This window comes from Aedes aegypti, chromosome 3 (assembly GCF_002204515.2).
Source record: "Aedes aegypti strain LVP_AGWG chromosome 3, AaegL5.0 Primary Assembly, whole genome shotgun sequence".
Taxonomy (NCBI): Eukaryota; Metazoa; Arthropoda; class Insecta; order Diptera; family Culicidae; genus Aedes; species Aedes aegypti.
This window is the reverse complement of record NC_035109.1, coordinates 360,274,076-360,541,264: the sequence shown is the minus strand read 5'-3', so window position 1 is coordinate 360,541,264 and position 267,189 is coordinate 360,274,076. Positions and strand designations below refer to the sequence as shown.

General features: G+C 37.0%; 1 protein-coding gene and 2 long non-coding RNA genes across 4 annotated transcripts; 1 reads left to right on the top strand and 2 right to left on the bottom strand.

Annotated features, from left to right (window-relative positions):
• Positions 1-38,881: 38,881 nt before the first annotated feature.
• LOC5574077 (protein cortex) lies at positions 38,882-226,741 on the top strand. 2 transcript variants are annotated; one of them, XM_021852288.1, is made up of 8 exons: positions 38,882-39,105; positions 196,212-196,343; positions 196,446-196,709; positions 219,123-219,711; positions 219,783-219,932; positions 225,477-225,599; positions 225,745-225,946; positions 226,100-226,741. In XM_021852288.1, exons 1-7 carry the CDS (start codon positions 39,052-39,054, stop codon positions 225,906-225,908), a joined length of 1,476 nt encoding a protein of 491 aa, XP_021707980.1. In that variant the 5' UTR covers positions 38,882-39,051; the 3' UTR covers positions 225,909-225,946; positions 226,100-226,741. The 2 variants fall into 2 exon arrangements, with proteins under 2 accessions (XP_021707980.1, XP_021707981.1); XM_021852289.1 differs by having other exon boundaries at positions 38,883-39,105; positions 196,449-196,709.
• A 17,742-nt stretch (positions 226,742-244,483) lies between these two features.
• LOC110679184 lies at positions 244,484-246,474 on the bottom strand. The gene is made up of 3 exons (XR_002502285.1): positions 245,796-246,474; positions 244,771-244,988; positions 244,484-244,711 (listed from the first exon to the last, which is right to left on the bottom strand). It is a non-coding gene; the product is annotated as an uncharacterized LOC110679184 (long non-coding RNA).
• An 8,303-nt stretch (positions 246,475-254,777) lies between these two features.
• Positions 254,778-255,655, bottom strand: LOC110678742. Its single transcript, XR_002501899.1, has 3 exons — positions 255,560-255,655; positions 255,387-255,501; positions 254,778-255,323 (listed from the first exon to the last, which is right to left on the bottom strand). It is a non-coding gene; the product is annotated as an uncharacterized LOC110678742 (long non-coding RNA).
• Between the last annotated feature and the right edge of the window lie 11,534 nt (positions 255,656-267,189).

The window sequence follows — 267,189 nt, the reverse complement described above, 5'->3', positions numbered from 1 at the left end:
TAGTGGACGATTTACCTTTTGAAGGAAGCACCACACTAGACAACGGACTAGCATGCAAAGCACAGTGGCACAGTCGAAAGACATTTCTGACGAAAAGTTTTTCGGCCTGAAGCGGGAATCGAACCCACACTCCTTGACACGATGCAGGTAAATGCTTGGTTACACAAACCGCACGGCCACGGAGCCAATTATTGGATATACTAGAATATTTACTGTAGTATTAGCTTGCGTGAAACCTCAGGTGAACTTCTGTAGAAGCCATGAAGATTTTACTTGGAAAAATACACGAGAAATTTTTTGAATGAACTACAGGATCAATTTCGCATGAAATGTTGGAGAAATCTTCAGATAAACTTCTGAAGGAGCTTTATGAGAAAGCCCAGATTAATTTTGAAAAGGTATCCCTGAAGGAGTTTTATAAGCAATCAATAGGGTAAATGTGGAAAAACCTTTGAAGGAATCCACATAAAGAATCCTTAAAGGATAACTGGAAAAATTGGCAAAGGAATTATTGTAGATCATCCTGCAAAAATTTCCAAATACATTAAGAACTGTAGAATGTTTTCTTCTTAAATGAACTGCTGTAGTAAACTTTGGAAGATCTCTGATACTGGAAAAATTAAAAAAGTCAAGAAAGGTGTTGTACAGCTCATGAATTTTTTGGAGCAAATTACGAAGAAATTCATTTAACCATCCCTTGAAACAACGCTAGAAATTTTTTTGGGAGACTTGGTAATGAAATTATAAGAGAAACTTCTGAAAGAGATCTCTGAAGTACACCTAAAGAGATATTTGTAGAAATCACTAGTAGAATGCTTGAAGTTTTTCCTCGAGGAATCTGAAAATAAATTCTTGAACTTGTGAAAAAATTGCGTAATAGTTTCTGAAGGCCCCCTGCAACCTCTTGAAGCAGGATTCACTACAAGCAGAATAAAGAAAAAAAAGTGACTTTCAAGACCTCCCGTTAAACATAGAGACTTGCATTAAAATAGAGACTAAGTATCTAAAAAGAGATCTGCTACCAACCTTGAATATGTACAATTCATTTCCTGAAGATGGTAACTGCTTTATTTTTTCAATTATAATTGAAATGAAAATTGGCTCGTCTAAGAATATGATCTGTAACATACCTCCAAATTAGTTCCAGATACGATTATGGGCCCCACATATTTAGATAGATCCGTCTGAATTACAAAACTAAACTAAGTTATCGTGAATGAATTTTGAATAGGTATTTAGGCTCTAATAACTAATACCATTGATCATGGGGACCCTACACAGTGCCGATGAAGGTCACCTTCAAACTGAATTTTCATCTACTTGTTAACGTGTTAGTTTGCTAGAAATCAAATTCATAATATTAAATTAAATTCTTACCACAATACCGAAAAAAAAATACCAAGTTGTTTTGTTCCATTGGTAATTATAACCGCATAACAGTCACATTGAGATTATACATGAACCTCATAGTGTGATAGCGATGAAATTTCTATCTGATTTTTTTCTTAACCTTCCGTGGATGTTAAGAAAAACAACTTAATAAGATACTGGGGTCATTATGACCCAGAAATGTATACCCCTATAAATCAACGAAATATCAACCGAATAATGAAATTTATGCCGCATTCGAAAGATATACTCCTCAAGATTCTGATCAGTACCTGGAATACCGGTTCCGGTTCAAGTGGCCACCGGGAATCGGCTACGAAGGGGACCATGTTGGCCACGTGGAATTTCAGTACACCCAGTCCAGAAATCTGCAGTCATCACCAAATTGTATGAGATGCAGGCTATATAGGAACGTACTGCCTTCAGCAAACTTGCTTCAGGGACCAAGAACTTCCACATGGGAAACAATTTAGTTCAGAACTCGACCACCGCGTGGCGCTAGCGTCGATATGAACTTCCGGTAGGGACTAATTATGCTATAACTCGAGATTGGGAGCATATAGAAGAATGCTGTCTTCGGCAAAGTTGCTCAGAAGGACAAGGGCTTCCACATAAGGTACAATTTAGTTCAGAACTCGACCACCTCGTGGCGCTAGCGTCGACATGAACTTCCGGTAGGGGCTAATTATGCGATAACTCGAGATTGCGAGCACAAAGAAGGTTGCTGTCTTCGACAAAGTTGCTCAGGAGGATAAGGGCTTCCACATAGGATACAATTCAGTTCAGAACTCGACCACCGCGTGGCGCTAGCGTCGATACGAACTTCCGGTATGGACTAATTATGCGATAACTCGAGATTGGGAGCATATAGAAGAATGCTGTCTTCGGCAAAGTTGCTCAGAAGGAATAGGGCTTCCACATAAGGTACAATTCAGTTCAGAACTCGACCACCGCGTGGCGCTAGCGTCGATACGAACTTCCGGTATGGACTAATTATGCGATAACTCGAGATTGGGAGCATATAGAAGAATGCTGTCTTCGGCAAAGTTGCTCAGAAGGACAAGGGCTTCCACATAAGGTACAATTTAGTTCAGAACTCGACCACCTCGTGGCGCTAGCGTCGACATGAACTTCCGGTAGGGGCTAATTATGCGATAACTCGAGATTGCGAGCACAAAGAAGGTTGCTGTCTTCGACAAAGTTGCTCAGGAGGATAAGGGCTTCCACATAGGATACAATTCAGTTCAGAACTCGACCACCGCGTGGCGCTAGCGTCGACATGAACTTCCGGTAGGGGCTAATTATGCGATAACTCGAGATTGCGAGCACATTGAAGGTTGCTGTCTTCGGCAAAGTTGCTCAGGAGGATAAGGACTTCCACATAGGATGCAATTTAGTTCAGAGCTCGACCACCGCGTGGCGCTAGCGTCGATATGAACTTCCGGTAGGGGCTAATTATGCGATAAATCGAGATTGCAAGCACATAGAAGGTTGCTGTCTTCGGCAAAGTTGCTCAGGAGGATAAGGGCTTCCACATAGGATACAATTCAGTTCAGAACTCGACCACCGCGTGGCGCTAGCGTCGATACGAACTTCCGGTATGGACTAATTATGCGATAACTCGAGATTGGGAGCATATAGAAGAATGCTGTCTTCGGCAAAGTTGCTCAGAAGGACAAGGGCTTCCACATAAGGTACAATTCAGTTTAGAACTCGACCACCGCGTGGCGCTAGCTACGATATGAACTTCCGGTATGGACTATTTATGCGATAACTCGAGATTGCGAGCACATAGAAGGTTGCTGTCTTCGGCAAAGTTGCTCAGGAGGATAAGGACTTCCACATAGGATGCAATTTAGTTCAGAACTCGACCACCGCGTGGCGCTAGCGTCGATATGAACTTCCGGTAGGGGCTAATTATGCGATAAATCGAGATTGCGAGCACATTGAAGGTTGCTGTCTTCGGCAAAGTTGCTCAGGAGGACAAGGGCTTCCACATAAGGTACAATTCAGTTCAGAACTCGACCACCGCGTGGCGCTAGCGTCGATACGAACTTCCGGTATGGACTAATTATGCGATAACTCAAGATTGCGAGCACATTGAAGGTTGCTGTCTTCGGCAAAGTTGCTCAGGAGGACAAGGGCTTCCACATAGGATGCAATTTAGTTCAGAACTCGACCACCGCGTGGCGCTAGCTACGATATGAACTTCCGGTATGGACTATTTATGCGATAACTCGAGATTGCGAGCACAAAGAAGGTTGCTGTCTTCGGCAAAGTTGCTCAGGAGGATAAGGACTTCCACATAGGATGCAATTTAGTTCAGAACTCGACCACCGCGTGGCGCTAGCGTCGATATGAACTTCCGGTAGGGGCTAATTATGCGATAACTCGAGATTGGGAGCATATAGAAGAATGCTGTCTTCGGCAAAGTTGCTCAGAAGGACAAGGGCTTCCACATAAGGTACAATTTAGTTCAGAACTCGACCACCTCGTGGCGCTAGCGTCGACATGAACTTCCGGTAGGGGCTAATTATGCGATAACTCAAGATTGCGAGCACATTGAAGGTTGCTGTCTTCGGCAAAGTTGCTCAGGAGGACAAGGGCTTCCACATAAGGTACAATTCAGTTCAGAACTCGACCACCGCGTGGCGCTAGCGTCGATACGAACTTCCGGTATGGACTAATTATGCGATAACTCGAGATTGGGAGCATATAGAAGAATGCTGTCTTCGGCAAAGTTGCTCAGAATGACAAGGGCTTCCACATAAGGTACAATTCAGTTTAGAACTCGACCACCGCGTGGCGCTAGCTACGATATGAACTTCCGGTATGGACTAATTATGCGATAACTCGAGATTGCGAGTACATAGAAGGTTGCTGTCTTCGGCAAAGTTGCTCAGGAGGATAAGGACTTCCACATAGGATGCAATTTAGTTCAGAGCTCGACCACCGCGTGGCGCTAGCGTCGATATGAACTTCCGGTAGGGGCTAATTATGCGATAACTCGAGATTGCGAGCACAAAGAAGGTTGCTGTCTTCGGCAAAGTTGCTCAGGAGGATAAAGGCTTCCACATAGGATACAATTCAGTTCAGAACTCGACCACCGCGTGGCGCTAGCGTCGATACGAACTTCCGGTAGGGACTAATTATGCGATAACTCGAGATTGGGAGCATATAGAAGAATTCTGTCTTCGGCAAAGTTGCTCAGAAGGACAAGGGCTTCCACATAAGGTACAATTTAGTTCAGAACTCGACCACCTCGTGGCGCTAGCGTCGACATGAACTTCCGGTAGGGGCTAATTATGCGATAACTCGAGATTGCGAGCACATTGAAGGTTGCTGTCTTCGGCAAAGTTGCTCAGGAGGATAAGGACTTCCACATAGGATGCAATTTAGTTCAGAGCTCGACCACCGCGTGGCGCTAGCGTCGATACGAACTTCCGGTATGGACTAATTATGCGATAACTCGAGATTGGGAGCATATAGAAGAATGCTGTCTTCGGCAAAGTTGCTCAGAATGACAAGGGCTTCCACATAAGGTACAATTCAGTTTAGAACTCGACCACCGCGTGGCGCTAGCTACGATATGAACTTCCGGTATGGACTAATTATGCGATAACTCGAGATTGCGAGTACATAGAAGGTTGCTGTCTTCGGCAAAGTTGCTCAGGAGGATAAGGACTTCCACATAGGATGCAATTTAGTTCAGAGCTCGACCACCGCGTGGCGCTAGCGTCGATATGAACTTCCGGTAGGGGCTAATTATGCGATAACTCGAGATTGCGAGCACAAAGAAGGTTGCTGTCTTCGGCAAAGTTGCTCAGGAGGATAAAGGCTTCCACATAGGATACAATTCAGTTCAGAACTCGACCACCGCGTGGCGCTAGCGTCGATACGAACTTCCGGTAGGGACTAATTATGCGATAACTCGAGATTGGGAGCATATAGAAGAATTCTGTCTTCGGCAAAGTTGCTCAGAAGGACAAGGGCTTCCACATAAGGTACAATTTAGTTCAGAACTCGACCACCTCGTGGCGCTAGCGTCGACATGAACTTCCGGTAGGGGCTAATTATGCGATAACTCGAGATTGCGAGCACATTGAAGGTTGCTGTCTTCGGCAAAGTTGCTCAGGAGGATAAGGACTTCCACATAGGATGCAATTTAGTTCAGAGCTCGACCACCGCGTGGCGCTAGCGTCGATATGAACTTCCGGTAGGGGCTAATTATGCGATAAATCGAGATTGCAAGCACATAGAAGGTTGCTGTCTTCGGCAAAGTTGCTCAGGAGGATAAGGACTTCCACATAGGATGCAATTTAGTTCAGAGCTCGACCACCGCGTGGCGCTAGCGTCGATATGAACTTCCGGTAGGGGCTAATTATGCGATAACTCGAGATTGCGAGTACATAGAAGGTTGCTGTCTTCGGCAAAGTTGCTCAGGAGGATAAGGACTTCCACATAGGATGCAATTTAGTTCAGAGCTCGACCACCGCGTGGCGCTAGCGTCGATACGAACTTCCGGTAGGGACTAATTATGCGATAACTCGAGATTGGGAGCATATAGAAGAATTCTGTCTTCGGCAAAGTTGCTCAGAAGGACAAGGGCTTCCACATAAGGTACAATTTAGTTCAGAACTCGACCACCTCGTGGCGCTAGCGTCGACATGAACTTCCGGTAGGGGCTAATTATGCGATAACTCGAGATTGCGAGCACATTGAAGGTTGCTGTCTTCGGCAAAGTTGCTCAGGAGGATAAGGACTTCCACATAGGATGCAATTTAGTTCAGAGCTCGACCACCGCGTGGCGCTAGCGTCGATATGAACTTCCGGTAGGGGCTAATTATGCGATAAATCGAGATTGCAAGCACATAGAAGGTTGCTGTCTTCGGCAAAGTTGCTCAGGAGGATAAAGGCTTCCACATAGGATACAATTCAGTTCAGAACTCGACCACCGCGTGGCGCTAGCGTCGATACGAACTTCCGGTATGGACTAATTATGCGATAACTCGAGATTGGGAGCATATAGAAGAATGCTGTCTTCGGCAAAGTTGCTCAGAAGGACAAGGGCTTCCACATAAGGTACAATTTAGTTCAGAACTCGACCACCTCGTGGCGCTAGCGTCGACATGAACTTCCGGTAGGGGCTAATTATGCGATAACTCGAGATTGCGAGCACAAAGAAGGTTGCTGTCTTCGACAAAGTTGCTCAGGAGGATAAGGGCTTCCACATAGGATACAATTCAGTTCAGAACTCGACCACCGCGTGGCGCTAGCGTCGATACGAACTTCCGGTATGGACTAATTATGCGATAACTCGAGATTGGGAGCATATAGAAGAATGCTGTCTTCGGCAAAGTTGCTCAGAAGGAATAGGGCTTCCACATAAGGTACAATTTAGTTCAGAACTCGACCACCTCGTGGCGCTAGCGTCGACATGAACTTCCGGTAGGGGCTAATTATGCGATAACTCGAGATTGCGAGCACAAAGAAGGTTGCTGTCTTCGACAAAGTTGCTCAGGAGGATAAGGGCTTCCACATAGGATACAATTCAGTTCAGAACTCGACCACCGCGTGGCGCTAGCGTCGATACGAACTTCCGGTATGGACTAATTATGCGATAACTCGAGATTGGGAGCATATAGAAGAATGCTGTCTTCGGCAAAGTTGCTCAGAAGGACAAGGGCTTCCACATAAGGTACAATTCAGTTTAGAACTCGACCACCGCGTGGCGCTAGCTACGATATGAACTTCCGGTATGGACTATTTATGCGATAACTCGAGATTGCGAGCACATAGAAGGTTGCTGTCTTCGGCAAAGTTGCTCAGGAGGATAAGGACTTCCACATAGGATGCAATTTAGTTCAGAACTCGACCACCGCGTGGCGCTAGCGTCGATATGAACTTCCGGTAGGGGCTAATTATGCGATAAATCGAGATTGCGAGCACATTGAAGGTTGCTGTCTTCGGCAAAGTTGCTCAGGAGGACAAGGGCTTCCACATAAGGTACAATTCAGTTCAGAACTCGACCACCGCGTGGCGCTAGCGTCGATACGAACTTCCGGTATGGACTAATTATGCGATAACTCAAGATTGCGAGCACATTGAAGGTTGCTGTCTTCGGCAAAGTTGCTCAGGAGGACAAGGGCTTCCACATAGGATGCAATTTAGTTCAGAACTCGACCACCGCGTGGCGCTAGCTACGATATGAACTTCCGGTATGGACTATTTATGCGATAACTCGAGATTGCGAGCACAAAGAAGGTTGCTGTCTTCGGCAAAGTTGCTCAGGAGGATAAGGACTTCCACATAGGATGCAATTTAGTTCAGAACTCGACCACCGCGTGGCGCTAGCGTCGATATGAACTTCCGGTAGGGGCTAATTATGCGATAACTCGAGATTGGGAGCATATAGAAGAATGCTGTCTTCGGCAAAGTTGCTCAGAAGGACAAGGGCTTCCACATAAGGTACAATTTAGTTCAGAACTCGACCACCTCGTGGCGCTAGCGTCGACATGAACTTCCGGTAGGGGCTAATTATGCGATAACTCAAGATTGCGAGCACATTGAAGGTTGCTGTCTTCGGCAAAGTTGCTCAGGAGGACAAGGGCTTCCACATAAGGTACAATTCAGTTCAGAACTCGACCACCGCGTGGCGCTAGCGTCGATACGAACTTCCGGTATGGACTAATTATGCGATAACTCGAGATTGGGAGCATATAGAAGAATGCTGTCTTCGGCAAAGTTGCTCAGAATGACAAGGGCTTCCACATAAGGTACAATTCAGTTTAGAACTCGACCACCGCGTGGCGCTAGCTACGATATGAACTTCCGGTATGGACTAATTATGCGATAACTCGAGATTGCGAGTACATAGAAGGTTGCTGTCTTCGGCAAAGTTGCTCAGGAGGATAAGGACTTCCACATAGGATGCAATTTAGTTCAGAGCTCGACCACCGCGTGGCGCTAGCGTCGATATGAACTTCCGGTAGGGGCTAATTATGCGATAACTCGAGATTGCGAGCACAAAGAAGGTTGCTGTCTTCGGCAAAGTTGCTCAGGAGGATAAAGGCTTCCACATAGGATACAATTCAGTTCAGAACTCGACCACCGCGTGGCGCTAGCGTCGATACGAACTTCCGGTAGGGACTAATTATGCGATAACTCGAGATTGGGAGCATATAGAAGAATTCTGTCTTCGGCAAAGTTGCTCAGAAGGACAAGGGCTTCCACATAAGGTACAATTTAGTTCAGAACTCGACCACCTCGTGGCGCTAGCGTCGACATGAACTTCCGGTAGGGGCTAATTATGCGATAACTCGAGATTGCGAGCACATTGAAGGTTGCTGTCTTCGGCAAAGTTGCTCAGGAGGACAAGGGCTTCCACATAAGGTACAATTCAGTTTAGAACTCGACCACCGCGTGGCGCTAGCTACGATATGAACTTCCGGTATGGACTATTTATGCGATAACTCGAGATTGCGAGCACATAGAAGGTTGCTGTCTTCGGCAAAGTTGCTCAGGAGGATAAGGACTTCCACATAGGATGCAATTTAGTTCAGAGCTCGACCACCGCGTGGCGCTAGCGTCGATATGAACTTCCGGTAGGGGCTAATTATGCGATAAATCGAGATTGCAAGCACATAGAAGGTTGCTGTCTTCGGCAAAGTTGCTCAGGAGGATAAGGACTTACACATAGGATACAATTCAGTTCAGAACTCGACCACCGCGTGGCGCTAGCGTCGATGTGAACTTTCGGTTGGAGATAATTATGCGATTACTTGAGATTGCGACTATATAGACGGATTTTTTTTTCTGTCTGGAACATAACCACTGCGACCAACATTTGATCTATTGTAGTGTATCTCGTGTGTTTTGTTTAGTTCATATCGTTTTACTCTGTCACTATTGAGAAGAGATAAAGTATTCGGTTTTCTTTCAGTTGTAATTTGTAACTCGATCGCTGGAAAGGATTCTAATTGGAAGGTTTCGCTTTTTTTTCCCTTCGAAGAGTGTGGTGAGTGCACCTTTGTCAGTCAAAATCGGATCCTTTGATAAAGCTAAGAAATTACACAGATATTGTCCATGCATCAGAATCCTTGTCCTTACTTTTTCAAACTAGAGAACTAAATGAATAAAGGATTAGAAAACAAATTGTTGAATTAGACTTAATTTTTTTCCGTATCTCGATCATTGTCAGATCTTTCTCGGCAACTGGGAAAACCGAGACTTGTCACTTTTAACAAGGTTTCGAATGTTACAAGGACTAATAAGTGTTCCTTTCATTACTAGAACATCCTGTTCTCTTTGTTTGAAGCAGTCAGTCACTTATCTTTTCCCTATAACGCACCACGAAAAGTTAATGTACCCGCGTTATGGGTCATTTAGAAGGATGCTGTCTTCCGCAAAACTGCTCAGGAGGATAAAGACTTCCACATTGGTTACAATTTAGATCAGAACTTGGCTACTGCGTAGCGCTTGCGTCGGTATCAACTTCCGGTAAGGGCTAGTTATGCGATAACTCAAGATTATGTGCATATAGAAGGATGTATTTGGTAAAGTTGCCCAAGAGGATATTTTTTTGTCTCTTATAATGAGGTTTTTAACCCATAGCAAGTTTATCTCGAGACCAACGGCTCCAAAGTGACCATCAGGTTATGTGATTTGATCCCAGGTCTTCAGCGTGAGGGGTTTGTGGACCAACCACAATATTAGAGTCAGTCTCACAAAAGAATAATGTATTCCACATGGGCCACAGTTCAGTTTAGAACTCGACCACCCGGTGGATTTGACGTCGTTTTCTATTTCCGGTAGAGGTTAATTATTAGAGGGGGGTTTCACATTTTTCGAGCCCAAACCCAACCCGTACTCTACTTACTTTATTTCTTCAAACCCGGAACCGACCCGAACCTGAAAAAATCCTCTGTTCAAATCCGTACTCGACTCGAAACCCAAGAAATTTTTGTAAGAAAAAACAGAGTTTTAAAAATAGATAAATTCATCGTTTCTGATTCATAAGGAAGCTTTCTGGTTGTTAATCTTTCCATAACTTTTACTAAACTCCACCTAAACCCGATTTTTTACAAGCCCGATTCCGACTTAATCGAAAAAAAATTTCTAGCCTGCAAATCCGACCCGAACCGGTCGAGTTCGGGTTTGAAAACCCGAGACCCGACCATCTCTACTGATTATGCGATATATCGAGATTGTGAACTTATAGAAGGATGCTGTCTGCGGCAAAATTGTTCGAGAGAATAAGGAATTCGGCATGAACATACGTTCAAAATTTGACCGGCATGTGGTGCTGGCGTCTATATGCATTTCCCGAAGGAGCTCTCTTTTGAAGGTTTTATCTTCGGCAAACTTGTTAAGTTTTTTTTATTCTGCGTAGTAAATTCCGCGTGACGCTCGTCATTATATTGCTCCTATATGTTATCAACTACACGATCTGAAATGAAGGATATGGTACGATATAAACTATATAATATGAAATGAGCTCTATGATATGATATGAACTATATTGTAGTCACTTCTAAAATTCCAACAAGAGTTAGATACAGATAATGTCATAAAGTTGCGGAAAAAAATACTTCTAAATTTCTTTAGAAGTTTTTGCACTACCTGTGCACTTTTTTTTTTAATTGGATCCGGAGGAATCTTATGACTTTACACCAGTATTTCCTTCTGGAATTCCTTCAAAAAATCATCTGGATCTCAAGGCGTAGTTCACATCAGAGTTATTCAAAGGAGATAGTCCAGTAACCTTAAATGATTTGTATGATGAATTCTACAGTTTTGTACCGAGAGCTCATCCGATGGTATACAAACTCAAGCCCTTCTGCTCATCATCTTCTACAAATATCTTCAGAGACTCTTCCAGAGATTTCTCCAGGAAATCTTTCGAAGATTCCTCCTGGGATTTTACCAGAAAATAATCCAAGCTGATCTTTACCTTAATCCCTACAGTGATTTCTCCTGGAGATCCACTAGGACTTTTGCCAAAGATTCTACCAGGAAGAACTTTTGTTCGCCATGCATGAAATTGTAGTTATTTGAAGACGTTTTCCTCAAAGCAGTTTTTCGAGCTAAGATTATAACTAACTGACAGTATATTTGATTCTTGGTTTCCATACTCATATTTCTCCAGGCCAGGGAGTTGACATGAAATTTTCACAAGGATTCCTACAAGAAAATATGTAGTTTAGCGATTTCGCAAAGATTTCCAGCAGAAATGTCTTTAGTGATTTCTCCATTGATTCCTCCAGAAAAATCTTTACTGGGATTATTTCAGGAATTTCCCCAATGGTTCCTCCAGGATTCGTTTCAGGAATGCTTCGAAATTTCTCCGAGAAATCCAGGGATTTTTTAAGTAATTTCTTCTGGCATTCCTTTACAAAACTTTCCACAGACTTTTGCAAGGATTGCTCCAAAAAAATGTGTCTACAATGATTCTTGCACAGATATCTTCAAGGCTTTCTCCAGGAGTTACACTAAAACAATCTCTTCAAGGATTACTAAAGATGTTTCTCTAGTGATTTCTCCAGAATTTATTCCGAGGATTCCTCTACGGATACATACAAAGATATCCCCAAGCAGTTCTCTCGAGATTCGTCCAGAAATTATACCGGAGATTTTTTCCAGGATTCCTCCACGGATCGCTCCAGGGATGATTCTTCGAGGAAATTCTACAATGATTTCACAAGGAATTTCTGCAGCCGTTCTAAAACTCACAAATTCCTCAAGGAAATTACATGAATTGCCTCAAGGATTTCCCAAGATAATCTTTCAGAATTCCCCAAGAATTTCTTCAGGGATTCGTTCTGGGTCCAATAATACTCCATGAATTCCCCCAAGATTTCTTCTTGAAATTTCTTCAGAGATTCTCCCATAAATTCCTGCTGGAATATTATCAGAACTTATGCTAAATATTTCTCTATGGATTACATTAAGAAAATCTCTACATATAATCCTCCAGTTAAATCTCTACATTTTTTTTTAAATCTCTTCATGGATTCCTTCGAATATTTCTCCTTAGATTTTTCCAGAATGTTTTTCCATTTAAATATTTCTATAAAGATTCTTCCAGAGATTTTTCCAGAAAAAAATCTACAGGGGATTTTCCAGGGATTTCTCTAACGATTCCACCATCAAAATCTCTATAACGATTCTTCCTGGGATACCTCCAAGGATTCTCCAGTGGTTCCTCCAGATATGTCTCCAGGAGTCCTTCAGTAATTGACTTATAGAATCCTTCATGGATTCTTACAGGAGTTTATCCTAAGGCTCCTCCAGGGATTTCTCTATGCAAATCTTTACAGTTTACTGTAGATATCGTTTCAGGAATGAACTGGTAGAGATTTGACTGTTTATATAAATGAAATATGAGTTTCGTCTACGTAGTCTTTATTATAAATAGAATATTGAAAAAAATAAAGACTGCGTAACTGAAAAGCATATTTGATGTTCCGGGAATTTTTGTAAGGAATTCCTCCAGAGTTTTCCTCGAGAATCCCTTCTTAGGCTCCTGCAAGAATTTCTTCAGCGATTCCTATAAGAACTCATAAAATAATTTCTTGTAAAATCCCCAATTGAATGGTGGAATCTCTGGAATAATTCGTTATAGAATTCCTGGAGGCAATTTTAGGACTAATTCCTAGAAGAATCTTGAGAGGACTACCTACGGAATGTCTCGAGAAATATCTTAAGTAATCTTCTTGGAGGAATCCTTAGGGGAATCTGTAATTTTTATTGGAGGAATGTCAGGAGAGATAGCTTGAAGAATCTTTGGAATAATCGCTGTAGAAGTCCTTGAAGTAATCTCTGCAATAATGCCTGGAAAAGTTCCATGAGGATGGATTAATTCCCGGAGAAATCTTATAAATCTATAAACTCCCTCAAAAGAGTACCTTTTGAAATTTTCCATAATTTTTATCTGGAGCGAATTCTTCAGAGTTTTTGTAAATCCCTCACAGGTCTTTTTATTGAATTCTTCTACGATCTGATTTTAAATTGTTTTCGGTATTTCTCAAGTTATTATTTTTCGATTTGACGATTTGAATTTTCTCAAGAGGGGTTTCTTGAAAACACTTCCGGGTACAGTTTAATAATGCGTCCCATTGAAGCTATGCTTTTTCTAGTATTAGTCCAAAAGATGTTTGCAACATTCGTTCAAGTTAATGTATGAATTCCTCCACGGTCATTCTTGGAATTGCTCTGTAAGTCTACTGAAAGTCTCGTTGAAGTTTTACATGAGTTGAATTTGATTCTTCTAATAATTTATTATGGAATTTTACGAGAAAATTGATTTTTTGTACAAATCTTCTTTCAAGATAATGTGATGAAATTTCTCTAAGTTCTTCATGGTAATATTGTTATAATACAAAATTTTTACACTAAATCTTGTACGCAATATATGTTGAAATTTGCAGAAGTTAACGAAGAAGATTTTTTTATGTTGACATTACTATCCTGTTAATTTTTTTTATTTACGCAAAAATAATTTATTCTGAAACAAATCAACTACTTCAGCACTAAATTTAACGTTAGATCAAATTCACGCACCTTTTCATTTTACTATAAACTTGTATTTATCTCAATACAGGTCGGACTCGATAATCCGGAGTATCGATTTTTATTTCATCCTCCGGTTAATCGAATCGCTAAAAGAAAAATTTAAATTTGCGATAAAATTACTTAAATATTATCGTTTTTCGTTGTTTTTATTTATATGATGCAGTGGCGTAGCCATAAATTATTTCTAGGTACATTGGGGCTTGAGAAGAAAAAAAATTTGGCTAGTATACACAAGAAAAAAACTTTTCTCAAACTCTCGTTTTCTTACCTACGCCCAAAACTGCTTAACCATTTATATTGTATATAACAATACTAAACTATCTCAAATTTATGCATAAAAACTGAAAACAAGAATATCAAAAACAAACTCCGGATAATCGAGTCCGACCTGTAATAACATTGATGATTATCACTATCCGAAAACATTCACATCTTTGTACTTCAAGTCATGCTAGCAAATCTTCTTACTTCTAACTTGCGAAGAATAGTTTAGGTGATAAGATAATCGAGTCCGACCTGTAATAACATTGATGATTATCACTATCCGAAAACATTCACATCTTTGTACTTCAAGTCATGCTAGCAAATCTTCTTACTTCTAACTTGCGAAGAATAGTTTAGGTGATAAGATAATCACCATTCACGCAGAGGAATACGTTCAAATTAAAGTTTACGACGTGCACTTTTTTAAGTGAAGGTAAGAAAAGGTAAGAAATTTCTTAAGAAAAAAAACAAGCTCAAGAGTTTCTTTCGGAATTCTATCTTTAACTTCTTCTAGGGATACGCCCCAGAATATTTTTTGAGGACATCCTTATAAATTATCTCCTAGGAGAGACGCCCCTAATACTCTTCAAGGCGTAAGTTTATCAATCTATTTATTTTTCCAATGATTTTAAAATTTGCTCCTTACTGTTTAGGTCATTTTGGAGTTTCTCACGGATTTCTTTCAGCAATTTGTTTTTCTGTTTTCATAGAAAATTGTTTGAAAGTTCCTTGCACAAATTATCTACCTATGCATTTCCTTCCACAATCTCTCCAGAAATTGTTTCTTCACTTTTGCAAGAAATAGTTTGCAACTATTGCTAATTTTTTTAATTAGAGGTTTCGTTGGATGTAGTAAATGGGTCCCGCTTTTTGTGATACTTTCATGATTTTTTCTTGATATTTTTCCAGTAATTTTTTCAAGTTCCTCTAGGAGGGTTAAGAAAATCTCGCTTTTGTTAAATATTAGAACACTAAAATGTTCGTACTTGGTAAAATATTTCTTCCTCAAAAAGCATCCTTCTATGTGTATGCAATTTCTAAATATCGCATAACTAGCTCCTATTGTAAGTTCATAAAACGCCAGCAAACTGCGGTGGTCGAATTCAGAGCTAAATTGTATCTCATGTGACTTATCATGTAACTTATCCTCCTGAGCAATTTTGCCGCACACATCATCCTTCTATATGCTCACAATCTTTAATTATCGCATAATTAGCCGAAAGTCCAAACCGACGCCAACGCCACGCGGTGGTCGAGTTCTGAACTAAATTGTACCTTATGTGGAAGCCCTTGTCCTCCTGACCAACTTTGCCGAAGACAGCAACCTTCTATGTGATCGCAATCTCGAGTTATCGCATAATTAGTCCCCACCGGAAGTTCATATCGACGCTAGCGCCACGCGGTGATCGGGTTCTGAACTGAATTGTATCCTATGTGGAAGTCCTTATCCTCCTGAGCAACTTTGCCGAAGACAGCATTCTACTATATGCTCCCAATCTCGAGTTATCGCATAATTAGTTACCGGAAGTTCATATCGACGCTAGCGCCACGCGGTGGTCGGGTTCTGAACTGAATTGTATCCTATGTGGAAGTCCTTATCCTCCTGAGCAACTTTGCCGAAGACAGCAACCTTCTATGTGCTCGCAATCTCGAGTTATCGCATAATTAGCCCCTACCGGAAGTTCATGTCGACGTTAGCGCCACGAGGTGGTCGAGTTCTGAACTAAATTGTACCTTATGTGGAAGCCCTTGTCCTCCTGACCAACTTTGCCGAAGACAGCAACCTTCTATGTGATCGCAATCTCGAGTTATCGCATAATTAGTCCATACCGGAAGTTCATATCGACGCTAGCGCCACGCGGTGGTCGGGTTCTGAACTGAATTGTATCCTATGTGGAAGTCCTTATCCTCCTAAGCAACTTTGCCGAAGACAGCAACCTTCTATGTGCTCGCAATCTCGAGTTATCGCATAATTAGCCCCTACCGGAAGTTCATATCGACGCTAGCGCCACGCGGTGGTCGAGTTCTGAACTGAATTGTATCCAATGTGGAAGTCCTTATCTTCCTGAGCAACTTTGCCGAAGACAGCTACCTTCTATGTGCTCGCAATCTCGAGTTATCGCATAATTAGCCCCTACCGGAAGTTCATGTCGACGCTAGCGCCACGCGGTGGTCGAGTTCTGAACTGAATTGTATCCTATGTGGAAGTCCATATCCTCCTGAGCAACTTTGCCGAAGACAGCATTCTACTATATGCTCCCAATCTCGAGTTATCGCATAATTAGTCCATACCGGAAGTTCATATCGACGCTAGCGCCACGCGGTGGTCGGGTTCTGAACTGAATTGTATCCTATGTGGAAGTCCTTATCCTCCTGAGCAACTTTGCCGAAGACAGCAACCTTCTATGTGCTCGCAATCTCGAGTTATCGCATAATTAGCCCCTACCGGAAGTTCATATCGACGCTAGCGCCACGCGGTGGTCGAGTTCTGAACTGAATTGTATCCAATGTGGAAGTCCTTATCTTCCTGAGCAACTTTGCCGAAGACAGCAACCTTCTATGTGCTCGCAATCTCGAGTTATCGCATAATTAGCCCCTACCGGAAGTTCATGTCGACGCTAGCGCCACGCGGTGGTCGAGTTCTGAACTGAATTGTATCCTATGTGGAAGTCCTTATCCTCCTGAGCAACTTTGCCGAAGACAGCAACCTTCTATGTGATCGCAATCTCGAGTTATCGCATAATTAGCCCCTACCGGAAGTTCATGTCGACGCTAGCGCCACGCGGTGGTCGAGTTCTGAACTGAATTGTATCCTATGTGGAAGTCCTTATCCTCCTGAGCAACTTTGCCGAAGACAGCAACCTTCTATGTGCTCGCAATCTTGAGTAATCGCATAAATAGTCCATACCGGAAGTTCATATCGACGCTAGCGCCACGCGGTGGTAGAGTTCTAAACTAAATTGTACCTTATGTGGAAGCCCTTGTCCTCCTAAGCAACTTTGCCGAAGACAGCAACCTTCTATGTGATCGCAATCTCGAGTTATCGCATAATTAGCCCCTACCGGATGTTCATGTCGACGCTAGCGCCACGCGGTGGTCGAGTTCTGAACTGAATTGTATCCTATGTGGAAGTCCTTATCCTCCTGAGCAACTTTGCCGAAGACAGCAACCTTATATGTGCTCGCAATCTCGAGTTATCGCATAATTAGTCCATACCGGAAGTTCATATCGACGCTAGCGCCACGCGGTGGTCGGGTTCTGAACTGAATTGTATCCTGTGTGGAAGTCCTTATCCTCCTGAGCAACTTTGCCGAAGACAGCAACCTTCTATGTGCTCGCAATCTTGAGTTATCGCATAAATAGTCCATACCGGAAGTTCATATCGACGCTAGCGCCACGCGGTGGTAGAGTTCTAAACTAAATTGTACCTTATGTGGAAGCCCTTGTCCTCCTAAGCAACTTTGCCGAAGACAGCAACCTTCTATGTGATCGCAATCTCGAGTTATCGCATAATTAGCCCCTACCGGAAGTTCATGTCGACGCTAGTGCCACGCGGTGGTCGAGTTCTGAACTGAATTGTATCCTATGTGGAAGTCCTTATCCTCCTGAGCAACTTTGCCGAAGACAGCAACCTTCTATGTGCTCGCAATCTCGAGTTATCGCATAATTAGTCCCTACCGGAAGTTCATATCGACGCTAGCGCCACGCGGTGGTCGAGTTCTGAACTAAATTGTATCCTATGTGGAAGTCCTTATCCTCCTGAGCAACTTTGCCGAAGACAGCATTCTACTATATGCTCCCAATCTCGAGTTATCGCATAATTAGTCCATACCGGAAGTTCATATCGACGCTAGCGCCACGCGGTGGTCGGGTTCTGAACTGAATTGTATCCTATGTGGAAGTCCTTATCCTCCTGAGCAACTTTGCCGAAGACAGCAACCTTCTATGTGCTCGCAATCTCGAGTTATCGCATAATTAGCCCCTACCGGAAGTTCATATCGACGCTAGCGCCACGCGGTGGTCGAGTTCTGAACTGAATTGTATCCAATGTGGAAGTCCTTATCTTCCTGAGCAACTTTGCCGAAGACAGCAACCTTCTATGTGCTCGCAATCTCGAGTTATCGCATAATTAGCCCCTACCGGAAGTTCATGTCGACGCTAGCGCCACGCGGTGGTCGAGTTCTGAACTGAATTGTATCCTATGTGGAAGTCCTTATCCTCCTGAGCAACTTTGCCGAAGACAGCAACCTTCTATGTGATCGCAATCTCGAGTTATCGCATAATTAGCCCCTACCGGAAGTTCATGTCGACGCTAGCGCCACGCGGTGGTCGAGTTCTGAACTGAATTGTATCCTATGTGGAAGTCCTTATCCTCCTGTGCAACTTTGCCGAAGACAGCAACCTTCTATGTGCTCGCAATCTTGAGTTATCGCATAAATAGTCCATACCGGAAGTTCATATCGACGCTAGCGCCACGCGGTGGTCGAGTTCTGAACTAAATTGTATCCCATGTGGAAGTTCTTGGTCCCTGAAGCAAGTTTGCTGAAGGCAGTACGTTCCTATATGGCCTGCATCTCATACAATTTGGTGATGACTGCAGATTTCTGGACTGGGTGTACTGAAATTCCACGTGGCCAACATGGTCCCCTTCGTAGCCGATTCCCGGTGGCCACTGGAACCGGAACCGGTATTCCAGGTACTGATCAGAATCTTGAGGAGTATATCTTTTGAATGCGGCATAAATTTCATTATTCGGTTGATATTTCGCTGATTTATAGGGGTATACATTTCTGGGTCATAATGACCCCAGTATCTTATTAAGTTGTTTTTTTGTGGCGCCATCTTAGAATCACCTTAAGAAAAAAATTTTTTGGTCTTGCGCTTCGTTTCCACAAAATATTAAAAGTCAGGAAATTTCAGAAAGATCCGTTTGATAACAACAGAGATATTGCAGGTTGAAATCCGATTTTGGGTCATAATGACCCCAGTATCAAACTAAGGTTAATATTCACCCAATATGTAATGTTAGCTGTACAAAGTTTCAGCCTATAAAAAGCACTTTTGAATTCTTGGTAATTTTTAGAAATTTCAGTTTCTTCCCATACTGCCATAAAATGCACACTTGGTATGCCATTTACTCAATGCCTACTTTTGTCTAATGTTACAAATATGCAGTTATGGGCAGAAAATTAAAAACAAAATTAAGAAGCAGGCGAAAGTTTCCCTAGGGATATTACGGTTGTTGAGAAAATCCTATTTACGGTAGCCGCAGAGTTCTACCGCAGCTATCAAAGTTCTACCGCAGGTTTTGAAATCATTGAAGCAAAAAATTCAATCATATAGTTTGCTTGAAAGAGAAAACGCTATGAAAACCTATAAAAACTAGTAACAAAAAACAATCATCAAGACGGTCTCTAATGTATCATTGAAGCTTACTGATGATTTATCAGTGCAATTCAGTGATGTGACAGCTGCGGTAGCTTTTCGTTGAACTTTTAAACGGGAAGTTTTCCCTAAAATTGCGATAAATTATTGTGTTGGCAAAAGGCTAGTAGTATTTTCGAATCATTTTCAATGTTGTTTTGGGGAGTCAAGAAGGCATTTCGATGGATAGGACCATAAAACCATAAAATCGATTTGATACACAAAAACTACCATGACCCCACAGTTATGGATCAAATAGTGTGGAGTTCAACCTATAAAATTCAATAAATTGACATGGAAAACGTAAAATTATAATTTAAAAACACGAATTGAATCGTTGCAAGTTGGAACTTCGGTTAGTAAATTGTTTTGAGTGTAATATTTACATAGAATTGCATAAAAATTAAAAATTGTATCGGTTTCTGAAAACCATATTATGGATCAATTTTCATATTATGGATCAAATTGTGCCATATTACGGATCAGTGCGCAAAATCAAGAGATTTTCAACTCAATGCATCTGTATTGCATGATTTGGCGAAAGTTATCAATGTGTCACATATTACTGCAAAAATAGCAGTGTTAGAGCTGGAAACAAGGGCAAAATGCCATTATTTTTGGGATGCTGTGTTGTAGTAACTGAGACATGGACTGTTTTGGCTCCACACCAAGTTTTCCACCCACTATTGTCTGCTAAAAAATGAAATTTAAAAACCTTGATGTTTTATTAGTTTTATCGTAAGTGCTATTGTCTAAAAATGTCGAATCCAATGCTTAAAATAACAGAAATCTACATATTTTGGAAGTGATCCATAACTGTGGTAAACAATCATTACCTGGTCCATATTATGGATCACTAGTTAGAAGTGCTAATATTCGGTATTTAGAATCAACAATCAAGAAAATTGTTTTCCAAAGATAAATTCATACTAAATCGAAGCGGACGAGCATGTTTTATACTATAACATTTGAATTTTACCACCTGCGGGAGCTTATCAATGCTGACGGCACTTCTTACAGCAAACTACCATATAATGATAGCTGTGTGGTACCAACTGAACATTTGTCAAAAACACCGTTATTTAGCGGTTGAATGTTGTGCTTAACATTACAAATGGTAGAAGACAAATAGTATAACATGGGAAAAATATGTTTTACGTCAACGTTTATGTTTTGAGCGAGTTATCCGATGTTGAACGCCAAAGTGATCCGTCACTGTGGGTGATCCGTAACTGTGTGGGCATGGTATAACTTAACTATAACCTTAACAAATTGGCTCATTTTGGTAGGATAACTTGTTTTGATAAATAGATTCGGAATTTGATGTGGCAAGGGCACCTTTTAAAAGTAAACAGGTCTAATGTAGAAAGATTTCTTCAGGTGGCATCTTAGACGAATACTTGAAGGAATCGCTGTAAACATCCAAATCTGTTATTTGCAAAATTTACTAAAACAATTAATTAAGTAAATCCCTGTGTTTGAGAGGAAGTCACGATTTCATAGATACATTCTTGTAAGTATCATAGAAAAATTTGTTTGTGAAATTTTTGTATCGATTTCACAGAAATTCTTAAAGGCATGCAAGAATAAATTGGAGTAATTCTATGTACTCTCAAGAACAATTGTTGGAATAAACCTTGGAACGGTTATTGAAAAATAATTTTAAAAAGTCTTGAAGAATGAATCTAAGGAATCTATAGGAAAATAAAAATCTTAAATTAATTGCTGTTGAACATGTTGAGCCATTCCTTATCGGATTCTTTGACATAATATTTGGATAACTTCAAATAATAACTTAACAGATTATTGGCAAACACATTTTGAGTTCCATAAAAGATTTTCAGTTGACGTTGTATGTTGATAAACCTTCGAATAATTTCTGATAAATCTGAATTTTAGTTGAACTAGAATTTTGTCATGACGCAATTTTAAACATGAATGCTGAAGACCATAATTTGAAAATCGTTACAAAACATAAACTTTTGTAGCAAACCAGTTGATTTTATTTGACAACGGACATTCTTGATGCACAGATATGCATATTAGGGTGGTAACAAAAATTCAATCTCTCATATATCTTTCTTGTCATGCTTCCAATAAAAATAAGATTCTGTGAAATTTTCAGCTTCTTCAATGATGAGTTGAAGGTTGCCCAAAGATGATCTAGGTTAACATGCAAATTACTATGGAGAAATTTAAAAAAAAAAATGCCAAACACGTTACCCGAGCAAAGTCCAACATCAAAATGAAAGCAAGTTGAAAACTTATATTGTTTTCAGCATCAAGTTGATATCATAATATGATATCAATTTATCAATGAAATATTCGATATTATATTTTGTTTTCGTTCTGCTATCATTTTAAGTTTTTGTTTATATTTTCTGTTTATTTAATTATACATTTATTCGTGCTACATGTTTGAATATTATGAGAATATAAAAATACAGCATTTATCTAGTCGCAGTCATGTTTCAATATCAATCGAAAATATGTATATCTCAGCGAGTTCCTAATTTGCTCTCAATGACAGCAAAAACTGTTTTCAATTTGCTTTCACTGACAGCAAAAAGAGTTTTCATTTTGATTTCATGGGAACATTTTTCTGCTCTCTATTTTGATATTTTAACCGTTAAAACGACCAAAATGACAACAAACTGAGTTATCAAAATCCGCGACATCACAACATCAAAATTAGTAGTCAATATGATCTCAAGCTTTGCTCGGGTAGTACTGCAATGTAAATTTCACAGAACACTATTTTTATCGTAATAGTAATAAGGAAGATATGGGAAATTTGATTTTAAAATTGAATTTAGAACCACCCTAATGCATATATGCTTAGAGAACATAGTTGTTCGTGTACCGTTAATCATCAAAAGTAACATGAATTTTACTGAAAAATCTTAATATTTAAATCACAACCTATTCTGCAAAAAATTGCTGTAATTTCTTTTGGAAATATAATGCAAACCAGTTTCACAGAAAAATATTATTCTACGAACTAAGGACTGTTCATTGAATAAAGTGGACACTTTGTTTCTGCCATATCTTTTTTTTATTGATAAATTCTTAATCGGTTTTCTGTGCATCGTTCAACTATTATTCTACAATGCTATGAATATATAAGATATTTGGAAAAGCTTTTGTATGAAGAGCTAAAAAGTTTTTCCAAAAACTTCTAAGAAAAGCTGCTCGTCAAAGTTTAACATTGTTTTTCGCAAAACAAAAATCCTCATTTTCATAAACAAATTGTAAATTTGTATCCTCTACTATTCTACTAAAAATATAGCTTTTAAAAAATCAATCATATTCCACCATTCTCTGACATTAGGTAACTTTAGTGATTTATCCATTAATGGCCAAATTTTCTGAAACACCAACCTTTCACTCTCAGCAAAAGAGAAAAGTAAAAAACGTGTTCAAAACTAGTTTAGATTACTAAAGAAACTATATTTGTATAAACGAGAGCTAAATCATGAGTTTAAACCACAGTCTTAAATATAAATTTTACTCTATATGGTAAGTTTATTAAAAAGTCTCATACTTTTAAAATCATGTACGCATATTTATCGATCTACAGAAAATTTTAAATGGGTTCCTCCGAATATTTCAATTGGTGATCTCAGAATAACTTATTATAAAAACAATATGAGGAAAATAAAATCGTTTTTATTCATTTTATTTATTTATTTTATTAAAACTATGTTGGCACTTCCGTCAAGACGTACTTAAAACCAAAAAAATCTACTCATATCAGTTCCCTTCAAATTTATAATATTTTTCTCTAAAAATAAATGGGAAAAATGATTTTATTATATCTGTAAAATTGTTGCTCCAAAAATAACTTGATTTTTTTTCATCAGGCTTCTGATTGATGATGCTTTCGAATAACAAGCCTTTTTTGAAAATATAAAATATAAATTGTTGATTTCCAGCCAACTTCTAACAATCATTAATTTTGATAACCTCTAAAAATCGACCGTTCAAATCGTTGTTCCATATTCGTGTGAAAATTCATTAATTTGAAGAATTTTTATTATCACAACATTGTACAATACTAGTCGAACGATGTGCAGAAAACCAATTGAAATTTCATTGATAAACTTTAAAGTTACAGCATGCGCAAGGTGTCCACTTTATAAAATGAACAGTCCTTACGAACGAATCAAATTCAACTATTTTGCGAAAGAGTATATTGCTCTAAGTATTTCTATTTAACAATTATGTTTATTCAGCATTATAACATATTTGTCATTTTTTTAGATTTTCAATAACTAAAAAGTTTTTATTTGAAAAGCTTAGCCAATTTGAAGTTACTTGAAAGCTGTGGTGAAAATTTTAGAACAATCGGAGCACTAAATGCCGAGATCCAATCCTCCACACTTGATCATTTTGTATGGAAAAACGGTCAATGCGTACTTACTTCATTCTGTCCAGTACTTTATATATTATGAATTCAGAATCAAATGCTTACTTTAGGTCCAACCATTTCTCGAATGTTTTGTATAACTGGACTTTTTAGTTATAGTAAAACAAGTTTATAATACTTCTGCTCCATAGATAACAACTGAAGGCAAAACTTTACCGACGAAAGTGTTAACCTATCTTTCGTGCTTGATTTTACACTCCCGAATACAGAAGCGGTCAATATGACCCATCCGTCCTGAAAGGGTTATGGCACAATCCGCCGGAGGGTTCCCCTGTTGTGTCGCTTGGTGTCACCACAAAAATTAAACAGGAAAAACTAGTTCACGCTTAAGCAGAGATATCGTAGAAATTGATCGTTGAAAAATTGCTCTAATTTGTGAAAATGTGTCTATTCCAGAAGGCGACGATGACTGCGTACACGAATGCCCATGGTGTGAGCAGTAGCAAGTGCAAATGGCAGAGTTCTGAATCTGGCTTATCAGCGGGAGCAATTAATTGGACATGTTGTGCTGCGAAATGGGCGTTTCTGCTGGCGTCCATGGGAAATGCAATCTTCTAGCCCTCAGCGCCCAACAGTCACTGGTCACTGTCGTGCTGTGTGGTAGCAATTTGTAGCGACTAATGTCCAGTGAACTGCTGCACTGGATCCAATCTTGCGATTTTTTGCTGGTAGCCCTTCCGGCTTGGCTGGGGTTATAGCTTTCTCGGTAATACGGTCACATTTATCAAGCATTCATTACTTCTTTGGTATGAAAATATATGCCCCCGGTAACGGCACCTTACGAAGAGAAACCGTTGATGCAATTTATCGAGACAATTTTTCATGTGATTTCAAAATATTGATAGTTTATACGTAATAGGAAACGATTTTCAGTTCGCGGAATACTAGCCGCCATCTTTCTTTTGATCAAATAATACGACCGTGACAGACCTTTAAAATTAAGCTTATTATCGATAATTTAAGTTTATTTGCTCCACTTCTTCGATATAATTGTTTGAAATTAGCTCTGACTGATTTATGGCATAAGCAATAGATCAACGCAGATACGTTTATTTACCAGGAACAGGTACATGTCGACATATGTATGCATATGTCGTTGCAACCAAACCGATGACGATGTAGGATTTATGTGTATGCTGAATTATGTCGATGCGCCTTAACAGCCGTCGTAAAGTAATTGATTTAACTACACCAGGGAGAAAACCTATAATAGTGTCCGGCCCGCTCGTAATTGGCGCGCACCAACATACATACCACTCCTCCGAGGGCAATCATCGCGTTGTCGTGGCCAGCCAGCCACAGGGTTGTTGGTTAATATACGCTAATTATTATTACTGGAACTAATTACTATGAATATACAAATATATGCACGGCGGCACGACAAACAATACATGGATTTTCTGATACAACTACTCGTTGGACTAATTAGCTAATTATAGAAGATAGATTGTTTGAACCAGGGCAACACCCCTGATGTCGAGATAAAGTGCTGAGAAATAAATGCACAGGCTACATAATTTTCTATATATTTAAAATCTGAAATATTTTGATAAAATTGTTTGAAAATAAAAAAATGATGGAAGGATTTTGGCACGATTATTTAATGCACAATATAATATACAGTCGACTCTCCACATCTAGATATTCTACATCTCGATATCTCTTCCTATGTCGATGATATTTTCGGTCCCCTCAAACTGCATACATTTCCACTCTCCATGTCTCGATATCTCTCAATCTCGATGTAATTTTCGTTCCCTATTTTCTCTCCGTATGCCGATAAGGTGTGGCCCATTTAGAATCAGAATATACACAAATTGGAATCATTTGGATATAATTCAACAAAAATGAATTATATATATTCATATATTCTATAGAAAAATGAATTCTGTTTTAACTCAAATGTTGCATTACAGGGTGTCCGTAAATTATCCGAACAGCAAAATATGAGAAAGATGATCTCGTATTGATAACAATAAAAAATTAATGTCTATGTACCTTTCTAAATACATCTATATGTTAACACAACATACACATTTAAATAATTTCGAAATTGTTGCTTCTTACTGAGACAGGCAAATTTGAATTTTTCGGAGGCGATTTTTCTGAGGGCCGCTAGTCATACAAGAGATGTTGTGGCCCTAAAATCTAAAAGAGATGAATCCAAATGTCCCATTATTCTTTGAAGCAACCTACAATTTAATGGTTTCAAGTTAGACTGGAAATAGAAAATTATACGGTTCAAATCCAATGAGTTCTGTGAACATTTCTCTTTCGTCATAAAGCTCGAAAAACAACTCCCTTTAAGACACCTCAACACATTTGGCTTGGTTTCACAAATATTTGATATCGGAAATGTGTCAAACTTACAACCTAATATTATAATAGGGTAGTGTTTTAAACCATGCAAGAATACTGAATTTATTCTGCTTGATTGCATACAGCCATGTCTTCAAAGTTTGTACGGATAATTTGCGGACACCCTGTACTTGTAAGCTTCAAAGGAAAACAATAAAAAAAAATATTTATCACCTTTTATAAGAAATTATCTGACTTTTCCCGGAATACGTTTAATTAATTTGCGCACACTACTTTCATCTATATTTTTGACAAGTTCATCCCATTAAAATTACAATTTTTCGATGTTTTGGCGATACTTTGATTGGCTCTTAGCTTCCGCTTCATAATAGCCCAAAATCTCTTAATTGGGCTGAGCTGGGGTCAATTACGTGGGTATCACCTATCATGAAAATATCCTTAAATTCCATCAACACTTGATCAAACAACTTCATGGTACGGAATTTGGCCACATTTCTCTAATTTTGTTTCCTATTTGGTTGTCTGCAGACATGGTATTGCTGTTTGCATTTGAGATGCAAATTTTGACTAAACGTCCTCCAAATGCGGTAAAACAAAACAATCAAAGGACACCTAGCAAACGTTTTTCAAAATCACCGCCGACCTAGCATGAAAAATCTATCTTTGACATCGCATTTCTTGTAGAAAATCTTACCGCATTTGGTGTTCCCGCATTTGATATTTGCGTTTCAAATGCACACAGCAATATGATCGAAGGCTTCAATATCCGAAGTCGAATCCTTTGCACGGTACTGCACGGCAAAAAATTCGGTTTTGGCCAAATGGTCCTGATCACGCATTGAAGGTACCCTGCACCCCCGCTAACCATCGAGGTTCATTTTTAATTTGAACATTTAGTCACCCTAGAATCGTGTTTCTAGCTACCCCTTTCACTGTTTTGTTTTGATTCTGTGTTCCGTTCTACAGCGTTTCATTTCATTTTACTCCGTTCCATGAGCCAAATGACGTATGAACCATTTTTAATCTGAACGATGTGCAAATTAGCGGGGTACAAATTAAAAAGTGTTCAGATTAAAGGCCGGTTTGCTACTGACAAGAAAAGGAATCGCCTATCTCGATGCGTGGAAAATTTCTCCCAAGAAATGGTCAAGAAAATCACTTTTTTCTGATCGCAGTACGCAGTTGAGAAGAAATGTCACTTCAAAGGGGGCTCTCTGTAGGAAATTTCTTGACCCTTTCAGTCAAGGAATTTCTTTACTTTTCTTGAGCGAAACAGCATACTTAGCTTAAAGCTAAGTATGCTGTTCTGCTCAAGAAAAGTAAAAGAAATGGTCAAGAAATTTTCTACAGCGAGCTCCATTTGAAATGACATTTCTTTTCGACTGCGTACTGCGATCAAAGAAAACTGCTTTTCTTGAGCATTTCTTGCAAGAAATTTCCCACGCATCGAGATAGGCGATTACTTTTCTGTTGAAGTACATACTTCGCTTAAAGGTGGTCAAAGCAACGGGGGTACCCGGAATATGCAGAAGAGAATGAAGCAGTCAAACATAGCGGCAATACAGGTTTGTTGATTGAGTAATACCTTTAGTAACGCATTCCGCAGATTGCTGCGTTGAAACATCGTGTTCCTTTTCTTTCCCTATAACTCCAAACCAATTTCAACTCTTCCTTTACAAACACTCCTTATCCAGGCGCTAAAACTTCCTTCAACTCTAGTCCTTTCCTTTCGCCTTCACTGGTCACATTCAATAATATGCACAGGTCTGGGGAAAAAGTGTTATTTATGCGATTGTTACAATAGTGTTTGTAGTTCATGTTGTTTAACTTATAAATTAACGCACATATAATAATTTCAGCGTGTGACCAATCGATAAGGTTTTCAGCTCAAACCGCTGTCTGGTTCTCTAGATTTGTGCTCTTGAAAATTTGAGGTTTGGATTCGATGCATCGTCACCTTAATTTCATTTGATGACACATGATTGTTGATTATTAGTGAATCCTTTATTCTTAAAAAAAAATACTCATTCTATATACAGTTAACTCTCTCTTACTCAATATTCCGTATCTCGATATCGAGTTAGAGAACCATAGTAAAAGTTGGTTCTCACGGCTAGCTAGTCCCTTGGAACGCAGTTGCACTGCTTTTGTGTTCTGTAACTCGATACCTCCCTAACTCGATGGTCCCTTCAGTATCGAGTAATGGAAAGATGACTTTAGTAATAAGTATTATTGAATCGATTTCTTTTCCCAAACAGATATTCAAGATCGCATAATAAAAATCAAAATCTCCAACAAATTTCAAATATGAAGGGGAAGATGGTCCAATTCGGACCATCAAACATTTCTCAATACTGGCGCTACTGTAATGATCGTGTGTACCGTTTTTCTAGCCCCCGTCTGGCTAGGATCTAACACTATAAATTTGACGCCTTTTAGTTGATTCGTTTGATTTTTAGACAAGTTTGTTATTTTGAAGTGCCCTAGTGTGCTATCGGTTAGCATTATTTCTAAGCTCCTGTTATGGATAATAATTCTTCAATCTTCTGTGTTATTTTATAATCGAATCCTCCAAGCCTAAGCTGACCATAATATGTCGTTGGGTCCATGCAGGAGCCGTGATGAAATAACAAGACATTTAGATTTGATGTTGTCTGAATAATTTGGAAGCACTTGGTGCGCTTTAGCTGTTCAGAAAATGACGTTTTCACCTGTTTTCATCATCAAGCCTCCTTGATCAGATCGCGCACAGCTTGTTTCGAGTTATTCGCTCTTAATTCAACAGTTCAAAATGACCGAGAGGTAGCACGCCTAATCATCACTCGAAGGACACGAGTTCGAATCCCGATTAATACTTCTTTTACGTTGTCCCTAACAGGGAGTCTTAAAAAATCAATCAACTTTCAGCTTTTATTACTATTTTTGAACAATAAAGCACAAGCAGTTTCATGTACAACGAGAATGATGAAATGCATGCCATTCCTGGTATGCACTTCACATAAATAATCGTGAACATGTTCAGCCAAAGTGTGCTAAATGGGAGTAACTTGGTGCGCTCTTGCAGATCAAACTCATGGTTTTCTTCGATCGTCACATTATTTAACTACATCATTATTGTCTTTTCCAAATCTTTGAATGCGTGAGGGACTTGGTTTTATAACTTTTCTGTTGAAATAGATAATCCATCAAGAGAAAGTCGGTAGAATACGTTAGAATATGAATTGGCTTGTACCAATTCATACCACTACATTGTGGCCAGTTCTATGGAAAATTACAAATCTTCTCCGTTCATAGTGCATAAACCTTTGTGACAAGAATTCCAACATGTATGGCAATGATATGAACCCTTTTTTTCCTTTTTTTTTTCTTTGTTCTTGGAAATCATGAAACACATTCAGCCATACCGAACTGAAAACCATTTTCTTCAATTTTTGTTCAGCCAGAGTGAACTAAGTACCTCTTGATTTGAAATCAAATCTAATTAAATGGAAAATATTTGATGATTTTTTTTTTGAATATTCTATCTTGAGTTACTTGTTGGACCCTGTTAGTCATTCGTGAACGGTGAAATTTTCAAATGAGTTATTTGCGATTTATTTGCAGATGAGTGAACTTTAAACTTAAATATCTCAAAATAATACTTTTGGCACTTGGTGCGGTTTAGCAGAACCCCGACCATATGGTTTTGATATGTCTGTTTGTGCTCTACTAGTTTGAAAATCACAAAATGTGTGTTGGTCCAATCTGGACCTTTTGATATGGTTCAATACAGACCTCTTGATTTGCAATGAGCAGTCAGTCTATTTCATGAGCTTCAAACCGTGAAAGTTATCTCGACTTGGTAGAAGATCATGGAAGTTGTAATATTGATTGGTGGTGCCTTTGTTTCTGTTGCGGCCATGAACAAATCTAAAAAATACGATAGACCACAAAAAAATCAATAAATTTGCTACTTGGAAAGCATCTCCATCAATACAACAGCTTATTTTGGATACAGCTTTCCAAATTTGTTTGACAATACGATACAAAAAAAAAAAAGGTTTACGATTGCTGAGAACAATGCAATCAACTTCCCTTACCCGATATAATTGAGCTTGAGCTTGAGCTTGATTGGCCGCCCGTGGATGCACTCCAGTATCGCCAGATCAGCTGCACTTACACAAGGAACCAACCGAATGACTGCTTGGGACTAACAGGCATCCTCAGTGTATAAGTGCTGGTGATCTTCTATTTTTAGGCAACAATGGCACCTGCCACGTCAGAATGCAGACCAATGAGGGGAAGGGGGAGGAATTGATGATGCATTGAACTGGCTCCCACGTAGACCGTATATTCCACTGCATCCACGCCAGTTCATGCGGGAGTGTATGGATGGGGGAAAGGCATGGCAGAGAGGTTTGCTTTTGTGGTTAGCAGACTGCCTATGTATCAGGCGTGCGCGTGGAAGTGGGAAGCGTTAGGGAAACGGTTTCTTGTCCGTCTCTGGTTCTAGCGTTTGCTATGAACGAATAGTTTGAGTGTGATATATTTAGAATGGAAGATAGAAGCAAGTGAGAGATATACAACTACAAAGTACGAGGAAAGGGACGGGCCTGGGATTGAACCCATGACCTTCTGCATATGAAGCAGAAGCGGTAGCCATCAGACCATCAACCCCGTCTGAGCAGAAGCGGTAGCCATCAGACCACCAACCCCGTCTGCAACTTCCCTTACCCGATATAATGTGTTTAAACTTGAAAATTTGAAGTTTGGCTTCATTTTATAATCATTTCATTATAGCGCACTTTGACCCTAAAATGTATGTCGATATTTCTCTAACTTGATGTCCCAAGACTCGATGCTGTCTCCCTCAGTTTGCTAAACAAGTTCACCTATTCAACCCGATATTTTCATGCCATGTTCAATGTGTTGAAATTTTACTTTATTTCAAGCAAAATAGATTTTTTCCAATGTATTTTTTTCATTATAACAAAAAGCTCCAGAATAAAAACAAGTTTTCTTAATATCGATATATCCCGTACACGGTGGTCAGTTTGAAACCGAGTTAGGGAAAGTTCAGTGTACTCAATTTTTAACCAGTTTTGGATTTCATACACGGTTTTTTTTTTATAAAATTCACATTTTACTTGGGCTAGTTGTTACTCGAACTAAATAGGAATTTTTCACGCATTGAGTTTAATTTTTATGCTTGCACTTGTAGAAGAAGTTTAACAAGCTTTGATACCAAACAAATTGGGGATATATTTAATAACTACCATAACAAAAAACGATAAAATATATGGTGGTCCGAATGGGGGTTCGAATTGGAACAGGGTTGGTCCAATTCGGACCTTTTGGAGAATTTTGTTCAAACATGTCTAGTCATGTCCTCAAAACTATCTGAGAGAAAAGTGAGCGCACTAAAACAAGCTTTCAAGAATACATAAAACTTTTCGTGCCATTTACCGTGCTGAAAAGATATCGCCAAAAAACTGTTACTAGGTCCGATTTGGACCAGGTTCCCCTACTATCGAAATGAGTTAATATTGATTTTCTGTGTAGAGAATTTATATAGTTTAATCAAATTTATACCAAATAGTAAGCACAATACAAGTGTGAGGGACTCCAATAGTAATGTTGTTACCTGAAGATTAAAAAAAAATCTTTTCCCACAAGTTCTACCAACTTTCAATTTGATTTTTTCACTATCCCTTCCAAGACCAACTAAAAATTATGGCATCATGGTAATAACATTGGAAAATTTATATATATTTTTAAGTGCCTTAACTGTTCAACACAATATTTAGCATTTGCAACTCACGTTACATTCTTATCAATTGTCTTCATAGAACGATATTTTGTGAGACTTTCGCATTTATTTTCTTTTCGGCGTTTTGTCCCTACGACGTTTTATCCTTTCGACGTTTCGGCATTCGACATTTTGTCTTTCGACGTTTTGTCACCCAACTCTCGATGGTCCCTTCGATACCGAGACGTGGAGAATCGACTGTAATAATATATAATTTTTCGGGACCACAGAGAATAAAAATAAACTGGATCATGGGTCAGTATCCTTTTCTGTTAATATTAATGGTTTTGTAGGGTTTTTTAGGCTTATTATGTTCAAAATATATAAAACAATAACACAAAAAGTGGTTTGTGTTATTATTTCACTAGAACATAACGGCTAGTATTCACAGGAATGATAAAACTATTTGTTTTTGATGATGATAAGGTCTTGATAAGAACATATGTGCATAACTCTTCAAGAAACGAACTTTTCGAAACATTGCATCACGCATATATCTTCTTCTTAGCAGTTTACTAGAGGACACCCGTATCGAAATTTTTGTTTTCGTATGGTAAAACTACTTTGAGCGATGAATGATTGTTGCATAGTGAGGACAAGTGAATAGATTTAGCTGTTGCGCAATCAAATTTACCATTTTAGGTTGTAAATCATGTTATACTCATACTCATACCCACTATGGCGATAGGTGGTACAAAGGAACATTGCAGTAGCTAGGTTTATTTTCTGGAAGGACCCTATTGGGGGGCCTAGTAAATTCTTGGTTTATCGATGAAATGTCGGTCACATTTTTTATAAATTTCGTAGTTTGCATAGATTTGTATTGATTTTATTAGTTTGTTATTTTGTCTCATATCGCTGTACAGCAGTCATACTGATAAATTTCAATTTTCAATACGGAAAATATTCATTATTTGTGCAATTCAGTTTGTTTTTTCTTCAGTTTTAGTTTTTCTCGGAGGGCATCTTTGTGAGGAGGACTTATTGTGACTAAAGAAAAACAAAACTTTGGAAACGAACGCTAAGAAATAGTTTTACATAAACTCTACTTTCTTTGGTAAAGATTTGCCACAGGGATAGGGCTATTATGTTATACAGTATGGTCCATGAAAGAATGCGAAAATTGTTTGAACGTGAATTTAGCATCCCTATGCGTTATTTTCGTTATTTTTGTGAGTGAATATAATTTCTGAATACTGTAGTATATTCTGACACAACTTCGCTATCTAGGACAATTTTTGTCATATCTTTCTTACTGTCTAAAATAATGTAATAAAGCTTAGAAGTTAAAAGGTTTTATCCACTCAAAGTTAGAAACAGCTTCTGATTGTCGTATACTCTGGTGTTATACTTTCCACCTTCTAAAATCACACTTTATTGTTGAAAATAATAGTTTGTTCGGTATCCGAGGATGGAAGAGTTTTTAGACGTGTTTTTCATGGGCGCAATAAAATATTTTGCTGGGGTCAATTTTTTTAGGGCATTTACGTCTTATAAGATTGATATGCCTTCATTTTTTGATAAAATTTAATAAGAAATAAACACAGAGGTTTCTAACAGTTTTTTGAGGAAAAAATATGTGCCTTCGGGTAGAGACAACTTGTATCAATACTAGCTCATAGGTTTCGAGCAAAACAGAGCCGCTTATCACACTCATATGAAGGTTAAACCATGGTTCTCCAAAATGAGCCGTTTTTTTTTTTGAAAATTTGTTTAAGTCTTCAATGATCCACGTATAAACTAATTCTATTATTCGATATGGGCGAATACTGAAGACAGAAGTTTTCATCACAAAAGTGTTGAACTCGATGACTGCATGATTAAATTTGAAGGTATGCTTCCAATTCCTCTCTATTAAGGTGAAAGTAACTGACAAAAATTATGTCCAAGGCAAAATACTGAGTTTAAACATATTTTTAATGGCTATCCGTCCTGTAGCTCCTGTGACTGTCTTGGTACTGTCATTTTCAAAACACACCAAGCCGTTCCCATAGGGGACGTTAGCTACAAGGAAGGAAGTAATACTGTTTCATATGGTATGCCCTCTTCAACATCTAATTATTTTCTCTCGCCGTTCCCTTACGGTACCTATCCATCTAGTTTTCTTTGCTTTCTTCTCCATGCTCCCTCTTACTTCGAGTAAAATAGACCGATATGCCGATAAACAAATTCAAAAATATAATTATCACGGTCGATACCTTTGTATGTAAAATAACAGATTAAAAAATACAGATAATGAATAACATTTATGTTTCGATCACATTTTTCTTATAAAACTACCATTTAACATGAAATGACGGTTTTCGCATTTTTTATTGGCCATACTGTACATTGGTGAGTTGGGAATTCCACCGCATGAAGAAGCTATTACAGAATACGTTTTTTTTTAATCCCTCAAATTTCATAATTTGAGGAAGATATTCAAAAAAGCGAAACAAACAACTCTTAGATATGCACCAATGTGTGAAAAAAAAAACACAAAACGATTAACTAACCAAAAAGTTACAGCCCTTCAAAGTTCTAGGGGGTCATATTGACCCCAAAGAACAGACCAAGGGTTATTCTGATTTTACAAGAATAAATTCTCGAAAAATCTGTATCCAATTGCCTACAAGAATATCTTCAAGAATTTCAAATTTCAAATATTTTTGCATGATAGTCCTCTACGTACTTAGTACAAATAAATTCTAATTGTTAGTTTAAAATATAATCACTTTTTTTAGAGAAAATTCTCTAAGTGTTTCTTTATATATAGCTTAAAATTAATTTGATATTACTCCTCGCATTTCCTCAAAATTATATCACGAAAATAATATTAAATTTTTTTGTCAAAACTGCCTTCCTAAGAAATTTTTTAAAAGTTCAAACATTTCTATAAAGTTTCTAGTTGAATACGTTCAAATGTTCTCTCATAAAGTCTTCCGCAAAAATACTCAAAAAATTTCCGAGCAATTTGTTTAGGGATTCCTTTGGAGAATAATATTATTATTTCCCCTGTGATTCGTCCTAGAATTCTTCCGACAAATTCACAGGCGATCCATCCAAACATTCTCCAGAGATTTTTTTACTTTGAACAGCATTAGCGATTCTTCTGGGGATGTTTTAAAATGAATTTTTCAACAGATTTACACAAATAAAATCTTTATCTAATATATTGGTTCAAAAACTTCTCCAGGAATACCTCAATATTTTTTGAGAGTTTCTTCACAAATTACTCAACTGATCACTCCATATTTACCCGATTTATATCGAATTTATATAGTTTTGGAAGAACTTCTAATTTTTTGTTCGATAGTTTCAGTTTAAATTGTTTTTCAAAATACTAAATTCTTGTCGGGAAATTCTAGAATTCACCGTAGAATTTCTGAAACTTTTTGACGAAACTCCTAACGATGAACCTCACAGTAAAGCTTAGTTGTTTTTGAAAGATTTACTACAGATGTTCTTGTTTTTTTTTTTTCATTCGTCTTTCATAATGGACAATGATTTACGATAATGGGGATGGCATTTTTACTGGAGGTATTTGTATCTATCATATAAGAAAATTTTGTGCATGGATTCCGCAGTTGCATATACTATGGCTAACAGATTAAAATGAAAATCAATTTTTTTTTCTACTTGCAGAAATTTAAAACAAAATTTTTGGTCGGACTATACATAACTGTTATGGTAGTACTGCAGAAATTCAATGTGAAGATATTGGCAATAGTTTCAAAAACATTACCAAAGATGTTAAAATACGTAATGTAAGATTTTACCGAATTTAAATCTTGGATGAAATGTTTGCATTAGATTGAAAATTTGTTGTGTCAGAAATCGTGAGCCATACGTAAAGAATCCTGCAATTTTCACAACTCCTCGAATTAGATTTTTCCTTTATATTCTCTAAAATGTTGCTTTTTGGAGTATGAAAAAAATATTGTCCTGTACAAAGTTGCTCAAGAAAGCGTCATGTGAAGGAAAACGAAACAACAACATGGTGGAACAAGTACAAACAATAGATGGATAACGGAACAACTAAACTGCCCATAACTGCATAACAGTCACATTCGACATTTTTGACAAATTGGAATTAATACCATGGAGAGACATCAAATGATAAATACTTTCGATAAACTTAATGAAGTCTGTGAGATTGTTCTAGAAAATTCAAAAAAAAAAATACCAAGTTGTTTTGTCTCATTGGTAATTATAACCGCATAACAGTCACATTGGAATTATAAATGAGCCTCAATTAATTTTCTATTCGAATTATTTTCTGAATATTCATTTAGTATGCGATATGAGTTGTACAAAATATCACTCTCAAATAAGCACTTTTGAGTTCCTGGTATTTTTTTGAAATTTTGGTTTCCTCCCATACTGCAATAAAATGCACACTTGGTATTCCATTTACTCAATGCTTACTTTTGTCTAATGTTACAAATATGCAGTTATGGGCAGTAAAGATAAGTGATTATATATAATGTTTTCCCTAGAGGTGAATGACTACAGGATGATTGGAACCTTTCTAATGAATAAAAAAACTATCAGTATTTCTTTTTTGATTGGCAGATTTGATAAAACTATTTCTTAAGTTATTTTTAAATAAGATTCTCACAAATTTCTTAACAAATCACAAAAACAGTTATATTTCTTTGCCGCAATGCTAATCTCGGAAGCAAAAGTATGCAAGATTCGAAGATACATTCCAAAAACCCTTTCGTATATAGTTTAAGGTGAAGATGAATGGACGCCAAAATTCAAATTTTCAAGAGCATGGATCTGGAGAACCAAACATCCGTTTGAGCTGAAAACCTAATCGATTGGTCACCACCAGCATGTAATCAATCGATTAAGTTTTCAGCTTAAACGGATGTTTGGTTCTTCAGATCCGTGCTCTTGAAAATTTAAAGTTTGGCTTCGATTCATATTCCCCTTAAGGTGAAACATCTCGGAATCCAAAGATGGCCAGCACAATGGCCGACTTCTCCCCCTACTCACGTTTTCAAAGGCACAAAACTGGAGAAATAGTTGGCAAACGTTCCTGATCTTCTTATTTTAAGCTTTCTACTAGTGCACAGAGCCAAAATAAAAAGTGCAATGCCGTGGGATACTTTCTTCGCGAGATTTGTGCCTTTGAAGTTTTAGGGCAATCTTAGAAGATGATTCCAAACTGTTTCACCTTAATAGGAGAATTTGTAATGTATTTTGACAATATTTCTGAACGACTTCTGATGGATTTCACGAAATAATTTGTAATTTTCTTTTTGGAAAACTATATAAAAAATTTGACAGAATCTTCGTTTATCGAAGGAAAAGTTTGAACTTTTGATAGGTAATGTAAATTTCAAAGTAAAGTGAACGTATTTGTGGATAAGAAGTAGACATTAGAAGAATGGTTGTTCTCCAGGATGAATTAACATTGAAAGTATGAACAAATCTTACAATATTATTTGACTTATTTCCAAGAAACTTCACAAGCTATAAAGTCATTTTTCGATATTTCTCGAGGAATTTTATTTTATTTTTTGAGAATACAAAACTTTTTCTAGAAAAACGTAGTTCAGAGTTCATATATGTTAATTCATGCCAAATTGTTTAAAAAAAATGAAGCTTAAAATAAAAAAAACTGTGGCCGATGTTGTTGAACTTTTTAGATGCCTTAGCCAGGCTAAAATCTCTTGAAAAGATCTGTTACGAAAAAATCTGAAATGTGAAAATCTTGATTTTTTTCCATATGCTCTTGGATATACAATCGTTCAATATTCAAACATAGTTGATTGGACTTAAATTGCTATCGGAATCTGTTAATTTCATGATCTTTTCCATAACACATAAGATGTAAAAGTGGTTTCGACCTGTGTAAAGCATAATACTAATCGAAAAGGAATCATCCAACACCGCACTTCTTACCTGGGCCCCGGTCAGCTATTAAAATGATCGGTAAAGATATTTACTCTCTGCATTAGACTATTGCGATGGAACTCATATCGAGTACAAACAGGTACAATCCACTGGAAGTTATGTTCGGAGCTCACCGAGTGTAATGCAATACGATGAACAATCGAGTTGATCTTACTTTGAAGATATTTTGACAAAACAGTTTTTGAATTTCGTTTACAAGTGGAAAAGCACTAATTTTCGTACTAATCTCACCGGTCGAGGATCTTTTCGGTCTGGAAATTGTCTCGACTTCCCAGGACAAAGAGTATTCCCGTACCTGCACAAGATTATCTACGATATCATATACATATATATTTGTGCATTTATGTTTATTGAGAAGTATAAACCAGTAAACATTTGACTTTTCTCTTGACGTTGATTTCTTTTCTATATTTTAATTCTGTACGTTCATTTGACCGCTCGTGTTGTGAATACTGAAGGCAAAAAATGTCAACGAAAACGTGTCGACTACCGTGATTGGTTACAACACTTGTAAATGCAACCAATAGCAATTCCAATAATTCTGAGAAAAAGCGTTGATTAAAAATTCGCTATATTTTTACCTATTTTTTTTTACAAAAAATTCCCCCTGCTTTCCAAAACAGCAAGAAAAAAAAATAAAAGTTTCGCGAAGTTATCACGATTTGAATTTGGGGTCAATATAATTCAAAGGCACATACAACGAAACTTTTTTTTTGCAGACAGAAGGTTAATGAGCAATTTGAGCTACTCCGTACTGTGTTAGGTTGGAATCATGATACTCACCGTGTCTCACTATCCCGATAGAGAATCCATTGTAAAAAAAAATCACAATACCAATAGGTAGTGTGTTGTTGACATGCGACTTTTTCTGAAAACATATTTTTAGATTATTCAATGTATTCTTATCAATATTAGAATTGTGTTAGTTTATTTTTTAAAAAGGTGAACCTTAGTGATAATGGAATGTCAAGTGTTGAAACGTGACAATTGCTGGATCAACGAAGTCAAAAAGGTAAGTGCCACTCACTTTTAATATCACTATTTTGTTTACCATCCCCACTTGCATCTTTGTTGTTGAATCCGCTTCTTTGCCGTGACATGCAACATTTTGGGATTTCCAAGGGCATTACGAATGCAAGCTCACAGGACATTACATAATGTAACGTTAATGTCACTCGAAAATCCCAACTCAGTGCATATTCTCTGGTTCCATTCGTTTTGGGCTGTGCATTCAACGCCTACTCGTGTCCTGAACTTCCAAAATCACTCCGCGCCGCACCGCTTGCTATCTGTCGGACAATTTCCAAACAAGTTGGGACTTAGTAGGCCAGTAGCTATTATCGAATGGAGGAAATCTTCTGGTCCACAAAATCCCAGTTCGATTGAAAAAATTACATAGCAAGCTATAGCTTTCGCCAGGGCCAGGGTGGAGGTCTACCGGGTTGCCTGTGGAACTAGTCATTATTAAGTGTACAATCAAGTGTCAAAAGTTCTTGCGGTTGCTGTTATTACCGAGTGCCGTAGCGATGGCCCACGGGTATGACGGTACCGATTTATCCTATGCATACCGCACCGGTTAGTGGTAGAGGCGAATTGCCGAAGCAGCTGAGGGCGGCTAATCAGTGTAGCACGGGGTAAGGGTATGCGATATGTGCTTTTTCCATGTCGATACGTATCAAAACTATTCACGGAATTCCTAGCATTGAAAACTGTAATTGGTTGACGTTATGTGCCTACTGTTTTCCTATAGGAAAATTGACATTCTCATAGGGAAAAAAATATTTTGGGCACTTGTGCGGTTGTAGTTTTTTAAGATATTCAATTTTCTGCAGAGGATTTCAATTAATAAAAAACCGGTGTTTAGGACATTTTTGGTATTTATTCAATCTAGAATATATGTACGATTATTTTATTCCAAAACTCTTTTTTCTCAATTTCTATCCGATAGCACATTTTTACGAAGAAAAAAAAGATCGAGAAAATACTGTCAGGAAGCTGATATGATGCCGTTTTAGTAGGGGAACAGAACATATTTTGTCCAGATTCTCTAGTTATCAAGTTGAACCGTAAATACACAATTACTTCAGCATTATCATTATCAAATTGGGAACAATATACTCTAGTCAACAATTGGTCAATAGATAAAAACTTTGTTAACAAAATGACTAATAAAATATATTGAATCTCAGTTTGATAAAAATAACGTACTTCACATTTGACAAACATATGCATGCAACGCTTTTGTTGCGTAAATCTTCCAGGTTGTGATTTTCTTGTTGAAACTATGGGTAGTATGTGCTCTTTTTTGTCTTCTCTCCGATTCGAAAGCATGAAGTGTAAATTTCATCATATTTTAGATGACGTGAAGTGAATATTCAGCCTTATCCCAATGGATGATGAATTACATAAATGTTCATTCTGAATGCATTTTTTGTGATTATTTCAAGCAGCTGATTTCTGAGTAAACTAGTCTCCTTATACGACTATAGACTGCTATTTTACTATTATTTTTAGTAACAATAAAAATCGGCAAAATATTTCGATTTTAATGAAGCGAAACGAAATTGAAAAAACATTTATTTTACCTCATGGCATTTCGAGCACTTTCGTGTAGAACGCTGATTGGCGGAATTATATTGAATAGCATATACCCTTATGTCTACGGGGTCCTCGTTTCGAGTGGTGGGTGTGTGTGCAAGAAAAGGATGGTAATTTACGAAGACGCGAACACGTTCGGCAGCCCGCGCGGATTGCGAGCCGGTAATTTCGATCACGAAAACGAACTAAGAGCTGATTCTTCGTTTGTCGGTATTGAAAACCCAGGTTGGTATGTGGCAATTGCGGCGCGGTCGGTTAACAACAATCGTCACTCGAGGCTACTATAAATAAAATAGAAAATCATTTGTATAAAATCTTTTAAATTATTGCAGGCTTCGGGATCGGGAGTTTCTGTAAGTTGCAGTGGGACCGCACGAAAAAAAAAAATGTTTTCCATAAATCACCTCGGAATTTATGCTTGCCGCTGGGTTGACTCGGATAGCCTCCGTATTGACACGAGCGCCAGAGATTCATTGCTAATGATTTAGGGGGCTTTGCAGGGACAGCATTAAGACGACGGTGGAATAACTACATTGTAGTTCCGTTGTTGCATCCGTGATTCTTGAAAATGATCGTGTCTAGCAATTCATTAATTTTCGAATATATACGGTATGCCTTGGCCAGTGGTGAACAAACGAATCTGCTAACATGAGAAGCCACAATGTTTTCATGTCTTCAAATATGACATTACCTAAATATATAACGAATTTATCGTATCAATGCAAGATGACAACGATATTTGCATTAATTATTATATATAAAAGCCAAAGGGGGTATTATGAATTCAAGTTGGGTATTTTCTTTCTAATTAAAGCTAATCTACCTTATGAAAACTTTGGTAATATAACCAAAATTAAGTAATTGGGCTCAACAACGAAATGTGGCAGTCAAAAACCCACTCGTTATTGATTATTTCATTCACCATTTGGTCTAATGTTTCATCATCTTTGTAATTTTAAAGTTGAATTTGTATCTAGTATGATTCCAAGACCCTTATCTTAATCTGATCAATTTATTTGGAATCCTCAAATCGAGACAACATGTCTACTTAATGACTAAAAATGAAGAGCTTTTGTTTTTATTTTAACGTTATAATTTATATTTTCAAGCACAACAAGTTTTTTATTTTTGAAAATATTAAGAAAAACGCATTTCTATCTATTTGGGGCCTTCCTTAGCCGAGTGGTTCAGGTATCAGGAAAAATGGCTCAAGCGGCACGTTCCCCTCCAATTGGGAGATTTGTGCCTCGCAATCGATCTATGTAGCCATTATCATCATTTACCTGTGTTCGCACATAGCATGTGCGGCCTCCATATTGGTGTTACGAAAATAACTGTTTAGAAATAGCACATCATTGATGGCACATGTTAGCATGTTGTTCTTCAAGTCTTCCAAAGATACTTTATAAGTAGGATATACAACGATTGGTCTGCTTCAATTCAAAGCAGCTGTAAGAGCTGAACACCTTATGGTTTCATCTGGCTGAAAAGTATTCACTTATAGTTTCCATTGGGTTTCCATATAGGTAAATTAAAGTCGATTCGTGATACACTTTGAAAGAATTACTGCGCATTTCAATCACCATTGAGTCATCGCAGCGGACTTATACATCGTAAATCAATGAATAAGTTTACTGAAGACACCAGCCCCCTTCGAAACTCCCACGTTTACGCACGCATGAAAGCTGGTTGCCTAGTCCGTTGGTTGATTCAAAAGCTGTTATAGATTACATGTTGTTCAGTTTGTGAACCCCTGGCTAATACGGATAATACGGATCTGATAATATCTAAATAATTCAGTAACGAAACGAGACGATTTAAATTAGTTCAAAAGTGTATTTATTCAAACGAATTCATTCATAATTATCGAACAATTGTTTTACTGTTGCTTCGGGTAAACTCTGACAAAAACTTGTGACATGGCGTAGAATATTTTGTTCTTTTGAGCTTCTATTTGTACCACCGAGTCTTCATCAACTCCCAGGACCACTGATTGTTTTCCATTTACTGGATTAAGCAAACGGAACACCTTCCAGTACTTGGTGTTGAGATTTTTATTCAATTTAGTAATGAGACGCAAAATGGTTTCCTGTGGGTGTTTTCCAAGCTTGGGTACCAGCGGAATCGAAATTATTACTCTTCGGAGTGGAACGGGTGTTGAATCTAGTAGTATCTCAAAAGAAGGCATAACAGTGTTTTCAGATATGGCTACCAGAACAGCCTTGAGCCAGTTATAACTAAAGAGGTCCTTAGCCGTAAACCAAGCGACCCCTTGAGAAATTCCTGAACCAAGAAATGTCGGTTGCTGTTGATCCGCCGGTATTTCCATTTGCTGTGTCACTAATTCGGACATTAGTTTCTCAAAGAAATCGCCGTCAACGTCCATTCCAGGTCGCTTGACGACTAATTTCATTCCATTGGCATCGTCAATACGTCCTTTTTTGTCTGCATTAGTAGCTGGAGAACTTGCCGCACGCTTCATTGCTTCTGAAGATTTCGACGTGGTCGGTTCCTGTGGAATATCATCTAGCTGCGAAAGTAACAGAAGATCTTCTTCGAGATCCATCACCCTGCATGAGAGTAATCAATTTGTAATCAAATGAAAAAAATTGAAATTTACAAAATGAATACCTACGTACCTGATTCAGCAAACAGGCACTATAAAGTTATCAAAATCACTAGAGTGTATGCATTAACCGACGTCAAGCTTTCAACTGTTTGTTGAGTAAGAGAAGAATACTTTTTCCGAAATACGTTTCAGCATTGTGCATTGTGGTATTGTGTCGAGTATTGCGAACGGCATACACATAGATGGTAAACAGATTCGTCCAAAATTATCGCTACAGATTAAAGATAGCTGATGCACAATTGAATTGCAGTAATGTAAGGCAAGGCTGTAAACTTAAATTAGTATCGGAATTTTGTAAATCATAAAATAATATCGCAAATAATTTTTGTAATACAATCTAAATAGTAGCTCTAATAGTTTGAGATAAAAAATAATGTTGATACATAAATTGCGAAAATTTCACAAAATCACCCATTTTTGGATACCGCCGGTTCTCTTTGAATGTGTGAAATAAAATATTCGAGGGAAAAAAAAGCATGCACAGAGCAATACATATTGAATCATCTTTGTCCCTGTGGTAAAATCATTATAATTGTACACATATACGGTTCACATGGTTACTAATACTTATCCTGAAACAGAAAATCCATTATGGTTCCATCTGATGTAGCTGAACAAATTATCCCCGATAAATTGTTCACCAGCTTCTAGTAGTGGCACGAAAACCAACCGTTTAAACCAAATAACGATTGATCTACTTTGATGATCAATTTCCAATGGTTTGTAATATTTAATCACATTTGTTTCACTTAGAAAAATAACATACATTGATGATCACTAATATGCCACTGTATAGTCCACTTCCACTCTTCTTTACCTAGACCATTTGACCATTATGCTTGCCGCTGGGTTGACTCGGATAGCCTCCGTATTGACACGAGCGCCAGAGATTCATTGCTAATGATTTAGGGGGCTTTGCAGGGACAGCATTAAGACGACGGTGGAATAACTACATTGTAGTTCCGTTGTTGCATCCGTGATTCTTGAAAATGATCGTGTCTAGCAATTCATTAATTTTCGAATATATACGGTATGCCTTGGCCAGTGGTGAACAAACGAATCTGCTAACATGAGAAGCCACAATGTTTTCATGTCTTCAAATATGACATTACCTAAATATATAACGAATTTATCGTATCAATGCAAGATGACAACGATATTTGCATTAATTATTATATATAAAAGCCAAAGGGGGTATTATGAATTCAAGTTGGGTATTTTCTTTCTAATTAAAGCTAATCTACCTTATGAAAACTTTGGTAATATAACCAAAATTAAGTAATTGGGCTCAACAACGAAATGTGGCAGTCAAAAACCCACTCGTTATTGATTATTTCATTCACCATTTGGTCTAATGTTTCATCATCTTTGTAATTTTAAAGTTGAATTTGTATCTAGTATGATTCCAAGACCCTTATCTTAATCTGATCAATTTATTTGGAATCCTCAAATCGAGACAACATGTCTACTTAATGACTAAAAATGAAGAGCTTTTGTTTTTATTTTAACGTTATAATTTATATTTTCAAGCACAACAAGTTTTTTATTTTTGAAAATATTAAGAAAAACGCATTTCTATCTATTTGGGGCCTTCCTTAGCCGAGTGGTTAGAGTCCACGGCTACAAAGCAAAGCGATGCTGAAGGTGTCTGGGTTTCATTCCCGGTCGGTACAGGATCTTTTCGTAATGGAAATTTCCTTGACTTCCCTGGGCATAGAGTATAATCGTACCTGCCACACGATATACGAATGCGAAAATGGCAACTCTGACAAAGAAAGCTCTCAGTTAATAACTGTGGAAGTGCTCATAAGAACACTAAGCTGAGAAGCAGGCTCTGTCCCAATGAGGACGTTAATGCCAAGAAGAAGAAGAAGAAGAAGAAGAAGAAGAAGAAGAAGAAGAAGAAGAAGAAGAAAAAGAAGAAGAAGAAGCAGTTCTATGTCTACAAGAACAAGATCAGTTATACAGCCTTCAGATTTGTTGGAACGAAGCCTAATTCGGAACTACTGGCCACGGTCGGCGATACCCTTTGCTTCCTCATTTGAATCGTAGAGCTGGAGACTGATTCGATTTACTGCTCTGAAAATATCGATTATTTCAACATTATCCATTTCACCCTCTGGAAGAATACACGTATTTCAGAGAAACACATGTTTTCAATTTTTGCATGTTTAGCGGAAGTTTTAAAATCCACGAATTTGAAAGGAAGCCTTTCATTCGTTCGTGTTAGCAATCATACTCATTGAAGAGAGGTTTTTTTTAGGAATCACTCTGGCTCCAAATTCTTCTACTACTATTTTCACTAACATACGTATCGTTCAGAACTTTATTTGAACTAGTGCATTTGAGAGTTTATTAGACACCATTAATCAATTACTTCTGTAAGCCATCAATCCCGGACCGAAGGCATAATAACTTCTCCGCCCGCTGTACACAACCTAAACAGGACACATTTGTTTTACCCAAACCTGTCATAAATGCTGGCGTAATTTGATTGGTGCTCGATTGCAAGCTTTTGCGCCAAGCCTGCGCCCAATCAGAACTAAAATCAAAAGACCATTAAAGTCGACCCGTTGAAAAATTGAGTTCCCTCTGGGCACCGCCATGGAAGCAGTCAACAAGCAGGTAAGTACAGTACTTGACCACGGGCAGAGACCTACCCATCGAACAAGTTTATTTGAAATGCGCAATAAAATAAATAGCATCAAAATTAAGCAACATTTTTCATCGCCCAGCAGAGAGCCTCGCTGTCACGTCGTCGCACAGCATTCAAGTTTATGGTGTGCAGAAAAACATAACAAGCAACGCTTTAATGTCTTATTTCTGCCAACCAGCCAAAAGGTATCGGTTACAGAGGCGACTGCTGATGAGGAAGGAAAAAAATGACGCTTGGGTCAGCAGGAAAAACAACACACTCCTTGAAGTATTCATAGCTAACCAATTGTATATAATTAACAATAACACAAGAAGCCCGCCGAGCTTGAGGCTGATTAGCAAATTGGCCGTGCCTCGGTCATAAGCCATAAATGCATGTCGTTAAAATTGGCGTGCTTAATGCGCCGTGTCGTTCTTGGCTGGTTGGTCTCAAGGGATCCAAATGGGCCCCTTGCGAAAAGTCCAAGTGTGACTAATAATTAATTTAGCTTCATCCGTTTTCGCGTTTTCCATGGGCTCCTAAACAAGGGGTCACATAGTGTTATGATTGGTATTGGCCATTTAGGGCTTCCATTGAAGTATGTTAATAGTTTCGAAGCCGGATCCAAAAAGATTTTTCTTCATTATATTGCTTTGTCGGCACGTAAACCAATTTTTCGAAGAAGTGAAAGTTGGGCCGCCATATTGAATTTCATCAAGGAATAGTATTGAAAAATTTTCAATGATCAACGAAATAAAGCAAACAGAAGCCAAAATTCCAACACCTACAGATTCCTTCAATAATTGTGAAGGAGATTCATCCAAAAAATTCTTAGCATTTATTTCTTGTAATTTTCCCCACAAATTTTCGAAGGAAGCCATTTATGAATTCGTCTAGCTGTTCCTTCAGGATTTTTTCGTAGATTGTTATCACATTTGTTTGGACAATTCTTGCAGGAACATTATTACATGATTTCAATTAATCGAATATTTCCTTAAGATTTTGTTAAAGGAATTCCCTAGGATTTTCGAATGAAGAAATTCTTAAAGGAATCTAGCAGGAATTTTCAAAAGTTCAATATTGATTAGTTTTCTACTCAAATTCTTCAAAACACTTGAAATTTATTCTGTGATTATATCATCATTATATCCACGCACTATACCGGAATCAGCTGATTATAAAATTCCGTGTAATTCCCGTTTTGTGATATTTTCTGTCCAGAAAAAAATGCATAATTCGATGTAAATGAATTCGATTTGTTATAATCTGCTAGTTTATGCATGTACAATAAATCTCTCGACGAATATGTTTGAGAATCCCACCATGGTTTAAAAAAAAGTTCGAATTATAATCCAATAAATAATTCTTCCAGATTCATTCAAACATCTTCCAGATAATTGAATTTAATGCTGAAGCAGGCTGATGCCTGTAGGTTTTCCCCAGGAACTCCAGTTCTTCGTAAGATCTAATTGAGAGCTCATACACTTCTAACATTTTTTTTCTAATAATTGCTGAATATTACATGGATTCTTATTGAAATTACTTAGGAAATTCAACCGTTTATTGTACACAAAATCTTTCAAAGTTTACCAGATTTGTTCAAGATTGTATGTTGCGTGTTTTTGTCAATAAGCTACACAATGTGTCTAACCATTTCAATGCATTTTTTGCAGTTTAAAATCTCTTGATTTCGGTATGAACCAAAAAAATAAATTAATTATTTTTGTAGCCAATGAGGATATATTTTAGTCAATTTCGTAAGACTCGTGCTTGAAGACGGTTATCGAGAAACGACACATTACAGGTTAATACATACATATTTGAAGGCGAATAAGCTCCATACAACATTTACAGATTCAATCAACATGGTTATACGAATAAAATGTGGAATATCAGAGATATGCCTAAGACTTTTGGGTGAAACATTTGATTCATGAAACGTGGGAAATAACAGGCCTGTCACCGTTTTTGAATCAGCGTCAAACAGTATGAACTTGACGAATTTGAAATGTTTACTCATTTATGAACTATATAGCTTTGTGATGGCAGTTCGGAAAGTGCATAACAGGGCCGTTTTTAAATCATGAATTTTAGACAGAGTGATACGTTGACATTAAATAGAATTAATTTCTTATAGAAAAATGGATAAGGTATGAAAAACAGTATGATTGGAGTAACGGTAAAGCAGTTCTGAAGAATATGCGGCGTACTTGATAAGCGCTCCTTTTTCTTATTTTTCGGCGTTACGTCCCAACTGACACATAGCCTGGTTTCCAATGAAGCTTTTCCAAAGATATTAACTGAAAGTATTCTTTGAATGGTCTTTTTCCAACTCTAAACCATCCCAAACCAGCAGGATTCGAACTCACGACCCTCAGCATTGTAATGCTGCATAGCTACGGCTATCTGGGTTCCTCCAGGTGCTTCCCAATCTTGTCAGAATAACGCTCTGTCGCTTCTGCAGAAGGATCATAATGATCGAGTTAGAAAGGAAAGCACCAGTCTGCGTCCCTCCTAATTCGTATTGATATCAAGTGTTTGCCATAACTTTTTGCGATCGCATTTGTTGCACGTATGTTCGTTTGGATTATCTTCTAGGCTACACTGTCAGCTCACGGCCAAAAAATTTGTCGATTCATAAAATGTGAAAAACCGATCTAGTGGGTCACCGAATCCCGTGCTATTTTGTTCCTTATCCGAAATAAAGATATACTTGTTTTTGGATTTTTTTTAATAGGGTGACCATTTCCGAAATAGGGTGACCAAATAAATCGCAACCTTGTAAAATTTTTATTTATTTTTTAAATTTTAACTTTTGAATCGGATTCCAGTTTTCTTAGATAAAATGAAAACTAAAGATTTTGGCATATCAAAAAAACTATAAAATTGCACAAAAAATGATTTTTTACTGGAAAAAAACGTTTTTTCGTGTTTTTAGGGCTCGGGACCAAAACAATAGCCCAGGAACCGTAGAATATTTTGATATACTTGAATTAAAAACTGACTGAAATGTCACTTACGCCCCTTTGTATTTAGCCCCTCAATTATGGTTACAACATTAAATTTTCCTCAATGTTTACGAGACGATTTTGAAATAGAACAAAGACATTCTACATGGTGTTATGTTTGTTTGTCTGTGGTTACATGATGAAGAAAGGTGAAAATTTTCCAATGAAAAAAGAAAAGCAGTTACAAAAATTTCATCGACCGAGTTATTAGCTAAATGAAAAACCGTTCACTACAGTCACAGTTTTCAACAGGACCCCAAGATATTGCTCCAGTTCTGCCAGAGAGTGTCCTCACAATAACGCCAAGTGATCTATTAACCGCCATTCACCGTCATGACACCGCACCGGACATAAATTGAATTAATTTTAACGAACTCAATTCTTCACCTCCATGCGATGGACGACGGTGGACTCGAGCCGACCACAGGCATCCAATAATGCCCCCATTGAAAACATTTCACTTTGACAGCGCGACGGACGGGGTCTTATGAAGTTTATCCCCGTTCACCTCCCAACGGGCTCAATCTCTGTGTTCCACAGTGAGGCACTCACGGTGCTTCATTCACCGTTGCTATAAATAAGGAATAGCCAATACTTGTTCTACAACTCTAGGCCGATTTGAGATACGCCCTTTTGAAGGCCTAACCGTCAGAAACGTTGATTTTTAATATATTAACGTAGTATTTCAATTCCAAAACCCTTTTTTGTAATATTTTCAATTGAATAAAATCATTTGATTTCATAAAAAATAAATGTTTATTTATAGGCACAAGTTTTATGGGGCAAAATGGAGCCAATATCATTTTGTTATTACTTACATAACTTCAGGGTTTTCAAGATGTCAATCACCCTACCCTTAACTTTTTCAAACAAAAATACGCTTTGTAATACACTGTAATGCACTAGGTAAGTTCATATTAAAATTTGTTTCGAAGACCAGATCCTATGATCTTTAAACTATTGAGATTGTTCTGATGAAATATTATGTTCATGTTCATTTATGTAATTACAAAATGAAATTGACTCCAAGGCTTAGGCATAAGTGCCTAAAATAGAACGATTGTATATAATTGAAAAAATAAATCAAAATGGCTTCTGGCATTGAATTAAGTACTTTGTTAATGTATTAAAAATCAACGTTTTTGATGGTTATGCCTTCGAAAAGGCGTAATTTAAAATATCGTATAAGGATATTTTTTATAAATCTGATCAGAGGTTTAGGTGGCGTTTGATGTTTAAATGCTTACTATTTTTTCTAAAAACGGTAAACGAAACACCGTGCGCACCGGGGAACCAACTGTGCTTCGGAGCGCTAGTTTATGATATTATTAAGACGTTTCAATAGTGCACTACCGCGCGGTGGAATTTCCTCGCGCGGATTTGTTTGGGCTGCATTTTTCCGCACATCATTATGTCGCATTGTCTGGCTTTTCCGAACGGATGGTCTCTGAAGCTCGGTGGGCAAACGACGACGAAGACGAAAACGAAGTCGACGGGGGGTCTTTTGAGCGTGCGCGCTGCCAGCACCAGGAGGTGTCTGTGCTCAAGCAACCGATAATGACACATTCTGGTGCAGTGTTTTTGCAATTCTGCCTACATATATCTACTTGCCGTAGTCGTTATTATAGCTAAGTATGGTGGTGGGATTGCATATAGTGGGAGGAGCAGTTAAAATAATAATCAATAAATTACGGAACATTTCAATTTATAGGGTTTATCCGATAGAATTAATGTGACTTATAAGTTTGTGCTAATACGGGGGTACGGGGTAACAACAATGGTATCGGATCGAGACCGAGATGAAAACCAAAAATGATCTGAAATTCGTAGTTGCTGCTCCGTGATTCACCAGATAAACTGAAGGACTTCTGTGCTAGAAATTGGGTTTGGGATGAACAAACCATTCTCAATGTACACAAATCGCGAGTTAAAAATTCAAAAGCCAATAACAGTATGTCGACATCCTTACGGTCATTGAGGAAGGGAAGGAGTGTTAGTTACACAACTATTGTTACTAAAGACCTCTGAATCTCCACAGTTTTCATAAAAAGTATATTTATTTAGTGGAATACGGTAATGATCATCTAGTAGTCACCTCTGATAGGTAATGCAATCCATGAAATATTAAGCCTAATCAGATTCACGATATTACTCAATCACCTCATTGCACTTGAACTAGTTTTGTTGGAAATAAAATAATATTTCCTTCAGTGTGTAGTGAGTCCCAAACACTCCACTGCATACATGCTGACAGTTTGACATATTCTGCCTGTAAGAATGTCATATAGGCGGTTAGTAGCACAAAAGGTCTTTCAGTGACTGTTATAACCTGAAGATCGATGAATTTATTAGTTCAGTAAATTGATTCTATTTATAACGCACGGAAAATGTGGTTAGGAGAGCTTCGTATCGGAGAATCAGTCGTGAGACTATAAAGTATGTTTTTAAAAATACCGATACAATAAGCTGCTGTCGAGAGGTTTCATTATTCTCCGAGAAAGTTTGCTCCCCAACAAGTGTCAACGACTCGCAATCGAACCATTTCAGAAAAAGGCGATGTAAACCTCTAAGGGGTCTTAGATGGCGTTGTAGTGCATTGGTGTCTGCATAGAAGGTCCTTATTTATCTGTGTACTAACTTATTTTGAGGTTCAAAAAATAATTTAATAATGTACAAGTCTTCACAACCTTTTTGAAGCTACGATCCCCTTTGAGGTTCTACACACATCTCGCGGACTCCTAAAAGGGATGTTGCAATCGATTTTTATGGAAGTTTTTCAAAGATCTTAAGGACTGTTCATTTTATAAAGTGAACACTTGGTTTATGCCATATCTTTTTTATTTATTGATAAAGTCGTAATCGGTTTTCTGTGCATCGTTCAACTATTATTCTATAATGTTATGAAACTATAAAAACTTACAAAATGCTTTTGGTTTAAGAACTTAATAGTTTTTCCAAAAACTCCTAAGAAAAACTGTTCGTCAAAGTTAAGCATTATTTTTCGCATAACAAAAATCATCATTTTTATAAACAAATTGTTTGTTGGTATCCTTTATCATTTTGCTCAAGGTAAAGCTTTAAACAATATCAATAATATTCCACCGTTCTTTAACACTAGGTCATTCTAGTAATTTATCCTTTATGGCCAAATTTGCTTAAACACCATCCTTTTACTCTCAGCAAAAAAGGGAAGTAAAAATCGTGTTAAAAATTGGTTTGGATTACTAAAGAAATTATATTTGTATAAAAGAGAGCTATATCGCGAGCCTTAACTGTATTCTTAGGTATAAATTTTTCCCTTTATTGTCGTTATCTTAAAAAATCTCATACTTTTAAAATCTAGTACGCATATATATCGATCTACTGGAAATTGTAAGCGTTTTTCTCCAAATATTTTGATGGGTAATCTCAGAATAACACATTACGAAAACAATACACGAAAAATAAATTCGATTTCATTGCAGCAGTGTTCCCAACTTTGATGATTGTCATTGTGCTTTGAAAGGTCTTCTGGAAACAAAGCATTTGTTTTTCTATTGTGCTTTTAATGTAACGTGGGGACCAGATTCGCAACTCTATGAAGGCGTAGGTTATTTTTCATATTAATACAGTATTAGTACTTCCACCAGGACGTACTTTAAACTTAAAAATTCTACTCATATCAGTTCAATTGGAATTTGAAAGGTTTTGCTTTGTGAAATCAGTGAAAAATGAGACTACTATATCTGGAAAATTGTTGCTCCAAAAATTACCAAATATTTTCGTAAAGGTTTCTGATTAGAGTGTCCATTTCCCGGCCATTTTGCTCGTCCCGGGATTCGGGACAAAAATCTATGCTTGTCCCGGGAAATCCCGGGATCCCGGGATTTATCAAATTTTCAATAAAACTAGCATTTTGGTTGAAATGGAAGTACAAATTTAGCAATACAATTTTTTTTTCAATGAAATAAACAGATAATGTATTTTACACTTATGAATGAAAATTAAGTCATAATTTTAAAACAATTTGCTTCATACAGTTGAAAAGTTATAAAAACTTTAGAACAAAAGAAACGATTACAGATCATTGAAGGTATTATAGATCATGCTAAAAGTCAATTACTGAAAATTATTGACTGAAGTTTACTGCCGTGAATCGCAAGTCAGTCCCTTCTGCATTTTGGTCAAAATTTAGTTGATATCAGTTTTCATTATATCTTCTAATGATCTTTCAGCTGCACTAACGGGAAATCACTTTTTGTTCAGTAAAATTAGGAGAAAAAAAAAAAAACAAAGTCGAATTGTCCCATAATGAAAAGTAAACGCATGTCAGTCCACTGCAGATTTTTGCATCGTGTAACACAAAAATGAATCATTATTTGGTCATCTTTAAATTTTTCTTGGAAAGGTAATGGAGTGAAAAGCAAATTAAGAAAGTTTCATTGAGATCGAAACATGTTCCTATCTCCTGGAATTTTTTGAATATTTGTATGGAAAACGAGATGGACCGATGCACGAGTTCACTAATTTGACGTTTGAGCGGTTCCGAATTCACTGGTTGCTATGGTGCCATAAATAACACGGCACCGCTAAAACGTCAAATAATGAACCCGTGCATAGGTCCATTGAAAACTTCTCAGTCAATTTTCTCAATGCCTACTTTTTACATATGGTACTGACTTGTGATTTGCCGCAGTTTAGGTGTACTTTCAAATTTGTTATCTCAGCATAATAAAATCGGCTAATGTTGAAAAGAAAAGCATTAAAACTTTACAACTAGACAAATAAAAACATTTGTTTCTTTCTTGGTAAATTGATCTTTTCATAAAAATAATGACTCGTTTATTCTCTTTATCGTTATGCTTTTCTACTTTATGAAGTAAGGTTTATAGTGAGGAAAAATGTCATTGTTTTTCATTGAAATTTAGTGGTTTTCGTCAAATTCTACGTACGTTTCGGGAATCCCGGGATGTCAGAAATAAAATCCCGGGAAACGGGAAATCCCGAAATTTGTCAAATCCCGGGATTGTTTGTCCCGGACGTCCCGGGATGGACACTCTACTTCTGGTTGATGATGCTTTTGAAGAAGAAGCCGTTTTTGAAAATAAAAAATATAGATTGTTGAATTTTCCAGTCAATTTCTTCTAATCATTATGTTATGACTTTTTATTATCATAATATTGTACAATATATGTCGATCGTTGTACAGAAAACCGATTCCGTTTTCATTGATAAATTAAAAAGATATGGCATGTACAAGGTGTCCACTTTATAAAATGAACAGTCCTTATAATGGTTTGACTGATTTATTCACAAACACACATAAAATAATGTCTGTAGTCTATCATTGATATTGCAAGAATTGAAAGAGTCTACTAGGTATTGAGCCAGGAGTCTTCTAAGTATCTTTCCAAGCGTCCGACAGGGATCCATAAAAGATCTCAACAAAATCAAACAAAAAACATGTAGGGTAAGTGGGATCAAGAACCATTTCGGAACCTCCTTGATTCACTCTGACATAGGAGAGTTTTATTTTTATCCAATTGTGTGAAACTTGACTAATGTACAAAGCATTTTCTTGCAAAATATGAGTCCATCAAGTTTGATAAAACCCCCTGCAGAAGTAAATAGGTAACGTATCCTTTCTTGGAGACAGTCCTATATAAAATCCCGCCATCAATTCCTCAAAGCTATTCCTAAGAGTTAATTAATGATTTCCTCAAAGTATCTCCAGGACTCCACCAAAAATCGGTGAAGGAAAAGGCAAAAAATGTTCAAAAATGTTGTTGAGTATCCGCAAAGCATCACCTCTCGAAGCAGTTATAAATATTTCAAGATACTTGCTTATAGCAGCCAAATATCGGCAGTGGAAAGTTTTTTTTCTGCAAATGGTTAAGGTTCCGATGGATACTTAGTCTTAGTCTTATTTTCAAGCTCAAACTGAATCCAATTATAAATGGATTGCGTTACCTGGCAATGCTATTAATAATGCTAGTAAGAGCTTCATTTCATTCAATTAAAAATTAAAATTTAATTAATTAAATTAAATGGCTTCATAGACCCCCTGAGATGTCGTGACGGCCCACTAGGGGTCCATGGACCAAGCAAATTTGTGGAAAATACTTTAATTCTTTTACTTCGTTTTGAGGAGAAATCATAGTACTTCTGCAACTTGACCTAAAAATAATTTTATTGGATTTTTTCCTTGATAAAAAAATATCACAACAGGTTCTTCTACATTTTTGTTGAAATTTTATGAGTACCGTCATTAGGAGTGACATTCTGTCTAAGGGGTGACATTGGGCTTAAGCATGGTTTGAAATATGAGATATTATAGCAAATATTGAAATATTGATACAAATTTTTCATGAAATATTCCTTGCATTTTTCAGGAACTAACATAAAAATGGACTTAGAGAGCCAGTAGTTTATCTTTAATACATCTTTGAAAAGCCCTTGAACTAAGGCTTTTTGAAATTGTTGTTAAGGTTTTACGAAAACCTTACTTTTAGACGAATGAATACTTGTTTAAGTTCTCATACATGACCATTATATATATTGTTATTGATAAGCTATAGGAAGAAACTTAAAATAGAGACGATTCTCTCGATTTGTTATTTTAGCCCAATTTCACCAATTTCTGATTTAATAAAAAAAATGTCATTTATTTATTCAGAATTTGCAAATGCATTACTCATGAACGTTCGGAAGAACATTTGAAGCAAAAATATGAGAGTTGTTTAAAAATCAATCAGGGTATACATGTTTAGTATTTTGATGCATTTATTTGTTTATTGCGTTGAGCATGATCATTGAGCTTTAATGACCGAACAATTTGTAGTTGATACTTCGTAATTGATCAGAACGATCAAAATTGCACAAGGAATCAACAGATGGAGCACCCGTAGCTCATCATCTCCGGTGAATAATTTCTTTGAATTCCGCATATTTTAAGGTGAAACTCCTTTGAATCCACTAATAACTGTATAAAAGTAGTGGTACACAAAAAATATTCTCCAATTTGATGGAAATAGTGAAATTATAATTGATAAGACGTTGTTGCCAGTAATCGTTACTTCAATTTGAGTCTTTTCCCCTTCGACTTAATAAGATTGCTTGATGTCGTACCTAATCATCAACGTATCTGACAGCCTTGCAAGCGAACAGCCGGCGTAAAATTAGAAAAATAAAAAAAAAAACGAAATGATGTGATCAAGTGATTGTTTTTAGCACGGTTTGGTGAAATTTAAAGTTGTTTTCATAAGAAATCCACCAGTAATTATTCTTTGATTAACAAGTGGGAGCATTTTGACGAACGAGTGTAAGGTGATCGAATGGCGCTGAGAGCACAGACAATGAAGGACGGGACAACGGAGGAAATGCTTTCGTTAGTATTGCGGGCGATGGAAACCAACCTGCCCCTACTTTGAGGGAGGTTAAGGATGCCATTCACCAGCTCAAGAACAATAAAGCTGGTGGTAAGAATGGTATCGGAGCTGATTTCATAAAGATAGGCCCGGAGAGACTGGCCATTAGTCTGCACCGGCTGATAGGTACAATCTGGGAAACAGAACAGCTACCGGAGGAGTGGAAGGAAGAGGTAATATGCCCCAACTACAAGAAAGGCGACAAGTTAGATTGTGAGAACTTTCGAGCGATCGCAATTCTAAATGCGCCTTACAAAGCATTATCCCAGATCGTCTTTCGTTGTCTGTCACCTGTAGTAAACGAGTTCATGGAAAATTATCAAGCCGGCCGATCGACAATGAACCAGATTTTTTTTATGTACGGCAAATCCTTCGAAAATGTCATGAACACCAGGTCCCAACACATCCCCTCTACATCGACTTCAAAGCGGCGTACGATAGTATCGACCGCGTAGAGCTTTGGAAAATCATAAACGAAAACAGCTATCCCGTAAAGCTCACAAAACTGATAGAAGCAACAATGGAAGGTGTTTAAAATCGTGTGATGGTTTCGGGCGAATATTTCAGTTTGTTTTGATCCCGCCGTGAACTACGACAAGGTGATGGACTATTGTGCGTGTTGTTGAATTTTGCGCTAGAAAGTGTTATGCGGGGAGCCGGGCTTAACCCTCTAATACCCAACCCCGCCTTTAGACGGGGTACATTTTGGAATTTTGTGTATTTTTTCGTAGCTTGGAAATCAAAAAGATTTTATTTTTGGCTTGAACCTTGATTCATAACACGCATATGAGAAAAGTTTTTTTTTGACTTTTGAAACTTTTTTGTATTTTTGAAAATTGTTTGAAAAAATGTATTCTTATATAACCTACAAATGCCTGGGGGTTTTTTAACGTATAATATAAAAAAAACGTACCTTTAATATTTTTCTACTATTAACCTATAACAGTAGAAAAACTTGGTGGTATTAAAATAATTTCAAACCTGTTTTTCCGTTAATTACACGGAAAATAGAAATATTTTCAGAAAAAATATTCAAAATTTATTATTTTTAAAAGTATCTTGAAAACTTGATTTTTTATTATTGCCAAAAATCAGTAACTAGAAGAGGCTTCAAGAAAAAATGAAAAAGGATAGGGTTGTTCAAAAATAAAAATTATAAAAATCAAAAACCAAAATTCATAGATTTGCAAATAAAAATAAATCATTGTCCAAAACGTGTTTAGAACGATTTTAGATAATTAAAAATGATATTTAGATCGAAAATAGAGGGTTAACAGCTGGAGTAAAATTTTCACAAGATCCAGTCAATTTGTTTGCATGCGGATGTCATGGACATTATTGTCGGCCGAACATTTGAAAAAGTGGCAGTCCTGGTGGTGAAGTTGGACTGGTGGTGAATGCGTCGAAGACAAAGTACATGCTAGCGCGACAGGTCTCGCCTAGGTAGCAGTTGGTGGACGGGGATACGTTCGAGGTGGTCGACGAGTTCGTCTACCTTAGATCCTTGCTTATGGCTGACAATAACGTTACCGGTGAAATACGGAGGCGCATCATCAGTGGAAGTCGGGCCTACTATGGCCTCCACAGAAGCCGCGGAAAAAAAAGAATCACACCCGTACCAAATGTACCATGTACAAAACGCTCATAAGGCCGGTAGTCCTCTACGGGTATGAAACGTGAACGATGCTCGAGGAGGACTTGCAAGCATTTGGAGTCTTCGAACGTCGGGTGCTTAGGACGATCTTTGGTGGTGTGCAGGAAAACGGTGTGTGGCGGTGAAGAGTGAACCACGAGCTCACCTAACTCTACGGCGAACCCAGTATACAGAAGTTGGCCAAAGGTGGGAGGAGAAGGCATGGAGCGCAGCGAGCAAGGTGGGCGGATCAAGTGCGCATCTATTTGGCGAGCGTGGGGTAGAACCGCGAATGAAGAGATGCGGCTACGCAGCGAGTATTGTGGCGTGAAATTGTTGATTCAGTGTTATCTGTTTAGATGTTAACTGAAATGAAATGAATGTTTTAATTTCCATGTTCCTGCATATGTTACGGTCATTGAGCAATGGAAGGTAAGTTAGTGTGATAGTTTGACCAATATTTTAGAAACCGAGTAAACTTCTCCGTGGTTATCATCCGGAAAGCTCTTGTTAGTGGAGAGTATTTAAGAATTACATTATGAAGTTGACCAGCAATATATTAGGACCCCTGACCCACAGTTTGTTACTAAACAAAAGCCTATCCAACTGCGGAATGTTTATAGCAGATTCTGGAACGTGTTAGCCTTCAACGGTTACAACATTCGATCATTAGCATCATGATGAAACATCGGTTAGTATTGCACTTCCCTGGCTCGTTTCCCTCCCCTCTAGTGCAGCACAGTTTAGTACCAAACCGCAAGATAAATTGCCGCAAAGCTTCGAAACTAATTGGGGATCGTGAACTACCATCAACAATTTTATTTGCCACACATCGCCTGCATTTTCACAGTGCGAAAACATATCGCCCCCCGGGCTAGACCATCAGCCAGACCAGACGAATGGAACGCATCGATCCAGCTGCTGCTCCGAAACATATCCATGTTGAACACGAAGCCCAAGTAGGGGAGCATGGGGTAATATGCACCCCTTAAAGGAAAACCTAATTTGAATTACGAAAAATAGGAAATGAAGCATTGAGATAATCAAAAATAAAAAAAAATTGAAAAAAAACCCTCAGAAGCCAATTTTGGCATTGAAGGAGAAAATCAAATTATTCCTTACTCACAGTTAAAAATAATGAAGATTACACGTCTGTAAACTTCATTTATGCGATGTAAACATGACGTCATGTAAATTTTAGTTTGAAATCATGTAAAAATGTGTTATATGTCATGTAATCACTCAGGATCCTGCTAGATTACATGACATATAATTGAAGTTTACATGACATATCATGTAAATATCCATGATATTCCACGCTCCAATTATGTGCATTATATACCTCAGAAATTTACACGTTTCGTTCGAACTGTGTAATTACTCAGGATTTTAAATCAAAAGAACGTTTTCAATCCAATTCCTGGGAGACTGATTTGGAAGAAGTGAGAACTATTATAAGAAAATTTTATCAATATGAAAGCCCCTAACTATGATGGATTTTTTTACATCTTCATCAATAAACTTTCCGATTGTAGCTCTTGGTGAATATATTTAACAAATTTTTCAGTTGCCATATTTTCCTGACAAATGGAAAAATTCCAAAGTTGTACCAATTTTAAAGTTGAATAAAAATCCTGCCGAAGCTTTTAGTTATCGTCCAATCAGCTTGCTTTCGTCCATCAGTAAACTTTTTCAAAAAGTACACATTCAACGAAAATTCAATTATTGTCAACAAACAGTTCAGATTCTGATATTCGACCACTCAAAAACTTTACGTGTAACAAATTTGATTCGTTCCAATAAATCTAAAGGCATTACGTTTAACAAGTCTGGCTCTTCTTTAAGACCTTTTTTATAATATTCTCACATCTGACTTACATGAGTGACCACAGATGACACAAGCCTCCTCGTCAAGGGTCGAAGCCGGCTTGTCATCAGTAGTAGATTGCGAAAAACTTTGGATATTTTTGATTCATTCTCACAAAAATGTAAGATTTCTCCTAATGCTTCCAAAACAAAATTTCTATTATTTTCCTAAAAAAAGCTTTTTGTTTGAAACCAGATATGTTTTCACGATGAGAGGTGCTTCAATAAATTGGTCAGATGATGTTAAGTATCTAGGGCTTATGCTGGATAACATTAATAATATATAAAATGTCTGTATTAACTTATTAATAGAGAATTTAAACTTTGTCTCACGAACAAGATTTCGATCTTCAAACCAATTTTCAGGACGGCCATGTTGTATGCTGTACTAATGTAATACCAGAAAGAAAGTTCTGCAGAGGATTCAAAATAAAATTTTGAAAATGATGCTGAAGTTCTTCCCAATACTTATGAGTTACATAGAATATCCATTGGAACAAATGTCGAATAAAATTCTTAATAATTTTAGAGAAAAATCTATATATTGCCACGACAAGTGCGTTTTATATTTAGGTTAAGTTAGGTTGAGTTGATTAAATGCTTTTTTTTCTCTTATAAGCAATGCTACGGCGATTGAATTTTTTATATGGTTAACAAAAAGTCAATAAATGCTTATTTTACTAGTACCAAATTAGGACGATAGTGTAGACAATATTATGAAAATTGGAAAATAATTTTCCATGAGGGTCTTTGGAATAAATAGAAAATATCGTATATTTAGTGGTTGAACTTGGATTTATGTAAGATAGATGAGAGGTTCATGAAGATTTATTATGGGGTCATTGCGATGTCGCGTTTTACCTCGACGGCGCATTTCACACCTGGTTCCCCAACCGCCAGTGCCCGCCCAGGGCTTTCAAGTTTGACCGACGCGTCTATTAGACGGGCGCCAATAAATCACTCCACCTTTAAAGTGAGAAAATGTGTTTTAGCGGGACTCGTCTCCGCGTTTGCGCTCAAAGCAGATCCAGCCCTCTGGTGGGAGGTTCTCGCGTCAGTATGCGGCCGTATGGCTGCTGCCGTTCGTTCTTTGGTTGCGCGCCGCTGGTCTTGTTGCTGTCGGGGTTAGGGAGTTATGTGCCAGTTGGGTTGGACAGGAAAACCTATCCAACATCATCCATAATATCTAAATATTTACACTGTTATGGCTTGCAGTTATTGATTGGGTGGATGTGTATACTGGGGGACTTTGAGGCTGATATGTTTTCTACACAAAATGGAGATCTATATTAAAGATAAGTCAGTTCTTTATGAAAAATCTGTCTAATGGACTTCCTACTTTATTTGCTTGTCTTTATGGGTACACGAGTATTACTTTGATTGGAAATTTCCACGCCAAAGCAATGCATGATGAAATCTGATATTTATCGAAGAAGTCAGGATTAACTTGGAGTGTAATTGTGGGTCGATAATCAGGTAGAAGCGTCCATTGAAGCTCTGATTTTGACAAGTTATTATCTCACACTTCTACGGATCAAATGATGACAAATACCGCCAGTTAAGGGTTGCCTTTTTAGCTGATAGTGCAGCCTGAGCACTGTTGTCTTTTGGAAGTCGTCTAGAATGAAATGAAATCGATGTTCATCATAAAACATTTTTCATAAACGATTTTTATTTTTAGACTCATTTAAAATGACTGGACTTTCGTAAAGGGAACTTCTAGCTAGATAACCTTGTGGACCCAGTTTATGTTACTTCTAGTAAACATGAAATGGTAAACTCGAGTGTCATGCTTGATGCATGCATGCTCGTTAATAAAACATTCGTTGCTTCACTCTTTCGTGAGTTAACAATCAGAGATTATGTGCTGTCACAATTGATGTTTCTGTTATTGAGCTCAATAAGATATACGTATATTGTTCATCTTATTTACCACAAGATAAACCATCCCCAATGGATGATTTCAAACGAGTTGTCGTATACTGTGCAATGAAAGGCCTTTCGCTGATTGTGGACAGTGATGCCAATGCTCATCATATCACCTGGGGCAGATCTAATATCATTTGGAGAGGCTCCAGTCTGATGGAATACTTAAGTAGTACAGACCTTGGAATACTTATGTAAGCAATCGTAAATCCTTCATCATATCTACTAGAGAAGAAGTGTTAGACATTCCATTCTTCTCCAATAGAATCACTCAATAGCTGACGAATTAGCATGTATCAGATGAGGAATCTTTTACTGCTCATTTGAATGTTACTTCGCAGACTTTGCGTATTAGGAATCCCCGGTCATCAAACTGGAAACTCTACATTGAATTAGTTGCGACCAAATTACAACAACTACAACATCCAAAATTATTGAAGCTTTTGAAAATGCATGTCCTCTGCGGTTTGTGAAAACTACAAAATCTACCCCAATGGTAGAATCACATACAAACAGACATAACACTGACGAAATTTCCATCGACCACACTTTGAACGATCATTTCAAATTCGCTATGTTACAAATCTCACAACCGGAGGCGCGTGCATCGTTTCTCTTTGCGTTTGACGTTTCACACTACCGCCATCTGCCGGTCTTGTTGCACGAAACACCTTTTCGTGTAACATGTTCACCAGATGATGGTGGTGTAAACTGGGCGATGAATTTCGAAGAAATTTGTTATAAGTTTTACGTCTGTTTGGTTGTGGTAGAATTGTTATCTGACAAGACTCTGAAAATAATGTAGGAGGAGTAGGAACAGACACCGTTCAACCACATCAGAGGTTTTCAAGTCGGCTCGCAAGGTTTACAAGAAGGCTTATCGAACCGTTGAACGATCCAGCTGCAAAATCATTTGTACAAATCTTTGTACGAAGTCAGCCGGCTGAACAAAATGCTTGGCATATCCAGATTTTCAAAGTGAACGAAATTCACTTTACTAATGGTGATTTTACTGCTTCTTTGATTTTTTTGATCTTCTTCTTTAAGCTGAGTTATGGGTACTGATGTTGATGTATATAGAGTCCGCATCATCTGGGCTGTCCAATGAATAGTTTACTGGAACTGCTTCATTGTGGTACGAACTGGTAGTTGGTTCGTCTGAGTTCTTTTTAATCTAAAATGTTCAATCAGTATATCCAAAGGCAATGGAACTGAACGTAACTGCTGATCGGAAACGTTGTATCTAGGGAAATCACTGATTTGCGTGAGTACGTATCAACTTGCGACGAACCGAGACTTGACCAGAAGGACATTCTAGTTCACATTTCCAACTGCTTCAATGATCGTTCCAGGCTTCCGTTTCCACTTGGACGCATTCTTGTACACTATATACTTCATTCATAACGTAACGCTAAAATTGAAAACCTTTGACCCCTTCCCCCTAAACTGTTCAGTAAGAACGAATTCCACATCGAAATTAAATCTCAAAAACGTAATTGCCCATCTCTGAAGACGATTGGCAGAATGTAGTGGAATTCCCTTTTTGGATCTGAAATTTTTCAGGAACGGTTGATGACTCCAAAACAGCATTCAGTCCAGTGGAGTAGTCAGCACATGCCTACTGTTCCTGACTAATTCACAACGACGATTGGTACTGCCCTGAGAGAGACTCGCGAAGAGGAAAAATATCAACGTCATATGCAGCCCAGATTCCCCTCTCACGAAACGTCAAATGCAGCCCACCGTTTTTATGCAGCCCACCGTTTGCTGGCATGAAATTTTACTCAAACGGCTATTTATGATTCGATGTGATGCAAACTCAATCTTTTTTGCTGAGAGGTTCATTTGAGGATTTGAACGGCTTGCGCATAATGGACCGATGCACGAGTTCACTAATTTGACGTTTGAGCGGTGCCGAATTCACTCGTTGCCATGGTCACGTAAACAACACGGCACCGCTCAAACGTCAAATAGTGAACTCGTGCATCGGTCCATTGGTATAAACACAAAGTGGAATAAGAAAAAAACTCAGCAATCACAGAAAAAGAAGACCGTCTTCGCGAGTCTCGTCTCAGGTACTGCCCATTCGAAGATATCAACTGGAGTGATGATATTCAGCTTCTGCAATCGATCCAATTCCTCGTCAACCTTCTGTATAGCATGGAACGGTACGTGTCTCTTCGGACGGAAAACAGGCTTTGCATGTGATTCCTGGAATAACTCAACCTTCGTTCTCGTGCAGGGACCTAGTGTGTCCTTGCATGCTTCAGGGTAACGGATGAGGTATCGGCTTCCGCAATCTGGATTGAATTTGGGTTTACTAACTTGATTACGGGTAGGTGCTACTACCGCGTTGACGTGGATGTGATTTGACTGAGATGAATGCTTGCCATGATTGCCTTTGTTTTTCTTTTGATAATCGGTACTTTCTGAGGATCTGGATGGCCTGGAACGCTGAGCACTGTGGAGCTTGTCATTATTTTAGGTGGTCCAAATTGCTAAACTCTTGATATGATTGATTGCATCGTAGTGATAGTTTCTGTAATTTGCAACAATCACAAACAAATAACGTATGAGTTTCAAGTTTCCATGCTTTGCCCAACCTTTCTGAGCTGAAAATTACTCCAACACAAACAAATGTTTGAAATTTTTGACTATAAACACAGGCATGTCTCAGTTTGCGACGGCGGGGTCGATTTGCAGCAAGTTCAAATCACCGCCATCATAGTTGTGAGTGTTACGGTTAATAAAATTTTATAAAAAAGGTAGGAAAGTGTATGAAAGGTTTGTTTAGTGGAAGTGTAGTGAAAGCAAAATGAAATCCAAAACACTAATGCTTGCTGCAGGAACAATGGAAAAGGTAAGCACCGTCTATTTACAAGTATTGTTGTGTGAGGCAATGAAATGCGGCAGAAGGTCGGAGCTTTTTTTTATAGAATATAAATCTCATGTAGGGGAACTTACGTATTCTCGGCAGCTTAAGCCGATGCCGTGCTTCTTTTGTAATTTTCTCGGACATCAGCAGACAAATTCCGTGTTTGTCTATTTACATTTATGCGTTGCTCAATCCTCTATCGATTCACACCGACAGAATTGTCAAAATGCTTTTGGAAACGTTTTTACAATGCTGCGAACATCCCTTGTCAGTGTGACTATTGTCGGCAGCCTCAATCTCTTCGGCAACTTTCCCATAACAACTGCTGGTGAATCTCTTCGGCAGCTCCAAATCAGTCGCATTTTGAGGCGTGCTCATTTGAATTGATGACATCTCCGGCGATATCGTTTGTTTAGTCTCGGAAATCTCGCCAGCGGGAAGCGGGCAGAACAAAGAATCATCTGAATGTTTCCACTGATGTGTTTTGATAGAAAAATACTGTTTATTTGGCGTTTGAAATTTGGTTGCCGATAATAGTCGATTGGTGCCGAAGCCGTAAGTCTCCCTATATTGTCGTTAAATTGATAATGCTGTATCTGAAAGTGTTGATTAAATATTGAAATACCATCTGTACCATTATTTTTTGTATAAATTATTCATAAAATCAGGTGATGAGCAGTTATATTTCGTTGATGCTGCAAATACCAATACTATCTTAACAATATGTTAAAGATTTTAGAAAAAGCCATTTTGTGATATGACGCACCAAAAGTCCTTATCGCCCTAAAAATGGCTTTGAAAATCGCACAAAATTGCATCGAAAACAGCGGAAAACGTTCTATCCGTTTTTTTACGATTTTCTTGAGAAAAACACATAAAAATATATTAGGAGAAGCATTTTTATCCATTTTTATCCATTTTCCACAATCTAGGGTATAAAAAAGCATTCTTAAACAGGCATATGAAAGATGTGCCCACTCGTATGGGGCGGTCCATTAATTACGTAAGACAATTTTGGCGGTTTTTCGACCCCCTGGCCCCCCATGGTAAGATTTTTTGTATGAAAATTAAAAACAATTTGTATGGCGCGTAAGAAATCTCGAACCCTCCCCCTCCTCATAACTCCTTACGTAATTAATGGACGACCCCTAAGTTCCTGGAGAGGAATGTGGGTACACAGGATTAGAGAACGAAAGATACGACGCCACGCATGTCGCGCAACAGGGAGCTCATTTTTCCGTTAGCTTTTCCTTTGCAAGCCGCTGAGCAACTGAACCATTCAAAAGATCCGATTCACTAAAATGAGTCGTTTTGCCCATCTCTAGTCTTAATTCGTAACCGGTCGTTTGAGAACGTCGCGATCCATTGGAAGCCCACACAATAGAAACCTCAGTCAGCACAGTTGCTGGCTAGTGTGGTGTGCTATTTCAATACCTAAAAAATAATGCGCTCTCGGGATAGGCATTGGATATAAATAGAAAGCGTTGTGTTTGGATGGGCATCTAATTATTCCGAAAAAGGTGCACTTTGCGAAAAAGGACCACGTGATTATTGAGCTGAAATCGAATTCTGGGTCACTTCTGCGTCCATGAGTCCTCTCATGGCGTGGGGGTAACGCGCCCTAACTAGAGATCAGGGAGTCATGTGTTCAATTCTCACTGAGAAGACGTGTAACTTTTTCGCATAAACCTCACATCAATTTTTCCATTTAATCCTATTGCAAAGTGTATGTAATGTTTAGCTTTTCGGTAGTTGTTCAACTTCCACTCGGCTGGTTAGCCGTAAATCACAATTCATAATTAAAAACAAGTGTTAATTCTAGTTTCAAAGTACTCAAAATTTCTGGGGAAATGTATAAGGAATTCCAGGTTGAATTTGCAGTAAAAAAAATCCGGAAAAACTCCAAATAGATTTCGTGGAACGGTAAAGTTTATAACACAATCTGTGATAATCTGTGTAGTAGTGTGGAGAGTGTGGCGAATATCTACATAATATTTTGTTTTAGACTTTCTCTAGTTATTACTCTGAGTAATAATTACTGAAGATAGTGGTTGAACTGGGAGAATCTTTCTTGATTCCTGAAGAAGACTCTTAAATTCATGAAGCTTTTTAATGATGAGTCTGTAAACCTATAGAATAGTCGTGTTGCAGTCCTTGAAGTACAATAATTTATTTTTGAAGGCTTGGGGACCGACTTGAATTACAGTATGGCTCATAATAGAAATGTTTCTAAAGCAGTTCCTGACTTCCTTAGGTTTAAGTTATCTAGGGCCCTGAGTATTTGATGTTTTACAGAATAATCTTTTTTTGAACTCAAACATACGGTGTTCTGTCATTGTGTTTTACACTGATGACACTCTTCTTGAAAGTACAGCTGGTGCCGCTATATATTCTTATGACCTAAGGTTGAACCAGTTTCACTCCCTTGGTAGACACTGTACCGTTTGTTTTAGACTGAATTGATCACTCTCATATTTGAAGTACAACAGCTGTCCAGCAACACGGAATGTATACAGTAATATACTTCTGTTCAGAAAGTAAGGATCCCATTGAAGCTCTTGCTTCGGTTGTCTCAAGGCCGAAGTTAGTTATCGCAGGCTGTCCTTTAATTGAGGAGCTGAATTCGATTCTTTCTAACAAATTTGAAAACTATTCAACTGGTCTTGCTCTTCCAGAAACAGCATTCGACAGTATTTGGTAGGAAGGTTTGTTTTTAACAGACTTCCTGTCTGGAACCAACATTGTACAATGTATTCATACTGTCTCACCTGATATGCCTTGAGTTGCGTCTCTCAACGTCATTTTTTTTGTATGTGGATTGCAGAGGCCTCTTCACAAAGGGACGAAGCCTTCGTATTATCTGTAGTAGATTGTAAAAAAAGTTTTGATATTATTTCTTTATATTTACTTGAAAACTTTCATTTTCTCCTAATGCTTCCAACTCAACTTATAATATTGACACTTTTGTGTGTTTACAATCCACCGCCCACTGAAACTCAACTTATAATATTGACACTTAAACCAAAACCACTTTGTTTGAAATCTTCCAGTAAACATGGTCACGGCCGAAGCCACATTGAGCGCATATAAGCCAAATGTAACAAATATATAAAATCTAGATCTGAATGCTAAATTTGAATTCATTTAAAGCCATTTCCAGCTGATTTACAGAGTTCGGAAAAAAGGCTTCTTTATTCAAAAGTAAAAAATAATTCCGCAATTTCAAATCTCATCTGAAACCCATACCCCATGTTGGTAGCCACGAATTACATCCGTTTTTCTCGCAGCGCGAGGTCAAACCACCACCGGAGAGGAGGCAGGTTCACGCGTCCGAACCATGGCAAGAGATGATATAATTTACAGCCGCATTGAATCGTGTTAACATACAACTACTAGACCTGCACCGCACCACATTTATTGGCTGGGATGGGGCCCCTCAAAGCCAACCCTCCCAGAGCCACCTGATCGTGACACATATCCTGGTGCTGCGCATGACCAGGAATGGGTTGTTCCCCCCATATAAACTATCAGCTGGGGCACAGCAAAAAACGAATTATAAGTTGGACATCAGTTCCGTTCGCAAATGTGTATAATTACATCTTTTAAACATGAACGTTTTCAGAAGTTAAGAAAAGGACCTAAAAGGTCCTTTTCTAGAAACGCTTCTACGATTGATTTTGTTTTAACCGACTCTAGTCACCTTTGTTGCCAATTAGTTACTCACGCTGATGTTGATTCTGATTATGTGCCTGTTACATTTCAAAGATCCCATGAAGCGATTCTCAATCCTATCAGCTCCACTTCCAATTATTTACGAGCCGACTTAATCACATATGAAACATACATCGATAGTAATCTTAATGTTAACATTTCTTTGCATACAAAAATTGATATTGACAATGCTCTTGAAACTTCAACTTCAACTTGTTGATGCAAGACGTATTATAATACCAAAATGTGAAGTCAAATTCGAATATTTGATTATATACGATGAGATTTAACTCTTAATCCGTCTTCAAAACTTGATGAGAAGGCAATTTCAACGCACGGCAGGATCTGCGAAAAGAAATTAAAAAAACAATAAATTAAACAATAACGAAAAAATAAACAAAAATTAAAAAAAAATGTTGGCTTGAGTTGAGTTGAGTTTTGAGTTCAATTTTGTTGTTAAATAAATATGATATAACTCACTTACGTCAATCTTTTTGTGCATAGCCCAAAATAACGTTGATCGATTTTAGATTATTTTTTGCTGTGTGCGGTACCGTGTGCTTCCCTATAGGTTGAATGAAACCCATGGTGCGAATCGTGAGCGTGTGCTCGACGCGTAGACAAGCAGAAATTTTAACGCAAAACACGCGCGAAACCCGGCTCACAAAACAGTAGTAAATTTAAAATTGATTTTCAATTCGAACATAAATTCTGCGAATGCTCGATCTATGTGCTATGGGAACAGCATAACCAACCGCATCCAGCAGCAGCAAGCCCAAAGTGCAAGAAATTCAAACGAGCTTATTGATCGCATTGCGGAGGCACTTTCCCACCGCATATATGGGAAGAGCGGCTGCGGCGATGAAGGATAAAGATGAAAAATATTTATTTATCGGATCGGTGTGAACTGGACCCGGAATGTGTATGCTGCGGCTTGGTTAAGGCAACCACATCGGCAGTCGTCATGGTGGTATATGCTATTGAGTTTGAGTTACCACAAAATCAAATCAGCAGCGGGTATTGCCCGTTTGAATGAGAGATGATGATATTTAATTCAGATGGGAATTCTGGTTTCAATCTAGTTTCTTGATAATGTTTCGATGCCTAAGCACAACAGGAAAGAAAGTTGATTTTTCATATTCAATTTATGCTCCATTATATCACTGATATGTTGATATGTTAAGTTATTTCTAGAAACGGTTAGGTTACTAAATAGAGCACTGGATTCAAACATGCATCACACTTAGAATTCAACATTGGATATTAGTACTATAACAGGGAAGATGCTTCAGAATCATTTTTAAAATTTTATTTTGAATCCTCTGCAGAGCTTGGTACAGCATACAACATGGCTGGTCTGAAAATTTGTTTGAAAATCAAAAGCTTGTTCTTAAGACAAAGCATCGATTTTCTGTTAATAAGCAGATACAGACATGTTATACATTATGTTACATTTGGCTTGAATACCCTAAATGTGATTTTTGAAAGTTAAATTCTTATCTAGCATGAGCCCTAGATACTTAACTTCATCTGACCAATTTATTGGAACCCCTCTCATCGTGACAACATGTCTACTTGAAGGTTTCAAATAAAGAGCTTTTGGTTTATGTGGGAATATTATTAGTTGAGTTTTGGAAGCATTAGGAGAAATCTTCCATTTTTGCAAGTATGAAGAAAAAATATCCAAACTTTTTTGCAATCGACTACAGATGACACGCAGGCTTCGTCCTTTGGCGGAGAGGCCTGTGTCATCCGTAAACAAGGATTTTTGACATCCCTGAGGTAACTCAGGTAAGTTAGATGTGAAAATATTGTAGAATATTGGTTCCAAAATGCTGCCTTGGGGAACACCAGCTGTTACACGTAAAAGTTGATGAGTGGCCGAATGTCCATGGCGGAATCCGAACTGTTAATTGGCAAAAATTGAATTATCGTTGATGTGGACCATCATTCTGTTTAAAATGACCTTTTCAAAAAGCAAACCGATGGAGGAAAGCAAACTGATTGGACGATAGCTAGAAGCTTCTGCAGGATTTTTTTCTGGTTTTAAAATTGGAACAACCTTAGCATTTTTCCATTTGTCAGGAAAATATGCTAATTGAAAACAATTGTTAAATATATCAACTAAAAATTATAAGCTACTTTCTGGAAGTTTTTTGATGAGGATGTAGAAAATTCCATCATCGCCAGGAGCTTTCATGTTTTTGATTTTTTTAACAATACTTCTCACTTCTTCCAAATCAGTCTCCCAGTCATTTTCAAAAACGTTCTCTTGATTGAGAATATTTTCGAAGTCCTGAGTAACTTGATTTTCAATTGAACTAGTAAGTCCTAAATTCAAATTGTGCGCGCTTTCAAACTGCATAGCAAATTTTTGAGCTTTTTCGCAATTAGTTAGTAATAATTTGTTTTCCTCTTTCAATTCCGGTATTGGTTTCTGAGGTTTTTTTTTTCGAAATTTTAGATAATTTCCGAAAGAGCTTAGAGCCAGGGTCCAGTTCAGAAATCTTATTATCATAATTTTTGTTTCTGAATTGTGCAAAACGTTTCATGATTTCTTTCTGCAAATCCTGCCATATAATTTTCATAGCAGGATCGCGAGTGTGTTGAAATTGCCTTCTCCTCACGTTTTTATGACAGATCAAGAGTTTAAGATCATCGTCTATAATCACGGATTAAAATTTGGAATTGCAATGCTCCTGGCTTCAACCATGGAATTTGTTAAAGTTTCAAGAGCATTGTCAATATCAAGTTTTGTTTGTAAAGAAATGTTAACATCAAGATTAGAGTCAATATATGTTTCATATGTATTTTAGTCGGCTCGGAAATAATTGAAAGTGGAGCTGATAGGATTGAGAATCACTTCATGGGATATTTGAAATGTAACAGGGACATGATCAGAATCAAAATCAGCATGAGTAACTAATTGGCTACAAAGATGACTAGAGTCGGTTAAGACCAAATCAATCGTAGATAGAATTCTAGAAGAGGAAAAACATGTAGGGCCATTAGGGTATTGAATTGAGAAATATCCTGAAGAGCACTCATCAAATAAAATTCTGCCGTTGGAATTACTTTGAGAATTATTCCATGAGCGATGTTTGGCATTAAAGTCGCCAATGACAAAAAATTAACTTATTGCGAGTCAATTTTCGCAAGTAAGTTTGGAGCATATTAACTTGCTGTCCAGTGCATTGAAAAGGCAAACAGATAGCTATGAAAGTATATTTACCAAGCTGTGTTTCAACAGAAACACCTAAAGTTTCAAAAACTTTAGTTTCAAATGACGAAAACAGTTGATGTTTTATACGCCAATGAAAGATGATTGCAACTCCCTCCACATGCCCCGTCAAGTCGATCATTACGATAAACAAAAAAAGTTAGGATCTCTTTTGAGTTTGGATCCAGGTTTCAAATACGTTTAAGTAATAACTGCTATATGAATGTTATCAACTGTTACAAAATTAAACATCTCGTTCTCTTTACCATTCGAAAAACGAGCATTCCAATTTAAAATATTTAAATAATTTTTTGAATGCATTAGAATAACGTCATCCAATTACAATTTGATTAGTAAATTTCACACCACTTGGACTGCTTCAGTCATAGTGGTGGCTTTGAACATTGCATTAATTATAAGATTCAATTGTTCAGTTAGAAAATTAAAATCAGAGGTAGACATATCACTTGAAGTGGGTACATTATGTGATGATTTTTCGTTAGAATTTTCGGTAGAAGAAGATGCGGAGTAGATGTTTTCTGTGTCGGTAGGGTTTTTTCCATTTTATTTGTAACAATTAGAATGGTCACTCGTAGTATGGAAAGGGCATGAGTTCAAATTATCTGCTATGATATCGGCAAAGGATTTTCCTTGAGTAGATACATTCGAAATTAAAAGATTCGAACGGCTACCCGACGGATTAAACTTAGTTTGTGAATTAGCATGATTATGATCTTCCTGATGGGTATGATTCTTGATCAAGCGATCGTTATGAAAAATGAGCATTGTTCGATACTCTACCAGGCGAATTCCGGAAACGACCGTTATCGTGACAGATATTATCTTTCATCTGCTTGGCACAAGCCTCGACGACTCGCCTACGCGAAGGGCAAATTATAATTGCCCCCGCAATTCGAGCAAATGAACTTATCGGTATCTTCCTTCACTGGACAGATGTCCTTAGCGTGAGAAGAACCTCTGCAAATCATGCATTTACCATCCATGCGGCAATTTTTTTTTTCCATGACCCCACTTTTGGCACCGACTGCACTGAGTGGGGTTTCTGGAATTGTTCCCATGTCACACGGACATCGAACATAAGTCTAGCTTTTTCTTAAGCTTCAATATTATTTAGATCTTTTTTGTTAAAGTGAACTGAATAATATTCCAGAGAAAGCCCTTCCCGAACAATGCCAGATTGGGCTCTCTTTTCCATAATGATTACATAGACTGGAGAAAATCCAAGTAAATCATTTATTCAATTTTTGATCTCTTTAGGTGATTTATATTCACTTCATAGACCTTTCAAGACGACTTTGAACAAACGTTCAGTTTTGTCATCATAAGTAAAACAATTTGTGCTTCTTCTCTTTAAGATGTTTGAGAAAAAGTTCGCGATCTTTAAGAGTTTCCGGCAAAACGCGACAGTCTTCTTTCATTGCGATTTGGAAGGAAACCTTAATTCCTCCAATGAATTTCAAGATTCCCTGCCTAAAACCTTCCAGTTCGGAACAACTGACCGTGATATGCGGCACTTTTTGCTTCCTCATTTGAATCAAAGAGTCTGGGCTAGAGACTGTTTCGATTTTGTGTTCGGAAAATTTGTCTAGAGCATCAAATTGATTGCTCATTTCGTTGCATTCATCAACATTATCCATTCCGCCCTTGGAAGAAAGTGCGCATTCGGAGAAACGTTCTTTCTTCCATTTTAGCCACGTTTAGTGTTAGTTTTTCGGAAGGAAGTTTTGAATTCAGAGGTTCACCCTCCCTTTTGTTTGTACCTACATATTTGCAATCATGTTAAGTGAATAAACGATAAAAGAAGTGGCCTCCTAGAAGTTTTTTTTTTTCACGACGGTGTCCAAAATTACCACCGCTAGCTTTCGCTATCGGGTCCAACAAAAAATCGAAGACGTGGGGCCAAACAAGGATCTTTAATGGATTAATAGTAAAAAAAAAGTACCGTAAAACGGGGTAACTTTGATAGTTTTTTCGAAGAAAACTTGAATATTTATGCATGCTGTTTCAAAGAATTATAATTTATATTTTTAAAACAAGTACTGGCATCCTAGCTATCGATTGCAGTCGATAGATTTCCAAAAGATTTATTTTGAATGGATATATAATTTTTCATATAATCGAAAGTCGGCTTTCTGTTTTGGGGTAACTTTGATAATGAAGTATGAATCGAACAAAATTGAATGAATAAAGAACATTTGTAGGGCATTGCATACCTCTAGGCGTTTAACGTTATATGGAAATTTACGACTTAGATTACAAAAATGGTCCCAGTTTGTGAAAATACTTTTCGCCAAGAGATTCGAGACCGTATTCGAGTGCTATAATAACTAGGCTGTCAAAGATAAGTGGCCAACTATTCAAAACCACATCAAATAGTGATCGTAGAACAGATTGTTTGTAAGCGTTTCGAAAATGCTTAAATTCTGTCAATTTTCAATATTCGTATAAAAAGCCTCAAATGTTCTTGATTCAAATGAAAACCGCTCTTACATGAAGTGTCATACTAATATTCTTCAGTTTTGCTTTCGTTTTGCTTAACTGATTGACAGAAATTATGATATTTCGATTAGTATGTGGTGGGTTACGCACTATCAAAGTTACCCGCATTATCAAAGATACCCCGTTTTACGGTACTGAAAAGTACTGTTTTAGTAGCACTGTAAAGTATTGTTTCTTTAGCACTGAGAAGTACTGTTTTATTGCTTAAGGTTGTTTAAAAAAAAAAAAAATCGAAGGACAGAGAGGTACGATGTGCACTGTCGGCAACCTCAATTCCTGCTTATTAATTTCATCCATCTTCAGGTAAAACTGTGTGTAGGAAAAATTGACAAATCATAGAATTTTTACTAAAAGAAAAGTGTCACTATTTAACAACCTAAGTATTAATGAATCTTCGAGCTGTTTTAGTGGAATACTTTTAAATACATGAAAACAAAGTGTAAATAAATTTAAACACTAATGACTTCTTACTTCTGCTTACATAGAATATGACTATCCACATGCTTGTGAGCTCCACAGCCGCAACAAATTCAAAAATGGACAGAAAACTGTTTGATTTCCCCCCTTATTCGTATTAATCGTTAAACAAGAACCCCTATCATCCATAATTCAGGCAACAAAGTATTACTCTCCTAGCCCTACTATGCACAATTCGCAACGCGCACGCGCTTATTTCTCAAACTAGAAACCCAACCCTCCGCCACCGAAAGGAGCTTCTGCGGCGGCTGCTAGAGTAGAGTAGACTTTTGAAGCCGACAACCGGCGCGAACCATTTCAGAGGTGTCGGCCTGTCGAAGTGAGGACGTCGTAAATTATTTTCCCCAACTAGCTGAACGAATTGTGTTGTTCTTCCTGCCCCTCTTCGCCAAAGTTTCTCCAATCCCCCCCTACACATAGCCGTCAATGAGGGGGATGTTGTCGGCACATGAATTATCACTTGTTCTACGAGGTGTTCGGAACTTATTACAGCAATGTGTAATTAGCGGATTTCTCTCTCGGCGGCGGCGACAGCTAACGAACGAACGATCGAACGCACGACGGTTGCTTCAGCTGGTACGTGGGTTTGTGAGGATAGTGCGGGTCGCACTCTCAAAGCCTTTCATTATGTTTTCCTGCCGAACTAGGAGGGAAGACTTGTCAAATCTACTGGGGGGACTCGGGCGGAACGTATCTGCGGCTAACTAGTTATGTATTCACACGGATAGAAATGGCCGGAGAGCAACCAACCGCACTAAGGATCCGCACATAGACTGAGAGGTCAACATCGTGATTTTCTTCATAAATACTATACCATTCCACGCGAGGAATTGTAACAGCACCCAGTGCCGATCGATCGGTACATTGCAAAATACCACGTACCTATAGTTCCCGGTGATAAATTTAATTGCGGGCAATTGCGACCGTAAATACTCATACTCCGAAGGCGTGAACGCATTCCATTACATCGATAGATGCGATGAAGCGCAGGTTAACCCTTTCAGGACGGTGGGGTCATATTGACCCAGATTCTATATTTGGTAAAATCGAGGACGAAGGATAGGTGTACACTTTCTTTGGCAAAGTTGTGGTCTAAACAGAAAAATTATAAACAAGTTTTGGTACATCTGAAAGGTTCAGGTGCTTAAAACATTTGGAAGATATGCACTTGGATTTGAAATCATGTTATCAGTCATTGCAGAATTCACTTTCATCGTGCTTCAAGATCAAAACTAGCGAAGAAATGCTTCTCATCTGTATCAGTCCATGATCGGCAATGTTTCGCAAGTTCTAAAAAGTTCGATAAATAACAGCAGCAAACGAGAACCCCAAATAAGAGCGAAGATAAAATCCGTTTTCTCACTTATTTACCATTGGGGGTCGGTGTTTTATTTTAATGAAATCATAGTCAATTCCCGAACTTCTTAAAGATATCCTGCTGTGAAAAATTTCAACATTTATTTCCACCTTATTATTTACATTAAAACCAGCCATAGACTATTCTGCCTACTTGTCCCGTGTTCTATGGAAACCTTATAGACCGCGGGACGAATATGCGTAGAACGGCAGTATTGGAATTGGTTGAAAAAAGACAAACATTTCTCCTAAATATTCTATTATTTATTCCTAGAAAATGATTAGGTCATATTTCCCCTGATTCATTAAAATGAATCAGTTAAAACTTCTCAGAACATTTTCTCAATGACTACTTTTTACACATGGGACTGACTTGCGATACACGACAGTTCAGGAATGATTGTCAACTCTCCACAACTTTATATTTTATAACTCGATATGTATATTCTGTATCTCGATGGTTTTTTCTGTCCCCTAAAGTTCCCATACATTGTGCTCTCCATAAGTCGATATTTCCATAACTCGTTGTCTCCACTAATCGACGTCACGTGTGTGGTAATTTTGAACGAAATTTGAGAAACATGAGAATGAAAATTATGATTGTCAGTAAAAAAAAGCATAATTTTTCGAGCTTTTTGAAACAATTTTTGAATTATTATTTTTCATAAAAGGTACTATCAACAATATAAAATATTGCTCTCTTAAAGAAGTGATCATAACAGCATTGGAAATACAGAAATTTGATCCTTTGTTTATGGATATTTTATTGTTTCGGTATGATCTATAACTCGATAATTATAAAATTCGATGGTCCATTGTATATCGAGTTATGGAGTGTCGACTGGTTTTGTGTCTTCTAGTAAGCTCAGTAAAGTTTCCTCGGGAATCTTCATTTCACAATTCTGAGAAGAATAAAAAAAGACAGATTCACAGCATTTAAAGAAATTATAGAACAATATCGTTATCGGTAAGTTTCGCAGTTTTTTCTAGTTTTTGTCAAATTATTCTAAGTGAACTAGTCTGAAAAAGGATATAAATTTTGATAAAATAAATCGCCAATAAATTTGATCTAACCATTTTCTTTCTCAGTCTTGTGTTAATGACTGGCGTGATAACAGTCATTTTCATTTTTATGTCTACGATTTCATGAATTTGAAAAAAAACAAAAATGGACTTCCTTGGACATGAAGATTTTCCTACCCATGGTTCTGAATGTGGACACGCCTATGCATGCAAACAATTTCTGACAGCTTGTTAATTCCCAGTTTCAGTTATCGATCGATGGAACTGTTCGTGTGATTGCCGACAAAATATCAGCACATCCTGCACTGATAAAAATCCACACGCTCGATCTGTGTGTTTAAAATTATGGATTTATTCATGAACGTCCATATCGATTTGCTATGATTTTCTTGCAAACTTCGTGTGTGTTACACATTAAATTCCTGTGTTTTGCTTCATGGATTGATTCATCAACCGACAACAGGGATTCCATATTTTTTCCACATAAGTTCCCGAAGCTTTCTCTTCAGATTCGTATGTGTCAACCTATGGACGCATAGATCATCACCCCAACACGGATTCAGTGTGTTTTGCTTATGGTTATCTTGTGTCATAATCATCATGTTCAAGTTGGTCGATTCATTGATTTGCGCAATGAGATTGTTATGATGAAATCCATGAGCTATGCTATCGATTTCCATGTTCAAAGCTTCTAAATTGTTTGTGATCAACCCATGGGATGCATAGTGAACTGAATTGCGGTTGGACCTCGTGTCGAACGACAGTCATCATCATGCTTCCAAAGAGAAGAAGCAAATTTTGAAGCTGAAAGTGTTAGATGAAAATTTGTGAATTCGATTTTTCTTTTAATAGTGAAGTTGACCGATATACGAGAATTCTACCTTTCTATAAGAAAACATTGATTATAATGTATAGTTTAGTAGAAAAATCGGATTCCACTAACAGATTTTCCTGGCTTTCAGTTTCGAAAAAAATGGAATATGCTTGTCCCTGGCTTCCCAAATTATGGATTTGTGGCGCCCCGCTTGTTGCTGGCTCACGGGTTTGAAAAAAAAAAATCAAGAGAGCTTGCGACAAGCAGAGGAGCCTCGGATCCATATTTTGGGGAGCAAAAGTTTTTCTACCAAATTTCTTCATTCAGTCCCATGACATTTATGTTCTATCACACATGACTATCTAAAGCTACTACATTTCAAATTCAATAAGCAAATCAGTTGGTTTTCATGATTTAATATTTGGAAATTCATGTTTGTTTCACATGACAACCTAATGTTGATACACATGTTATTATACCGTGAAATCAATGATAAAATCCATATGGCTACCACACTCAAATCATGTGGTTTTCCTCATTGCGCAAATCTATAAGTAAAACACACGACCTTGACGTGTAGATTTTTCTCAGTGCGTGTTTTGCCTGAGTTGGTAGCAAAGCCAATCCAGTGGAGAAGTTGAGTAAAATACCGGACGCTTCGATGCTCAATGGTTTCCCGATCGCTTGTTCAATTTTTACCACCTAATTATTTCTCGCGTTTAGTATCATACGCCTGTGATCGATTTCTCTTTGGACTGCCAAGAAATTAGCTAAAGAGAAAATCGATCAAGAGAAATCGACCATTGCAGTAACGCCCTTATAATACTAAGCGCGAGTTTTCAATCTTGTCGCTCCCTTTCGACTCTCTTCGTACCAACGCGTTGGTGCGAATAAATTTAGCATTTACTACAAAGCTACTGGTAGTTAGCTTCAGAGGCTGCTACACATGCTCTAAGTTTGCCGAATTAAATGGAATAATTTATTTTAGAGTAAAAATTGTGGGAAAATGATGTGAGTTTCGATATTTCGAAAGGTAGAGCTTTGAGATTTCCATAGGAATTCTGTGGTTTTGAAAAGAATTTTTATATTCCGGTAAGATTACGGGCCATAGGATTTTAAATTTTCGAATAAATGTTCTGAATGTTACGTGTTAATTCTGAAATCCCGGGTTATGAGTTTCTCTGGAATTACGGAATACCTGTAGGAACTTTGAGACAGGCATTCTAGATTTGTTATGATATTGGAATCCATTTTAGGAATATTGTAGGAATATTAGAATTCTGGTAAAAACTCTAGAATTTGGGTGGCAATTATGATGAAATTTTTTGGCATTCTGAAGTCAATTTTTGGAATTTTCTTGTAGAGTTCTTCGATATCCCATTGCTTTCCAGTTGCGTTGGGATTTCAGAGCAAAACTTCAATTTAAGCCTTTTCAATGTCGGTAAATATCGTTTGGACACAGTTTACGATTTTTTGTGATATCGATAAGAATCATTATAATTTCGATGGGAACCTTGATGAGGGCAATCCTCATTGAATTCTAACGATAATCATCGGAGTGATTACAATTCCCATGCAAATATCAACATTCTAACCTGGATTTCAGAATTCCCAAAAAATCGAATTTATTACAAGATTTCGACGAATCGAATGAAATACAAGATTCAAATAACTACTCAGCAATTTAACTAGACCAGAGTTCCAAAATATCCTTTCTCGATTCAACCACTATTGTGAAAATTCATTTTTAAAGAAATTCCAAGGTTACTATCAGCAACTCTACCGGAATATCGAGAAAATCATTACTTAGAATATCCGGTTTTTAACATGATTTTAAGAAAACGCACAAGAAACCTCAAAATTCTACTACAATTTTATCGACATCACAGTAGTGGTCTCAAAAATGCTACGAATTATGTGTTCCCTAGTTTGATTGCTTTGATCTCAAGATCTCTCTATAGGACACAGATTCCAAGTTAAAATTACAAAACTCGTTAAATACTGGTATTGGCAAAGACCGAAAGCCACCCAGAAAAATCTTTGATGTAAAAATCATGATTTTTCGCAAAATTACACTACAATTTATGACACATTACAGCACCTTCATGAATCTGTGCAAATTGTCGCGTAATCGTTTAGATTCCATGCTCGTTTACGCGATTAATAGTAATATAAATTGACATGATTTGTAGTGTAAATCTGAGAGAAACTCGCGAAGAGAAAAAAATCAACAGCCCAGATTCCGCTGTCACGAAACTTCAAATGCAGCCCGTCGTTTTTATGGCTGAAAAAGTGACAAGTATTGTATTCTCAATAAACTTTTATTAAAAACCTCAGTTAACGGAGCAAAGATGCTGATAAATCTAAACACAAAACTAGATATTCACTATGTCACAGTTGACAACCGCTCTCCGCGCGTGATACACGTCTTTTCGCAAGCTCGTACACGCTTAGTTCAGTCAGTTTTTTTCCTTTTTTTCTGTTGTGAAACATTTGCATTCAATGCAAAATGCATTCACACAGAAAAAACACGCTCGTCGTGGACTTCAGTGTCCTACCGAAAAGGCCCGCAATCGAACAAGTGGAAGAATTTCTCCAAAAGTTCGTTAAACTAGACATGGCGGATGTGCGGAATATACAATTGCACACCCTCAAAAGTTGCGTTTTCATCGAGATGAATAATGCCGGTGTAGCCCCGCGACTGCAAAAAGAACATCATCTCCAACACTGCTTCATTCGCGAGGGTTTGAAATATTACATCCCAATCTACGTAGATGGACCTACTACTACAGTAAGGATCCATGACCTTCCACCGTCGATGTCAAATACCATCATCTGGGATCATATGGAGCAGTACGGCAAAATTATCTCCATCCACAACGAGGTATGGAAAAATTACTTCAAGGGGGTGCCGAACGGTGTCAGAGTAGTACGAATGAGGATGGAGAAAAAAGTGCCGCCGTACATCGTAATCGACAACGAGCGCACATTTGTCTCGTACCCAAACGCAAAACCGACTCCCGAAACGGAACAACAACAACCAGCAAACAATCGAAAGACAACCGACGAGCAGCAGTGCGTGATAGCAGATGGATCCCCAGCTGAAGTAAGCGAATCCGATGAACGCTACGAACGAAACAACAACAACGATGACGATGACAGTAGCGCAAACGAAACCGATGTCGAGTTAGAACCTGCAGCACAAAGTAAAAGGCGGTTGTCAACTGAAACGTCCAGCAGCACAAAGGAAGATAACCAACCAAAGCGAACATGCAATCAGGGTGACCAGGAATGCAAGAGTACAGTGGAAGAAGAGTTCATGAATTCAGATTGGAAATTTTATAATACTAGGTCTAAGAAAAAATAGTGTAAATTTATCTCTCGACACGAATGCACCAAGCGGTGTAAAATGTCGTAAATAAAACAAAACAAAACAAACAAACTATGTCTGCTTCGTTTGCTAGCATGAAATTTCACTCAAAAGGACGTTTATGCTCCGATGCGATGCAAACGCAATAGTTTTTTGTGGGATGCTCATGTGAGAGTTTGAACGGCTTGCGTATGATTGTTGTAAACACTGAGTGGAATAAAAAAAAACTCAAGAAGATCGTCTCGTTACATGGATTTTTCTTTGTGTGTAGTTAGCACTTTGGTACGAAAGTAGTACGTGCTATGGGTTCGAAAGGTTTTTAATTTATACCAAAAGTGCAGTAGAGTAAGTAGATTTTGTTTTTGAGTTGAGCAGATGTTACATGTAGCACAGTTAAGTGATTTTTTTTCATACTACCTAATAGAACATCTCTCAAGACTGCTGTGAGATTGAATGTAAAATTTAATAAAAATAAAAAAATGTTGGTAATTGAAAATATTTTAGACAAATTATAATGTCCACAATTTTATAATTATCTTAGAATTCTATCAGAAATTTTCATATGAATCTGTCAGAATCTTATATACTATTATTTGAAAATCATGTCTTTCTAAGATTTATGTCCCGAATTATTGTGAAAATGCAGTGCAGGATGCTGTGAAATTTGGTGAATTTGAAGATGTCTGTCAGTTCTGAAATCTATAAGAAATTTGTTAGGGGTTGTGTAAGAACTTTTCAAGGATAATGTTCCAGCCTCGATGATAATCATAGGAGTCTGTGACAATCTAGCACATCATTTTGTAAGAATTTGTCCATGTTTTTCGTGAAATTCATGTAAGAGTTCTGTACAAAAATTAGTTAGCGTTTAATCTGCCTAATGTTTGTTTTGATATTTCTCATGTATAAAATTGTTGCTCAAGATTTTGCGAGAATCAACCTTATGAATCACTGAAATTCTGTTTGGCCTTACAGTCTTTACCAACAGTACATTTTTTTCTAAATAAATCCTTTTCTGTCATTTTAAAATCCAGAAAAAAAATTTTACAGAAACACACACAAAACAAGGATTTGTTTTAAATAAAAAATAAATAAATTTGTTTAATCAAACTTTTAAATGTTCAAAAGGAATTGATTCCTGAGAAAATTGAGAGAAGCTCTCGCTTATCGCTCTCTGTAACAATCATGATTTGCAGCACATCGTGAGAGCCTCCTTATTGTATACTCCTACAGCTCTGATTAGATCCCATAACACATATAACGTGATGAAACTACTCTAAATTAGCTCCAAACCTGGGGAAACTACTGTTATCGGATATTCGGGGATTGTTTATCGTGCCAATAAAATCGAACACCTGCCCCCAACAGTAAACAAGCGAGGAAAATGGAATTTATCACCGCTCTCTCTTCGGGGCTCTCGTTTGTTGCTCTTATTTATTAGAATTGTTACACCTTGTGATACATTGTCGATCATGGACAGCCACAGATGGGATGCTTTTCTTCGCTTGCTTCAAAATCATTTGAAAACGAATTCTGCAATGCCTGATGTTCAAACATCAGTTGAGTACAGTAATTAAAGGTTACACTGAGGCAAAAAAAACTTACTAATTTCTTAAGGAACAATTATGATTTGGCGCCACAACGATTATTGTTGAAATTTTAAAGTTTTACTTATGATTTTGGTGAAGATATTCATAACTAAATTTCATAAGTCAATCAATGGAAAACAGTAATAAGCGCAATGATAATTGCTTACTTAAAATTATCAATCACTAATAACGGTTGCCTTTTATATCAGGCGAGCTCAAAAATTGACATGTTTTGATAACATGTTATCTGTTTTCGATTAACTTGTACCCAACATCGAAAGCGGAGCAGTTTTTCTAGCGATTGCTTTGAAAATCATGATTTATAGAAAATCTAAGTATTTTTGCCTCAGTGTAAGACATGAGCAGGGTTTTCTAGCTCTTTGCGAGTCGCACGAACTGAAGCAGATGCTACGTTAGGCAGCCCTGACCTAGAATAACTTGTTTATCCCCATAAAATTTAACAGTTTGTATTATGACATAATGATGCTACAAGGAATAGCTTTTGAACAAAATAAAAATCGTTTGAGTGGTAGATTGAAGGATTTGAGCTCCAAAGCAATTTGGAAATAAAATATCTTGATTGCTTCTTATACTTTTGAAATGTAATACATTCAGTTCTTGTGATTCATTTTGACTGCTCATACATAATTTGCTTGAAGGGAAGTTGTTAACTCATAGTTTTATGTTTCTATCAATAGTATTCCATAACTGTTCGGATGACTTAGAGCATCTCAAATTTATCTCCCATAACATATTTTGATTTTTTTAAGTTTTACGATACATCTGAACAAAACATTCCGTATGTTAAATGCGCGGAGAAAAAAAACGTCCCGAAAGGGTTAACTCTATACGGCGAATAAGCTCTAGAATTTCAATGCGATCGTCACCGCTATCCAACGCTACAATTTCAACAATAACCTAATGGGCGAAATGATACGCAAACATTACATACGTTTTTAGCGCGTTCAAGTTCCTCTACGGGGCGGCGTTGCGGAATTTTTCACGCTGCTGTCCGCCAATACGCACCCAGGGGACTTTTCTTATCAAGTGCACGAGATCGCTCCATTCAGGTGAAAGAATGCGTTTGCGAAGGCGACTCACCCACTGCCAGAGTTTGGAGTCTTCGAGTGGCCGCATTATGACCATAACGGATCGCGTGGCAAACGGCTTCATGGCTGTCGTCAACTTCTCGCCGTTTTGCTGCGAATAGGGGGATCCTCTAGGGAAAACGACCATCAGCGACGCAATCGGGGACGCAGGTCCGCTGCTAATGGTAATTGCAGTTAATAACTGCCGGTAATGTCGAACCAAATGGCAGCTGCTTCTAATGGCGAACGATTGATTTTATTACACTTATTATGAAAATGCGGCGAGTTTATGGGTTGAGCAAATAAGGGGTTTTCCGATTTGCTTTTAAGAGTAAGATTTTCAAGAAACCGTTCAATTTTTGTTTGATTTCTACATATAAAAAAAGCTTATCAAAAGTCGTAATCACTCAATAGCGAGCCACTATCAATGCAAGAGAAAAATAAATATTTCCTTGACTGGCAGGCTGGATGCCCTCAGCATAGAATGCTGCAATATTTGCGGTCTAGTTTGAAACAACTATTTTTGTGGTTTTAATGTGATCCGATTGACTTTATCCGAAATTCATTAACTGGTAGGGGTTATTGCTGACTTCGGAAACATCCTCATCCTATTGGTGCACTTTTTAAGACCAATTGTTGCACTTTTGCCCTCTGTATCGAGTTGACTCACAAGTGAGCGTGGGTAATAAAGCATAATATAATATCCCATACAGTAAATTTAGCGGAATATGCTGAGTCTGCATGACAATTCGTTGAAATAAAAATTTTATCAAACGAAAAACAGTACTAGTGCAAAATTGCGTTTTGTACTGTCAATTTCAGGGATTGAATCCTGATGTTAAACAAAAGATAAAAAAAGGATTCTGTCATCGCTCTCTCTTTGGGTCTGTCGTTCGATGTTCTTATTTGTTACAACTTGCGATACATTGCCGATCATGGACCACTACTGCTCTTCGCTTGCTTTGATCGTGCTTCTAAATCAAATCAGAACAAATCCTGCCATGCCTGGTCATCTTTGTTTATACAGTCGCCTCTCCACATCTCGATATCGAAGGGACCATCGAGATAGGGAGAGATCGAGATAAGGAGGATATCGAGATATGGAGATAAAATTTATATGCAGAATGAAGGGACCGAGAAAATCATCGACATAAGGAGAGATATCGAGATGTAGAACATCGAGATGTGGAGGATCGACTGTACATATTCTGTAACAATGGGTATTGCATATCTCGCGGCGTTTACTACATAGGCAGTAAATTAGGCTACTAATGGCGGTGAGCCAATTCGGGACTACGCAACTGCTGATGTTTTCTTCGTTTTTTTTTTCACGCACACGATGACAGTTCCTTACGAGGTTTTCCATAAGTGCGAGTGCTTTGTAAATCTCTTTTTGTTTCGTAGTCGCGAATAGGACGATATTCAAAACTAAAAAGGCAATAGATGGCTCTTTTTCAGTAGTAGTTAAAACAAAATCCTGAACCAAAGAAAGCGCCATGGAAGATAACCATAATAACTAAAGTAGTCGATCCAGTTTCCTAATTGCTAGTAATTTACGTTTTTCATTATTTTCCATACGTTTTGACAGTTCTTAACTACCATTGTTCCATGCGCTTGTGTTTGAAGTTTGAGACATTTGAGAATCCAGCGTAGCGCGATCAGTGAGTGGAATGCACACATCAGTGTCGCCGCTCGGCGGCCAGCGAGAGAAACTGAATGTTCGAAAGGTTGTTGTCTGTACTTTTTGCCACTGGCGCCAACTGTTAGCATTTGAGAACGATGTGTAAACAGTCGTTACCCTATTACATATTGGCAAGTGTACAATAGTTAGATTAGGATTATTTTACGAGAAAAACGTTCGTAGACCCCAGAGTGATTCGACATTTATGCAAAATGTATTTACTTGGGAACTTAAAGACAGTTTTCACATTTTATAGAAATAAAATCACATTTACCTTATATTATTTGCATAGCATTATTACCTTCTGATTTGTTTTAGAAACACTAAAGTCATACATGAATATGATTGATTTATTATATATGAAACTCACGTGTTGTTTTGGGGGAGCCTACTGAATTGTACCTATTGATTTATCGATTATTTCAAAATAATAATACCTGTAAATGAGAAGAGAAAAATGCGTTAGTTGCTGCATAAAAAACATGAGAGAATACTTATAAAAAAGGTAAACGGTTGAATTTGGTTCGTAAAACGAGGTTTTGTGTCTGGAGTTTGCTTGTAAGTAATTTATTTACATCATTAAAAAAAGGCTTTTTAGTATGCTAAGCATATTATAGCTCTACATGATTCTCAATAAAGCTAAAATGTGGCCAAGCTAAGGTTTTCCAAAAATTCCTTGGTGTTTAGGCCTATGATTGTACGTGCGTAAATAAAAAACTCTCGTGTTTATAAAACTCCCGATCACTAGATTATTGTTGGATTTTAAAATTATTTGTTTCGTCAATTATTTGTTTGCAACTTAATAAGAACAATAGGTGTTCTAATTCCTCCAAAAACTTCCGGGAGTACATACCTTCAGTCTACTGGTGTAATAAGCTATCTTTTGAAGGATTCACGATATGGTTGAGGCCTTTATCATTACCCGACCAGAACCACATAATAAAATTATAACACATTCCTATCAGCTGCAGTTAAAAGTAACATCAGTTGATAAAATGCTGTTATCAATATGGCTTTGTTCTCAACTTGTTAGTAACACATTTATAACAACATTTGTTATATTTGTGACATCGCATTTATAAGTTCATTGCAAATAACATCCGATGTCATAAACAGTAACATAGTTTGCAATAATTTTGTTATTTTGTAACATCCTTGCAACATATTCTGTTATGATTTTGAAATAATTGTAAAAGGATTTGTTATATTTTAGTTTAATTTGGTGCAAATTTTGTTAAAATTTTTTGTTATTTTAACTACTAACGGTACATGTTTTATAACAACTGGTAATATAAAAAATCATATCAGAGGAACACACTCTGTTTTAATCTTGTTACTTCCGTCTGGTCGGGAATATTGCTAAACGGTTTATTTTATGAATAAGTGTTCTATGTCCTCGATAGACTCCGTGGAATACAGGCCAAAGGATCTAGAAGCATGAACAGTCGTAAATTGATAGATTTTATAATGGTACAGACTCTAAATGCTTCATATAATTGAACGAGAGTATTGTTTCGATTTATACAGATGTTTTAAGTCCTCCAACAACTCCATCAAATATAAAGGTTTGGATCTACAAGCATACTCAGAGATATATTGATAGTTTTTAGTAATGATGCAGACCCTAAACCATTTACATAAGGACTATTGTTATGATTTATACCGGTCTTCTTGATCCTAAAAGGACTCCATACACTACAGGCCTTGAGATCTACAAACGGTTTCAGTTTTATATAGATCCTTTTTATTCATGGTACACATTTTCTACCCTACTTGCTTTAAACGAAGAGTGCTCGTTGATCTTAAACATTCATCTAGCAAAATAATATGAGTTTAATGGACGTTTACTGATGATCAAATTAAAAGTTATTATCATTATGAAAATTTATTGTTTTTTCCCTATCATACCCTTAGGTTTACATACGACAGGCATGATATACGTTAAGCATAATGGACGTTGGGAGTAGTGGACGATAAGCATAATTTCCGAAATTAAACTGAAATTTTTCTAGCGATAGATGGTATGAAAAAAGTTGGTTCCGTATCTTGATATTCACGTAAGGCTCAAGCGGTCCAAAATTACCTCCAGGTCAATCTTTATAAGAAAATATAATGAACTATACAGCATCGTTTCCCAAACTTTCACGACTCCCCTACACCTTGACATCTCGCTTTTTGTTGTGCACACGAGGCGAGGCGCTGACAGGTCAGGGGGTCGCGAAACCCAAGTTTGGGAAACGATGAGTACATGATTAAATTACCGCTCTGATGTTGCATAATACTATGACTTTGTGGGAGATGTGAATCAATGAAGAAGGATCTAAAAGATGTGAATATCATGCTGTAGAAGATGCAATCAACTTTACTAGTCAACATTCGAGTGTGGTAATACATATAAAATTATTATTATTTCCGTCACATGTTTGCCTTCTTAAAATTATAGGCTGTAATTCATTTTTACACTGCCGATAAATTGTTGCCAAAAGAATTGTAGATATTTCAAAAGGAAATTTTGCCTTCTTTATGTACAATCTGTTCTTCCGAATCATATTGTTCCAATAATCATTTGCTTTCTAGCCTAAAAATTGAATCAATGATTTCCCTTCTTCGAATCAAAAGTTGTTTTTATAGTTTTTTTTCTAAATCACGAATTTTGTAATAACGGTTTACCAAATGCTTGTAAATTATCTAAAATTAATGATTGGTAAAAGAACAAAAAACAATTAATTAATGATTGACACAAAGCTCTCAGTCATTATTCTTGAAAGTGCTTTCAGATCACTAAACTGAAATACAGTCTTTTACTGAAAATGTAACCTAAAAAGAGGGTAGGATGACAACCGGAAAATTACCGTTGAAGATGGTTGTCAAACTTGTTCTGTTTTGTTTGATATATGCAGAAGTGTTGATTGTTGCATTTTAATTTATAATGTTTCCATAAAAAATTGCCCTTCTTTATTTCTAAGGCTGTTTTCCGACAATTATACGAAGCTAAATGATTTTTAATGGACAAAAATCACTGAATTGTTGATACTACAATGATAATGTTTTCCTTTACAACTGTAATCAAATCTCCTAAGCAAACCACCAACTTGGCTGTAATGCTCGAATATAGTTGCATATTTTAACACGGGAGAGAATCTCGTGAATCATACCATTTGGGAAGCTTAAAAATGTCATACATTGTGTTTGGGGTTTCCCTCCGTCTGTCATGCATTTGCCAATACCTATCCAATACTTTTTTAGAAAATACCTCCACCCTTTCCCAGTGACGTGTGAAATTTTCGATGGTTTCCGTTCTGTTTCAATAATATTTCGTAGTATTGTTATCGGACATTTAGCCGCATCGTACTAAAGAGTGTGGGATCGAATACCACCTCAGGCCGGATGACTTTTCGTGAGGAGTGTTTCCCGACTATGCAATGGTTTGCATTGCTAGTTACTCTGATGTCTAGTGTGGCGCTTCCTTCAAAGAGCAAAACGCTCACTGGAAGCATTGAGGTGTCGGTGTATTTAAAAGTAATACTCCCTTACGTTTTTATGCCAATCGTCCATTATGCCGTACGTCTATTAGGCCTAATTTCTTTATGCCAAATGTTCATTATGCCTAACATCCCTATGCCTGACGCCCTTATGTAAAACGTCTTTATGCCATATGGGGAATACTTAGCTTAAACTGTGTGTTCTGAAGAACCGTGATTTAGGTTTCACTGAGAAGTGACAAACGGTTCAGTTTTGCTGAAATACCATTGGCCGTGTGATGGAAACAATGTTATCTTTAACCAAATAAACTGATTTCCTTTTGAAAAGTTCGTATAAACCTCAGCTTTAACGTTTTGTTAAGCTTTGAAAAATAATTAATGTACATTGAACTTATAATACGCAATTGGTTCCAAAACCATGATTTTAGTATAAAAAGTTTATTTTTTTAAACAATTTGATGCGTTTTTGAAAGTGTAAAGTTTATCACCAGAGCAAGCGACAATCGAAGGATTGTCTCTGACTTGTAAAGAACAAACCTGTGGTCTCCTTTGTTTTAGTACATTAACTAGGTAAGTAAACATATATGACAAGCATTGTCTTGCATGGTAAAGTCATTTTAGAATGTACTACAGTAATAAAATTCACTAACGAAAATAATACAAATAAAGCTACTTTTTAAAAATTTTCGCATTTTAATGGGCCATACTGTATGCTATGATCGTTACTTGTATATTATGGCCAAGAACCATTAATCCAGTTTGTTCCAGCACCGTCTCATGCCCAATTCAAATAATTCCGAAGGATTTTCAGTTTATTACCGTTGTGCATTTTCTTGAAAACATTAATGTAATACCAAACGCGTCGGCACGCACCGAATAAATTGGTTGTACCGCTAATAGGAGCAATATTTTGCCATCTTTCTGCGCGTTGGAGATCTCCATCTGGGGTGGGAAGGCAGACGGCAGCAGTGTCCTCTCCGGGCCCACTCCAAATCCGTCCTGCAAAAAGCTTTCATCCGTGGGCGTATTCACGCCGGGCTGAAACTTATCGCCCTGGAACCATTTCGGTTAAAAGTGTGTTGCCGCCTAGCGACAGCTAGATTTTCCACTAAGCCACTCTAGTTTTCAGGTACACTCATGTGCAAAAGTTTGGGGTCACTCCTTAAAAACACACAGTAATTCGTTTTGTTCATATTTCTGTGAGAGAAAATTTGTAGTAAACAAAATTCATAAAATGTTAAGACAAAATATAGGGGGAGATCCCCCAGTGTCTGACAGCACTCAATACCGGACAAAGTCGAAGCATTGAGAAATCATGGTCCAATCAAGATGTTGTATTAGTAGAAAAGAAAGCTATTATGTAGACTAATGTTTGCGTAGAATAACACATCGTTGAAATACGCATGCCTTTTTAAAACGTAAGAAAGTTTGAAAATCTTTAGAAAATTGACGTATCTCCTTAATTTTGAGCATATTTAGTACTTATTTTGAATATGAAAAAATACTTTGGATCACGCAAGCATGATTGAACATAATCCTTATTTCATAGTATGAATGTATTCTATACCATAATTGAACTAAATATGGACAAATTACAATTTACGATAAGCACCTCCTGTCCCTCAGTTTCGGACAGCTTGATTTATTATATGCTATCTTGTAATGTTTGCTTCAGTGTCTCAAAATACGTTAATTTTTCATGGGTTCCGTCGATCATGGTATCAAACATGCAATAAAATTAAGAAGAATAAACATTGAAAACAACATCGTAAAATGTGCTATGTAGTTTTCATCATATATGGAAGAGGTTTTTGATAGCCATCTTGCAAACTAAGAAAAACTCAAATTATTCTTGTAAATGTTGCAAATGAATTTAGTTGGTAATTATAAACTATGCCGATGTGTACACTCATTCAATGATGTTCAAATTTGCAGAATTCGAGGCATTTCCAGATCGTGTCCGATATTGGGTACCACCTTTCAAGATCGATCAATTTGGTACTAAAATACATCATCAAAATGCAATGTCAAAATTCATATTTATATTTTCAAATATGTTTTTGTACACTATAAAAATGATAATATTTATCATAAATTGATAACACGAGTCCATAAAATCAATATTTTTCGAATTATGAATTTAGTGGCTTAAGTGTCCGGTACTGGGGGATCTCCCCCTATACGATGTAATATTATTTATATATTTGTATTTGTATTTGTATGATATATGAATCTATCATATGAATTCAATGCTTTTGGAATGAGCCAGAGTTTCCATTAGACTTGTAATCACAGAGATATGGACAAAACAAATTTGTATGTTATTTTAGGAGGTTATCCCAAACTTTTGCACGGAAATGTATAACCAGCTGAGAGTCCACCAACCTCCACAGTCAAACCTGGGACCAGGGAGGGCACACGTTTGCATGGGATGTCCAGCCGACCATGTTTCTGCATCGAAGGCGCAGCCAACAAACCACGCGGGTATTATTAAGAAATGACATTTCAATAGGTGATTATTATCGCACTTCGTTTGCTCGCTTGATGCCGGAATCTTGCTCACTTGCGAGAGGATCAACCAAGACGAGAAGCACTCTGCGGCTTCCAGCAGAAACTGGAAATTCTCCTCCAGCGCGTAAAGAAGGGCAACTTCTACAATGTAATAAATAAATTTAAGCATCTGAATTTATGATGTTCAATCAGCTGTATACAACTGTATAAAAACCGCACGGGGCAGCGCAGATCGGGACGACGACCGACGACGCACTATGGGCCAGAAATCTAAATAACGCGAGAAAGTTTCAAACACTTTCATAATGAATAGAAATCAAACCAAAAGTACAGTCAACAATAGAAACAATAGAAATAATAAACCATAGAAGAATCATGTCGCTGGTGCTCCCTTCGATCTCGCTCAGAAACATGTTGGGTACATAAGTGTCAAACTGCATAAATTTTCGCGTTGACATTTATAGCCCCGCCTATCTCCGCCAACAAAAGATGTCCCTACTGCGATGTCAGCGACATTCTTCTTCTATGGTTTATTACTTCTATTCTCGAAACTTCTCTTACTCGATATCGATACCTCCTTCCCCTTATTATAGACGACCCCCATTGTTAATATTTTGAAAAAAAAAAAAATAAAAAAAATATTTGTTCGATTTTGTATTTTTCAACGGGAATAATATACGTAATAATCATAACCACAAACGAAATATTCATAACTACAAAAAATATCAAATGTCAAAGATAACTCTTCAGTGTTCATTTATTATTGTTTTTCAAAGTGCTTTGTCATTATTATTTCCAAAGTGTTTTGAAAAATAATAATAAATCATGCTTTTCATAATATATTACAATGAATTAATTATGTGATCAAGAAGTCATAACTGTACACTGTTACTTCAATAGGGCTAACTGACATGAGCGATTTCTCTTCATCCATCCTCTATTTCGTTGATAACTTCGCTACATTAGAATAATCTGTAATATTTTTTGTTAATATAGTAGGATTATTCTTCATCCTACAGCACACAAATATATTACAAAAAGAGAATCAGTTTTCTTCAATAACGCAAAGAGTGCAACGATGAAGATAAATTGATGAATGCAGATGCCCTTATGAAAAATCAATAATAATTATTAAACAAAAATATGTATCGATTTAACATGCTCTAGTACCTGACCTGCTCACTAACGCCGCATGATGGCAAAATCTCAAATCGCTTGGCTAGAAAAATGATAGTCCTTGAGCTACTGAACAACTTTGCATAACACTCCCTCTTCCTAAGTGGACATGTTCCTGAAAAATCCGCAAAACCAAAGTGTCGTGCCGATTAGCGCCGCCTGGGGGCAAAATTTTGAATCAACTTGCTCAAACAAAGATAGTTACTGAAAAACTGCCGAAAACGCCATCTTTCTAAATGGACACAATCGTGAGATATCTGCAAAACAAAAGTAGAAGTTTCGGTCAAATTCTGATTTAAATGAAGTACCATCAGATAGAGCTCCATCTCTAGAACAACTTAACTGAAGCCCCCACATGTTTCGAAATTATTCAGATTTTAATATATATCGATTTTTGATTGTAGTCTACTTGAACCGTGTATAGTGGGTTCATCATTATGTGACTTCTATGTACACTGTTGATTTTACCGCATTATTAAGCACAATACTGTAAAAAACTGTTGAGTATTGTTCTTAAGAAGATTTTTAATGAATACATTTCGGTTTGGTTTCGATAGATTCTGTTCTAGAATGGCAACAAGACGGTAGATAAATTTCCGCAAATTTGAACAGCTTGCCAGCAAGTGAATTTTCTAGTGATTTGCTACATTCGTTTATTGGCTTATGTGTTAAATTTTTAGTGTTAACAAATTGAGGAATATAAAATGTACGTTTCAATTGAATTTGTGCCTCATGTGTTTACTTACGTTTAGTGTTTTTATCTAGTCCGTCAATTCCGGAAAGCGGTCTCGTACGGTACTCCTTACAATCTTGTTTGGTGATAACACAGCGTAACAAAAATGACATTTTCGCGTGTCTCAAGGATCAAATTATGTGGCTCTAGTAGATTTTGGGTCGCTGAATCTGATGCCGTTCTCAGAAATGTTCCAGCACGTCACAATTTTTAGCAACAGGTCGCCAAAGTTGCATAAAATACTGGTTTCATTGATGTTTACATGAAATTTAAAGTATGATTTATCAAACTTTTTAAATAAATAAATTAATAAAATAAATTGCCGTACAAGCTGTGCATGCAAGTTGGCTGAAACAGTCAAATTTTGCATTTTCAATAGTTAATATCTCAAAAACTAGACGTGCCATGATATTTCTGAAAACGGCAATGGACTCAGCAACCTTCAAATTAGTAAATAGCGGTATTTTGGTGCTTGAGACAAAAACGTGTTCCGCAGTGTAATCTATCGGGACTGCTAACGATAATCGATAACTAATATTTCCAAACTGTGATACACCTCTGTGATATACTTAGATTATTGTTAGCCTGTAGTTACAAGAATCTTTTTAAATTCAATTTACCTTTTAGCACATTATCTCATTGAACTCACTTTTTGATAGTATAGTTTTGTAACAACTCTCTATTTAGTAAATTAATTTAAGAAAGATAACTTCGCCTAGATTTAGCTACTTGGATTTGGATTTTGTTAGTAAACAACCTTCAACATTCTTTTAACTCATCTTCTTCTCATATTGTTTATTTTTATCCATGTTCTACCTATTCCTTGTATCGTTTGACAGGGATGGCGAGATCATATGGGAGCTTATTCGCAGCAGAGGCGCGTTTGCAAATTGCATAACAGATACTTTTGTTGTGAAATGAAAGCATATAAATCACAGCTGTTGAATAAAGTACAACACCGCGACAGCCTCAAGGTCAGTTAAAAAGCTATCCTTTAATCATGACAAATTACAAACATTTGTACTTTAGTTCGAGTAAATGTGAGGACTAAACTGAAAAAAAAAAATGAATATCGCAAAGGGGTTCATCTCATCAAAACCATGCAATATAATACTTATAATAGTTCTTGCAGCGTTAATCGCACAAGTGGCCTAATTGCATCATTACTAACAAAACTGATTATTTCACTTGACTTGAGATGGATTTTTGATCCCCAGTCAATATGGATACTGCCCATAAGATTTTTTTTACAAATACAAACAATTTGATATATTTTTCGAGTACAACAGTACAATAGTAATATGAGTTCTACTGAGCTTACTAGATGTTTATCCAAAAACATCTTTATATATCTCGCGTAAAGTAAATTCTCTCCTCTCTCGCTCCAGTGGCGTAGCTAGAATTTTTGGGGCCCGGTGCGGAGTCGGATTCTGGGGACCTTCAAAACAGAAGCGTGTGCCGCTGGGCAAATATACAACTACATGTGACTTGTTGATTAATAGAAATATAGTAGACTTTCCACATCTGGATATCTAAGGACCATCAAGATAGAGAGAGATCGAGACAGCACATATTTTAAAGGATACTATATTGAAAATCGATCCGTTGTCAGGAAAACGGGATAAATAGTAAAAATGTAGATGTCATTTCGTGTCCACAAACTATTTTGACCAGCGAACATCTGGTCTAGTAACCTTTGATAAGGGGCATATCGACATATGGAGAGAAAAACGGGAACAATAAATCAACAAGATTATATCGAGATATCGAGATAAGATGAGTATCGAGATATGGAGAGGAACATATATGCAGAATGGAGGGACCGAAGAAATCATCGACATAGGGAGAGATATCGAGATATAGAACATCGAGATGTGGAGAGTCGGCAGAAATAACATACTTCCAACAAATATTAGAATTTGTGATTAAAAATAATCCATTGTTGAAGTCATTTATAGATTTCAATAAGTAACTAAAATATCCACAATTCCTACAAGTGATCTGTCAAAGCATTTTTTCTAAAAGTGTTCAATGGTTTTCTTAAAAAAAAAATAATCATATAAATTTATTGCCAAACTTTCAAAAGCACTTGTTTTTAATTATGAATCGTGGTTTACGGCTAACCAGCCGAGTGGAAGTTTACCAACTACCAAAAAGCTGAATATTACATATAATTTGCAATTGGATTAAATGGACAAATTGATGTGAAGATTTGCGAAAAAGTTACATGTCTTCTCAGTGAGAATCGAACTCACGACTCCCTGATCTCAAGTTAGGGCGCGTTACCCCTACGCCATGAGAGGACTCATGAACGCAGAAGTTAACCTGAATTCGATTTCAGCTCAATAATCACGTGGTCCTTTTTCGCAAAGTGCACCTCTTTCGGAAGAATTAGATGCCCATCCAAACACAACGCTTTCTATATATATATCCAATGCCTAGCCCGAGAGCGCATTGTTTTTTAGGTATAGGAATAGCACACTACACTCAAACGCAATTTCTCCAGGATTTTCTTTAGAGAAGCCTTAAAGAATTTAAACAGACGTTATTTTGCAAAGATACCCTCAGAATTTTATTGACACTGATACCATCTGAAAATTTCATAAATAAAATTTGTCCAAGGAATTTCAAAAATAGTTTTTCCACCAACCAATTATTTTATGAAAAAATTGAACCCGCTGGATGTTCTTAAACGAATTAAATATATCACTGATAAAATACATGATATTTTCTTACATAAGAAAAGTTTTTCGAAGATCAAAAAGGATCTTAAAATAATTATTGGGAAATTAACCAAACAAAACCCTAAATAATTTCTCACAGTATTTTTAGAGAAAATCTGGAGTGCAACTCTTGGAGAATTACAGGAATTATTTCTGTAGCATTATGTGATTTGGAATGCTAAATAAATTTTCGAATTGAAGAATCCATACAAAAATAATTTAAGATATTTGAATTGAAATTTTGGGAAAAGTTTACGAGTAAACCCCGGTTGAACTTATTTTCAAGGCGTCTTAGAGTAATAACTAAAGAGACCAATACAAACAATTCTAAAAGGATCTTCCTAGGAAATGCTGTAAGAATTTCTGGGACAATTTCCGTTGTAATTCCATTGACTGCCAGAGAATCCTGGAGTAAATTTAGAAGGAATTCCTCTTACTAATCATTTGAAGAATATTAGGACGATTCCTGGAATAGTTGCTTGAAGAATCTTTTAAGCAATGCCTGGAGAAGTCTTTGTAAGTATTCCTGAAGCAAGTTTTGAATTAATCACTAGAAGAATTTCTGAAGATTTTCCACGAGGAATCCATGTCCAGCTAATTATCTCTGGGGCCTCTTAAATTTACATCTAGATTCATTGCAATGCAAAAAATGAACAAACGGATTTCAAATACTGTTTGCGTAAAAAAGAGACTTTAGAGACATTTGTTCACCTTTGTGCGCGCTTTGATATTTTTCAAGAATATTCATTTCGGCTTTTCGACTTGGTTCAGGACATGACTCATAATAAAATGCTTTCAAACCTATTCTTGCATATTTCATGCTCAAGGGGCCCTCGGATGTTTGATAATTAACAGAAACATATATTTTTGAATTAAAAAAAAAAACGATGCTATGTTGAAAAGTATTGATCTATAACTGAAATAAATGCTTTAGGGGCCCTTACACATTACCAATTCATGTGCCCTCCAAACCTGATTTGTCTTGTCAACATGCCACCCATTTTAGAGAGTCCATAGAGCGATTCTCACGGAGAAAAAGAAATTGCGCTCTTTACTAAATTTACAAAATGGTACTGAAATCATTCTCATATTTTACTGAACACCCGTTAGCAAATCCTTTTATTGATGCTTTTCTTTGCTTTACCTAGTATTGAAAAGTAATCCACAAAGTTTAAGATCGATTGGTGTACATTTCTATTTTTGTCAACATTCATATAGAGATATCCACTAAATCTTACCATTAATAAATTTTAAAATTAAGCTGTTATTGTTCTTTCCAAACCGCTGTTTATGTATTTGATCTCATTTATTATTTTTTTGTGAAAGTTTTTCGATTCGTAAAACTTTAATTCGTAAATGTTAAACATTCAAGAATGCCAATAAGCGTATAACATAACATGAAACTTAAACATTTTTTTCAGTTTTCAAAGCAAGTTAGCTAGAATACACTCCAAATATCATTCAACCCCTAATGTGTTAAAAATACCGTATCATATTGTTTGTGCTATGGCTTTGTTTGCGTATTTTCGCACCAAGTTAATAAAATTCAAAGTTTCTTTACTGATTGAATTGAGCCACAAAACCATTTGACTTGTTTTTGTCATTATCAGTTTCCGAATAAATTCAGAGATTGTAAACAGATTGCGCAGGATGGTCACCTTGGTCAATTTGGTTTGGAAATAAGTATATTTCAGTACAATTTGATGTTGATATTGATCTTCGCACTTATTAGACGAACGATGCGTTCATTTAATTCTGTGTGCCAAATCAACCGGAAATGTTTCAGCAATGATTTCTATACAAAAACCTACGCAAATCATGTTTTGTAGATGAACTGTGGTTTTTAAACGATTCGAAGAAGATTTATGGAGTGCGACCGTTGTTTTCATTTTTCCCATAAGAGAGAATGAGGGCGATTTTCTAATGACGTCACCGTGCAATGGGCAATAACTTTTTTGTTTCTAAGTATGAGCACGAGCATGATTGATCGCCCGCAGTTGCTACTCCGTTATTGCAAGAACAACTGTACTTACACTGGGAACCGACAGAAGCTACTCAGGTTGAGTAGCATCTTCAATGTGTAACTACTGGTGCTCTTATTATTATTATCATTAGTGATGGGAGGGAAATATTGACGTGTTACTTGCTTTTTATGGGAGCCGTGGAATCCTCTGCATTTCCACAAGAAAGCACTGAGAGTTTGTAAATGGGGAACGATTGGTTTTATTGAACAACAAGTAAATAACACAAAATGTATACTTGAGCACAAACACGGATGACCGATACCGATAGTGCGGATACTACGCGAGCTAGATGCGATCCTGATTTCGTTGGTCGCTCCACAGGAGCTTCATCGGATCAAACTCTACTCTACTCCTATTTTTTTTTATTTCAAAAACCCTTCCGGTTTATTGCAGTCTTCTTTAAGAGAATCTTCAAAATATATCGCCTACAGAAGACCATATGGCCAAAAATGTAGTTGGTGGAACAAAATTGTAACATGCATTAGATGAAGTAAGTAAGTAAGTAAGTATTGTTGCCATTTATACCACAAACTTTAGATGTATTCCTAAAATAAGCTGAAAATGGACTTTTGCGGTTAAGCAAGGCTCAATTATATAAAATGCAATGAAATTCTCTAAACAATCAAATAAAATCACACATGTTCTCCATGTGGGACCTTCCTTAGCCGAGTGGTTAGACTCCGCGGCTACAAAGCAAAGCCATGCTGAAGGTGTCTGGGTTCAATTCCCGATCGGTCCAGGATCTTTTCGTAATGAAAATTTCCTTGACTTCCCTGGGCATAATGTATCATCGTACCTGCAACACGATATACGAATGCGAAAATGGCAACTTTGGCAAAGAAAGCTCTCAGTTAATAACTGTGGAGGTGCTCATAAGATCACTAAGCTGAGAAGCAGGCTCTATCCCAGTGAGGACGTTAAATCCAAGAAAAAGAAGAAAAATAAGATATTCATACAACGAAACATTCATCTCATATCAATTATTGATAGAAAATTATGCTTGCATTTTTGTGCCGAAATTTTGATTTCTGGCCCACAGTGCGAGAGGGGTCCGCACAAAATGTACATGAAAAACCAGTTGCTATAAATCGACGATTATCACTGAAGTTGTCGCACGGACCGCTGGGGAGAAAATTGATGGGCTACTGCTCAAAAGTGAGTAGGATTTACGCGATCTCTTAGTCGTGGTGCGATGCGGATACGATCCGATGCAATGGTCTGCATTTTTTTTCTGTAAGAAACAGGTGACATCAGAATCAATCCCAATTGCTGCTGTGCAGGTGGCTGCTGCTTTTTAGTTTAATTTATGAAATGTGGACAACTGCTGCGCCATAACGGTGATTGAGCACTTTTGACGTTTTGCACAAAAATGCTACAGAGTTGCACGCAACTGCGTTTATCGGCGTGGAAACGATCGCACAGGTGGACTTGGGAAAGAAAGTGTCAGCTTGATTGCAAATCCATTTGTAATGTGACATGTTTGATCGGTCGATTAGGACAGGTTGATTAGAGGATAAATTGTAGCTTGGTTCCATTAGGATTAAAATTGATGAAAATCAGCTTTAACCATTGGTAACTGTGGAATTGTGCAATTGCTCTTATTCAGGCTTTATAAAGGTGTGTGCACTGTAGTAAGGTGTAAGAGTAAGGTGTAATCACTTGGCGAAAGCGTAGGAGGCCATCTTCAACTTGCTGGTCGTTTTGTTTACAAACATTACTGCCTTGCCTGGATGATTCTGAAACTGAAACTAACTGTGCTGCCATCAGTGCGGACGAAATTGTCAAAAAAGAAAGAAAGGAGTAGAGCACACAATGAGCAGGGGCGACCAGATTAGAATAATTCTTGACAACACTGTTTCTCCAACCAATCAGGAGTCAATCTCTCGACTACCTGTCTCAGATGTTTGTAAACAAAACGGCCAGCCCTTCCTCACCTACCCTGTCTGGTTTTCACAAAGTGAGCATAATAGGACATCTTAGAGAATTGGATCCGCCTTGCTGCGAAGCTCTTCGAACACATCATCATTGCTTTCGGGATGAACTGAGGTTAGTTGCTCCGTCAACGCAAGAGCCTTGGTTCGCTCTCATCTTTTCCCTTTTGGGAAAAGAGATGTAAAGAGACAGCAAAGAGCTGTCTGAAAATGCTCTTCCCCGTACTGAGAAAGGGAAAAACAATCTCTTTCTCTTTGGAGCTCTGAAGTTGTCAAAACAAACTCTTCGCAACTGTGGGAATGAAAATAAGCAAACACAAACGTGTAAACTCTGCATCCCGCAGAGTATGGACGCTCAGTTTGTGTGTGGGTAAAATCGCTTCTCTTTTGTAGTTGATCGTTGAAAGGGGGAGAAAGATGGTAAATCAAGAGCAAGGAAGAAGCCTGCTCTTAGAACACTAGGCCAGGCTCTGTTCCAGTAAGAAGTAAACGCAAAAAGGAGAACAATAGGTGTTTCAATAATCTACCATTTTGACGATAGTGTAGTAGTAGATCATTTGAATTTAAGATTCTTGCGGAAACCAAATCATTGTAACTTTAGTACAAAATATGGATTGCAAACAATGTCTAAATTCATGAAGATGTGCACGGAAATGCAGATCTATTCAATTTTGAGTTACTGCAACATCATTTCTTAGTTGAACCCAGCAATCCAATTTTGAATAAATTTTCGAAGTTGATATTAAGTTGGGTTTCGATCTACTTCGTTGCAAGCGCTAATATGTGTCATATCAAAATTAAATGTTACACTACGGCAAATATTAGAAAAATATATCGAAAGGAACAAAATCTGGACAAATTTTACAGTGAACAAAAATAAAGAGATGAATGCTGTTGATTGCAATGAATGTCACGTGACTTTTAAAATAGAATATTGATAATATTTCTAGCGGTAAATGTCATCGCAAAAATAAAATCCTTATTCGTTTTTTTAATGTGCCTGTAATCACCTCTATCGTACTGTTTCGGTCTACAAAGCATGATCATTTTTCTGCCCATATCTAGATCGCGGTTGCTACAAAGAAATCCCAGCATCCTGGCCAAACCCGCATGTCAGCCGGCTCGGACCAAAAGCGATTTCTCGCAGCGTAAACTGAAATGTACATGCAAAACATCCACTTATCGCGCCGCAAGAATCGCATTTCCGATCTGTAAATCATAGCTGTACCCCCCAAAGATCATCGAGCCACAGAACCAATTGAGCCCGCATCACGACCGCCAGATGATGCATTTCGTTTGCGCATTCCAAGCTCGCCTAGTTGCATCCGCCCACCACATGAGGACCCTAAACGGTCGTAAATTATGTAATTTCGCTCCTAATCGCATTAATAGTTCCAGTTTCGTAGGCATATCCCTTCGCCTTTATCACCCGCACTGGGAACGACACCACCGAACTGTTCAGCGCTCCACATAGGAGTAACATGACCAATTTTATGGCGAAAAAAATTCAATGGTTAAAAATAGAAAGGATATAAAAACACTCCAACACAATTATGGAATTTTGGCCAAGACTGTGGTCCAGTTACTCCTATGTGCGCCGCAACCACGCTGCGAATGATCTGTGATGTGAGCTGATCTCTTTATTTCGCATCGCGAGCAACGACGCGGCGCGATCAGTTTGATGCGTATTTGCGAGTTACGACCCGGTTCCTTGAACGGGAAACTTGCAAGATAGTCTCGGAGCAACATGCTACATTCCACCTGGCCGAACGAATAGTTTATGTTCTCGATAGGGTAATAAACAATAATTTCACAGCGTGCCTCAAATCGCATAAATGTTATGCTCTGCGAGGGCTCTCGCAGTACGGTTTGTTGTTTTTAAGCGAGCTGCTAAATCGTTATAGAGGCTCATATTTTCTTTATAGCCTATTGACTCATATTCTTAGAACGAGAACCAATGAGGTTATTGAATGGTTTATATTTCAATCAGAGTAGCTAAGTACATTTACAGTGGCTAAATGCATCTGTTTTTTTTTTTTATTTCTTGAAACTCTATTGAACACGTTCTGCTTATAAACACTGATGTCGTTAAACTGACTGTACGGATCATAAAATGTAACTTCTTGAATAGCTCATGATACGGTTTATTTTTCAATAATTATAATCTAATAAAACACACCTTGAAAATGCACAACGATAAAATAAACCATGGAATGTTTGTTTCAACCCCAACTAACATATTGTGTAGGGGAAACCTAGCGGTTACAATAACAAGAAGACTAGAGATTGTATAAGGACGTTTATTTTAAATTGTGTAGATGTGAAATTAACTTTGGAAAATATAATTGATTGCAATTGTTACAAGGATGGATCGTCTCTAGCGACAAACATCACAACGGTCGAAAAACTAAGCATTACAGCATGGACGCAGAAGTTAAAATGAATTGGATTTCAGCTCAATAATCACGTGGTACTCGCAAAGCGCACCTCTTTCGGAAGAATTAGATGCACACCCAAACACAACGCTCTCTAGTGTATGTATATGCAATGCCTAGCCGAGAGCGAATTATTTATTGGGTAAAACGATCCAAAATAAAAAAAATAAAACCAATCTTCCATATCTTCTTTACCATCCTTACCATAATCATAGTGTTCTGTGAAAATTTCAGCTTTCTAGGTGGTGATTTAAAGGTGGTCCAAAAACAATGTAGGTTTATATGGGAATTACTATGGAGAAATTTTAAAACATGTTCCAAACAAGTTAGTTCTGTAATGTAAGTACAAACCCATCATCTCATAGTGAAAACTCTACAATAATAAAGAAATTTGCTAAAAAGAGAAATTCAATCCTATGGATAGGAAAAGAGATATTCACGAGTTTATTTGCCATTATTTACCTTCTATACCTAGCTATAAACCCATATATAGCTCTGCAAACATCTACAAAAATCCCATACAAAATCATCTCAAAGGGGATTTGCTTGTTCAGCAACATCCTTCATTAAGAAGTATGAGTTTTCACTATGGAATGATAATATTGTACTTTTATTGCAGTACTAACGTGTTTGGGAAATTTCACAAAATGTCTCCTTAGTTATCCCCATATACACCTACATTGTCTTTGGGCTACCTTTAAATCACCACCTAGAAAGCTGAAAATTTCTCAGAACACTATTTTAATATTCAGGATGGTAAGAGATATATGAAAGATTGGATTTTCAAACATTTTTTAATTCTGAATCGCCCTATTGGTAGACCCTTGGTTCAATGTTTAGTAGCTTGCTTCAAAGAACCATTGCAGAAATTGTGTAATATCTCGATCGGTTACAGGCTTGACTTTCAAGTCTGTCTGCCAAGTATATCTGTTGATCATTCTTAAACCTTAGGTTTCTATAAATATTGAATACTAAAACTCCGCGAGATGTTTTTCGAACTTCAAAGGGGATAGTGGCTTCAAAAATGTTGAGAACCACTGCTCTAAGGTTTCCATTTCCAGGAAATTTGCATCTTTCAATGAATTCTTCCTGCAACTTGACAGTTTCACGAATTAGCGACATGGGTCTCCCCCAGGGCTCATGTCTGAGTACCCTTCTTCATAACTTTTATGTGAGTGACATCGATGATTGTCTCATGGAAAATTGCTCGTTAAGACAGCTTGCAGACGACTGTGTTGTTTCTGTCACAGGACCAACAGCAGCCGAACTACAAGGACCCTTACAAGATACTCCGGATAATTTGTCCTCTTTGGCCCTTAAAGCTGGGTATCGAATTCTCTACGGAGAAAACTGAGATGGTTGTCTTTTCAAAGAAACACAAACCTGACAAGTTTTCGCTTACACTCATGAGTAAGACAATCGCTCGTAGCATGTCTTCTAAATATCTCAGGGTCAGGTTCAACCTCAAATGCACCTGGGGGAAACACATTGTGTATCTGACGCAGAAATGCCAAACACGAATCAACTTCATGCGAACTATAACCGGAACATGGTGGGGAGCCCATTCGGAAGATCTGATCAAGCTGTACTAAACAACCATCTTGTCGGTCTTAGAGTACGGTAGCTTTTGTTATAATCCGCGGCGAAAGTATGTACTCTGAAGATTCAACGGATTCAGTACCGCTGTCTTCGCATCACGATAGGCTGCATGAACTCGACTCACACAATGACCTTAGGAGTACAGCCCATGACAGATCGTTTCGCGGAGTTAACACTCAGGTTCCTCATCCGTTGTGAGGTTTTCAATCCATTGGTTATTGAAAACTTCGGAAGCTGCTTAAACATAACTCTCAAACTCATTTCTTGAGTGTGTACTATTGGTACATGACGCTGGAGGTCAGCTCATCATTGGTTAACAGCAATCGTGACAACTTTCTAGACATCGACTGTCTCTCTGTACATAGTCTGTCTGTCTATTGTAGTATTTGATTTGGCCATGAAGCAAGGATATCTTGCTGGTATACCAGATCACTTACGTTCAAAGTTTATACCTCCCATGTTTGCAAATAAATTCGAGCATGAATGGAATACGCCAAGCATTGAGTGCTTTGTCGAATCGCTCTTACACTATTACCCTGGGTTGGGTCCCTTCCCATTGCTCCATTCCGGGCAATGAGAAAGCGGACTCTCCAGCTAAGGTAGGCGCTAAAGAAGGCGATATTTACGAGCGTCAAATCGATGCCTTCAATGTTTTTTTTTGCATTGGCCTGTCAAGAGACGTTGAACTGGCAACAGAAATGGAGGGACGGAGAAATGGGTAGATGGATGCATTCCATATTTCCACCGTATTGGATTCTCAGAAAGCAATTTCTGTGTTTGGCTTACCAGGACATCGAACATGTTTTATGGGGATGCGGTGAGAATCGTGGCATTAGAACTGAACTGACTTAAACTCTCCAGATCTAAGGAACCTGTTAGGGATGTGTTGGCGGGCCTTGATTTGGAATATATGAATTTAATGTACCTATTTCTGAAGTGTATCAATATCCGAGTTTTATTGTCGTTTGTTCCCTGTCTTTATGTTTCCCCTTCAAATTGTCCTCTTCTCGTCGTGTCTTCCACAAACTGTTTCTGTTTAGTTTCTTTACAGACCTGGTCATCCTGTCCCTTAGATGTCTAAGTAGCTTAAGAAATCCCGAAAAATCCTCTCCTTTCCTGTTGTACAAACGTATTCCCTAACCTTGAAACTTCCCAAGCTAAAATAGTTTTATAAAAAAAATACAATTTTTAAAATGTAAACAAAAGAAAAGATTTCGGCTCTGTTATGCCCTACGGTGTCCAAGTCTGCCTAATAAACGAGATAAGTAAAAAAAAAAACAAAAATTAATTCTTCCAGAAGCTCCCTAATCGTAACAAAAATGAAATTTTTGCGTGTCTCAAGGAGCAAATTATGTGTCTCTAGTAGATTTGTTCTCAATAATATCCCAACAAGTCACAGTGTTTAGCTACAGGTCACCAAACTTGTTTAACACACTGTTTTTTTTTATGTTTACATATAATTAAAGGAATAATTTATCAAACTTTTTGATGTTCCATTCCACAGAGCATTCAAAATAGGACTTTAACTTTCATATCAGATATAATGTGATTGAAATAGCACAATTAAATTAAATTATTGAAATAGCACAATTAAATTAAATCTATTTTTTCAACATGGAAATTGCAAGTCCATTCAAATTTAATCATTTCTCTTATATGGCAAAATACAATACTTTTCTAAAACATCAAAAATAATTTTCAACCATCGAAAGTATTATGAACATAGTTGAAAAGTATTGTTATGCACTTGCAGTATTTAGCGCTTGAGACAAAAACGTGTTCCGGAGTATTTAAAATTATACACAGTTCATGAGTTTTATACTTACAGTTGTTGCAGAGATTCCTCCGTAAACTACTCTAAAAATTTCTATTTTTTTCGTGGATTCTGGTAATTTTTTTTTCTTAAAGCTCAACTACAACTACATTGTTACTACATTCAATTTCTCAAAAGATGTCTTAAATGCCTTCAAATCCTCTCAAATTTCTTTAGGAAATACACGCGATATTTCTTTATGGATTGATACTGTCAATGTATTTTCACAATTCATTTAAAGACTTATTCAAGGAACTCTATCAAAATATATTTAACTATTTTCTTGAGATATATTCGAGATATTGCTTCAGACATAACTTTCTGGACTTGATTTCACTCTTTCCATGAATTTAATAAAATATTTGTTAAAAATAAGAGTAAAATTCGAAATGCTTTTTGAAATGTTCATGAAATTATTTTGAAATTCCTTTAAAGATTTCTAAAGTAATATTTCAAATATTCTCTGCAGAAATTGTGGAATCCAAGAAGCAATATGTTAAGTTCTTTCAATTATGCACAATTTTTTGGTGCCATTAGAGCATAGATAAATAAGTTAAACCTGAAGTAAGCATTAGAGGCACTCCTGAAAGATTTTGAAATTATTTCTAATACATCTTGGGATGGGTTCCTGATTATATATTTTGGATAAGTCCCTGGATTTTTTTTCTTAGAGAAAGCACCGAATTAATAACTGAACACACTCTTAGAAATAATGAAAATCACTCCGGACGTAATTCACATTATGACTGAATGACACATGATGTAAGTGATGAAATGACGTAAAAATGGGTTCTGAAAGATGTATTGAAAGAAAAATGTAATTTTACATGATTAAGGACACGACAACGATGCCGCTATGATTGACATTTCCCGAATCAGGCACCATCGTATTTAAAATGTGACTCAAATTCACGTCATTTGGCTCGCTTCTTTTATGTGCATCCAAGAGACGTAAAATCGCACGATTTTTTCGGAGTGTGCAGATTAATTGAGATACGTGGAATATTTAATATCTAAAAGAACCCAAATTACATCACATGTGGTACTCGTGCTTAAATTCTAGAATGTTTCCGAATTTTCTACAAGAATTTTTGAGGAACTTTTTGACGAGTGCTCAAGAGAACTCAAGGGAGTATTCCTACATATAATTCTTGAAAACAAATCTTTGGTCGAATCCCAATGAATTGCATGAAGGAATTTCCACAGGAATCGTTTTCTTGAGGAGCCTCTGCTTAAGGCAATGATTGGAAATATTTTTAATGGAATTACTGGTCGGTTCCTTGAAAAATTCTTGTAATAATTCTTCTTTGAACCCTTCGATGGTCTTAGCAGTTTCTGGAGAAGTTTCATCATCTTTTTGAATCATAAATAAATTGAGTTTTGTGTAGGTTCTGTGAAAATTGCTGTAGAAATATCAATATTAGAGATTTCCACAGAAATGGTCAGGGAAAACGATTTTTGTAGACATCCTTGAAGAAGCAATATGGGGTCGTACATGTCATTTATGTACGTAGCATTTAAGGGGGGAGGGGGGTATTCATGAATTTGTGGAGATGTGTGACGAGGGGCCTTCCTTAGCCGAGTGGTTAGAGTCCGCGGCTACAAAGCAAAGCCATGCTGAAGGTGTCTGGGTTTGATTCCCGGTCGGTCCAGGATCTTTTCGTAATGGAAATTTCCTTGACTTCCCTGGGCATAAAGTATTATCGTACCTGCCACACGATATACGAATGCGAAAATGGCAACTAAGGCAAAGAAAGCTCTCCGTTGATAACTGTGGAAGTGCTAATAAGAACACTAAGCTGAGAAGCAGGCTCTGTCTCAGTGAGGACGTTGATGCCAAGAAGAAGTTTGACGAGGGATAGGGTCCCAACTAATAGACGTAGCATTTTGAATAATTTCGGTAAAAAAAGTAGCGCTTAAAAAATAACTAGAATGGGGAACGATGATGAAGTTTAGTTGAAATATTCATGAAGATGATTGTATAAAAATCGCTTATGTTTGAAACATTCCAAATATTAGAATTTTTTTTATCTATATGGCCATTCTTTGCTGAATGGATTTGAATTTAGAGAAAGACGAAGATCTTTTCCAAGTTAGGGAATTTTTAATGAATAATTTAATATAATCCTCTAATATAACAAAATTTCTAAAATAATTTGATACTTTTATTATTGCTGTTAGCTTTATCAATCCGAACATGTTTTTTTACCTTTATTTTCAACATTTTCAGCTGTAAACTTGTTTTAGGTTTTAACGACAGCTACAAAAATAACTACAAATTAAATTTAACCTGTACAACCTTGACCCTCAAGTTATATCGTTTAAACAGGAAATAGATTTGTTAAAAACTGTTTTCTAAATGATTTTTGAGCGCTACGGTATATCACAGTATCATTCGTCAGATTATCCTGACGTTTCAGTTAGTAATTTATATCACACTTTGTTATGAATTTGTGGATTTTAATGTTTCGTTTCAATACAGACAAACAGACGTAACACTGATGAAATTTCCATTTATTTTAATGGTGTAAACTTGGCGATGGATTTTGAATAAGTATTACGTCTATTTGTTTGTGGTTTCATCCCAATCGCTGAGGAAAACAACTAAAAAAAATAAACTATTAATTGAATGTCGTCTAACACGATGACATTTGCATGAATCATAAGTTTGGCAAGAAACTCAGGCATATCGGGTCATAAACAACATGAATAATATGATCTTGTTTGTTATATCGAATGTGACACACATACAATGAAAGCAGCGCCTATAACGAAACATAACAAAAACAAACAAAACCGTAACGTTTCCTGTACCGTAAAGCGGGTAGATCACATTTTCGAAGTGCGTTACGGGGTAAGATCAATCATATTGTACTCTTGTTGTATCTGTTATTGTTAAAACTTATAAGTTACTGTTGGAAGAGCATATGAGAGTAACAAGCCACTAAGACCCACCTTTTTGTCCTAGATGATGAGGAGGTCGAAGTAGAAAACTAACTCAATCAGCATCTGAGGTTGGCTTCCATTCATGAAACAAATTCTTTCCGAATTCAAGAGTTTATCTTTCAATATATAGCAGGTAAATGATTACGAAACAGTAGAGTAGCAGACCTCCTACATTCTAAAATAAGCTTCTTGTTTCAAGGAATCTATACGTCAAATGCGATGAAACTTGTTCACAGTTACAAAAAGCTCTTTTGAACCTTATAAGTAGAAGCAATAATTTGATACGCTAGAGTACTGATGCATGGTCAAAATCAGTATCTTTCAACTATATTAGTGGCCGAACCTGATTAAGGGGCACGCTTTTGAGAGTTTAATGGTAACAAACTGTTTTCTCCAAAAGGTATAAAAGCGGTATCTTTTTCTATCTTTTTCTATGCAAAATGGTAAAGAATGGTAATTGAATAAAAAACAACTGCTTCATTATATCTCAATAGTAATGGAGTAGAACGACATGCACTGAACAAAGGACAAGGGTATACCACAAAAGATCAAAGAAGACTGGTCGCAGTGATAAATCGCGAACAGAAACAGAAGAAAAACGTTTCCTGGCGTATCGTGGTCAGAGGCATTCAATTGACATTTTTTCCGACATTCGTTGGATCGCTCGGTTTTGAATGTTTAGAGAAAGCGCTGCCGAATATCAGTGAAATAGTGTCGACTACCGTGATTGCTTACAACACTGGTTACGAACATAGAAGCGTTCAGGCATAATCCATAAGTTTATGGTTACAACTTCCTTCGGAAGGGAAATGAAACCGCTGATCATGAGATAAACTAGCCTAAGGCTAAAAATCCGTTAATGAAGATAAAAAAAAAACAGTGTGATTACTGAAGAAATTCCTTAAGGAATCGAAGGAGAACATCTAAAGAAGCTCCAGATGTTTCAAATTAGGTTAAGCGGTTTTCCGGTGATTGGGTCAAAAAATGGTTTTGCGGTGTTATATGATTTATTGTATATTTGATCAAATTAATATCAACTGATTTCAACACATCATGTGTAAATCATTTTAGTCATTCTATTGCTTCGTTTGTTTTTAAACCACTACTGCTTTAGTAACTCAAACTGATTTTCTGTGACACATTACACATCACATTGCATTTTTGCGATTATGATACCAAGCAATTCAGAAAAAAGCCAGGTATTTCAACACATCCGCAATCCTCGGTGTTACTTCACTCTCTGGTTAACTTCCCAGCCCGAAGTGTGAGATGATGATCGGTTCACAAAGCTCAAGCGCAGAGATCACTTATCCGATTGACGGGTTATGATTTATGTCATCTTTCTTCGACCCATGTATGGGCTCGGTCTTCATCAAACCAAACCAAACACACCAACCGAAGCATCAACGCACTTCGAGTGATTTTCCTTTCTCGGAATGAAGCTTTTTGTTGTTGGTGCTCTGGGCCGAGATGTCGCTCAACCGGCAGCACAACCAGATGATAACCATGTGGTACGGGACTAGGGTGGTTCAAATAACAAATCACATATTGATAATAAATCTTCGAGCTGTTAAGTATAATACCGACATGCCGAATCTAGTATACGACATTGAAGACGGCCTTATAGTTAAGGTCGAAATACGTGTATGTCCTATATCTGCTTTAAACTCTTCATAATTAAAAAATGAAAATTTGTCAGAATGCTATTTTCAACATTAAGATTATAAAAAAGCCTTCCTTAGCCGAGTGGTTATTTTTTTTCCAGTGTCGGGGACATATTACCACTGCGACCATTTATTTGATCTTTTGTGGTGGAGCCGAGTGGTTAGAGTCCGCGGGTAAAAAGCAAAGCCATGCTGAAGGTGTCTGGGTTCGATTCCCGGTCGGTCCATGATCTTTTCTTAATGGAAATTTCCTTCACTTCCCAGGGCATAGAGAATCATCGTACCTGCCACATGATATACGAATGCGAAAATGGGAACATTGTCAAAGAAAGCTCTCAGTTAATAACTGTGGAAGTGCTCATTGAACACTAAGCTGAGAAGCAGGCTCTGTCCCAGTGAGGACATAATACCAAGAAGAATAAAAATAAGAAGAAGAAGAAGAAGGGAGATGAGATTTCCAAACTATATTCTGTTGTTTGAATCACCCTATCACGAGCCGGTACCACACGCGTGTGATTGATGATTTTCTGAAGCCGGCAACCCCACCGCTAATTAGGAATATCTTTACTCACTGTCACCCATATTTTACCACTTCGGGCCAGAAGATTACTAGCCCAGATATGTCCGCTGGGAGATGATTGAATTCATAACGTTATTATACACGAAAGTCTGGCTTCGTCTAGGAGATTTATGAGGCCGTACAGTAGCAGTGGTGGCTGTTTTTATGAAGGTCGCAAGAAGTGCTAGTGCCGTTGCTGCTGCTGCCACTGGGTACGACATTTCTCATAAATATTGAAACGGGCCTTACTCGAGGGACACACTGCACTGGTTCTCTGCTGTAAAGCTTGCGAGTTGTGAAGAAAATGGTCGTTGATCGAATATAAAGGCGACACTGCTCGTCATCTGTATGAGGTGATTGGATTCACACGGGAAAATGATAGTTATGTGGATGATTGAAGCGTTTTTCACAAATTTGGAATTTTCTGTGACAGAGAATTGGAAAAACTGTTCAAATTTATCGGTTCCTATATAAGAGCCATCAATCCAAAAAGCTTAAACAAATCTAAATCATTCCTGGAAGCGAGCCTCTTATAGGACTGTCTTCTTCTTCTTGGCATTACGTCCTCACCGGGACAAAGCCTGCTTCTTAGCTTAATGTCCAATGAGCACTTCCACAGTTATTAAATGAGAGCTTGTAACTTGCCCTTCTGTACTACTGTGTTGGCAAGCCGCTCAGCTCGTGTGAGAGATATTATATGTGCTCTAAATCTCTGAAGCCAACACAGAAGTATTAGTTGAACTTTGATCATGTTCAAGTCACTACACAATCACAACACAAAACAAGTTGAAAACAACACACAGTTGAACTCACTGTAAGCCTCTTAGTCTCCACTGGGTGTATTATTACTGCTTGATGTATGTACCCAATTATATCTTTCCGCACTCACCCAGCGTAGATCTTATAGTCGGACTAAATAGAAGAGTCAAAGAATGATACCATTATCGCAGCTTCCTTGAAATCATTTTTTGTCTTCGTCTCATGCGACCTATTTTTAGAGAGGTGATCAGCTTTCTTTGCCAAAGTTGCCATTTTCGTATTCGTACGGCAGGTACGACGATACTTTATGCTCAAGGAATTCAAGGAAATTACCATTACGAAAAGATCCTGGACCGACCGGGAATCGAACCAAAACACCTTCAGCACCTTACAGGACTGTCACAGACCGAGAATTTCCCAGAATCAGAATTCGAAAAAAAATTACTCCATTTGGCTCTATTTTACAGTCACTTACTATGAACACAAGGCTAAAAAGAACCAACTTTTTGTTGTACTATTATGATAAAGTACTAAGATGTAGTAAATTTCCTTTTTAAGCAAAAACTTATAAGAAGATTACATGCTCAAGTGAGGAAACAATTGTACAAAGACCTGTTCAATAAAAAAAGGGTCATACCTTGTTTGTGCATAAATGAAAACCTGTGAAAAAAGAAAATATGGTGATTATTTTGAGATGGAAGAGGTTTATCGAGTGTTTAATTCAAATGAGTAATAAAATAAATGGACAACAATATTCCAAAACAAACAGAAGTATTTTTTTAAATACAAGCAGTTGTATTATTGCATAATGTTATGCGTTGTCAACTAGAAGATTATATATTGAACCGTGTAGACATAGCTGTGATGGCAAATTAGCAATTCTATTGTTTGATAACAGCATTGGCGTAGCTAGGATTTTTCTCTGGAGGGGGCCTAGGGGGGGCCTAGCAAATACTTGTTTTACCGAAGTAATGTCAGTCGTAATAATCACGATTTTCATAAATTTCATAGTTTTTATAGATTTCATTTAAGGTACAGTGGGGGAAGTGTATCAGTGGGGTAAGTGGATCATTTGTCAATATAAAGCCTAAATACTTGGATATGTTAAATGTTTTCGCACCAATGCTTCGTTTTAGGTTATATTCTTACGCCCACACTGATACTATTGCAAAACTGGTACTACACGTATACTAACACAAGCAAACTTGTTAGCTGCAAAAAGTAATTAATTTGAAAATTGTTTTCCATCAATCAAAAATCCATTGTATTTCTGTCTAAAATCAAATTCTATTATTTTTTTCGACACATGGTGAGCATTTCAGTTCTAATTCAATGAATCACAATGAAAAATATGTCATTTTTATGAATAAATACAAATATATTGGACATGGTACACTTACCCCTACTTTTTAGTGGGGTGGGGTAAGTGGATCAAGAATAATTATCATTTATTGGCAGACTGCTTAGGAGAATTTTAATAAGCTTCACTACCCGCAAATGTTTTTTTTTTCCTTTATTTTGTTCCATTCCCAGCTTGAATTTGTTAAATTGGCCATAGAAAATTTGAATTAATCCACCTAAAAGTTTTTTAACCTTTCTGGTATAAAAAAATATATAAAAAGAATAATAATTTCAAAATTCACACGAAACTTTTCGTGGTTTATCTAAGCTGAGTTGTAAAAGAGCAAACTATACTAATTTTCCAATCGAAAGCATAGTCTCATACATGATTTGACCATATAAATTGTTCTAGACAGATGATACACATATATTCATAAATAAAACAGAAGGATTTCAGTTTGTTATTCAAAAGTGAATGTAACTAATATTTTTAAACCAAGAGTGCTTTTCGAAAATATCGTTAGGAATAATCCTACAATACTTCTGTATAACTTATGAGTATAAATGGATGAATTTTCTCCAAATTTTTCTAATTACAATGTTTTTTTTTGTTCTAATTAGTATGAACTAATACATACATACTTTTTATTATATTTTGATTAAATAAAGATACTTTTTAATTTTAAAGTAATAAAATGTAACATTACTAGCACTAATAACAAGTGCGAGGGTAATATCGTTCTTAATAAACAAAATCATACTACATTTGTTTCGAGAACAGAATTTTTTTAATGGTGATCCACATACCCCACCATGGTGCGGCAAGTGGATCATTTGGCGCAAATTTTTAAGTCTCTCATTCCCAATACATAACAATCAGAAAAATCAATATAAATGACGATTTGAAGTATAATAGTCCCTTATTTGTTATCCACAGAAAAAAGTTTGAATTACAGTATTCACGTAAGCTGTACATAACAATGAAGTTAACTATTGATTTTTCTGTATCCACTTACCCCACGGTACCTTATCTCTTATTTTATCTCATTTCGCGGCACATCAGTCGTTTTTGTAAATTTCAATTACCGTTTCGAAAAAGATTCATTCTTTTGTAATCTTTCAAGAATTCTATTAAAAGAACTCTCAAGGAATGTCTTGTCTTTCTTCTTTGATCTTTTCAGGTATTCAATTCCTCTGAGAATTCCTTCGAGAATTTCTTCATGAATTATGTTCTTACTTTTCAGAGCTTTCTCAAAGACTTGTTTACCAGTTTTCACTGAGATCGTCCTGGGATTCCCACGGAAAATTATTTCAGACTATCTGATCTCACCAGAAAATTTCTCGAATAATCTCTATCAAATGGCTCAAAAAATATCTTAGAGAATTCAGCCTGAGATTACATTACAAATTTTTTAATCATTTCTCCTGAAACGTCCTCTATTTATAAATTTTAATTATTAGTTTTGAGTATCCTTCTGTTTTCATATTTAATTTGTTTAGGATCTTCAGGAATATCTGAGGATTTCTCCAAAATGTAGTTCAAAAAATTCTAGGAGTCTCACCAAAAATGTCTTCAAAATCACCAAGCAAGGATTCATTCCACGAATTCTTCAGAGAGTTCGCCAACAGTTCTTCCAACTTTGCTTTTGAAGTTCTAAAGTTTCTCTACCGCACCAGTGGTTTTTCTGGGATTTTTTTAAGAATTCTTTTACCAGATTCACTAAGATTTTGCAATTTATTCTTGAACTTCTAAAAAAAATCTCCGGAAGCTCCTTCAAGTACTCTTTTAGGTTCTAGATATAACTTCATATTTTATGAATAGAAATCTCATGATTCTTTCATAAATAACATTTAAAAATTTATCCACTCTCCAAATTTCTCAATAAGGTCCATCTGAATCTTCTTTAGAAACTATTCTTGAAATCCACCCTTCCTTGACTTCTGGTTTTATAGAATACTGCCAAAAATCCTCTATAAATTGCGCCCTCGTAAAAATCTTTCGATAATTTCAAAATTCCTCTCAAAACTGCCTTTGAGATTCCTTCAGAAATCCCTCTTATTTTACTTCTAAAATTTTTGCAAAATTGCTAATATTATTGAAGGCTTCTTACAGGAAACATCTCACGAGATTTTTCCATGATTCGACCAGGAATTTCTCTAAGATCATTTTTAAACATTTAATCATCCCATAGGCATAGGAATAATTCCAAATATTCTCGACTTCATCGAATGTCATTTATGAAAACTTCTAAGAACACAGAAAAATAAGAAAACTAAAGAAAGATTCTAAAAATATTACTTTTTGGTTTTCACACTGTAAGAGATTTTTTTACAACAATTCCAGTTCAAATTCTTGATTGAATGCCTGTGAAATTTCTGAAATAATTCTATAAATTATTTCAATATTTCACTTTAGGATGCATTTCAAAAAACTTTTTTTAGAAAGATACCGGTTGAAACATGTTATGAATTACACTTAAAGGAATTCCAAGAAGAGTGTCGAGGCAACTACTGATGCCATTTCGAAGGAATTTCTAATAAAAATCCTAAAGGAATTTTTATGCTTTTTTTTATGAATTTCGGTGTTTTAGGAGAAATTTAAAGATAATTCAATGGTCATGTACAAATAGGATTCAGGTTGATTCTGGTTGTCTTACTGGCCAGAGCAAATTACCGATCAAAAAAATCACTACGAATTGAATCTTCAAAATTTTTCCAAGACGTTAGATGGAATCGTTACACAAGAATTCTCCAAGACGTTAGAAGGAACCGTTACTCAAGACGCGTTTAAGACCTTTCTTTGCTTACTGTGAAAAAGTAGGGTGGATGTCCAGCATAGTTTTATGTTTCATGCAAAAAGGATGCAGAGACAGTGTATAAAGATCGTTTCAACACGAAATTTGAGAATGAAATTGTGAGGGCCGGTCGTCTCTCCCCTGATAAACAAAAAAAACCTGGCTATGCCCATGTCCGTCCCTCGCCCCTTCAAAAGTCTATGTAGGCTGAAAACGCGGTTCATAAGCAATTATTAACACGTCAAAATTTTGAAAACGGAAATAACAAATATGACCCGATTTTGTCAGGTTCCCGATTTTGTCAGCCTAAAATTCATCGAGGGGCTGACAAAATCGGGTTCCTACTGTACTTCTAAAGAACATTAGATGAACTTTGTGGAAGAATTTGTAATAATTTTTTTGGGAAAACTATTTAAAAATCACTGAAGAATTTCTAGTAGAACTGACACCGAAATATCTTTGTATTAGATTTGACAGAATTAATTATTTTTTGGAGGGATTGCGAGGTTAAACTGAACTTTTTCCGGAATCGATTTGCTAATAATAGACATAGAAGGAATGGATGCTCATCAGAAGGAACTCGCTTTGAAAATATGAACCAGTCCCACAATACTATTTGACTAATTTCGAAAACATTTCAAAAGTTCTGAAGCCATCCTTAAGAGGAAAATAACCATCATCGATTTGCAAATTTTCAAACCCAGTTTTTTCGCTCAAATTTGAAGCAATGTTCAAGAAAATCTATCATTGCATTGCAATGGCTGTCTATAATGCAATGATAGATTTTCATGAAGATTTATTTAGATTTGAACGAAAAAACTGGTTTTTAATTTTTGATGATTGCTGATGATTGTATGCCTTAAATATTACTTGAGGAAATAGATTCAACTTAAATTCTATAAAGAATATCGAAAAGTTTTAGAAAAAAATTGTTTATGGACATTTTATATATTTTAGGTAATAAGGAGTTACTCTGAGAAAATCATACAAATCGGTTCAGTATTCTTGGAGAAATCTGAAAATTACGATGAGATTTTTAGAGTTTTAAAGATCTTTATTTGTCCATCATTGTACCAGAAATATAAATGTTTATTACTCAACTGCACCAATTGCTTCATTTTTTCACAACATACTCGCATTAATGTATCATTCCGAGAAATGAATATCCGAATACGATAAAAATTCTGTAGTCTGAGATATTTTACTGGGTTATGGCTACGCGTCAGTCCCCCAAGGAATTTTGGAATATCTCCGGATCCAGATGACCAATTATCAATATCGACACCTATTCTAAAACTAGAAGAGTTTTTTGAGAGTTTGTGAAAAAAAATTGTGCAAAAATATCAAAAAACAAAAAAGTTATCGTGATTTGAATACTTTTAGTGGTAAAATGAAGCTGCCAGTAGAGGAATTAATGTATGGATTTTTTTTAGTGAATTTTTATAAGGGAAATCGTCATCATCACCCCACACCTCAGGCAGGGTATCCTCCAAAAACATGCGAAATCAGAATCCAGTGAATATGCTGCTCTATGCTAAACAGCATTATTAGGATTATTCAGAAGAAAAATGAATTCTTGGAATCAAACTTCCGCTCTTTTGTACCACGGTATTTTTGGCAACGGAGATGTCGAAAAATTGCACTTATCGAATACAACAAGAAGCTAGTTCTAACAATAACCAATCGATCGACAGTCGGACGGATAAACTTTCGGTTGTCGCGTGATACACCCAAGTCAGAACCATCACGCTGATGCTGTATAACACAAGCGTCGTTACTGTGCTGTTCAACATAAAATAAAGTTACTACTGAAGAAATTTTTGTCAATAACAAGAAGATTTTGCTTCATGTTAAATTGTTTGTTTGTTTTAATTTTTTGTTTCTATCATCATCAAAAATTGTGGGGGGGGCCTGGATGATTCTGGAGGGGGCCAGGCCCCCCTGGCCCCCCCTGTTCCTACGCCAATGGATAACAGAGTGTAACAAAATCAACACTTTCGCGTGTCTCAAACAACAAATTGTGCTAAATTCGATGCTGGTCGCAGAAATGTTTCAACATGTCACAAATTCGATCTTTAGTTCACCTAAGTTGAATTTTATACAGTTAACTCTCCCTTACTCGATATTCCGTATCTCGATATCGAGTTAGAGAACCATAATAAAAGTTGGTTTTCATGGCTAACTCGATGGTCCCTTAGAACGCAGTTGCACTGCTTTTGTGTTCTGTAACTCGATACCTCCCTAACTCGATGGTCCCTTCAATATCGAGTAAGGGAGAGATGACTGTACATACTGATTTTATTGATTTTTTAATATAATCCAAGCAGCATGCATTTGAATGAACAGTTTATAGCTTAATGTCAAGAAAGAGGTATTCTGGGCTATTAAATAATGACACATGCATTAGACAATTAAAAATGACAACTGTGATGCTAGTTCATCTTTTTTTTTTTTGTGAAATATTTATTACTAGTGGTCCCGATAAAATTCGTAATCCACAGGGCTGTAGAAATATGCCATGCAATCGAACATACAAAATGGCAGATTGGATTTCTCCCGTTTTTTCGATTATTCTGAAGACTTGCTTAAACTTTTTTTTCACACCAACACATAGGAGTACTCGAATATATGCCGAAGAACCATTCTGGTATCAAATAAGCGTTATAAAAGAAAATTCCTATTTAATAACCTGTTTTTAAAACTGAATAAGTTGCACTCGCCATGTACATGTACTTCAAAATCGTACAACATGATTTAGAAAACCGTCGATTTCATAGGGTAAATGCCATTGCTCATCTTATTTTCGTAGCTGCTTATATTTAGTTATTTCTCAGCCTAATGATGGTGATCTCAGAATTCACAACGAGCAATTAGGAAGGGTGCCGGTGTCAATAGTGGATAGTTATCTAAGCAATAAAAATCATAACTTAATGACGAAAAGCCTTAACAGAGAACTTTTGGCGTTAACATGAAGATTTCAACCTCTACTATATGGGAAAATATGAAAATAGTGATAAAATTATTTTTTCAGCATAAAATCGCTTGAGCCATTATTGGTACAGGTGCTCCAGTAGTTGCGCTTGTGCTTCAGTAGTATACGTTCGGGAATTTTAAAGTTGATTTAGACACAGTTTTGACATTTTTCCCTCGGAACAGTTACAGAAATCTTTTGAATGAAGCATATAGATCATCTCGATGGCATTTTATTATTTTTATATATGTATTTGAAACACTGCTTACGTCAGTTGATCCACTACGGCAACTTCTGGTGCAAGGGAGCAATTATTTTGCGAAAACTTAATTATTTATATGGCTTTTTGATAAAATAAAAAGCTGGAATTCGGCATATCGATTAACTAAGGGTATGCGATAAGGATTTTTTCCATGTCGATACGAAACGAAACGATACGCGGAATATCTTGCGCTGATAATGACGAAACGAAACGAAATTTAAAAATGTTTCGTGTAACTCGATACGAAATCAAATATCTCACGGAATTTTTCGAAACGAAACGAAATTTTTGAATTTGTTTCGCGGAATACACGTTTAAGTTTTTTTTCTTGTCAAAAGCTGGAAATTTGACCATAGGCATAAAAAACGTATATTTAAATCCTCTACCATATGGAAACCTTACATTTTTTGGTAAGACTCTTTTCTGTTTGTTTGAAATTTTAAAACAATCTCAAAAATATTGAGAGGAGCCCAAAATTAATTTGATTTTTAGAAATGCCTTACAATTTTTTTAATCATGTGGATGTAATGTTATGCTAATATATACCATAAAACATGGAATAATGATATTCATTTTTTTACTGTACTGTATGCTTTGTGGCATTAATGAATGAGATAGGGGACACAAGTCGATAAGTGATCATGAAAACACTAAACTGAGAAGCAGACTCTGTCCCAGTTGGAACATAACGCCAGACAGAAGAAGAAAAATAAGTAGAACAGAGGAATCACTGGAATATTTGCTTCAGTATTTGCTGGAGTATTGAATTAAATTAAATTTTTAAGAATCCATTAACACATACCTAAGAAATCAATCAAGATAAATTTAAAAGAACTGCAAAAGTAATGAACTCCAAGAGATATTGCGGCAGCAACTTAACCAGGAGTGCCTGCTGGTGTTAATTAAGAAGTTCCTAATAAATTTTCTGGAAAAGCCTTAAATAAACTGTGAATTAATTCTTGGAGGGATCAAATTTGGACGAAAGCAAACTTTTAGAGTAAACCTTGTAGAAAATACTGAAGGTATTTCTATTATTTTGAAGAGCAAATACTAGAGAAATGATCCTATTCCAAAATCTGTGAAGGAATTTCTGGACGATTACTTGAAAAATTAAGGATTGTTGATATTATTTCATTTTCAGATTCTTTGTTTAAAACTGACTACAAAATCACATTTTCACTAAATTTTGAGCCTCGAGAGTATTTGAAAAAATATTTAAAATTTCGAAAAAAAAGTTTTGAACCTGGACTACATAGCATAGAGGAACCGCAAATAAGGCTGACAAGTTCACCCATGTTCGTTCAAACAATCCGTTTTTCAAAGAGCTAAATTTAATGTTTGGCTCATTTTTTTTTCTCGGGATTTAGATGTGCGAAAATTGAAAAAAAAATGTTGCGCTTTTCCATTGTGAAATACCCTAGGTACCCAACCAAACTTGAATCTATATCCGGAACCAATTTTGTCACGTTATAAGGGGAGAGAGGAGTTGGTGGTGTGGTACAGCGTGAATAAACCTAGATTCACTTTTCGATAAAAAATAATGTATGCATCTTCCTTGTTTAAGGTGAATATAAATCGAAGGCATACCTCAGAATTTCAAGAGCACAAATCTAACGAACCCGACAGCGGTTCAAGCTGAACACTTGATCGATTGGCCATCGAGTAACCAATCGATAGAGTTTTCAGCTTGAATGGACGTTTGGTTTTTTAGATTTGTGCTCTTGAAGATTTGAGGTGTGGCTTTGGTTCACCCAAATCAACGCGATTTTTTACGGCAACAGCGACAAACAATCGCTGCGATTTCGCTGGTACATGTAGAGTTTTATGACACAACAACGAAATCGCGGCGATTTTTTGTCTCCATCGCGGAAAAAAATAGCGTTGATTTGGGAGAGCTATTCTTATGCTGTGTTAAAAGTGACGTCATAGCGGGAAAGCAAGAGAGAGAACTAATGCGTGCGCATCAATAATCTGCACCACTTGAGCAAATCCAGAATATCAGGGACTCACGCTCCGCAGCTTTTTTTTTACATTTGTGTACAAACAGTTTTTGCGATATATTAACGGAATTGTTCAACAGGACACGCGATGTTTCCCGGAGGAAACCGTGTTTTTGCTTTCTTCATTCTTATGGAAGATAACATTGCGGTAGTTCATCAAACGCAATTGTTCGTTTCCTGGGCTATTCGTCGCGAGGAATTTAGGACAAGTTGGCGTTTTTGGAAACTTTACAACGGCAGTACAGTTTATCATATCCTGCGGACCAGTCAATACTACAGACATCCAACAGTTATGGATAGCACACAGATATGGATCAAAGTTGGATTAAACGGAGAATATCTCATCAAATAGAGTAGCAATTACGCAGAACCTATTTTACCTACGCGAACCATAAATCTATACAGCATCGCAATCAACAATAACATGCTTAAACACTTTTGTTCCATTCGTAGGATATAAAATTTCATACATATGCCTAGAAGCGTCGATTCATATTTGTGAGGCATTGACACCCATACCACAGTTAGTCGGTGTTCAGACAAACCGGACTAGATGATATTTTGGCGTTCTACGGATACGTTGCGGACTCAATCAAATGTGATTTTTCCTATGCTATTTTTATACAGATGTATCATCAAATAGATAAGTTCCATTATTACTGCAAATAACATAAATATTTGGATATTTCGCATGCCTGGGAAACGTTTTTCTGGAACCATGAAAAAACACTTGGTTCAGTCTGTCTGAACACCGACCAGTTATGAATCTAAGATAAGTCGATTCCTGAAGAAACGCCAAAACGTATGCTTTCACTAGCACACCATTCGTTTGCCTCGCAGATAATTTGCTGTTATAGTGTTCTGATCCATGATATGAGTCGATTTGATCCTTAATACGGACCCATTTTTGACTGTAGCTAGGAGTAGAAGCGAACGCTTTGCCTTTTTTTTTTTGTTCGAAATTAAACTCGAATTTCGCGATATTCCGTTTTATTCCGTTTGTTTTCAATTTTCCGTGGAAATATTTTTACGAAATATTTTGGCGAAACGAAACGAAATAGCAAAATACAAATTTCGCCTGTGCGAGTTCCGTGGAATTCCGCGGAATTTCGTTTCGAAGCGTATTTGACGGAATCATTCGGTATTTCGCATACCCTTACGATTAACCTAGATGCGATCTATCTACTGAAATGAATACGAATGTATACGTCGAGATTTTATTTCAAAAAGCGGTCCGCAAGTAAAAAAGGTTGAAAACCCGTGCTTTATACAATGCAACGCCCAGTGGCATAATCGGAAAATATTCCTGATGAAAAGTTTGCGGTCTGGGGCGGGAATCGAATCCACACTCCTTAGCACGATGCGGCTAAATGCCTGGTGACACTAACCGCACGGCCACGAAGCCCTCATATTGTTTATAAATTATCGGTGAAATTATGGAAAAAATCCACGTGCTCGGCTGGGAGGATTCTAACACAGGACTCTTGTATGCTAGACGAGCACTTAACAAATAAGGTACTGAGCCACTTGGTGACCCAAAAGCTTAGCAGGTTACTAGTTTCGAATTCAAATCTCCACAGATCACGCAGACCTTTTTTCATAACCCATATCCATCCATCTCATGTTACTACAAACGCGCGCAGAGCGAGTGCGATTTATTTAGTGTTGAAACTGTCTGCCTATCATACCTACATCGCTTCCACAACAACTTATTGTGGAATAGTAAAGATGCGGGAAGGCTATCAACGTGTCGTTCGCACTCAAGTGACGACATGACTAGTACAGGATTGGATTACCGAATAGCTCAATATAAGCGTCAATTTATATTAGTGTTATTGCCTCTCTGTATTGTACGTAGTATTGTGTTGCTACTAAATATGTGTTTCTTAGCTTTTTCGTCGATCGAATTCTCATTATGTTTTGAACACAAAACTCTGTTTCAACTCTGTTGAAAATGGATTTGATCAAATTCAGTGGGACAAAAGTTCGAGTGAGAAAAAAGTCTCTTTTCAAAATTCTATTACTTTTTCCATAAGTATTTGAAAACCAATTTAGGTTCATATTGAGGAATCATCAGGGCAAAAGGTCGAGCCCTATATTAACTCTCGAAAAAACTTAAGAATTGCCAGGAACCTACATAAAGCCTGTCCACATTTTTAGTAGCAACACAATACTTCTAGAAAATTGAACTTTCCTTTCTTAGCGTGGTATAATGGCCATGGGGTATCGATTGTGGATCTATTAAATTTGATCAGAGCTCGAGCCCACTCAAATCTATTACATCTTTTTTGTCAATTTCTTAAACCCGGCTTCAGGACATTTCGTCGAATGACATTTGGTCGAATGACGTTTGGTCGAATGACATTTGGTCGAAAGTACATTTGGTCGAAAGGAAATTTGGTCGAATAGACATTTGGTCGAATTGCTTTGGAACATTTATTTTGGTCGAATGACGTTTAGTTGAACGGAAATTTGGATGAAATCTTATTTTCAAATAGTTTATATTATAGTATTCAAATAGTAAATTGTATAGTATTCTTTTAAATGATCTGAATTATTAACTGTTGTTGAATACAAATGGGACATTTTATGTAGTTTAATTTTTAAATTTAATTATTTTAAAAACTAGGATTACAATAATTATTCAAATGAACTTTTTAGAAGTAGTTTTTTTGTACATTAACTGGAATATTAAGCTCTAATGAATTTATTATTCTTGGCAAATATCATCATTCTTTGAAAAACTGCTCAATATTTTTTTATTTTATTACTCTATAGTGTGAGCATAATGTTTTCTTTATTTATTATTCTTTTGAAATGTTATCGTTCTTCGTAATGAAATGCTGATTTTTATCTGATGGAAGCATTCGGAGAGAGAGCTCGGGATCTTTCTTTGAATTCAATGTCTTGCAGCTTGCGGATGTGGGTAAGATTTTTGAATGCGAAAATCAGAATTAATTCCATGTGTCGGGTAAGGAAGATGAGTTGACTGAGGCGACAAAAGTTGGATTGTTTCCATTTCAGCTTATTAACTCTTATATGACCAGATCTAGTCATATAAGAGTTATTCTGTCTCAATTATGACATCTGTGTTACTATGAAGGACTTAACACTCATAAACTTAGCATAAACATTGATGAAATTTAATGATGCATGTTATTTTATATGGAAAACATGAACTTTTCAACCGTACAACTTTATTTCTTGAGATTGGTTAAAATATCTCGGTTAGTAAAATATTTTCTGAAAATCATTGGTGATTTTATTGCGGTTTCTTAGATCAAGTTTTAAGTCATTGATCTTCATTGTTTGACGCCATTGTTGCCTAAAAAAAGAAGATCACCTGTCTGTTAGTCCCAAGCAGTGATCTAGTTAGTTCCTTATGTAAGTACAGCTGATTTCGCAATACTGGAAAAGCAATTAGAGTGGCTAATGAAGCTTAAAATCAAGTTAAAAATTAAAACAAAACCTTATCAAAATAGTAGATTTAAGTCAATCACGGTAGTGGTATTATTAGCCGAAGATTATTATTGTTGGTTCGATTTGCAGCTTACTTAGGGAAATCTAAAGGGGTCTTCCTTAGACTAATGATAAATTCCGCGACCACAATGCAAAGCCATGCAGAGTATATCCAGGTTCGATTGACGGTCGACCCAAGTTTTTATTTCATAATGAAAATACTACTTGATACTTGATATACTTGATTTATGTGATTACTGTGATCTATGTGCGTCACACACGCCAAAATTGCAATTTCGGCAAATAAAGTTCTCAGTTGATAACCGTAGAAGATCCGATAAGAATACAAAGCTAAGAAGCAGGCTCTGTCCCAGTGGGGTTGTAAAGCCAGAATCTCTTCGGGAAGACATACCCTTTTTAATGCTGAAGAGATTGAACTAGGGTAAGTGTTCCCTTAGTTGTGGGTATTCCTATAGTTGCGGTAGTGCCGTTTTCACTGATTTCATCACATTAGCCATAGAACCGATACTACCAATCGACGTATTGGCTTGATGATACACGGAATAGTTGCAAAGAGCATTCAAATTGTTTTAAAACTGATGAAATATCACTAAAACTGCTAAAACTTTTCTTAATTGTGCCAATAGTTGCGGTAAAGTGTTCCTATAGTGGAGGATCCCATAAGAAAACAACGGATACCGCAACTATAGGAAAACAAATTAAAAATATACCGCAACTAAAGGAACAGTGTACCAATAGTGGAGGTATTATTTTTCACTGACATGCCGTGGATCACTGTGATGAAATCATTTTTCTCATTAGCTCAATGGTCGTTTCTTCCCGTAACAACATTAACATGTACATTAATTGCGCTTCTTGAATTTAGGCGGTTAAATGAAATTCAATCGTGCTTAGTACCTCCACTATTGGACCATCTACCCTAATTTATTTGAAACATCTATCAAAAACAAACAGAAAAAGCAGTAATATACCTCTGACCTCAAAATTCCCAACTTTTACATTGTCTTCAACTGCTCTCCTCACCGAAACTGGACTTCCCCGCAACATTATTAGTGATAATCACTTCACACGCGGACGCAAGCAGCCCATCTTAATAGAGTTAGGGTGCTAATTAAGCCCCTATACTCGTTGACAAGTTGAGACACTAAATCATTTTCTGTTTTATTTTTTTTTGTGATAGTACTCCCGTCTCGCCCATATAAGGCCACAAATGCCGCACGCTCCATCAACGGGACGACTGCCGTTGACCCAGAGCAGACTTCAGTCGTGGCATCCGAGAGCGCAGTAATTAAAACATGCTCCATTTGACTAGCTTCCATTTTTGGCCATTGCATCTGTTATCACGCGTGGCCTCGAGGAACGGTCCCCGGTCGTTGTCAAAGGCATATTATATGTACGTGGGCACCAACCATGGAGGGAAAAATGCGTCCGGAATTTGACTGAAAGCGCTTCCAGTGTGTGGTGGAATTGCAAATTAATTTGAAAATACCTGGGTGTACTCAGTCCGAGGAAGTTGCTCGTGCCGGTGATGATGATGATGACCATATGTAAAGTCACCAGGCTCAGGAGCAGCATTCGTGCGTTCTGTCGCCGTTGGATGTTGCAACACCCATGTTTGGCCAAGATTGGCGTGTGGATCGTTCAATTTCCCACTGGGGCAGGCTGCGGAGGCCCTCCGGCTTGATGAGAACTACATCGGATGCAGTTCGAAAATGGCAAACTATTTAATTAACATAACTGAGATGCGGGGATGGGAATGGCATGCAGATCGAGCCGGTTGCTGTAAGTTGCGTGTTGGGAAAGTAATTTTGTATCATTTACTCCTTGATGATTTGTTGATTGATATTTTTTCATGGTTGGACATTAGTATAAATTCACCTGCTCTCACTGCAGCGTGTGTGACCTTTCCTCATCGTGATGGCGAACGGTGCTGCTAAAGCCGATGTTATCAGAAAAAATCTTCTTCTAATCTGTACTCACAGGTGGTTTCTCTATGGGCTTGTTTTGAAGTAACGACCTTTCGATTGTATAAGTCAACAAATTCCATGAAAATCAGAGAAACTCCAATTTTTTTCCATTATTTATCGTAAATTACCCATCAAAACCTGATTGAAAGATGGTTTATAATTTACAAGGCATTGCGGAATTTTATATTATTACTAGTTGGCCCTGCAAACGTGAATTTAGGCATTACAAATATTTTGCAAATGGATAAAATGGACAATTTTAGGTGTAACTTACAAAATAGTAAGATATCTTTTCAGTGAGATTCGAACGTACGTCACACAATCCGCGAGAAAGGCACGTTACCAACTGCGCCACGAATCGACCCATGAACGCAGAAGGCTTTTAGCTGTTTAGTGGAATATCTTTAGGTAAATGAAAAACCGAATTTAGTACTATGCCATTCAATTCCATCATATGGTATAGTACTAAATTCGGATTTTTATATATTTACTGATTACTATGGTATTTTAAACGTTTTTTGTTAATTCCGATTCCCTTTGAATTGGTGGACTAATACAGGTCGGACACGATTATCCGGAGTATCGATTTTTTTCCCTCCGCATAATCGAATCACTAAGAAAAAAAAAATGAAATATTCAATAAAAGAACTTAAATATTATCTCTTTTTGTTGTTTTATTTATATGATGCGGTAGTGTAGCCAGAAATTATTTCTAGGAACAGTAGGGGTCTTTACAAGAAAACAAATTTTCACCAGCATACACAAAAACCATTTTTTCAAACCCCCCTTTTCTTAAATACGTTGAAAACTGCATAACCATTCATATTGTACCTTGCAATACCAAATTATCTCAGATTTATGCATGATAATTGAAAAACAAATACCGCATAATCGAGTCTAGAATTCCGGATAATCGAATCCCGGATAATCTAGTCCCCGGATAATCGAGTCCGACCTGTACTATCAAAGGGACGATACAGATTTTTTTCTATTTTCACCAGCTTCGTCATAAAAAAACGACTGATAAGCAAATGTTTGACGATATTTTTCTGATAACAACGGTCAGGGGAACACCGTGGTTATATTTGTAGAAATAGCCCATAAAATCTCGATAATTTCCAACGAGCACCACCCAGAGACACTCAATCAACCTCTGCTCTTTGCGTTTCCCGGTCCGAATGGCTCGATAATGAATGCAGTTTAAAATTGCATCACCATCGGATACCCGGTGGAAGTTCATTTGCCGGAGAGTCAGCATCGACTCACATAAGTCCGCATTGGCAAGCCATTAAGAGTTCCTCGCGTAGATTTACAGGTAGCGCATCGAGTAAGTTACGGCTATGGGCATGGATCTAAATGTAATTTGGACATAAGGGTATGTGATAATTCTAATCATTCAATTATACCAATTATACCATAGAATCGAAATTTCGCAGAATACCACGGAATCCAATAAGACAAAATTTATTGTTTTAGAAATAGGGCGTTCTTTTAATAGCCGAGGGGTTATAGTGCGCGGCTACAAAGCAAAGCCATGCTGAAGGTGTCTGGATTCGATTCCCGGTCGGTCCTGGATCTTTTCGTAATGGAAATTTCCTTAGCTTCCCTGAGCACAATCGTACCTGTCAAACAATATACGAATGCGAACATGACAACTTTGGCGAGGAAAGCCCTCAGTTAATAACTGTGGTCTGATGGCTACCGCTTCTGCTTCATAAGCAGAAGGTCATGGGTTCAATCCCAGGCCCGTCCCTTTCCTCTTACTTTGTAGTTGTATATCTCTCACTTGCTTCTATCTTCCATTCTAAATCTATCACACTCAAACTGCTCGTTCATAGCAAACGCTAGAACCAGAGACGGACAAGAAACCGTTTCCCTAACGCTTCCATTCTTCCACGCGCATGCCTTTCCTTACGCCTGATACATAGGCTAACCACAAAAGCAAACCTCTCTGCCTTGCCTTTCCCCTAATCCATACACTCCCGCATGAACTGGCGTAGATGCAGTTGGACTCCACGGTCTACAGTGGGCTAGTATAAGTGCAACATCATTTCCTCCCCCTTCCTCACATTGGTCTGCATTCTGACGTGGCAGGCACCATTGTCGCCTTAAAATAGAAGATCACCAGCACCTATACACTTAGGATGGCTGTTAGTCCCAAGCAGTTATTCGGTTGGTTCCTTGTGTAAGTGCCGCTGATCTGGCGATACTGGAGTAGCATCCACGGGCGGCCAATCAAGTTCAAGCTCAAGCTCAAGAAAGCTCTCAGTTAATAACTGTGAAAGTGCTCATAAGAACACTCAGCTGAGAAACAGTCTCTGTGAGGCCAAGTGAGGACGTTAATGCCAAGAAAAAGAAGATGAGGAGAACTCTGAGAAAAAACGTTTAAAGTTAACCTCGTAGAGATTTTTGAAAAAAGTCAGATTCTCGCTGGTAATGTCAAAAATATATATCTAGATCACCAAAGTATCGTAAAGAACAATGTTTTTATATATTTTGCGGATGAGAGATATTTATAATATATATTATAAAAATAATTTAACTGTATGTTTTGCTCGAAAATATTGCACACTGACTTAAGAATGTTTGAAAATCATAATTTTTGCAACATATTTATATTTTATATCGTCAAAAGAATGTATCAAACTTGACGCTTGTATTATTCTTTATATACACTCCCGTGCATAAGTTTGGGTTCACCCCCTAAAAAACATGCAAAAGTGTTCTGTCCATATCTCTGTAATTACACGTCCAATTGAAATTCTCTAAGTCGCATTCGAAAGGCAAAGAGTTATTCTTACTTCGTATGTATTTATCCAAAAACATTCTTTGAAATTTGTATACTAAATTTTTACTTAAAGTTGTGACATTTTTCAAAAAACACACTGAAAAATCATATTTAATTTCCTCAGGATTGGGTCGACCAAAATTTTAAAGTGTCATTAGAATCGTAAATTTATATTCTTTGAGGAGACGCCACGAAATTTTGGCGGAAAAGTCTGAAAAGTATTCAAAATCAATGAAACAGTCAGTCAAGTCATCGTGCAAAAGTTTGGGTTCACCCCCCAGTATGGTGTATCGTGCAAAAGTTTGGGTTCATCTGAACTTACTAAAATCTGTGAAAAAAAGCTATAAACTATTAAAATCGGTTGAAAAATGGCAGAGATATTGACAAAAATTATGTGCGTGTGGCTCAGGTGAACCCAAACTTTTGCACGATTTGCATCATACTGAGGGGTGAACCCAAACTTTTGCACGATGACTTGACTGACTGTTTCATTGATTTTGAATAATTTCCAGATTTTTCCGCCAAAATTTCGTGGGGTCTCTTCAAAGAATATAAGTTTACGATTCTAATGACACTTTGATTTAAAATTTTGGCCGACCCAATGCTGAGGAAATTAAATATGATTTTCCAGTGTGTTTTTTGAAAAATGTCACAACTTGAAGTAAAAAATTAGTATACAAAATTCAAAAAATGTTTTTGGAAAAATACATACGAAGTAAGAATAACTTTTTGCCTTTCGAATGCGGCTTAAAGAGTTTCAATTGGACGTGTTATCACAGAGATATGGACAGAATACTTTTGTATGTTTTTGAGGGGGTGAACCCAAACTTTTGCACGGGAGTGTATGTAAAGAAGAAAAGAGCTGAAAACCGTCTTTAAAATAATAAATCAACCCGTAACAGTAATGAAAAATGTTGTACAATTCGGTTTGTGATTACATATGTTAAAAATTGGGTCATAGTTGTATGATATTCTATAAACAATACCAAAACAGTCACATTTCTGCCCGCAATAAATCTCGAATAACTCCAAAATGCAAAAAAAATGACGGTATGATGTCTTCGGCAACGTTTTTCCTTACAAAATTTCCCATCTTTCAGTAAATAGAGAATAATTCTAGCATTATGTTTGAGACCCATTTTTGTAGATACAATATAGAAATGGGCTAAAAACATTATAGTTTTCGAAGCTTCATGAAATCATTGTACAAAATATAAAAACTGGAACGCGCAAAAATTGGTCAACTTCAAATTGATGTGTTTTTATTAGAAATACATTAAAACAAAACCGGAAATGCTGCATTTGAAAGTTGGGTGTATATACAATGGTTGCTTTAATGAGTTTTTGCCTTTTGCTCTCCAGTTTCAAAAATGGCGTCCAAATAAGAGAAACATTGTATCAAAATTTTGCTCACGCTGCAAGAGAATCCTACGTTCTTGTACGAAATTTAGGTGAAGGTGGATCACAAGCAGCTTCCGGAACAGGAGTTTTATACCGCATTAGAAAAAGGGTGGCTGAAATTTTCAAAACCTTCAAACTATCGCAATTCCCGAAACAACAGCTCGTGTGGTCTAAAAAGTGACATGTACTTCACAACGGGAACCATCAATCATCACATCATTTACACCTAGGAGTGCCGCGAAAAGCGGCTACTACCATTCCTGAAGCAACATAATGGACCTGTGGATGTTTTTTAAGTAGTGATAGCAAGGAATGGTGATTTTATTGTTGCAATGCTCTATGAGACACACACGCGCCCACAGCGTAAGCTGGCATATGGGGTTTTGTTGGTCTCCAACATTTCATTAAGCCTTGACTTGACTTGACTTTTTCTATATCGCCATCTTATACCAACCCATTGAAAATCACTAATCTGTGGAATATGCATTTATACATCGACACAACGGTAAACTCAAGGAGACCGTAGATGATCCTTCTTTCTTCTTCTTTTTTTTTGACATTACGTAACCATTGGGACAAAGCCTGCTTTCTCAGCTTAGTGTTCTTGTGATCACTTCCACAGTTATTAACTGAGAACTTTTTTTTCCAAAGTTTCCATTTTCGCATTCGTATATCGGGTGGCAAGTACGATGATACTCTATGCCCAGGGAAGCCAAAGAAATTTTCATTAAGAAAAGAAATAATTTAATAAAATATACTGTTTTATGTAGCGATAATTCAAAAGAGAATGGAAAATTTATGATAAATACTTGCAGCTATGAATCCAATACTCAATATAACAACGTAAATCCGAAGAAAAGCCAGAAAAATTCTGATAAAAAATAATTACACTTTAATCACCAACAGACCAGCATGGAAGAATAGCTGGCGTGTCAAAGAAGGTAAAAACTCTAATGAAAATTTTAGTGTTCAGGCATCGTTAGTAAACACCAGCTCACATTAGAGATGCATCCACATACGTTAGACCTTGGTCGTGCCAATATTATAGTACTGTTCATATTTTCGCTTTCCCCATTGTTTTGTATCTACCGATTGTCCGACATTTCCACGAAAACCATTTCCCCGAATGCAATTCCTCCGAATGATGTTTTCCCAAATGAACAGCTTTCCCGAAAACTGTTTTCCCGAGTGTACCAATTCCCCGAAAATTGAAGATTGATTGAAGTAATGTTTGAAGTAACTGATGTTCAAAATGATATGCAACGTGCATTGAACTTAAAACAACTTAAGAAGCGTTCATGTGATAGCCTGACATGAAAAAGCAAGCTTATGATAAGCAGTTTCATTGTAAGCGGTATGTTTGGTACATGACTGTTTGGCATATGGACATATCACCGAATGGACGTTTGGCTGAGTTATGCATCATTAGAATTACAGGCTATAATTTACATTTATGCTGTTCCAATAATTATTGGCACTTAGTTGATAATATTCCAATTTGAATTTTTCCTGCTTGTAATGATAGGTTGTTCTTTCAAGCATTATTTTGCGGAGATACATTATTCGGCAAAAGCTATTAAACCGGCCGTTTTCAAAGCCACTATACAGGAGAAATAGTAGGCAAAGGGTTTATTCACAAATTTTTTAACGCTTAAGTGGCCATTTTTGACACCCACCCACCCCCTTGTAACGCATTTTGTATGAATATTTTTCAAATTTTGTATGAGCTGTAACAGGACAGGATGCCCATTGCCCACCCACCCCCGTTAGCGTTATGAAATTTGTGAATAGGCTCACAGTTCCTGATCTTTGTTTTAAGCATTTTGTCAAAAAGCCAAAATCAAAAGTCCTCTATTGTTGGATACTTGCTTCACGAGATCACTGCCTTTGAAGTTTAAGTGTAATCTAAGAAGTTGAATTCCAAACTGTTTCACCTTATGCCATATGTCAAAAGTTTTTTTTAATAGCTCTTTGCGTGACATGAAGGACTGTAACTACAGTAAATCCATTAAGCCTTAGAACGTTAGGTTGAACAAATATTCTATCATATCTTGCCTTACATAATTGAACCTCAAGTTTTTCTTCTAGGTACTTTTAAGAAGACACAATACCATACTTCTTTATGATTTTCTGACAATTAATATCAGTTGTCCTGATAATTATCCTTTCCATATCTTGATCAAAAATATTTTTTTTCCGAAAGTCATTTTCCTAAAAGAGTCTCTGGTTTCTAAATCTGGCCAAAAACATCAAATAAAGTGAGCATGTCAATAATTAATGCCCAAAATGCTAATAATCGCTACTTAAATAGAAGAAAATGCTTATTTAAAAAATCTTTATCAAGAATATTATTATCATTGGTTTTATTAAAGAGACTTTCAGCCCTTGGCTGATTCGTCTCTGCAGACAACATAGCTGCCTACGATTCAAAGAAACTAGTTTTACATTTTTCAATTATTTTTATGTCAATAATTAGTTCATCAATAAAATAAAGAAAAACAACCTATGTTCAGAAGAAGCGATATTTATAAAATTGTAAACAAGACACTTTTACATAATGCAGAAAAACAAATACCAAAACAACTTGCTAACGTGGAAGCAATGATCTAATAATTGCTTCGACACGATCTGCCAATCTGTCAGATGCGTCCTAAACAAACTTATCGGCTCAATTATTTTTTTTAAAAAACTTATCCAGCTTTCAAAAAAACAGTACTTTCGGGAAAACAGTGCATTCGGGAAAATGGTTTTTGGAAGAAAATCCTTCGGGGATATTGTTTTCGGGGAAATGTCGGACAATCGTCTCTTCTTTCTAAACTATTCGGGGTAATGAATCATTCGAGAAGGCGGCATTCGGGATAGTGGAAATCGGGGAAATGGGATAGTAGAAGAATTTATCAGAACTTGTGAAAAATTGGAGCCAAAATATTGAGAAACAAAAAAGTTATTGCGATCTGAATATTTTTTGTTTGTGAAAAAGATGTAGCTGCATGGAGAAGGGTTAATCGAGAGAATAAACCGAAACTTATTATCGAAACGTATTAAATCGATTGTAGGTAGTGGAAAAATACATTTAGATCGAAAATAAAATTTTGATATTAGAGGGTTAATTGGTCGTAGATTTATTCCTACAAACATCTAAAGATAAAATTATTACGCGTTGCAAGAAAAATTTGGATTCCTGGAAAATCGAAATGGAGGGAGGTGTCTAAGAGCATTGGAATGAATTGGAAAGCTAAATTTTCAAGGTTTCTCCAAGAGCATGATACGCAAACGATGAGAATAGTACCTAGTGTTTGATTGATGTTTTTTTTCATTCAGCCTTTAACGCACACTATGTGATATTTGTTCTGTGCGGAGATAGCCTGCTGCGCGTTATTTCCGCGAGCCTATCCAAATTTTTAAATTTCCCCGCAATGCCTATAAGCATAATCGCTTGTCATGAGAATCCTTATACTCTTATACAATATCATTATGGGTCGAGTATTGGGCACCTTGAACCATTTTTGTGATAGATTGATGACACAAAATTTATAATTTTTGTTCAATCCCTTCTCAATACTCTTCTTGAATCCCACGTCGTTTATAAACATACTCTAAGGTAAGCAAAAATTCTAGGTGTGTGGGTTCGATATTCGTAACGGTCCATGTTATACCGTATGAAAGATTTCGTCAATTTCACAGACTATACAGAGGATAATGAATGTATCTTACAGTATTTTCTAACTTCAACCACTTATCAACTTTTATGTATAACAAATTTGATTTATTCCTTCAAATTCGAAGGCTATTCATCTTGTCTTGCTCATTCGACAGTCAAAAGCATTCGACAGTGTTTGGCATGAAGGTTTAATTGTAAAATAAAAAAAGTGATTTTCCAATTCCAAATAGAATAATTTAAAATTATTTGTCACATCGTACACTTTAGATCAATTATTAGAATTTCAAGTCTAAAAGACTTCCTGTAAGAACTGGGGTTACTCAAGGCATAATCTTGAGACCAATATTATACAATATTTCACATATGACTTACTTGAGTTAGGCACCTGAGGAATGTCGCGAAAATCTTTGTTTGTCTTTCCATCAAAGGACGAAGTCTGCGTTTAAAAATAAAAATGTCATCTGTAGTAAATTTTAAAGAAGTTTGGATATTTTTTCTTCATGCTTGCAGATCCGGAAGATTGCTTCTAATGCTTCCAAAACTCAACAGATAATATTCCCACGTAAACCAAAAGATCTTTATTTGAAATCTTCATATGGACATGTCGTCAAGATGAATAGGTGTTCCAATAAATTGGAGTCAGATGTACTTGAGTATTTAGAACTCATTCCAGATTAAAAAATAAAAATAAAATTGATGTTGAATGCCAAATGTAACAAACAAATAAAATGTCTGTATCCACTTATTACCAGAAAATCAAAACAAGTTTTTGATCTTCGAACACACTTTCAGGCCGGCTATATATGCTGTTCCAGTACGGACTAACTGTTGTAATACTAAGACGGCCAGCTCTGCAGAAGATTCAAAATAAAAATTCTGAGACTCTCTCCTTGGTATATGTCTAATAAACTACAAAGAACATTCAATATCGAAACATTGGAACAAATGTCGATCAAATTAATCATAAATTTAGACTTAAGTCGTTGCAATCTTCTATAGTCACGGTAAATGCATTATATGTTAAGGTTGAGTTTCAAAAGCGATTTTTTTCTCATAAGTATGAACTGAACTGTTTGAGTAACTGATATGTAATATGTTGCTAACAAAATGTGAATAATCGGTTCATTTAGTGTTACCAAATAAGGATGATAGTGTTTCGTTTCGTTATCACCATTTTTAGAAATTCCGTGTACCGTTTCGTTTTGTATTGGCTTGAAAAAACTTCATATCGCATACCCTTACTTACACTGCCAACCCCTTTAGCGAGACCATTATAATGCGTGGAGTAGGAGCTCTATTGCCCCATTTGGATTCATTCGAATGGCGCTGACTTGCGCAAACAGAAGACCCCATCGAGGGTTACGGTGCGGTGTGGGGGACATCTCAAAGGTGGGGATCGAATGAAATTCATTTATCCACCCAACGAAAGCTCGCCCCCCGATTGGTCGAAGGCGTGGTTTAATACACCATAAACTAGCTATTATCGTGGCGGTAATTATTTTCATCAGCGATATGTGGCGCAATACAGTCGATGATGGTGGCGGCATAACGCGCTCGGTATGTATACAGAAGGTACCTGGTGGTGGACGTTTTAGTTTATGTTATGCGCCTCGTTGCCTTGGAGCGCATTTCTGATGCTGATTTCGCGTCTCCGCACCATATCCGTTTAATTACACTTCCCTGAAGGGTTTGCTGCTCCAGATGTGTTTAAAGGTTGACGATTTAGCGGTTAGCTGTTTCTTCCTAGGTTACGTTTTGGTGGGTATAACTTTCGTTATACGTTATTCTATAACTTCTATATAGTGTCAGTCACGGGGTTCAATACCATGTGGAGCTAGATAATAGCAAACATTATCATGAATATCTGCACTCCCATCCATCGAATTAAATTGCTTTCTTCAGAATTTGGCACAGCTCAAACGTAAAATTAGTAAACATTGGTACTTAGACGGAACAACACGAACATCAGCGAGTGAACTCGTGTATTGTTCCATATTTAACATATTTTCTTGAAAAATACCATAAAAAACATTAACATTGAAAATTTACAAAACATTTCCGGTATGTACTGCTTATTATATATTGGCCGAATAATGCAGTAAGTCATTCTCTGTCAACAGCCATAGCACGTTTCGGGAAGAAGAAGCTATTTAGAACCTAGATGAGTGACTTAAGTTCATTGCGCCTTTTAAGAGCAACTAGAGGCAAATTCTTGCCCTTGCTACTCTTCTTATTGATATTGACTTGAAACACACGCCTCCTTAACGGACGGAAAATAAATTCGTGAGGAGTGTTAAACGCTGAAAATTAGAATTAAATGAAAGAAAATGAAGGAAAATGTTCATTCCGCATGTAGCACAAATTAATTAAGCTGATTTATGTATATTAGCAGAATGGAGCATAACTTCAATGCGGCGTAAATTTGCAACCGTCGTCATCACTAGCGTTGTCCCGAGCCGTGGCAAATCGAACACAATTGACCGCGAAACAAAATCGAAACGAAACACGTCCTCCTGCCCTGTTGCGAGTAGACATAGGGTAGATGTACCGGTATTTGCCATGACCAATAATCCCCACCACAAATTGAGTAAAATAAAATGTTTTAGTTTCCTTGCGCACTTGTTTTCGCCATGGTGCTCCTGAAGCAAGCAACCTGGCGAATACCGATGCAGGTGATCCAGTATTTGCTACCACAGTTTAAACCCATAAAAAGGTTCCGTTTCGTTCTTATATTTTTGCTACCAAAGATAGACTGAAAGCTTTACATATTGACAGTTTTCAAAAATGTCCAATTGATTTTGTAAAATATTTTTTTTGAGAGTGGCGCATACTGGGACACCCACTCTAGTCGTGTCGTAAGGAGCGTGCGCGTGGGCTTCCAAGTCAGAATCCAGGGCAACCCAACAACAAGGGAAGAAACGGAATGTGCAGTGAAATCGGATTTGCATAAATGAATAATTAGATGTTTTCTGTGCATAAATGAACATGTTCTGCAGATCGCCGCGCCATGCCACTGAGGTGTACTTACTGTTGGTGGTGTGCCGACCGGTTTGCACAATGTTTGACAAGAATTGATGTTTTAACGCCTAATTACAGTGGTAATGTGAGGTGTTCTGGCGGTCGCTGTAAGTCGTACAAATGAATTGTGAACACGTTTGATTCGGTTCGCGTCCGGTTGGTGTAGAAGCTGTATGTGCATTTTTCAACAAACAGGGTTCGTTTCTGGTGAATTATCAATCGCATTAAAGTCTCTCGAATGAAATTTCTCTGTTCGTGGCATTAAATTACCCTCAAGGTTTGGCTTAAGATAATATGAGGGGAGAAGTTCAAGTTGACAAAAGTTGCTTTTTGAGATTTCTAGCTTAATTTAAGAACAATTAACATGACATTATGGTATGAACTTGCACTACAAGTATTATAGATTGAGATCAGTGTTCTCGAGCGAGAGCAAAATCTTTCAAGGTCAGCTTTGCAAAACTCACGCATAAGATTTTGTTCCAAAATCCATGCTCAGAGCGTTAATAAAATAGTTTGGTGCTTCGGCTGAAGAATTTTTATATAAAGTTTTATGAAAGTAACTTAGTTGAAGTGATCAAATGTGGATAGTGTTCAAGCTGAACGAAAAATGTGTACACCAGTCAAGACCGAAGCAGCGCTAAAGGATGATAGTTTGTGGGAAGTATCAAGCTTGGTGACTTAAAAAAAGCAATAGGACCGCTACTAGGGTTTCGATTAATGGTACAGTGTACCCGAGGAGGAAAGAATAACTCGGCAATAACTTATTCATACCATATTTTGGTATCATATCTTATTAGGTATTGTTCAGTTATCAATGTTATTGTTAACATCAAAAGTTTGTGATATTTTGTGGCAGAAAAACAAAGAGTAAGTGTGGAAATACAGGTCGATGAGTCAAACGAATGAGCCAACATAAGTGCATGATGTTTTGGCTGTTAAGTTGCGTGTGCTGAAAGTCAAACGTATCTCAAGTATCAATCAAGTAAGTAATCAACGTAATCTCAAGCATGAGATATGAGAATTTGAGATTTTTTAACACTGAATTCTCGGGGAAGCTGACATTCGGGGAAACGTAGAACAATCAAAACACTGGTCACAAAAATTGTCACAAACAGATCACCACATATACAGGTGATTCGCCATGTTTTTATTTTCTGTTTTAGGTTTATCATCTACATTTATTATTGGAAATGGTGAAATAAGGTTCATAGCATGAACATCCCAAGCTATCAATAGTTTGGACTGTACTAACTCCAAGGTTAACTTTTGGTACAAATTTTGTACGAACTTTTTCGCTGATTGAAAGAATACAAATGATATTAACAGATCTTGATTCTCGAAGAAGTAACTCATGAACTTGTCGACTTCTAAAAATATCAGAACATGTTCTAATTGAATTTCTTTCATATTTGAAGGTTATTATCATTGTCTATAAGCAATTTTAACGAACTGTAGGATTGAAGTTCGATTGATTACTAAAAATGAACTGATTGTGTCAAACCGTGCCCTTTTATCCGAGCTTTTGATTGCTTGAAATTTTAAATAACATTATTTTCTTCAGCAAATTTCTTCAAACAAGTTCCTGACAATATTTCCACACCATTTCAAAGTGATATAAAAACTATAATAACTAGAGTACATTTACCCTAGTTACGGCCATTTGGCCGAATTATGAACAAAAAATAATCTAATTACCACAATGCTGATACGTAGCATTCAGAAAAGTGGCCAAATAACTGTGATGGAATGGGACGTCATGTTTGTTAGGAATGATAAAATTGACTAGCTAATTCAGAACGATGTTGCGAAGTGCACACATCGCAACAAGACTTCAACTTCAAGTTGATAATTGGTTCGTCTCTGCGTTAACAACGGTGTGCTGAAGTGTACAGTGATTTCATACGAAATGGCATTCGGCCAAATGGCGTTCGGTCAAATGACCCGGAACCAGTTACGAAGTTTTGCCCCACACCGATGGGGCGAAAGTTCGTTTTAGACAAACTTAAAACTGTTAAAACTTAAAAAAAAACTTGAATATTTTGATAATCTTTTCTCAAAAAAATTATGTTGATGGTTCACTGTCTTTCATTTCAACTGTCCTGCTTTTTTTTGGAAATATTGATAATTCCACTATGATAGAACCACAGACAAACAGACGTAACTCTAATGAGTTTTCCATCGATCACACAATTAACGATCATTTCAAATTCGCTATGTTGCAAACCTCACAACCAGAGCCGCGCGCATAGTTTTTCTACGTGTTTGACGTTTTTCACTAGCGCCTTCTGCAGGTCTTGTTGCACGAAACAGTGTTTCGCTCTACTGCCGTTATACGCATAATTGTCCCATGTTCCAAAATATGCAATCGACAAAAACGCGTTTAAAGATTTTAACACATTTACGCCTCGTATTGGCCAGGTGTGTGGTAAACTAAATTAAAATCTTTACAATAGTATATAGAATAGCGTGTTCATTAGAGTCAAGAGTTTTTATCATGGGAATAAAGTAAATTTAGCTACGAAATTCAAAGTGGGACTGTTATGCCTAGAAATACAGGGTTTTTGGTGAATTTCTACGCATAACAGTTCCACTGATATTAGTGACCAATTATGTGCTAAGCATAATGCTGTAGATGACTGTTCTTACGTATATATTGTACCGAATATAGAGGACGTATATCCTCAAGACTATTTTAAGGCACCTAATGTCGGCTCAAGTGACATGTGCCAAACGGTGCCACGTGTGGGGAAGTGAAGAAATACGATTTTATAGTTTGGGATGGAAAGCAAAGTTTTCTGTATGTGTGATAATGAGACAATATATGAGTTAGTGAATGAAAGAGTGGGTGAGTAAGTTAGAGAATTTATATGATGTTATAAATTAATATATCGACTCTTCCAGCTGCAGGCTTGACAGAAACTCATCTGCGAATTCAAGGATATTTTGCGGAGTAAATATTTAACTCAAAATTCACGACACAAATCTTCACACAATTTGACATTTCTTTGGACTTGGTTTGCAAAATCATGATTTTTGATACATCGCAAATAAAGCTTCAGAACCATCAACATATTTGCCACTTGCATCGAAGAACCAATTACCCAGAATAACCCAGTATGTGGCCAGGTCACCCAAAACCTCTTGAACTATTCTTCTTTTGGCATGACTTTGACATCTTCTTGACTTCATCAAGTTTGATGTGTCGCAAGATAGGTCTCAGAATTGCCAATATAATAACCACCTCTTCTGGAGAACAGGGTACCCAAAACAACCTGGTATGTTATCAAGTTATCCAAGAACCTTTGAATTACTCTTCTTTAGCCTTGATTTGGGAATTTATGTAGTTTGATGTTGCCAGCTAGGTTTCAGAACCGATGGTTTAGAGGCCATTTCCCCCAGGGAACGAGGAATTCGGAACAATCCGACAGGTGGTCAAGTTATTCAAATACATTTGAACCACCATTAGACATGATTTGCAAATTCATGAAAATTGATATGTCGCAAGCCAGGTTTCAGATTCGCCAATATAATATGGCCACTTCCACTAATGAACCGGTATTCGGAACAACCCAGCATGTGGCCAAATCATCCAAAAACATTCGAACTATTTTTATTTAGACTTGGTTTGCTAAATCATGAAGTTGATTTGTCGCAAGCCATGGACTCGAAAATAAAAAGTAAAACAGGTTGTGTTCCACATGGGATGTAAAGCCAACGTAAGAAGGTGTTCAAAACGATTTTCCCAAGTACCAGCTAATTCAAAACTGCCTACTGACTATTTTGTTCGAGATCAGCGCAGCGAATTGTATAGTGTGACAGTTATGCGTAGAAATACAGTAGTGGGACAGTTATGCGTAGAAATTCAACAATGGGACAAATTGACTTGGCTTGCTTTTCATTGAGTTTCCGAACAAAGTAATATTTTTGGTGTGTGTTTTCTAAAACTATACGTAAAAATAAACTGTTCAATGACAAAAAGTCAAAATGCACAAAAAGTAACATGGGACAATTATGCGTATAACGGCAGGTCTACATGCTCACCAGATGATGACGGTGTGAAGTGGGCGATGGATTTCAAAGAAAATTGTTTTAAGTGTTACATCTGTTTGTCTGTGACTGAACTCTTTCCTCACCTTACTCTTAGGCAGAGGCGAGTCCACATTCGAAACCATGGGTAGGGCAAACGTTGGCAAATATTGTATGCACACTGAAGCTAGAAAATTTTCAACCTAAATTATATGGGAGTCCAACCAACCAACCAACCGGCTTTCCTATACAACTAGTGAGGTTGTTATTTTTTCTACATTTACAGTAATGGACTTCTGCAGACGTAACCTGAATTTTAGCATATATTTTTAGGGATTTTTCCAATCACGATTTCAAAAGCAATAACGGATTTATCTAAGTTGCATTTTTGCATAGTTTTGATAATTCAGATAACTCAAAAAAAAATGCAGGAATGTTGTTTATTTAGACTATATGTACAAGTTTGCTGAAGACGATTAATCGTTTACAATTTTTCGTCAAAAAATCACTTCGATCAAATTCTTTATACAGTCGCCTCTCCACATCTCGATATCGAAGGGACCATCGAGATAGGGAGAGATCGAGACAAAGAACACATTTTTAAAGAATACTAGATTGAAAAACACTCCGTTGCCAAGAAAGTAATACACAAACAAACGTCAGTTTGCGCTCCTAATTTGTTTTGAATCCCAAAACTTTGGTCTAGTAACCTTCGATATTGGTCATATCGACATACGGAGAGAAAATTGAGAACGAAAAATTAACAGAAACACATCGAGATATGGAGATATCGAGATATAGAGGATATCGAGATATGGAGAGTGAAAATGTATGCAGACTGAAGGGACTTATGAAATCATCGACATATGGAGAGATATCGAGATGTAGAACATCGAGATGTGGAGAGTCAACTGTATTTTTGGAATAGAGATTGAAAATATTCTACTTAAATATACATATGTTGAAATTCAAGTTGCCTTGCGTGCTGTCAAAATTTCATTCATATATAGCCTATCAAAGTTGGCCATTTTAAATGGAAAATTGAAAAAGCTGCAAATGTTTTGTCCGATACTGTATTTCTAGATTACAAATGAATGACCAGCAAAATAATGTGAATTGACATAGTTGTTTTTTCTTTGCACCCTGGCTAATCTCAAAAGTTTTCAGGAGAAACTAAAGTTTCTTAAACATATATTTCATCGCTGAAATTTCTTCAACAATTCTGCAAAATAAATATAACTTTCAGAAATTTTTTATAACCTGCTCTGAATATTTCTGTGAAAGATACCACAAAGTATTAGTGGGAATTTGATCAAATCATTTTTGAAAAATTAACTAAGAACTACTTCCAAAAATTCCTACGTCAATTCTGAATCAGCCAAGAATTTCTAGAAAGTATGCTATGGAAATTGCTCTGAAAATCGTCAAGAGATTTAGAAATGTTTTGATAGATTATATCAAGAGCGATCGCACGTTCAGATATTATGTGACCAGTCGCAGTCTTATTTTAATCCATTACTTCTTCCAAAGACTATTCAAGCATTTTCTGATCATTCTAGATGGATGTTCTAGAAACTTCTCTAGAATTACTTCCCGCAATGCTCGTGGCAGTTTGTTCCAGATCATGTACAGGGTTGGCCGTAGATTTCTTCAAATATCGTTCATTGATTCATTGAAATATGCCATTGAGAATTGTTTCATTAGTTATTTTAACGGTTAAAGAAGTTTTTTTTAGCAATTCTTACAGTTAGATTCCTAGCAATTTCATTACAGATATTCTCAATTGTTCCTCAAACGAGCCCAAAATTTTGGGGGTCATGCACAAATTATGTCAAACTTTACTAGGCCTAGCAAGTAAGCAAGTAAAATGGCAACTTATCAGTACGATATTTTTGACAGTGCTCCAGATCAATTGAAACTATGTGTTGGTCACTGAAAAAACATTTATAGCTTGAATAAATACCACGTGATAACTCAGTCTGCAGTGATTATGATCTAGAGTGCGATGTCGCATCACTGCTGTTGGTTGTCAAATCAAAGTGATATTGAAGGCTCACAAGTGATATTGATAGTTTAAGTCCATCAACTATCAGCTGATATGACTGATATTGTGCAACTCTGGTGCGACCTCGATTGGATTTGTATGTATATTGAACAGATGATTAATAGTTAAGATATATTGCTGATTTTTGTTCTTTTTATGTTGTTGAATCAAAGGATTGTCCTACCCAGGTGTTTTTGTGCGTAGAACATGTCCCACATGACATACCGACTTCCCTCGCCACTACTTAGGCAATGAAAATCTGTCCAGCAGATTAGACTAAATCAACATCCTGCCACTGTAAATGACAGGTACTCTTTTTCCTCACCCTCCAGCTTCTGTCACACATCCGACATGCGATAATATTTATAATAGCCATATGATGCACAGATAATAACTTAATTACACCAGAGAATGATATCACTTTACATGCATCAATCAACCGCAAAAACCACTAAAAGACGTTGACCATGTCCCCACTCGCACCTTCTTCACCCACAAAATGGAATTATCTACCAGCAAAGGAGGGGTCTCAACTGTAGAGCACTAGCAAAAAAAAAACGCAGAATCAGGATAAAAAAATAAACAACCAGTCAAGTGATCTCTTTGAAATGCAATCTTACGGCAAACCTCAGACACCTGTTGCTACCGTCGCGTCGTTGCTTGATTGGACGGATGATGATACAACATCACCACCACCAGCTAGCTTTCAAGTGGGAATGAGCCTTCCGCTGCTGACTGATTGAACTGAGCGGGATTTGCCGGAGTGACGTCCGTCCGTTGCGTCGCACGGTTACAGGCCTCCATACAAAAGTCGGACAAAACTTCGAAATTGTCTAAAATGGCTTATAATTTATATTAATCATTTTCTAATATTTCTATGATGATTCCTTTTTGATGTTTACTTGTTGTACTTGTCTCTTTGTTTACTTTCTCTTTCATTATTATATAGAATAGTCAATCTCGCGCAATATACAACGTCAGAGATTTTTTCGAACTGTTTCACAAAAAATATTTGATCTACAAGTATAATCTACAAATTTGTGGCTCAATTGCAATCACATGCTCTAACAGCAAGGCTATATGTATTTAAAAAAAATAACAATGCCTAACGATTTTTGAATCCTTGTTGAACTTTGTAATTGAAACTATTTTGAATATGAAATTTTGATATCAATTTACGAGATTTTGTCCAGCTTTCCGCCACTGTGCACCATCACAGAGTGGACGTCCGTGTCAACAGCGGATGAATCTCACTCGCAGGTTTGGACAAGCAGATAAATAATTGTTTTTTAACGTCTTCGAAACCAGACCGAGGCCGTTTTGTGTTGCTCTGGGGCTGATATACTTGTCCTTGCAGTGCCAGTTCGGTTCAAATCCAGGCGCGGGTTGTATCTCACCAACTCAATTCTTAACGCAACGTGCTGGTCGACGTAAAGCGAGTATAATGATCGGTAGCAATGGCAACAATGTGATCCGAAGGAATGGAAAATTTCTCGAATATTTCGTAGCTGTCTTGAGGCGTACTAATTGAAGCTGGGGTTATGTCTTCATTTGCACTTTGCTCTGCTCCTTGGGCACAATTAGTGCGATCTTGTTGAGCCAATCAGTGGCAGCTCGGGACACATTTTCCTCGACTTGAGGAATGATGATTGGATCCAGTGGCGATGAATGCCAACAATTGCCATTGGATTCATCGAGCTTCCAAGTTGGAAGTGATATATGTGGCGTACAATGTTGATAAGATTGACGATAGAGAGTTATATGTACATAATAGTAATCGTTCAGTACTAATAAGATCCTTTGGTTCGTTTCAATCATGATAGCTGTTAAGAAATCCATGATATATTTTTTGGAAGGATAAATCTTCTACGCAGGGATACTTTTTTAATAATCGATCATTTTTGCAGTTGCTTTTGATCTTTAAACAAATTTTCAGGCCAGCCATGTTGTATGCTGTACCAATTTGGACTAGCTTTCAATTTCAAATCTTATTGATGGGTAAAAAATAGATGGAGACGATATACGCACATCTTGCATGCAGCCTTATGGCGCATGTACGTATATCGCCTCCACATTTGTACTCTTATGCGCTATCTTATACGATTTTGTGTTTACTGGGCAAAAACTCTCCACCTATGGTGATCAGCAACTCCATTTTTTAATGGCTGTATTATAATGAATACAAAGCATATTCACACACACATACATTTATTTTTGCGTTGAAAGCCACTTGAACATCAACTATCATGTGAGCTTAAGACAAATATCACTGGCAAAGTGAACTTTTATCATAAAAGATGTTTGACATGTGTTACTAGTTATTCAGTATTACCGGTAGTTATTTTTATTATTACCCTTAACTGAATCCCATCATGTAAACATATAACGAAAATTTAGGTGTCAATCGATAATGACAATTATCTAACGTATAAGGCTCAATAACGGTCTAGACACCATAATTTTCCCTTTAGCCATAAATCCGCCATTCCGCACATCCCCACATGCTACATCGAGTTCTTCTAAACGTTCCCGCCAGCTACCCAAGATATCTCGATAACAAAAGACCGCATCGCTTTTATTAAATTCAATTTCAAAACATTTCATGTTAGTATTCAATTTGGAGGCGAAGATGTAATTGACCATAAATATGCTAAATTGCTATCTGTCTACCCTCGCCCGACAGTCTGCTAATAGCATTATCGGGACTACCACATCTTGAAGCATGCCGTTCTTTCGCCCGTCCGTCTGTCCGTTTGCGCTCAAAATAGCACTAAATAGCTAAAAGTAAGTATCTCTCATACAGGAAAGGCCCTACCCTGGTCCTCTCCAATGCGGTTTGTGATCTTACCAGGCAGCTGATGCCACGAGGGTATACCGTACCAATGGCTATATATTTTTTCATTAATTCAACGAACATAATCTCATTTGAATTTTGATCTATATTACATGCAGTGACGCCCTCGCACGCTTTTCTTACACGTTGTTGCATTTTACACGCTGTTGCTGCCTGATTCCAGACAAGAAGCTCTGCAGTTGCATACAGGGACTACTTGCTGCTGCTGTTGTCTCATTTGGTGGCAGTGGCAATTGCATTTGCAGCAGTGCAACCAGCAGAAGGCAGATTCGCGTGTTTCACCAGAGCTTGGTAGTGATCCTCATCACAAAACCCTCTGCTGTCGACTTTGGTCGCGATGGAACTCCTTTTTGCGAATCTCTCCGGAGAGAGTTGGGGTGGTTCTAGAATTCGAGTTACTGGAAGCCCGATAAAAGTTTAACTCGAAAATGGAAGCAAATCGAGGACATCTCTTGTGTTCAACATCATGTTGATATCATAATTTGATATCAATTTATAATTATCACATTCGATATCATATTTTGTTTTCATTCTGCTATGAAAGATAAAAATAAAGCGTTCATCTAGTTGATCCTTAACAAAAATATGTGTCCTTAATTTGTAAAACATTTTCAAATTTGCTTTAACTGATAGCGGAGTTATCAAATTCCGCGACATCACAGCATCAACATTAGTTTACAATATGGTCTTAAGCTTTGCTCGTGAGGTCATTACACTTTTGACGCTCTGGTACGCTGGAAGCAGCCTGGGACCACAATTTCCATAAATGAGTTTCTTCCAAATTAATTTATAAGGGAAAGTGACTCAAAATTCAATAATTCTTTGGGTAAAACGGCCAAGTTTACATTTAAATGAAACTAATAATATATACGGCACTTGTGCTTGGGCTTCGAGGGCCCGAGTTAGATTTCTTGACGGGGGCCCTTGTTACAAAATAAGCGGGGAGCGCTAAGCGTAGGACAGTGAAAATAAAACTCAAAAAATTTTAATACTACATACTCGAATTTGACTATAATGTGAATGTTGCGTAAAATAACTCATCTGCAAAACTGACTGAATCGTTCTTAATGAAGTTCCAAAATTTAACCACCGCCTGACTTCATCTAAATTAGTATTTATTGGCTTTTCTCGGTGAACGCAATACTACTCAAAGTGGAAGTGAGCAAGGAAAGTAATGAAAGAATATGATGGATAGAATCGCAAGCAAGCGACGAGAGAAATGAACAGAAATTGAAAACTAACAGAGGGTTTTGAACGGCTAGATGTTGTAGCGTTGGTCACTACTAACACTAGACAGGCAAAAATTTTTCGCCTCGATCTGTTAACTATATTGTTCGGCGGATGTTACAGTTCTATCGATCGGTGGCATATTTTTGGGGATTCATATGAAAGTCGCGTTACTTACTGGAATTTCACTGGGCGTTGCAAGCTAGACCGTTGTCTAGTGGGATCTACGACCGTAAAAGGAGATTAGAGGTTAGTTTTCAAATGCTCCACAGGCCCCTAACCATTCATGTGAGTAAACGGTGTATTGTAATAATTTGTGCCGATGTCCTAGGTCCTCCAAGGACTCCACTGAATATAGGCCTTGCGATCTACGACCGTAATAGGAGATTAGAGGTTATTTTTCAAATACTCTACAGGCTCCTAACCATTCATATGAGCAAACAGTGTATTGTATTAATTTGTGTGGATGTCCTAGGTCTTCCAAGATCTATATCGAATATAGGTCTTAGGATCTTCAAGCGTAACCAATTAGCAATAGATGCTTTTTTGATATGGCAAAGGTCCTTATGTATATGTAGCAGTAAAATGAGTATTGTTATAATTTGTACCGATATCCTTGGTCCTCCAAGGACTTCATTAAATATAGGCCTTTGCATCTACAAACGTAATTATTGGTCTATGGGTAATTTGTTAATATAGCACAGTCTCTTTACCATTCATTACAGACAACGAATTATTTTATTGATTTATACAGATGTTTTTGGTGCTCCAAGGACTCCATTGAAAAAAACCTTTTGATCTACGGCCATAATAAGTGATTAGAAGATAGTTTTCAAATGCTCCAAAGGCCCCTTACCACTCCTGTGGGTAAACGGTGTGCAGTAATGACCGGATTTTTTCAGCCTCCGATTTTGTCTACCCCCGATTTTATCTACCCCCAGTTTTGACACCCTTTTTGATCCGATTTTGTCTACCCCCAATTTTAGCATCCTTTTTTGCCCGATTTTTTTAGCCTAAAATTTATATTAATTTTATCAGAGCAAACACTTCTATACTGGCAATATTGGGTGCATAAAGTCAATTAGGGTCTGTCCATTTATTACGTAAGACATTTTTCGGGGTTTTTCAACCCCCCCTCCCACCATAGTAAGATTTTTTGTATAAAAATTAAAAATAAATTGTATGGCGCGTAAGAAATCTTAGACCACCCCCCCCCCTCCCCCCATAAACCCTTACGTAATTAATGGACCGCCCCTTATGACCTTTGCCACGTTTATACAATCATCTAAAGGAATGTTGAATGATTATTCAAGAAACTCATCTATGTTACCTTGGATTACGGTACATAGAAAATGGGAATTAAAAAACAATATTTATATTAACGAAATCATAGAGCTTAGTCCATAAGTTAAAATAAAACTTGAAACCTGTCGAAAAAAAATTTCCCGATTTAAGCTCTTTCCTAATTTTGTCAACCCTAAATGCAGCATGGGGCTGACAAAATCGGGACATTGTACTAACTGTATTGTATGAATGTGTGCGGATGTCCTAGGTCCCCTAAGATCTCTATCGAATATGGGCATTAGGATATACAAGCGTAACCAATCAACAATAGATAGTTCTTCAATATTGCAAAGGCCTCTTACTGTCCATATTAGCAAACGAAGTGTTGTATTGAGTTATGTCGATGTTTTTGTACTTTGGAGGACTCCACGATGTATAGGCCTGAGTATCTACAAACTTAAGTAGTTGTACCTTGATGATACTTATTTATAGCATAAAATCTAAACTCTTAAGGCTAAGTAGCACGTCATTCATTTTTTTAGCCTTGTTGATTTTGCAGATTGCAATTTCAAAGTGATAAAACTCAGCCATCTTAAGTAATATTGATTCATATAGAAAGTATGCTGATACATTTTCAGCAATGTCAGTGCAAAACCTAGTGATTTTCTTGAATTCGCAATCGTGAGACGGATTGGCCACAATCATCGATGCCCAGTACAAATTTCAATGACGGCCTACTCCGCCTTAATATAAGCAAATGGATCAATGTACTGATGTTAATGAATTTACTTCGTTAAACAAGTGACGTCAATTGAATTTTCGTAAAAATGTCGTCGGAAATCGTCATCCCCTTATCGTGCCTATTCCGAAAATACCCATATTGTATGAGTTTCCAACGGTTTTCCCAAACCAGAGGTCGCCATTTTGGATTTCAAAATGGCGTCGGACATCGTGCCCATTCCGAAAATACCCATATTGTATGGGTTTCCAACGGTTTTCCCAAATCAGAGGTCGCCATCTTGGATTCCAAAATGGCGTCGGACATCGATTTTCGTCATCCCCTCATCGTGCTCATTCCGAAAATACCCATATTGTATGGGTTTCCAACAGTTTTCCCAAATCAGAGGTCACCATCTTGGATTCCAAAATGGCGTCGGACATCGATTTTCGTCATCCCCTTATCGTGCTCATTCCGAAAATACCCATATTGTATGGGTTTCCAACAGTTTTCCCATATCAGAGGTCACCATCTTGGATTCCAAAATGGCGTCGGACATCGATTTTCGTCATCCCCTCATCGTGCCTATTCCGAAAATATCCATATTGTATGGGTTTCCAACGGTTTTCCCAAATCAGAGGTCGCCATCTTGGATTCCAAAATGGAGTCGGACATCGATGTTCGTCATCCCCTTATCGTGGTCATTCCGAAAATACCCATATTGTATGGGTTTCCAACAGTTTTCCCATATCAGAGGTCGCCATCTTGGATTCCAAAATGGCGTCGGACATCGATTTTCGTCATCCCCTCATCGTGCCCATTCCGGAAATACCAATATTGTATGGGTTTCCAACGGTTTTCCCCAACCGGAGGAAACTCAATTTAAGCACTGCGTAAAAAAAGTGACGTAAATTGAGTTTACTGCGTAAAAAAGTGACTTAAATTGAAGTAGCGTAAAAAAAGACTTCGTAAATTGAGGTTTTAGTGTACTAAATAACCATTATGCCAATCAACTTTATGACAAATGAATTTACACCAAATGTCCTACACCATTAAACTTACTTTTAACACCTTTTTTTATAACCAAGGGGAAATTATTGTTGTTCGATAGAGTTTCAGGGGGACAAAAATTGAGAAGCTAAGGGAGGAACAAGCTGATTTTGTTTATATTTCCCATTAATGTTTCTCATGTTTCAAGTGAGACAGCTTAGAATCTAAGGTCGATTCTGTACCGAAACTTTGAAGGCAAGCATAATCTTTATTATACTGCAGTGTACTGCCGTTATACGCATATTTGTCCCATGTTCCAAAATACGCAATCGAAGAAAACGCGTTTAAAGATTTTAACACATTTAGGCCTCGTTTTGACCAGGTGTGTGGTAAATTAAATTAAAATCTTTACAATAGTGTAAAGAATACCGTGTTCATTAGAGGCAAGGGTTTGTGCTATGGGAAAAATGTAAATTTAGCTACGAAATTCATAGTGGGACTGTTATGCCTAGAAATAAGGGGTTTTTGGTGTATTTCTACGCATAACAGTCCCACTAATAGTAGTGACCAATTATGTGCTAAGCATACTGCTGTAGATGACTGTTCTTATGTATTTATTGTACCGAATGTAGAGGACGTATATCCTCAAGACTATGTTGAGACACCTAATGAAGGCTCAAGTGACATGTGCCAAACGGAGCCACGTGTGGGGAAGTGAAGAAATACAATTTTATAGTTTGAGATGGAAAGCAAAGTTTTCTGTTTGCGTGATAATGAGAAAATGTATGAGTTAGTGAAAGAAAGAGTGAATGAGTAAGTTAGAGAGTTTATTAGATGAATTAAATTCCTAGATCGACTCTTCCAGCTGCAGGCTTGACAACCCACTTGCACCGAAGAATCAGTTATCCGGAATAACCCAGTATGTGGCCAGGTCATCCAAAACCACTGAACTATTCTTCTTTTGACTTGATTTTCAAATTCATGAAGTTAGTGAACTTTAGTGGCCATTTTCCCAGGAAACCGGGAATTTGGAACAAATCGACATGTGGTCAAGTCATTCAAATACATCTGATCCACCTTTAGATTTAATTTGAAAATTCATGAAAATTGATATGTCGCAAGGCCACTTCCACCAGTAAACCGGTATTAGGAACTACCCAGCATGTGGCAAATTCATCCGAAAACGGTCGAGCCATTTCTATTTACACTTGGTTGTCTAAATCATGAAGTTGATTTGTCGCAAGCCATGGACTCGAAATTAAAGTGATTACTGATTCTCCAAGTAGGATCACCTCAGTTCACCCCGCGATGAATTCAAAATTACGATAAATTTCTAATCGATGACCACGATTCCAAAAACTAGAAGAATTTTGTGATTGACCCTGAAAATTCAACTGAAATTAATTGAAAAACGGATGGGAAATAATATTTTGATATTGAAAATTTCAATCAAATTTGACGTTGGGCTCGCATGAATGATGAATGCATCCCGATAATACAAACACATAAAACAGGTTGTGTTCCACATGGGATGTAAAGCCAACGTAAGAAGATATTCAAAACAATTTCCCCGAACTCTAGCTAAATACTGCCTACTGAATATTTTGTTCGAGATCAGCGCAGCGTGACAGTTATGCGTAGAAATACAGTAGTGGGACAGTTATGCGTGGAAATTCATCAATGGGACAAATTGACTTGGCTTGCTTTTCATTGAGTTTCCGAACAAAGTTAATTTTTGATAAGTGTTTTCTAAAACTATACGTAAAAATAAACTGTTTGATGGCAAAAAGTCAAAATGCACAAAAAGTAACATGGGACAATTATGCGTATAACGGCAGTGTAGTAGTTGAGGCTTGAACTTGTCTGCCCTAAACATAGCTTATCAACCATTTGGGTTTGCTCAAAAGTGAAATCTACAACTTTTGATGTTGTAGGTATTCAACCCTTAGTGCTATTACTTAAAATTATCAAGTACAATGTTGAAATTGACAGGAATCTACTTTGTTCGAAAGTAATCCATAATTGTGAAAAGTAAAGGAACTCCGTATTGTGCATAATACGTGTTATGCATAATAATCCATGGATCACTTGTTGAGACTGCTAATATTCAGTATTTGGAATCAATAACCAACAAAAATGTTATTCAAAGATGAATTCATACTAAAGCTAAACGAACAAACAGTGTTTTAGGTGCAATGATGTAATATTTGGAATTTAGTATCTGTGGGAGTTTATGGATGCTGATGACACTTTTTACTGAAAACGATGATATTTTTATAGCTGGTATTAACTTTAATTTTGTCAAAAAAAACTACTATTTTGCGGTCTGATGTTATGTTTAGCATTACAAATGAAAGAAGATCATTTGTTTTATAGAACAGAAATGAGTTTTACGTCAAAGTGAATTTGTAGAATGACAAAATGTGTCATCCATAACTGTGTGGGTATTGTAAAGTAGTTTTTTAGAACGATATTTGGATACATTGAATTCATTATTCAACCGCATCAACTCAAATATCGAAAAATTCAGAACACTCCTACAACACAAGAATAATTTACCAGTGCATTTTTCCCTTATATTTAAATTCGTCCTTTCTCAATATTTTCTTGCGTTCTTTCCCGTTGATTTGGCATTTTGAATAAGTACTGTTTTTGCATGCTTTATGAAAATAAATATTATACGATAGAGTATATATATAAGATGAATAAATCGTAGCCATTCCTTAAATTTTCAAAAGCACAAATCTGGAAAATCGATCAACCATTTTATCTGAAATCACCAGCGTGTGACCATTCGATTAAATTTTCAGCTTAAACGGATGTTCGGTTATCCAGATATGTGCTCTTGAAAATTTGAGGCTTGGCTAGATTCATCTTTACCCTCAAGAAGCAATTAATTTGGAAATAATAAATACTTTTGTTAGTTAGTTATATTGATATACTGTGATATACGTTACAAGTTTTTTTTTGTTGAATGCGATTAAGAATAATTTGACATTTTAAACAATCTTAGACTACCTTCAAACATGTTCAATCAAACACAAATTGTAGATCCACCCCAGCGCAAGGCTATCTCAGCCCACAATCTCAGCCGGAGCAAATTTTTAGCAAAAGAAGCTGTGGCACGAAATATGTACGGCGACTGCACATTACATCCATTTTTGTGAGTTAGCTTGTTGTTTGGGGGCTCGAAGTTTCAAATCCTTCCTCCCTAGGCCGATTGAACTGCGCAACTGAGGCAACTAACTAGGTATACAGTAGGCAGGCAGTCAATGTCGGTATTAGTATGTAGTACGATGGGCTGGCGCAGATAAAGCAATGCTGTCCACTCTCGAACATGATTCACTTGTTCGTCGGTTTGCGGGTTCGTCCGTCGCGCCAATGGGCTAGGATCGACCTACCGATCGACCGACTAAGGGACAGTGGTTCGATCTAGAAGAAATGACGGAAAAAGCCTTAAACGCTCATTTGAATAGTAAATATTGATGTTTATTTGCTTTATGTGTACATTTGGCATAGGGAATCTTACGTATTTCTGGTGGTTTTGTTCTCTTCATCATGTCGACCAAATCTTCTGAAATTTAGCAGTAATACACATGTCTGTGTCATTCGCAAACAAAGATTTTCGACATCTTGGTAAGTCAGATGTAAAAATATTGTAAAAAAAAGGTTCCTAAATGCTGCTTTGAGGAACACCAGGTCTTGCATGAATTAATTCAGACTTAGAGTTCTGATAGTTAACCTGAAGAGTATGAATTGACAGATAACTTTGGATTATTCTAAAATTGTATGTTGAAAAATAAAACCAAGTTTTTTTTATTTACAATCACTGTCTTCTGATACTTGGTTGATGTTGTGAACAATGCACATTCGCATGGGTGACCTCTTCTATCGTTTTCTATGAGAAAACAAAAAGAGGTCCTCGCAGCCACTGTGCGAGGTGCCGATAGCTGTTGGCAGCAGTCGTTCAAAGAACTAACTCACAGGAGGAAGGGATTCGGAGCATTTTAGCGAATCACCGACGACGACGACGACGAAAACGGCGGGGCCGATGGCTCTTTGCGTGGCCGCTTAAAAGTCCGGAGGAATTTGCTAATAGGTGCAGAAAATTTCCTAAGCTGACAGAAGAGGGTGTTTAAGCCTTTCAAGCTTGTCGACCGCATTCGAATCCATAGGGACAACGTCGACGTGCGCTAATGAATGGGGGGATCAACATCGAGGAGACTTATGGCAGGGAAATATGCGCGCCCCTCTTTAGTAGGGTGTAATTTATATTGTAACCCAAACGAGAAGTCGCTCATTTGAGATGTCTTGTGGCGGACTATGTGACACTTTAAACGGCGAGGCAATTCCGTCAAGGGGAATGGGGCGTGTTGTATTTGGCATGCGATGGAATTTAGGTTTTGTGCGATAGAATGAACGTTTCGTTATAATGAAACATAGAGCTCAATAAATGTAGTCTAAACGAAACTTTTGTCTTGAAAATAATATTTTAGGCTGTTTCATCCCAAGTAGGAAAAAATGTTGAAATATTTCAAATGAAAGTACCGTAAAACGAATTATCTTTGATAGTGCAAGTCGTATACAAGATTTGATGATACAGCATTTGCAACTTTTTCGATTTTTCATACAAAATTGTCAACATTGGAGGGTTATACATGAATTATTGATATACTGATGCAAATGAAATTTACAAAGTTCTATAGACATAAATGAAATTTGGTATTCGAGAGCTTCTAAAAATAATATGTTCAATGTCGTAAGTAGATCGAAGCTTCTATTCTGTGGACCCACTAATTGAACATGGAGCACTTCCATTTAATTCAATCATCATTTTCCTTCAAATTCCAATGCCCAATAATCCTTATATGGTGGTCTACAAATGACTCCTGTCAGAAGTAAGCTGCCGCCAATTAATTAAAATTAATTTAAATAAGCAACAAAAGCACGAACTGCACCGGAGATTTATGAGCTGCCACGTTCTATCCTATTTATTTGTTCAATATACCTATCTACTCATTAGGATTGAGTCCACCGTCGTAAGAAATCACACGTCCCGGCGCAGTCAATGGACATTGGCATTTGGTGAGGATCTGCGGCCATCGACAGAGTAGAGTGCCACTGCTTGCCTGCCTTCCTGTCTCCATAAGTCACACCGTGGGCGATATGGGCCAACTGGCAAATGGCAAAGACGACGACGCACCAGAGCCGCCTAATGCCAATAGCTCTAGGGTCGGTGTAAAATGCGCTTCTATGCCATCTCTCGCCACGGTGCTCCCCGGACCGTTATTATCAGAAAAATGATGGATCTTTATCTTTTCGGCATTAACGTCCTCACTGGGACAGAGCCTGCTTCTCAGCTTAGTGTTCTTATGAGCACTTCTACACGGATAAAAATCTGATCCCCACACCATGATTTACAAATCATAAAATTCATAAATTGATTAGGTCATAATATCAGGATCACAAATCATGGTTGCTGAAGTAATAATCATGATTCCTTATAAGCGTAACATCCAGTGTGAAAACACTAAGCGGCGCACTTTGCTTCATGTCATTCGTATCGATCACTCGTAATTCAAGATGATGAAGCGGTTGAGTGGTAGAGTACGTGGCTTACAATCGGAAGGTTCTTTGCTCGAATCTCGATATATCCTATTTTAAACTTTTTTTTTATTTTGTCGATCATAAACGGATGCGCGACTCAGCATTTTTGGCATTTGAATCATGATTCTGAGCAATCAGCTACAAAAACCTAACGTGTGTGTTGCGTTATGGCAATCTGACTCATGATATCATGAGTCCAAATCATGGTGTATTTTCATAAGACGAAAACACGCTGGAATCATGATATCATGAGCCATAATCTTGTTTTTGGATTCTGATTTCTACCCGTGTACAGTTATTAACTAAGAGCTTTCTTTGTCAAACTTGCGATTTTTGCATTCGTATATCGTGTTTGCCACACGGTAATACTCTATGCCCAGGGAAGTCAAGGAAACTTCCATTAAGAAAAGATTCTGGACCGATTGAAAATCAAACCCAGACACCTTCTGCTTGGCTTTACTTCGTAGCCGTGGACCCTAACCACTCAACTAAGGAAGGATGGACATATTTTCTGATAATAACGATCTGGGGAGTACCTTGTGCTCTCTTTCAGCTAGACGGTTGGTGCAAAGTGCATTATAATAGTCTCTTCGCGCGGAGAGTCGTACATTGATTTATTGGTGCAATGATTTATTCACAGCTCCTTAAACGGGAACGGTTTCCTTTCGCAATGGTCAACCCCTCCGCTCGCCTCAATGGCCTCTCTCCGTGGATGGCATTATGACCATTTTATTGGCTGTTGTAAATCACGCTCTGGTGTTCCATAAATGATTAATACAACTGGAGCTATCTCATTTCTACGGGGCCCTATGGGCCAAGGCTCGCTTGTAGGATAAAGAGAATTTACGCGAAGATTAGTGTAATTAAGGGGTAACGTGTTCATGAGGCACAGTGAGTTCCATTTGTGCTACGAATGGGTCATGAAGGATGGCGTATTTTGTTGAGTTTTTCCAGTTTGTTATTAATTATCATTATTTTAGCTACACAAATTTCAACAACAAAAGTTCCATGTTCATTTATGTCACCTGGTGGCAATTTTAAATCATCCGGCTTGACGAATGGTAGTCTTTGGTTTATTGAATAACTTTGCTACAAAAGCCATCTTTCTTTTGGTCATGTTCTTTAGCTTCAGCAAAACAAAAGCTTCATGCACACTAGCACCACCTGCTGGTAAAACATTAAATCAACTTGCTCGAACTAAGATAGCCCTTAACTTAGTTAACAACTTTACCGAAGACGCCATCTTTCTAAATGGTCAAGTTCCTGATATCTGCAAAACTAAAGTGCTAACTAGCGCTGTTTGGTGACAAAATTTCGAACCTATATGCTCAAATAATGAAAGATTGTGAGCTACTGAACAACTTTGCCGATGATGCCACCTTTCTAAATGGCCTACTTCTGAAATATTAGCAAAACAAAAGTTTCAGGCTCACTTATGTTACCTGGTGACAAAGTATTGAATCAACTAGCTCGAACAATGATGACGTTACCTGAGCAAATTTGCATCTTGCTAAGTTGGTAGGATCCTGAGATATTTGCAAAACCGAAAATTTTATGCTTTCTAGCGCCGTCTATTTACAGAATTTCGAATCTCTTGGATATAATAATGGTTGTCCTTGAGGTACTCAATAAATTTTCCGAATACACCATCTGCAAAACAAAACATTCATACACACTAGATGGCAAAGTATTGAATCAACTTGCCAGAAAAATAATTACCCTTGACTTATTGAACTTTTTTTTTTCCGGAAACGACATGTTTCTAGGTAATCAGGATCCTGAGATATCGACAAAGCAAAAATTACATGCACACTATCGTCACCTGGTGGCAAAGTCTCAAGTCTCTTGGCAAAAATAATGAAGTCTTTGAGCTACTGAATAACTTTGCACAAGACGCCCTCTTTCCTGGGATATCCACAAAACTAAAGTTTTAGGTACACTAGCTATTGAACAACTCTTCCCAAGACGCCAACTTTCCAAATCATCAGGTTCTATCCATATGTTTCAAAGATTATAGTCTTATACCTCCAGGTTTATATACTGCAAGTTCAAATAAGCACCTCTATCGGCCAAGTTTTCAACTAAAATGATGATCCTCAACTACTTATGGTAGTTTGTACTGAGTACTGAAACTTCGCCGGAGATAATGCTTCGCAGGAGAAGATGGTTCAAAATGACAACTAAAGCTTGATCGCGTTGTACACAGATATTACAACGTTTTATTATTTTGTAATGCATCACAATACTATACACTATTTCCTATTGCCAAACCAAGTATTTTAAACAGGTTGTCGACATGTCCACTCTACGTTGACCAGCAGCAACGACGCAATCATAGTATGCTGCTGATGAATATCAACGGATAGACCCTGAACTCTCATTCCCTCCAAAAATGATTGTACTTCCTAACCTCGACCAAACCGTGAGTTTTACGATTCCCCAAAACTAACATAGTTAAATAAGAAGCAAACAAGATTTTGTAAATCAAATCAATAGAATTCGGCTCCGTAATGCCTAAGGGCGCTTGAGCCTGTTAAATAAACGATTTAGCAAAAAAAAACAAGTATTTTTCCAGAAAAACAGTTTACTTGACAAGAAATATAGATTTTAATGAAACTTAAAAAACAGTACTAGTTCAAAATGCCACATGAACTGAACAGAATGCACCAACACATTGGGGTAGGACGAATCAAAATATTGGAGTATATAGGATGCATCAAAATATTGGGGTAGAATGCACTGTAAGATTGTCGTCTTGATGTAGGGGTGTCCTGATGCTTGAAATTTTTCGATAGTCGAGTTGATGCAACAGAATAATGATTGATGGGTCCAATCATCATTGGAAAACCAATAAAATTTAACAAAAAAATGAGGAGGATGCTCTTCCTGGAATCTGGTATGACCGCCCCCTCTTTCTCTGAAAACCCCTTTGGAAAGCTTTGGAGCACAATTTGTGCCCCCTAAACCCTCCTGTACTCTGATAACTTTCCCTTGACCTTATAAGAGAGAGTTAAAAGGGGTCATAATAAAAGGAGGGTTCAATATAGATTTTGAAAAAAAAAATTCAGATATTTTTTGAAGAATTTATATTTTTAAGAATGACAAATGTTAAGAGGACATTGAAAAGTATACAATCTGTTAGTTCCTCCCTTACGCTGTTACTGGTGTACCCCTATGCAAAAATTCTATCCACTTTAAGGCTGGGCTACCATTATGTGAGCGGCAAAGCGGTGTGGCAGGATTTGACAGTCAACCCATACGTTTTCTTTCGAAACCTGCCGCGACGCGTTGCCGCTTCCGAAAAATTCGAATATATATAAGAAACAGTATCGACATTACGACCAATTTAGAATGTCGGAACATCCATATTCCTATTCATTCCTCAACTTTAATTGAATTCGCGTCAGGCTAAAGATGGTTGACTTTGTTTATTTACTGATTGTTGCCAAAAACTACTAAATCCAAACCAAAATGTAAACTTATAACTTACTAAACCAAGATGGTGCATGTGAATATATTTAAGCTGTATTTTGATACTAGCTGGTGCAAAAAGCTTGTTTCAAAATCTGTGTTTGATATGAATTCAGTAAATGCTATTAATGCCTGCAATACTTCTCTTTGTAGGTTGAATAGCAAGATACCATAGTTCTACAAATGATATTGTACTACCAATGGAGTGAATTTTAGTATTTGTAACCTAGTGAGTACTGTAAATATTATGAATTTGATTAAAATGTAAACTGGGCCATTTTACCCCATGGGTGCATTTTGGACCACTTTGCCTTACATTATTCCCCAAAGACTCACAATAAACCTGGCCGATTTCCCCTACCCCAGTGGTCACCAAACTGCGGCCCGCGGGCCGCATGCGGCCCTCGCAAAGTTTTTGTGCGGCCCGCGAACACATTTTGTATATTAATGTGAAGTGGCCCGCGTGTTAAATAAAAGAAATAACGAGGCTTTTATTATTTTGTCTTTGCAACAATGCAACTAGGGTTGTCATGTCTATTACGGCTTAAACCAGCCGACGGTGTTCGGGAGTCGTGGGATCGAAGCCCTCCAGAACGATTCTATTATTTTTCACAATTTTTACATCTCAATTTGTCCAAATTGACTTTTGTGTCTACGACTTTCAGGTTTTTACTACTATGTTTTCAAAAGTTGATGATTATTATATAAGAAAATTACTGTAGGGTTTTATTAGGAATTTATAGAAAATGGACTGTATTTATCAGCTCAGGAATAACCATATAAGTGATAGAAGTTTCTATTCGATGCAAAACTAGGCGGTTTCGAGGTTTTTCATAAAAGTAAAAATTTAACTCAAAATTCACAACTTGGATCCTCAAACCATTCGAGTGCATCGAAATGCGAGGATTTTTACTGATACTCTTTTTTTCTAACTTCTATGCTCACCCTTACTGACACTTTAAAATAACTATTAAGTGACCCGTCCAAACAAAACAGGCCTCGCCAAATTGTGATTGCATTCTTTTCCATGGAATTTGTGATTTGTGTCGCATCTTCCTCGCTCATTTTTTATTGCTTTTCTGCTTAGTATTTTTTCGCTCCCTTACAAAGAGGCAAGAGACAAAGACTGCACGCTGGTATAGAGCTTGCTATTGAACGCTGGTGATGCTGCGGAGTATTATCAAGCCTGTGAATAATTCGAAATCTGTCTGAGACCCTATCTCTTGAATATATCTTGAATTAGAAAAGCTTTAGTGAGCCAAGGATTTAAAATTAGCTGCTAGTGTCTATAAATTTCTTCGCTCCGCCAAAAATCTTCGCATGAGTTTATTGATATAATTTTTGTTCCTTCGAAGCAGTTTTATCTTCAAGATTTATGAGCATCCAAATTAAAGGAGGGATTTCAGGGAGCCCAGACATATCTCTAATGCGTATTTATTTGGAGTCTAATTTTTTTGATGGGACAATACTTTCTGTATTTTTTTTTGGTCAAGATCTTGATCTACAAGAGATTCCCGAAGGATCGCAAAATTCATCTCAACAAACTTTTTTTTTGCATTCTCATTGAAATTTTTTAAAATAAATTCTCAATCACCTTGTGGCCCGCGCCATGTTTTGAAAACTCCTAAGTGGCCCGCATAAGCATGTAAGCTAAGGACCACTGCCCTATCCGAACCAGAAGGAAGAAGGAAAATGTGCTTTGTCATTCAAGTGAGCGATCACTTTTTCTCCCTAACTCCCATATGCCTCCATGCAAGGGGGAGTTTAGTTGTTTGGCTGTGTATACTGAGAGCGCGAAGCTGCCGTGGCGTGCAAAGCAAGGCACGTGTCAAGTGTTATACTAAAGCCGAGAAACAAACGAAAGAGAACAGGGGAAAAAAATCGGTTCGCTCTCGGTTTTGACGGCATGGCTAGAAATTTTCTACAGAAGGTAATATAAAAGCTATGTTTTTTAGCTAAAAACTGATCCAGTAAAAGGTAAGGGATCAAAAAGTAAGAAAACCTATTTTTTGATTTTGGCCCATAGAATGTACCACTGTGCGCCGTGAGCCAAATATGCGATGAAATTGAGTGTTAATTCAGTTGAACGTGCAAGAGGTCTGTCAACAGCTCGTATTCGTCGGAAATTTACTGCCATACACTAGACTGATGTCGCAAATGCACTTTGATAGATTTGAATCGTGTGGGTTGGGACATTATCGCGGCAAAAGTTTAATTGAATTTTAATTGCTGTCTTGTGCTGGCACAACTTGAGCACCTTATCAATTCGCTTCGAGGGCCCCTGCAAATGAGGCTACATTCCAAAACCGGTAGGAACATACCGGAATGCTTCGGAAGAGACGGGAAAAATCGGATGATGAGAAGTGAAAATGCTTCAAATTCTTCGCCTTGAATAAATAAATACGAAAACCAGAGAGCAAGTGATCACCTTATAGAACTGCAGGAGCCGGTTTGTCGCTTGATAATGGTCCTGTTGATGCTCTGCTAGAGGAGGTACATGATTAAATGCTGTTAATTAGGCAACGCACGCATTTCTTCGCAACCTCCAATTATCCAAGTGTGAGCTGGGCGAAAACTGCCCGGACGGACGGAGATATCCGCACCTAAGACGACGACACTTTGATGATGGAGGAAAGGGCAAAAGAGGCCATGCTGCTGCGTCATGTGCGGTAAGTGGTATCAAGTCAATTTATCAACTAATCGCGCTGGCTTGATTTGCCAGAAAACGAGCCAGGATGTGAATAAACATTAACAATCTCATTTTAAGTTATTACCTGTTTGAAACGATAACCTCTCTTTTTTAAGTTATAATCGTTATCATTTCAATTGAGATTAAATTATAATCTGTGGTTGTGTTCGAACAATAAAATTAAAATGCCTCAGGAACATATGATTTATGCTTAGGACTTTCATATTGATTAAATAATTTATTGTTTCCTTTTTCGATATGTCATTCTCGAATTAAATGGAGTTGTGTTTGATCCTTCGACCTTGACGCTTGCTCCTGCGGGGAAGGGCGATGAGGGCAAAATCACTGGTGGCTCCCAGGTCTTTACCTTATCCTACTAACCCAATATCCTTTTCATGACAGATGTGGAGGTGCAGACGTATACTCGATCTTTAGTGTCTAACCAACATTCCTTCCTTCCCCGATGACCGTATGGACGTAGCCGACACCGTTATTGAATTTTAAAATATGAGCTCTCGATTTGTGCACATTGAAGAATGGTAAGCTAATCCCAAGCCCCATTCATTAAATCCCTGTACAACTTCGATTGTTCTGGTCAATCACGGAGTAGCAACTACGATTTGTACGGTCATCTATGCTCATGCTCATGACATACTCGAATTAAATTATTTAAGGGTAGAACCATCAGTAATATCTTCCGCTTTCCCGAACGGATTAGCAATGTTATTGATTGGAACGAGTAGTTCTTCTTTTCTCGACTTCCTCAAACAAATCATACCTCCGAATAGCAAATATTCAATAATGTTTCCATAACTCGTAATTAAAATAACATTAAACGCTTCGGAATGCCAAAGGTATCAACGCATAACAGAAAGCAATTAGTCGCAGTTCTTTTAAGTCATAGAAAGACATTTTGTCATTTATCATTTTCATATTATTTGTGAATCTTTTCAAATACCATCACTTTTCGGAGAACCGGGTTTTCGGAGAATTGATGTTCGAAGAAACGAAATTAGTAAAATTGTTCGATATCGAATCATAACTTAAATAAACCACAGAGATCAATGATGTTTTTTATATGTAATTCATTCTATATAGTATATGCTTCCGGTAGCATTTTAACATTTAACTTTGATTGTAAAATCTTAATTTACCGAAGTAATGTCGGTCGCAACAATCACAGTTTGCGCAGAATTATGCACATTTTTTTTGTTCAATTTAAACTACGAAAAATATTCATTTCTTGTCTTATGAAGTAGAAAACTCCTTCGAGAATTCTTCAACAAAACTCATGAGGAATACCACTTTGTAATTATTCCACGAACTTTTCAGGTATCCGAGATTTCTTCATTAACTATTCCGTTTTTTTTTTCCAGTGCATTTTCCAAAAACTCCCTTATCAGTTTCCACTAAGTTTCATTCTCGGGATTAGTAGTTTTTTTCCTGATGTTTATTTGGGCTTTCTGATCTTGCCAGTAAATTAACAGCAAAAGATATCCTGGACTTCCTGCAAAAACCATAACATGATTCTTCCAGGTTACTCTAAGGATGGATTGAGGCATCACAATATTTTTATAAACAATTAAACAAGCTTCAAATGTGATAATGTGCTTAACGATTTCTCTGCGAATTTCTCTATAGATCTATCATCGTTTATTTCACATAAAATTTTATAAATGTCTCCTTAGATTTATATAAAAATAAAACAAATCGATATTTCTCCCTGCATTTATCATTTGTTTCTTGAAATCAACATTTAAAAATTTCGTTAAAAATGCCCATCTATGTATTTTATTTAAACATTTCTATAAAGTTTCTAACAGAATACTTTTAACTGTTCTTTTATGAACTCTTCAATGAAAATACTCAAAAATTTCCCGAGCATTTTGTTTAGGGATTTCTTCGAAAAATGTTGCTATTGTTTCCCCATGGATATCGTTCTAGGATTCTTCCAAAAAATCACCAGAGATCCATGTAAGTATATTGCAGAGATTTTTACTTCAGACAACATAAGCGATCCTTCTTGGGATCTCCAAAGACGTTTTTCAACAGGTTAACTAAAGGGTTTTGCAATTCATTCTTGAACTTCTCGAAAAAAAATCTCCAGAAATTCCATCAGGTTTTGTACTAGGTTCTTAAAAAATACAAATTTCTTCTGAATTAGAGATTTATCCATAAATAATATCTAGAAGTTTATACACTCTCCACATTTGGATCAAATACTACTCTAGAAATACCTCATTTTTTTTAGGAATTCATAACAAAATTCTCTACGAATTACTCCATTTCAATATTTGATTTATTCCAAATTTATACACTTCTATTTTTTTCGATAACTTCAGCTTGAACAAAATTTGTAAAAAATAGTTGTCGGAATATTCAGTAATTCAGCGTAGAATTTCTGATACTTTTTAACGAAATTCCTGACGATGAACCTGACAGAGAAGCTAAGATGTGTTTTTTTGTAGGATTAACCACAACAAATTTTGTTTTTTTTTTTCTATTCGTCTATAATGATAAATGGACAATGATTTGCGTTGAAACGAATGGAATTTTTACTAAAGATTTTTGTATCCAATATCTTAGAAAATATTTTGCATGAACTCCTAAGTTGTATGATACTTTGGCGAATAGATTTATATAAAAACATTTTTCCTACCTGTAGAAATTCCTTTTTTATGGAATTTGTTTAATTATTGTGGTAAAACAGTAGAAGATTAACGTGAACAAATCTGCGGAATTTTTAAGAACATTGCTACAGATGTCTAATGGTAAAATTCTGAATGTACCATTTTACTAAATCAACATCTTTGAGGAATTGTTAACATTACTTTAAACATTTGTTGAGGAATTGCTGATGGACTTTCAGAAATCAGGAATAATACGAAGAAAAATACTGCCATTTTTGTCAAAGCTTCTTGAGTATTTTTCACTAGATTCTTTAAAATGTTGCTTTTTTGAGTATGAAAAGATTTTTTTTAAACGTAGTTGCTCAAGAAAGCGTCCTGCGAAGGAAGGAGAAACAACAAAACGTTGAAGCAGGTAGAAACGACAGATGGACAATGAAACAACTAAAGATAAGCGATAAGTTAAAGTTTTTACTTAAGAGATACAGGGCACCTCTTTGATTAATTAAACAAGAATCTCAAGAAATTGCATCGGAACCCTTTTAAGAAATAATTCTTGAAACCAAGCAAAATTCCTTATTTCACTTCTGGATTTCCCAAAAAATCCTCTAAGAATCGCACAAGAATTAAATTTCAGAATATGGATTCAAACTATTACTAAAGTAATGTTTTAAGAAAGATCCTCACAAATTTATTTATGAATGTCTTAATAAATCCTTTCCCAGTTATTTTACTAAATGTTTCACAGATTCTTTTACCGCTATGTTAATTTCGGAAGCAAACGTATGCCTGAGGGTTTTCATGGAACTGCCTCTGAAGAATCGAAGGCAAAAGACATTCCAAAAATTCTTTTTCGTAGATAATTCCTGTATAATCCGGAGTATGAAGTAGAATTCATAGGAAAAAATAAACATGGGGAATTAGTGGGGAATTTATTAAACTTTGCGGAAGAAATTGTAATACCGTTTTGAATTATATTACGGACAGATTCAAATTCTGGACACTCTACTTTGTATGGGAAACATTTCACATGAAATGTTTCAATTTTTGCCGTTCAAAAGTTCTCACTTTCGAGGCTCGTCTTAATAAGCTTTTTCCATAAAAATCTATGCAAACTTATAAGGTCCAGCTGCCTTACACGTCTCTTCAGTGCTAAACGACTTCAACTGATAATTCGACTTTTTTATTAATGATTTCCTTGAGCTGTCCGGAATTTGAATCAAAGTGTCCGGAATATGAGGCAAAAGTGAGGAAGCGTCCGGAATTAGAATCATGAAAAGGCCACACATTTAGATTTATTTAAAATTATTCAATAGGCTTTCGCAAATTCTTCACCCATCATTCGAAAATTAGGGGTTTCTGACGCTCGATAATAATGAGAAATCATACAGAATGATTTATTTTCTAGGCTCTATGCTGACTTATACTTCACTAAAGCCTTAAGTGTCCGTAATATGAATCAAAACGGTACATTTTAATTAAACTTTTTAAGGAATATCGAAGGGTGGACTCAAGGTTTTTGCTAAAATTATCTTGAAATTAAGTCAAGTAAGTTTTGAGTTTCTTAAGATTTTTTTAAATAACTTTGTTCAGGCATAATTAGTTGTACAAAATAAGTGAAGAATATACCGTTTTGATTCATATTACGGACACTTAAGGCTTCTGTGAAGTATAACTCATCATAAAGCATATAAAATAAATCATTTTGTATGATTCCTCCACGTTATCGAGCCTTAAAAACACTTAACTTGCGAATGGTGGGTGAAGATTTTGATTTCACAACATGAATAATTTTAAATAAATAGAAATTTGTGGACTTTTTATGATTCTTATTCCGGAAGCCACCTCACTTTTGCCTCATATTCTGGACAATTTGATTCGAATTCCGGACAGCTCAAGTACCGTTTTGATTCATATTACGGACAGCTTCAAATTCCGGATACTCTCGTTTGTATGGGAAACATTTCACACGAAATGTTTCAATTTTCGCCGTCCAAAAGTTCTCATTTTCGAGGCTCGTTCTATTAGGTTTTTTCCATAAATATCATTGCAAATTTATAATGCCCAACTACCTTAGACGTCTCTTAAGTGGTTGGACGATTTCAATTGATGATTTGACTATTCCATTAATGTTTATCATGAGCTGTCCATAATTCGAATCAAAGCGTCCGGAATATGAAGCAAAAGTGAGGGAGCGTCCGGAATAAGAATCATGAAAAGGCCACACGTTTTGATTTATTTAAAATAATTCAAGTTGCGGACGCGTATTCTTTACCCACCATCCGAAAGTTAAGGGCTTCCGACGCTCGATAACGCTAAAAAATCATACAGAATGATTTATTTTGTATGGTCCTAGCTGGGTTATACTTCACTGAGGCCTTAAGTGTCCGTAATATGAATCAAAACGGTAAATCAAAGGTAGAAAAGCTAAACGATAAATTGAACTCGTCAAACCACTTAAAAGGCGTCTAAGGCAGTAGGGCATTATAAATTTTAATAGATATCTTTTGAAAATACTTATTAAAACAAGCCTCAAAAGTTAGAAGTTTTGAACGGCAAAAAAATGAAACATTTCGTGTGAAATATTGTGAAATATATTGACACAAAATAGAGTGTCCGGAATTTGATGCTGTCCGTAATATGAATCAAAACGGTATTGCTGTAATAAAACACGATAGCCGATTATGTTGGACTTTCTTAGAAGCCTTGGCCGGGTTGAAATTCCTTGAAAATATTTGAAATTATGAATTAGGTATTAAATTTCGAAATTCCAGCTTTCTTTTATTAAAGAATTTCTTTTAATAATTTTGCCCATATTATCGGACATTTCAGTCTACAACTCGTATGTATATGTATGGATTTCTTTACAAGATTCCTATAGGAGCAATCATCATTATCGGACACCTTGACTAGGACACCTCTAAATCATGGGCAATCATAATGCACTGAATATGCTATTTTATGCTGATATATTTGAAACATTATTGTTTGCATTATCCAGTGAATACGAATTTAAGGAATTGAATTTTCAAGATACTGGCACTTTTAAGGGGGCAGGATCCGTCATTGATTTCGGAATTTTGAAAAGCAGTTGTTTCATTCAAAATCAAGAAAATTTACAGAAAAATGTGTTCACTTTATTCTGTTCTCCAATTGAAACTTAATGAACACATTTTCATGCAATATTTTTAAGTTTTGAACAGAAAAACTGCCTTTGAAGTTTCGATGATGACGATGACGGATCGTTGAACGTTTAGTGTCACAATTTGTTTTGCAACGGATATGCCAGAAAATTTCGCTTATCGCACTCAACAACACTCTGGTTCTAACAGCCGGACGGTTGATCTTTCGGTAATCGTAAAATTCTCCTTAGTCAGAATCACCACACAGAAGCTGTTTCTCGTTATTGTTGTACAAAATAGAAGAACCTTACTACTGAAGAGTTTTTCTTAATAATAATATAAGTCATGTACATTAATTCAAACATTTTTTGAGGCTTTGGCGTGATCTGTGGGGATTGGAATTCGAAACTTGTGGGCTTCGTGGCCGTGCGGTTAGTGTTACCAAGCATTTAGCCGCATTGAGTCAAGGAGTGGTCCAGCTTCAGGTCGGAAAACTTTTCGTGAGGAATCTTTTCCGACTGTGCCACTGGGCATTGCATGCTAGTCCGTTGTCTAGTGTGATGCTTCCTTCAAAGGGCAATCGCCCACTGGAAACATTGATGTCTTTTTAAACTTGTAACCTTCTAAGTTATTGGGTCACCAAGCGGCTCGGTAGCTTAGTTGGTAAAGCGCTTGACTAGCATAAAAGCGTCCTGGGTTCGAATCCCAGCCGAGTACATGGAATTTTTTATAATTTCACCCATAATTTATCCATCCGTACCACGCGTAATGAGATAATTAATCTAAATATTTCTGTCAAAGTGCAAAAACTGCTTATAAAAAGTTCATTTTGTTTTATTTAGTTTATAGCTTTCGAAATCCTTGATATTTACACTGTGAGATTCAGATGAAATGAAAACAACATACAGTCAACTCTCCTTTACTCGATATTGAAGGGACTATCGAGTTAGGGAAGTAGCGAGTTGCAGAACACAAAACCAATGCAACTGCGATCCAAGGGACCATCGAGTTAGCCATGAAAGACAACTTTTACTATGGTTCTCTAACTCGATATCGAGATGCGGAATATTGAGTAAGGGAGAGTTAACGCATTTTCTCAAATGAGCAGCATTACCCTTTGTCAAATATTGACTTTGAAATATAGAAAAAAATGTCTTAAGAGAATTTATTAGGAAGCATTTCAAACTGTTTATGAATCCTCAGAGGCTCTATTGATCGGAAGTTCAGGGAAATTGCCAGGGAAAAAATCTCACAATTTCAATTATAAATACTTAAAATTTACAAAACAAGCATTTATTTGTATAGTTTGTTAGATGGAACGGCCCTGCTTTGTGCTTATTACCAAAACCTTGAAATCTTTTGGATTTCAGAGATTGTCGAACTAACTCCAATAAAATAAGCACTTCGGTAATCTTTGTCAGTCTGGAAAATTGTACTTATGTAATTTTTAAAATTTTCTTCAATTTGTCAAAATACACTATTAACGTGAAAATAGTAAAATTTCAACACATTATCCTATTTTACTCTTTTTGAACCCTGAAATGAGTTGTGAATCTTTATTTTACAATAAGTAGGGTCGGTGTTCCCTTAGTGGACAGTCCCCTATAGTCGCACTAGTGGCTTTTTACGGCCGTTTTGCTATAAACCTTTTCAAAACATTTTTTGACATGAAGGTCAGGAGCTATTTATCTAAGTACCATTGATACACAGCTTGATTTCGTTCAAAAAATGATCGAAATAATTAGTTTTACTCAAAATTTGAGCTCCTTTGCGCCTATAGTTAACCTATTGTTCCTATAATAGCACTACTGAGAGAAACTATTTTTTATTATACGAAATAATTAATAAATTACAAACTTTTTTACATCAAACGAATGCTTTTGATCCATACTTTGAAGGAAAAATATAAAAGATTTGTAAAAACATGGTTTTGATTAGTATTTTGCCAACGCCGTGATGCTAGTGCTACTATAGGAACAGAAATTAGTAATAGTGCTACTATAGGCACATGTATTCCTAAAGTGGCACACGCGATAATAAATGCAAACATTTGAGTTTTCGTAGTTTTCATATTTTTCCCACAAAACCAAGATAAAAAGCTTTCAGATGATGAAAAAATAATGACGATAGCGTTATTTTTCGATTATATACGAATTTTTGTTCTTAGCTATGCGGCTATTGGTACATCGACCCTATAGTAATAATATTCAAATTCATTAAACTGGTTAACATTTGGAGAATATTTGAAAAAGAAAAATAGAAAATATAGAGTTAGAGAGGTGAACAAACATAGGAAATTGAAACAGATTGCACCGAATTAGGGAACATCGATTTAGAGAGCAATCGACTTACAGAGGGATCAAAGTATGATAGATTGAAAAAACCGCGCATTCCATCGAGTTAGGGGAAAATCGAAGTAGAAAATATTGAGTTAGTGAGAGTTAGAGTGTCCATCCTGGGCCATCCCAGGATTTGACATCCCGGGATTCCCGAAATGTACGTAAAATTTGATGGAAACCACTAAATTTCAATGAAAAACATTTTTACTCACTATCAAACTTACATGATAAGTAGAACAACACGATGAAAAGAATAAACGAGTAATTATTTTCATGAACTGATCTATTTACCAAGTAAAATAGATAGTAGTTGCAAAGTTTTAATGCTTTTCTTTTCAACATTAGCCGTTTTTATAAGCCTTTGCTGAGATTACAAATTTGAAAGTACACATAAACTGCCGCAAATCGCTAGTCAGTATCATCTGTAAAAAGTAAGCATTGAGAAAATTGACTGAGAAGTTTTCAATCTCGTTTTCCATACAACTATTCAAAAAATTCCAGGAGATTGGAACATGTTTCTATCTCAATGAAACTTTCATAATTAGCTTTTCATTCCGTTACATCTCCAAAAAATATAATGGAATAATCAAATAACGATTCATTTTTGTGTTACACGGTGCGAAAATCTGCAGTGGGACTAACATGCGTTTAGTTTTCATTATGGGACAATTTTCCTAATATTACTGAACAAAAAGTGATTTCTTTTAAGTTTCTCTATTTGAGATTCTGCTCAGAGGATTCGAACATTCATTAAAGAGTTGTAATGGCGTCCACGCTTTCCGAATCAAATACTTTTATCAAGCTGAAGAAGTCGATCGCAGGGTTAAAAAAGGACATAGCATTTTTAAGTGAGTGTCGTAAGCTTAATCTCACACCAATGAGTCATAAAATTCAGGTCCCCCAGGACATTATTAAGAAAATGGAATCAGAATATTTACGATCCAGAGATTAAAACTGAACTCACAAACATTGAAGTGCTATAGTTTACATTTGAAATTGGCCAAACAATACCCTTGGGAATTTCCACTTTTCCTTACCAAGGTGATACAAGAGAACACGTAGAAAGAAAGATATTCACTCAAAAAAATTAGCAATTTTAAAGAATAAGCAGCACAACAAAGTGGTAACAGCATTACCAAAAGTCCATTCTATTGAAGGTTTTGTGGTCAATCGTTCGACGCAGCAGTTTTCAGAAGAACAATAGGAAAAGTATGACAACACTTACTGCCGAAAAAGAGGATTTAAAAAGAGTAGCGGTAAATTTTGATACCAAGATTACACAGCCTTTGGCTAAGAAATTTCGAAAATATGGAGTAGATTTGGTTTTCAGCAGTAGGAGTAGTCAGCTTAAATCTAGATTAGGATCAACAAAGGATAAAATTAATAAACTGAATAGAGCAGGAGTATATAAAATTTCTTGCCCCCATTGTAATAAAGTCTATATAGGACAAACAAAACGAACTCTAGAAATAAGATTCAAAGAACATATTGCTGAGGTAAAAAAGCGGGCAAGGAATTAGAAAAGGGATTAGCGTATGATTTTAAATCAAAAGTGGCTGAACATGTTTTCCAGGATGGACATCAAATGACAAGCGATAACATAGACATCGTACGAAGCTTATCTTCATCTTGGAAACTAGACGTCGCTGAAAGTTTAGAAATTTACAAACAAAAACCTTCACTACTTCTTAATAGGGATCAAGGAAACGGCCAGTCAAGGCTGTTTAAGTTTGTACCTAAGAAATGTAAACGAGCTTGAATATATAGGTAGATAGTTAGAGATTTGTATAGTTATTATTATCCCCTTTTCAATTTTTGACCAAGACATGGCAGGTATACTCCTGTCGAAAAAAAAATCCTAGGTAGATTGATTGTGTAGGTACTTATATGGTGTATAGTATTTAAGGTAGTGAAGTATAAAGGCTCCCAAATCGACGCGACTGTTTACGGCGACAGCGACAAAAAATCGTTGAGAAAGAAGAAATGTAATTACATACAATGAAAACAAACCCACTTCGTATATCAACTTCACATAGGTTCCGCAAAGAACATAACTGACCTAGTTTGTTTGAGTTCTCTTGATTGATGATATATGAAAACTCGCTCTATTCTTCATGACTCATGCAAAAACCATCAAATATATTGAAAAAAAAACGAATATTTGTAGTTTGGTTAGATACTCCATTACTGTGATTTATCTCTCTAACTACCAAGCTCAAACCAGTCCGTTCCTCTAACCAAACACAATTCTACGTCGCGGATCTGATTGATCACATGCACAAAGCACCACCCAAAAGCGCCAACGAGCTCAAAATTAATGGCTGCAACATTTCTCAAACTTACCAAACAACCACTGGGCAGAACTCGTCCAACTGGCCACTACCGTCTGTCGCCTCGTTTGAAGCAGTCATTTCACTCCCGATCGACCCACCCTGTCTCTTCCATCGTGTCTGCTTTGAATTTTTGATTGATATCATCGGTAGTGGCGCGCAACTTTCGGGTTCGTCGCTTGTTGGCTACAATCTTTCGTTTTCGTTTCACTTTTAAGATGACGTGTTCACAGAATCCTGATTACTGGACGTGGAGATATTTTTTTCAAGATTTTGCCCCGAATCAATCACTTAGACTATTCATTATCCACCTTTCAATTTTGATAGACACCATCACTTTTTGAATTATGGGGAAATTTGCTATGCTTCACATCAAACGTTACGCCTGGTCTGAACGGTTTTCGTATGGGCTGCTGATAACCAGAGCACTTTCCTTCGACTATCCGTTTCACTGTAGGTCTTATCTTGAAACACATCCTCCTAACGCAACAACAGTTTCCTGCATCATGGCAAACGATTCAAATTATCACTGAAGCTATTTTCTCACACTCGCATGATCATTTGATTACTGGCAGCATCCGTTTTCACTCCGAGAGGTCCACATTTCATGGGAAAAAAATCCTATCAATGGTCAGTCACTGCACTCGTTACCACCGCTGGACAGTCTGGACATGGTTTAATCAAATGGTGGTATAAAATGTAGCAAACTCGAGTACGACAAGAAAACTAGTTACGCCTAGGTAAATTGATTCGAGGTAGATTGGCCACTCCGGCATCTCTAGCGTCAACCGCTTTCTTCAAACACTGCACATTTACTAAACTGCATGTGCAAACTGCAGCAGCAACACAAGGATCGATCGATGTTCTGGTTCAGTTCGATCCCCCTTTGAGCTCGATGCGTGCGCGAATTGGCCTAATCCGATTGCGCGACGAACAATTACTAGTAGTAGCATGTGCAAAACTATCAACTATAGGCCCGCACCACTTGAACAACAAATAGCACCAGCAACAGCATCAGCAGCAGAGAAGGAAACCCATCGTAACTGACCCCTCCAATATCAGAGGCTGCTCTGAGGTCCCAGCCAGCGAGAGCAACAGCAGCAGCAAAGCGAGAGAAAATAGAGCAAACATCCATCTCCACGGACCCTGACTAGGAGTTGATCGGAATTCCGTGAGATCTAGTGAACCTTCAATAGAAACTAGATCGATTGCCGTTTTGAGGGTATGCGCTATGCATTTTTTTATGTCGATACGAAACGAAATGATGCACGGGATTTCTAAAATTGAAAAGAACGAAATGAAATGAAACATGGAAATTGTGTGTGTGTCTTAACACAAAATTTGATCTGGCACAGAATAAACGAAATGAAATATATGATTTTTTTTAGAATTTAATTAGAACAGCATTTATTCTTCTGCTTGGCATTACGTCCTCACAAAGAGTTCTTCAAAAAGGTTCTCCTATCTTACATGGTAGGCTCTCTGGCACAAACTCTAAATTTAAATAGGGCCCTAATCACAAGTGATAAAAAACGGTATATTTTTGATAGTTTCAAATCTTTAATGAACATGCTTGGAAGACGAATGGAAATTTCAAAATTCACTCTGCTTAAAACCCCAATAAAAACCCAATTTTTCAAACCTGTTTACCTATGAATAAAACTTTAAATTTAACATGTAGTTTTTTTTTGTGACATAAATTCAATTTCGGAAACCCAGAGAACATATTTGGGCAGAAAAAGAAATGTTTGGTTGTAATCCGAAATAATAAATACGAAAACCTCTGATTAAACTTGTTCGCCTATAATTCAAAATTATATAGTTCTTTTTTTACATTATTTATACATACAAGATTTGTGTATTTGTTGAACATTCTATTTCTGCTCAAATGTGTTCAATTCACACGTGTAATTTAAATTATGTTGAAAAAACAACATGTTATTGCTTTGTATTGTTGTTCATGTTTGCCTATGTCAAGAAAAAAAGTATTTCTAAGTTCTTTTCAGCAATGCAAATTTTGAGTGTAATCTGCTCGAACATGCAATTCTATGTACAAGTAAATTTGTGTTAAAAATATGACTACAATGTCTCATTGAAAAACAATACAAAAGAAAGCTTTTAACTATCAAGATAATTAACTGTTCTTGATCAGTTAACCTATGTAGATAAAATCCAAAGGGATCAAAATTAAGTGCAAATTATTTCCAAATACTTTGTAGAAGATTCTTATCCTGTAACATGCATATCCAGCATTAGAGGTTTTGTCTTTCAAAATCCGCGATCTACACAAATCTGCCGCGTTAGGGATGCTCGTAATAGTTTTTAAAGGGGGTGTCGTAGCCTCGTGGTTACACTTTCGCTTCATAAGCGGAAGAGGTCATGCAGTCGATTGACATTTGTAAATTTGTAATAACAGAAGTCCTGATCCCCGATGGGTAGGAAAAGATATAATATAGACGGCACTCCATTGTATTCAAATAGTTCTATGCACATTCAATGTCTAGACCCGCATTCCATATATTTAACCAAGTTCAAGATCTGAAAAGCTTCCGAGCACTCACATTGAATATCATTAGATAAAGATCAGCAGTTACATATGGTCGGCGTTAAGTCATAGTGGACCAAGTCACATTTTTCACATTTTTAGAAAAATGGGTTTAAAGTCTAACGCTCTGTAATTTTTTAACTCGTTCAAATTTTGGTTCAATATTTCTACACATCTTTGTGTTACTTCCAAACAATACAATGTGAAGTGATAATCATGACAAATCATAATCCAAACCTCTAATAGAACGATTATTTGGTGGACTATGTGTACTTGGTCCACTCTGACTGAACAATTTCTAAGAAAAATAACAATCATTTAATGCTTGCATGGTCAAACAGGGTGCATATCTCTAAGATAAGCAGATTATCAAGACCCTTTGACACCAGTATCGTAAATTCTTCTATTCGATTCCTTCATTTATACCAAGATCAGTGGCATTACGATAGCTTGAAAATTAAGATTTGGCAGGATCAGGGCATTGAAGACCAGAAATATTCAAATACGAGTTCAGTCAGAGTGGACCAAGTGAAAATCTTTAGTACCGACCTAAATATACTGGTGCAATAAGTGGGTTCTATCACATTCCATACATACACCACATAACTACCATAAGCTTCTATCGGACTCTGAAATTGACTCAAAAAATGCAATAATCAATCAGTTTATTGCTTTTCAACACTTGGTCCGCTCTGTCTGCACAGAAATTGTGCAATTGGTAAATGGTCAAAAATCAAAATCCAATGCATCGAATTAAGTAATATTTATAAATTTCTATTGATGAATAAGTAGAAGAATCATTCGATGTTGAAAAATCTGACAAATCTCTTGAAATGTTTTTTTTCCTCGCATTCCTCAGCGCGCTGATCATTTTCGCTATTCTGGTAATATGCACATGGTCCACTCTGACTGCACACTTTTATCGATTTCTATTGTTCATCCAAAGTAAATTTGTTACATATCTCTCGCAGTTTACATCACTCATCAAATCTGGTCAAAGTAAAACGGAGGTAAGGTAATTTCGCATCTAATGAGAGAATTATCCAATTTTCTCAAGTTTTGTACTTGGTCCCCTCTGATTTAACGCCGACCATATAAAGAACGATGATGTTTCGAAATAATAATAAATTCAACGAAGTTGGATTTTGTATTAACTAAAAAATAACGAACAATAATAGGAAAAAATAATTGGAAGGCCTTATTCCAAAGAATGATAATATTTCGAAAAATAAATAAATTAAATAGAAAAATCAATATCGGTGAACTTGAAAAATTAGTTTTTATTATTCATCGGGTGAAATGAAACTATCCATCAATGGCTGAAGAACAAAATAATTGACAAGTATAAATTACGCTACATAGACAGTGGTACATATACTAATCTCGTTGAATATTCGTTATTAGCTTCTGATGAAAAGTACACTTAAAATGGATTCTATGTTCATCCCTTGTGCAAAAACTTCGGTTCGGTTCATATTTAACTGTTAGACCAAACGATTCTCCAACCAAGCATTACAGGGTGTCCGCAAATTATCCGTACAAACTTTGTAGACATGGCTCTATACAATCAAGCATAATAAATTCAATATTCTTGCATGGTTTTAAACATTGGCTTATTATATTCTTAAAAAGTAAGTTTGACACATTTCCGATTTCAAATAATTGCAAAACCAACCCAAATGTATTGAGGTGTCTTAAAGGGAGCTGTTTTTCGAGCTTTATGACGGAAGAGAAATGTCCATAGAAATCACTGGATTTGAACCGTATAATTTTCTATTTCCAGTCTAACTTGAAGCCACTAACCTGTAGATTGCTTCAAATAATAATAGAACATTTAGATTCATCTCTTTTAGGTTTTAAAGATAACACATCTCCAGTATGACTGGCGGCCCTCAGGAAAAACGTCTTCGAAAAATGTAAATTTGCCTATCTCAGAAACAAGCAATCATTTCGAAATGTTTTGAAGTTGTGTTTTGGGTTAACACGTATATGTATTATAAAAGGTACATGAACATTGATTTTTCATTGTTTTCAATGCGAGATCATCATTCCAATATTTTGCTGTTCGGATAATTTGCGGACACCCTGTACAAAATACGCTCCCGACCAAATGTACTTTCAGCCAACGTCATTGGAACAAATATCATTTGAATAAAATGTTTTAACTCTATTCGACCAAATGTACTTTCGACTGAATGTCATTTGATCAAATGATCGGTGTTCAGACAGACTGGACTAGATGATATTTTGACGTTCTAAAGATACGTTAAGGATCTGTTCAAATCTGATTTTTTCTATGCTATTTTGATGCAAATCCTGGGGAACGTTTTCTTGGAACCAAGAAAAAAAACACTTGGTCCGGTATGTCTGAATACTGACCAAATGTCTTTCGACGAAATGTCTCGAAGCCTGTGCGCACCATATGCATTCTGTGTATTGGTATTGGTGTCAGCTTTAGCTTCATATACTTATAGACTAACCGATGCGCATGATGTCGACTTGCTGTCATTTGTTGTTTGTTTATTGCGCACGATGAAAGAGTACCGCGACGTCGTAGTTAATTTGTTTGCGAGAGGTGAGTGACCCAGTAACATATTCCGGCGGTTGAAATCCCACGAGCTGAGGCGCAATATCTTTTATATCATCATGCGTCGGTACCGGGAGACGTCCTCGGCCAAGAACCGTGTGAGACCCGGGTGGCCGCGTTCGGCGAGGATACCAGCTGCCATCAAGGAGGCGAGGAAGCAGGTTTGGCGAAAAATGAACCTACCACTGCTGAGCTGGATGTGTCGATCGGAACTGCTCACAGGTACGCAAGGTTCTCGGAGTAACGGAGGCTACTACGAAAAAGAAGTTGTACAGAGCCAAACTGATACTTCCACGACGCAGGTCAGGAGTTCGTGTTTTCTGATGAGCAACTCTTTGTCATGTAACAGCCGTACAATATCTAAAATGATAGGCTTTGGGTGCTGACGTTTACCAGCATCCCCCGTTCCTCAGAAACATCCCGTGGTTTCAAAGCGCCTCGTCGGTGATAGATTGAGAGGCCGTATCCAGGCGTGAGAAGCTTCCACCGGTGTTTATCGAGAAAAGCGAGAAAATCAACGCAGCGTTTTATAAGACTGAGTTTCTGGAGAAGGTGGTGGCCCCGGCATTTCGGGACCTGTCGAGAGAATTTAACTGATTTTTGCGATAAGGCTTTCAGGTAGCGTCGGGCGATTTTTGAATCGATTTTCCGAAAATCGATGTTTTCATTTCGATTAATCGATTTTTTGAATCGATTTTCTCCATTCGATTTTCTGATTCGATTTATTTTGTTGAACTTGATGAATGTTTCTCAATGAACTGATAGAAATTAATCCATATTTTGATCTATCTTGAAGTAGTAAAACTGTTCAATTGAAATTCAAGACTGATTTAATTTATGGGTGTTCGAATCAAATAAAAATGCATTTAGTATCATTTCAAACTAAAAAAAAATCAATTCGTGTTCGATTCGAATCGATTCAAAAACATCGATTCAAAGGATTCGATTAAATCGGTGAATCGATTCGGCAGTTCAAATGTGAATCGATTCAGTAACATCGATGTTGTAGACGAATTCGCCCAACGCTACTTTCAGGCTTCCCTGTTGCCCTGACCTTAAATCCCCTGGACTTTTATGTATGGTTATACATATGCTGGCCGAGCAGATCAATTTAAGAAACTCATGTACAAGATCTGGGGTGAGATGCCGATGGATCAGGTGCGTGAGAAATGTTTCAAGCTCGTTAAGCACAAAGGGGAGCAGCTTATTTGCCCTAAAAGTTCTCAATAAACTACTACTTTCGGATGGCTTTCTCAGTCTGGCAGTCGGAAAACGAGGTTTTTTACATTCCCGACGTTTCAGCCGATGGGTTTTGGCCTTTTTCAAGGGGTGCTAAAACATATATTAACATTTTTTTCCGCAAGTGAAAATAGCCTTCAAAACACTTAAAAATATCAAGAGCATCCTAAAACCAGTAAAGGGCCCGGTTGATATACTCAATCAATCCAATGTTGTTTACAGTTTATCTTGTACAAACTGCCAACAACAATACATTGACATGACGAAAAATCAGCTTTAAAAACGTATCAGCGGACATAAAAGCAACATGAACCAATACACAAACAAAATAAAATCTAACGATACAGATACAGAATACATACAGAAATTATATTAATATTTGACAAATGTGTAAATATGTATCTGGCTATGCATAATTCGACAGTCAAATATCGGTTTCAATTTGAACAAAATCTTTGCTATGTCAAACACTGTAATTCAAAAGCTACTGGCGTAATGAATTCGATCCTTGAAGTTTTCGGTTTTTGCGGTAATTTAAGGAATCATTCAAAGTATCGAATACCCTTACACCGTTTCCAAGCGTAACTCACTCTCGCCTCTTACGCGCAGAGACGCCTATTCAACCTGAAATGGACTATTCCGAGCAGGATCTCGCCGCCGCCGTGGAGTCAATGAACCAAAACGGGAATGACCTCGTACACGGTGTGCATGGTTTGCGAACGACGTCAGCCAAGACCAGCTGATTGGAGGCTGGGCTCGAGAGAAATCGATTCTCTTGTTGGGTTGACTCTGGCTCTCCGGCTGCTGGCTTGCAGATTGAGAAATATGAATTGTGCGCGCGTGCTGCTTGCTCACTTGAATAATTTCCCAGGGGTCTATTTGTGGCACGCTTATGGAGTGTGCTCCTCTGGTTGGGACCCTGCCTGGCGACAGAGAGTTGTGGACAAGCATGGAGGTGCTTTTGGAGTTCATTCGCTAGAAACTTTTTTGATGCTTTGGGATGCCGTGGAAGGGGGAATGAATGTTTTGACGCTCAAGAGAGTGTTATGTTTGTGGGTGAAGTCTTTTGAGGTGTAGCTGAGAAAATACTGGAGCAATGTTCGTCAAGAATGAATTTGATCTGCATTAGATATCTAAAAAGATGACGATTATTTGTATGATTTGTGTGAAAGTTCTGTAACTTTTTTCGTCATTAATTGATTACCTCAGAGTAGCGTGTTTTCCTCCTGTAGGTTTAGACAGGAGGTCATGTAGTGCTTACAGCTATATAAGTTCGTTTAAATGCCATTGACCAATTGCAAAAAGATAAATGAAATTTCACATTTCTTTTTGCAATTGGTCATAGGTAACGGTCGTAATCGTTATCATCTTCCGTCCGAGTCTATTGATGTTGAACATTCATGTAGCTGTCAGCACTGCCTAAAATTTCAAAATCCTGAAGATAGAACCCAGTAAACACACGATCGTATATGATAGCATGTAAGTGTACAAAAATGGAGGCGATAAACGTACATTTTGGAGGCAGCCTTATGGCATCGTATACGGTTTTGTGTTTACTGGGAAAAATATAATGTTCGGCAGGTTGAGTTCAGGTATGCATTTTATGTTATCAGGAAAACGAAACTCATTTTTTTCTATTTTAGCTGCAATGGTCAATCGTAACGACTCACGGTGTCTTTGTGGAGTAACTTTATTACAAAAAAATAGGTAAGTGTGAAATTTCGAACTAAAAACAATTAGACTTTGCTTTTTAATTTGCGACCAAAATCAAAATAATCGGTCGGGGGGTCCAGAACATTTTTTTTTATTTTGTGTGAAGTATTCATGGATATGTGTTTTTGTACCGACACACATTGCGTTGAACATAGATACGGGACAAACTGCAAGATCAAACCATTTGAACACCTTGGCTTGGAAGGTATAGTTGTTCTTGCTCAAAAGAACTGTAATACGCATATATGACATATGATATACGCATAATTGCAAAACTGTCTCAAACGTCATTTTAGTTATTGTCCACGAAAAACCTTGAAAATCGTACTTAAATTGGTCATAATGATGTAAGAAGTAATTAGGAAATATTTTTCATAGGTGAAGATGCATCGATATCAAACCTCGAATTTTCAAGAGCTTGTTTGTAGATTTGTATCTTGAGAACCTGACAACCTTTTGCGTTGAACTCGCCACCAGCGAGTGACCAGTGAGTTACCGGTTGTCTGCTTCTCTAGACTTGTGCTTTTGAAAATTCGAGGTTTGGCTTCTATGTATATTCAATTCACCCTTAAAACCATTGATAACCGAGTGTGTAGCTCGTTGTTATTAAGCAAATAAACAGACCAAAATAAAAACTGTCCCCGCTGGGAGACAGAGGAGGATCTTCTCTTTGTCGTAGCATTGTGAAATAAAGTGTAAATCTTTTCGTTTGCTCAATAATAACAAGCTATGGCTTTTAGGACGAGATCATAAATTATGCGAGATTTCTCTTTTTACTCGTTACAAAAGTGATTTATCCGCCTTTCAAACAACACAATTTCAGTTATTCGAATTAACTAGTAGAGGGCTTCGCATGTGATAAACCTTGTTATAAGGCATGTAATATACTTGCCCCATGGTGCTGAAAAATACGATAATTTGGATGGTATTTGAGAAGTTTCAAATCTTATATTTTTTATGTTACTTTCTTTATGGCACAGTGCTTATGAAAAGATCAGAAACTAACATCATGAGGCTAAAATGGGTTTGGGATTTTTGTACTTGTTTGCAGTACTATAACCCCATATTAACCCCTCTACCGGCAGCTTCATTTTTTTCAAAATATTCAAATCGCGATAACTTTTTTGTTTCTCAATATTTTTGAAAAAAAATTCCACAACTTCTCAAAAAACTCTCTTATTTTCAGAATATGTATCGGTTTTGAGCATTGGTCATCTATATTCGGAGATATTCCAAAATTCCTTGGGGGACCGACGCATAGCCATAGCTCTCGTAATTATCTCTGCTTACAGATTTTTTCTCATATTCGGTTATTCGCTTTTCAAAACTAAACTTTGATGAAAGTCTATTGTGAAGAAATTAAACAAATCGGTGCAACTGTTTTTGAGCAATGAGCTTTTATGTTTTTGGTACCACTCTAGCCGTAACGAGATCTTGAAAACTTCTTAAAACATCATATTGAAATTTTATATGGGAAGTGTCGGTCCCCCAAGGAACACCGAAATATTTTTAAAACCAGCTGACCAATGGTCAATACCGACATAGATTCCAAAAGTAGAAGAGTTTTTTGAGAAGTTGTGAAAAAATGGTGGAAAAATATAGAGAAACAAAAAAGTTATCGCGATTCAAATATATTTTTGTGCTGAAAAATTAAGCTGCCGGTAGAGGGTTTAAGCTAAATAATAGCAAACAAAGTCATGAATATCTCTTCTGCTATCTGTCGAATTTAATTTCTCACTTCAGCAAACTTCTTTATTATGGTTTCAAGGATGAGCTTTTACAATGGGATAATAAGTTTGTACTTACATTACAGTACAAGCGTGTTTGGAACATACCTCAAAATTTCTTCATAGTAATTTCCATATAAACCTACATTGTCTTTGGGCCACCTTAAATCACCACCTAGAAAGCTGCGAATTTCACAGAACACTATTTTTATAGTAAGGATAGTAAGGAACATATGTGAGATTGAATTCTCAAACATTTTTTAATTTTGAACCGCCCTAATGTACATAAACACATAAACAGACAAATTCAAACATATGTGCAAGTCTCTCGAAATCGAACAAAAAAAAAATTACTCTGGACCCCCCGACCGATTATTTTGGTTTTAGCAGCAAATGAACGCGAGAAACCTAGACTTTATTGTGGAGAAGTTTCAGACTTACCTATTTTTTTGTAATAAACTTGTTCTACGAAACACACCGTGGCTTGGGATTAACAGACACCCTCAGTGTATAGGTGCAGTGTATAGGTGCTTCTATTTTTAGGCAACAATGGTGCCTGCCACGTCAGAATGCAGACCAATGAGGGGAAGGGGAAGGAGTTGATGAAGCATTCAACTGGCTCCCACGGTAGACCGTATATACCACTGCGTCTACGCCAGTTCATGCGGGAAGGGTGAAGGGGCGGGGTAATTTATATGGCAGAGAGGCTTGCTGGTTTGGTTAGCAGACTGCCTACGTATCAGGCGTAAGGAATGGCGTGCTATAATGATGAAAAAATTGATGCGTAGGGAAACGGTTTATTTCTGTCCGTCTCGGGTTCTAGCAAATGCTATGAACAGTGATAGATCAACTGTGATATATTAATGAGTGGTAGATAGAAGCAAGCGAAAGTTACAACTACAAAGTACGAGGAACGGGACGGGCCTGGGATTGAACCCATGACCTTCTGCTTATGAAGCAGAAGCGGTAGTCATTAGACCACCAGCCCCGTCAATAGTTGAAGCCAATACCTGTTTTACTGTAAAATTGCTATGTTGCTATCTTATCGTGAATATGGTGTATTTAACTTAGTCGACTAAGTTAAATACACCATATTCACGATAAGATAGCAACATAGCAATTTTACAGTAAAACAGGTATTGGCTTCAACTATTGACGGGGCTGGTGGTCTAATGACTACCGCTTCTGCTTCATAAGCAGAAGGTCATGGGTTCAATCCCAGGCCCGTCCCGTTCCTCGTACAACTACAACTACTTTCGCTTGCTTCTATCTACCACTCATTAATATATCACAGTTGATCTATCACTGTTCATAGCATTTGCTAGAACCCGAGACGGACAGAAATAAACCGTTTCCCTACGCATCAATTTTTTCATCATTATAGCACGCCATTCCTTACGCCTGATACGTAGGCAGTCTGCTAACCAAACCAGCAAGCCTCTCTGCCATATAAATTACCCCGCCCCTTCACCCTTCCCGCATGAACTGGCGTAGACGCAGTGGTATATACGGTCTACCGTGGGAGCCAGTTGAATGCTTCATCAACTCCTTCCCCTTCCCCTCATTGGTCTGCATTCTGACGTGGCAGGCACCATTGTTGCCTAAAAATAGAAGCACCTATACACTGCACCTATACACTGAGGGTGTCTGTTAATCCCAAGCAGTCATCTGGTAGATTCCTTGTGTAAGTGCAGCTGATCTGGCGATAGTGGAGTAGCAACCACGGGCCGCCAATCAAGCTCAAGCTCAAAACAGGAATTGGCTTCAATCATTATCTAATATTAATTAAATATTACAACATTTTTTTGAAAGCTGGCAACACTGTACACATACTTGATTCAGATTATCGATTTCAGTGACGTTTTCACGAGATTAAAACAGCTGAGTTGGCTCATTAAAATCATTTTTTACCTTTTCCATGCATTTTTGATAGATTGATCCAGTAGTAGTGTGTGTACTAATAATAGTGGTAGTGCCGTTTCAAGCGTGGACATTGTCAAAATGATATGAATGTGTAAAAAATAATCTTGGAAATCGGTAAGTAAATAGTAGAAAACAATTTAAATCCTTTTTTTTTTGCTCCTTTGCACCAGTAATAGTGGGGCGTTTCTATAATAGTGAGTCTCATTGGGAAATCAATGTAAACCACTACTATAGAAACAGACGTTAGCAAATACACCACTATTACTGGAACATTTCAGTTCTTTATCGGGCCTCCGTGGATCCGGTTCCAAATAGGTCAATTATATTATCCTTGCTTTAGACTATTAAATTCGGGCATGATACTTCATCATTTACCAAAGAAATTCAGACCTCAGACAAACTCTTGAAATAAACCCACTTGGCCATGTCTGAGATAGCTTTTGAAAGTTATAAAGTTGTTTGACAGTTAAGAAGAACAACAAAATTGATCTACTTGTGACCGGTTCCAAGGAGGTCTCAAAATGTATTGAAACCCTTAGGTCTGAGTTTAATATTCAAAAGTTCGGTAAATGATGACGAAAAAGGAAGATAGGGACATTTTTACCTGACCTGACCCAGTGATCCATCGGAAAAATTCTGGATCGATAGATAATTGCAATGATTTTTAAACAGCTAGACAAAAATCGAAAGGAATCAGTAAAAAAAATGTCGAAATTTCAACATTTTGAACTTTTATCTGGCTGACAAAAGTGCTAAATGAAAAAAAAAATAACTAAATATCTCAAATTCAAAAAAAAAATGGAGCAGATGGAGAGTCCAAAAAATATTGCAATTAAGGCAAGTTCAAAGATAGATAATCCAAATGTTCTATAAAGTTGATGCTTCCTAGATACCACATCTTACACTAGCTTATGAAGTTGAGAAGTATAAGAGTCAATCAGTAATTACTTCAATGGTGTTTCGAAAAATTACTCCTTTGACGTCTTATTTGATAATATTCTAGAGGTTTCTTTCAGACATTTTTCCACAAAAATTTCGAAGCAATTTTTGGTTATATTATTATAGGAAATTTGCTTCCATTAACTTATGCAGTATATTTTCAATAAATTTACCAAAAAGAATCTCTAGAGATTGATTCTTTATTTAGACATTTATTCAATAATTTCCCAGGAAAATTTCCAGCAATTAAAAAAATGTTTGGATATCTTTTTCAATCACAGTGCAAAAGTGGAGTACAAAACAAGTTTTGCTTCAATTTGTTCTGTGGGTAACATGTTAAGTAACAACGGTTTGAAAAATTCCAAATTGGAAAAAAAAATCTCAAATTCGATTAGTAGAGATTCTAATAATAACTCCATACATTTTATTCAAGGATTCTATCACCATTTGTTCTAAAAGTATCTCCAGAATTTCTGCAAGCATCTCTATAATAATTTTCCTCCAAGGAATTCATCAGAAATTATCCCAAAAACTGTCTCGACATTCCTTTAAAGATTTATACAGGATTTGGTTTTCAGTTTTGCTTCGGTTACGTAAACTATCTAAAGCAAAACTTTAAAAGCAGTATGAATATTTTTATTTTTTTTATAAATGTGAAGCACAGATTCCTACGTAAACTATTCTAAAGAATATTCAAGTTTTTTTTCCTTGGATTCCTCTAAGTATTTTCTTTAGAATTCTATTGAAGAAAAAATCAATTTCTCAACAGATTTCTACGAATATTTCCTCTTGAATTCCTTCAGGAATTGTATACAGAAATTCTTCTATGGTTTGTTTCAAGAAAACTGTCGATGTTTGTTTCTGGAATCAATTCAAAATTGTTTCAAGAGTTTTTTTTGAGTTTATTCTATTTTGGTTTTTTGGGAAGATATTTTTCTTGCACATCACTCCCAGTTGTTTTTGGGACTCTGTGATATATGCTCAGAAATATTGAAAAAAAAAAGTTCTAACGTGGAGGAATTTCTTTTGAGATTCCTAATAAAATATATCTGGAAATTTCCTCAAAATATTCTCTGAAAAACAATAAAAATTTTCGTATTATTTCGTTTTTGTTTAATATATTTTCATGTCATGCTTTTTTGAATATTTTCAGATTTAATACCAACTAACATTCCAAGAATGAAAAATTACTTTCAGATTACTGAAATTTTCACAGAGATTCATATAAGAACTCCTCTTCCCATTTCTTTAGAAACTTCTAAACCTCTCCTTAAAATTCTGTTGATTATAATGTAAAACATTCCTCCAGAGTTTTATACAAGGATAACTACATAAATTTCACCGAGAATTCATAAAAAATCAATTCAGGAAAAAAAACATGCCAAATATTTTTTTGTATTTTTGAATCGTCCCTTGTCTGAAAAATTTAGAAAACTTCCTTGAAGAAGCCACATCAGCATTTCTCGATAAAATGCTAGGAGAATCTATTAAAACTAGTCAAGTTCCTTGAAACATTCTTGGAGTAATTTCTTAGAATATCCCTGCTTTAGAAAATGCTGGAGGTCTTCTCAATGAAATTCCTGGTTCGGTGAAAATTGTGTTATAATTTTAGATGAGAAATGGAATTTCTGGAAGAATAAAAAGGAGATCATGGAGAAGTTCTCATGGGTTTCTCCGAACAAACATTTGGATTAGTCACAGGTCATCGCATCGCATCAAGGATTTCCAGGGAAAATTTTAAGAAAATGGGTTTTTGACGGGGCGCTTGAAAGACTTTATGGATTTATTGAAGGCAAAATGAAGATAGAGGAGTAGGCGGTGCGCGAAAATGGACGGACGTATAAAATTTTGCCATTGTCAATTTGTCTCTAAAATATTGATTTTCTTCGCTATTTCTATAACAAAAAAAAAATCTTTTATTTTCTTGAAAGCTCATTTGAAGTGCTCAGTGCAGTGCAGACGGAAAATTAGTGCTGATTTGAATCATTCACTTATGTACCGAGAGGGTACTCAGACGGTTGCCACCGGGTGTTAAGAAAAAAGTGCGGTGCTAGTTATTTTAAAATTTCGGTGTTTTATTGTGATTTTGATGAAATCTTTTAAGTTTATGGTGAAGTTTCGACATCAAAGTATGTAATTTCTTTGGAGTGCAAGTTGGAAAGTGTTCTTGGAGATTTTAAAACCGTTCTGTATCTGGAATGGTCTCACGTCTCACAAAAAGCGTGCTGGAAGCAGACAGTGCCCGAAATCGGATTGGAAGATTTGGTGAGTTTGTTCCGATTGTTCACTTTTGGATAAAGTATTTTTTGGTGTTTTTTTGCACCCTTTTTCAATCGGCGCGTTCGTTCCACGCGACAATATACGGTAGTAGCATTAGCACGAAAAAGATTAATTTTTGTTTTTCAATTTTGTTTAGGATATCTCTTTGCTCGTAGTTAGAACGAATTTTTTTTTTAATTTATGCAATGATGAAAAAAAAGATAGTTTTTGCTTTGAAAATAAGAAACATACAAAACCTTTACCTCGGTCGTGTTTAAAACATTTTTTTTATTCCTCGTTTTTTATACATTTTTTTTTTTTTTTTTTGATCCGATGACCCTGGAGGGATCGGTTTCGCTCTTTGTTTGATAATGAGCGGATGATCTTGCATAAATCATTTTATCGGTGATTGGGTTGTAATTGAAAGTTTTGCAAAACAATTTTAAACATAAAAATAAATAAAAAATATTCCATCTTTTGATTGCCGGCATTCAGAAGATTAAATTTCAAAACCTTAAACAACAATGCCTTGTGTCGATCGCTAGCTTTTCAGGCGAATCCTATGACCTTTTACCCCTCCCTACCTCCACCTCCGTAGCACTTATGAGGGTGTCGCTGAGTCGGTGGCCTCTCGCTAAGTAAGTGCTACATCAACATTTCCTCCCCCAATTCCAAGTTACGGTAAAGATGGGCGTGGCCGGGAATAGCGATATTCATGCTTTTAGTTGTCTTGTTTAAGATTGAATCAAGGTTTACTCCCCAACCTTGTTTCTGAAAGCAGTCTGGATGAGATAATTAAAAACGAACATGAATATTGTTGGTATCCAATCTACGAAGTATACCGTAACTACGCTAACGCTAACGCTAACGCTAACGCTTATTGAAGGCAAAATGAAGATATCTGGATAGAAGAATTTTACAGTCTTGAAATAATAGAAATTTTAAACTCTAACTTTAACTCTAAAGATGCTTTCCACAAACCTTTAGAGTTTTTAAACACATTTTTGGTGGAGTACTCACAAGATCCACAGGAGGATTATTGATAAAGCTTTGGAATGATTTCTGGTAACATCTTCGGCAGAAGTCTGATTTTAGTTTGTTTTTAGCAACTAAAATCAGTTTAGCATCAGGTATCAGAAGGCCGGCTCCAAAGGCACGTTCCCCACCAGTTGGGAGATTTGTGCCATCGCCATATTTGAGCCTATTTCATCATCTACCCGATGGGAGAGGAAAGGGAAGGGAAAGATGGGAGGAAATAGGAGTGGGGTCCCTTGAAGAGGGAAGATCGCATAAGCGAAATGAGAGCATGTAGCTCCATACCACAATGGGTTCGAACAGCGCCCTAAAAAGGGCACTGCAAAACGCATGAGCGTAAAGAGAGCCTATAGCTCATTACCACAGCGGGTTAAGAATAACAGGATGTCCTGAAGATTCAGGCTTCTGTATTCAGTTTCACTTAATAAGTGTTTACCAAGTAATTGGAATCGCATTTGCGCAAAAACTGGACAGTTACATATCAGGTGATACGAAGTTCCATAATCGGAGTCACAACTATCACACACAAATGAGTCAGCACGCTGAATATTTGCCATGTGATAGTTGAGTCGGCAGTGGCCTGTCAACGCTCTGACCAAGAGACTGCAATTCTGCTTTGACAGATTTGTTAAATACTTCGCCACCTTTGGAGATGGCTCAGTAATGTACAATTTTGTTTGACGACATGACTCCAAACTATTCCAATATTGCTTGTGCTGAGTTGCCGCCCAAGAGTTTATCTGAAGCTTCACCCAGCACTTCAAAATTGAAATAGCCGGCTCAGGGCCAATGAAGTCATGCGATGCTCCATCGCGAGCTAGCTCATCAGCCAGTTCATTTCCAGCGATGGAAGAATGGCCAGGTACCCATACAAGGTTTACAGAGTTGACTGAATTCAGTTCCTCAATTTGAGTTCGACAAGCGATAACAAGCTTCGACCTTGAGTTGGCCGAAGCGAGAGCTTTTATAGCAGCCTGACTATCTGAACAGAAGTATAAGACTTTACCCATCACGCGCTGTTGAAGTGCTGATTGCACTCCACACATAAGAGCAAATATTTCCGCCTGAAAAACGGTGCAGTTTCTACCAAGTGAGTAAAACTGATTCAGCCTTAGCTCACGAGAATATACTCCTGCACCAGCTCTACCTTCAAGAAGGGAGCCATCAGTGTAACATACTATATTGTTTGATATACTTCTTTCCAAATAGCCAGACGTCCACTCTTCCCGTGAAGGGAATTGTGTGATAAATGTCCTGTAAGGAAAGTTACAAGCAATTGTGAGATCACTTGGAGCAAGGACAATTTTGTCCCAATTCACCAAAAGTGGAAACAACGAAGTGTGTGTAGGTCTACGATTCACTGGATTTTTCTCCAGTAGATCCAGTACCCATAAACGGTAAGAGCAAGAAAGTGCTTCTTGTTTAAGATATATGTGTAGTGGCGCAACGTCGAAAAGGGCCTCGAGCGCTGCTGTGGGAGTTGTAGAGAACGCACCAGACATCGCCATCAACCACATCCTTTGGAGATGGCCCAATTTTGATTGGATTGTTCTCACTTCGCCCTTTTGCCACCACACAAGACATCCATATGCCAATATTGGTCGAACAACTGTTGTGTAAATCCATTTGATATATTTGGGTTTGAGGCCCCAAGTTTTACCAAAGGTTCGCCGGCATTGACCGAAGGCCATACAAGCTTTTTTGACTCTGAAATCAATGTGAGCTGTCCATAAAAGTTTGGAATCTAGAATGACTCCGACATACTTTACTTGATCAGTCACATTAATCTCAGTACCAAAAAGACGTAAAGGTCGAATTCCATCGCGGTTTCGTCTTTCCGTAAAAAGAACAATAGATGTTTTATTCGGGTTAACTGAAAGGCCATATTGGCGACACCAACTCTCGACTACCTGAAGAGCACTTTGCATCAGGTCGAATAGGGTGCTTATGCACATACCAACTATCAGAGCTAGATAGTCGTCGGCAAATCCATAAGTTGGAAAACCGCAATTATTGAGTTGCCTCAATAGCGTATCTGCTACGAGATTCCACAAAAGTGGTGACAAGACTCCCCCTTGGGGGCATCCGCAAACACTCAATTTTCGAATCGCTGCTTGACGCAATGTCGAGAAGAGATGTCGGTTTTTGAGCATTTGATGAATCCAGTTGGTAATCATTGTAGGTAGCCCATGGTTTCGTGCGGCTTCCAATATGGCATCGAAAGACACGTTATCAAAGGCACCCTCAATATCCAAGAAAACACCCAAGCACGATTGCTTCTGAGCGAATGCTTTCTCGATATCGTATACAACTTTGTGTAAAAGAGTCACAGTGGACTTTCCAGATTGGTAAGCATGTTGATTCACATGAAGAGGCATGTTTGCCAAATAAACATCACGGATGTGATGATCGATAATGCGTTCCAGACATTTCAGAAGAAAAGAGGTCAGACTGATTGGTCTAAAACTCTTCGCTTCCTCATACGACGCACGTCCTCCTTTTGGGATAAACTTTACAGTAATATCACGCCAGGATTTGGGAATGTACCCGGTAGCAAAACTGCTTACAAGTAGCTTTTTCAAAACATGTTTGATAAACTCAAATCCCTTTTGGAGCAGAACAGGATAAATCCCATCCGCTCCTGGAGATTTGAAAGGAGCAAAACTATTAAGTGCCCATTGAATCGATTCAGTAGTTACGATACTGCGAGCCGAGGCCAGAGACTCGTAACTACATGAAAAGACATTTGGTTCATCCGTAGATGCTATGTCCACACATCCGGGGAAGTGTGTATTGAATAAACATTCTAAAACTTCTTCATCGGAAGAAGTAAAGTCACCATTAGGTAAGCGAATTTCGTTAACTTGGAAATCCTTAGATTTTGCAAGAATTTTGTTCAACCGACTGACTTCACTCAAACTGGAAACATTTGTACAAAGGTTTTTCCAGCCGGATCGTTCAGCAGAACGAAGAGCCTTCTTGTAAGCCTTGCGAGCCGACTTGAACGACTCTGATCCAGCTGAACGGCGTCTGTTCCAACTCCTTCTACATTGTTTCCTGAGTCTAGTCAGATCGGAATTCTACCATGGGGTCCCTCTTGTAGTCTTTACAAACCGCAGAGGACATGCTTCTTCAAAAGCTTCCATAATGTAGGATGTTGTAGTATCAACGGCATCATCCAGATCACTTGGATTTTCAATGGACGGAGAATATCCATGAAATTTGGTCGCAACCAATTCAATATAGAGTTCCCAGTTTGTTGACCGGGGATTCCTAAAACGCAAAGTCTGCGCAGTTACATTTGAATGTTCAAAGAAGATGTAGCGATGATCAGATAATGATTCCTCATCTGATACATGCCAATTCGTCAACTCGTGACTGATTCTATTTGAGCAGAGCGTTATGTCTAACACTTCTTCTCTATTAGAAACCATGAAGGTTGGGTGATTGCCTATGTTAAGTAATCCAAGGTCTGTACTACTTAAGTATTCCATCAGACTGGAGCCTCTCAAATTGATATCCGAGCTGCCACAGATGATGTGATGAGCATTGGCATCACTGCCCACAATCAGCGGAAGGCCTTTTGTTACGCAGTGTACGACAACTCGTTTGAAGTCATCCGTTGGGGATGGTTCATCATGTGGTAAATATACCGAACAATAGACGTATTTCCTGTTGAGGTCAAAAACAGAAACATCGATTGTGACAGCACATACATCTCTGGTAGTTAACTCAGAAATGAGTGTAGCAACGATTGCTTTATTAACGAGCACGCATGCGCGGGGCATGGAGCGCGAGTTTGCCATTTCAAGTTTGCTAAAAGTAGCAAAAACTGGGTCCACAAGGTTACCTAGATAGAAGTTCCCTCTACGAAAGTAGGGTTCTTGAACTAGCGCCACTTGGGCTGCACCATTTTGCATGAGTCTGCAAAGATTGATCGTTGCTGTTCTTTTATGCTGAAGATTGATCTGAGCTAACCTAACCGTAGCCACTACCCAAACTAGGCAGGATTAAGCTTTTTTCAATCTCAGCACGAAAAAAACCAGCAACGAAAAAACCAGATCGGTATCTATTTATAGTCGCCAAAGGCGAAAGAGCACAGAATACACTGTGTAAAACGCATAATGCGAATCCATATTATCACCTATTTAAATTAAATGTCAACATATTCATAATCCCACCCTTATTAAGCCTCAGGATTGAGACTGAAGAAGGGCAGCCGATTATCTCGGAGAAACACAAGGTCACCTGCACCATTGCTCCGGGTAGCACAGGAAGGACTCAATACTGTGGAGGGCGCCCTGGTACCCCACAGGCTCCGTTAGCGGTTAGGTTTTATTTAGACCCCCCTAACCATTCATTCCTAGGCACGGTACGCATCACACCATAAATTAGGGGTCACCTGTGAGGTGGACTTTTACCACCGGAACAGGCAGTCCGTAGTGTTAATTCTTAGCCAGTTGAAACAACCGCTACCGCTCTACGCGGCTATCTAGGCTGCTCGGGAAAAGGAGGTTAATATTGATAATTAACTCCTGACGTGCACGATACACCATACTGAGGGGTGAACCCAAACTTTTGCACGATGACTTGACTGACTGTTTCATTGATTTTGAATACTTTACAGATTTTTCCGCCAAAATTTTGTGGGGTCTCTTCAAAGATAATAAGATTACGATTCTAATGACACTTTGATTTAAAATTTTGGTCGACCCAATGCTGAGGAAATTGAATATGAATTTTCAGTGTGTTTTTTGAAAAATATCACAACTTTAAGTAAAAATTTAGTATACAAAATTCAAAAAATGTTTTTGGAAAAATACATACGAAGTAAGAATAACTCTTTGCCTTTCGAATGCGACTTAGAGAGTTTCAATTGTACGTGTAATCACAGAGATATGGACAGAACACTTTTGTATGTTTTTGAGGGGGTGAACCCAAACTTATGCACGGGAGTGTATGGCAATGGCGTGAGTGGTCTTTGTGTGTTGACTTTTTTATAGGCCAACGAAAGACTACAAAAAAGTCAACACCAAAAAAAACAAGTCACACCTGTAAAGACTTCTTTATTCCCTTATTAAGTGTGAAATGATGGTGTTTGCATCGCTGATTTTGGGGTCCATGCCATTTTCACAGTAAATTGAAATTTCCCAACGGCGATGGCCTTCCGTGGGCCACCCGCCCATACCATCTATTCAAAGTTCAATGAAGTTGATAAAAGCACAACATTAAAGAAATACCGATCCGGTTGAATCCGTAAGTTGGATATCGACCCAGCGAGGTAATTAAATCGGCTTTCTTCGGCACGGTGGACCAATGGACCCAAGCGCCGTGTCGTTAATAAATCTAACGGCGCGTACCGAAGGTAAAAGCAAACAAATGGGATACACATAAACTGTATGGGCCCTTCGGAGATCACCGCCGCCACCGCCGCCAGAACCAATAATAACTCGGGAAGGTCGGCTTGGGGTGCGCCCGTAATTACGCGCACAATTGCATGTTATCGGCACTTAATAGAAACTTCTTTCCTTTAATAGGTCCCTGACATTTTAAGTAGCATTTAGGCCTCGTAAAACACAATGTTATCGTGTGGCGGTAGCTTTTAAGGTTATCTCGGCGTCGTCAGCAACCGGAGTTGAGCCAAGCCATCGGCAATCGGCATCGCGGCGCACACAGGAGTTATTTGGGTCAATCATGGCTAAAATTATTCTCTGCCCTTCATGATCTTCTTCTGCCCTAAAATTGATTACCTCCCTTGATGCATTGATAGCACTACGGAACACGTTTTTGGCTTAAGCACCAAAATACCGTTTTGATTCAATTTACGGACAGCTTCAAATTACAGGTTGCTGAATCCATTGCCGTTTTCAAAAATATCATAGTACGTCTAATTTTTGAGATATTGGCGGTTGAAAATGCGAAAATTGACTATGTATGTTAGCCAACTTGCATACAAGGTCCCCAGCTTGTAAGGCAATTTATTTTCTAAATATGCCACAGAATTCAAACTTTATGTTTACAGCAATACTTTTCAACAAAGGTTACAATACTTTTGATGCGGAAAAGTTATTTTTTGATGGTTTTAAAATGTATTGTATTTTGCCATATAAGAGAAACTAAGAATGTTGTATGGAAACAGCAATTAGGTTGAAAAAATCGGTTTGATCTAAATTTAAGCGTGCAATTTCAACCAAATTGGATCTGAAATGAAAGTTTAAGTCCTATTTTGCATGCTCGATGGATCAAACCACAAAAAAAAGTTTGATAAATTATACTTTCGATTTCATGTAAACATCCATAAAATCAATGTTTTATATAATTTTGGCGACCTGTAGCTAAAAATTGTGACGTGTTGGAACATTTCTGAGAATGGCATCAGATTCAGCAATCCTTAATATACTAGAGACACATAATTTGATCCTTGAGACACGCTAAAATGTCATTTTTGTTACGCTGTGTAGCCAGTGTAGCGTCACGCCATTGCCGTGCGTATTGTAGAGCTCCATCTTCGTCGGTCTTGGCTAATACTTCTCCAGTTGCCCCGAACGTTTAGGATCACCGACCTCTATCTGCTAACTGTTCCCTGCTGAATACTATTTTCAAAATTCTTTGTTTTGTCATTCGCACTAACTGACCAGCCCACTGAAGTTTGCCGTATTTTATATAATTAGTAATATTCGCTTCTTTATACATTAGATGAAACTCGTGATTCATGCGTCTGCGCGACATAATTCTCTAATTTCCCACCAAGTATTTCCAGCAGCACTTTATGTTCAAAAACACCGAAGGCTTTCAAGTCTGCGTCTTTTAACATCCACGTTTCGTGCTCGTAGAGAGCCACCAGAAGAATCAATGTTTTATACAGGGCAAATTTTGTTTCCGTTTGGAAGTTGTGGGACCTACGCTTGTTACGTAAAGGTCATATTCGCAGCCGAAATTTGCCCCTTCACTTGGCGGGAAACGTCATTGTCACATGTCACAAGTGTAATGTAAACAAACTCTTTAACAACTTCAAACACATCCTCATCAAACACTATCTCAGCACCAACACCATTACTCCTATACCTCTATCTCTACATGCAACCATGTACTTCGTTTTGGTATTTAGAATTAATGGTCATGTCTTTCCTCGCTGTCACCACGAAAGCTTAAAAAATGATGCTTAGTCAATGAATTAGCATTTTTGAAGGTTTTAAGTGGGATTTGTACTTCTGGTCAGATTTGGTATGGAATACAGCCACTGTGTAACGCAGTGGCTACAGCAAAATAAGAGAAACAGTCGTACCAAAGTCGAACTGATTCATCGACAGATTTCTCTGCTGAGTTTCTTATTGTTTTTCCCTTCTTTTCCCCAACTTGCAGGTTCTGAAACCGGTGGACTATGTTCCGAATCGGTACGGCGATCGCTTCATTCCGCGCCGATATGCCCAAACCAGTTCGAGCCGTTTCAAGGCGGAATGCAAAGCCGACAGAGGAACCGACGTGATGCGTATGGTAATGGGCCTGACCTCCGGGATCGCCCGGCTTCCGACACAGCAAGGGAACCGAAACAAGTCCTCTTCTAATGATGCACGCGGTTTTGCGTTTTGCTTTCAGAAGGAGCGGAAGGGCTACTGGAAGTCCCACTCGTTCGCTACGATTTTCAACCAAATGTTCGACCTGAGTCCGCGGACGGATAAGATTCTCAACTTTCGTGACGCAACCAATCAGGAAATATGCAAACGGTTGGAGATTAGAGAGCCACTGTTGCTGCAGCAGGAACCGATGTACAAAAACGAACACAAACTGGACTGGGGATGTCGGCCGCGGTCCAAGCCGCTCGCTTTCATCGAGTCGGTGCACGATCTGCCCAGGATCAAGGTACACTGAGAAAAATCCACACGTTTGATCCGTGTGTTTAAAATTATGGATCGATTCATGAACGTCTACATCGATTTGTTTAGATTTTCTTACAAACCTCGTGTGTGTTACACATTCAATTCTTTAGTTTTGCTTCATGGACCGATTAATCAACCGACAACATGAATTCCATAATTTTCCACATAAGTTCCTGAAGCTTTCCATTTCAAATTCGTGTGTGTTTACCTATGGGTGCATAGATCATCACCCAACATGGATTCAGTGTGTTTAACTTATGGTTATCTTGTGTCATGCTCATCATGTTCAAGTTGGTCGATTTGAAATCGATGAGCTTGCTGTCGATTTCCGTGTTCCAAATTTCTAAATTGTTAGTGATCAACCCATAGTGAACTAAATTGCGGTCGGACCTCGTGTCGAACGACAGTCATCATCATGTTCCAAAGAGAAGAAGCTAATTCTGAAGCTGAAAGTGTTAGAGGAAAATTTGTGGATTCGTTTTTCTTTCAATTAGTGAAGATATCCGAGTGAAGATGATGAGTTCATTCTAATTTTCTATAAATGAAATGCATTACTTCCAGCATTGGATATAATGTATGGTGTTAGAGAATCGGATTCCACTAACAGATTTTCCTTGCTTTCAGCTTCGAATAAAATGAAATATGCTAATCCCGGGCTTCCCAAAATATGGATTTGCGGCGCCACGCTTGTTGCTGACTCACTCGCTTGAAAAAAAAAAAGCATTCAAGTGAGCTTGCGACAAGCAGAGAGGAGCCTCGAATCCATATTTTGGGGAGCAAGAGTTCTTCTACCAAATTTCTTCTTTCAGTCTCATGACATTCATGTTCTATCACACATAACTATCTAAAGCCACTACATTTCGAATTCAATAAGCAAATCAGTTGGTTTTCATGATTTAATATTTAGACATTCATGTTTGTTTCACATGACAACCTAATGTTGATACACATGTTATTATACCGTGAAATCAATTACGAAATCCATATGGCTACCACACTCAAGTCATGTGGTTTTCCTCTTTGCGCAAATCTATAAGTAAAACACACGACCTTGACGTGTAGATTTTTCTCAGTGTAATGTTTTTTCTTATCGAGGTACAGTCTGGACTCATTCAATGCGATATAAATGTTCTTTGTGCTCAATTTATTTATTAATAATATTTCAAAAATTTCATTTATTTCTTATATCTACGTGTTCTGTTTAAGACAACACTATCATAATCATTTAGTAAAACAATATTATGCTGCAAAAAGCAACAATGCAGTTCTTCTGAGTGCTACAAAAGCGGTACTTTCAGTACTAATTTATATACTCATTGATCCCTTTTAGATCCTTGTTTGGACTCATGCCTTCGATTATTCGTTGGGCCCGTTGACCTCTTAGAAGGTCACTTCTTCATTCGTTTATTCACTGAACATGGTTGCAACCACGAACAAAAGGAAGGGTGAATCTCTGAATTCACAACTTCGTTCCAAAAAGCGCGTTTCAAAAATGTCACTACATGTGAAAAAAAAACTTAAATAAGGACTATTATTTTTGTTATGGTCATAGCGGTCATACGACTCAAAGGTTAACACTTGTCCGCCTAAAAAATTCGTCACTTACACGGACGACGGAGCCTCAAAATCAGTTGGAACACTAAATTCAACCCACTATATCTCGGCTGTCCTAAGCCCGATTTACAAAATTTTGGCACCTACAGAAATGTATGGGCTTCTAGATTCAAGTCAGATTTTTGAAATATTTTTGGGAACTACTGTTTGATTTGTAGTACATAAAACACCGGAGCAAGTCCTAAAAAAAATTCTAACCGGCGGTAATTGGTAGATAACTTAGAATTTATCGCGATAACCTATAAATTTTTTTATAGTATGATGATCGTATTAGTGTAATCTAACAATTGGCATTGAATTTTTGATTGTTAGCCGTTCAAAGAACTACAATATATTAACAAAACTGCGTAGAATACAGAAAAAAATACATTTTCAATTATAACTTGAAATTTATCGCGATGACCCAAACGTTTTATGATCTTAAAATATACTTATATTTAAGGCCATCACATTCGCAGAACACTGATAATGAATTTCTGTTGGAAAAACTACAATATTTTCACAAAATAGTGAAAAATACAGGAAAATACAGGTTTTCTGCAGTAATTTCATATTTATCGCAATGAGTCATCAGTTTTATAATGTTAAACTCTTTGTTTGTTCATGAGAAACAAGTTTCCTAAACATCGTTGATCGCTGTTTGTTCAAAGAACTACAATATATTCACAAAACTGAGTAGAATACAGGAAAAAAAAACGTTATCAACTATAACTTGAAATTTATCGCGATGACCCAAACGTTTTATGATCATAAAATATACTCATATTTAAGGCCATCAAATTTGCAGAACACTGAAAATGAATTTCTGTTGGAAAAACTACAATATTTTCACAAAATAGTGAAAAACGCAGAAGGCTCCATCCCATTACCCCGAACGCCATTACCCCGAACGCCACTACCCCGAACGCCACTACCCCGAACGCCACTACCCCGAATGGGTCACTACCCCGAAAGCCATTACCCCGAATGGGTCATTACCCCGAACGCCACTACCCCGAATGAGCCATTACCCCGAATAGTATGAGATACAGTACAGTATCTTGTTTTGCGTGCAAAAATGCGTCTCTAATGAAGGCTGGTAATTAATGGCACGTAAAATTCGTCGGTAAAATGTTCATCATATATTTTCCCTTCTTGTATATGCCAGCTATTCTTTCGAAATATCTTGATGGCAACTATATTCTTCTATTTCTTTCTGAGACAGTGCCTGTTTATCAGCTCAGTGGAACCTTCGCAATTCAAGGGTTCATTCACAAATTTCATTTCGCCAAAAATTGCCATTTTTACACCTACCCTCCCTCTCGTACTTTTATGTATGGAAATTCTACATATTGTGAATGGGCTGTCTAATTTTGAGGACAACCACCCACAAACTTTTTGCTCCCTTCAGCGTTACGAAATTTGTGAATGGGCTTTAATAAAATAATCCTTTTATTGACTGAAAGGAATTCGAATCCATAACCCTCAATATGGTGTTGCTTAACAGATGCGTAATCACCGGTATTTGGACTTGTTGGTGGTGTTCATATTTCAATTTTGTTTTTGAACAAATATTTTTCTTTCTTGTGTTGTGTCATAGCATCACGTTGTTACAGTGATCATTCACGTCATAGCTGCAAACTTTTCACCAGAAATTTGCCCTTCTTTTTTAAATAGGCTGTTCTTTCACGATTTTGTTGGATAAGCTAGTCACTAATATTTCCATATAGAACAGCTTTTTATAAAGGAATATATCTTGAAGGCATTCACTAAAGTGATTCCTGCTATAATTCTAATCGGAAATTTTCCCTTTCATTTATCTTCTTGTATTAAAACAGACAGGTCTCTTATGGATTCACTCACTACTTTTCTGCCATCATCATTTCTTCATTATCTTGAATCAAAAAAATATGTTTTTGTGGTTATCTCGCAGAAATTCAAATTAATTATCCCACAAATCAACAAAAGTTCTTACTGTAGCGTCAATCAGAGGCCGCTGATTTTTCTAATATGTACAAGTGTACAAGTGCGATAGCGGAACGGTCGTCTATTAGGTTGGTTTTTAGAACAACACTTGCAGTGACTATCTCAGGGTGAACTTCCAGTACCATCGTTTACGAAACAAAATCTTTAAGAAGATCTTAATCTTAATGCCTGACACCTATAGAAATTAGTAAAGGAAGTGGCTACCGACGTCCAATAAGAGAGTTTACTAAATCCTAATTTTGTGCATATTATAGCTATCCTTCTCATAATAAATTCACCCTTCTTTTCGAAATAGGCTGTTCTTCAGAGCATTGCAATGTGGCTGTGTCAATCTTCCTAAAATTAGAGGACAAAATTTAGTGTGTTAAAATTATTTGCTGAACAACTAGCTGCTTTTTTATCTTCTAATATTAGAAAAATACATTTTTTTACCCAAACTCGTAAAACACTCAAAAGGAATCGTACAATTAACTCGCCACTCTCTAACTAGAATATGTTTCAAAATGTTATCCATTCGGGGTAATGGCGTTCGGGGTAGTGACCCATTCGGGGTAGTGGCGTTCGGGGTAATGACCCATTCGGGGTAATGGCTTTCGGGGTAATGGCGTTCGGGGTAGTGGCATTCGGGGTAGTGGCGTTCGGGGTAGTGTCATAGAATCACGCAGAAAAATACAGGTTTTCTACAATAATTTCATATTTATCGGAATGACTCATCAGTTTTATAATTTTGATCTCTTTGTATGTTCATAAGAAACAAATTTTCTGAACATCGTTGATAGCTGTTTGTTCAAAGAATCACAATGCTTTCACAAAATCTTGTATTGTAATTTTCTGTATTAAATTCTGAAAGTTCTTCTACAATTTATGGGTTGTCTCTAGATCTTATCAATTTAAAGACAATGCTTCAATTGTGAGATATAAAAATAAACATATTTTTAAACATTTTCTATGTTTTTCAAAGAACGACAACTTTTTCGAAAAACTGTGAATAATACAGGAAAAATACGATCTTAACAACAGTTTGATTTTTTTTGCAATGATCCATGGGTTTTTTGATTTTAAAATATTCTCATATTTAGGGTTGTCAAGTTTGCACAACATAATCGATGAAATTTTATTGAAAGAACTACAATATTTTCACAAATTACCGTATAATACAAAAATATTCTGTTGCTACCGAAGTTTGAACATTTTATCATCTGTATAATTTTCTAAATTGTTGTAAATTTTCAAGAAAAATAAGTGTGCTCGAAAATCATGTATAATACAGAAACATTTAAAATTTCTTCTGTAATTTCAAAACTGCTGCATTTTCTTATAATCTCCACGGTTTAGAATTTTTCAGATTCATATATAAATTGATAGAACACAACAACAAACGTTGAATATCAAAACGTAGAAAGGAATAACACATCGAAAAGATAAAAATATCGAATTATTTATTTTTTCGGAAGAGAATAATTCTTCCAAAATCATTTCGTTCTCTTCCAATTCCCACCTTTCGACGTTTTGTCAGCCAAATGCAAATAACTGATTGCCTCCAGACCATATAATTTTAAGGGTTTTGAGCATAATTATATATAAAAGTAAATATATCTACCGAACATTTTTAGTGATTTTTGATGAACTTAAACATATACACAAAACTGTGGAAAATACCAGAAAAGTTAGATCGTAATAAGAACCTGAAATTGACCACAATGTTCCATGGATTTTATGATTTGAAAATGTTAAATAAAATGTTTTCATTTAGAGTTGGTAAGCTTGTATAAATTAACCGATGAAATTTCGTTAGAAAACTTCAATATTTTCACAAAATACCATGTAATACAAGAATCTACTATTGCTTTTCTTGTTTCATATTATTCAAGATGACTAATTGATTTTATTATTCGAAAGTTTAAGTTTTGAAAAAAAAACAAAGTTTCTCAACAATTATAATGGCTATATAATTATATTTGCTCTAAGAACTAACGCCAGAAAGAAGAAGAAGAAGAACAGAAGTATATCAGATTTCCGTTGCAATATAATAATTGTGGCAAGGAATTATCATTTTAATGATTTTATTATATTTTTTCATATTATAAATCACAAATTAACTGAGCAAATTTTATAGTTTCTCCAAAGCATTAAACCATTCTCAAAAAGTTGTAAATAATACAGAAAAAATACCTTCAACAATCTCACTTCATATTCACCGCAACGACCCATAGATTGTGTGTTTTTAAACTATTCTCATATTTGAGACTTACAACTACAAATTGTAGCTAATCCATTATTGTCGCAATGACATCATTTTTTAATTTACTTATAATAACGCAATTAATGATATTTTACTTACATGGATGACGGTGTTAAAAAAAGTTGATCGCTTCAACCCTAGTTTGTCCTTATTTATAGATTCATGTGCGGTTATAGAAATGTGCTTGGAATCTACAAACACTGGAGCTAGTCTATAAAAATTTAGCGTTTGTTTGTACACAACTTGGAACTTATCTAACAATGAAGTTCGAATTTATATTACCAAACATTTTTCATTGTAATTTGTACATTTAACGAATTACAACATATATATTGAACTGCGTAGCATATGACAGAAAAAAAAGTTTCAGCAATTTTGGGGCTGTTCGGGGCACGGCAGGAGTTAATCATTAATGTTAACTTCCTTTTTCCGATCAGCCTAGATAGCCGCGTAGTGTCGGTAGCGGTTGTTTCAACTGGCTAAGAATTAACACTACGGACTGCCTGTTCCGGTGGTAAAAGTCCACCTAACAAGTGACCCCTAATTCATGCGGCTTTAAGCTTACCGTGCCTAAGAATGAATGGTTAGGGGGGTCTAAATAAAACCTAACCGCAAACGGAGCCTGTGGAGTATTAGGGCGCTCTCTACAGTATTATGCTCTTCCTGTTCTACCCGGAGCAATGGTGCAGGTGACCTTGTGTTTCTCCGAGATAATCGGCTTCCCTTCTTCAGTCTCAAGCCTGAGGCTTAATAAGGGTGGGATTATTAATACGTTGTAATTTAGTTTAAATTTTCACCTTAATGGTCTCGCATTATGCGTTTTACACAGTGTATTCTGTGCTTTTCGCCTTTGGCGACTTTTAAGAGATACCGATCTGGTTTTTTCGCTGCTGGTCTTTCGTGCTGAGATTGCGAAAAGCTTAATCCTGCCTAGTTTGGGTAGTGGCTACGGTTAGGATAGCTTAGTTAGACCAATCTTCAGCATAAAATATCAGCAACGATGATTCTTTGCAGACTCATGCAAATGGTACAGCTTAAGTGGCGCTAGTTCAAAAACCTTACTTTTGTGAGCTTTTATCTAGATAACCTTGTGGACCCAGTTTTTGCTACTTTCAGAAACATGGAATGGTAAACTCACGTGACATGCCTCGTGCATGCGTGCTCGTAAATAGCGCAGACGTTGCTACACTCATTTCTGAGTTAACAACCAGAGATGTATGTGCTGTCACAATTGATATTTCTGTTCATATATTATATACTAGTGGTCCCGGCAAACTTCGTCTTGCCATCAAGTAGGCTGTTGAAAAACGCTTTTGATCGTCCCATATAAAATGACAGTTTCGTTCGCACTCATTTTTTTTAACTTCTCGGTGAATATCCTGGGATTTTTAAACACACAAACACGTCGGAACCCTTGACGAACAAAACTGAGAAACAATCATTCATATCCGTACACCCGTTCCTAAGCCATTTCGTGACATACAAACACCATTCCATTTTTATTTATATAGATTCAATAGGAAATAAGTCTTTCGTTTTGTGGTGTATTTACCACATGATGAACCATCCCCAATGGATGATTTCAAACGAGTTGTCGTTCACTGCCTATGAAAAGACCTTCTGCTGATTGTGGGCAGTGATGCTGGTACTCATCACATCATCTGGAGCAGCTCGGATACCAATTTGAGAAGCTCCAGTCTGATGGAATGCTTATGTAGTTCAAATCTAGGATTACTTATTGTAGGAACCTTCATGGTATCTGCTAGAGAAGAAGTGTTAGACATAATGCTTCGCTCGAACAGAATCAGTCACGAGTTGACGAATTGACATGTATCAGATGATGAATCATTATCTGATCATCGCTACATCTCAATATGAACATATGAATGTAAATTTGCAGACTTTGCATTTGTTATACTCCACAAACAGAGAATTGGTTGTGACCAAATACCATGGATTCTCTGCGTCCATTGGAAATCCTAGTGATTTGGATGTTTCCACTTCCGGTGAATTGGGACACAATTGTCCTTGCTTCGAGTGATCTCACAATTGCTTGTCACTTTGCTTATAGGAAATGTTCCTCACAAGTCCCTTCGCAGGACGAGTGGACGTCTGGCTATTTGTAAAGGAATATGTCAGATAGTCAGACTGCCTTTAAAGCTCTTGCTTCGGCCAACTCAGGGTCCAGCTTGTTATCGCACGTCGAACTCAATTTGAGGAACTGAATTCAGTGAACTCTGTAAACCTTGTATGGGTTCTTGCTATTCTTCCATTGCTGGGAATGAATTGGCTTATGAATTAGCTCGCAATGGAGCATCGCATGACTTCATTGGCCCTCAGGCAGCTATTCCAATTTCGAAGTGCTGTGTGAAGCTCCAGAAATTCTTGGGCGGCAACTCAGCACAAGCAATATTGGAATAATTTGGAGTCTTGTCGTCAAACAAAATTGTACATTACTGAGCCATCCCAAAAATGGCTAAGTATTTAACAAATCTGTCAAAGCAGAATTGCAGTCTATTGGTTACAACCTTGACTGGCCACTGCCGACTCAACTATCACATGGCAAATATTCAGTGTGTTGATACATTTGTGTGTGATAGTTGTGATTCCGATTATGGAACTTCTTATCATCTGATATGTAACTATACAATCTTCGCGTAATTGCGATTCCAATTACTTGGTTAACACTTATTAAGTGAAACTGATTTCAGAAACCTGAATCTTCAGGACATTCTGTTATTCTTAACCCGCTGTGGTAATGAGCTATAGGCTCTCTTTACGCTCATGCGTTTTTGCAGTGTCCTTTTTAGGGCGCTGTTCGAACCCATTGTGGTATGGAGCTACATGCTCTCAATTCGCTTATGCGATTTTCCCTCTTCAAGGGACCCCACTCCTTTTTCATCCCATCTTTCCCTTCCCTTTCCTCTCCCATCGGGTAGATGATGAAATAGGCTCAATTATGGCGATGGCACAAATCTCCCAAATGGCGGGGAACGTGCCTCTGGAGCCGGCCTTCTGATACCTGATATGACAGAAAAAAAAGTTTCAGCAATAGTTTAAAATAATCGCTATTACCCATGAATTTTACAATTTATAAATTTTCTCATATCTAGTGTAGTTTGATATTCATTGCGATGACGCATTGATTTTATTAATTCAAAGCATTTTCATGTTCACGAGAAAAGAATATAAATGAAAATTGAGAACTAACATATTTTCATTAAATAATTTATTTAAAACTAAGAAATTTTTTTGTAATTTAACAATTTCACGCAATGACCTACATTTCATGGTTCAAAACTTTCTCATAAAAAAATAAGAACATGTTTGATGCCATCTATCTAATAACCTATAATATGAATTAAGAATAAAAATATAAAGGTAAATAATTCAAATATGCAGTTACCCTAATCACTGTCTCAGCTAGAGCTTAATTGAAAACCCATTTTCATGTCACTTTTTCAGATCAATTTTTATTTTGTACTAATAGCATATACTTTTAACTACCATCTAGTAAGTTAAACAGTAAGAATCGATTCAACCAGCTTTACTTTAATAATATTTGAACATGACACATCTTTAAAAATCTGCTTCAAAATACTATCATTTTATTCTTAAAAGAACTACAATCACAATAGAATGTTGAGCGCAATAAAAAACTTTCGTTTACCTATTGCTATGGAAAACTTACAGATATTTTAATGTTTAACCACATCGTACTGTTTACTATCACCGTAGTTTTCCTATTTCGCAGGGAAAAGAAATAGAGTACCATCTGCGCACCATATTCCCCTCATTTAAGGGAAGTAAGGTGTTCAAAGGTTCATTTTAAAATAGCTATTGAGTCGATCAATACTTTTTTTATGTTACAATGTAGCTCCAAGTATAGATGATCAGCGTTAATATAGAAATTATTTTAAAAACATTCATAAAACATATTTAATTGAAACTGTTCTGTTACTGCATCTAAGTGTTCCTATTCCGCTCACGGTAAACATATTTCGTGACGAACATACTGGATAAAAAGCATTACATAATTAGAATTTCGTTATTTATCCTGCTATTTTTTATGGTCAAATTATACCTACTTCAGCAATAAGAATTAGTATACATAATAATTTTTGAATGAGCGATTACTGAAACATAAAAAATACCTACTGATCCAATAACCGCTAAAGGCGTCTTGTGTTTGTAATATAAAGAATAATTTCACCACATAAAAATAAAGTCAGACGACTTCATTAGAAAGTTGTTAATATTGATAGAATATATCACGCTATGTCTAAATCAGCAGATTATGCAAATAGAATGTACCTCGGATTTATTTCCGCTACAGTTCAGTAATTGGGTTATGTTTTCATAATTAGAAAGTTTTACAATATTCCAAAGGAACAAACAAACAAACAGCTGCTAATAATTTTGAGCACATTTATTTTTATTGAAAATACACAACGATTTGAAAAATTATATAGATGATAAAATTTTCAAACTTCGGCAGCAACAGAATATTTTTGTATTATATGGTAATTTGTGAAAATATTGTAGTTCTTTTAATAAAATTTCATCGATTATACTGTGAAAACTTGATAACCCTAAATATGACAATATTTTACAATCACAAAATCCATGTATCATAGCAATGAATTTCAAACTGTTATTAGGATCGTAATTTCCCTGTATTATTCACAGTTGTGTGAAATTGTTGTAGTTCTTTAAAAAAACATCAAAAATGTTCTGTAAATATATTTATTTTCATAACTAAAAATACTTCAAACCTTTACTTGATCTAGAGGCAATCAATACATTGCAGCAGAAATTTAAGCTTTTTCTGTATTATACAAGATTTTGTGAATATATTGTACTTCTTTGAACAAACAGCGATCAACGATGTTCAGGAAATTTGTTTCTCATGAACACACAAAGAGTTTAAAATTTTAAAACTGATGAGTCATTGCGATAAATATAAAATTACTGTAGAAAACCTGTATTTTTTACTATTTTGTGAAAATATTGTAGTTTTTCCAACAGAACTTTATTATCAGTGTTCTGCAAATTTGATGGCCTTAATTATGAGTATATTCTAAGATCATAAAATGTTTGGGTCATCGCGATAAATTTCAAGTTATAGTTGAAAATGTATTTTTTTCTGTATTCTACGCAGTTTTGTGAATATATTGTAGTTCTTTGAACAAACAGCGATCAACGATTTTCAGTAAATTTGTTTCTCATGAACACACAAAGAGTTTAAAATTATAAAACTAATGAGTCATTGCGATAAACATGAAATTACTGTAGAAAACCTGTATTTTCCTGTATTTTTTTCTATTTTGTGAAAATATTGTAGTTTTTCCAACAGAAATTTAGTATCAGTGTTCTGCAAATTTGATGGCCTTAAATATGAGTATATATTAAGATCATAAAACGTTTGGGTCAACGCGATAAATTTCAAGTTATAGTTGAAAATGTATTTTTTCTGTATTCTACGCAGTTTTGTGAATATATTGTAGTTCTTTGAACAAACAGCGATCAACGATTTTCAGGAAATTTATTTCTCATGAACAAACAAAGAGATTAAAATTATAAAACTGATGATTCATTGCGATAAATATGAAATTACTGTAGAAAACCTGTATTTTCCTGTATTTTTCACTATTTTGTGAAAATATTGTAGTTTTTCCAACAGAAATTTATTATCAGTGTTCTGCAAATTTGATGGCCTTAAAAATGAGTATATATTAAGATCATAAAATGTTTGGGTCATCGCGGTAAATTTCAAGTTATAATTGAAAATGTATGTTTTCTGTATTCTACGCAGTTTTGTGAATATATTGTAGTTCTTTGAACGGCTAACAATCAAACATTCAATGCCAATTGTTAGATTACACTAATACGATCATCATACTATAAAAAAATCTATAGGTTATCGCGATAAATTCTAAGTTATCTACAAATTACCGCCGGTTAGAATTTTTTTTAGGACTTGCTCCGGTGTTTTAAGTATTACAAATCAAACAGTAGTTCCCAAAAATATTTCAAAAATCTGACATGAATCTAGAAGCCCATACATTTCTGAAGGTGCCAAAATTTTGTAAATCGGGCTTAGGACAGCCGAGATATAGTGGGTTGAATTAAGCGTTCCAACTGATTTTGAGGCTTCGTCGTCAGTGTGTTAAGGTAGTCAATAGAAGATTTTCAAAATGATGGAAATGAATAGGTGGATAGGCGTCGCAAGGGAGCGACGAGAATTAAATTTTATTGGGTGGTGAAAATTGAGCAGGCCATTTTAGAGTCAGTAATAGAGTTTCCAATTTTCCCGGGATTTGACTTCCCGGGAAATGGGAATGAAAATTTTCATTTCCCGGGAACAATTACATTCCGCAAAATCAGTTTATCACCACTTGAACAGAATATGACAATGATCGATCACCACGTGCGCAGCGATTTTCTGGGCTTCGCATTGCAAATGTCGAGAACTTTCTCCGTGTTGGTAAACATTGCCACATTATCAAACGACATCCATATAACAAATTTGGTCTTGTGTTTGAAATAACTGATTAATCGCGAGTTGAAAAGGTTGCAACAATGTTGCGCCCTGTGATTTTCATGACAATTTTGCTTTTGATTGTATCCCTATCCGCAAAAGTTGGAATAAACGGTTGTGAGCGAGCTTGCTTTTTTATTTGCTTCTCGTCTGTTTTGATGACTATTTGAATCATTGATGCATATGTATGTTATATTTTAGACCAGTAAGTGTGTTCGGTTATTTTTTTTTTTATGTAATTTATTTGCATTTCTCCAAGAAAAATTTCTTGGCTTCGTTTTATGCTAGGATTCAAAACAAAAAACTTTATAAATTTAGGCATATGTCCATGTGGAGGTCTAGACAATATTTATTAAGTTCAAATAATATTTGCCAACATTTAATCAATCTTTTCGAAAATTGTAATTGTTATCTTCAATAGAAACCATGAAAACTTTACAACCCTACTCAAATCATGAAATAGATCTCTAGAATCTTCCTTTATTTTGTGTCGCATATAAACATTCTTGGAAAAACAAATAATCAAAAACATATGCATTATTCTATAACTATTTGATTACGAAAAACAACTTAAAAATGGAAAGTAAATTGAACAATGGTTTTCATTTGAATATAGATGGTAAATTCTTTATTGAAATAGAGCTTCCCAGGAAATACGGGAATGTCGGGAAGCAGGAATTTATTTCCCGGGAAATGTTCCCGGGATTGGAAACTGTAGTCAGTAAGTATCAAAGCGTCCTGTATTCTACCTAGCTTTGACCTTTGCTACCAACACAGGCTATGCATAAAAGAGAAACGGTTAATTTTGGTAATTGCATCGAAATGATATTAAAGCAGCCTTTTACCCGGGCTCATTGATTCCACTGAGGAAACGCAGGGTTCCGCCAATGATGATAAGATTTTTTGAATATGGAGGATTTAGGTAGAAGATCTTGAACTCTATTAGGAGATCAAGGTTTCCTTCCAAATCGTAAAGAAAAGAGACTGCCTAGTTTTGCCAGAAACTATTAAAGATTGCGAGCTCGTTCTCAAACATCTTGAAGAAAAGAAACACAATTTTTTACTTATGACTTCAAAACTGAACGTTTATTGAAGGTCGTCTTGAAAGGATACCCAAGTGACTATAAGAGATCATGGAAAATGTAATTTAATTTGATTTTATCCAGTCCAAGTAATCATTATAAAAAAGAGACCCCAATCTGGCTTTTTCAAGAATATTATTCAGTTCACTTTAACAAAAGTGATGTGAATAATATTGAAGCTTCAGAACAGGGTATCCCAACAGGTGGTCCGCGAATCTCTAGGGGCCGTGACGACTTCTCAAGGGGTCCGCGAAGCCATTTGTGATGATTGATGAATTAAAATAACCAACTTCGCTTATTCCACAAGAATGCATTGGTAACAAGAGTCCAATTTTTGATATAGCAAGTGATTTAAAATAAAACTCATGTGGTCAATAAGCGATTGCAAGCCTTATTTTCTCTCACTGGCTTTGCTTTAAAATTTCCCAACACAAATTTTTAAATAAAGCAAAATTTGTTTCTAGAGCCTTGTGAAATTCCTGGGGTATATTGAACTTGATTTTCGATGATTTTTAAGCTTTCCCAACAAAACCATTAAAAATATCTTAAAAAACGATTGACGCGATTAAAGCAGTTCAAATTTTTTACTGTTTCCACAAATTTAAAATTTATATCTATCAGCAATTTTTTTAATGTGATTCTTAGTTGATATCTGTAGTTGTATAAATGGCATTTGTTTGCTAAACACTCGAAGAATATCTGTCGAAATTGTTTCAGAGGTGATGATAAGTTGGTATCTATGGTATCAAAAGGAAATGTATTGGCGAGAATTTTGCTGATTCTGGTGAAATTCTTGGGTATACCTCTGGAAATTGTTCAAATCTTGTGATGATCATCAAACTCTTGCGAATATTTTTGATAAATTAATGGCGAGAGTTGCAATGTTTCTAACTACGTGGCATACAATATTTTTATGTATTTTGGGAAGATCCTCTGGGAACTTTGGGAAGTTCCTTATAGAACTTTTGGAGAGATGGGGCTTCACAGCGTTGTAGCAGAATATTTACATATGTAAATTTTGACTGCACCTGCCAAGAATATCTGTTAATTCATAATGAGATCTTTCCTTTCATTTAGATTTTGGGAATTCAGGGTACACGGGATGTTTGAGGAACTCGAAAGGGGATCGCAGCTTCAAAAAGGTTGGAAACTGCTGCTGAAAAAAAGTAAGACTTATGTGCGATGTTCGTGTGGCATGGGAAGTTTATTAGTCTTTCTTGTGCATGGGGTAACTTTTGGCCAATCAGCACGGTAAAGGAGCTGTAACTTTGTAGAGAAAAGAGATAGAAATTTGAAAATTTCTGACTTTTCCTAACTTCTGAAAACAAACATTTTCGTGCTGAAAGAAGCTTTCAGCTACCTCTAGGAGCGGCGCTACAAAAAAGTGGCACATTGTGACACAAATGACCAAAATGAAACGCTTTCAAAAATCAATACTTGAACCAATTTTCGTTCTTAAAGCTTAAGATGAAAGATATGGAACCCTAGAATAGAACTTTGGACAATTTTATGAGCATGGCCATTCTGAGCACAATGGCACAAGGTCAGTTAAAACCGGTTTCAGAAGGAACTGATACATACCATATGTAACGTGAGAATACAGCATGCGAACCCCTGAGCATGTGTCGGAGTTAGCTTTGTGTATGCATTGTTCACTATTAGTTTTCACTGTATCGCCAAATGTCAACTATAGGTAGTGCTAGTGAAAACAAGCGACAGAATGGCTGGATCATAATTATTTTATTCTAAGAGATCACCGAATATGTAAGTTGTACTATATGTTTTATATATTAAGATTAATAAAGTATTATTTCCAGCTTTGTAGCATGTGGTAAAATCAAACTCAGCGTTTTATTTACCCTGCTGGAAGAGCGGTGATTCTGCCTTGTTTTCAACACTACAAAGATATTCGAAGTTCAACCCCAAGCGGAACAATACTCACGTTATCATCCTATGGGTAGGATACCTCGATCGAATGTTTAGTTTGGGCGAAGAATGGTTATCAAACGTGCAAAACTAATAATCAATTCATCATAATAACGCGACCTGTGGAAACTGGACGAGGCGATACTAGAGCAGCGCACCATTTACACGCCAATCAACTTGCAATGTAAGGTCGTTCGTAAACTAGTTTTAATGCATGTCCCACAAGTTTCTGCTGAAAGCACCATGTCGATGGATTAGATTGTTTCCTTGTAGCCGTTAACCTACAATTCTCACGCAAGCTCATCTATTCTAAAAGATGAGAAGATGTAAAACTTCGATGACTTCGGGCACGAAGTGTTACGGGGGGGAGTGTAACGTGAGAATGCAGCATGCGAACCCCTGAGCATGTGTCGGAGTTAGCTTTGTGTATGCATTGTTCACTATTAGTTTTCACTGTATCGCCAAATGTCAACTATAGGTAGTGCTAGTGAAAACAAGCGACAGAATGGCTGGATCATAATTATTTTATTCTAAGAGATCACCGAATATGTAAGTTGTACTATATGTTTTATATATTAAGATTAATAAAGTATTATTTCCAGCTTTGTAGCATGTGGTAAAATCAAACTCAGCGTTTTATTTACCCTGCTGGAAGAGCGGTGATTCTGCCTTGTTTTCAACACCATATTCAGTAGTTTTAACGCATGCATGGTACGCCGGTTGAATTTCATGGGTTTCCAGTCCGATTTACAAGAGAATCGAGAGGACCTATAACTAGATGTGGCCGGGTTTTGTCGGAGTATTCCGGAACCGGTTCCAGTAGGATGTGATGTGGACATTTTCAGACCATTAAAAGTCATGATTTTTCATCCAGATCTAAATAGACACCAAAAATTGAACATCAAATTATTCTTCTTGTTGCTGACGTTATGTCCCAACAGGGATAAAACCTGTTTCTCAGCTAAATGACCTTACGAGAACTTATACAGTTATTTTTAGTGCCAAACGCTCAAGTGTAGGCCAAAAACACTTAAAACTACAAATGAACTTTAACACTTCACTTTTTGCAAAAAAAAAAAAAATAAAATACTAAAATCACTAAGGTGAGCAAATACCTTTAAACTCTAATATGTGTTGCTTATCTTGACAGATAGGCCTATTTCGTCTGCGACTTACAGACTTCTTCAGTGTCGAGTGCTCGAGTTACAAGTCTGTAAGTCGCAGACGAAATAGGCCTATCTGTCAAGATAAGCAACACATATTAGAGTTTAAAGGTATTTGCTCACCTTAGTGATTTTAATATTTTATTTTTTTTTTTGCAAAAAGTGAAGTGTTAAAGTTCATTTGTAGTTTTAAACATACTCTAATAATCCCTCCCAAAGTTTAATATAAAAAAGTGTAGCAAAAACACTTTTCTACTCAATTTTTCAGTGTTTTTCGTTTATCAAAGAGACAATTTTTTGTATGTTTTTTTTTTACATTTTGTCACACACCTTGGCTTAAACTGAAAATTTGGAGATATTTTGTTTTCCGTGTCCTTTACGAAATGTCAGATAGAAACAACCCCAGTGATAAAACTAAAACCCCTGTGGTGTTTTTGTCGACTAAGCGAACGTCAAATATGATCATAAGTAACAAAAGTTTTTTTTTAAAAAGACCTCATTCGATCTGGAATTTCGCCATGATTCGCTCTTGGGGTTCCTCCATGATATTTCTATAGCAGATATTTAAAAGACAATTTACACCATCTTCAGCCAAAGGCTGCACAGACTGAACTATCACTAACATTAGGCAACGGACAACACGAAACACCCAGAAGCCCAGTGATGAATTATTCGTTTGTCGAAAAGTTTCCACCGACTGCAGTGGGAATCGAACCCACACCCCGTGGCACAATACGCCTAAACGACTGACGCCGCTAACTGCACGGCCACGGAGCCGACCATTCTAAAGCGGTTTTGCCAGGAGCTTCTGAAGGTGTTTCAGCCGAAATACCGCCAGTGATTCCATTATAGATTCCTCTAGTAAAATCTTTACTGAGATTTCTCCAGGATTTTTTCCAAAAGTTTCTCGGGAAACTTTTCCAGGAATTATTGTAGAGATTACTTCAAGGACTTCTTAAAAGTTTCTTCAAGGGATTTCTCCTGATATTCCTCCAAAAATTCTTCGAGAAAACCTTTAAGGATTCCTCTAGAAAAAATTGTTACATAAGTTGAATTAGTATGTTATTTGGTTCAACTTAGTAGAGTGTTTCCAAGAAGAACTCTTGGATTACTCTTGCAAAGATTTTATTGAGGAATCTCTGGAGGAATACAAGAAGAAATCGTTTAAATCATTCCTGGGATATCTCCATAAAAATTTCGGAGTATTCCTGGAAGCATTCCTGAATAGATCCAAGAATCCAAGTAAAGATTGTGCTGGGGGAATCTATGAAATAATCACTGGAGACATTCCTGCATGAAATTTTTGCAAATTTATTTTTTATTTATTATCATTTTATTGGTTCTACATCTTCAACACTTATGGTTGCACAGATTTTGACTCAATCTAGATTTCTTATCCTGCTAGCGAAAAGATATCGCAGCAAGCCGCGCGCGTGAAAGGCTGCTTTCGTTTTCTCTCACGTGTTTGCTCGATTTCGGGTAATTTACATTTCGGCTCAGTTTTGGCTGATTTGTTTTTATTATAGTGAATGGTGATCTACAAATTTTTGCTTTCCGAAACATTACCGTGGTGAATCAAAATCCGGACGGTACCAATATCCGGACACTCTGTTAATATTCATTAATTTCAGCTCAATTTGAATGTTAATATGTTTGAAATTTATTCTTACTCTTTACTTTAAACACTGAAGATTATTTACTATCATTTCAATCTAGTTAACATTGCCAAATAATTATTAAAAATAACAATAAGTTAGATGTTTCTGTCGGACGTCATTCCATCGCGGTTCATTTTAGTTCAAGTTTAACGATCTCTGCACGCATGAGCCAAGGTACGAACAACGTATAGATAAATGAAAAGTGCGTGAAGTAAAACATTGTGGAGTGTTTTGAACAAAATTAAGTGCAAAGTTGTACTTTCACTGTTCGATAACTGGTGTGAAAAATGATGCAAATGTGTATTTAACAGTGTATAAAGGGACTGTCCGGAATTACGAGCCATTGATTTTAAATCCGGACAGCGTGTGAAAGACCCACTTTTCACTAGTGGAACTGTTTTTTTCATAGAAGATAAAATAAGAGAAGACTTGAAAAGTATACATTAACAGTTGTGAGTTATCAGAAGACGGGACAATTTAAGATTAATCGCGTATATCTTTCGTTATCACAATCAAGCCACACGTAAAAAGGCTCGAACAACACGCGCTTTGGTTCAAGTAATTAAAGCTCTAATTATAGTTACGTTTTGTTCTTCGTGACATTATAGGGAAAATACATACATCGAATTGATATAAGAAAGATATTTAAACAAGTTTGTGAAGTTTTCTTGAAAAGATATACAAATATTTCATATTATATCATATGTGTCCGGATTTCGATTCGAAAGTGTCCGGATTTAAAAACATCATTTGCATTAGGTGTCCGGATTTAAAGACAAGATAGACTCCAATGTTTTATTAATTTATTTGTAAAAATCATGAATAATTCCAATAATTCCATGACTTTGATAACGATCTGAAGTGTAAGAATGTGCTACATAATTAAACATTGCCAAAATTCTAACTGAACATACTTAAATCGTAGTTTGAACATTCATGTCGTCTTAAGCGTCCGGGTATTGATGCACCACGGTACTGTGTTGGATTTTTGGCCGGAAAATAAATTCAGGAGGCAGGCATCTGGTGAGTTTGTATTTTTTTAGTTGTATTTAACCGGAATCTGATTTTTGTGCTCGGAGTGTGAGTAGGCTTTCACTTGGCTATTCGCATTCCTATTGAACATTTTTTGAATTTATCCAAAAACTGTGAACAGTTCGTCATTAAAAATGACGGCGTTATACCGTTGCTTTTTTCTATATTTTTATTGCATAGATCGCCACGAAAGATGACGGCACGTTTTTGATTCGAATAATTTTATGATACAGTACTGGTACAGATTACATGCATCACATTACATACCAAGGTAAATCCTGAACATATAACTTTTTATCCCATCTCTTCCCACTAAAAACTTCTCCTGTGACAATCATGGAGATGCAGAGGTGATCTCGGTCTCTAGTAACAATAGTTGTCACACCAACATCCCTTCCCTTCCCCGATGACGTGGCCGGTGCCGTTATTGATTTTTTGAAAATTGAACTCTCGAATTGTACACATTGAGAATGGTTCGCTAGTCCCAACTACCTTTCATTAATTCTCTGTGCAATTTCGAATGATCTGGTCAATCACGGAGTAGCAACTACGAATTGTACGGTCATCTATGCTTATGCTTATGTTATACTTATTTCTTATCCTCCTAGCGAAAAGATGTTTAGAGATTTTCAGGTCAAACATATCGGAAACATCATTGAATAATCTACAACTATCGTCAAAAGGGTAAAAAATAAACTCTTGAACACCGAGATACGGACAAAGCATTTTTGAATATTGTTTTAGGATGAAACCAAATTTTTGTATGGGAGTGTACACATAGCAGTTATTACTGAAATTTATTTAACACCTAGATTGAAATTCAAATGAGATCCAAACTTTTTTGCTCATCGTTATGATTAACTGGATGGATTATGTGATGGAGTTGCTATCATCATTCATAGGCGTATAAAACATCAACAAGTTTAGTTATTTGAATCTAAAGCTTCTGCTTCAGCTTTTTACAGTTACTAAAACGGTTTACGACTTAATCGTCTTTCTGTAGCATCAATTTGCTTCAATAATTCTATATGTGCTTAGTGAATAAACTAATTTCTAGCAATCACAAGTTTGGCTTCTTCTTTTCACAACGGAGAAACAGTGAGCTTCTTTAACGTAAGTTTCCACTGAGTCGTTCGGTAGAATTTTAATAAGATTCTCTATGAGCGTGTTACCCGAGCAAAGTCGGATAACTGGATGATATCAAAATGATAACAACTTTTATTATCACTGTTATCATTTTTATATTATGTAATCAATGATAACAAAATTTGTTATCGTTGTATCCGTGACAGACATTTTTGACAACAGGTCGATAACAAAATTTGTTATCACACAATTTTTCGATAACATTTTTATAAAGTGTATGTTATTGGACAAAATTACAAAAAAAAAAATATTTGAAGCGTAAGTTTAATCCAAAACACGCATCACTCAATTTTTTCCTTGATTTATGAGCAAATAATAAAAAAATAAAAATGGTGATGCAAATTTGATTATCAACTTGAACTCAGTGATAACATAATTTACTATTACTTTGTTATTCGCCAAACAAATTTGAGTTCTCATTTTTGTTATGTTGGCTGTTAATTCAGCCAAAATGATAACAAAATCAATTATCAAATTACGATAACCAGGCAACAAGATTTGTTATCATTTTGCTATTTAACTTTGCTCGGGTATAACCCTTCATTCCAATAACTATGAAAAATATTTAAATATGAAAAAAAAACAGCCTATGATTAAAAGAAGAAAAAATCTCTAATAAAAATTTAAGCTAGTGTTAAGCAAATAATTGTTCTATGAGTACAACTATAAAGAACTGCGGATAATTTAAAGAAGGTAAAATTCCCAATTAAAATATATGCTAAATTATTGCCAATAGTAATGAAACCTGTACAAGTTGAAAGAATAGCCTATGTTTAAAAGAAGGAAAAATTTCTTATGAAATTATCGAAAGCATTTTAAACCCTAGCACACCGTTCGGTAGCCCAGAGACGAACCAACCATGAGCTCAGAGTCTTGACGCAAATTCACAACTTCGTCCTGAATGAACGGATAGTTTTAATTATTCTCTTGACGCACTTATAAAGCGATAAACATGACGTCCCGCCACAAATTAAATAGCAAATCAGTTATTGGGCCACACTTATGGATCCTACACATCAGCGTTGAAAAAAATTGTCTAATTTTTGGTTCGTAATTCGGTTAAACGGCCGCACACCGCTTGAAACTGACTTTTTTATGAGTGCTCTTCAGGATATTTTTCAATCCAAAACGATATGCATGTCCACATCGTGGGAATTTGAATTACAAATCTGTGCAATTGAGTATCAAGTGGCTCGGTAGCTTAGTTGATAAAGCGCTCGTCTAGCATACAGGAGTCGTAGGTTTGAATCCTTCTTATGAACGTGGATTATCGGCCATCTCCGCACAAGAGTACGATGTAGAGGGGAAGTGGTGGTGAACAGGAATGGTAAAACAAATTTTTATCATGCACGGACTATTTAGAGCATAAATCGGAGTATTCGGGTTAAAACAGAGGTCAGTTGAATTTAAAATATCACGTTTGAAAATGAGAACTGACGTAACTTTTAGCTCGGAGGGCTAGTGGTTTTTCAGTGAGGTGAATATCGTTCTAATATGATGTCATATTTGATACTTTTAAATTTCTTTTTGAATGGGTTACAATCCCTAATGGATATATTTTCGGATATGCAATGAAGTTTTATGCATGATGTTCATTTTACCGCGAACAGCTGTTCATTTTACCCATATAGTGCAGGTAAAATGAACATTTGCATCGTTTTTTAGCTATTTTAGTCTGAATTCGTGTCGCTGCTGTAGATAACATCCCTATTTTTTTTTTAAGTTGAGCGATAGAACTGTGCAAATTCCTTGTTTTTTTTTTATCACAAACAAGATGATATCCAAACAGGGGTTCGTAGCCTTGAGGTTACGCTTTCGCTTCAAAAGCGGAAGGTCATGGGTTCAATTCCCAGCCCCTCCACAAAAAAAACGTCCAGCCATCAGAAGACGCCGCACGGAGGACCATGCTTTGATGAGCACATCTATCCTCGAAAGTCATATTAAATCCCGAACTCAATCCGTGTTCTTGGAGCTCCCACTATCTCATTTTCTTTTAATTTTGCCTCCACACATGTGAAATTGCCCAGGTGGAGTACACGAACATTATCGACTGGTCGGCCAAAGGGCAGATTGCGGCTATCTTCAGCAAGAAGCTGGTGATCTGGACCCCGAACACCGAAGTGACGTGCGCCTACTGTGCCCTATATACGACGGGGATTGCGTTCAACCCGGCGGGAGATGCGTTGGCGATGGCCACGTTTACCATGTCGAGGCCGGTTCTCCGCCTGTTAAATTGCCTTCGACCGAACGTCAAGGCCAACGTTTCGCAGATGAAGATTTTCCCCCATCTTGATACAGATATCAGCTGTTTGGCCTGGCATTCCAGTGGTCGATACATTGCATGCGGTCTCGGCAATGGACAGATTATGATAGTTCGCTCTCGCGATTTTGAAATCATGCCGGGCGTATCTGGGCCGGTACACTATTACAGGATTGTCATGGTCAAGTTCTCTGCGACGTCCAAATATCTGGCCTCGACGGATGAGTCCGGCCGGTTGTACATCTGGAGCTGGAATGGCAACGGAGAGTTGCGTCCACTGACGGCCTGGGTTAGCAGTGAAGGAGTGGCCTCGGTCTTCGATTGGCATCCGTGGCGCGAGGAGGAGATCATTATCGGTAAGATTAATTGTGAGCTAAAAGTTCAAATCGGTGAATGAGATCGTGCTAAATGGCTTTAACTATATTAGCTGATACGGAGCCCGTCACGATCGCAGTGTATCACGTGGCCAGCAAGCAGGTGCTCTCGTTTCATCGCCGTCGCAACGTAGACTGTCTTATCACGGCGCTGGCATTCAATAAGATTTCCGGCGAGCTGGTTGTTTCCTACGCCTATCCTCGTAAGTACTAATTAAAGACGATTAAAATTAAATGTCCGCTACCAGTTGCAGCTGCTGCTGCTTTTTGAGACGCACTATGGGCCGGAAATCGATTTCGCGATAACATTGCAAACTCTTTTTTTCTGAACAGCACTCAATCTAGAAGGAATACAACCTCAAATATAACAATATTGTGTTTAGATACATATGAATTTCAAATTTAATTTGAAAAAAAAATGCAAGATTTTTAATGGCACAACCTGAATTTGATCACCTAACTGTTCAAAATGAGTTCCATGAAAAGCACACTACATTGCGTTAGACCGTTGAATTATCCATTAGTACTAATTTGAAATTTTATTTGAAAATAATTGAACTTTTGTCGAGAAATTCTTATATCTGGGCCATAGCGAGATGGGATCAATCGCAGAGCTGGAATTTACGATCCCAAGGACGATAAGCTACGGCTTACAGGTTCCTCTACTTTGTGGTAAGGGTAAACTTTTTCAATCACAGTCCGACCAACCGTGACCATTTTATAGCATAATTATGGAATTATGTATTGATTCGGTGAAGCCAATAATCAACGCAGGGGTTGATTATTTTTCTGTAATTGCAAAACGCCCTTTCCCATTAGAGGGACCCTAGGAAAGGATTTAACGATGTCGCAGCTTGGACTTGGACTGCTTTATGCTATTTGGATGGTCTGTTTAATTATATGTCAAAATATTAATCGGAGCAATTTAATTAAAAAATAATATCTACTTATTTGGTCTGAGGAATGAAAAGAGGTGGTACAGCATTATAGTGATGTCTTATCAGCAGTATGTTTTGTTGTATGTTTATTTACAATGATCACTTTTACGGTGATCTATAATTAAGTTTTATTCGTTAACGTTAATAGTTTTTGATTGAAATAACTTCCTCTACCATAAAGTAATGTTTCTCGATGCAATTGGTTATGCAGGCCACCTAACGAAAAAAAATGACACATGATTAACCTTTGTGCTGTCGCGCTGTTGTACTTTGTACAACACCCTTGGTTTTGCGAATATCTTAGAAGTCTGACCACTTAGATAGATGACGTCTTCGGCAAAATTGATCAGTAGCTTATGGGCTATCATTATTATAGCCAAGAAATTCGGGATTTTGCCACTAGGCGGCGCTAGTGAGCATTAAGCTCTTGTTTCCCAGATCTCATGATCCTGACCACTTAGAAAGATGGCGTCTTCGGCAAAGTTGTTTGGTAACTCAAGGACTATCATTATTTGAGCTAGTTGATTCAAATTGCTGCCGCGTTACAAAAATTCGCGCGACGACCGAAAGGTTAAGATGTATGCATTTGAAAGATTATCTATAGCATATTAAATTTTATTTACACTGTCAAGTCCAGGGCAATATTTACAGAAAAGTTTCAAAAGAACATTCAATACTGTTTTGACCCAACCATTTATGCCTCATATAAATTCCAACAAATAACTCTATCAATCGAACCAGTTCAACTTTCCTCGAGGGTTCATGATTAGCCATAAATGGAATGCCACAGCCACCCATCAGTACACGCGCTGCTAGGAACTACTCAGCAAGCAACAATATCAGTTTCTACGGTGATAAAACGATCGCGATATGCCAAAGTTTGCGATATTCAGAACAACGCACAGCAATTTCTCCATTTAAATTTCCAATACGGTGCGATTAATCTCCCATTCCGTAGCTTCACGTGTATATCGTGAACTTCCAGCTAAAAACGCAAATCGCGGAGACACTATATATATATATATATATATTTGAATAACATTTAGTGCATAAATTTAAAGCTATCCGTTTGGACATTTCTCACCGAAATTTTACTGAATTTATTGGACAGAGTTCTTAAAATAGCCTATTAAATAAGAGGATTTTTATAATTTTAAAATTTGTAATTCAAAAACGGTGCCGTTGATTACAATGGTGTCTTCTATAAAGTTTCAGTACATAATAAAAGCTGCCAGATAAAATGCTCTTAGAGAAAAAATCTTGGAGAATCAATGAAAAATTTATTTTGTTTTAACCATACCCATCGATGTTTTATATTATTCTTGAAAAAACTCATGTCTAGCCCTAATTTTGGCTTCATAGTCTAGAATGGTCAAATGTTTAAAATATTTTTATCAATTTTCAAATTATAGGTTATATGCAAAATAGGTCTCAATAGCAAATTGTTGAGATATTCCATATAAAATCTCGATCGACATGTTTGATCCTGCCCTCATCGATTGCCACCGCAGGAGCAAGCGTCAAGGTCGAAGGATCACAACTAACTCAACCTCAAATAAACATAATCGAGGAAAAGTATGTGGAAGTTTCAAAACTACTTAAGGAATTATGCATTGAGGAAATTAATTATTGTCAAACTGCATAAGATAACATGTAAAATAGTTTTATCAAAACAACATTCCCCATGTATTTTTTTAATTTATTTTTATTATTTACGCTGTACAAAGTTTATGCGTTTGCCCATACTGCCGTTCTACGCATATTTTCCCCGCGGTTCATAAGGTTTACATAGAAGATGGGATAAGTAGGCGTAGAAGATGGGATAAGTAGGCGAGAATGACAGAATATTTCCTTCTTTTGACTGTTTATCGTTCTTTCTCGTCACCATTTTTCGGGGAAACCAGTCATTCGGGGAAATGGCATTCGGGGAAAAGTAGCACAATCACTTCGATGATTGTGAACGTACTTCTTATGTCTTTTTGTTTTATTATGCCGCAATAATTATTGGCGTCCATTCTTCTATTGGTTTAATTATAAATTTTGCCTTCTTTTGAAAATAGGCTGTTCTTTATATATATATATATTGTTTTAAATTTTATTATTTAGTAAAGATAAATGTTAACCATTTTTATATTTTGCTGTTTTATCAATTCTTGCCAGATGTGTTGTTAGAATGATAATTACTTTAGAACCTGCCAATATTCAACATATCCTTATTGGGGCAAACGCGTGATCTCCTTCCGAGATATGCTGGAAAAATATTATTTCAATCAAAAATTTTCCCTTCTTTCGATAATAGACGGTGTCAATATAAATTCTTATTTTGGAAGTGTACATCAAACTTCCAAAATAAGAATTTATATTGAACCGTTGAATAGTTTTGCCACAAATATTTTTTTAAGGTGTGCTGTTCATTTGAGCTATGCTGTGAAAAGATTTTTTCACGATAGAGCCTTAAACATTTTAAACAAAAAACATGTGCTCTCTATATACGAGAGCTATTTTTGCATTAAGTCGCATTGATAGATCTTTGGATTAGAGCTTTTGATATTTTGCAATAAACAATTCATTCTTTTATCAAGTAATTTTTATCGAGTGTTACGTCCGAACTGGGACAGAGCTTGAACTGTATATATTCTATGAGCGTTCCCTTGATGACTAACTGCAAACTTTCTTTGCCAATTTACTGTTTTTAAATATGTTTATCGCAACAAGCTCAAAGATACTCTATGTTCTGGGATGTAGAGACCCGTCATGAGTTTTATTTAGTCATGCTCTCTAATGTCACAACAATTTTTCAAATTCTTAGTTTGGAAAATCTGTGAACGAACACCCCGCTTGTTTAGAACCTACCAACATGTTTTGCTCTGGGCTTGGTGGTGTTGATCTCGGTGAAAGCTTAAAAAATGCTGATATTTATTTAAGTCATTATGCCAAATGACCATTATGCCAAACGAAACTACGCCAAACGGCCTTAGGCCAAACGACTTTATGCCAAATGGGGTACAATCCGAACCCATCACTTTTTCACTACTGTAACGCGCGACATGTTTGATCCTGCCCTCATAGACCGCCCCAGTAGAAGCAAGCGTCAGGGTCAAATGATCAAACACTACTCCGCGAATCCTAATTCCTAGAATGGTATTACTTCGTATTCCATGATCACGGGACAATGTCGTTCAAGGTAATAAACACATTAAACAGTTAGTTCACTCGGGTTTATAAAATTCCGGAAAATGAAATTCGGTGTTAAGGTTCACAATCTTCTCAAGAAAGTTTTGATACTTAAAGAAGACATGTAATGTTAAGCTCTGCAAGTGTTATGATTTTAAAATCAATGAAACCAAATAATAATGCTTGTTTCTTACTTTCATCAATTTCTGTGGCTTTCTCTTCACGGGTTGAAAAATTGTAGATTTGTGCAAAATCTAAATGTAGTAATGTATGCTACAAATGATCATAAAAGTATTGGCAGTGGTCAAGAGTTCAATAGTTTGGCCAATAATATAATGGATTCAGCGATTGAAGTTCAAGTTCTAGGGCATTACAAAATTAACCAGAACAGCCGAAGGGGTAGCTAGTTGGATTTTTTTAATAATAATTATGTCACAAAAGTGGCTCCGTAATGCCTTACAGCACTTGAGCCTCTGAAAAATTAAACAATTGTGAAAGACTTTGGCGACATGTAAGTGCAACATTTGAACATGCCCAACGGTATTAGAATACCTAATTATTCTATTACAAATTAGTGTTTTCGATGCTTACACCTAAAAAAGGGCGTAACTCCAAATTTCGTTTATTTTCTCATTCAAAACTCCACCAAGAAGTTAAAACTAAGAAAAAACATCTTTGAACAAAATTTTGATGGTAGGGTTAACGCACTGGTTTTGGCCAGCCTATGAGAAAATGTCAATAAAAATTAAATGAGGTGCCAAATTTATACTACATATATGTCAAATGCAAGCTTTCAATCCATATTATGTGTGTAAATATCAAAACTGAGCTTTAACCATTTTATCTTCGGTTCCTAAATTGGCCAATCGCATTGATTTCTCACGAGAGTGGCCAAATTAGGAGTGCCCTGGCCAAATTGGGTGTATTGCAGTTAAAATTATAAGAAAAATGAATTGTTTTTCTTAGGTTTCGAATCAATTTGAACGAATGAATGTATGTAGCTCTATAATGTGAATGTGATCTATTGAACACAAAAGGTTCCATGCTGATTTGCTATGTAAAACGGGGTATAATCAGGTCTGTCCCACTCGGGCTCAGATTGGGTACCACAATGGTTATTCACTCGTAGTTATTAGATGATCCAGGAAATGGAACCTTGTTTTCTGAAACTGAAAAAAAAATCAAAGGTAAGGTTTTTAGTATATAGGAGTTATGTGTAATCTAACATGGATCCAGTCTATTTTAACTAGTAGTATTTTTTTATAGTAGTCCTTGGTATTCAGTGAAACTTTTTAGAAGACACCTGTTCAATCAAAGGCACCGTTTTTGAGTTTCAAATTTTGATAATCCTCTTACTTTATTAGCTCTTTCCAAAACGCAATCTAGGAAATTTAGTAAAATTTCGATGGAAAAAGTCATATCGAATAGCAGTCAATACATGCCAAAGATTCATGGTGGTTTATAAACAGTTGGTCTGAAAATATCATTTTTATTGGCGTTTTTAGCTGGGAATAGCGCATAAACACATTCCGCCCAACGTTGCTACACAAGATCGAACGAATGATTAATCTCTTTCCATTCCATTTCCATGGCATTGTGCTTCCCTTTTCACCGCTCCACAACTCGCAAATTCAGCGCAAACGGGTAAATCACCCGATATGTTGGTGCTCGCTTCGATGGATCGCGTCGTGGATGCCATGGAGAATCACGATGACCACGTTGCGCACCTTTTCTGGAGCCCCGACGGCAAACAGCTAGGTGAGAGATATGCCATTATTCATACACCACTAAAATAAATACCGCAATAATGACAAGGATCGAGAGCCATGTCCACCCCGTGGGGATGTTCAGGATCCCGTGCTTAACACTTTCACACAGTTGACTTTACGATTGTCTGTTTCAGCAAGTGCCGGCTGCGACGAAATGTTAACCATTTGGAATTTCTTCGGCACCTCTCCGAATGGTTTGCAGAAGGGTTTGTCCTCCAGCCAACCAAAGTCTCAAAAACGTAACAAGGAACTGATGGGCGGGTTCGATTATAGCTTCCTCTTCAAACCGATGCGCTAAACCGTAACAAACTCTACACGGTGTTTGCGAAAATAAAAGTAAGTATGAAATTTCACCATAAACTTGTTTAGATTACCCTTACTTTCATTTGTGAGTAAAATGGAAAAAAATCCAACAGAAGATCTAGAACAACATTTTTTTTTTATTTTTAGAATCAGCCTCACTTATTTTTTGTTATCAACTTGTTCTAGGAAACACACCGTGGCCTACATCTGCAACGCCAAACGGTCATGTCGTAGTCGTCGTCTTAAGCCAAAATGTGCAATTCGACCGCCAAGAAGTATCTAGTAGCAAGGTGCTCCCGCGGGGGCCTCCTGGTTGTTTGTTTTTCCTATGAGATATGACATGCTACAAGGAGCAACCCGCCCAGAAGCACCTCCAGCGAGACACGAGTTTCCACCACGGGGCGGGGAAAGACCTCCACACACCTCCGCGAACAACAGAAATCACCATCTCTCCTTCTCCATCTTGAACAACCGTCACTACTTTAGCTATCATTAGTGCACGACAGTCGAGGGCCAGACGCTGGACGTACATGTTGCTGTCTTCGCCGAACCTCTCCACCAGATATACAGATCCTCAGCCGCAAAGTCGACATCGATATTTTTATGCACAAGCAAATGGTCCCCCGATTTAAAGACAGAAAGCACAGGAGAGGGTAATTAAATTAAATATATAAATTCTAATTGAAAGCCACCCACGCGAGAAAGTGGCCGAAGTGTATGGCACCTCGCCGTTCGGAGCTCGCGGGGACACGCAAATTTACATACAAATGATATAGGGGCTGCCAGATTTACATAAATGCATATGATTTTTACCTCTTTTACAACAAATCAAACTCTTTTTATTGGCATTCGTCTGTCTTTGGGCTGCTGATGGTGATCGGACTCCTGTCGACGGGAGTCGAAGGTAAGTACGGGTATTGTTGGGCGATACAAATGATAAAATTGTTCAGCATTAGGTTGATTGCGAACAATCATTTTTGCGATTGCGAAAACATTTTTTTTTTTAATTCGTCGCTCAAAATTTATTCCGAAATCAAATTTTCAATTAGTTCTGAAACCCGGAACTAATTAGAAAAAAAAACTTGAATCAAGACAACATTGCTTTAAAGAATTTCAATCTTTTTGTTCAGGCAACAGATTGTGCGATATTTGCCAGAAAACCATTCGCCAGAAAACTATTCGCCAGAATGACATCCGCCAGAAAGTACCATATGCCAGAAAACCATTTGCCAGAAAGTACCATTCGCCAGAGAACCATTCGCCAGAATGTACCATTCCCCAGAATGGACCATCCTATAGATTTTTTTTTTCTTCAGATGAATCAATATTGCAATTGTAGGAGAAATAATCGAGCCAGAGCGTTAAAACATTTTGTGGAATTATTTTTGTTTGTAAACTCAAAAAAGTACAGGGTCTCTTGGACACCAGTTGACTTAATGAGCCAGCTTCGAATATCCGTTTTGGGGATTGTGGTTCAACGATCAAAATCAATATTTGAAGCTTTATAAACATGAATTGAAAAGACTGCACATAATCCTGCTGGACCGTGGAACTAGAAAGCAGAAAACATACAATGGAATAACAGTTGCATTCATTAAAAGCTGCTCCACTATGTATGCTTACTGATGTAAAGATTTTATATTCAGCAGAACGGATAATAAAGTAAGTAAATATGTCCCTATAAATTGGTATTATGGTTTAAAAGATTTCACAAGATATTCGCCCTTCTTTTCAGCTTTAAAATAAATGTTTTTTTTTTAATATTATTTAGTTTAATACGAAATTATTGTTTGGAATATTTGACAAGAAGTTCTCCCTTCTTTTCATCATAAGCTGTTCTTCAAAGTTTTGTTTCCTCTTAAGGGCTAGTTCATTGGATATTTATAAGATTATGATATACGTTGAAACTATTTGTGCCGTCTGTTCGATGAAGTAATTAATGCCGCCACTCGTAAACCAAAGCTACATTTACCATCCCAGACAACCAAAATGTACGTATAACGAAATCACCTGGAGGCTTTATATGTGCAAAACTTCACTTATAAGATGTCGCGAAAAGGCATTCTACGTACCAAAGTGGAGGCGATATGCGTGCATATATTATGTGATGAATAATAACATACAATGCGAGTGTATAAATATTCTACCGGACTAACCTGTGATCTTATGCGACTTAACTAATGATAACAAATGTTGATTTGACAGCTGCTACGGATTAATTCGACTTACTTTGTACGAGTGTACGAGATGAAACAAAATGTACAAATGATCTCAGAAAAGAAGTGTTTTATGCGAGGAAACTCATCAATCTGACGAGTTTATCCATGGTGTTTTGCGGGTTTGATGTAATTAGTATGAATAAACGAGTAGTAACGTGAACTTTCATGCGATTTCTGGTTGTCTGGGACAACAACTTTCAGGAGCTTTCAGACAAATTAAAACAGTTTTAAGTTTAATAAGAACATCCTTTATATGGAGAATGGAGAATTCTTATTTGCCCCAAACCATATCAAGTAGCGATAAGCAATGACCATTATCACTAAAAACCTTTTGGTCTATTTTTACCCGAAAGTTGTTCCCTCGAATATCTTTGCCCCGAACGTCAGTTATCCGAATGATACTTTTCCCCGCAATTCGTTCTCCAGAATTACCCGAAATTTGTATGGATCATAGTACAGGTCGGACTCGATTATCCGGAGACTCGAATATCCGGTGACTCGATTATCCGGGATTCGATAATCTGGAATTCGATTCTTGATGTTTTTGTTTTTCAATGTTTATGCATAAATCTGAGATAATTCAGTATTGCAATGTACAATATGAATGGTTTTGCAGTTTTGAACGTTTTTAAGAAAAGGGGGATTTGAAACAGTGTTTTTTTGTGTATGCCTGTCGTTTTTTTTTTATAAAGACCCCTACTGTTCCTAGAAATAAATATAAATAAAACAACGAAAAAAGATAATATTTAAGTTCTTTTATTGAAGATTTCCTGTTTTTTCTTCATTATTCGATTATCCAGAGTAAAAAAAATCGATACTCCGGATATTCGAGTCCAACCTGTATTAAGATAGAACCACCCCCTTCTACCCCCCTTGAACGACCACGTGGTTTATGGACGGCCCCAAAATAGATCCAGTTCAAAATAAAGAAACAATCTTCAGAGACAGAATGGTGAACTAGAAAGAATGATAAAGAAAACAAGAAAAAAATGCTGAGTTCGGAGAAGCTTTGAAGAACCGCTGATCAAAAAAGAAGGGTGCATATCATATGAACCCTGAAATATACAATAAGTAATGATAATTATGAGTGCCAAAACATTTTCGTGGAAATAGGCCATTTGAGCAAACGGGGTATTCAGGGAACTGGCATTTGTGAAACTGGTGTTCGGGGAATCAATATTTAGTAGAAAGTAGCACAACCCCAATAAACTGCCAATGGAAAAGCGAAAATTATCTGGTGGTTGTACGAGAAATTCTGTACAATACAATATTCTGATGAAGAACAGCTCGCGGTGAAAGGAAATGTCATTTTCTCAAAGTTAAAACTAGGTAAAATAGCTTAGAATATTCAGTATCAAAACCTCATAGGCAAAAATCTCACAAGATATGTAGAATAACAGTGTTATATTGTCTCTGCTCTGTGCACTAGCAGAAAGCCTTAAATAAAAAGAACGAGATTGTTAAAATGCTATTAATTCAATCTGATGCTCTCAAAGATGTGAAAAGTGACACAAGTCGAAAGTGTGACGGCCATCTTCGGATTCTGAAATATTTCACCATGCATTAATTGATCAAAATCGACAAGAAAAATAATTCTGGGGAATGGTACTTTCTGGCGAATGGTACATTCTGGCAAATGGTTTTCTGGTAAATGGTACATTCTGGCGAATGGTTTCCTGGCAGATGTCATTCTGGCGAATAGTTTTCTGGCGAATGGTTTTCTGGCAAATATCGCACAATCCAGGCATCATTATGTTCCTTTGCAATTCGTAAAGAAACTGTGAATGCTGAAATGAAGTCACTCAAACTTATTGTAAAAAGTTAGCTGCCATTATGTTATTCGTCTTTCAATAAACAAAAGCTATTCTTGTGATTTTTGTTATGGAAATCTTGCGCTCAGAAAACGTTAAACTACCACGTGAAAACATAATTTGATATATTTTTGAAAAAAAAAACATGTCAAATTTTGACAGTTTAACTTCGTTTGGCTCAATACGTGGGAATACTTTTCTACTCAGAGATAATTCCGTCAAGATTTTTTAAAGTAATTTAATTCAAATAGAGGAGAAATTTCATTGATCATAATAAAGAAATTGCAGAATCTTTAACCAATCCTAAATAATACGAATTTTATGTTCTCATTCGATGTTTTGGACATTTTTATACTAACACTAAACATTAATCAATTGAATGCATTATACAGTCGCCCTGGGAACAAAAAAAATAACAGAAAGATCGAGATATGAAGATATCGAGATATGGAGAGAGAGGAAATGTATGCAGACTGAAAGGACCTATGAAATCATCGACATATGGAGAGATATCGAGATGTGGAACATCGAGATGTGGAAAGTCGACTGTAGTAAAAGCCGTAACCACATAAAAGCAAATCGTAGTCGAATAAAATACTCACAAGCTTAAAAATTAAGAGTGAATAACAGCGCCAACCACGTTCTAACGGTCATCGGAAAAGGCAAAGAACCCCAGAAAACCACAAGTAGCATAAGAATTAGCATGAAAACTCGTTTATTTGCTCAAAACCGTCACACCCACACAAAGCTTTGACAGAATCCGCATAAAAAGCTATATTTTATGAGTTCATTTGCGCATTTTTTTTTTTGAAGTCATTTTACAAAGGAAGTCTAATCAATCCGTAGCAGCTTATAAATCAACTTATGCGGAAACTTTACACATATTTTTGGCATGATCCATTTTTGGCACCCCCTGATTTTGACAACAAAATGGATCCGTTTTTGGCAGCATGTTTCATTTACCACTAGAATATTTGTTTTGTATGTATTATCGTGTACACTGCTTTAGTCATCTAAACAACAGGTCAGCTCCGATTACATATCAGAGCCACATCTTTTTCGATATGCCCCAAATCCCACCAAATACGGGCTTACGTAGGTACGCGCTTATTCACTTCGGGATGGTCATTGGTCGTGCATTGGGAGCGTTTCATAGTATGATCACCACCAGAATCTCAACTAGAAACCAACCTGTTTTTTTCAGGCATTCATACAATGTAACCAGCCCACTTAAGTCTGCCAGTAGGTAATACGCTTAATGATAATCACTTTCCTTCAGATTTGGAAAAGCTCGTTTGAACAAAGTACAGGCACTGACATAAGAGGAGCAAAAAGTGACTCCTACGGAGTTTAAATAAATTTTGTCACACTGTTTTAGCTCGCTGTTCTTACACACCACAATAATAAAAACTAGTAAAGCAAACCCAAGCAGCACATATTGTTACAAGTAGCTTACAGCAACGGCTACTTAACATATTCAATAGTTACAATATGATACATTTGCAACATGGAAAAATACTGCTATGTAACCGAAAAAGCGCAAAAAGTCGAGCCTTATGTAACTTGTTTGTTCGTTACATAAGAAGTTTACAAGCGACTGCTATGTAATTTGTTGATTACGCATGGGTTTTCCTGCGACAAAAGAAATGAAACGGCGTTGAAGTTGTTGTAACTTTCTGACAGTTTTGGAACCGAACAACCGTTTTAGAAATGAATGTCAATAAAAGTAATACGTATGATTTTCGAACGCGTAATTATTCACAAGTACGTAACAGATTTAACATGCCGATTTGAATTTGTGGTGAAATCAATCATTTTACTTGCTCAAAATTGACGCGCTCATAAAATAGATAATATTTTTATATTGAATAACACATGATACCTGGATTGTTGAGATATTATTCCATTAGAACTGACACAAAAAAAAATGAAAATTAACACTGTTACTCTAATCAGCAGTGTTTATGATTTTAATATAATTGTTTGTGAAGATTGGGATTCCAAAATCACCTTGTTTCGTGTCCCGCAGTTGCATTTTCTGGGCTGCCTATCATAAATCGCCATTTAATTTCATCTTACTGCAGATACACTTCCGAATAACTGTTTGAGGACAGCCAATCTAAAATGATGACAACTATTAAAAAGCAGTTAGAGAGGCTGCAAATTGTAAATTCAACCATTTTAATTAATCACTGGAAAAAAATCTATGAAAACAATAACTAGTCATAAAATAGTAAAGTTCTTATATCAAAATTCACAATACGTATGAAAACTTTTGACATGTAGTGTTGACTACTGTCAGCAAGTTACTCGTTTGTTACACATTAGTTACCCAGAAATCTTATGTTATTTTGAAACTGATGTGTAACTATACTGAAACTGCCAATAAATTACACTGCTGTCAATAGGGGAAGGGGTATTAAAATGAACACCTAAACGATATCGTCTTGCTTTTAATGGGAAAAACAATGAATTTGCGATACATCATCAAATAATGTGCAAAAATCCCCTAAGGGCCGATTTCTTCACCTTCGCTTAAGCCGTAAACCACGTTTACCCATACGATTAAACCAGGTTTAAGACCTAAGGGTTCATTCAAATATTACGTAACGCAAAATTTGTCAATTTTAGACCCCCTCCCAACAGTTTTTGTATGGAAAATTTTAAATTTGTTTACCCCCGTAACAGCTTTTGTATGGGAAATTTTAAATTTTTGAATGGACCGTAACACTATGTAAGACCCCCTCCCTCCCCCTGTTGCGTTACGTAATATTTGAACGGCCCCTAAGTGGTGGTGAAGAAACCGCTTATAAGCCAATTAACTGGAACTTTACAAAAGTATGAAAATTAAATGCTCCGTCCAAGAAAGCACATGGTTTGTGACGTGCTCAAATGGCTCAAATAGCTCGAAAGAAGGCAAATTCAAGCGTGTGCTATAATAAGGGCGCAAGTCGCGTGATCGATTTCTCTTCATCGATCCTCTCTTCTGTGAATAAAGGTGACAAGATGCGGGTTTGTTAACAATTTTTCACTACAAGACGCTAGGAAGCAATCTTGCGCCCTGAGGTGAAGCAACGAATTTAATTCAGCAATTGATCAACTTGTGCCAATATTAGTCTTTTTATTACAATCGGATATACAAATATGTTCTCTATCAAATAGTAGAAACAACATCCATCCATTTGAGTATTTCTAGGGTTAATAAATCAATTAAATAATGCGTGCTTATGGGTCATCCCTAAACCACGGGGGGGGGGGGTATTCTATCCAATGATCACGGTCCATACAAATTGTAAATTTTGTGTATGGACAAATTACTACTACGGGGAAGATGAGTCTAAAATTGGGAAAAAATAACCGCGTTGTCAATGGTGGCCCCTTGTACATATCTGTGCTGTCACTCCAATAGGGTCTAACTAACATGAGTGATTTCTCTTCATCGATTCTGCATATATAATGCATACCTACAGGCGTTTGTTCTGATGTTATTGTTCAATAATAGATACATGCTGATGCGAAAAAAATACATTTGTAAGGTTCTAATTTGCGCGTTACTTCAGCGTGGCATTACGTTTGGTAGAATTTGAATTCAACAGCTGTTTTGGTGTTATGAAATAGGGGGGTGGGGGTTTTGCCCCACGAGTTGATTAAAGTTTAGGTCCTTCGATAACTTTTTCAAGGACAAATTTAACATATTTATTGCACGTAATACAAACTGACAGTGCATAAGTGGACTATGTGGGAGTTGGAATCCCAGAACAAATTTCAACAAAGAAGACAGCCACTGACTGCTATCGTCTAAAAGTAATTAAGCTTAATAAAACACAATCATTTACGGGATTGACTGTTTAACGAGAAACTTCCGACGATCGACGCGCCACAATAATTCGTGGACGGAGGGTATTAGAACTAAGTTGGAGATGCTGATTCCAAAATTTTGAAGTAAACATCACCTCCAAACACTAGCGATTTTGTGGTGGAATGTTGACGTTTGATTACGAATTGTCTAGAGGACTTAAACACCTTAATGTTCAAGGATTCGTCATCGTAATCATCGAAACTTCAACAAACATTTTTCAGTTCAAAACTGAAATTTACTCGTCGAAAATGTGTTCACTGTGTTTCGGTTGGAGAACAAAATACAGTGAACTCATGAATATATTCATGATTTTGAACGAAAAAACTGCTTTTGAAAATTATGGAGTTGATGACGGATCCTGCCCCCTTAAACGAATTCTCGTCATTCCGTGTCATCGGCTCAAAGATTGACGTTACCCACAGAAGTAGTAAAGAGAACATTACAAATGTAACTCGATTTTCTGTGATATGTCTACTCGCAGAAAATGTCCTTCATTTATTAATTTGTTTATTGTTCATTTAGTTGAGGAATAGATTCTCGTGCACATTTTCAACGTGGAAAAATAAATACTCAAACGTCAGTTTATATGGCACTTTCATAGAAGCACGCACCTTGCATTCGATGTACAACTAAACATAATGCGTTACATGTGCGTTACTTGTTGGTTTAGTTAGCTACGACGCCATCCAATATATGGCAAACATGCTGGGAGAATATTTTGGTGTGACAAAATTATTTAGGTGTGAGTCTATTAGAGCGGAAAATCCTCAATATTAATTATAACTAGTTCTATCGCACAACATCAACAATAGAGATGTTAATTAACGCAGCGAAACCAACCCGGTGCTAGGCAGCCATGTTTTCGTGGTCAGCATCAAACTCAAGAGCAACAACGTACATTGGCCTAATCATGTTATGGAATTTTTCCTCCAATAGTAAAATGTGTTTTTAGCTAATCACATCAGCCCAAATTGACTTGTTGTACTGCAATCCAATAGTTTGCAACGGTTTGTTTGTTCGAATAACTGTTGTTATGCGGGAAAAGAATTTTTTCGGAGTACAAGATTTTGCCATCATCAATTGATATTCCGCTCACGGTTATTTGTTTACAAACATTGAGCTGTCAGTGGGAACCACTTCCCAGTGGGAACCATAGATGTTTGCTCGTTATTTTTCAATGGGGTTGTAGAGGGCGGTGTCAGGAGGCTGAGCGAAACGAATTAAGACTAAGACAGCTTAATTTTCACATACTCTCATCGTCATTAAAATTTTATGGAAATGTTCATTTTATGTTCGTGGTAAAACACGCGAGCAAAACAAACATTTTTGAATTTTTTATCACAGTCCTGAAAAAACATCTATGAATGATTATAATCCCTCCCAAAACAGTTCTAAAGGTTTCTGCTTCGACATCATATCATTACGATATTCACCTCATTGAAAAACCTCAACATCTCCGTGCCTAAAATTATATCAGTTTTAATTTCTGAACGTGGTTCTGACTTCAATTAATCTCCGTATCAACAAAAACACTCTTTTTTATGCTCTAAATCATCCGTGCGTAATAAAACATATTGAAATTTGTTGTTCATGCGTAACAAGTTCAGTGTTCATTTTACCATCCTGTTCATTTTTTCACCCCTTCCCCTATGACAAATGGTAAACAAACTTCATGCTGTTACACACATGTGACTTAGCAATCTGTATGTAACCTAGTGTGTTATTTGTTTCTTTGCAACCACAGATTCAATTTCAATGTAACTTATTCATTTTGACAGCTCTAGGTTAAGTTACATGCAAGTAAAAATGCAACACCTATGTAATGTAAACAAAGCGTAGGTTACAATGTAATAGTTTAGTAACCAATATTGAAAGTCATCAATAAGATATGCTACAAATTATCTGAAATGCAACGGCAATGTAATTTGTTTTATTTTTCTAAAATATTGCATTTGTTACCAGTGCTACTTGGGAATAGTTGTGTTAAGTTAAGATTAACTTAAGAATTTCTTAATTTTTGAATTAAAATTGCGTTTATGAACTTTCGTTATTAACTTATACACCAACACAATAACCCATAAAATGTGTGCATATTTCTTTATGTTTTATATTAATTTTTAGAATTCTAAAGCGCCGTGTAAGGTGAAGATAAAACGAAGCCAATTCTCAAATTTCCAAGAGAACTAATCTAGAGAGCTGAAATTCCATTCGCGCCAAAAACTTGATCGATAGGTCTCCACCAGCTAGTTTTCAGCTCAAATGGAAGTTAGGTTCTTCAGATTTCTGCTCTTGAAAATCTGAGGGTTGGCTTTGATTACGGTGAAGATGACTTAATACCGCCACCATGAGAAATGGAGAACAGCCGAAACTACACATTGTTATCAATAATATCATTAAAGCGTGCAATAAATACGAGTGACAGCGTTTTATTTATTTTTTCTATGATATTAGTATCTTAACAGATCTATATGCGTTAAATGCTCAGAGTTACATTCCCTCTTTGTTGTAGATTCTGTTAGACGTTCGTTTATATTTTTGAGTTGATCCAACATTCTATACAAAATTTGTGATCAAAGATACAGGTTAGAATAGAATTAACAAAATGTTGGCAAGGAACATGAGGGTCTATAAGTTTCCTAAGATTGTACCCCGTTTGGCATAGAGCCGTTTGGCATGAAGTCAATCAACACCACCGAGCCCATAGCAAAATTTTTTGGTGGTTTCTCAACATGCGTGGTGTTCGTTCAGAGATTTTCCAAGCTATTCATGTCAACAATTGTTATGACATTAGAGAGAATTACCAAATTAAACTTGTGACAGGTCTGTTGGAAGATCTTTTTGGAATAATAATTTTCTTTACATCCTAGAACTTAGAGTATCTTTGAGCTTGTTGCGATATACATATTTGAAAATAATAAATTGGCAAAGAAAGTTCGCAGTTATTCGTTAAAGGAAAGAAATAAAATATTTTGTTGCAGAATAAGCTCTGTCTCAGTTTGGACCGGGGAAATATGTGCTATAATAGTCTTCAGTGGCTGGATGGTGTACGAGAAAGAACGATAACGCAATCAAAAGAAGGAAGTATTCTGTCATTATCAGCTATACACATGTTGACAAAAATGCTGAGGACGGTGAAACTCGAATAAACCACCAATTAAATAAAGAAGAGTGCATATTAGATGACCAGTTCGTTCACCACCCTGAAATATATAAAGTAACGACAATTATGAGTGCTAAAAACTTTTGGGGGAAGTGGGCTAATAGAGGAAACGGGATATTCAGGGAACTGGTCTTCGGGGAAAACGATATGCTGGGAATCGATATTCGGGGAATAAATATAACGATTGCCGCCTTTTTGTCAGTTGGAAACAAAAAATATAGCTCCAAAGAATAGCCTATGTATAAAAAAATGGGAAATTAATTAAAATTCAAAATCAACAGGTTCAATACCTATAATTATGATTACATCATATTTAAACAAAAATCAAAGAACGTTTGAAAGATGGGTAAGTTTGTGCTAAATATATGAAAATCTTCAGTGCAAACATTTATTCGAAATAGCGAAACTCAAAAGAAGATTTAATGTTTGAAGAAGGGAACTTTCTGGATAAATAATAAAATACTATTAGCAATAACTTTCCCAAAATGCTTTAATTTATTCAAGAGCATATGATTTTTGAATAAAGTGTCATTTTGTATCATTTGATTTCAAATCAAGTCTGATGTCATCAGAAAGATTCAATAGAAAAGTAAGAACGAAAAATTGAGAAATTCTTGGTTTCAGACTCATTATGCCAAACGACTTTATGCCAAATTGCCTACTATACCATGGAGAATCCTTAGGCGATTTTTGGGTTTTGGACATCTCAGAAATTGCAACGGATTTGCGAGGATGTTTGGAGATTCCTAGCGGACACTGTTTTTTTTACGGGTCCTTAAAATGCGTAATTGGTTATTGGGAATGCTGTGTGAAATCTGGTGATTCCTAATAAACTCTTAAACTTTCCAGGGCATCCTGTGGATTTCTAGCGGGATGCTGTAGATTGCTGTAAATCTAATGGTATTTTGATTTGGAAAGTATTAGTGGTAGTCTGGGAATAATAATCTTTTTTAAAATTTTCATCGGAGATATTGCAGTGGAATCTGAAAATTTCAATTCCTATAAGCGAGATCCTGAGACTTATTGTTGGAATTCTGTGGATTTCTAGCAATATGCTTCAGAGTCACGTAAATTTCTAAAACACAACTAAAGCTCATTTCAAATAAAAATGATAAGAAGCTTATTTGCGTATTCTAAGAAATAACGAGCGGTATTAATGGATAATGTTGTAGTTGTTTTGTTTGCCCCATTGACTGCAGTCATTTATTCGTTATGAGATGCTTTACTTTGTCGGAAAAATAAATTATAGGAGCCATTGTAAACTTACCGTGTTTTTTTTTGTTTTACGCTAGGGTCTAAAACATAAATTGATTTTTAACGTTCATTAAATCAAAAATATCATACTGTTTGTAATACCCAGAGAATTGTTTTCTTACAAAGACGTGAAGAATACAGCACTACATTTCATTTTTTTGTATCCTTACACACTTCTACGAAAATATCCCGTTATTGAATAAAATTGACTTACGCGATTATTAATTTTGCGAGGCCCACAAATATTAACAGTGTACATTAAGCCTGCAAAAAACATTGAAGACATTTAAGCAATTAAAAGCATGTATAACGTATGACAATTAACATCCCAAACTTTTACAAGATTTGCATCATACTCAGGGGTGAATCCAAACTGTTGCACGATGATTTAAATTACTGTTTCATTGGATTTAAATAGTTTTTAGATTTTTCCGCTAATATTGCATGAGTGCTGTTCAAAGAATATAAAATTAAGATTCTAATGACACATTGATTCAAAATTTTGGTCGATCCATTACTGAGGAAATCAGCCATGTTTTGTCAGTGTTTTTTTTTGAAAAACGTCTCAAATTTAAATAAACATTTTGTACAGTAAATTAAAAAAATGTTTTTGGAAAAATACATTAGAAGTAAGAATAACTCATTGTCTCTTTCGAATGCGTCATAAAGAGTTTCGATTGGACATGTAATCACAGAGATATTTTTTTTTAAGGCACTCCGTGCTCGTGGCCACTAATGTGCCGGAATCATTTGATCTGTAGCTTCTTTACCGATACAGATCTTTTCTTAACTTATCTATATTTACATCTGCTTTTCACTCTCTCCTACTCTTTTACTCTCACACCGAGCAGGAAGTAGAGAGCACTGCTATTAGTGAGGCTAGCTGCCTGCGAAGAGGGTCAGTTTGTCTCAGTCACCATCTGATACTGACGGAGGATGGATGTGCTCCCAAAAGCACGGTCCTCCGTGAGGCGTCTTCTGGTGGCTGGACGGTTTTTTGTGGAGGGGCTGGGAATTTAACCCATGACCTTCCGCATATGAAGCGAAAGCGTAACTCAACCACAGAGATATGGACAAAAAAAATTTCGTATGTTTTTAAGGGGTGAACCCAAACTTTTGCACGGGAGTGTATGCACATGACCGATACTGACAGTGTGATTACAATGCCAACCGGACACTATCCTGATTTTCTTGTTCGCTCCACAGTATTAAGGCTCCTCCAGATCTAAGCGATTTTTTAGGGCGACAGCGACAAAAAATCGTAGCGATTTCGCTGATGTTTCGCTGCATGCACTGGTTTTCGAGCGCATCTAAGCCATAGCTACGCGATTTCGCAGCGATTCGTGTCGTGCCAGTCAAGATGGTTTCATAGAAGAGTGCTTGCAACAATTTTTTGTCGCTGTCGCCGTCAAAAGCCGCTTAAATTTGGGGGAGCATTTAAGGCTCCCCCAAACCAACGCGATTTTTTTAAGTGACAGCGACGAAAAATCGCCACGATTCTGTCGTGTCGCTGCAACCACTCTTTTATGATACAACCTAGACCAACGCAATGAAAATCGCAGCGAAATCGCACGCTCATAAAATTGTGCATGCAATGAAACATCAGCGAAATCGCGGCGATTGTTTGTCGCTGTCGCCGTATAAAATCGATTTAATTTGGGGGCGCTTGCAACAAACAAAACTGTGCCCAACGGCCCCCTTTGATATTGCTGTGTAACGGTTTGAAACGGAAAACACGTTACGAAACGTTTCCCAGCAAAATCAAAGGGAGCCGTTGGGCACACTAAACAAAGGCTGCAAGTGCCCTATGGAGCAAACACAACTGCCGCACTTCGTTTTTTGTTCAACCGCACAACGCGAACCGGACACAATTGATCCGGATTCTGTCGCTCGTCCACAAAGAAGCGTGCAACAGATTCAACGGACCAAACACTACTCCAAATGTTTAAAGACTGTATAACCTAAAAATTTGTGCGTGTTAATATATTTTACATTGATAATTCGGGAGGTTCTGGGATTCAATATTTACTTCCTCTTCTTAAACTGACCTATATTCGGAAGCAGCCGACACCATTATTGTTTGTTATTATACGTAATGAGAACACCAGTAGGGTGTAGAGGTACTTGGGAACTTCCATAATTGACTTCGGAATGGAGATTTTTTTTTTCAGCCGAATTATCTGAAACATTGCAATATGAAGCGCGTAAATACGATGCATATCGTGGCCAAATGTAAGCTTTCAGCTGTTCTTAACATAGTACCAATTGCGAGCGTTATATCATGTTCATGTTCATGCTCAATCGAGAATTTGTCAAATATTTGTTTGACGCTGCAGCATCCCTCAAGATAACAATTACCGACTCTACCATATTTGATACAAACTGTCTACCAGGCACCACTCAGTAGCTAATCCGTGTGTCAAGTCCACTCCCTATGCAAAGCTCTCAATCGCTCTCTCATCCGCCATCAACATTGCCATCGATTCATAAATACATTAAACATGAGGAATTAGCTGAAGGAATTAATCATATCGAAATCATCTACTGTCACTGACTGGCTTCCTCCATGCGCGCGCGCATTTACTGAAGTTACGAACTCACTCTCTCTCGGCATATGTATGCGCATAATATGCAAAAGATTCGCAGCGCATTGATAGGGAAAACGGCAGGCTTATTTAGTCGGAGACTGAACTAACCTTCTGTACTACTGAAATACACGCAAGACATAGTCACTTAGATAGTTTTTTTTATCACAAGAAAAAAAGCTTTACTATAAATTGGGGCTTTTTTAGTATTTATGGTTTGGAGATAAAGATCTTAAAGACTATAAAAACTTCATTTTGCAATTTTCAGATTTATCTTTGAAAACTCACCCGATGTGTATGATTTTCCCAAAAAAAAAATAAACAGTTTGTTATAACCTTTTATTTTTAAATCTGCTTTCTGGACCATTGTGAATGCACCAAAGAAGATCAGAGCGTAAAATTTGTAATTGTTTTCTTGTTTCTTGTTTCAAGTGAAGCCTATATTCGCCTACAGCCTTCCGCAGGTCACGATATTGACCTACCGATTCGTTTATCTGCGGGCATGCGAAGGCACCGTTCTTTCACTCATCTCTCCGTACCTTGGCATGTACGCGAGTACAGGATGCGTTAAATACTTTAGTAAATGACAATGCTGGAAATGTTTGTAAATCAAACTCACATGTTATTGAGAATAGGATTTTGTAAAACTATTGAATAAAGTTAATTTACAGATTAGGAATGTTTGAAATATGTGAGAATTTGAAGTTCAAATATAGCATCCTGTATGAGAATTCAATCGATGCATCCTGTAACCTGATCATCATTGAAGGCAATACTCTTCTCAATGAAATGGAGTTTCATCTTCCTTGGTTTTGTATTTGCCATAAGCACCTGTTGCCTTTCCATACTCAGCCAATACTATGCAATCGATGGTTGAATTGAAACCACAAAGTGCATCAGTGGTGCATCGCCTCAGTTATCCGCCTCAAATTGTTGGATGCTGTTAGTTGAGCGTTTGCAATTCCGTGAGGTATGCCAATCTCCCGTTGCCGGTCAAGAGATATTTGTTTTTATGAAAGCGATTACGTCGAGGTTAAAGAAAAGTGGAGCCCCAAGATCGTGATTCACTTTGGCAGGAGCAATTCTGTTTGAGTGAAGGTATGTCGATCTCGGGGGCAAATATCTGGATTGGGGGATGATTGACACTGAATCATGATATCAAGGCACTAAATTGAACTGTGATATGAGGCTGTCTGAAAATCGATCGGTTGAGACAGTTAAATCTTCAAAGAAGGAAAATTTGCATAGTGAAATCGACGGGTAAATTTGTTTATAATATTTTGTCGTATGACTTGTGTAATGATGCCAGCTTACTACTCAAATTATTTGAGTAGCGTAACGACTAACTTTACTAATTTTTAATAAATTTAGTATTATGAAGTGTGATCCACTTAGAATTTGGCCGCCTCTTTTTAGTTACTGTGGTACCTCTTGTTATCGTAGCTTTGAAATTATAACAGCCTTTCGATCCGGTATTGTTTAATCAGTGATAAACATTTCTTAAGGATTCATACATATTTGCAATAGTTTTCGTAGATAAAACGTGAAATATGCTTAAAAAAAAAGAATATGTTCTTTACTTCAATTACAAAAAAATGATTGATATCATTCTCATGTTTCACTTAACACCCGTTATTCAGAAAATGAGTAAACATGGAACAAATTTTAAATATTCACGTTATTATTCCTTTGGGACAATTAATTAATTAATTATGGACATTAAAGATTGGTGGATAGATTATGATTGTGAAACACTTTACACCAGTAACTTGAAATATGCTCGATTTAATACGCCATAAGTGCACCATGAAATTTGCATTTAAATTGCTAACATGCTGTCAGATATGAACCCATTAAAGGACTTCCCTCGTGCGATCACCGAACCGCACAAATTTTTCTCCGTCATAACAAATCTTTTATTGCACCTGGATGGACACGGTAATTCGTGCCGCCACCGCCTGCGAATGCTGCTACTAAAGAGTCCTGTGTCCGAATGGCGACGGCGGTGTTATGATTGATAAGCGCATAATTTCTTCATTATAGCCGTCAATTTGTAACCGAGCACAACGCGGACAAGGCGACGACGAATCGATTCACGTGTCAGCACTTAAAATTCCTCCTCCCATGCAGCCTGCTGCTGGTTTAATCCTGCTCGAGGGCAGCAGTCCCACCCTTCTCTGGGCTAGACCTGTGCACCGTCGCCGCCGCTTCATTTTACGTTACGGCATCGCGCCACCTGATTTTGATAATCTTCTAAGTTCTAAGTTCTATCTTCTATCTTCTATCTTCTATCTTCTATCTTCTATCTTCTATCTTCTATCTTCTATCTTCTATCTTCTATCTTCTATCTTCTATCTTCTATCTTCTATCTTCTATCTTCTATCTTCTATCTTCTATCTTCTATCTTCTATCTTCTATCTTCTATCTTCTATCTTCTATCTTCTATCTTCTATCTTCTATCTTCTATCTTCTATCTTCTATCTTCTATCTTCTATCTTCAATCTTCAATCTTCTATCTTCTATCTTCTATCTTCTATCTTCTACCTTCTATATCTTCTATCTTCTATCTTCTATCTTCTATCTTCTATCTTCTATCTTCTATCTTCTATCTTCTATCTTCTATCTTCTATCTTCTATCTTCTATCTTCTATCTTCTATCTTCTATCTTCTATCTTTCTATCTTCTATCTTCTATCTTCTATCTTCTATCTTCTATCTTCTATCTTCTATCTTCTATCTTCTATCTTCTATCTTCTATCTTCTATCTTCTATCTTCTATCTTCTATCTTCTATCTTCTATCTTCTATCTTCTATCTTCTATCTTCTATCTTCTATCTTCTATCTTCTATCTTCTATCTTCTATCTTCTATCTTCTATCTTCTATCTTCTATCTTCTATCTTCTATCTTCTATCTTCTATCTTCTATCTTCTATCTTCTATCTTCTATCTTCTATCTTCTATCTTCTATCTTCTATCTTCTATCTTCTATCTTCTATCTTCTATCTTCTATCTTCTATCTTCTATCTTCTATCTTCTATCTTCTATCTTCTATCTTCTATCTTCTATCTTCTATCTTCTATCTTCTATCTTCTATCTTCTATCTTCTATCTTCTATCTTCTATCTTCTATCTTCTATCTTCTATCTTCTATCTTCTATCTTCTATCTTCTATCTTCTATCTTCTATCTTCTATCTTCTATCTTCTATCTTCTATCTTCTATCTTCTATCTTCTATCTTCTATCTTCTATCTTCTATCTTCTATCTTCTATCTTCTATCTTCTATCTTCTATCTTCTATCTTCTATCTTCTATCTTCTATCTTCTATCTTCTATCTTCTATCTTCTATCTTCTATCTTCTATCTTCTATCTTCTATCTTCTATCTTCTATCTTTTATCTTCTATCTTCTATCTTCTATCTTCTATCTTCTATCTTCTATCTTCTATCTTCTATCTTCTATCTTCTATCTTCTATCTTCTATCTTCTATCTTCTATCTTCTATCTTCTATCTTCTATCTTCTATCTTCTATCTTCTATCTTCTATCTTCTATCTTCTATCTTCTATCTTCTATCTTCTATATTCTATCTTCTATCTTCTATCTTCTATCTTCTATTTTCTATCTTCTATCTTCTATCTTCTATCTTCTATCTTCTATCTTCAATCTTCTATCTTCTATCTTCTATCTTCTATCTTCTATCTCCTATCTTCTATCTTCTATCTTCTTGTCTTCTATCTTCTATCTTCTATCTTCTATCTTCTAATGATGCACTAAAGTGCATTTTACTAATGGATTTTCCAACATGAACACCATCGCCGATCAAAAATTAAATCGGCGCATAGGTCTACTTCGGACGAATCGTCGTCGTCACGCTCTGACACGGGCCGAGTTCCCCATTCATCGGCTCATCGGCTCTGAAATGGACCATAAAACCATAAATATCGAACATTTCACGATATTATTTGCATTTTACACTTCATTATTCATCTATTGCAGCCACACACTAATGGCTCCGCCGTCGTCGTCATCTTGGCAGTGGGTAGTTGTCTCGCGGGTTCTGGGTGGAACTTGGATCGCTCATAACGAAAGGTCAAGCATCGCTTCGTTGAACCAGTTGAACTCACGGCGGAATCACTGCCTGTTGCGCATAGGGCCTTAAATCAGTGACTGAGGGGACTCAACTGCGAGGATCTGACGACCAGCAGTAGTTCCCAAGTATTAATTAATGGTAATTTACTAGCAGTAAAACAGTATTTCTCAGATTAGCAAAAACAGGACTCTCAGGTTGTACTAATTACAACTTTTAGATTCTTGTTGGGACTTGACTTCAATTTTTCATTGGATCCGTGAGAGAAAAAAAAAACGTTAGCAGTGGCAATTCTTTTTGGAAACCATCTTGAGGAAACCTACTTAGAAGGTAACTTTTAAATATCCACTAAATATTATATCTCTGAATTCACAGTTTGCTTGCAATGAAGTGGGATATAAAACTGTCACTAAACATACAAAAAATGGTAGAAAGGATATTTCTCCAGAATACATACCTTCTCCAAAGGGTATGGATACGGATAATGTTAAAAATTGCATACAAATGAGCAATCAGTTCGATGCTCCAGACGATTTTTTTCGAGAAGCAAATCGCCCGTAGCCAAGGCTCTTCGACTCAAGTGAAGAAGCAAAGAGTGCCTTCAATCGAGATCAGTATTTCCAAACTAGGTGGATTTAAGCAGATAACTCTATTAGGGGAACTGACGTGTTTTGCTTGAAACTTTTGAAGATCGCAAATTACTTATCAAATGTCTTATAGATACGTGGCATAGTTTTTTACTTACGACGATAGAACTGAATTTCAATTTAACTGGACAAACTTGAGAATGTTGTGCAACTTTCGAAACAAAATCGTGGAAATGTTCCAAAAATAACAGATTGGGGAACACCTGATCGAATCCATTTACAACACTGCCCTTTTACCACAGTAGTGGTACAAATCACTTGTACCTCCGGTCGAAAACGGTTATAGAAGGAAAATCTAGGCGTATAATCCACCCGTTGGCGATCTGGTTACGAAACATTACGATGGCGGCGGCGGCGGCGATGCTTTATCTTTGAGACCCAAACGCCTAGCAGTCATAAGATTGCAGCCTCCTCCTCCATCATCAACCATCGGGTCAGCACTTCCAAGCACGTGATGGTTTGCAAAAAAAGAAAAAACAAACCACAATCGCAATTGTTCTTGACTCGGGAAAACATGAATCTGAAACTGAGCTCCTAAATCCAACGTGTTGACAGGGGTGTCAACTGCATTTATGACAAATGCTGGCCATTTGGCGCAAATGACTTGCGAGACGTTTTGATGAATGAACACATAATTATGATTGATCATTGCCAGCGCACTGGAGCGATCTAGAATTGGTCTGAAAAGGGAATTGACTTGCCTTACACCATGGGTAACGATTAGTTAAAAGCCTCGATTACGTCACAATTTTCATCGTATATCTTCCATCTTATCGTTTTGGCAACATCTCTTTGACTGATCCAAACGAAGGAAATAAAAATTACTCCAACAAGCGCCAGATTCACCGATACGCTTAAGGTTACCATCCGTACTTTTTCCCCTTTAGAATTCAAATATTGGTCTTCTTCTGAGCCTTTTTTTGAATTATATTTTCGAAACTATTTTTTTAATTTGAAACACAGGTATCCCGGTAAGGAAGACATAACAAAAATAAATCACAACTATTATTATTTATTATCGTCAATTTACTCGGTTCATGGTCTCTCCATCCTAGATCTCGATCCACGCTCTCCAGGTTCTGGTACACCTGGTCAATCCACCAAGCTCGCTACGCCCCACGTCTTCTCGTTCCGACCGGATTCGAAGCAAACACCATATTTACAGGACTGTAGTCCGGCATTCTTGCAGCATGCCCTGTCCAATGTATCCTTCCAGCATTAGCCACCTCCATACACAATAGTATCGACTGATAAGGGGAAGTTTCATCACCGGACCAAAAAAACGGGAAAAAATATTTGATTTTACTAAAGTTTTAAGATTAAAAATCATCCACAGTCCAGTAATTTTTGTGATTGCACAACGATTTTGTGCATATTATTTCGATTTTCAGGCAAATTTTTATACTCATTGTAATCAGCAACTCAGTCTAACCAAACATAAATATGATGACGTTCCAATTTCGTTTCAAAACTTTTTTGAAAACATTTCATAAATTTCAAAAAAAATGTGACCACAAGGGGAAGATTAGACATGCGAGAAAAATAAACACGAGGTTTGGTCAACTCTTTCAAAAAAAATTTCAAAATCTTCAAACACACAAACACAAATTTACAAATTTATGTTTAAAGGAAAACTTCATACATATTTTTCGCAAGTTGCTCCAGAAATTTCCTGTAGGATTTTTCCAGGAATTTCTTCCAGGAGTTACTCACAAAAATTCCTTTACTAAAAATCACAGTTATTCCCACAAAGATACTTCCAGAAATTTCCAAGAATAATTTCGTGAATCAAGAACAATATCTCATTAGCTTCTTCAAAAATTCTTGGAGGAAATCATTTAATCCTATAACATTTTCCCACAAGTTGCTCTAGAAATTCCTCCAGGAGATGCCTTGGGATATTCTTTCAAGGCTTTCTCAAGGAACTACCATTAATTTCTACCAGCAATTCTTGCACAAATGTCCTGAAGGAAACTCCTACAATTATCTTCAGAAATTTCAGGAAATCAAAAGAGGTTATTTTGGCGTTCATTCGCAAGTTCTTCCAGGATTTCCCTGTCAGGGTTACCTGAAGAGATTTCTCTTGGCATTCAGCGATTCCTACAGGAATTTTCTAAAAGTGTTTTCAAGGAAAGCATCTTTAGGAACTCTTCAATTTATTTCGTAACGGCTTTTTTACATTTTCTATTTTCTGAGTATTTATTCAGAGATTGTTTCAGAATTTATTTTTCTTACAGGAATCATCCGACGAGATTTTCCGGGATTTTCTCTCAACGATTACTACTGGAACTCCACTTCAAGATTTTTTCGTCAGTGATACCTCCACAAATTACGTCTTCAATATTTTTTACAAGGATTTCCATTTCCATTTGAGATTCAATCATAAAAATATTTCTCGAAAATGCCTCCGAAAGATCCTCCAGGAATTATCCCATGAGATTATCTAGGAATTTCTTCTAGAGATTATTTTAAGTAATTTCTTTGGAAATATCCTTCAAGCATTCTTTCAGGTTTGTTTTTATAGACATAATTCATTTTATTGGCTCAATGGTACTAAAAAATCTTAAGGATTCTTCACGAACGCTTCTAAGAGTTTTAAATGAATTTCTTGTGAATTTCTCCAGGATTTTTAATATGGGGATGTCTTCATGAATTTCCGAAAAAAAATAATATTCAGTTGTTTCTTCAGAGATCCTTTAGAAAATTTTCATTTTTTTAAATAATTTATCCAGAGTTTCGTTCAGAATTTTTCTTAAGAAAATCTCCAAGAATTTTCAACGAGTTTCTCTAGGAATAACGTCTAGAAATTCCTACTGGATTTCATTTGCGAATTGCTCTTGGAATTTTTCAAAGTGTTCCATAAGCATTTTGCTTTAGGTGTTTCTACAGAAATTTTCACTCAGTGATCAATTGAGCTATAAATTTCGTCAGGGATTATTTAAGACATTTTCTGTAAGTGTCTCTCAAAAATTTGTATCGGGCTTTTTTTTCTCAAGTTTTTTTATGGGGTGCCTTCAGAAATGTCCTTTTTTCATCTGTTTCTGTTCGGGATGAACCACTGCGACCAGTTTTCTTTGATCTTTTGTAGTATACCCGTGTCCTTTGTTTAGTGCATGTCGTTCTACTCCATTACTATTGAGAAATAATGAAGTAGTCGTTTTTTATACAAATATCATTCTTTACCATTTTGCATAGAGCCTCTTTAGAAAAAGATACCGCTATTTATACCTTTTGGAGAAAACAGTTTGTCACCATTAAACTCTCAAAAGCGCGCCCCTTAATCAGGTTCGGCCACTAAGCTGGTTGAATGATACTGATTTTGACCATGCATCGGTACTCTAGCGTATCAAATTATTGCTTCTACTTATAAGATTCAAAGTCGTTTTTTGAAACTGTGAACAGGTTTCATCGCATGAGACATTTAGATTCCTTGAAACAGAAAGCTTATTTTAGAATTTAAGAGTTCGCTACTCCACCGATTCGGAATCGTTTCCCTCCTAGATATCGAATGATAAACTCTTGAACTTGGAAAGAAATTGTCTCATGAGTTGAAACCAACCTCAGTTGCTGATTGAGCCATTTTTCCACTTTGACCTCCTCATCATCTAGGACAAATAGGTGGGTCTTAGTGGCTTGTTACTCTCTTATACTCTTCCGACCGTATCTTATAAGTATTCACAAGAACAGATACAACAAGAGTACAATATGGTAGATCTTACCCCGTAACGCACCTCGTAAAGGTGATCTACCCACGTTACGGGTAAAAGAAATGTCCTTACAAGCTTCAAAAAAAAAAATCAACGAATCAATTTCCTTCGAGTTTTACTCTAGGAATGTATCGCAAGCAGTTTGTTTAAGCATTTTATCAAGGATTGTTATTAATTTCTGCAAAAATTCTTCCTTGAATTGTCTAAGAATTCCTCCCAGAGATACTCCAAATTTTTCCAGAAATTTCCTCCAACATTTCCCTACAAGATTTTTTTTTAATTCTTAAAGAAGTTTCCAGTCCAGAAGTTTCTCTTTGAGTTTTTGAGAATTTTCTGCAGGGATTCTTTCAATAACTTCCTTTTGGGAATTTCATTGGGGTTCCTTCCAGGATTTTCACTACGATATTCCTCCTAACAACTCCTAACAAGAGTTTCCTGTTTTTTTTAGGATTTTTATTCTAGGAATATTACGATTACTCCCCTCGATGATTCACGCAAAATATTCCTCAACATTTTTTTAAGAAACTACTGACTCTAAAAGAATCTTCTAAAAAATAACTACAGAAATTTTTCACAATTTTTTTCAAGAAAATTTCCAAAGTTGCCCTAACTAGCACTTCCAAAAATTCTCCAGGAATTGCTCATGGAATTTCCTTCTGGGATTTCTTTCAGCGATCCCTCCTGTAATTTACAGTTTGTATTCCTGCAAGAATTTTTCAGTAATTCAGGGTTTTTTTTAATATTCTTTCAGGAATCACTGAAAGAAATTTCAGGAAAATTCCCAGGGGCATTTCTGGAGAATTACTTTAAGGAATACATCCAGGATTCTGCAAGAAAACTCTCAGGGAATCCTTCAAGTATCTTTCCATAAATTCCTCCAAAATTTCTCCAAAAAATTCCTCTAACTTGCTTTCATGTATTCTTCTAAGACTTTTTCATTATCAAAACTTCCATCAATTGCCTCAGAAAAAACAACTAGAAAATTTCCACGAGTCCATCCAGGAAATTGCTTTCGGAATTCTTTCAGGATTTTTTTTTTCACGATTTACTTTCAAAAGTTTTAAATGAGCTGCACGAGGAATTTCCTATCGGTACAAAGAATTTATCTTGAGGGAAGCCTAAAAACTTGTCATAGAATTCTGTCAAGAGTTTCTCTGAGAGCTAAGAGGATATTTTTTTCATAAATTCCTGTGTTCCTTTCTATTGCTGAATTTTTGTTTTCTGGGTTTTCTCCGGCGATTTGCACAGGCTCAGGGATTCTTCTGCTTCAATTTTTTTTCCAGAAATTCCTTTCGGTAGTTCCTCCAGAAATTCTCTTATGCACTTTTTACAGCAATAAATGCAGAATTTTCCTTTAGGAATTCCTTCATTAGCTCTCTTCTGGATTATTGGAGAACTTTGTCATGGATTGTTTAAGAAATTACACAGGGATTCTTCTGGAAGTTTCCTTTAGAGATTACATGGGGTTTTTTCGATTATTCCTCAGGGATTATATCAATATATATTTTATCCAGATAGGCTTGTGAAACGTAAACTAAACGTAAATATTTCATTATAATAACATAATTGTAACAAAACAAAAACAACACAAAAGTTATAAATTATTTTCAACGCATTAAACAGTCATACTCTTGTGATTAATAGGTACAATTGCCATAGGATGGATTTAACCCGATATTGACTACATTTTGTTCACCGAACCAACGCTGACACGACTTTAATCCGTTGTCAACCTGGTATTGGTCCGACATCGGATGCAATTTAACCTGATTTGGGCACGACATCTGGTAGACATATCAGGTGTTACGTTCCCTTTATGATCAAATCGGCCTTCCACCAATCATTACACGATCCTCTAAAGCGATGGACAAACTTGCCAAGGGAAGGAGATAAAGATGTCTGAATAAGAAATAGTTGTAATAAGTAGAGTAGGTTGGTTGGTTTGACTTTATTAACGAGATTTTTAGCCCTGGGCTAGTTCATCTCGGGACCAACGGCTTTACTTCCCTTCCGAAGGAAGTCGTCACTATAACTTTTTACGTCATAAGTGAACCTATCACACTTAAACTATTCGTTCATAGCAATCGCTAGAACAAGAAACCGTTTCCCTACTTCTCCATTCTTCCTTAATTATGTACGCCTTTCTTTACGCCTGATACATACATAGGCAGTATGCTAACTAAGAACACACTCCTCTGCTTTAATTACTTTACCCGTATACTTTTCGGATATACTGGCCTAGATGCAGGGGTATATCTGGTCTACTGTAGGCCTTCATAGGTCTGCATTCTGACGATGGGATTCTTTTATCTTTGCAGAGAAAAAACAACACATATATATTAAATTGAATAATAATCAAAATTTTCATAGTAGATTGCAACAAAATAGTATGTTGAAAAAAGAGAATTTCAGATTTATTTTTTTCAGAATTGGTTTTGTGTATTCTTTTTTGCTCTTTCATGAAATAACAAAAATGTACTCTTGTTCGTCTAAGCAAAATGGTAACTCTAGAAACTTATTACTGAAAAGGTGTATCACATACTTGTAAGTCGCCTGTTCCAAGCAAAAAAAAACGAGCAACTGCAGCAAAGTAGAAAAGGTGTCGATTTGTGACTGACATGACAACATTAAGCCACATTTGGTACGATTAAGCGCGTTCGGTCCTTCCCACACCATCTCTGACTAAGACGACGACGAAGACGATGGCCAAGATGCCGAACCGATGATAATCGCAATCTTGGGCGCAATCGTTTAGCAGCGGATGAATGGGCGATGGATACAGACACCCGGACACCTGATGCATTTATGTATGAAACATGATTGTGGGAAAACTTTGACTGGTGGTAATCACCGGCGATTTGAAGTGATGAATGTTCGAACCTAACCACTGTCATCGACATCATCCTCTCGAGCCAGGATGATAGATTATCCCCCCGATATCTCCTATCAAATCTTTATTCAACACCAGCCTCAGATTGCTAACAAGGTGTTAAAACTAAGATCGCAAGTCTTAAATGAACTTTTTCTCTCGTCTCCACGGAACGTTTACTGACTGCTATCAAGGCAGCCGATCTTGCCTGGTTGCGATACAAAACTGTTTCATGACGGAACCGAAAGAGTGCCACAATTCCAAACCTGTCTAATAACCGTTAATTGAAATGGCTGTTTCGCGCCCACGTCCCACACATTGAGAAGGCTTCTCTGTTCTCCTTTCTGAAACATTTCGTCCCCGAAGATAGGGTCCTCTCGGTGTCGAGTGTGTTCAATTACATGCAATCGACATCAGCATAACAATATCAATAAGATGTTGCAACCAATTGGGACCCAACGGCCATACAATATCGCGTGCCTCGATTTATCCCAATCTCATGTTACGCGCTTCGTTTCTTTTTCAAGCGGTACAGGAAACGAGGTGACAACGAATGTGTGTCTCACGACTGTCAACCATCAATAATTGTTTCCGACGATGGGTAAAATGTTCAGGAGGGCAAAGGAACGCGACTGCTATTTAGTAGTTCGATACATTTTCTATAGGAATGAAGACCAACAAAGAAATTGTTGGATATCTGTTCCACCAAGAACGTTTACGACCTTTCCCTTTACAGTTTCACGGTTTTTAGCAAACTAACACATTTTTTATTGCTTGCTTCCTTACTTACTTACTTACTTATCAACTTCCTTACTTACTTACTTACTTACTTACTTACATATTTACTTACTTTGTTACTTACTTACTTTACTATTTGATTACATTATTACTAACTTAATACTTAATTAACTACCTACTCACTTACTAACTAAATTACTCACTCACTCCTCGTTCCTTTGGTGTTCCTTTTCCAACTTGTGCTCAACCTTCTTCTCAGCTTAAGGTGAAGATAAAACGAATCAATGCCCCAAATCATCAAGAGCAAAAGTCAAGAGAACCATATATTGGATTAAGCTGAAAACATGATCGTTTGGTCACCAACAGACGAATGAACAATCGAAGGTTTCAGTTTGAATGGTGGGAAAGATTTGTGCTTTTAAAGATTTAATATGCGACTTCGATTGATCTTCAGCTTTATCATTCATTTTCTTAAGAGCATTCTTCCTAGAATTCCATCAGGAATTCTTCCAGGGATTCAATCAGGGATTTCACCAGGAACCCTTCCACGGATTCCATCAGAAATCCTTCCAGGGAGTCCATCCGGAATCCTTCTAAATATTTCATCATCCAAAAATTTCATCAGCAATCCTCCAAGGGATTCTTCAAGAAATCCTTTCAGGGATTCTTTTTTTTTTTTTAATACTTCTAAAGATTCCCTTGATAAATCTTCCAGAGATTCCATTGAAATTTCTTCCATGGATTCCATCTGATGGAATCTGAATTCTTCCAGAGATTCCACCAGGAACCCTCCCACAGATTCTATCAGAAATCCTTCCAAGGAGTCAATCTGAAATCCATCTAAGGATTTAATCACGAATCCTTCCAAAGATTTCATCAGCAATCCCCCAGGGGCTCCTTCACGAATCCTTTCAGGGATTCTTTCATTTTTTTTGAATCCTTCTAGAGATTCCCTCGATACATTCCATCAGGAATCTTTCCTAGGATTTCATCAGGAAACCTTACAGGGATTTCACCAGGAAACTTTCCACGGTTTCCATCAGCAATCCGTCCATAGAGTCCATAAGGAATCCTTCCAGGGAATTTCATCAGGAATCCTTCCAAAGATTCCTTCAGAAGAATCCGTTCAAGGATTTAATAAGAAATCCTTCCAAGGATTTTACCAGCAATCCTTCCAAGGATTCCTTATGGAATCCTTGCAGGAATTCTTTCAGGAATCTTTCTAGGGATTCCATCAAGAAACCTTTACGCTAGGAACTTGCTAAGTAGCTATTTGGATACCTACTTTTATATTATTTAGGTTTTTACTCAACTTTTTTCCAAGGAATCCATCAGCAATACTTCGAATGATTCCATAAAAAATCCTCAAAAAATTCCATGAGGAATCCGTCCAGGGATTCATGAAGAATCCATCCAGGGATTCGAAGAAAATTCTATCAGGATTTCGAAGGAAATCCTATCAGGATTTCTAAGGAAATCTTATCAGGATTTCGAAGGATATCCTATCACAAAATTTCGTAGGAAATCCTATCACAGGATTTCGAAGGAAATCCTATCACAGGATTTCTAAAAAAAATCCTATCAGGATTTCGAAGGAAATTCTATCAGGATTTCGAAGGAAATCCTGTCAAGATTTTGAAGGAAATGCTCTCAGGATTTCGAAGAAAATCCTATAAGAATTTCGATGGAAATCCTCTCAGGATTTCGAAGGAAATCTTCTAAGAATTTCGATGTATATCCTCTTAGGATTTCGAAGGAAATCCTATAAGCATTTCGAAGGAAATTTTATAAGGATTTCGAAGGAAATTCTATCAGGATTTCGAAGTGAATCCTATCAGGATTTCGAAGGAAATCCTATCAGGATTTCGAAGGAAATCCTATCAGGATTTCGAAGGAAATCCTATCAGGATTTCGAAGGAAATCCTACACGGAGAAAAATAAATAGTAAAAACAACCAATTATTAGTTCATTTCAAACAAAACATTAGTTTGAATTATGCACAAACAAAATTAGGGTTTGAATCAACCAAATGCATTGTTGAAAACAAACTAAGATTTCATGTTGTTCGTACCAACATATTCTAGATGATTTCAACAAATCTTAGGTTGAAACAACCAAATCATTTGTTGTTCAATTTGACAGTTCTTGAAACAACCAAGAACGTAGGTTGTTTCAAACTAAGAACAGTGGTTTGATTCAAACAAGAATCATTTCAAAACAAACAAATTTGCTGGTTGATTCAACCAATTTTCTGGTTTTGGGTGAGGTACTTATTCGCGTTTTATCTTTTCATTTTTTTTATTGATGACAAAGCATGTTTGTTGTAGTATCATTTATTCAAGATTCCATGAAATACATGTTTTTTTTTAATAATTATTATTTACAATCCTGAAACAACAAGCCCTTCTATCAAAAGAATGTCGCCGTCAAAGATGATCTCTACTGGCGGTTTCTAGCCATAACTCACTTTCTGTTCATCTGAAATTAAATTTACGATATTTATAATCAGCACATCCAAAACTTTGAGGAAGTTTGTCTTACCACTCTGCTGAAGAATAGAATAGAAAAATGGAGGACCAGAAGCAGCATCAGTTTCTCGTTGCCTTGGATACATGAATATTTTCACATTCATTTTAACGAAAGAGTTCAACCGGACCTTGAAAAATGAAAGTATTATTTAGATAAGATAAAGAATGAATACTCACTCAAATTACATTCATAAGAATATTCAATTGAAAAACCTTTCACTGAAAACACACTCAATTATGTTGTTCTCTTTTCGATTCCGAGGGTAACTGCAGTTAACTATACCTTTATTTGACGGAAAGCAAAAAAAAGAAACAACACATGAGATTAGTTTGTAACAAACTAAAACTTTGGTTGTTTTTAACGTGATTAAAATCTTAGTTTGTTTCAAAGCATTGCTTTGGTAGAATCAAACCTTTTATTTATCTTGACAATTATTGTTAGTCGGAGAAACAAACAACCTTGTTTTTGGTAAAATCAAACCAGTTGTTTGTGAAAACAAACTAAAAAATTAGTTCGAAACAACCATTATATACATTAAAAAGAAACAAAGATTCTACATTGAAACAGCCTATAAAACAAATTAGTTTCAAACAAAGCAATGAGTTTGGAACAACAAATTTTGGATTAAATACAACAAGATTGTTAGTTTGAAATTTAACCAAAATTTTGGTTGTTTCAAACTAAGGTGTTTTTTCTGCGTGTATCAAGATTTCGAAGTAAATCCTATCAGGATTTCGAAGGAAATCCTATCAGGATTTCGAAGGAAATCCTATCAGGATTTCGAAGGAAATCCTATCAGGATTTCGAAGGAAATCCTATCAGGATTTCGAAGGAAATCCTATCAGGATTTCCAAGGAAATCCTATCAGGATTTCGTAGGAAATCCTCTCAGGATTTCGAAGGAAATCCTCTCAAGATTTTGAAGAAAATGCTCTGAGGATTTCGAAGGAAATCCTCTCAGGATTTCAGAGGAAATCCTTTTCAGGATTTCTCAGAAAACACTCAGGATTTCGAAGGAAATCCTCTCTGCAGTTTGCTGGAAATCGTTTCAGGGTTTTGAAGAAAATCTTCACACGATTTCGAAGGAAATCCTCTCAAAAGTTTGAAGGGGACGGACCTGGCGTAGTGGTTAGAACACTCGCCTCTCACGCCGATGACCTGGGATCGAATCCCATCCCCGACATAGTCACTTATGACGTAAAAAGTTATAGTGACGACTTCCTTCGGAAGGGAAGTAAAGCCGTTGGTCCCGAGATGAACTAGCCCAGGGCTAAAAATCTCGTTAATAAAGTCAAACCAACTAACCATCAAAAGTTTGAGAAAATATCTCTCAGGATTTTGAAAGAAATCCTCTTAGTATTTCGAAGGAAATCCTCAAAGGATCTCGAAGAAAATCCTCTCAGGATTTTGGAGGAAATCCTCTCAGGATTTCGAAGGCATTCCTCCCAGGATTTCCAAATCCTTTCAGAATTTCGAATGAAATTATCACAGCAATTCTAAGAAAATCCTCTCAGGAAATTCAGAAATCTAGAGATTTCGAAGGCAATCCTCTCAAGATTTCATAGGAAATCCTCCCAGGATTTCGTAGGAAATCCTCTCAGAATTTCAAAGGTTATCCTCTCAGGATTTCGTAGAGAAAATTTTCTCAGGTTTTCGAAGAACATCCTCACAGGATTTCGAAGGAAATCCTCACAGGATTTCGAAGGAAATCCTCTCAGGATTCCGGAGGCAATTCTCCCAGGATTTCCAAGGAAATCCTCTCAAGATTTGGAAGAAAATTCTCTCAGAATTTCGAAGTAAATACTCTCGGAATATTGAAGGACATCCTCTCAGGATTGCGAAGGAAATCCTTTCAAGATTTTGAAGGAAATCCTCTCATGATTTCAAAGGAAATCCTCTTAGGATTTCGAAGGAAATTCTCTCAGGATTTCAAAGGAAATCCTCTTAGGATTTCGAAAGAGATCCTCTGAGAATTTAAAAAGAAATTCTCTTAGGATTTCAAAGAAAATGCTCTTAGAATTTCGAAGAAAATCTTCTCCGGATCTCGAAGGACTCTTAGGTCTTCGAAGGAAATCCTCTCGAAATATCGAAGGAAATTCTCTTAGGATTTCAAAGAAAATTCTCTCAGAATTTCGGAGGAAATCCTCTTAAGATTCTGAAGGAAATTCTTTTAGGATTTCGAAGGAAATCCTCTTAGGATTTTGAAGGAAATCCACTTAGGATTTCGAATTAAATCCTTTTAGGATTTCGAAGGAGATCCTCTGAGAATTTCAAAAGAAATCCTCTTAGGATTTCAAAGGAAAGTCTCTTAGAATTTCGAAGGAAATCCCCTACGGATCTCGAAGGACTCTTAGTACTTCGAAGAAAATCCTCTCAAGATTTCGAATGAAATCCTTCAAGTTTTTCGAGTAAATCCTCTAGAATTTCGAAGAAAATCCTTTTTGGATTTCAAAGGAAATCTTTTCAGGATTTCTAAGGAAATCCTCTTAGGATTTCTAATAAAATCCTCGTAGGATTTCGAAGAAAATCCTCGTAGGATTTCCAAGGAAATTCTCTCAGGATTTCGAAGAAAACCCTCTCAGGATGTCGAAAGAAATCCTCTCAGGATTTCGAAGAAAATCCTCTCAGGATTTCGAAGGAAATCCTCTCAGGATTTCGAAGAAAATCCTCTCAGGATTTCGAAGAAAATCCTCACAGGATGTTGAAGGAAATCCTCGCAGGATTCCGAAGGAAATTCTTTTAGGATTTCGATGGAAATCCTCTCAGAATTTCGAAGGAAATCCTCTCAGGATTTCGAAGGAAATCCTCTCAGGATTTCGAAGGAAATCCTCTCAAGATGTTGAAGGAAATCCTCGCAGGATTCCGAAGGAAATTCTCTTAGGATTTCGATGGAAATCCTCTCAGAATTTCGAAGGAAATCCTCTCAGGATTTCGAAGGAAATCTTCGCGGGATTTCGAAGAAAATCCTCTCAGGATTTCGAAGGAAATCCTTTCAGGATTTCAGAGGAAATCCTCTCAGGATTTCGAAGAAAATCCTCACAGGATGTTGAAGGAAATCCTCGCAGATTCCGAAGGAAATTCTCTTAGTATCTCGATGGAAATCCTCTCAGAATTTCGAGGGAAATCCTATCAGGATTTCGAAGGAATATATATTTTGTAATCTATGTATTTATTTGATAAATTCTCTAGCGTTTCTTAAAACAGGTCAATATAAATGTCATCTCAAAGTTAAAATTACTTCGCTAGATTTTGTTTCTATTGCATATTTGTGCTGAGGAATGTGTGAAATACGACCACCGATAATCGAGTCCGATCTGTGCATTATTTATTACTTCCTGTGGCATCAGAGAATGAATCGCAATAATATGATCTGCAGACTACACACTCGATGGTCCTAGCCCCACACCAGCAAAACTGATAATATTTATGGCACATCCCGCAGCATACAACATCCGCGAGAAATGATGAACTCGTTGCACATGTTTCACTTTTATTCGTTTTTTTTTTTTTTTTTTGTAAAGCTACATGCCTTGGTACCATACGCGATCTTGACTGGTCACAAGATAGCTATGCGACCGAACAAGAATATTGAATTTAGCACTTGTGGCAGGAAATTCTGGAGAACATGTTTCAATTTATTTGCTTTCCCCTCGGTACCGACAGAACGATGATTTATGGCTTTGTTAGTGCATCGGAATGATTCTGTCTGTTCCTCTCTCCACGATCCGTTGTTCCCGTCCAGTCATCCATAAAATGTGTTCTACTTTTGACAAGTGCTGCTCGCGCGGAACATGGAACACCTCAAGGATAAAACAATCAATGTGGACAAAATGCAGCCGTGAAAAACATATTGTTCAACAGCACCCACCCACGCCAGGAATTTAACAGCAGTTCATTTGTTTAGAGGACTGTTGAGGGCACTGCAGACAGAGGCTTCTTACGGCAGCTCGCGTGAGTGCCTCCACATAGCAAAACATTCTTGTCCGTCAGCACCGTGGAAGGCAGTTTATTGACGTACAGTTGAACGGATCCAGCCTTTCCGTGCCCTGATTGGTGTGTTGAGTTCTAAAATGGAATATAACGATTGGACGTATTATTCTATCAAAGTAATTATACCTGATTGAAATAAGCAGCTTTTAATTTATGTGGGAATGTTATACGTTGAGTATTGGAAGCATGACTAGAAATTTTCTATTTTTTGCAAGTATGAATAATATACAATATACTCGTGACCTTCCATGAAGTCGCCCAACTCTAACGAGATCCCTGCTGAATATTGCATTTGCATTTCCTCCGACATTTGCACATTGTGATCAGCCCACTGAAGACTGCCGTATTCAACAAGCTTAATAATATTTGTTTCTTTCTATACTTGATAAAACCGCGCAACATTTTCTCATTCCAACAAATATTGTCCGCAGCACTTTACGCTCGAAAGTACCGAAAGCTTTCTGATCTGCCTCTTTCAACATAGAGAACCACCGGAAGTATGAATGTTTTGTACAGGGTGAATTGTGTATCCGTTGCGAGTAATTTCTGAAGCGTGTTTCCCAGAAAGCTGTCACATACATGCTGAAAACTATTATCAAAATATTAATATTCACATTACAGATATGTCACTCTGAATTTCCAACGCCCCAAATGCATTTCGATAACATCGATCACACAGTGTTGCCAATCGCCGGCCCATCGATCGATCGCCGTTCAATCACATGGCAAAATATTGTAATATGCAAACAAATTCCTCGCCGCCGTCGTCGTCACCGCCGCGGTGTCCATCTATTCAAACACTAATGATCGTTAACAATGTGCAAGCGGGCGCCTTCGTCCAATGGGTATTGATTTGTCATCATTACCGTACACAAGTTGCAGCGGCTTTCCGCCCACGTCATTTATTGTTGTAAGAAGACGGCAAACATACACTGGAAACAGTTATGGAGATGATGACGATGAGGACGTGAGTCCCACATGACAGGGGATGAGAAACGGCTATCCATCGCTATTAGTTATAATAATGATACTGCAGTACCATTTCGCGCATGCAGACCTTCGTTCGAAGTCGTCGTCCATCTGCATTGCAGTGCTAAGGATATGCGATATTTCGTATATTTATATATTTGTCGTTTTGTATGGTAGATTGCATGCCATTTTTCAACAGGCAAAACGAGGTTTGCCGGGACCACTAGTTGAATATATTTTGTTGATATATGTTGGTAATTATTACAGAATTTTACGAAATGGTGCGAAAAACTAAATAAATTCAAATTATTTCTCATTAAGAGAAAAAAAAATCCTATAATACTCTTATGGAAGAAAAGATATGTTCAATAATTGAGTTTTATTTCTACAAATATATGATCGAATGTTGTATTTATTCAATTATTTGCAAAACATTGAAAGCTTAAATCCTAAGATCTATTTTGGCAGTAAAAATAGCCAATATACGAGAGCAGATTATGTTTCGTTTAAAATGTTTAAAACTCTAACGTAATGGAAATTTCCTTGACTTCCCTGGGCATAGAGTATCATCGTACCTATCACACGATATACGAATGCGAAACTGGCAACTTTGGCAAAGAAACTCTTAGTTAATAAGCAGGCTTTGTCCCAGTTGGGACGTAACGCCAGAAAGAAGAAGAAGAATATATTAAAATCTTCAGTACAAAAATGTATTCTAGAGAAACACAAAATAAGAATTAATATTGGAAAAAGTTAGTGAGGAAAAGAGTGATTTCTAGATAAATAATGAAATACTATTGGAAATAACTGCCCTAATATGCTTTAGTTTATTTATTATTGATTGATGAATAAATTGTTTGTATCAATTGACTCCAAAATAAGCCTGATGTCGCCAGAGGGGTTCAATAGAAACGTAAAAATGAATGTCATCTCAAGAAACCCTTGGTTTGTTGGCCAAACGACTTTATGCCAAATGACCTACCGCCTTATCGAAGTTTCACCTTGAAAAGATGACCGTCAAGCGCTGTCCAGGGATTTTTGAACCACTTCGTAAACCATTAAAACCTGTGATCCATTGAGAACCCTTTGATATTGTCTGGGTATACCTTTAAAAGCCAACCACCACCACAGAAATTGCTATAGCCATCCTCCACTAATGCCCCCAACACTTTCTCCAGCGATTGACGGGAGCAGGTCGTTAGGCCGAAAGCCGTTTGGCGAAATGGTTATTAGGTCGAAATAACTTTTAACTTTATAAGGTGAAAAATACAAACTACTATTTCGAATGGCAAACGTTTATTAGTGTTTTTTTCATCTTATAAATTGCTCTAGAAAATCCTTCTGTTGCGCTAGCAACTGAAGAAAACTATGTTCCGAAATTTTAAACAGGTTTATTGAGGCCAACGGTAAAGTTTCCTGGAAATATCGATTTCAGTGAGGTTAGTTCACAAATTGTTACTTATAAATTGGCTTACGTTTTGTAAATTTCTTGCGTTTTTATCCCGGGCGATAAATTCAACTTCGCTTTGTTGGCTGTATCTAAGGTTACATAATTCATACATCATTTTAAGAGTTTTATACCAATATGATCTTCAATTACCGTTATAACATGTTCTTATTCATAAATTAACTTGAAACCAGCGGCTGATCTTTAGGAAGATTTATAACTTTTACTGAAAAGTGAATTTAATGTTAATGCATGATCTGTAGCACATAATATCAAATTTTACCGTAGTTCGTAAGTAGGATATCAAATTTTCAATTCTAATTTAAGGGAAATTTATCGCAAATTATCAATAATTCAGCACTTTATATGCACAATGTTGCTTTTTAGCTCGCAATGATAAACGAATCGCACATGTCGGTTCTGTCCCCGTCACTCTGCTCCTGTCTAGTCGACGTCAATGTACATCGGGTCGGTGAATTGAAGGTGCGCTCATTTACGAGGGGCGTTCGCAACAGTCCCCCCCAGTAACTGGATCCTGATCCGGCTTACTCCCATTTGTCCCGATGTCTAGCACCGCTAATTTTACGACCGGTTTATCATAAATACCGGATATAGTCTGCACAGTTGCTGATCGCACTTGACCATCCTTGGACATCTTCACAGCGATGACTTTCCCTTTGGGCCAGCAATTTCTGGGAAAGCTGGAGTCAACTATTATGACTATGTCTCCAATTGCAACTGGTTTCACTGGGTAGAACCATTTTGATCTGCGTGTTATAGTCGGCATGTATTCTACGATCCAGCGTTTCCTGAAGCAATTTGCTAGAACCTGGGACGTTTTCCATGACTGCTGCAAGGAAATAGGGCTGTCGTCGTATGGGATAAGTGGCTTCGATCCATTTGACGATCCTACCAAAAAATGGTTCGGGGTCAACGCTGGTGACGACTCATCATCCAATGGGACGTGTGTCAAGGGTCTGCTGTTGACAATATGTTCTACCTCTGCCAAATAATTTCTTAAGGTTTCATCATTGCACGGGTAAAAATGCGACACTCAAAACAAGGAGAAAAGGTCATGATTTTGGGAGGAAAGTGTATTTTCATGTTATGATAATACACCATGACCAAAAGTCATGAAATCATGAATCTTTTTACCGTAACGCCAGCTGTACGTTACGTTTCCAAAAAGGTAAATTTAAATCATCAAATCATAAACTATGTATGCTGGAACCATGAATAAAATTCATGAAAACATGAACACTATTCATGGATTTAGATAGCTGTCATTTATGATTCCAATTTTGGTGATGAAAAGTGGAGATTTGAGTCATGAAATCATGAAACCGGATCATGAAATCATGAACTAACTTCATGAAAACATACAAACGTCAATTATGATCCCAGTATATTTGTCATAGGTAAACAAATAACATGAAGATGGATTTTGTGCCGGTAGTTTCGGAATAAACTGTGAGAAGAGTCAACTTAACGAGTGCCACATCTTTGGCAGGAACATTCGGTGGTTAAGTTTGCACGCAAAATGTCACCTCAAACATCAATTGAATTGGTACATCATCCCTGGACTGCAAAATGCTGGTGGATTGTTTTGGCGATGGAAGAAACGACTCTGCGGGCGTGGAAAGTGGTAAAGATCATCCGGCTGCCGAAGGTTTGTGTGATGTGGAGAATGCATCACATCTGAAGTTCCGACGAGCATGGTGTTCAAATTAACCTCTTGCGCAAACAAAACTTATTTATAATTTCACTGAAAAAAAAAACACTACCGATCGCAAAAGACGTGTTGACTTAAATGAAAAAAAAGTGACAGTTGGATTTATGTAACGCCCTGAGCACACAAATTCTTGAATAATTGCCATGGTTTCATGACTTGTAGTCATGATGTCATGAAACATAAAATCTTATGATTTCATGACTTTTTGTTCATGATTCCGGCAACGGATTTTTTTTCCGTGTGGGAAGGCGTTTTGACGGTTTTATCTGCATAAGGATTCTCTTGACTGTTTGTATCATTCGCTCCCACACCCCTCCCATATGGGGAGAAGAGGGTGGGTTGAAAATCCATGCCGTTGATTCTGTTGTAAACTCTGCGCTGATCCTGTCCTTGTCCAAATTTTTGAGCGCCTTCCTAAGTTACTTTGATGCTCCTATAAAGTTAGTCCCACGATCACTTACAATCTGCAGTGGCGTTCCTCGTCTGGCAAAGCAATTTTGAAGAGCCATCACGCAAGAATCCGTAGGAAGAGAGTGCGCGATCTCTATATGTATTGCACGCGTCGTCAGGCAAGTTATTAAAACACCCCAACGTTTGTCAGTCCGTCGTCCAACGTTTACAACGTAAGGACCGAAATAATCAACACCTACGTACGAGAATGGGCGGACGTAGGCAGCCAGGCGTTCTTTTGGAAGATTTGCCATCATTGGAGGTTCGGGATTTGCGCGTCGATTTTTGCAACGCTGACAATGTCGACGTACTTTATCACATTCTGCCCGCACTCTAGGAATGTAGAATTTGCGTCGGGATTCGTTCACAAACGCTTCGTGGATAGTGTGATGGTATGTTTCGTGGATGTTCTGTAGCACTAACTTTGTAATCGGATGACCACGAGGTAATACGATCGGAAATTGTGTGTCTATATCAGCGAAATCACAAACGTCGATTCGACTTCGTATACGCATCACACCCATGCCATCGACAAACGGGTTCGTTTTGTACAAAGAACTCGTTTTTGGTAATATTGGCTTACCTGCAGAATTTCCCTTCTCCGTTAACTTCTTCATTTCCTGCAAGTAACCATCATATTGAGCGCGTTTATACAGAAAGTTTTCCGCGTTTCGTAACTCTTCGCTAGTCAATGATCCTCGAACAACATTTTGTCGTTCAACCTTCCTTCGAATATTGGACGGAAATCGCAGCACCCATGCAGTTACTCGTTGCAAACGAGTCCAACTTGAGTAGTTTTCGGGTGCTAACAGGTTTTCAACTACGCAGGCGCTATGGTGCAGCAATCTCGGTCGAAGCTCTTCAGCAGTTTCTTCGTTGACAACAGGCCTTCGCCATTCGAAATCTGGCTTTGATAAGAAAGGTGGACCAGAGAACCACCTGTTCCTGATGTTGAAATTTGGGAGCCCAGCCCACTTGGTGCCTTCATCGGCTACATTGTTTTTACCTTGTAGCCGATTCCACTCGGTGACATCGCTCGCCTCTAATATTTCTCCCACACGGAATGCTACAAATTGTGAATACTTTCGGTGGTCCGATCTGAGCCAGCAAATAACATCCCGGGCATCCGTCCAAAAGTAACGTCTAGTAATCTGAATGGAATGCCCATTTTCGATGCTTTTTGCCAAGCGGGTACCAATTACAGCCGCCTGGAGTTCAAGGCGCGGAATCGACACAAATTTGAGAGGCGCCACTTTAACCTTAGAGCCTACTAAAGAACAGATTACTTGCTTTCCTTCAACAAATCGAAAGTAGCTGACGGCAGCGTATCCCAGTTCGCTGGCGTCTACAAATGTATGTAGCTCAATTCTTTCCGTAACTTTTACCAGGTTATAGCAACGAGGAATACGTGTGGACTCGGCGTCCGGAAGCAGCCGCAACCAGCACTTCCATTTCTGCAACTGCTTTTCGCCAATCTCGTCATCCCATAGGATTCCTTCCCTCCAAATTTCTTGGAACAAGAGCTTCAAATAGATCATGTAGTGTGACAACAGACCAAGAGGGTCGTAGACAGACATCATTACGCGTAAGATATCGCGCTTAGTGGGATGTTTGTGACCAGAAAGCAAATCTTGGTATCGTTCAAGCGATAACTTGTAGCAAAAAGTATCGGTCTTGGTATCCCACCACATACCCAGAATTTTTTCAAGTACAGCATCCTTGTCAACATTTAAACTTTTTTCTGCTGACCCAGTTTCACCAAGCGCCTCAACTACGGCTGATGAATTTGAGACCCAGTTCCTCATGGTGAAGCCTCCTTGCTCGTGTATATAGTGGACGTCTGTCGCTAACTTTATGGCTTCTTCTTCACTATTGACGCTTGCCAACATGTCGTCAACATAATGACCTTTTTGGATGACTTCAACGGCTTCCGAAAAATGCAATTTGAATTTGCTTGCGTTGTGGTTGATGATGAATTGAGCGCAGCTCGGAGAACATTTGGCTCCAAAGGTCATACCCGTTACCACGTACTCTGCAGTTGAACCATCCTCGTCGCACCAAAAAATTCGTTGGCAGTGTTGATCTGTTTCATTCATTTTAACGCGGAGAAACATCTCGGCGATATCTCCTGAAACGGCAACTGGTCGTTCTCGAAAGCGATACAACACCGAAGGTAGATCGTTTAGCAGGTCCGGTCCTTTCATAAGGACGGAATTGAGGGAGGTTTCACCTACAGTCGCCGCAGCATCCCAAACTACTCGAATCTTGTTCGGTTTGTTTGGGTTAAACACAGGAAATATAGGCAAATACCAAACTCGCTTCTTGCTATCCTGCAGTTCTTCAATCGAAAGTTTACGGATGTAGCCCTTGCGCAAATATTCGTTCATTTTTGAATGCATCGCTGCCGCAAGAGGTGGGTCGCGGTGCATTCTTTTCACCAAGCAATTGTGACGCCTTAACGCCATCGGCTTACTATTAGGAAGTTGTATGTCGTCGTGCTTCCATAACAGTGCGGTTTGGTATCTGCCAGCCTCAAACTTTGTGGATGTCTGCATCAACTGGATAGCACGTTCATCTTCCGACGATAGTAGTACTTTTTGCGGCTTCATGATGCCTAGGCTATCGAGAGTGAAGTACTGCTTAACAACTGAATTGAGTTCGTAATCACTCTCGTCAGAATGGTGGCATATGTGGAAGCTGTGTGGCAAGTCGGTAGAGCTTGATACACCGCATATTGGCCAAGTTCCGAAGACCATCCAACCCAATCTGGTTCTGGCCGCTACCGGTTCGTGTTCGTCGCCCTCACGACTTTCTAATGGATGAATTAAACGAACATTGCACAGTGGGACGGATTGGGGTTTTAGGAGGAAAGATGGAACTCACGCCTTCAATTGTGATTTTACGTAAAAATGATGTTCTACAAAGTTGTTTCTATTATAAAAACAATTTTTTTGGTCGGAACGAAAATTAGGGTGGCCCTTTGTAAAGAAAGATAACCATCAAAACTTTTTTATTTTAAGGAATATTGAAATAATTTGTTCTACAAAGTTGAAGATTAGAAAATTTTAAGCTGATTTGACAAAAAAAGTTTTTTCCTAGCTCAAAAATTGACCGTTTTAGAGCATTTTTCGCTATTGATGTAGGGTGGCCCATCAAAAATTGTTTGTTGTGTTTTATTTTTATTATTTCAAGTTTCTCAGCAAAACTGTCTTCCCATCACTTTTCGAG

What these genes read in the sequence shown, in the direction of transcription:
- LOC5574077 (XM_021852288.1), top strand. Translation starts at nt 39,052, where the DNA reads ATGGAATGTCAAGTGTTGAAACGTGACAATTGCTGGATCAACGAAGTC. An exon ending in CGAGGAGGAGATCATTATCG is followed by an intron (nt 219,712 to 219,782) that starts GTAAGATTAATT and finishes TAACTATATTAG; the next exon opens with CTGATACGGAGCCCGTCACG. An exon ending in TGTTTCCTACGCCTATCCTC is followed by an intron (nt 219,933 to 225,476) that starts GTAAGTACTAAT and finishes TCGCAAATTCAG; the next exon opens with CGCAAACGGGTAAATCACCC.